The sequence below is a fragment of the Caretta caretta genome, chromosome 2 (genome assembly GCF_965140235.1).
Source record: "Caretta caretta isolate rCarCar2 chromosome 2, rCarCar1.hap1, whole genome shotgun sequence".
Classification (NCBI taxonomy): Eukaryota; Metazoa; Chordata; order Testudines; family Cheloniidae; genus Caretta; species Caretta caretta.
In genome coordinates this window covers 202,268,541-202,476,447 of record NC_134207.1, presented here as the reverse complement: position 1 = coordinate 202,476,447, position 207,907 = coordinate 202,268,541, and the positions used below count along the sequence as shown (strand labels likewise).

The 207,907-nt window shown below is 43.3% G+C and overlaps 3 protein-coding genes, 2 long non-coding RNA genes and 1 pseudogene across 7 annotated transcripts; 4 read left to right on the top strand and 2 right to left on the bottom strand.

Moving 5' to 3' along the window:
• Positions 1 to 20,780: 20,780 nt before the first annotated feature.
• Positions 20,781 to 34,634, top strand: LOC125631015 (small ribosomal subunit protein eS8-like; annotated as a pseudogene).
• Positions 34,635 to 49,331: 14,697 nt separating this feature from the next.
• On the top strand, positions 49,332 to 84,176 carry LOC142070866 (uncharacterized). The gene is made up of 3 exons (XR_012666782.1): positions 49,332 to 49,416; positions 51,369 to 51,567; positions 84,037 to 84,176. It is a non-coding gene; the product is annotated as an uncharacterized LOC142070866 (long non-coding RNA).
• Positions 84,177 to 105,788: 21,612 nt separating this feature from the next.
• EFHB (EF-hand domain family member B) lies at positions 105,789 to 152,065 on the bottom strand. 2 transcript variants are annotated; one of them, XR_007354995.2, is made up of 14 exons: positions 151,834 to 152,065; positions 149,034 to 149,096; positions 147,948 to 148,091; positions 146,689 to 146,869; positions 145,288 to 145,398; positions 144,051 to 144,180; positions 143,374 to 143,457; positions 141,111 to 141,178; positions 132,086 to 132,240; positions 126,132 to 126,339; positions 123,087 to 123,305; positions 122,318 to 122,499; positions 107,759 to 107,919; positions 106,278 to 106,364 (listed from the first exon to the last, which is right to left on the bottom strand). XR_007354995.2 is itself a non-coding variant. In XM_048838556.2 (13 exons), the coding sequence occupies exons 1-13, from the start codon at positions 151,897 to 151,899 to the stop codon at positions 106,203 to 106,205; spliced, it is 1,773 nt and encodes a 590-aa protein (XP_048694513.2). In that variant the 5' UTR covers positions 151,900 to 152,044; the 3' UTR covers positions 105,789 to 106,202. The 2 variants fall into 2 exon arrangements, 1 of the variants encoding a protein (XP_048694513.2); XM_048838556.2 differs by lacking the exon at positions 107,759 to 107,919 and having other exon boundaries at positions 105,789 to 106,364; positions 151,834 to 152,044.
• Positions 152,066 to 152,188: 123 nt separating this feature from the next.
• LOC125631615 (uncharacterized) lies at positions 152,189 to 157,558 on the top strand. The gene is made up of 3 exons (XR_007354996.2): positions 152,189 to 152,657; positions 156,161 to 156,300; positions 157,353 to 157,558. It is a non-coding gene; the product is annotated as an uncharacterized LOC125631615 (long non-coding RNA).
• A 4,060-nt stretch (positions 157,559 to 161,618) lies between these two features.
• RAB5A (RAB5A, member RAS oncogene family) lies at positions 161,619 to 186,690 on the top strand. Of its 2 annotated transcripts, none has more exons than XM_048838558.2 (6): positions 161,619 to 161,640; positions 171,284 to 171,536; positions 176,056 to 176,207; positions 177,891 to 178,013; positions 180,407 to 180,500; positions 185,219 to 186,690. In XM_048838558.2, the coding sequence occupies exons 2-6, from the start codon at positions 171,374 to 171,376 to the stop codon at positions 185,332 to 185,334; spliced, it is 648 nt and encodes a 215-aa protein (XP_048694515.1). In that variant the 5' UTR covers positions 161,619 to 161,640; positions 171,284 to 171,373; the 3' UTR covers positions 185,335 to 186,690. The 2 variants fall into 2 exon arrangements, with proteins under 2 accessions (XP_048694515.1, XP_048694514.1); XM_048838557.2 differs by lacking the exon at positions 161,619 to 161,640 and adding an exon at positions 161,645 to 161,775.
• PP2D1 (protein phosphatase 2C like domain containing 1) lies at positions 186,472 to 193,667 on the bottom strand. The gene is made up of 2 exons (XM_048838559.2): positions 192,641 to 193,667; positions 186,472 to 187,871 (listed from the first exon to the last, which is right to left on the bottom strand). The coding sequence occupies exons 1-2, from the start codon at positions 193,665 to 193,667 to the stop codon at positions 186,895 to 186,897; spliced, it is 2,004 nt and encodes a 667-aa protein (XP_048694516.1). The 3' UTR covers positions 186,472 to 186,894.
• Positions 193,668 to 207,907: the final 14,240 nt, after the last annotated feature.

Here is a 207,907-nt window from a genome sequence, read left to right as displayed (position 1 = left end):
AGCCAAACCTGAGATTTTAAATAATAAAAAGTTTGGAGTTCTTTGTTTGCCTTCTGGTGTTTGAGCCTTTCAGGCATACTCAGCTCGTGTTGTTAAGCTTTTCTCCACACCATGAAATCCTCCATTTAAAAAAAAAAAGTTTTTACAAGGGAATCTAGGCTATAAACATGGGATTCCAGGGAATGGGGCTTACAGAGTATCAAATATTATGAAACACACAACATAACTGTGAGAGTTGGCAACGCTGTTGGTGTCAGATGTGTTATACCTGGAGTACTGCCACACTCTGGCGAACTCCAGCTTCTACAACAGCCAATTTGAGGCTGTTGCAGAGAGCTGATGGTTATTTCACATTTGAAGCTTCTCTAACTTACACCAGGCCAGCTAAACCAGCTCCTCAACCCCAAGGATGAAAGCCTCTAGATCTTTAATGAGTCCATAATAAAACAGATAAAGCGTTCTGCCCTAGACAATACTGCAGCTGATAAAATAAGCAGGATTCTTAATCTCCTCTGAGAGTCTGCCACAGTTGATTTTGCTCTACAACTGCAGTGAGACCTGCTCGCCCTACATACAAACTGGCAACGGAGCCTCTCAAGTCTTGCTTAGAAAAAGCTTGCATGCTCCCTGCTCCTAAACTCTTTGCTTCATTAGGATTTAGAGGAAGCAAGCCTAGAGCTTGTCAATAAATTCATTTCTCACTGATCACTATATTTGGGATCGAGAAGGCATTTCCCCCTAGGTCAGATTGGCAGAGACCCTCAGGGGATTTTGCCTTCCTCTGCAGCATGGGGCCCAGGTCACTTCCAGGTTTAAACTACTGTAAATGGTGGATTCTCTGTAACTTAAAGTCTTTAAATCACGATTTGAGAACTTTAGTACTTCAGCCAGAGGTTAGGGGTCTATTACAGGAGTGGGTGGCTGAGGGTCTGTGGCCTGCAATGTGCAGGAAGTCAGACTAGATTATCAGGATGGTCCCTTCTGACCTTAAAGTCTATGAGTACGTAAACATGGAGATGTAGAGGTTTTATCAGAGAAGAATGCAGAGAGAAATCCCTTCCCAAGACGGACTGTCTAATCCAATACTAGCCTGGCATAAAAAGGATTGCGTCAAACTCTGTCCTTTTTCACGTCACACCGTGATTTATGAAAGCACATGAAGAAATTCTTGCTTTTGCTCCGTTCACAGACATAAGCCTTAGTTTGGGATCAACTACCTTTGTCTATATGGCCTTCCTGTTTCTGAATAGTCCAGCGTATTATGTTCTGTTATCCCTTCCCATTGCCCTGTTTCCCCATAGCTGTTGTCATTCTCTCCTCCTCCGAGTCTTTGTTACCTTCTGCAAACCAAACCAATCTCCCTAGTCTTGGTTTAAGGTTTTATACTACTTACATTAAAATGCCTCAATAAAGATCGTCATGCTGTGCACACCGGGGTACATGCATATATACTATATGCATATACTATTGTGCGTGATAGTGAGAGCGTGACTGTCATACTGGTGGCAGCATTGCAGCAGGGAAGAGGTGGGAGGCTTAATATCCAGAGTGAGGATATATCAGGCCTGGAAATCTTTAAGTAGCTAGAGCAGGTATTCACCACTTGGAGGTGGTGGAAAAACACAAATTTTTACATTTTTTTTAACTGACGTTTTTCAGAAGTGGCGAGTCCCTACATCGTGCTATATTGATGTTAAATTTATACTAGACTGATTGACAGTGATTTACGCTAGTGTAAATTACTATACAAGATGATAGAGGATTAGTCCTATTGTGACAGCACTGTTTGGGGAGGGGGGACAGACCTGAAGCCCATTATCGTCCTTTATTCCCTTTTCATATTTCAAGGTGGATATCTGTTGACACCTTTTCATTTTAATTTCCTCTACAAGACTATTAGAGCCTTTCTGCATGTTGCCTAAACACCTCCACTCTGCAGCTCTTGTCTATGCCTCCTGCACTTTATTTCAATGTTTGTCCGTACCCACAAAAATAAAATGGACTTTAATTTGCTGAAGTCTTTTGCCAAGTGAACGCCAACATGCCAAAATACCAACTCGCACCCCATCAAAACCAACTCTACAGTGCCCTCAAGAGATCGGCATTCCAAAAATCTCAACCAGTAATTTAAAGTTTTACTATACAAAAAAAGCCTAGAGGATCTGAGTTTTATTTCAGATTTACATATTTAGAAGGGCAGCAAATTAGAGTTGTTTTGTTTGTGCATTCACTACATGCAGGGAACAAGAGATAAAAAGGCAAAGAGAGCCAAGGAATTTGGTTGAAAAGCAGGATATTGCCTCAAATGAAGGACAATTGAGAGGTCTGGGTAGGAAAGCAGCCATAAGCATCAGGGCTTATAAACTGAGTGCACTCAATAGAGCTACATTAATTAACACCAACAACAAATTTGGTCCTAGAACTATTAAATAAAAAACATCCTGTTCCCTCATGCACAGCTAAACAACAAAAGAGAAACAGAGAAAGTGATAGAGTAATAGTACTTTGAAACAAAAGTTCTTCATGAAGTTAATCAGTATCTCATGGACAGGAATATAAATGCAGTTTGCAGAGTTTTACCATATGCTTGTAACTATCCTCAAGTTCACAACTATATACTAGAAGATACCGTGCCCACATATGTAGGTGATTCAGAGACTGAGCAGATAAGGAGATGTCTGTGACCATTAGAACTGAGCGCATTTAGCACCTGTCTCATACCATCTAAGTCAAGTCAGAATGATCCCCCTGATTTTATTGGTGCAGGATGAGGCCTTTAGGGCCAAATTTTCAGACCAGCCTTCACTGAACCTCCATTTTTGTGGGTGCAAAATTGAACCAAAAGATGTGGCGGCCCAGGTTTGGCAATACATATTTTCAAGTTTGAGGCTTTTATTCAATTCATCTCTGCTTCTGAGCTGTCAGAGACAGTATGTTTTGGACTGAGATAATATGGACAAACTGTCACCTTGTGCTCCAGAATCTTAGCTTTTGTTAATAGCTAGAAAATTATTTTTGGTGATATTTGAAAACAACTGTGCTCACATGTGACATCCCCTTCCACTACCCTGCATCTGTCTTGTCTAGTTACATTATCAACTTTTGGTGACTGTCTATTACTCCGTACAGTGCTTAGCAAAATGGGGGCCCATTCTCAGCTGGCTCCAAGACGCCACCCCAATACAAATGAATAAGGTTGCAAAGAAACTTGAGGTAGGTATAACCAGTCTGGCAATGCTCAGAGATGTTAACTGCCCCATTCATCTCAGTGAGATTTTAAATAATGATCACTAGGCATTTAAGTATCATTTTTAAGTACCGTATATACTCGTTCATAAGCCAAATTTTTTTAGTAAAAAAGGGAAGCATCAGAGAAGGGGGGGGTCGGTTTATGAACGGGTATAGAGAGGGGGAGAGGCGGGACACAGCCCCTCCCCCCAACAGAGGGGGCAAGGAGAGGCAGTGGCCATGCTTCTCTCCCCCCAGCCTCAGAAGCAGCTGCAGCTCCAGAACTGGCAGGCTGCGGCCGCACTGCCCAGCCTCAACCGCCGGAGCACGCTGCAGCCAGGCCAGAGACATCCTCCCGGCCCTCCCCAGCTAAGGTGGGAAGGGATGGGATGGGGAGAGTGTGGGGGTCCCAGGCTAGGGGTGGGGTCATGTGGGGGGTGGTCACAGGGATTACTCCCCTGACCCCCAGCTTCTCCCCAGCCCCCCAGAAAATTTCCCCACCAGTTGCTGTCCCGGCCCGTCAGGGTAAGCAGCTGGTGGAACGGGACACTTTGTTTACTTAGGTTTACCTCCGTGCCTGTGGACGCTCAAGGTAAACAAACTGTATCGGCCCGCCAGTGGCTTATCCTGATGGTCCGGGAGCCAAAGTTTGCCAACCCCTCAATTATAGGGTCGGCTTATGAATGGGTCATAAAATTTTTCCATTTTTACTTATCCATCTTGGGGGGGTCAGCTTATAAACGAACGGGCTTATGATCGAGTATATACATACTTTATTGTTCACGAAAGCATATAAGAAAAGCAAATGGAGGAAAAAAGAAAAATCACAAATCTGCACAATCTATTGTGAGTGACATCATAAGTGGGTGGAATTTGGGAGGTACCACACACAAAAAAATAAAATAAAAATAAGTCAGCAAGGTGTCAAGCGCCAGGAACCCAACAGGGAATCAAACCCAAGGAGCCCAGAGTGCATGCATGACCATATTTTGAACACCCGCACAATCTTGTGTGAGCAGCATATAACTCTGGCAACTCTTCCCAGCACTGCATACATGAGCACTACAAGCTTTCACTCCAGTTTGACCCCTTGTTTGCAATATCGCTCAAAAATACTTTTGAACAACAGTCAAGTAACTTCTAAATACATTTTGTACTTATACTAAATTAAAACTAAAATGAAGGGAGTTTTGGAACAGGTTTATGGACCATCTTGAAGGGTGAAACTCACAAAAGCAGCTACTTCTGTGAAATTCCACCCACGTCCAGTCAGAAAAATAGTGCCTTCACAGTTCTGAATCTGATGTGGAACTGGTCATAGTACTAGGTTCAGATCCAGAGATTTGAATCCAGCCTCCACTGTCCCACACCAAAAATTCTAAATTATTCAGATTTGAGGTTCTGGTTTTAACTTCTCTATCAATATAACAGATCACTTGCATAAAGCCAGTACTACATTTAAATTACACATATCACCTCATTTGAAAGTTTCCAAAAAGATACATTGTTGTTCTGTAGTAAACATAAGTAAAGATACCAAAATACAAGACCAATTAACAAAGAGCAATTATAATATGAAGAGCAACTTCTAAGGTTTTGACACCAAGTTTTTCTCTCCCCCATTCATTTTTTTTGTGTTTGGCAGGATTTTTTTGCTTGCATGGGTATATTTTATTGATAGCTGCTCTGAGAAACTCTGGCAGAAAGAAACAACATCACAGAAACACCAATGGAAAGAACCATATGCAGAGTTCCTAAAAAGAGCTGCACAACAAAGTCAACATTTCTCCAAGATCTAACTACCTACACGGTCAGTTAAAAACAATTTGTAAAAAACTCTGTAGTAGCAGTATCTGATGACTCCCAGAAGTGTTACATAACTATGTTGGATACCCAGTGCATTTTGCTGCCAAGGGATTATATGAGACACTTAATGACCTGTCTCAAAAATGTTACATTCACAACCAGACTCAATAGATTAGCAAATCTAATAGAAAAACTGATCCCATTGGCATTAGCTGCTCTTAGATGAGTGAAAAAGGAAAAATAGAAACGCAAAGCCCTTAATCTCTCATATCAAAGTATTCTTTGAATATTATTTAACTGTAATATTCCTCTCAATGCCTTACAAAGAAAAGATACTTCTAGTAGACTGGAAAGTCTCCAATGAGACAAATAGGCAATGAGTCCTGTACCAGGCCACTCCCCCTTCCCTGTTCTGCAAGTTTCTTCTCTGGCTCTCACAAGGCTGAAGGAGACAAAAACAGAGCTTCTCTTTTTATGTAGTGGAGCTCCCCATGTTGTTCTCTCCTCAAAACAAAAGGCTTCCCCTACTTTACCATCATGAATTGTACTGACAATAGCCAGAAAGCTCTTCTAGAGTCAGTCTCTCTCTCCTTACAATAGCAGTGCGCTCATGAGACCAAGATCTCCCTTAACCCAGTTGCCTGTATAACTTGAAGGAAAACCTCTGGACGATACAGAATAGACCAAATAATTAGGAAGAAAAATAGCTGCAAATCCTAGCAACTGCAACCCTAACAAAGCACAGGGGGGTTAAACATACACAAGGTATCCAGAGTAAAAGGAATGGATTTTTTAAAAGTGACAGACTGCTACACAACTGCATCTCCACCTTGATTGTAATGTGGCATGTGAGGAACACCAGACAGGCTTTAATTAGGGCCGGGGGTGTGGGCACAAGAGTCTGCTTTCTGCAAGCAGAGGTAGCTGGAGCCCTCATTAGAAACAAAAATGTAAACCATTGGTGGGCATTTCGCAGCCAGCAATTTATCCTTTTTGCTCAACTAGAAGCAGCATGTTCTGCTGATATGTAAATAAAAGACAAATGATTAACACTGCCCTTCTTACTGAGGGGATTTCTCTAAGCCTGTCAAGGTGATTGGGTTACATGGCTTGACAGGCAGTTGATTCCTTCCTAGACTATAATGAAGGCAGTGTCACTTCCGGAAGCTATTTTCTGCAAGACATATTTGATCATAGGTTAGTCAGACTGCATTCTCTAGCCACTGATGTCCTGAATAAAGAGTTTATTGGCAGATTTATTCGTGAAAAGAATTTAATAGTAAAGACTTCACCTAGTTCCCACATTGCTAGCTGTGAACCAGCCAATATTGTGGTTTTTTAAATTAAATCCATTGAGGAAAAGAGTCCTTCCTATCATAAAGGCATCTGCAGAGCTAAGGAGATTAGAAAAACCTCCAGAAGCTGAACAGCATCCTGAAAGAACACTTGTCAAGATTGGGGAGGCAAAAGGGCTTTCAGTTTACCTCGATGAGTCAAGCAATCTTTAAAAGATAATGCAGCTTCTATTCTTTCAGTTAGGAAAGCCACACTCAGTGCATCTTCTGAATTATACACTTTTTCATGCAGGATTTGCATATTATTTTTTGCTATTCAATTTCAAAAGGTTTTAAAGCAAAATTAATGTGCTTCACTGTAATGCCAAAAACCCAATTACAGCCCACCAAATGCAGAACAAAAAAACAAAGGACAGAATTAATTTGTGTGGTAATGAAGAATCTCCGTTTTTGAAACTGTAGTATCTTGGGGAAGTAAATCCAGGCAGGCACAAAAGTTAATGTTATTTTATGAGAGCAGCTCCATCAGTCTGTCCTCTACACTCTTAACAACTCATGTATTAGCCTGACTCTCAACAGTGCTGCAGGTCTTATGTTACAACTATAAACTGGCTTTATAGGGACACATCCTTAGAGAAACAAAAAGCACCAGTCATCTCTTAACCCTATGTGGCTCAGAGCAGAAAACTATTTCACACTGGGTCTGCTTCTAAAAATCTTACATTTCCTGTCAGTTCTCTAGTTAATTTAGAATAAAAATCATTGCATGGAATTATTCATAGATATTATCAAATATTATCTACTGTTTCAGTTAAAGGAGCAGTACCATACAGCTAAAACACATTCTGTGTACCAGGAATTCTCACTAAAAAAAGCACAGTGGGTTCAACAGTACTTTTGCTGTGTAGACACTTGACCTTCTTCTCCACTCTCAGGCCCCAGTTTCACCCTGCTATTCCCTCTGCCCAGCAGTGAAACTAACAAGAATGATGTAAATTTCAGTCACTATTTGCATGGTCTTGCCAGAGCATATTTTTATTTCAGAAACACCATGAATCAGTGTTTCCAAAATGAAGCTTTTGTGGAATTTCAATTTTGCTGGAAATTTTGTAGGTGGGAAATTGTTTGGGTTCAAATTTTGGCCAGCTCTATTTACCAGTACTAGAACTTTTGTATTTGTATGCAGGACATTCTTACAGAGCAGTACAATGAAAGATGGTATAAGATGGCAGTAGAAGAAAAACATTGTCTGCTGATTTCTTCTTTTTAAATTGATGTTAGCTACAGAAATGGACTGACAGCTGAGGACCACTACCAAGGACAGTACAGGATAAGCCTATCAGTTCTATTTTCAAAGCTCGGGCTGTCAGTCCCGGGGGGTACAGGGGTGCTCCAGCTGTGAGCCTTGCATGAGACTGACAGCCAACAGGCAATGTAAGTAATACAGTACCTACACTGACACTGTGTCGCCCTGTGCGTCTCGCAGAGGTGGAGTTATGAAGTCGAAGTAGTGTGAGACTTACATCGGTAGGAGCTACATTGTAGAATATATGCTTATAGAGTTAGGCTGACTTAAGTAGCCTTATATCGACCTATCTCTGTAGCGTAGACCAAGCCTAAGAAAGCACCATTCTCCCAGAGAGGCTACGAGTGGAATAGATACCTGATTAGACAAAAAAGCTTCTCAAAAATCCCAACAAAAACGACAGCTTTGAAAAAGGATTGGGTCAGTTTCACATGCTGTTCCAATGCAGTTTCAAACTTCCAGCATAACTCATTAGCAGGGAGAAATGCCAACAAGGTCTGAAGATTTCTTAAATCAAGATTGAAATAACAGCATGAAAGAATCACCTTTAGCACTTTTTTAAAGCTTTAGCTGCAAGGTACAAATTCTATTGAATCATTTTAATAATAATGTCATTGTGCAACTGCCTTATACCTGAAAACCTGTGGTGATTAAAGGTTGTCACTTTCCCCAATGATAGGCATTAACCAAGCTCCTCCCATGGAATATATGGAACTGTTTTTCAACAAAGGCCAAGTCTGCAGTTGGTGTAAATAAGCATAGATTATGTACAGCAGCTGAAAGTTTGACTAAATTGGAATCACTGATTTTAATCAGCTGAACATCGGACCCATAAAGCTTAATATTTCAGTAACCAAATGCCAAGACAATTAAGTTTCATGCATTTTAAATATAATTGTTGGAAGAGAGGGGTTTTTTTTAAGTAATTTTGGAACTGGAACAGTTCAGGCTAAATCCCCTTGTTGGTGACACCAAATACACATACTCCACTAACCATCAATACATTGTTCCTGAGTTCATAAGAAACCATAACAGCCTCTTGTTTGTACGATGAATCTGAGTCAAACATGCAATATCTTTGTTTCTTATGTAGAGTCTAACAGTCCACACAGGAAAGCTACAGAAACCAACTGTGTGTTATATACAGTAACAGTATGTATGTGAAAAATTAAGGTATCTGCTAACCAATGCTGTGACACTTTCTGCCAAGAGCATGTGGGGATGTAACGTGGAGTTGATTGCATGCAAGACTAAAAAAATACATACACTTATCAAGATTGTATCTTTGATTAATTCACTATTGTACCCCAGCATTATGGATGAATTAGTAACAACAGAAACTTCAGTGCTAAAATACAAAAGAAATAGAGGCACAATGACATCCAGCTATAGCAAACAGTCACTATGATTAACTACTGTTTTAACACAGTATAGCTCACTTCTAGCAAACAGAGGATCTTATAGATTCATAGATTCCATGGCCAAAAAGGATCATTATGATCCTCTAGGCTAACCTCCTGCATAACACAGGCCATAGAACTCCCCCCGCCCCCAAATAATTCTTAGCATATCTATTTCAGAACAACATCCAATCTTAATTGAAAAATGGCCAGTGATGGAGAATCCACCCTTACCTCAGTAAATTGTTCCAATGGCTAATTACTCTCGTAGTTAAGAATGTATGCCTTATTTCCAGTCTTAATTTGGTTAGCATCAGCTTTCACTCATTGGATCGCGGTATACCTTTCTCTGATAGATTAAAGATCCCATTATTAAATATTTGTTCCCCATATAGATACATATAGGCTGTAATCAAGTAACCCCTTTTCTTTCTCTTTGTTAAGCTAAATAAATTGAGCTCTCTGAGTCTATCACTATAAGGCATGTTTTGTAATCCGTTCATCATCATCATGGCTCTTCTCTGAACCCTCTCCAATTCATCAACATCCTAGACACAGTATTCCAGCAGTTGTCACACCAGCGCCAAATACAGAAGTAAAATAACCTCTCTACTCATATTCAATATTTCCTTGTTTATGCATCCCAGGATTGCATTAACTCTGACTAGTGTCAAACCACAACCCCCGAGTCTTTTTCAGAGTCACTGCTTTCCAGGATTAGAGTCCCTCATCCTGTAAGTATGGCCTGCACTGTAGAAGTATACATTTACATTTAGCCCATATTTAAAACCATCTTAATTTTACGAGTGATTCAGCCTGTCTCCATATATGTTCATTCAGGGCTCTGTCCTTGACAATCAGCAAAGTTTGTGGAGATTCAAGGTCATCTTTTCTGTTAGAAAAGAATTCCCAGACCCTGTGCTAAAGTAACTGCAACTGACTTCCCGCATGTGCTTATAGCAAAGAAAAGTGGTTCTCTAAAAGCACTCTCTCATTATAATATCACAAATATAGAATCATGGAAACAAGGGAATGGGAAAGACCTTGTAGGCCTATGTCATGGCTACAAGGCTGCTTGCACTTATGCACTTTCTGGTCTCTCTGTGCACCTCATCACTTATTAGACCCCACACTCTGACAGGTTTTAGGATTTTGCAATTAGATCTGGATACAGCACCCTATCTATACCAACTGCTTGTTACTGTACAGGTCTGACTGGATATCTGCATCTCTTCCCTTTGGGAGCACGGGGCCAGTGATATACAGTGACTAACAACCTTCCTAAAACAAATAGGTTTATCTAGCAAATGGAACAAAACATTAGAAAAAGTGATTTTAAAATGACAGACACCCGACACACATTTTGGCTCATCTAATGTTACACTTCACCACGAGCTAAATTAGATGGGCTCCACTTTTGAGTTACAGAAGAAGCCCCGTTTACATTCTTGTAGAAAGCCTGAGTACTCATGGGACCCAGCCTGGGCTCTGTTTGCCTTCGAGACAGAGTGCGCCCCTGTCTGTTTTCCCTGCCTCAAGGAAACTTCCTTTCTCAAAGCTCCTCTCTCCTTGTTTGTGTCTGACCCCCATGACAATAATTTGTGAAGTCTTCCTTTTGCCTAGGACTGTTTTTTTCCCAGTTTGCCAGCCTGGCTAAAGAACATGCCCCGTGATGGTTCCTTCATTGTTTGGCATTTAGACCCATTCAGCCTCAATAGCTTGCAATCACAGTCTTGTGTCTGTGGGGGAATCTGCCGAAACCATTTGCTCCCTCCAATGCACCATCTCAGAAATCTTATACAAAGACCATATTTTGGGGTACACAATATACATTGAGAAACTGCCATATTCAATCACAGCCTAATTTGCAAAGGTGCCTAAATTTGGGTTTAAACAGAGCCCATGACATTCCCCATACACATCACTCGTATATATTTTTTGCAGACTGAATGAAGCTCATCCCTTCCCGGAGGGCAAGCTCAAGGCCAATTCAGCACTCAAAATACTACCATAAACCTCAAAATATGGTTTAAGTGGGAACTCAGTGGTGCATGGCCCTCATGCTAGCTGTCTGTGCAGGCATGAGTTTCATTGTAGGTGCATGCAGCTGACTTCATGTACATACACAAAGCCTATTTGCACTTCATTTCTATGTGAAATAAAAAAGCGATACAGTGCAATAGCTAAATGCACACATTTACATGCACACAAGTTTGGGCCATGTTATGAAAGTTTAGCCTGCTAGATTGTCTGTTCCATCATTGTGCCAATGCAAGACTGTTTCCTCCATTACACATTCTAGTTCTATGGGATCCAAGCAATACAATTTCTACCTCTTCCTTTGGCAAGCTATGTCATAGAATCATAGAGCATCAGGGTTGGAAGGGACCTCAGGAGGTCATCTAGTCCTATCCCCTGCTCAAAGCAGGACCAACCCCCAACTAAATCATCCCAGCCAGGGCTTTGTCAAGCCTGACCTTAAAAACCTCTAAGGAAGGAGATTCCACCACCTCCGTAGGTAATCCATTCCAGTACTTCACCACCCTCCTAGTGAAAAAGCTTTTCCAATATTCAACCTAAACCTCCCTCACTGCAACTTGAGACCATTACTCCTTCTTCTGTCATCTGCTACCACTGAGAACAGTCTAGATCCTTCTTCTTTGGAACCCCTTTTCAGGTAGTTGAAAGCAGCTATCAAATCCCCCCTCCCTCTTCATATCTGCAGACTAAATAATCCCAGTTCCCTCAGCCTCTTCTCATAAATCATGTGCTCCAGTCCCCTAACTATTTTTGTTGCCCTCCACTGGACTCTTTCCAATTTTTCCACATACTTCTTGTAGCGTGTGGGGCCCAAAACTGAACACAGTACTCCAGATGAGGCCTCACAAATGCCGAATACAGGGGAATGATCAGGTCCCTCCATCTGCTGGCACTGTTCCTACTTATACAGCCCAAAATGCTGTTAGACTTCTTGGCAACAAGGCACACGGTTAATGCATTTCCAGCTTCTCATCCACCGAAACCCCTAGGTCCTTTTCTTCAGAATTGCTGCCTAGTCACTCAGTCCCTAGTCCGTAGCAGTGCAGACAGTCACGGTCAGCAGTGTCACGGTCTAATAGATCTCAGAGCCCAATTCCATAGTTCTGCAGGAATTTTGGCTTATTAAAAAGATTGCAGGATTGGGTCCCGTGTTAGAAAAAACTCTTGATAGTCTGCCTGAATTTTCCCTGTTTTAATTCCATCCCCCTACTCCTTTCATTAGAAAAGCTACTTCAGAATTGTGATATCCTGACCCCTTTAAATGTTTGAGCATGCCCTCCAGCCCCAATGCAAAGCCTCACTTTTGTGTTAGTTTCAGTTTTGCTACAGAATTATAAAGGTTTTCACAGCAGCTACCTGTGCTTAAATGAGTCTGTATCTGTGTCTGTATCTCCTTCTCTGCTGGGTCCAGATACAACGAACTACCTAAAAAAAATGGAATTTAGGTCCAGGGCTATGGTATCAAGCTACACCTTTATTTTAGGAACTCTAACAACAAGTTGCTATTTAAAAATGCATCTCTGAGCTAAGTTCCATTTAGGTACAGATACATAATGACAGGACAAATCCCTTTTCATAGTAGACTTAGGTCTTCCAAGTCTATGCAATCATTACAAGCATACCATTCTAGTAGAAGGAATACTAGTTTGACAGTAGGACAAAAAAAGAAACAAAAAATCATTTGCATGGGATAGGACCTTGGGAATATATGATTGTGTTAAGATACATTCAAAACTTTTTTGCTGATGCTTACAGGAAGAAATAAATCTTTCCCAACAGGATAATTTAAAAAAAAATGAAAATTTGACATCTGTTCTTTTAAATTAACCAAATAGTGAAGGTTTCTGATAGTGCCTCTCAAAGTTCAGTTTGCACAAGAATTGAGTTTTCCTCTTGGCAAAAGCCTTATTTTCAGCCTCTTCGGAAGTATTAAACATTTATATTTGTCACTCCACTTCTCCAGCAGGTGATGAACTGAATAGTTCCAGTCTTTGTATGTAAACTACCTGATGTTCTGGGGTGGATGACCTGAGACAAGCATAGAACTCTAAAAGATTGAAAACTAAGGCTAATGCAGCATTCCTCATTATGCTCAGGGACTAGAGACTTTAAATATAAACCATAAACTATGAAACTAGCGAAAGATAAAGCTAAATTTAAAAAGAATTATTTAACTAACACAGTAAGAGATTGACAGGTGAAATTACATGCAAGCTGTCTGTACTTCCTGCCTGGTTTCTCCTATAACACAAAATGAGTCACTTCCTTTAAAATTAAATATAAATGTATATAATTATACCAACGTGGCCCTTCTCAGGGCCATATAATTACATTGTTTTAAAACACAGATCTACCCCTGAAGTCCAATGGGAGTTCTTCAAATGTTTAGCACAAGATAGCCCCGGATCTGTGTACAAGAAGTCACAAATGTCTCTTCTTGACATTTAATCGGTTATGTGTAAAACAAAGACATTGTATTACATTGTAACAGTGTTACTGTGAGAGCTCTAGACGCTGTGATCTAATGTGTTCTGTAGCTGTTCATTAGGTCAAAAGAACAAAGCCTGAATTGAGATGAGGACTTTAAATAGCCCTATTTAGTTAGTCGCTAGCCAAATTACCTTTTATTCTCCTTTAAAAAAAATGTATGGTGAAATCACTGCTGAGGATGAGAAGCACTGCAAGAGCCAATAACTGGAGGGCTTCAAGCTGCGAAGTTCGGGAACTTTAAAGAATCAGAGAATCATTAAAGAATTGGTGATACCACCGAAAGCAAATGAAATTACTATCTATCATGCTATCTATTTTTAATCTGACTTCAGTGTGAAGATGAGAAGTCTGATATGGGCTACGTTACTTCAAATTGTTGCAAAGGAGGTATTCATTAGGGGCTGCACTATGCCATTTAAGCACATTTCAGGGTGCAATGGAGCTGCAATCCCTCCCTGGTGAAGCACAGGCTGTACGCTCTCTTCTACACCCCTTTGTGAGGCGCAGTTTACTCCCCTGCCCTCTGCAGCTGGCCAGCTCTGACCGCAGCAAAATCTAGTCCAGGATGAGGAACTCCACCACAAATAAAAGACAAAGCATCTCTCAAACACGCCTTTGTTTCACACTGTTCCATAGGTTCAAATCCTGCCAGCCTGGACTAGCCCTTTATCTTTCTAAACTGGATAAATTGAGTGCCATTCAGCTTGACATGTGATGACTCTTTAGTGAAACCTAGAGGTCCTAGCTCCTTTGTGTGGATATTAATTGCAAGGCACTTTTAATTTTTAAGAGAATGGATTTACTTTAATGTACTTGGCCAACAATTTCCACTCTCCAGCCCAATTTGTGCAGCGTAACATGTATACCATTCGATTTCTGTTTTTCATGGGTGCTACATGTAAAGTATGTTGGAACTTTACTTCTGGCCAAAGTTTTCAAACTTTAGGTAGCTAAATTTAGGCCCTCAAGTCCACCTGACAGCACCTAAAGATCACCCACTCGTCAAAGCTTTTGAGCAGCCACAGTTCCTATTAATTGTATTGCACAAACCTTGGTCCTGCCTCAGCGCAGGGTACTAGACTAGAGAACCTCTCAAGGTCCCTTCCAACCCTACATTCTATGATTCTATGAAAAATAGGCCAATTATTTAGGTGCTTGACTTTATTAATCTACCTTTACAATTTTTGGCCTGTATCTGAATTTGCTAGTATGAACAACGCTCACTTTCAGACTGTGTTAATTTGCAATAGCCAGGTATTGTAACTATGAATTTTCTTAAAGCCACTACACATTGCTGATAAAGATAGCTCCTCTTTAAGTATCAATGGCAGGTAATACAGTAAAGAATAGACAAGGACACAATTCAACAAGTAATGCAACATAATATAGTTACAAGGCAGATTTTAATTAGGTAGTCTATAAGGGTGAACATGTTGCAGCACTCCAGCCATTTTAATTCTGGCTGGTTCCCTTTTTACCCCCTTATTTAAATGTATTTTTCAAGGATAAACAATTGCTTCCACCTATTGATCCTGAAGTTATGAAGCCAACCGCAGCAGTAGTCTAATCAAAAATGCAAACTGCAGCAGCACTAACATCTGAGATGCATATCCCATAAAGAATCCAACAATATACCAAGGGAGAGAGAAGTTTTAGTGAAAATAGAAAAAAAGAGCCAATCTATCATTGTTCATCAAGTATGTTATCTCATCATTCCCAGAAAGTATAGATATCATAATACAACATAAGATATACCCTGAGCAGAAAATGGTGCAGTGAAGAAAAGGAGTAAAGCAGTTGTTTCTGCTTGTGAATTGTCTGTTTGTGTCAAAAATAGCCAATAGGAGGTCCCCATTCCCTTCCCCTAAAAAAAAAGAAAAGTCACTTTTTGTCTGAGATGAACCAAAGTTTCAGCCCTAAAGGAAAATCCTTTGGAAGGTTATAAGCAGAAGAAAAGAAGACCTGGGTTATACAGTTGGGAAAGAAAAGATTAATTACTCTATCATGTTCCCTGCTAAGCACACACTGACAAGAAATAATACTGTAACGTTTTCCCCAAGTTCTTTTATAAACTCTTTCCTTGAATTTCATCCCCTTGGGTGAGATTCATTGCTAAGCATAGGGCCAATACAAAACCTATATACCTCTTAAGTGCCTGAGGGATTTAGCAGGACACAAATGATACATTGCTCTAGTACTGTACATGGGTGAATTTTCCCCTCTCTGGTTGGTTTGCATCTTTCCAAGGCTGAGCAGCAACAAACGTATTAGTTCCCTCATGTCACTGTCATGATTTATGAGCACAGTTCCATTTTATTAAAGCAGTACTAGAGCAGGTCATGGAACAATTCTATTATCAGAAAGTTTGATTACCCTCAACATTTCATGGTTTCTATGTGCAATCCAGAAGCCACTAAGACAATTTCACTCTTTAGAGAAAGGGGAATTTGAATCTGATTGAGATGTTCTCATTATGTGAGTAAATTCTATCAAACTGAACATGCACCATGCTAATTCTTCTTGTCTTCCCCAGTCTTAGTCCCATGTGAGTCAGCAATAATTAGGTAGAGAAATTATTAAACTATACAGCCATAAATCTTAACATTGTGTTTATCTCACCATTTCTACAAAGACTTTGCAATCCTCATGTCACAGTTCAGGGCAACTGCACCTGTATTCTCCCTCTGCAATCCCTCGAGGGCACCCACTCTACGCTCCTGGCTCCTCAGCCATCATCACATCCTTCTCCCTCATGACCTGACCTTTTCCAGGTGCCACAGTTCTCTGCCTACACTGTGATATTCTCAGCAAGCCAGACTGCCTCAACAGGCAAGAGTAGTTGCCTTGCTTTCTCCCTGAGGGCTATGAACAGCTGTAATTGCCAGCAGTTACAAGTCACCATACAGCTCTTTCTAAGCGAGCACATTTATTCTTAAGGTGAAAGCATTACAGAGAAAACAGATTGAAGACAATAAAAGAACCTATATGCTTGCTAATAAGATTAGCAGAGATCACTTCCAACAAGGGATCTGGTAAGAGTCAATCCTTCAGCCCCCTCAAAAGGGGTTTTTCTGTGGTTACAAATTCATAACCACCTTTGCTTAGAACTTGCATAGTTGGTCTTTCCTTTATTGGGCCTTTGATTTGATTGGGCCTTTATTCCTTTGAGCCTTTAATCTTGAGATTCCAGGAACAGGTAACAGCTTCTCAGGGTGTAGCTTCAAAAGGCTGGGTTTTTGTATAACTGGAAGTGGGGAATGTGCATTCATTTCCCCCTAGAGATTCCCCAGGCAAACCACTTCACACTGTTTGTCCCAGAAGTCCATCCTTGTCTGGTACATTGTTCAATACAGTCCTTTGAAGTTCATAACACTTCCCAAAGTTTGCATCACTTGTCCGCCCTTGAGAGGTTACATACAATCCCAGCCCACTATCATGTTTAATCTTTGCATTTAATACAATGGACTCCAAAGATACTTAAATTTAATTCAATAAGGCTTCTCAAGGATACTGTAGAAAGTTCCCATATCTGTCACACCTCATTCATGTTTAGTACCTTGCTACTTGAAAACTGGCATTGAAATCAATGGGACAACTGCCATAGTTTGGTAGTAAACATGAGTTAAGAGTCTTAATCTGTAGTCTATTGTAACTTTTTACAATCAACTGTGAAGTAAGCCATTTCATAGAATGTGTCTCAGACACAGGTCCCAAATTTCCATCCACTACATGCACCGAAATCTCAGTGACTTTATGAAAGATTTATATACAGAGCTTTTGCCAGCTCAGCACGATGCCAAGTAAAACCTGTGTTCTGATGCCACAAAACGTCTTCTGATTCAAACCTGGGGTCATCACGGACTACTGGGAACACACATTGAAATGGACACCCTAAATTGATTAAAACATTTAATAACAGGGCTACAGAATTTCAACAAAATGCATCTCCCATTGAGATTGCCCGTTTGGATCACCTGCTTAAAGTTTCAATTCCACCAATGCATCAGACCCCTCTATGATAATGCTCCTATTCCAATTCAGACTGTTATCTCCTTTGTAATTATATTGTAAAAGAAAAGTATTATAGAAGCCGTTCAATGAATTTATAGTCAAATTTTATTCTTAAGGGACTGCTAGTATATGTGGCTATGTTATGGCAATAAAGATAGATATTTATTTTAAATCAGGATATTATGTAGCCTCCATTCCCTGGACCTGAATAATATACTTCCAAACCATCTTGGTTTTATGGCATAACTGTTTCCTTCCTTCACAATCTCCACGAAGCATCAGAGTCACTCGCCAGAGATATTAAGAGCCAATGCATACATGCATTCGATGCATACATTCTGCCCTTGGTTCCTTCAGTGGCATCAGTGGGTCAGTTCTTGGCTACGCTTGGAAACCCATGATATCAAAGGGCAAATTTCGGCTGTGAAGTATTTAACTCATTACTAAAGTCAAATTATGTGCAGCCAAAAGATCATATACAGCCGCTACTTCCCTAGGCAATGAGATTTCAAAAAAGCAGCTAATTTTGCCTTTGCAATTGGGAGCGTTACACTGTGAAACGATCATCTGGTATCACTAGCGGTTACCTTGTGCTCCAATTGTTTTACCCTACCTGTTAAATCATAAACCAAGACTGTAAATTCTTTGAGACAGGGACCATCTTATTACATGTGCTAGGCACTGCACACACCTATAGCTGTGATCCTTAATAGGGGCCGCTAGGCACTACCACAATACAAAAATCCAACAACTTCAGAAGGAATGATTTTACATCCCAAGATCAACTGCACTTGATGCTACCAGAGTGTTTTATTTTTTGTCTCACTTTAGAGCTGGTTCTTTCACTTCAAATGATCACATGAAGTGCTAAGTCCAAACATCTGCAACACTTTCCTTTTAATTTTTGTTCCCTTTCTTATTCAAAGTAAATTGATAGAAAAATCTTCAACTTAAATCAAGCCAGATATGCTTCTTAATTTACTCCATTCAAATCTTCCATAATCTGCTCCCCAAACTGAGTTAGCTCCTTATGTTTTGCAAGCATAAATATTCTCCTACCTAATTATCCTGTAATGGTCTGAAAATGAGCGCTGTTTGCACATAATCATGAAATGGAATGGGCAGAGCAGAATCACAATTTTTTTTATTCAGTGCTTTTTTTCTGAGCAACTAGAAGTCTCAATGGAAACACATTCAAAAGGGGCATTTTGGTTGCTCCCAGCCAGGATGACACTTTATATCAAAACATATTTTTGAAAGCAGCTCATTATTGAATATACACAAGCCCAGAAATATGCAGTGACCACAATGGCTTTTATAAAAAAGGGTTCTATTCCAATTTGGCCATAATATACAACAGTCAAGGCTTTCTCCCCGAGTCAGATCCTGACATCCTTACTCCAATGAACTTCCAATGACTTTAGTGGGTGTTTGCATTATGAAAACTAAGAGCCCAATCCACCAGAAGTCCACTGGCATCAATGAACTCCTTACATACAAGTCAGTAGCATGTAAGGGTTTGTAGGATGGCCCTGAGTGAGGACTTCAGGACTGAGCCCATTCAGAGGGAAAGCAATATTGCCAAGCAATCTAGTTTCAAAGTTACAGTTGTGTAAGATGTACTCCTGTTATCAATAGTCACAGAACAGGTCACTTTTTATTAAATTATCAGCAAAGAATAACATTGAAAAAAATAGCATTTCTAGTATAGCTTGTTATCTTGTGTGCTTCTAGTCCCCAGCACCCTCCCACTGCTGGTCCAACGGGGTGGTTTTGATATCTTATGCAACTCATTAGATACATACATTGTCAAGTGATACAGAGCCACAGGAGAGTAATGTGGTCAAGGAGCTCTACTCACCACCAGCTTGACAACGGTGTTCAAGGCTGCGTCCTCCTTTCTCCCCAGCATCTGATCCAGAATCTACAATCTGTAAGACACATGAAATATGGCAGGTTCATAAATTTTCCTGTCAGAGATACAAAAAGCCTGTGGTAGGAGCTGTAAATATCAGATATCATTGCCTCCTTTCCAAGAAACTAAGAAGGTGCTAAGAATAATTAGTAGCATTGTGGTGTTGGCATTTTCTCATAAAGCACTCCCTACTTGTGTTTTCTCCAGAGGGTTCTGTACCAGAGTCATTAAGTACTCAGATAGCGCACCTCATTTTCTCCTTGCAGCCTCTCATTGGGGCTGGATATCTAGCATTATGACTGCATCCACAGTATGGCATGATTTAGGAGAGGAACTCACCATACTCAGTAATCAGAGTAGCAGCCGTGTTAGTCTGTATTCACAAAAAGAAAAGGAGGACTTGTGGCACCTTAGAGACTAACCAATTTGTTTGAGCATGAGCTTTCGTGAGCTACAGCTCACTTTTATGCATCCGATGAAGTGAGCTGTAGCTCACGAAAGCTGATGCTCAAACAAATTGGTTAGTCTCTAAGGTGCCACAAGTCCTCCTTTTCTTTATACTCAGTAATGACTGCTTTACCTACCCCAATCTGGCTCTTTAATGCACTGAGTAAATGTAGTTCTTACTGCTTCTCTTTCCTGCTCTCTTTTTGTTGTTGTTGTTGTGGTGTACGGTTTTGTATCTTCATTTGTCCTCTCCTCCCTCTTCCTATGTTGTTTTGTTTTTTGTTCTTTCAGTTAGTGTTTGCATCTCTTTTCCTGGCCAGGCTCCATTTAAAATCCCCCAACTTTACCAGCTTTTTCATTGCCTACTATGTAAGGCTAGATTGCCATGCCTTTGAACAGAGAGGTCCAGAGCTGCATGATCCCAGGGTAAACTCACACAGTTCCACCTTCCGGCCCTTCAATACGCAGGAGGAATGCACAAGCTGCACCATCCTTTGGGTTTGCTCTCACCAGCACTACTAACTAGCAGAGCCCAGGGCCGGATTAGGGCATAAACTGTACAAATACATACTGTTAGCTGCTCATAATGACTACATCAGAATTTCAGCCTGCCTTTTACAAAAGTATGTTTCTAGTCCTCCTGGTTGAAAAGACAAGCTTGAAAATGTGAACTGGTGCAGCAATATTTGCCTGAGTCTGCAGATAGCCTGAAACAATATCTCTGAGAATGGTAATGGCACCATTCATCTTACTGGAGTGTTAACTCAGATTCACTGCTCTAAGGGCTCTCACCAACACCATCTGAGCAGAGAACTCTGGGAAGAAAGGCCCTTGCTGCCACCATGGCTCCTGAGTCCTGTGCTTGGACGAATGAGGGTGAGTCCTCTGGAAAGCACCCAACCCATCTAAAGATAATGAGTGGTGAACTGGTGAGGGGGGAAGCCCAGCATGCCCTTAGAGGAGACTCCTTTTGCCACCCCAAGGAAGTGTAAAGCCATAACATATGACCATGATGTGATACAGGGCCAAATGATGCCCTCTTGTGAGGATATGTTTATGGCCCCAGATTGCTTGAGTTCAGCTTCTCAGAGCCTGTAGAAAAGGAGTTGGTTGTCTCAGACCATTTCCTAGCAGACAGGTTTGTTTCAGAAAAAGCTATTACCACACTTCCATCCTCAGCGGAGAAGCCAAGGATGGAATGAGACCCTGCGGAATAAAACAGATCTAAGCCACATCCACACAGCAGAATGCAGATAAATAATTTGCTGCAGATAAATAATTTCATTTTCTAGGCTGTCAGTCTAGCACTTTTCATCAGCACTAATGATTCATTATTTCATCCCATCATCAATCACTTCCCCACCCACAGAGTCTGATTACCTACAAGTGACAGGCTAGGCAATAGGTTCCATAACAACATATTCATCATATTGTTTTAAAAACAAAACATTATCCAGTAGCATGATAGAAAAAATATATATTGCCCCATTTAATATGTGTATCTAGGGCTTACCTCGATACAGCAATGTACTACAGTGGGCAGTTACCCAGCTTCTTTCTGTGTTCATGCCCATGTTGGACACTGCTAAGTCTTCCCTCCCCGATATTACTTTCCCATCATACATATAAAAATATTTCTGAAGAGCACTTCTCCCCATGCTTTGAAATGCACCAGAGTGCTCCAAATGACAGGTATTTTTGAAAGATGTCCTAGAGCAGAGAACCCATTGGAGACCTTTGTCAAACAAGTTAGATACTGGGGGAAATTGTGAGTATTATTCAGGAAGCAACATTCCCAGTGAAAGTGGTTGTCTCACTCCTTGATGTAGAATGTCTTAATGAAGTCATTTGAGAACCCCTCCCTCACTCCCCTGTATGCTAACAAATGAGAGATTTGAGGTTGAAAACACAGGCTTATGGGGACTTTGCATATCATCACTGACTTGAAGACAGGTGTTGGTGAGTAGACAGTAGAGAATCACTGGGCACCGGAGTTTCCTTTCAGACATACATAGCCTAAACTCTAAAACAGAGGAGCCCAAACTGTAGCCTGTGGACCGCTGTTGGGGCCATGGAGAACTGGTGTAATTGACCCCTGCTTGGGCCAAAAGCAGGGTTTGAAATGGGAACCCTCAGCACTAGAAGCAAGAGCCTCTACCACTTAATCTAAAGGATGATGAGTTTGAGCCCAAACTGATTGTAATCAAATAGACTACCATTGACTTTAATGGGCTTTAGATCAGCCCCGAGACCCTCCAGCTGGCAGCTGTAATAGACTTTGGGTATGTCTACACCGCAGCTGGGAGTGAGTCTCCCAGCTTGGGTACACAGACTGGCACTAGCAGTGTGCTAAAGTAGTTGTGTCTACTTTAGCACACTGCTAGTGCCAGTCTGTGTACCCGAGCTGGGAGACTCACTCCCAGCTGCGGTGTAGACATACCCAAAGTCTATTACAGCTGCCAGCTGGAGGGTCTCGGGGCTGATCTAAAGCCCATTAAAGTGCAACTCAGGCACTCAAGTCTAGGGAGTTAGAAGGCCATCCCCAGAGCAGCTCCATCCTGTGCACTGATGAGGCAGGAGTCCTGTGGTAAAATCATATGTGATCATGTAATTAAAGCCTGTAGCATAATGCATACACACAGAATGGCCAAATACAGGTTACACAGGCAGCCTTAAATCTGGCATTTCCTAACTTGAGTGTTTGACTTTGCAACTTTAATAATGTTCCATTAAGGTATTTTTTGTGGGTGTAATATTACACTGCTGCTTTTCTTAACTATGGACTTTGTGAATGCAGTACAAAAATACTCACTATGGGTATGTCTACACTACGGAATAAGGTCGAATTTATAGAAGTCGGTTTTTTAGAAATCGGTTTTATAAATTCGAGTGTGTGTGTCCCCACAGAAAATGCTCTAAGTGCATTAAGTGCATTAACTCGGCGGAGCGCTTCCACAGTACCGAGGCAAGCGTCGACTTCCGGAGCGTTGCACTGTGGGTAGCTATCCCACAGTTCCTGCAGTCTCCGCTGCCCATTGGAATTCTGGGTTGAGATCCCAATGCCTGATGGGGCTAAAACATTGTCGCGGGTGGTTCTGGGTACATATCGTCCGCCCCCCGTTCCCTCCCTCCCCCCGTGAAAGCAAGGGCAGACAATCATTTCGCGCCTTTTTTCCTGAGTTACCTGTGCAGACGCCATACCATGGCAAGCATGGAGCCCGCTCAGGTAACCGTCACCCTATGTCTCCTGGGTGCTGGCAGACGCAGTACGGCATTGCTACACAGTAGCAGCAACCCCTTGCCTTGTGGCAGCAGACGGTACAGTACGACTGGTAGCCATCATCGTCATGTCTGAGGTGCTCCTGGTCGCCTCTGTGAGGTCGATCAGGAGCGCCTGGGCAGACATGGGCACAGGGACTAAATTTGGAGTGACTTGACCAGGTCATTCTCTTTAGTCCTGCACTCAGTCCTATTGAACCGTCTTATGGTGAGTGGGCAGGCGATACGGACTGCTTGCAGTCGTACTGTACCATCTTCTGCCGAGCAGCCATGAGATGTGGATGGCATGCAGTCCTTCTGCACCGTCTGCTGCCAGCCAAAGATGTAAAAGATAGATGGAGTGGATCAAAACAAGAAATAGACCAGATTTGTTTTGTACTCATTTGCTTCCCCCCCTCCCCTGTATAGGGGACTCATTCTTCTAGATCACACTGCAGTCACTTACAGAGAAGGTGCAGCGAGGTAAATCTAGCCATGTATCAATCAGAGGCCAGGCTAACCTTCTTGCTCCAATAAGGACAATAACTTAGGTGCACCATTTCTTATTGGAACCCTCCGTGAAGTCCTGCCTGAAATACTCCTTGATGTAAAGCCACCCCCTTTGTTGATTTTAGCTCCCTGAAGCCAACCCTGTAAGCGCCCCTCCCAGCGTCAGAGCAATGGCAAACAATCGGGCATCTGAGAGTGCTGTCCAGAGCAGTCACAATGGAGCACTCTGATGGGGCTAAAACATTGTCGCGGGTGGTTCTGGGTACGTGTCGTCAGGCCCCCGTTCCCTCCCTCCCTCCGTGAAAGCAAGGGCAGACAATCATTTTGCGCCTTTTTTCCTGAGTTACCTGTGCAGACGCCATACCACAGCAAGCATGGAGCCCGCTCAGGTAACCGTCACCTATGTCTCCTGGGTGCTGGCAGACGCGGTACGGCTTTGCTGCACAGTAGCAGCAACCCATTGCCTTCTGGCAGCAGACGGTGCAATACGACTGGTAGTCGTCCTCGTCGTGTCCGAGGTGCTCCTGGCCACGTCGGCTGGGAGCGCCTGGGCAGACATGGGCGCAGGGACTAAATTTGGAGTGACTTGACCAGGTCATTCTCTTTAGTCCTGCAGTCAGTCCTATTGAACCGTCTTATGGTGAGCGGGCAGGCGATATGGACTGCTAGCAGTCGTACTGTACCATCTTCTGCCAGGCAGGCAAGAGATGAGGATTGCTAGCAGTCGTATTGCACCATCTTCTGCCAGGCAGGCAAGAGATGGGGATGGCTAGCAGTCGTACTGTACCATCTTCTGCCGAGCAGCCATGAGATGTGGATGGCATGCAGTCCTTCTGCACCGTCTGCTGCCAGCCAAAGATGTAAAAGATAGATGGAGTGGGTCAAAACAAGAAATAGACCAGATTTGTTTTGTACTCATTTGCCTCCTCCCCTGTCTAGGGGACTCATTCCTCTAGGTCACACTGCAGTCACTCACAGAGAAGGTGCAGCGAGGTAAATCTAGCCATGTATCAATCAGAGGCCAGGCTAACCTCCTTGTTCCAATAACAACGATAACTTAGGTGCACCATTTCTTATTGGAACCCTCCGTGCAGTCCTGCCTGAAATACTCCTTGATGTACAGGCACCCCCTTTGTTGATTTTAGCTCCCTGAAGCCAACCCTATAAGCCGTGTCGTCAGTCGCCCCTCCCTCCGTCAGAGCAACGGCAGACAATCGTTCCGCGCCTTTTTTCTGTGCGGACGCCATACCAAGGCAAGCATGGAGGCCGCTCAGCTCACTTTGGCAATTAGGAGCACATTAACCACCACACGCATTATCCAGCAGTATATGCAGCACCAGAACATGGCAACGCGATACCGGGCGAGGAGGCGACGTCAGCGCGGTCCCGTGAGTGATCAGGACATGGACACAGATTTCTCTGAAAGCATGGGCCCTGACAATGCATGCATCATGGTGCTAATGGGGCAGGTTCATGCTGTGGAACGCCGATTCTGGGCTCGGGAAACAAGCACAGACTGCTGGGACTGCATAGTGTTGCAGGTCTGGGACGATTCCCAGTGGCTACGAAACTTTCGCATGCGTAAGGGCACTTTCATGGAACTTTGTGACTTGCTTTCCCCTGCCCTGAACCGCATGAATACCAAGATGAGAGCAGCCCTCACAGTTGAGAAGCGAGTGGCGATAGCCCTGTGGAAGCTTGCAACGCCAGACAGCTACCAGTCAGTTGGGAATCAATTTGGAGTGGGCAAATCTACTGTGGGGGCTGCTGTGATGCAAGTAGCCCACGCAATCAAAGATCTGCTGATATCAAGGGTAGTGACCCTGGGAAATGTGCAGGTCATAGTGGATGGCTTTGCTGCAATGGGATTCCCTAACTGTGGTGGGGCTATAGATGGAACCCATATCCCTATCTTGGCACCGGAGCACCAAGCCGCCGAGTACATAAACCGCAAGGGGTACTTTTCGATAGTGCTGCAAGCTCTGGTGGATCACAAGGGACGTTTCACCAACATCAACGTGGGATGGCCGGGAAAGGTGCATGATGCTCGCATCTTCAGGAACTCTGGTCTGATTCAAAAGCTGCAGGAAGGGACTTTATTCCCAGACCAGAAAATAACTGTTGGGGATGTTGAAATGCCTATATGTATCCTTGGGGACCCAGCCTACCCCTTAATGCCATGGCTCATGAAGCCATACACAGGCAGCCTGGACAGTGGTCAGGAGCTGTTCAACTACAGGCTGAGCAAGTGCAGAATGGTGGTAGAATGTGCATTTGGACGTTTAAAGGCGCGCTGGCGCAGTTTACTGACTCGCTTAGACCTCAGCGAAACCAATATTCCCACTGTTATTACTGCTTGCTGTGTGCTCCACAATATCTGTGAGAGTAAGGGGGAGACGTTTATGGCGGGGTGGGAGGTTGAGGCAAATCGCCTAGCTGCTGGTTACGCGCAGCCAGACACCAGGGCGGTTAGAAGAGCACAGGAGGGCGCGGTACGCATCAGAGAAGCTTTGAAAACCAGTTTCATGACTGGCCAGGCTACGGTGTGAAAGTTCTGTTTGTTTCTCCTTGATGAACCCCCCCGCCCCTTGGTTCATTCTACTTCCCTGTAAGCTAACCACCCTCCCCTCCTCCCTTTAATCATTGCTTGCAGAGCCAATAAAGTCATTGTTGCTTCACATTCATGCATTCGTTATTCATTCATCACACAAATAGGGGGATGACTACCAAGGTATCCCAGGAGGGGTGGTGGAGGAGGGAAGGAAAATGCCACACAGCACTTTAAGCACAGCACTTTAAAAGTTTACAACTTTAAAATTTATTGAATGACAGCCTTCTTTTTTTTGGGCAATCCTCTGTGGTGGAGTGGCTGGTTGGCCGGAGGCCCCCCCACCGCGTTCTTGGGCGTCTGGGTGTGGAGGCTATGGAACTTGGGGAGGAGGGCGGTTGGTTACAGAGGGGCTGCAGTGGCAGTCTGTGCTCCATCTGCCTTTGCTGCAGCTCAACCATACACTGGAGCATACTGGTTTGGTCCTGCAGCAGCCTCAGCATTGAATCCTGCCTCCTCTCATCACGCTGCTGCCACATTTGAGCTTCAGCCCTGTCTTCAGCCCGCCACTTACTCTCTTCAGCCCTCCACCTCTCCTCCCGGTCATTTTGTGCTTTCCTGCACTCTGACATTATTTGCCTCCACGCATTCGTCTGTGCTCTGTCAGTGTGGGAGGACAGCATGAGCTCGGAGAACATTTCATCGCGAGTGCGTTTTTTTTTCTTTCTAAGCTTCACTAGCCTCTGGGAAGGAGAAGATCCTGTGATCATTGAAACACATGCAGCTGGTGGAGAAAAAAAAAGGGACAGCGGTATTTAAAAAGACACATTTTATAAAACAGTCGCTACACTCTTTCAGGGTAAACCTTGCTGTTAACATTACATACATAGCACATGTGCTTTCGTTACAAGGTCGCATTTTGCCTCCTCCCACCGCGTGAACGGATTTTGGTTGAATGCCAGCAAACATACACTGCAATGCTTTGTTCTACAGTGATTCCCGAGTACGTGTTACTGGCCTGGAGTGGTGAAGTGTCCTACCATGAAGGACGAAATAAGGCTGCCCTCCCCAGAAACCTTTTGCAAAGGCAGAACCGCAAATGCCAGGGCAAAGTAATCCTTTCACATGCTTGCTTTTAAACCATGTATAGCATTTTAAAAGGTACACTCACCAGAGGTCCCTTCTCCGCCTGCTGAGTCCAGGAGGCAGCCTTGGGTGGGTTCGGGGGGTACTGGCTCCAGGTCTAGGGTGAGAAACAGTTCCTGGCTGTCAGGAAAACCGGTTTCTCCGCTTGCTTGCTGTGAGCTATCTACAACCTCCTCATCATCATCTTCTTCGTCCCCAAAACCTACTTCCGTATTGCCTCCATCTCCATTGAAGGAGTCAAACAACACGGCTGGGGTAGTGGTGGCTGAACCCCCTAAAATGGCATGCAGCTCATCATAGAAGCGGCATGTTTGGGGCTCTGACCCAGAGCGGCTGTTCGCCTCTCTGGTTTTCTGGTAGGCTTGCCTCAGCTCCTTCAGTTTCACGCGGCACTGCTTCGGGTCCCTGTTATGGCCTCTGTCCTTCATGCCCTGGGAGATTTTCAGAAAGGTTTTGGCATTTCGAAAACTGGAACGGAGTTCTGATAGCACGGATTCCTCTCCCCAAACAGCGATCAGATCCCGTACCTCCCGTTCGGTCCATGCTGGAGCTCTTTTGCGATTCTGGGACTCCATCATGGTCACCTGTGCTGATGAGCTCTGCATGGTCACCTGCAGCTTGCCACGCTGGCCAAACAGGAAATGAGATTCAAAAGTTCGCGGTTCTTTTCCTGTCTACCTGGCCAGTGCATCTGAGTTGAGAGTGCTGTCCAGAGCGGTCATAATGGAGCACTCTGGGATAGCTCCCGGAGGCCAATACCATCGAATTGTGTCCACAGTACCCCAAATTCGAGCCGGCAACGTCGATTTAAGCGCTAATCCACTTGTCAGGGGTGGAGTAAGGAAATCGATTTTAAGAGCCCTTTAAGTCGAAATAAAGGGCTTCATTGTGTGGACGGGTGCAGGTTTACATCGATTTAACGCTGCTAAATTCGACCTAAAGTCCTAGTGTAGACCAGGGCTAAGCAAGTACTATGTAGTCAATCAATTTGTGAATCCAATGGTCTTTGAATTCATTGTAAATCTAGCTTTGTTTTAACATGTATGGGGTCAGTCCGGTCATTTGCAATTTCAAACACCAGCCCATTAATCTGAATAAAATGTCTTGGCATAAGGGAGTAAGAATGCCTGAATAAAGCACAGCAGGCATTGCTGCTCTGTCTCTCACATTGAATCTCTCAAAGGAATTGTGAATGGATTCACTTGGAACCGTGCTTTGTTCAGCCATTTCTACCTTTGCCTCTGCCTTCACAGAGGCTGTGCTTTTCTCAGCTGCTTTTACAATTTTCTCCTTCCTGGGCAGGCTTAGAAGATGACAGAAAAAACAGACTGCATTGAATAATCAATTAAAAAAAATTTTAGCCGACAGTATTTTAGTTGAATGAAAATCTATCTTTGGTTTGTTTATCACTCTGCTAGAAGCCATAGTTACCCAATAGCTGTTCTCTTATGATCACAGACTTCCTCCACAAAATTACAGAAAGAGAGGTAGACCTTCCACATGTACTGTAACCACCTTTAAGAAGCAAGCAACGGAGTCCCCTTCAAACACCACTTTAAACATACTGTAGATCATAGGATCAGCTCAATCTATATTAAAACATTAAACGTGTTATTTATTATCAGTGTCTGAATCAGTTCTTGTGAAAGGAGCTGGACTGACAGCCTTTAAGAAATAGGTCCTCCACTCAGGTACAGAACACACACAATGGCAAAGATGTTGGATCATATTAAAGAAGTTCTATATTAAAATCACAGATGAGTTTGATTCCCCATAATTAGTAATACCCTGGAATTTAAACTAAGAGGTCCCTTGGTTTTTGGTCTCTTGTTTTTACTGTTTCTCTCCCTCTCTGTGTGAAACTTGCAAGCTGCTAATTGTGTTAGTACATCCTAAGACAGAGTCTGTTCTCAAAGCAATTCTTTGTAACAACAACTACTCACACAGAGACTTCCCGCCCTTTTGTTGTATTCATCTCGTTTTGTTAACAATTGTGATTAAAATAGAGATAGAGGATGTATGTGGATGGATGCTTGGTGTGGATAATAAATGAATGATCAGGGAGGTGCCAGCCTAAGAATCCAGTCTCCATAGGCCAAAGAAGGTGTCAAGTAGAAACAACCAGAGGACCCCCGGAGGGCAGACTGGAATCCACCCAACAGCCTCAAGGATGGGAGAACCAAAGAACAAGATAACATCTGGCAGCACGGAGCAGTCAGGAATGTGCCATCTGCTGTTTGATTAAGCAACAGCATGATGAAGCAATTCCCATAGACTGGCATAGGAATAAATTCCTATAAAAATGGACTCCAGAAACTGAGAACTTTGGGGTCTGATTCTGCAAACCAACTTCCAGGAGCATCAGATGTGCATCTGACAAGGCCCTGCTCCCTCCTTGTGTCCAGGCCACCTGGCCAGTGGCTTGGCAGGAGCAACTCTAAGGCTGGTAACTAAGATAACAACCTTGCAGAACCTGTGTGTGTGTGTATATGAATGAATGTGTGAATAAATATGAAATTGAATGGAATGTTATAGCTATAACTTACTTGATTCTTGCTTACTATGATTCCTTCTGTATTCACAATAAATGTGGCATTTTGCCTTATTCCCTTTAATAAGATCCTGCTGGTTTTTATTTTATTGGTATAACAAAGATAGCTAGCTTCACGCTACCCTGCCAAAGTGTCTCACCTGAAAGGATCACCTTTAAAGGTTGGAGCATAGTTCAATCTATTCAGCCCTTGGCCTCTCCTCAGAGTCTGTCAAATAATGCTAACCGTGCTTCTTTGTGGTGTAGACCGGTTGTCCATTGGGAACTGAACTGAAACCATAACCTTCATTTCACAGGGGTTGTTGCACAGGTATCAGAGGTCTGTCAGATACAACACATCACTACCACTCCTCCCCTGAGGGACCTGAAACAGTTGATACTGAAATAGAGATGTGACTTGTTGAACCAAAACGCCATTCATCCTTAATGGATATACCAGGAAGTTCTATTTGCCCATTAAGACTAAACCTTCCTCAGGAGACATAATTGCCTGATTTCCTATGATTGTTTCTTCTACCTTTGGATTTGCCTTCCATCAAATGCCCTAAATAGGTAGCCATCAGTGGCTAATTGAGATTAAGCCTGCTGTCTAACACTTCCAGTGAGTCTTACAGGAATTAATGTTGTATCTAGTTAGGTATAGACAGCTAGCCCAGTTAGCATTTGTAAGGTTTTGTCTACGCTTGAAATGCTGCATCTGTGCTGCTGTAGTGCATCAGTGTAGACACTACCTACACTGACAAAAGGGGTTCTCCCACTGTCATAGGTAATCCACCTCTACCAGAAGCAGTAGCAAGGTCGACCTAGTGCTGTCTACATGGGGACTTAGGTCATTTTAACTATGTCACTCAGCGGTGTGGATTTTTCACACCTCTGAGCGACATCGCTGGGTCAACCTAACTTTTTAGTGTAGATCAAGCCTAAGTTTGTTCCTAGGTAGTTCCTGGACTCAAGGCCACCTAGGAACAAACTTACAAATGCAAACTGGGGTAGTTATCTGTACCTAGCTAGATAAAACAACTAAGTAATCTCGACATGTGAAAAAAAACACTGATTCAGAACAACGTGCTCTTGTTCCAATAGAAAAGATTCCTGGCTGGTCAGAGGGAGGAGTGGGGTATGGGCTAAAGCTACTGAATCTGAATTCAGAGCCAGATTCCAAATACCCAAAATTTGGGGCTCGTTAAGCATCAAAATTCTGCATCTAGTGTGCTGAAACATTTGCAATAAATGGTTCCAGTTGCTGAAACCTCCTCCCTCTCTCTGAAATTAGCTGCTGTTTGCATCTGAGGGTTTGGCTCAGAAAAGAGGGAGACCCACCCATCACCTATGGCTTAAATGGGTTGTTAATCTACAGTGTCCTGTTCATACTTTATTGACAATTGCCATTGGAAAATAGCTCCTGTGGAGCTGAATTGGGGCTTTTCTCCTTTTCACCATCCCTGTTGTATTGCAGCAACGGCAACCCTGATCACCGCTGAATTCCATGTAATTTGACACACTGACCTGTTGTTACATGTCCTATTTTCTCACAGTATACATAATAAAAGGTCTGACATTGTAAAAATAATTCACACCACCATAGTAATAAAAGAAAATGTTACAAGCATTAACTCTGCCGAGTAGAAACAGAAAACAGGTTATGTCTGTCTCCTTATCTAAAGAACATCTATAAAGATGCAAGTGGTCTGGAAACAATAGAGGGTAAATCATGGAAAGAGAAATGGAGCTATGGCAATTTAGACCAACTGGGCATCTGCCACCAAGAGTCCCCGACTGGACTAACTCTAGTTCTTGCCACTGAAGAAAGTTAAACTGAATCAGCTTCTCCTCCCAAAAGGAAAAGGAGGACTTGTGGCACCTTAGAGACTAACAAATTTATTTGAGCATAAGCTTTCATAAGCTACAGCTCACTAGAAAGAGTCCAGTTACTAGTGAATGTGTCCACACCACATACCCAACGAAAATTGAGATTAATTGGCACCTGTGACCCAAGAACCCCTGTCATAGGGGTACAGGGATCCCCTGGGTTCACTAAAAGAATATTGTGTGAGGTCTCTAATGAAAGTCTGTGTCACACTAGTCATCATAACTATTGTGAGATGTATGTACAGAAAATCTGTGAGGAGTTATGTATAGATACAACAAATTATGTTCTCTAGGGTTTTGTAGTTAAAAGAAGTCACTCAAAGGAACCGTGTCTTGAGACCAACTTCTCAAAGCTCTGTAATCCGTTTTGGAGTCAGATTACAGAGCAGGGAGGTGGGAGACACTTAGCTCCATGGTGGACCATTGTGTATTGTATGTCATACAATAGAAGTCTATTAGGATTCTAAGTCAAATGTTAATGAACAGCTGGCAGAGACTTGAGAAGGAAGCTAACAAAACAAGGTAAACAGTGGGGGAGGGGAAGAGAGAGAGGGAGAAGGGACTCTATCTTGAGGTGAACATCAAAGGTGTGCTCTGGTATATTTGGGTGTGCAGAAAGATAGCCTGGCATTCTTTCAATCTCCAAGGACAAGCGGGCAGTAGACATGATCTTATGAGAAGGGGTCTCTCCCAAATTGCTTGAAAATGATGGGGAAAGAAGTTGGGCTAAGTTATCTTGTAGGACAGTGGTTCTCAGTCAGGAGCCTGAGGCCCCATGTGGGGCAGCCAAGCAGGTTTCAGGGTGGCCACCAAGCAGGGCCAGCAGTAGATTTGCTGGGGCCCAGGGCAGAAAGCTGAAGCCCAACTGCAGAGGGCTGAAGCTCAGGGACCTAAGCCCCATCACCCGGGGCTGAAACCAAAGCCTGAGCAATGTAGCTTCGTGGAAGCCCTATGGCCTGTGGCCCCAGAAAATTGCCCTGCTCGCTACCCCCTAACGCCAGCCCTGGTTTTTATATGCAGAAAACCAGTTGTTGTGGCACAAGTGGGCCGTGGAGTTTTTAATAGCATGTTGCGGGGGCCTCAGAAAGAAAAAGGTTGAAAACTCCAGTTGTAGGAGAAGGGGAATGCCTTGTTAGTTAAATTTAGTCTCTAGAAAGAGTTTTATGGTGTTTTAAATGTAACCATTTGTTCCTATTTCTCATACTGGCTTTTATTTGAATCTTTATTCTTTCTTTAAAATTTTCCTTTTTGTTTTACAATTGACTCAAGTGCTGTAGATAATACAGGAGTCGTGGTCTAAGATAAAACTAGTATCTTGCTGTTAATTTATTTATCTCGTTAGACTGACCTAACACTTGGTAAAGCAACCTTCCTTCCTTGTATTTATACCTGCTCCTGTGTCTTTTACTTCATACATCTGATGAAGTGGGTTCTAGCCCACCAAAGGTTATGCCCAAATAAATTTGTTAGTCTCCAAGGTGCCACAAGGACTCCTCGTTGGTTTTGCTGATACAGACTAACACAGCTACCACTAAAATCCCAAACCTCCTAGAAATCTCCCATAGATCATATAGACCTTAAGATTTTTGGGTGAGCTCTGGAGATCTTCCCCCCTCTCGAGCAGCATTTCTGCAGGTAGCAAATCCCCTCTGAACCTGCTAATATCTTTAAGGGACATAGGATGTTGGCTTGCCCCTCAGGAGAGTCTTTGAGGAAAGAGAAGCAATGCCTAGTATTGGCTCCTGCTTCCCCAAGTCCCCAAATGGTCTTCTGGAGCAGAAAGGCAGCATAAGGTGGGAACAATTCTAATGCCACACTGGTCACTGTCTTCCACGTGTCAGTGGCACACATACCCCATAATCCACAGCTGTTTAGCTAGGAAATGCCTACTGCTCCAGTGAAGAAATGAAAGGAAAGAAGCAGCCCCATAATCCCACCCTTGTGTGACTTGGGGGGTGTTTCATAGTTTACACTACAGGGAATATGGGACATTTGAATTAATTGCTCATTAGAGCTTGTGGCTGGCACAGTTAACAAGTATTTTTTCATGCTTTGACTGCCTATTAGTCCTCAATTAACTTGTTAGGATGCAGGAAACGGGATGGAAAAAGAACATAATCAGTGGCCCCAGGGAAGCAAGAGGGAGGGAACCGGTTACCACATGAAAACATGGGAGGCATCTGGACTCAGAAAAACTTCTGGGGACAGGTATCTCTAGGGACATCTGGCACAACCATCCCAACACTGGGGGCAAAAGAAAGCCCTGCCTCAAGAAGAGGAAGTATGAGGTAAGGCAACCTCCTGCCAACGCCAAGATTAGCCCGCACCCAATTCACACAAGGAGGGTTCATGGTGGTAACAAGAAACATCATGCTTTGCAGTTGGACTTTGGCAACTTCTCTTGGGGATGTAAGTGCTGCATCTGCAAGACCTAGATTCATTGAGGTGGTCTACAATGCTTGCAACAATGAGCTGGTGTAGACTGCATCATTCTCACTGAGAGCACCCCATATCGACAGTGGCTTGAAACCCACTACACACGCCTTACTCCTCGGATGCAAGAAAGGCACTACACTGACTCCTGAAGAGGAGGAAATCTTAAACAAGAAGCATTCAAAGAAGATCCAGAAGAAATATGATCAGTGGAAGAATGCCAAGATCAGCAGCATCCTGGAGGAGCAATTCCAGCAGGGAAAGCTGGTTGCTTGTGTCACCTTCAGATCTGCACAGTGTGGCTGAGCAGACAGCTCTATTCCAGAAGGCAAGTAACTGGAATTCTACCTGAGGAAGATCAAGGTCAGGAAAGGCAAATAAATGTACTATACACAACTGAAAGAATGAATACAAAACCTAGGGTCTTGTTAAAAACAGAACAAGGATTGGGGATATCTGAAGACATTTAAGTTACACTGAGGGTCACTGGGCTTTAAAAAAAAGGAGACAGCAGAAGGTACTGGAAAGGGCCATGTGACAGAGCCACCTATTTGGGGGCTCTTTCCTGCACTGAGTTTAGAGTAAGGAATAGAACCCAAATCTATCCAAATTTTAGGTGGGTTCTGGATTCTGGGATTTTCACAGAGCTCCACCAAGCAGGTAGTCCCCTCCAGGCTGGGACTGACATACACAGACAAAGGAGCAGAGGGACGCTTGCACTGCCATTATATGCTTTCCCCTATTCAGTGGATAACTACAGGATGCCTGCCTCAAGAGCTGTCATTCTACCATCTTTCACAACCACTAGAGTCACTAAAAAATTTAAAAAGCAAAGAAAAAACTACCTAGTGGAGTGGCTAAGCTATATAGAACTGTCACTGTGTGCATGGTAACAGTGCAAGGATTTCCTCTACTGTTCAATGCATTATGCCCCTGACATACAATGTCTATAAATAGACTCTGCTCTAACATTCATTACCGTTATCTTATCAGTATTGAACCTGAATTTTCAAGTCGTGACTTCATTTTTTTTTATTGCTTTTACAAAGTCAGTTGGGCAATAATGGCTTTTTTGTAGTACTATGTGCCAGGTAGCTCTGTCTCAAAAGAATCCATCGTGCACAATGAGAAGCAGGAGTGGTGCAGTTTTCACTCATGATTAAGCCAAGAGACACGACAGAACACTTAAGCAGTAGGTAACAACAAACTTTCCTTCAAGTGCATTGAAAAGTGAAAGCTTCCCACCACTTAAGATGTTAGCTTATGCTCGAAAAGCCTTCAGTGGCTATATAATTCTGAAACCGTATTATAGCTACTGCTCATTTTTGCAGGTATAGCATTTTCCCTTCCTCCACATTGTATATTTTGGAAAATAACATGGAATAAGCCAGTGTTAATAATTGTATTTGTGTAGTATAAGTATACAGTAAGATTATGCTTTCGGGGAGGGTAACCTAAAACTTATAAATGTTCATAAATATCTGCAATATGAGGTGAACCCCAGAAAAATAGGACAGTCCTGATCTTACAGTGCTTTTACACTAAAGTCAATGGAGTTGTTTCAGATTTAAAATAAATGTCAGTGAGTTCAGAGTCAGGTACGTAGGACGCAACATTCAAAACCATGTAAAGCATTAATATCAGCATGTCTTCCCTTCACCCTTGAGAGCCCTACATTAATCAATTTCCATTATTTATTGGAATTACAAAGACATGGTTGTTTTACTGATAATACGGAACAACAATACACATTAAAATTCAAGAAAAAACAAGGACCTCATTCAATTTGAGAATGAATCGTTACTCCATTGTCTTCCAGTCTAGCCAACTATCCAGCTCATCTCAATGCAATAGCAATTCTGTCTTACAAGCAAATAAGTGTGGTCTCTCACCTGCTACTCCAGAGACAGATTCTGATCCCACAGACTGATTTTACACCAGTAGAATGCCATGGATTTCAATGGACTTAAGCCTGATTTATATCAGTGCAAGATCAGAATCAGGTTCTCTCTGCCACTGTTGAGATCCTTAACCAAGAGCAATGAAGTCTTACTTTGTAATTCCAAGTGTGATTTTTATATATTGGCCAACAATCTCTTGAACAGAAAAAGTTAGTTTATATGTACAATAGTTGAACATGGTACAACTTCAAAGGCATCCATGACCAAAAGTCCTTATCTCACTGTAAGATGGTTGAACAACTCAGCAAAGTTGTAATCAACAAGGTCTTTTCCTCCACAATTACTGATTACAAGTAAATTAAAAGTCTGGGGAACTCTAAGCCTAGCCCCATAATGCCCTATTTCCCTCCCAAACACATTCTCCTCCTCCGTGACCCATGCACAGGATCTCCACCAGGGATGGGAGAGTGGGTTGTAAGATTGCTCATCCTGGGCTCAGTTCCAACTGTTACAGAACTGCAGGAGCAGGAACCTCAACTCCAAAGGTGCAGTTTTCAGTTCAGCACAAGCAGCTGCCACGGGTACTATGAATAGCTGTACTGGTGCTCTAAAATAAGACATTCGACAAATGGTGCCAGCAAATAGTCCTACTTATTCTGACAACCGCTAGCTTGTGAAAGCTATTTAATGAGAGGAAAACTGTCAAGAGTGTGGCCACTTACATAAAGATCAGCGGTGAACTTGTAAATACTCTGCCTTGTCATTAGAGAAAGATGATGATGGCTTTGATCATTTCTGATATGGACACTGGATGTGTGTCAAGTTTACTGCTGTAGGTGTACTGTGAGACTAGAAAAGGCAGAGGGGTAGGGGAATTATTCCTCATTAGATAGTGTCCGTCCTACAGTTCAAATGCAATAATATATCCTGCTGGAAAGCTCCCAATAAAGCAAACTGCTGCAGAGATATTGACAGACTGGAGAAGTGAGAGAATGGCCAGGTGTAAGGGAGAGAATGAGCAATATTGAAGGAAATAAGGTGTTGATAGGAAAGAGAGAACTCTGTGAATGAGAAACCAGAGAGACCAGTGCTTAGCAAAGACAAGGGCCAGAGAATGAATGTGACCAAAAGTGGAAGCTAAGGGTGAAAAAGCACACTAAGGGCATGACTACACTTGCAGATGTAGAGCGCTTTGAGTTAAACCAGCCTTCGGAGAGCACAGTAGGGAAAGCGTTGCAATCTGTCCACACTGACAGCTGCAAGCGCACTGGCATGGCCACATTAGCAGCTCTTGCAACGGCCACAGAGAGCAGTTCATTGTGGTAGCTATCCCAACATGCAAGTGGCTGCAACGTGCTTTTCAAATTGGGGTGGGGGTGGAGTGTGACAGGGAGTGTGTTGTGTGTATGTGGGGGGAGAGAGAGTGGGTTTGTGGGGGCTGAGAGCATGTCAGCATGCTGTCTTGTAAGTTCAGACAGCAGCAGACTCCCCTCCCCCCCGCCTCTCTCTCTCTCACACACAGCATTCCACAGTAATGGTTGCTTTGTCTTGGAGCATATACGCAGCCGGCTGCCAGAAACGAAGCTTTCAAAGGGCATATCCGCATTCCTACAGCGAGTTAAAAACAATAAGAAGAGTGGCCACTTGACTTAAGGGGATTATGGGACGTTTCTGGAGGCTGATCAGAGCGCAGTAAAGCAACACCTTGTTCACACTGGTGCCGCGGTGCTCCAGCGAGGGCGCAGCAAGCGTTATTCCACTCGCCGAGGTGGAGTACCAGCAGCGCAGTAGCCGCGGAGTCAGAGCACTCTATGAGCCTTGCCAGTGTGGACAGGGCTTCTTTATTGCGCTGTAACTCGCAAGTGTAGCCAAGCCCTAAGGAACTGTCAATGTCAAGGCCAGTGTAATTATTGGTGCTACTTGGTACCCCAAATCCATAGGGTGCCAGGTGCATGCCCAGTGTACTGCATCATGGCAGCTAGCCTTATAAGCACTGGCCCTGGTGTGTCTCAATAACCACTCAGAGTATGTCCACACAGCCAGTGAAAGCGAGCCTCCAAGCCCAGGTCGACCAACTTGGGCTTCAACTATGGGACTACAAATAGTTGAAGCTTAGGAAGGGGGATGCAGTTCAGAGCCTGAGCTCCAGCCCAAGCTGCAGCATCTACATGGTTATTTTTAGCACTGTACCATGAGCCCTGCAAGCCTGAGTATCTTGATCCGGGCTCAAGGCTCACTGCCTTGAGGGAGAGGGATAGCTCAGTGGTTTGAGCAGTGGTTTGAGCATTGGCCTGCTAAACCCAGGGTTGTGAGTTCAATCCTTGAGGGGGCCATTTAGAAATCTGGGGCAAAAATTGGGGATTGCTCCTGCTTTAAGCAGGGGGTTGGACTAGATGATCTCCTGAGGTCCCTTCCAACCCTGATATTCTATGATTCTATGCTGCGGGCTGGGTAAATATACCTCAGACAAATGGCTAAGGGAAAGATTTTTACTAGGGCTGAGGGGAAGGTTGCAAATACCCTAGGGCAGAGGTTTGAACAGTTACAGTTTAAAGTGAGCAACAGCAGTTCTGTTTGGGTCCTAGGGAAGTCCAATCAAGAGCCAGTGCACTTCAGGCCAAGTGCCTGGGGTGTTCTCACCAGCCCAGTCTCTAATCCCAGCAAATAAGCATTTCCAAGCCAGGCTCAGTGAGTGTATCTCACTGGGGCCCCTTTGCACAGGCTTCTTGTCCAGCCGCTGCTGCTCCCCCTTAAACTCACACACACCTGCACCCAGCTGTGATGTCCAGTAGTCACAGTCTGTTGCACATGCAGCAGTAGCCACAGTTCTTGGAGCTTCTCTTCAGCTCCCTGCTGCCATGTGGCTCCACGCCCCAAACAGAGCCCAGCCACTTCCTGGCTCAGGACCTTTCTTCTTACCTGACCAGGGGAAAGGGAAGTGCAAAGGGGAGGGGGCTGATGGGAAACGTAGTCCTTGCTCAGCCAGGAGGAAGGGGATGTGGCTGATGGGGGAGTTGTAGTCTGGGAATTGGGAGTTGTAGTCTGCTGTTTTGCTTCTCCATCACACCAGATTTGCCAAAGAATAGGGTGTAGGATTGGGAGCAGAAAAGCAAATGGGGTCATCCAGGGCACAGCAAATAACAGCTTCATGGAGAGAAAGGGGAGTCGAAAGCCTGACAGAGAATACTTGGGGGTTGGGGGGAGGAGGCAGCGTAGGATGGGAGAGTGACTTCAGTCAGTGCAAAGAGCTGAAGGGAGATGAGAGAAAGACACCGTGACTAGTGATGATTTTAAGTGGAGCAGGTATTCCAGAAACAGCAGAAGAGGGGATGAGAGAATGAAGGTGGTCGGGACAAGGTATTTATGAGTCTGATATATGCTACAAAATAAGATAAACACATTTCTAAGACTTACAGCGAGAAAGATTTCTTTTAAGGAGTTCTAAAAAGGGAGTTTCTCTCTGGTGTTTTTGGGGCACATGACAGATTGTTGAGAGTAGCATAGGATCTCTTTCTGCAGGCTCCACTTTGCCAGCTGCCTGGTGCATGCTGGTGGGAAGGGAAGAGAATTATTTTCCTTAGGTGTGGTCCACACTACAGGATTAGGTCGATGTAAGGCAGTTTATGTGGACATAGCAGTGGATGTGTCTACACTTAAATTTTGCTCTCACCAACATAACTGCCCCGCTATGCTGACTTAATAACACCACCTCCCCGAGTGGCATAGAGTCATGGTCAATGAAGTCAGGTCGACACAGTGTCAGCATAGATACTGTGTTACTTACATTGATGGTTACTGGCCTCCAGGAGCTGTCCCACAATGCCCCAGCCTGACCACTCTGGTCACCATTGTGAACTTCGCTACCCAGGAGACAGGAAGCTGCCCCTGCCCTTTAAAGCTCTGAGAAGTTTTGAAATTCCTTTTGCTGTTTGCCTGGCTTGGCGAGTACACCTAGCAGCACTCTCCACTGTTGAATGCAATAGCCCAGCTGAGCATGCCAGATACACACTGCAGATGTGCTCCTTCCTGGACTACACAGGAGGTGCTGGATTACCTGGGTCGGTGGGAAGAGGGGGATGTACAGGCACAGCTCCGCTCCAGTTGTAGAAACATCGACATCTACAAGAAGCTTGCTTGGGGCATGGAGGAGAAAGGCTACAAGAGGGACCAGTGGCAGTGCCACGTGAAAGCCAAGGAGCTAGAGATCTGGGGTTGAGCCGCAGACCTGCTGCTTTTGCAAAGTGCTGCATGCCATCCTTGGCAAAGCCCTCACCACTACCCCCAAGAGCCCTGTGGACACTTCAGAGAAACCAGAGTCACAGGCCCCCCACCATGAACAGCAAGGAGGAGGAGTCTGGGGGACATAGTGGGCCACGCAGAGCACTTTGTTTATGTGCACCATGATGTCCCGTAAATCCTCCACAGAGATCTTTATGTAACTTTCCTGACAAAACCTCTGCCAAAGATTTCTGGAGAAGGCTACCTCATTTCTTCTGGTTCAGTAGGACACTTTCCCATGGCACTCAGTGATTACTTCAGCAGGCACCATTGCAGAACACAGGCTAGCTGTCGGGCTGGGGTGGCATTGGGACACCAGCAGTAGCTGTGCTCTCGGTGGCTCTGTTACTCTCAAGGGTGAGGTACCAGCTAAAATCACCACCACCTATAGAAAATGGTGCCCATTTTCACTTCCATTGCCCTACACACATATACTCATGCCTGTGATCCCACCCACCAGGCCATACATACCATGGCTGGTGCCGTGACTGGCTCCTTGCTGTATCAGTCCCAAGGAGATGTGAGAATGTAGTGCTTACAACTTGTAGGGATTGAGGGGAATGAGTTTAAGTTTTTATTTCTGTTGTGAATACACTGACAACAGACAGTGATACCACTGTATCTTCAGCTGCTAGTATTGGGGCCATGAGGGTCTCCCCCTCCACACCCATGGAACACTTGAGCCAAATAGGGAGGAGAAAGAAGAGGACTTCGGATGACATGTCCAAGGAGATCCTGCAAATCCATGCTGCATCAGAGAAAGATCACAGGAAGTAGATGATCACCCTTGCAGACAGCATGGACAAGGATAAAATGGAGAGGAGAAAGGCACAGAAAAGGAAGACAGATGAGAAGTGCAGACATCTCCTGCTGCACACACAGCAAACAGAGATTCTGCAGACTATGATGGACTTGCACATTCAACCATCCTGTGCTGGCCTCTCTCTTCAGCCCATACAGAACTCTATATCGGGACCTCCCTACGCCTCCCCTCAACATTCCACTTGGCATCAGAGTTGTCCACTACCCTTGCCACTCCACCTGGGGGGTACATTAAAGAAAATAACAGCTTCACATATACTGACCTGTGAAAGATACCATTGGCATATATATACCTGAAATAGAAATGACTGCTCTTTCCCCTTTGTAAGTTCTTTTTCCTTAATTTATTTGCCTTGCTACAGAATAAAATTATATTTCTGGAACATAATTCATATTTATTAGGTCACTCATATACTGGTCGGTGCTGAGCATGTCCTATTACTTCACTTTGTCACAGAACACAACATCATTCACTGTCACTATTAATAGGTGCATGGGCAGTGTTGTATTCCCATACGCACAGCACTCACTATAAGGTTCATACCAGGCTGCAAAAGAGCAAGGCCAGGTAGAGTGCCCTACTCTGGCTCACTATTAAAATAGTCTTTCAAAGCTTCCCTGAGTCGTAGAGCTGCATCCTGAGCTCTTCTTATAGCCCTGGTATTTGGCTGGTCAAATTCAGCAGACAGCCACTCTACTTCCGCCCTCCACAAAGGCGGAAACTTTTTCTTCTTTGCTTCACAGATATTATGCAGGACACAGCAAACATCTATTAACTATTGGGATTTTTTTTTCCCCACCGAGATGCAATCTCATAAGCAAATAATGCCACCAACCCCTCAAAACAAAGGCACATTCAACTGTCATTCTGCACCTGATGAAGCTGTAGTCGAAGTGCTCCTTGGTGCTGTTGAGTAGCCAGCGTATGGCTTCATGTGCAATGGGAGCAAGGGGGTAGGCTGGGTCTCCCAGGATCACTATTGGCATTTCAACATTCCGAATGGTAATCTGCCGGTTGGGAAAGAATGTCCCTGCTTGCAGATTTCTAAACAGTCCTGTGTTCTTAAAGATGCATACATCATGTACCTTCCCTGACCAGCCCACACTGATGTCAGTAAAGCTTCCCCAGTGATCCACCAATTCTTGTAATACCATAGAAAAACAATGCTTTCTGTTGACGTACTCTGTGGCCAGGTGGTCTGGCACTAAAATATGCATATGTGTGCCATATATCATCCCATTTCAGTTCAGGAAACCAACTGCTGAAAAAAAACTATCCACTATGTTCTTCACATTGCCCAGTCCTGTGTAGCAGGAAATTAATGGCCCTGCACATTTGCATCACAACAACACCTGCAGTGGATTTCCCAACTCCAAATTGATTCCTGATTGACCAGTAGCAATCTGGCACTGGAAGTTTCCACAGTACAATCGCCACTTGCTTCTCAAGTGTCAGTGTGAGGCTCATTTTGGTGTCCCTGTGCTGGAGGGCTGAGCTGAGTTCAGCACACAGATCGAGGAATGTGACCTTGTGCATTCAAAAATTCTGCTGCAGCCACTGCTCATCATCCCAAACCTGCATGGCAATGCGATCCCACCAGTCGGTGCTTGTTTCTCAGGCCCAGAACTGGCACTCCACCATCTCCAGCTGCTCCATGAAAACTGTCAACAATTTTGAATTGGTTCTGTCTATCTCCCACAGCAACCTTGCCAAGGAATCGTTCTATTCTTTGTGGCTCTGCAAATATTTCAGGATGAGGCGCCCATCCTCGCCACACTCATGGCAATAGTGCAGAGCTGTGTAGGCTCCATGCTTCTGTCATGGATGGCAAACAGCAAGGAGGGACGCATGGATTTGTGGGGATTTTGAAAAGAGGCTCAAAATATGGCATGAAGATGAAATTATGCGATGGAGAACACTGCATTATGGGAAGTTGAACCCATCTCCCAGTCACGCCTGCACAACTCATTTTAGCCCCAAGGTATTGGAAAAACTTCCCAAAATACCCTGCGCTAGCTAGTGGTCAGTTGCACAGTGGAATAGATATACACGGTGCACTGCAATCTCTCTCTCTCATTTATACTAATGCCCTTTGGCATTTACACACTTAGGGTAAATGAGAATCAGGCCCACAGTGTTTTGCATGTAATTGTAATTACTCCTTCAAAGGTTATGCATAGCAGGCCTCACTATTTTTAAAAATACAATAGTTTCTTTGCCTTTAAAATATCACTTTCTCTACAGTGCCCTTCTTAGTATAAAAAGAATAAGCCTTCTAAAACCAGTACCAAAAGTATGTGCAGCCTCTAAACAACCGCATCACCATTCATGTTTATTCCATTGCTCTGCAGAACTTTTGTTCCATGCAAGCACACATTTAGGAAACCGACCCAACAGGGTGCATACACTGATTCTTTAAATTGCTATGAATTCTGTAAATTCACTCCTTGCCCTCCAATCTGTATTATTTAAAATCATATCGGCTCTAACCCCATGTATGCCCCAGAACAGCCCCAAGAATGTATACAGAAAACATGCCAAGTCCATCTTCACCATCAGTCCACTGAGTTCAATGGAATTACATCAGGAATGAATTTGAATCACTGTCTTTAACTGCGTTCATTTTGGTGAGCTTTCAATTAAGTTATAATGAATGTTATTATTGTATGTGATTTAAAAAGTCATTTGAACATTCATTAGCAGCACGCTGATGCTCTTTTCTCATGGAGTGAAATAAATTGGTTGGATTTTATCCTTATGGAACTGTCGTCGGTGTTTAATTGCCATTTAACCCAAACAATGTTAATAATTTAACCAACAAAATGATGGTTTTTCAACCAGGAAATGCTATACAAAAGTAATGAGGATGCAGTTGTGCACCTGAGAAGCTGTTAAATCCAAATAAGTTATTGATGCCTAGCAGGTATGACAAAACAAATGCTTATTCGGAGAGTTACAGGAATCTGGTTTTGGAAAGCAGTGTCCTGTTGCTGTATTAGATGTGTCAACAAATCCTTACAACATATTAGGAGTTGTAAAGAGAATGGGTAAAAGAGGGACTGGAGAGCTGAACAGATGAGTCATCAACCTTTTCCCCTCTCCAGTCTGAACTATGAGTTAGGAGAATGAACAGAAATCAACAAATCAACATTGATTGGCCTTGTGCGAACCACACAGGCGTATCACCCTCTAATGCTAGGAACTGCCATCCACACAGCAAAAAAAGGCATACCGCAAGTTTAGCAAACTCAGCAGCCTTTGTTGCAGAGAAACCTTTGAATGGAAAGAGATTGTGGAAACACACTGTTCCCTGGAGGATCCTGGTCGTCAGTCAGGATGCAGTCTTTTCACAGCTTGACACCTTACTGAGCCAGCTGAGGCTTAAATTGTAATGATAGGAGAGATTAAATTTACACGCATACTGAGATTTACAGCATAATAACCTCAGCTACTGAACTAACCAAGAAAGAGGGAATGGTGGGGCACTATGAGACAGATTCTGGCTCCCATCACACTTGCTTTGCATTGCTGTGGCAACCCAAACCCAATCCAATTTAGCTGCCTACCTTTGGATTTTCCCTATGTCGGAGAATCCCCACAGTGACTCCTATGTCACCCTTCTCATTACCCTCAGCACAAGCAAGAGTCAGCATGATCAGAGCGTCCCTATGCCCCAGTATACCCCAGTTACTCGATTGACCCATAAAAGGCCGAGGTCCACTGCATGTAATTTAAGGCAGCCCTCAGCCTGCACTGGAGGAGTATAAAGGTGCTGGTCAGACACTTGGCCTTCACCCTTCCCAGTCCTGAGCAGGTCAACTGCATCAGGGAACCTGGCCCTGTAATGCTTTATGGTGCGCAATTCCAAATTTAACTCATTATACAGTACAACCATCTTTTGCTTTTCCTTCTACAACCCACTCTTCTGACCCCCGCAGGAATAACATCACCCTACTTTACACTCAAACCCACTCTCACTGAGGGGTAGCCACCACCATCATTTATTTCACCTCTAAATTTGGCCATATGCCCCCTCTGAATTTTGTCAGGTAGGTTTAAAAGCCGCTTGCTAAGACTGTGTAAGATTTAGGAGCTAAATCCTTAATTTTTTACTCAGGCAAATTCTGATATTTTTCAGTGGATGTTTGGCAAAGTAAGGACTGCATAAAAATACAAGCTTTAGAGTTTATTAATAGTGGTGTGATTATATAAACCAACTTTTCAACAAAAGGACATTAAAACTGCTACATTATAAGACGTTTGAAAATATTTAGTAAGGAAATGCTGAGAGAACTAACTTCTTATGGAATCATAAATATTTTTATAGAATATAGCATGTTGCAAACTTCTCCACCCCCATGTTGGTTTTCACCCACCAGGAGGAAACAGAGACTAGAGTCTTTAGCTATAATCAGAGAAAAAAATGCTTAGAGAGACAAGGTGGGTGAGATAATATCTTTTATTGGACTGACTTCTGTTGATGAGAGCGATGCTTTCAGACTTAAAGAAGGGCTCTGTGTAGCTCGAAAGTTTGTCTCTCTCACTAACAGAAGTTGGTCCAATAAAAAATATTATCTCACCTGTCTTGTCTCTGTAATATCCTGGCACTGACACGGCTACATAGACAAAATGCCTGTTATTTTCAGTGTTCAATCTTTCCTTAGATAATATTCATAATCTCAAAATGCAGTGGCTGGCAAATTCAGTGCATGACAAACACTTGTGAAACCTAAACCATCACTGCTGCCTTGCTCTTCTGTGGTCATTTACACATATGCAGAGGGAGTGTCAAACAGTATCAGATCAGAATGATAGCATTTCATCTCCACTACGCACAGCTAAATAACTACATAAGGTGCAAAATCTTGGGGAAATATCCAGGCCTCTTGCCTCCATTTGTCCCAGGAAGAGGAACTCATTGAGTTCCCCTTACAGAAACTCAGGCCCCCAGGTGGCCTGCATTCTCCTGTTCAGAGGACTCCCAGCCCCTACACATTTTAAAACAGTGAGATATCTCCTACCTTTCTCTGCCCAAGTCACTTTGCAGTTCAAAAGCTTACAAAGAGTAAATAAGCTCATAGCCTACATCTCTGAAGTTCAAAACCATCATACCTCAGTTTCATTCTTGCTGGATGGAGTGTTTCCTTGGTGTATAGAGTGAATTGGAAATTGTGGGTCTCTGACCAAAGCAAAGAGTCCTTCCCTTCCTGGACAAAACAGAAGTCCAACTACACAAAATCTCCCAGCATCAGTCATCTCTGCACAACACTCTCTCCATGCTCTCTGGCTTAGAAGGAGCAAGGGGCAATGAATTACAGTTTCCTCCAGGTGGTGCAGCTGAGGCATGGAGGAGCCTGGTGACCACCCTCTACTCCAGGTTCCTGGAGACCATGAATTATGAAGCAGTTGGATCCCTCACTCAAAACAACACATACCTTTCTTTTCTGCAGGCCACTCCCTAACAGCTTGTCTCTAGTTAGCAGTGTTGCAGACCGGCATGATGTTATCACAACTCTTACAACCTGGGAGCAAGGGGAAAGGATTTACCCATCTCATGAAAATGTGAAGAAAGGCAGCCAACTTACTAATTTTCTCTTATTCAAAATGGCCACTCTGTCCCCTTACCATCAATAGAGGTGAAGCAAGCAAGATGGCTACCATTTCCCTGTAACCTATCTGTATTTGGAAGTGAAGTTGCCCCTGTGAAAGACAGCTTCCACCTCCCAGTGTTTTCAGTAAGACTAAAGCCATGCCCACCAGCAAAATGGCTGCCAGTCTGGTTCAGGGGGCTAGACAGGATGCTGTTAGGGCATAGGGTCAGTGAGGAGCAACAGAAACCCTGTAAAAGGAGCATGGTAGGAGCAGGTGACAGAAAGAGAAGGCTGAGAGGGAGACTGAAGTGGTCTAGAAGGAGAACAAAGGCTTTGGGGATGGAAATGTGTGGCAGGGTGCTGCTACAGAGGCCTTAATCAGCTCCTTCCAGTCCAGCCCCACCCCAATCCAGTCCCCGATTGGGGCTGGGTAGATAGCCTGATGCTTGCCTGGTAAGTGACCACACCTGCCAGCCTCCTTAGCAGGAGCTATAAGGGTGGGAGGAAGTAGAAAAGACCAGGAGGGGAAGGTCAGATTCAGATAGAGGTGGGCATCGCCTAGTCTGTTACTGGCCAGGCCTGTGGAAGGCTAAGCTGTTGTAAAAAAAGCCTGTATATCGTTGGAAACTGGTGGTGGGGACTTGATCACAAATAAAGAGCATGGGTGTTGCACCAGCCTGAAATGTTCCGGAGTCTCTGAGAAGAGGGGGAGAAGGGCCAAACCAGAGGGGCATGGCGTGCACCACATTACAAAGTGATAGAACCTTTACTCCCTATTACTTGCTGGTGAGGAAGTTGCCAGAGTCCCCTCTGAGCAGTCAGTGAGAAGGACATACTTTTGCATGTGTATTTAAGGCTGGATTTTGAGCCTTCAAAACTCAAGCAGGTAGCTTCCCCATAAAGCTTCAAAATCCAGAAGGCAGATAAAAACAAAAAAACACATTTATTTTAGAAAAATCTCATGATTTTTAAGCCAACCATGACTTCTGGGGATCTGACTCATGATTTTTGAATGCAAAAGGGTTGGCAATAATGAAATAGGCCTTCCTCAGACCTTTCTAGCAGAACCCCTCACAGGCTCCTTTCCTATATCGCCCCCTGGTGAGCTTCCCCCAGGCCCTATTGCCCTAGCCCTGGGTTCTGCAACTAGGCCTCCCAGATCATTCAGTTCTCTCTGAGTAAGGAATTCTTGCATTTCTCTATAAGGAGGCAGTTTGTGCTCTGATATTTCCCAGCAGGTTTGGCTCTAAGTCACAGGATCCAAATAACATGCTCCTGCTTTGAGCAGGGGGTTGGACTAGATGACCTTCTGGGGTCCCTTCCAACCCTGATATTCTATGATTCTATGAACATGGCCTTCATGGTAGTAAGACACAAGAGGAACTGAACTCCCCTTACAGGGATAAATAACCATGTGTCAGACTGCTTTTTAAATAAAACAAACTTCAGTGGTCATAATTTCATGTTTTATTATTAAGAAAAAAAAAACCACCATGATTTTTAAGCCAATCTCATGATCAGTTGAGGCGCAACTTGTGTTTTTGAATGTGTGGCTTGGACAGCATTGTGTTTTGCAAACGTTAATTAATTAAAGACAGAAAAGAGTGCATCTTGAAATGTCATTTGGAACTTATCTAGAAGGATAGGGAATAGCCAGATTCCTTCAATCAAACTTAAGAAAACATTTGGAGCATGTATCTTATTTTTTAAAACTTTGACCTCTATTTTTTGTTGTTGTTGGGTCATGTCCAACTCCAGGAAATTCCTCATATTGGGTCAGAGACATTTGGATAACTAAGTCATGGGCTTGATCTAATCAAGCAATGATTAACTAGGATAGCTCCAAAAATGTTACATAGTCATTAAAAGGAAAAAGCAACTTAAAAACTCCAGTGCATTACTTTGTGGGATGGTACTGAACATGCTGAGTACCCTAGTGTCAGGGAGAAGCAGAAAAGTTCTGGAAGAGGTTCTTCAAAGCTTATGTATAATTGCAATGGGAGGATAATTAGTACTTATAAATTCCTATATTTTATTTGAATAAATAGCTTTCAAGAGTCCTTTCTTTTACAGGTCCCAGAAGCTTCACCCCTCACAATCAGATTGCTGAGTAAATCCTGAACATGGATGACAGATTTAAAGGTTATCTGTCTCAGAAAATGGCAAATTTCATAGCTTTTCGTGACTTAATTTTAAAAAAAAAATGTCATTTGAAATCATGGGAAAAACTGATGTTTTAAGTCATCCTAATAAAAATAAATGTCAGCACATAGAAAATATCTGTGCGGTCTATTAGGTAACAAAGAAGATTAAATGAAACTACTGTCATAGAAGTTCTGAATAACATACTTAAAGGCAAAGTTTTTTTTCCTGAGTCCAGAATCTACAGGCTGTTCCAACATGCACACCACAAATTCATCAGCTGCAATCCTAGAATGATCCATATATTTCATATTAGGGTGGTGGGATGGGGAGTCAGTAAACTCCAAACTCTTGTAGATAAATTCACTCCTGGTGTAAGAGGGAATAGCTTCACTGATTCCAATGGAACTGTCTTCTCTACTCCTGTGGTGAGTATGGCATCTGGTGTTAATTTAGTCCTTTTCTTGCTGGAATCCTTGCATTTTTAGAAATGGTATCTATTTTAGTAATTTTATAGGATTCTATGTCATTTAGGTATGGACTGACTGGTTTTTATTTTTATTATTTAGTTTTTATTTAAGAAGCATGATGCAAACCTATGAGGCTTTTGGGGGGCGGTAAAATGTTGTTTATATTTTACAGGTGACTTGGTGTTGTATATGTTTAGATCTGTTTCAAAACCAGTTAGCCTTGCAAGGTAAGCCCTGTTAATAGAGAGGGAAGCAAAAGTTATTGAGCTTAAGGGACTCAGAGTCTTTTTTAGTAAAGAACAGAGGTAAGGAAAATCTTGTACTGCCCTGCCACTCTCAATACTGCTGTGTTGTGAGCAGTTATACATTGGCCTGTGACTCTGGAAGTTTTTGGAAAGGGTGACAGACTCAGTTTGTAGGAAGACATGTGCTATGGTAACTGTACAGTCTGTTGTATGTTGCCTGCCAGTTGCCTCTCTGCTGTGTTACACAGCAGCTACTAGCAAATTATATTTGTTTGGTTAATATGAGCTTCCATTTGGGGCGCTACTGCTTGTGACCATCGCCCTTATCTCCCTCTATGACAAATCTCATACATACTGTGTCAAGAATTAAAGGAGGGTAATATAACTAAAGTACAATAATACATTTAATGTCAATCAACATGGGTTTATAGAAAATAGATCACATCAAATTAATTTGAGATCTTTTTCAATAAGATTATAAGTTTGGTTAATAAAGGTAATAGTATTGATGTTAAATACTTAGACTTCTGTAAGGCGTTTGATACCACATGACATTTTGATTAAAAACTAGAATATAAAATTAACAAGGCACATATTAAATGGATTAAAAGCCAGCGAGAGAGAGATCTCAAAATGTAATTGTAAACAGGGAATATCATCAAGGCGATGTGTTTCTAGCGGTCCCTCGGGGATCGGTTCTTGGGCCTATGCTCTGCAATATTTTTATTCATGACCTGAAAGAAAACACAAAATTATCACTAGTAAGGTTTACAGATGACACAAAAATTGGGGGAGTGGTAAATAATGAAGAAGACAGGTCACTGATATAGAGCGAGCTGCATCTCTTGGTAAGCTGGGCACAAGCAATATGCATTTTAATATGGCTAAATGTATACATCTAGGAACAAAGAATGTAGGCTACACTTACAGGATGGGGGACTTTATTCTGGGAAGCAGTGACTCTGAAAAAGATTTGGGAGTTGTGGTGCATAATCAGCAAACATGAGCTCCCAGTGTGACTCTGTGACCAAAAGGGCTAATGCTATTCATGGATGCATAAACACGGGAATCTTGAGGAGGACTAGAGAGGTTATTTGACCTCTGTATTAGGCCCTGGTGAGCTCACTGCTGGAACACTGTGTCCAGTTTTGGCGTTCACAATTCAAGAAGGATGTTGATATATTGGAGAGGGTTCAGAGAAGAGCCAGGAGAATGATTAAAAGATTAGAAAATATGCCATATAGTGATGGACTCAAGGCGCTCCATCTATTTAGTTTAACGAAGAGAAGATTAAGGGTTGACTCGCTAGCAGTCTATAAGTACCTACGGGGGGAACAAATAATTGATAATGGGCTCTTTAATCTAGCAGAGAAAGGTATATCCAATGACTGGAAGATGAAGCTAGACAAATTCAGACTGAAAATAAGGCAAACATTTTTAACAGTGATAGTTAACCATAGGAACAATTTACCAAGGCTCATGGTGGATTCTCCAGTACTGACACTTTTTAAATCAAGACTAGATGTTGTTCTGAAAGATCTGCTCTGAAAATTATTTTGGGACGTTTCTGTGGCCTGTGTTATACAGGAGGTCAGCCTAGATGACCACAATGATTCCTTCTGGCTTTGGAATTGATGAATCTATTCTTCACACTCCCCTGCACAGGAAGTGTAGGTCAGCAGGGAACAAGGAGGAGGATGCAGAGACAGCTGCTGCTATTGCTACCATCAGTGATGAGCTGCCAGAAGCTGAAGAACCAGTTCCTTCAGTTACTCCGGGTCTTCAGCGGCACTGAAGGACCCGCTGCAGAAGTGGCGCCGAAGGCCCGGAGCGAGTGAAAGACCTGCCACCGAAGTACCGCTGGGTGAGTAAAAATTCTCAGGGGAGCTTCCCCAGTCGAGAGCTCAGGCGGGATGGAAAGGACGGTCCCGCGGGCTGCCTGTGGCCCACGGGCCACAGTTTTCCCACCCCTTTAACAACCGGTTCTAAACTGGCTTCAAAATGTAACAACTGGTTCGCGAGAACCGGCTCCAGCTCACCACTGGCTACCACCTGACAGCTACAGAAAGCACTGCAGGAGACAGTCTCAGCTGACAGAGGCATGGTTCTCATAGACTGGCTTGGCCTCTTCCCAGTGGTGGGGAGAGACCTCAGAGCTTCCTAGTCCCAGGAAATTCCCTGATGGTGCAGGATATGACATCTAGAGCAGTTCTACACAGTATAACTTTGGCGCAGGGAGGGGGGGTAACTGGGATGTATGGCCACTTGGTCTGACCAGTCAAATCTGGCACAGTAGATAAACTGCTGTCTGTGTCTGCTACATCTGCAAGCTGGCTATGTAGGTGTTCTGATCTAGAACATGTTGTACCCAACGACACCATCCCACAGAGATACTGTGTTTTATTGCAATCTGATGAGTCCAAAGTCCTTCTAGCTTTGCTCCTTTTCTCAGGATGTGATCTTACAGGAAAAATAATTTATCCAGCAGAGTTCTTCTGAGCAATGTTTTCCTCCAGCATCAGAAAGTCAAAGCCCAGTGATCGTGTTTTGCAGATGTCATATGATATAAGGTACTGATGTACTGATAAATAGGATGATGACAAATCCTGCTGCCCTTGGTCAGTTCTTACTTGCTCCTTACCCAGGGAAACTCTCAGTGTTTTAATTAGGAGTTTGCCCCTGTTAAAAATTAGGTAACTCAGGCTCAGACCAATTATTATAGATAATAATAATAATAATAATCCTTACACTTGCTATAGCAGTCTTTATCATCAAAGTACTTCTGTAAGGATGATGCAGCCTAATGCACTAGCTACAAAAGCCCAACATGGTTGGTCTCAGGAAGGAGAAAGGATAGACAGGGATGAGCCCATCTCTTGTTTGCTGTTGCTTGATTTAGAAACACCCAGAGGACTGGATTTTTTTGTTTTGTTTTGTTATTGGATTTTGCATGTGTGCATGTGAAATATGCCAGCTCTTGTTGTGGTTTTTGTTTTGTTTTTGATTGTTGTGACTGATGGGTTTATTCTAATGAGATCTGCTGGCAAAGACTTTGTTGCCAACAGTTCCTGCCTAGTCAGGGAAAATTAGAGAGTTTTAGTTCCTGTTGACACCATAGCGTTTAAGGATTGCTGTGGTTAGGACTCTTGTTGCTGTATGAAACCACTATCTTTGCTGAGCCCAGGAGGTATCTAGTAGAATTACAAATTTAAGTTCCCAGGCTCATCTTTTCATCGAATCATAGAAATGTGGGACCAGAAGGGACCTTGACATGCTGGCTTATTGGGGAGCCAAAAATCATGGGCTCAGCAGAGACACTGGTTTTATGGCTCATTATAACAATTTGTAACCTAATAACTCTCCTTCCTCCTATAACTGCAGAAGTGTTAAATTGCCCACTTCAGTTTAACTGGTCTCCTGCAACATGTTTTCATATGCTAAATTATGGTTAGCAATCTGTCCCGCCTTGTGGTTAGCTGTGACACTTTTGGATTATTTTGTCAGCTCTGGAAAAAGAGCTCTGTGCAGCTTGAAAGCTTGTCTCTTCCACCAACAGAGGTTCGTCCAATAAAAGATATCACCTAATTCACCTTCTCTCTCTCTCCCCATCCTATCCTGAGACCAGCATGGCTACAATAATACCACCACCAATCTTTCAGGGGTCAGCTATTTTCCCCACACATCAGCTTCTTAAAGGGACATAATCGATATGTGCCAGGAGCCACCCTCACTATATTACTCTGCTTTGAAGGAGTTTGCTCAGAATTCTCCACAAAGACCCTCTAGATACTCTATACAGCCAGCTAAAGAGAATTCTAGCTCTTTTTCAGACTTTACAGTAAAAGTGTTGTTCTGGAAGTACTGTTCAATTATTGTCCATGAACTTATGAGAGACATATGTAGCCCTAAATGCCCTTTACGTTTATTTTATTGTAGGTTTACACATTTGGTACTTTTACAAATGCACACACTTTTTGCCAGAAGATCTTTTTGGTGGGTTTTTTCCTCTATACTTCTGTGGAATAGTTTTGATTCTACATTATTTGTGAAATGAGATTTTTCAGACACTACTTCTGCTGCCTTCAGAAAGGTTAAATAATAAACCTCCCATATATCATTGGGAACATTTTTATTAGTTGGTTTGTACAAATAAATAAATAGCTATGAATGCCACTATGATTTCCACCAGTTTATGTTGGCCTTAGGTTGTAGAGGTTTATTACAAAATTGCATTTTGTTTACATTCAGGTCAGAGTTGTGTGATCACATGATCAAATGCCCCCAAAACCTTTTAAATAGTACAAGCAATGCTTTCAGAAATCAATGTATAATTGGCCTAAAGTTGCTTTAAGGGAACACTCAGTTCAGGAGATTTTTTTAATACATTCTGCCCCAGGTCATAAAATCCCTCCAATACAAGGAGGTACAAGTTACCGCAATAGGGAAAAAAGTTGAAATAGGAAATTCCTTGTAAAAGAATGAATAATTTAATCTACTGCTGCTGACCAAACTTCAAGGGCATTTTTTGAAGAAAAGAGAGCTGGAGAAAGAGCACAGGGAAAGGAGAGAGAAGGCCTGATTCTTCTCTCGCTGCCGCTGCTTTTAGAATCACAGAATATCAGGGTTGGAAAGGACCTCAGGAGGTCATCTAGTCCAACCCCCTGCTCAAAGCAGGACCAATCCCCAACTAAATCATCCCAGCCACGGCTTTGTCAAACCTGACCTTAAAAACTTCTAGGGAAGGAGATTCCACCACCTCCCTAAGTAACGCATTCCAGTGCTTCACCACCCTCCTAGTGAAAAAGTTTTTCCTAATATCCAACCTAAACCTCCCCCACTGCAACTTGAGACCATTACTCCTTGTTCTGTCATCTGCTACCACTGAGAACAGTCTAGATCCATCTTCTTTGGAACCCCCTTTCAGGTAGTTGAAAGCAGCTATCAACTCCCCCCTCATTCTTCTCTTCTGCAGACTAAACAATCCCAGTTCCCTCAGCCTCTCCTCGTAAGTCATGTGTTCCAGTCCCCTAATAATTTTTGTTGCCCTCCACTGGATGTTTTCCAATTTTTCCACATCCTTCTTGTAGTGTGGGGCCCAAAACTGGACACAGTACCTCCAGATGAGACCTCACCAATGTCGAATAGAGGGGAATGATCACGTCCCTCGATCTGCTGGCAGTGCCCCTACTTATACATCCCAAAATGCCATTGCCCTTCTTGGCAACAAGGGCCAACTGTTGACTCATATCCAGCTTCTCGTCCACTGTAACCCTTAGGTTCTTTTCTGCAGAACTGCTGCCTAGCCATTCGGTCCCTAGTCTGTAGCGGTGCATGGGATTCTTCCTTCCTAAGTGCAGGACTCTGCACTTGTCCTTGTTGAACCTCATCAGATCTCTTTTGGCCCAATCCTCCAATTTGTGTAGGGCCCTCTGTATCCTATTCCTACCCTCCAGCGTATTTACCTCTCCTCACAGTTTAGTGTCACCTGCAAACTTGCTGAGAGTGAAATCCACACCATCCTCCAGATAGTTTATGAAGATGTTGAACAAAACCGGCCCCAGGACCGACCCTTGGGGCACTCCACTTGATACTGGCTGCCAACAAGACATGGAGTCATTGATCACTACCCATTGAGACCGACAATCTAGCCAAATTTCTATCCACCTTATAGTGCATTCATCCAGCCCATACTTCTTTAACTTGCTGACAAGAACACTGTGGGAGACCATGTCAAAAGCTTTGCTAAAGTCAAGGAACACATCCACTGCTTTCCCCTCATTCACAGAGCCAGTTATCTCGTCATAGAAGGCAATTAGATTAGTCAAGCATGACTTGCCCTTGGTGAATCCATGCTGACTGTTCCTGATCACTTTCCTCTCCTCTAACTGCTTCAGAATTGATTCCCTGAGGACCTGCTCCATGATTTTTCCAGGGACTGAGGTGAGCTGACTGGCCTGTAGTTCCCAGGATCCTCCTTCTTCCGTTTTTTAAAGAAAGGCACTACATTAGCCTTTTTCCAGTCGTCCGGGACTTCCCCCAATCGCCATGCGTTTTCAAAGATAATGGCCAATGGCTCTCCAATCACATCCGCCAACTCCTTTAGCACTCTTGGATGCAGCGCATCCGGCCCCATGGACTTGTGCTCGTCCAGCTTTTCTAAATAGTCCTGAACCACTTCTTTCTCCATAGAGGGCTGGTCACCTCCTGCCCATGCTGTGCTGCCCAGTGCAGTAGTCTGGGAGCTGACCTTGTTCATGAAGACAGAGGCAAAAAAAGCATTGAGTACATTAGCTTTTTACTGCTATAACTCCACTCACTGCAGTTACTCCTATATGGACTACGAGAAGAGAACGACAGTGTTTGCAAGTGATTTTTTCCATGCACAAGTTAGAAATAACCTTTAAATATGTAATTTTGATAAATAAGCTCCAGCAATGTCACGGCAGCACATTTCACATTGATTAACGTGTGCTTGATTAACTAAAGTGTTATTGTTTGATTTAAAGTAAGGATTAGAGCAGCAGTTTTCAAACTGTGGGTCGGGACCCCAAAGTGGGTTGCGACCTCCTTTGAATGGCATCACCAGGGCTGGCTTAGACTTCCTGGGGCCCAGGGCCAAAGTCTGAGCCCCACGGCCCAGGGCCGAAGCCAAAGCCCGAGGGCTTCAGCCCTTGGCAACAGGGCTCAGGTTGCAGGCCCCCCACCTAGGGCTGAAGCCCTTGAGCTTCAGCTTTGGCCCCCCTGCCCAGAGCAGTGAGGCTTGGACTTTGGCCCCCTCACCCCAAGTCAGTGGGGCTCAGGCTTCAGTCCCCCTCTTCTGGGATTGTGAAGTAATTTTTGTTGTCAGAAGGGGATTGCAGTGCAATGAAGTTTGAGAATCCCTGGGTTAGAGTAATTGCTGTTAACTTTCTGTAATGCAGTGTGCCTATTGAAAAGTGCAAGTTTACCCCTGTAAGATCTCACCAGTGCTCTCCGAGGGCTTGATTCTCACCTGTTGAACTCTATGGGAGTTTTGCTAAATTATTATTTATATTATTGTGGTGTCTAGAGGTCACCAGCAAAATCAGGGACCCATTGGGCTAGGCACTATTCAAACATTCCAGTAACAGTCCCACTAATGACACATGCATACACAATGACCATCTTCCTACTTCTACTTGATAGTCTCCTGTTTAATCTGGGCATCATGTTCACATACTTAGCTATAGCATCACAATGGGAGCTTGTATTCATCTGGTTATACATGACCCCTAGTCCTTTTCAGTGTCATTGCAGTCCAGTATACATCTTGTAAGCACAGCCTACATGCTTTGTTACTAGATGTAGGACCTTGCATTTGGCCATATTAAAGCACTTGTTCAACTGAGCTACCTCACCAAGTGATCCAGGTTGCCCTGTAGGATTCCTTTCCCTATCATCATTTACCACAATTTGTAATATAAGCAGGTTTTACTAAAAGTGATTTTGTATTTTCTTCAGGACCATGGATGAAGATATTAAATAGCATTGGGCCAACAGGTTACTACTGCTCCCCACTACAAATTCCCCCATAGGGGGATGATTTATGGATACTTTTTTAAAAAGTGTTAATCAGTTTTTATTCTTTTAAAAAAGACAAATAAAAAAATCATCATGGGGAACTAAAACAAATTATGTACAGAAGTATATTATGTCAGTTTATCAGCTAAATTTGCTATCTCAACAAAAGTCTTGTCAAGCAAGCTTATTATTTTCCATAGAACTGTCTTTTAATTCTTTACAAATTGCATCCCATATCAGCTTTTCAATGGTTTTACCAGAAAGCTATGTCAGGCTAATTTGCCTTTAGTTTACCAGGGTCATCCCATTCAGCCTTTTTAGCTATTTATACAACATTAGCTTTTTTCCAGTCCTCTGGAACTTTCCCAGTGTTTCAAGATTTGTTTAAAAGAAAAAATAAATTATTCAGATTGCTCCTCAGCCAATTTATATACTATTGGGTGCTCTTTAACTTCTTCCCTAGTTACTCATATAATAGAAAGATATGAATACATTATCTTGCTTCCTTCCAAATAAGGAACATAAATATTTGACTATACCTGCCTTTTCTAGTGATTAGTGTGAATACCAGAAATTTCAGTTAAGCAATACTTCTGAAGTTATTTGTCTATAGAGGGCAATTCAGAGCTCCATAAGGTCAGTTTCTCTATCTCAATTTAGAGAGATTTTACACACAGGTGGTAGAGGTGTAAATGAACACAAAATATGCAAAACAAAGAGCTTGTCTACACAGCCCCACAGTGTGGACTTCAAAATGTGTGCTGCAACTCAAATCACTGAAATGTTGTGCTGTAACTCCCCCATGCAGACTCAGTCAGCATGTGTCAAGGCTGATTCCTCACTGTGATACTTAGAGTGCAGAAGGTGGGGGCTCGCAAGGATTTAAAAAAGTAAATACTGGCCACTCCATGCTTGTATTAAACCCCCAAGGTTACAGCTTTTTTCAGACCTTGGCTTGGTAAACTCTGCCACCACCCTAGTGAAAAACTGCCTCTTGGAAATCCTGGAAAAACTCACTTGCGAAGTTTTCCCGGAGGCCCCTCGGCTTTTCCACCCCTCCCTTGGGGAAGCTGAGAAAGAACAAAAACAAAAAGAGAAACCCAGCTGTTGCCACCAGCTAATTGAAAAGCCATATGCACAGACCTTTTAAGCACAAAACTTAAAGGTAAATTTTATTAAACCAAAAAAGAAAGAAAATACATCTGGAACCTAGGCTTTTGCTAGATTTTAAAAGAGCAATTCCAAAAGTTAAGCACCCCAAATAGCTTTCTTGGGGGTTCAGCTTAAAGGTTACAAGCTGACAAAAGCATCTGGCGTTAGCACAGAGGAGTCCACAAGCCTTACAGAAAATAAACGAAATAAACCTAATTGCGTCTAACATTCCCTGTCCCAGTGAATCCTCCTAGGTATGATGAATTTTCATACCTGGTCCAAACTTTACACAGCACTCCAGCTGCTCCTGTTTCTTCAGCCCAGAGAGACAAAGGGAAAGCTTTTTTCCCCTATTTTAAAAAGTTCTAGCCTTCCCATTGGCTCTTTTGGGCAGGTGCCCACTCCCTTTTCTTTACCTGGGGGATTTTTTAACCCTTCACAGGTAAAGCAAGCAGCCACCGAGAGGGACTTTATAGCTAACTGGCTGGGTGTCCATAAAAGGGGACTCCCCCACCCTTCATTTATCACAGCACGAAGCAACATTTACTCACCTTCTTCTAGATTGTACTGCAGAACTGCTCTTCCAAATTGAGCATCTGCTCTTGATGCTGATACTACAGAGTAATGGTTGGTAAATGAGCGTACTGAGACCATGTCACTGCTCTACTAATTTCAATGACTGGAACTCTGCTGAAACATACTGCTGGGATAGCTGGAGTCCTAATAGAATGAGCAGTCACTCAGAGTAGCTGTTACTTATTCATGATGTAAGAAATCTTGATACAGTCCACAATCCATTTGGATAATCTGACAGATTGATACACCAATGAACTACCATCTACTATGAAGAGTCTAGAAGATTTTCTGAATTATCTTGTCCTACTGTGTCAATGTATATCTAGCCAACATAGTTTAGTAGTTCACTATACTGCTCTGAACAGACAAAGAATAAACCTGACGAAAAAGGTTTTTTTTAAAAAAAAAAAAACTTGGCAGATTTGTTGACTTGTTTGGTGGGTGTGAATAAAAAAATATTCAAATCATTGAGGAGGGACTTGATCTTTTTATTCAGCCCTTTTCAAAGTTGGTGTGATAGGGTAGCCCATAATTCCTCAACAGGATCAAGAATTCCTTTATTAATTGGAAGGGCTATTTTGTTCTTAGCAACATGGTAGTAAGGTAACAAATAACTTCGTCTTCTCCTGAATCAGTGCCAAAGGAAGCTCTAGGACATCTACCATTCTCTAAGAGTTCTTATAAGTCTTAAAATCATCCCCCAAGAAGTCATGAAGTTTTATCCCGAGTAGGAATAGAGAGGTCTAGGTGAAGGGGTATCCTGAACATTTCCATCCTCTTCCTCAAAAAGTGTTGCAATTCTGTAGTTCGTTGACGTACTGGTAGAGAAATAGGGTTTTGATGAATTACTCAGGGAGGTTCCTGGGTGGCTGAATAATGATGTAGTGGCCAATAAGTGATAACACCAATAAAGCCATGGTTGCAATCTATACACATGGGGCACATGGGCCCAAGGAGGTTGTCCACTGGGAATGAAAGTGGATTAATGAGATGGGGGTCTAAAGGTAGAGTCCTCAAGATAAATTCTCATCATTACCCTTATCTTGAGTGGATGAGGTGAGCGAAGCTCTGGTGAATGGTCTCTGCTAGGTGCTTGGAAAGATATTGCCGATGATGATGAGTCCTCAGAGTGGGGAGCTGCATTTGCAGGCACTGCTAGATTTTGAGGAGTAAACAATTAAGCATGACTGACTCCCAGAATGCAGCGATATCTTCATGACAGGTATCCTGGACTGTCCCAGTGGAGTCTTTATTCCAGCTGAAAAAGGGGAATATTTCAACAAAGGGGAGCCTAATGCAGGAGTTATTCTGAGGTCATCAGTGTCTCTGAAAGTGACAGTTGAAGGGATCTCTGGTACCGCCATGAAAAGGAGGAAGAGCCTGGTACCACCACAGACAGGTACTTCTTGCCTGCAGAAGATAGCCTCAGTACCACAGGGGGCTGACACTGTTGTAGGCACTCCCTGAGCCAGTACTGAGGAGTTAGCATGTGAGCACCCTGATCCTGTAGCTTCTGCTCTTGCCAGGGTGGGCTGTGAGTGCTGCTCCTGCAGCACCAAGGAAACCCATGAAGAATCTCTTCGGGGCTGTTGAGGCAAGTGGATCCTCCTGTGGTGCCTTCTTCCTTGATAAGGCCTTGAGTGGCTCCCTGGGTACCTGTCACTCTGCCTCTCTCTCTCGGTACTAGGGAAAGGAACTGCAGCCTGATTGCAGGTTTGGCTGAATGATCTGTAAGCCATATCTGACTGCTCCAGCAGACCATCTTTAAAGCTCCTGAGGGAGGAGAGGTGCCTTCCAGGAGATGCAGAGGTTGGCATTACCTCCCTAGTCTAATAACTACGTTAAAGGCCGATAAGGTGTAACGGTAATAAACTATACTAACTAACGTAGCACACGTGGGCCAGAAGGGAGCATGTACCACCTGTAGTGGACACGGCTATTTGCCTTTCCAAACTCCTGCGCAGGGGCCGCTGCTGCGCACCTTAAGTGGGAGCCACATGTACAGAAACTCAAGGAAGAATTAAAAGGTGCCTAGTTCACCTTATTTTGCTGCTTCCCCGTCCCCCTCTCAATTTGAGAGAGGTACCTTTTAGTTCACGCTAGCGGGGACTACACAGGGTAGTTTCAGCGCAACACTTCAATCCGCACTGCGACTCACACCCCGTACTCCACCCTCTGGGGCCATATTTGTCTGATTCCCCCCAGTCTCAGATAGATACTTTTTCTTTTTTTAAAATCTCTCAAAGCCTCTTAATCCTGACCCACCCAAACAGAGCCAGTCAATGGAAAGAACAATGAAAAAAAATGGAGCTAACAGGACATCTGCTAACAATCAGAGCTCCTCAATCAATTACCTTTGTGGTTTCCCAAGCCTTGTCTGTTTCTTGCGGTCACAGGATCCCACTCATAGCTGGTGGTGCCTCTTCCTGGCCATCCTGGGGATTAGGTCTAGCTTGGTGTTGCACCCTCCTTCAGCAGTCCCTCTGCCATCATCCTCTCACTCTGCAGACCCCTCTCACTCCAAGAGCCACAGCCTCTTCTTCATGACTCAGCCCTCCAGACAGGTCACCATACAGGTCCCCCACTTCTGGGGTATCAAAGTGCCTCTTGACAATGGGCTCAGGCAGTCTTCCTGCTCACTGCCATGCCAATGTCACTTTGTCAGCAGCTAGTAAGGAGACCCAGGCTGACCCTCTATTCTGGGTCCCAGCTCAGGGGCCTCCTCATCAGCTGTCAAGGTTTGACCTACCCTATGCCTCGCTGCTTTTCCCTAAGCCTTGCCGACCTCTCTGGGCTTGCCAAGCCACACCCCCCCTCCCAGGGAGTGACTATGGACTTCTTATCTCTAGTAGCCCAAATACACCTCTTCTCCCAGGGAGTGACTACAGACTACCTCCCTACAGCCCCCTTCTGCTCTAAGGGCCTGCAGGCCCCCCTCCTGGTTCCTGCCTGGTTGAGCCTGTTCTACTTAAATCGCTGCTCCCTATCTCCTTCTCCAGGTGCAGCCTGGGCAGTTAATTGGCCAATTTAGTCATCTTAATCCCTCCAGGCCTTGTGTAGGGTGGAAAACTCCCATCACACTAGCCTATTTAGAGTGTAAGCTCCTTAGGGCAATGACCTTGTCATTTTAGTTGTCTTTAATATTCCTAACTCACTTTGGGTGCTATATAAATAACATCCAAACAGCAGCCATTCAGATTGTAATTGTACTTACTGCACATACAGAGCATTTTTGAAGTAATATATTGGGAAGAGATATAGACCCAACATTTAATACAATATCTAGAGTAGAAACAAAATTGAGACATTCGAGATCGGACCATTCAATTTCAAATACTTCTAGTTCTGATGTATAGTACATGTATTTACAATGGGTACAGTTTTCTTTAAAGAAATGCCTAAATAGGCTGTCCCAATCAAATATTTTAGACTTTAAATCAATATCTAGGCACACTAATCACTAAACTAAGCTGATCTGATGCCTAGTGCTGATCTGAGTGTACATATGAAATTTTGATGTCTTTTGTAGGCAATTTGAAAATTGGGCTCCCTGACTGCACTGATTTGCAAAGTTGTAAACTATAATTACCTAATCTGTAGTTTTCTTTCCATACTCCAGGGCAACAATAGTCTATGTGGGATTGATTATAGGATTGTGGGTTTTTTCTTTGCTGGGTTCTTAGCAACTGCAATATACAAAAACAATCATTTGTATCAGACTCATACTATTCATTTGTCTACTTTTCTGTTGCTGCATTATGAATGCAGAGATCTTCAGAATGAAGAGAGTGAAAAGGGAGAGAGATCTGTGCCTCGAGTGTACTTGATTAATTACCTGAATCATTATTTTGAAAGCTCCACATAGTAGTTAAAAGTCTCCATAGGGTATATCATCATCAGATAAGGAAAGTAACACAATGCAGTGTAGAGGATCTGCTCAGTATGCCTTTTTAGCAGCATTTTAATTTGGGCTGTAACCGTTCTGTTGCAAATCCCAAGACTCCTTTGTATCTACAACCATTTCCACCATAGAACTTTTATACACCTTTTACAATCTCTTCCAAGAAAGCAAACAATGACATTCCCTTTTTGGGTAATCTCAGTTCTGCAATCATTCCTCTTATCAGTGTCTAACAATATGTGGTCTTTTTCTTTGGTGCCTATTATCACATTATATTCCACTGCAGTAAGGGTTGGACTGGGTCATAGAGCTATAGCTGAGAGGTACATTGCCCCAGGAGGATTTACAGGAGGTGTTGTGCCTGGCTCATGTATAGTGCCTTCTGGAGCTCCAAGGACGGTAGCCCCTTCCAACAGGATAGAGTGTCTGCTCCCCTTTGTGCCCAGACAACTGGGGAGGCAGGCCCTACTCCACCACCCACTTTGGAAAAGCTCGTGCTAACAGTAGCTCTAATGCATCAGCACAAAGATTGCCTTGGTTCTCATCTTTGCACATATGGGACAGGCCATAATATTATCATAATCCTGTGAAACTGAAGAACATAGTAGTTGCCAAGTCAAAATAGATCATTGGTCCATCTACACCTGTAACATGCCTCTGAGTGTGGTTTTTACTTGATGCTTCAGACAAAAAGCAACAAACAGAATCTCACTAAAGGTAGATAATGAGGAAAGGGAATTCTTTCTAACCCCCCACATTACTTATGCTCTGAAACATGAGGATTAGTATCCTGTGAAGTCCTTTATAAAACCCATAACATGCTTGTTAGAGATTGGTTAAACACTGCTTTTGCTCAGAGTAGATTTTTTTTTGCCAGTGAGAGAACTGTTTAGTTAGTTTTCTGGTTTAAAGAAGTCAATAGTAATAAAACTGTTTCTTCCACATAATTTTCCCCATCTAAGTAAGTGTGGATTTCACTCTTTAGATGGTTTGCAACATTAGCTACATCTCTCCTTGGTGACAAGCAGGTGCTACTGTCAGTATAAGGAGACCAAACAATTAGACAACATGCCAGCCGAGGTTTTGCAACCAGCCTCAACATGTCAGATAGTTTAAAAAGAAAGTGCTTGCAGAACAGTTTTCTTGTCGTTACTCATCAGCTGTAACGGTCTTTGACCATCTTGTGATCCACATGCATTTACCCATGATAGCTTTTCTGCCTCACAGGCTGTCAGTTTCCTAAAAAGCCACTTTGATTATTCTGCTCCTATTTTTGCAAGGATTACAGCTGGGTTTGTTTTGTTTTTAATTAAACTGAGTGTGAAGACCTGGCCTCAAATCCTCCTACACAGGAGGGTCTAGATTCTGATCTCGGGTGCACTTGGCAGGTGTTGCTAGTTGCTGTGCACCTTCAACTTCAATGCATATCACTGGTAGACGAAGGTGCCCAGCCCCTTGCAGCACTGGGCATTATAGCTAGGGTAATTCCACTGAAGACAGAGTTGCTATGGATCAAACCTGTTCCACCTCATCCTTTTTATACTTTTGTTTTATAGATGAATCCAGTTCAGAATTCCAGAAGCCTGATTCTAATCTCATTTATACCATTTTCAACTCATTTGACAAAAGCTCGTTTATGCCTATTTTAAAACTTGGTCAGTGTAAACAGAATCATGCTCCAGATTTGCATACTACCAGACTGTGGAGTGTTTGAAAGGCTGCATCTCAGGCTCATCTCTAGCAAGAGATCATTGTCGGTATTACTTGTTAACTGGAAACAGTTATCGTAAGTTTTTTTTCTATTGGCTGTTGCAGCTTGGGGCTCAACTGACATTTTAGGCATAAAGGGCCCAGTTTTTACCCTGCCCTGAACGTAGTAGAATTTTTCACACTGGTGGTGAGAGCTATAAACAATGGGGAGGAAATGCTACCAAGCCTGAATGGTAACGTTTCTGGTCCATTTTGCACAGGCATAAATAACTACCTAAGCGATAAGGCAGTGGAATATCAGTCTTGACCCACTGACTGCTGCATACATGCTTTTTCTTCTGTCATTTCCCCCTTTATTTTACAAAATGTGTTAGAATGATAAATATTTAAAAGGAGAATTTGACTTAGTGTACGATCCCCAATTCCCTCCTATGGTTTGTTATATTCACTTGTTGCATCTTGACTAAGAGTAGATTGCAAGCTCTTCAGGCCAGAGACAATGTAATTTCATAGGCTTGTACACTACCTAGCAAAGTCCAGTGCTCTGATCCCGATAGGTGCCTTTGGTTGCTATCACAACACCAGAGAAATGCCATAATAATGCCAGAATTATTTCTGTGCCCTTTAATATTTCTCCCTGGTAACTTGGGAGCAATAGTATATAACCTGCATTCCACTGAGGATAACTCAATACATGCACATGATGTAATTAACTCCCACCAGAGGATGTCCTCAGAAAGACTTAGGACTAGATTTTGATCTCACTTACATGCTTCAGTGTAGGTACCTCAGATTTACTAATGCTGTTACATCAGAAAGAATTCAGCCCATGAAGGCGAACATCTGCAGAAAAGGAATTCACAAGAAAGGGAACATAGTAATAATGACTGGCCTTTATTTACAAGGTCACTGTGGAAAGGTAATCTCATCAAGCCTGTACCTCATTTTCTCCGCAAGAGGTGATTCCCCACAGACTGGTTGGAGATTTGAAAAGGTTTAGCGCTCCAGTTAAACCACAGAAAGTTCCTCCTTTCAGGGCAAGCAAAGGTTGCAACACCACTGTTCGTTGTTCTCCTAAGGCCAACCCCCAAACAAAGACACCACCTCAGTTCTTACCTTAGCCAATGTCAAAGAGAAGGGCCTAGTCCTTCTGGTTACTTTCCAGTCTCTAGCTGTTGTAACTGTGTAGAAAACTCTCAAAGAAAAATAGAAAGGAATATAATCCTCAAGGTGTTTCTTTCTTACAGGACTCCACAGGGTTGAAAAGATCCTGAAGCAAGAGAGATCAGGAGGGACAGCCCCCGGGAGAGACCTAGAGGACTCTTCCCAATGTACTACCAACTCCAAACTTTCAAAAGTCAGGAAAGTTTTTTACCATAATAGACGGGAGGCTGGGTAGAGTATTTACCTGCTGATTTCTGAGCCCGTATGTCATGATGCACTCGAGTCACATTTTCAAGCTTTTCTCTGAAACCACAAAATTAGAAACCTACTTTTTCTTTTCTTAAGCAAAAGCTGAAATTCTCACCTAATCACTTAACTCCAGGAGCTGGGGTTTTAAGGAAAACACCACATAACACAATAGTTACTGTAAATCCAATTACATACCTTCTTTCCCCCTCTGACTGAACTCTTTTTATATAGTGTGAGTGAAGAGGCACTGGCCTCTCTTCTCAAGCTGTTTCTACCATCTTCTGAGTATTTTTTTGCAAACTTGTGCAAGCAGCTGTAGCCCTTTCAGGTGAAGGATATTAACTCTTAAACTGCCAACCCAGGGACAGGGGCTCCACCACAGCAACACAGTGGATTTTAAGTGTACGCATTAAGCTTGCAAGGTGAAAAGAGATTGGCAGGGACTAGGGTAAAAGAAATTCAGCAAGATATGGCTCAAGAAGGTATCAGCAAATGATAATTGTTAAAGAACAATTACTGGGCCAGATCCTGGCCTTCAATAATGCTGGGATGCACTGCTGGCGGGACGCAAACCAACCTCCAAGCTGCTCTACTTGGTCAGTGGGGAATTCCATGGGCAAGGCAAAGAGAAATAAATCCCCAGCTGATAGAGCTGGCTGTACATCATTCCTGCAAACAGGAGGGGCACAGCCACTACATGCTGCATTCCCCTGGTACGTGGCTGGCATAATAGGCAGCCCCATTACCCGCTGAGACTGTTACAATTTATGCTGGCAGCTGAACCAGTCCCAATAATCCCAGGGACTGAGGGGACAGTTTAAAGGTAATTTAAAGCCACTTTTGTCCCTCCCTCCCATCCCAGCTATACTGAATAGAGACGTCTGATGGTGAGGATTTGGCTATTATTTCTTTCAGTCCCAGCTTTACTAGTTAACACTAATCTATTATAGCTTCAATTCTAGGCTAAAAGTCATGTAATAATATTCTATACCACCATCATAGATATATGTATGAATATATAATTAATGTGTCTATTTGTATATTAAGTCATGATCATGTATTCTACTACTTTTGAAAGAATGTTTTAGAATATTATGGAGGCAGCTGATCACAACTCCGTCAATAAGATTGTTTGATTTTGCACCTAAAGCAAGGATTCAGTCTCTTTGTTTTATATGAAAAATGCATAGTATCCTCCCAAAACTTACAGCTGAGCACAGAACGATTCTGGGAGAATTTACATGGCCTATAGTGACACCAAGAAGGGAAAAAATATGGGGGAAAAACTTTGTCTTTAAAAATCAGTTTAATCAAAGCAGGGACCAGAAAACCTAAAATATCTTTGTCAAAATCATATTTTGATTACATGGTAGAATTAAGGTTTTCTGGGTGCCTTAACCATGTATTTCCATGCCTTAGCAAAGTGGGATGTCTTTTAAATTGAACCTTTACTCTGAATTTCCTGGGTTCATAATACTTGGGTTTCAGATAATGATATCATTCTTCAAAAAGAAAAGGAGGACTTGTGGCACCTTAGAGACTAAGTTAGTTAGTCTCTAAGGTGCCACATGTACTCCTGTTCTTTTTGCAGATACAGACTAACCCGGCTGCCACTCTGAAACCTGACATCATTCTTGTAACTGACACTTTAATTACTGATCTATAGTATCAGACTTAGATGTGATTTAACAAGTTTTTTTGTCTTGGAACATACGGCGAGAGAGAGAGACTGACTGACTAGTACTTGGTGCCTCGGCTTAAAATCCACAGCAAGCCATGGGGCTTTATTTTTAGCCAAACCAGCAATTTTTTTTTAATCAATGGCTGTTTTTTAAAGAATTCCCCTCGCCGTGCACACTCATTCCCAGCCTTTTCGCCTCGACCGTCAATTTAGTGTATCGGGAGTTTCAAAACCATGTTGTACCTGAGTTAAAATATGTAGCTGTGCAAAAGTGAGGCAATAAGAAATACTGTGCAGTAACAATTCAGCTGGCAAGGCAGAGTGAACACTGAGCATCACGCCTTGCAGAAGAGTCTGTCGATAGCCATGATGACTCTGAACACATTTTCTTTAATGATGAATTTCCAATGGAAAATAGGGAAAAGAAAAGTTGATTAGAGAGAAGGAGTACGGAGAAAGATCAGTGCAATTACCCATGAAATGGGATGGCCACTAAAGAGACTGCATTAAAAATAGTCTCCAGGAGTTGTCTGAGGAACGGTATTTGCCCTTGTGGATTAATACTAATCTTAGTGCACAACAGCTCTCCTCACTAATATCCGCTGCCTCTGTTGATGCTGCTTTGCTGTATTTATGTGGTTAAAGCCTAAAGGAAATGCCACGCAGGAACCCCAACAGCAGATGTTGCTTAAAAGCATTTTAATGGGGATGAAGCTGAAAAAAATGTTAGCTTTTGTTTTTTTTCTTTGAGGAAATTAGCAACAAATCACTTTGAAAAATAATCATTTATTCCCTCCATGACTTGTGCACAGATGGCTGATTTTTCAGTATTCATTACCTGCTAAAAAGTATGCAAAATACACATTAGTGTGTCTATCAGAAAAAGCAAACTACATTCTTCATGAGGACAGGTCAAAAGAGGCATCTTCTGCTCCATTAGCTTCCTTGAGAAGTTGGAGGCCTGTGGCAGGGTAGTTTCATAATACACGTGACTTCAGTGGGAGTTGTGTGGGTGCTCAGCACTTCTGAAAATCAGCTCAGTTATTTAGGTATCTTGATATGGAATTAGATGCCTAATTTTAGGCACCCAACTTGAAGGATTTGGCCCAGTGACATAACTGCCAAGTTTTAAGGACAAATGTCTGAACACAAGAGGTAAAATCCTGACCCCATTGACATCAATAGCAAAGACTTCAATGGATTTTCCTCAAAGTGTGCTTACATACTGTACTGCCTACTTAGCACTATATTAGTTACCCAGGGAGACAGTTATTTAGCAATTCATTAAACACATACATTTGTAACCAAACTATGTTTAATCTAACCCAAATCCTTCAAAGCTTTTTGCCTCACTGAAGTCCTGTTAGCTTTATCTGTAGCTAGACATGGTATTCATTCTTACATTGCATGGATACCATCAATTTATTTCTGGGGTCATATGACCACCTGTATACAATTAGACTACTACATTGTTTTTTAGACTGTGTCACTCTGTCCCAAAGAGTATATTATATATTCTTATAGCACCATGGGACCTGACCTGGTTGCTCTGTAGGCACCATTACAATCTAAATCGTAGAAATGTAAAACTAGAAAGGACCCCAAGAGATCTGTCAAGCTGTCTGGAGTGGCTCATGACCGTGAGTGCCTACCTGAGGGCAGACTGTCAAAAACAGGGCAGACACCCCAAACTGGTGGTGTGTTCTATAATTAGATTTCACCAAGCCAGTAAAAAACATGAACTCCTGAATCTCTATACCTGTCTTACAGTGAAGTCACAAACAGTCCCCTTAGACTCTCCAGTCTATCTTGCCACCCAGACAAACTGGACTTAATGATAAATGGTCACTGACGCCAAAAAAATCACACCATGTTCAGGTTGCTTCCACTCCCAAGAGACCAGTCACTTACCCCAGATCTAATGGAACCCTAGATCTTACACCAAAGATAACACCCTTAGCCAATCCTGTAATAAACTGTCTAAAGGTTTATTAACTAGGAAAAAAGAAATGCGAGTTATTTATAGGTTAACACTAACTAATATATGCACACAAATGAGTTATCTAAATCCTAGGAATGACCAAGTTGAAGTGATCTGTCAATTCAAAGTGTCTTTCAGGGTGGACCCCGGGGTAACTTCTGGGGATTTCTGCCTCAGTTTAGAGTCTCGGAGCCTGTCAGAGTTCAAAAAGCAAAGAAAGAAAGAGAGATGGAAAATTTTCCTGTGACTGTTTTATTTCCATCATTCAGCTTCCAAGTAAACAGGAGGAATTTCTTTGCATGTAGCTTTTCCAACGTGTAACAGGGCCATTAACCAATCCTTTGTATTGCAATATTCCTTGATGGCCCATCTGATTTCGATAGTCCTTCTGGATGTGTGGGGGAGAGGGGACAATTTCCATGCCTGGGTTCACAAGTTCAGAGCAAACATTTTCCAAGTTATAAAGCAAAACTTACATATTTTCTTTTGTTTTAGCATGGAACACAGACATGACAAGTGAGATTGCATGAAGCAATTTACATGCGTTTCATAGAATCTAAACACTAAATACTCTTATAAGACTAATAACTACTTTGAGCAAAACTAACCAGGTGAACTGGTCTGGTCTCCAGTTATGAGGTTGTCAGTTCTTAGCTAATGCTTGCAGCCTTGACAAGAACTGGCATCTGGTTTGCCTGAGTCGCAAGGTTATCTCATCTATTTCCCTGGAAAAGAAGCCCTTGAGGAATTCCACCATGATTTCAACAATTTCCATCCCACCACCAATCTCAGCCTGGTCCAGTCCACACAAGAGATCCACTTCCTGGACACTACAGTGCTAATAAACAATGGCCACATAAACACCACCCTATACCGGAAACCTACTGACCGCTATTCCTACCTGCATGCCTCCAGCTTTCACCCTGACCACACCACACGATCCATCGTCTACAGCCAAGCTCTGCGATACAACCGCATTTGCTCCAACCCCTCAGACAGAGACAAACACCTACAAGATCTCTGTCAAGCTTTCTTACAACTACAATACCCACCTGCAGAAGTAAAGAAACAGATTGATAGAGCCAGAAGAGTTCCCAGAAGTTACCTATTACAGGACAGGCCTAACAAAGAAAATAACAGAACGCCACTAGCGGTCACCTTCAGCCCCCAACTAAAACCCCTCCAATGCATTATTAAGGATCTACAACCTATCCTAAAGGATGACCCAACACTCTCACAAGTCTTGGGAGACAGGCCAGTCCTTGCCTACAGACAGCCCCGCAACCTGAAGCAAATACTCACCAACAACCACATACCACACAACAGAACCACTAACCCAGGAACTGATCCTTGCAACAAAGCCCGTTGCCAATTGTGCCCACATATCTATTCAGGGGACACCATCACAGGGCCTAATAACATCAGCCACACTATCAGAGGCTCGTTCACCTGCACATCCACCAATGTGATATATGCCATCATGTGCCAGCAATGCCCCTCTGCCATGTACATTGGTCAAACTGGACAGTCTCTACGTAAAAGAATAAATGGACACAAATCAGATGTCAAGAATTATAACATTCATAAACCAGTCGGAGAACACTTCAATCTCTCTGGTCACGCAATCACAGACATGAAGGTCGCTATCTTAAAACAAAAAAACTTCGACTCCAGCGAGAAACTGCTGAATTGGAATTCATTTGCAAATTGGATACTATTAATTTAGGCTTAAATAGAGACTGGGAGTGGCTAAGTCATTATGCAAGGTAGCCTGTTTCCTCTTGTTTTTTCCTACCCCCCCCCCAGATGTTCTGGTTTAACTTGGATTTAAACTTGGAGAGTGGTCAGTTTAGATGAGCTATTACCAGCAGGAGAGTGAGTTTGTGTGTGTATGGGGGTGGGGGGGGGGGGATGTGAGAAAACTTGGATTTATGCAGGAAATAGCCCGACTTGATTATGTAAAGAGTTGTCACTTTGGATGGGCTAGCACCAGCAGGAGAGTGAATTTGTGTGGGGGGGTGGAGGGTGAGAAAACCTGGATTTGTGCTGGAAATGGCCCACCTGATGATCAATTTAGATAAGCTATTACCAGCAGGACAGTGGGGTGGGAGGAGGTATTGTTTCATATTCTCTGTGTATATATAAAGTCTGCTGCAGTTTCCACGGTATGCATCTGATGAAGTGAGCTGTAGCTCACGAAAGCTCATGCTCAAATAAATTGGTTAGTCTCTAAGGTGCCACAAGTACTCCTTTTCTTTTTGCATAAAGGATTAAGTAAACCTAGATAAGTGGCTCTCATACTTTTTTACTGGTGACTCCTTTCACATAGCAAGTCTCTGAGTGTGACCCTCCTAAAAATTAAAAACACTTTTAAATATATTTAACACCATTATAAATGCTGGAAGCAAAGCAGGGTTTGGGGTGGAGGTTGACAGCTTGCGATCCCCCATGTAATGACCTTGCGATCCCCTGAAAGGTCCCGATCCCCAGTTTGAGACCTAGACCATCCCTGACAGGTGTTTGTCTAACCTGTTCTTCAAAATCTCCAACAGGCACTTAACCTCCCAAGTACTTAACTATCCTTATAGTTTGAAAGATTTTCCTAGTATCTAATTTAAATCTTCCTTGCTGCAGATTGAGCTGATTACTGTTTGTTCTGTCATCAGTGAACATGGAGAACAACTGATCATTGTCCTCGTAATAACAGCCCTTAGCAAATTTGAAGACTGTTATCAGGTCCCCTTATTCTCAAGACTAAACATGCCCAGTTTTTTTAACCTTTCTTCATAGGTCAGGTTTTCTAAAACTTTCATCGTTTTGGTTGCTCTCCTTTGAACTCTCTAATTTGGTCACATCTTTCTTAAAGTGGAGTACCCAATACTATGCACAATACTCCATCTGAGGCCTCACCAGTGCCACGTAGAGCAGGACAATTACCTCCTGTGTTTTACATACTCCTGTTAATATCCCTCATAATGATATTAGTCCTTTTTACAGCTAAATTACTTGGTTGGCTCATAGTCAAACAACTCCCAGATCCTTTTCTGTAATATGACTGCCTAGCCAGTCAGTCTCCATTTTGTAGTTGGGCATTTGATTTTTCCTTCCTAAGTGTAGTACTTGTCTTTATTAAATTTCTTCTTGACTTCAGACCAATTCTCCAATTTGTCAAGGTCATTTTGAATTCTAATCCTGTCCTCCAAAGTCCTTGCAACTTGGTGCCATCTCAGTTTGGTGTAATCAACAAATTTCATAAGCATACTCTCTACTCCATTATTCAGCTCATTAATGAAAATGTGGAATAGTACCGGAGCCAGGACAGACCTCTTCAGGACTCCACTAAATCTCCCCACCACCACCAGTTTGACAGTAAAACATGATAGTAGTTTAAGCGAGACCATCATTTCCCTATTTGATTGTGAGAATGCCATGTGGAACTGTGTCAATAGCCTTACTAAAAAGTCAAGATATATCATATCTACTGCTTCATCCCTGTCCACTAGGTCAGTAACCCTGTCAAAGAAGAAAACGAGATTGATTTGGCATAATTAGTTCTTGATAAATGCATGTTGGCTATTACTTATAACCCTATTATCCTCCAGGTTTGAACAAATTGATTAATAGTTTGATCCAGTATCTTTCCAGCTATTGAAGTTAGGCTGATGCGTCTATAATTCCACAGGTCCTCCTTTCCTCCTTTTTTAAAATACAGGTACTATGTTTGCCCTTCTCCAGTCCTCACTAGTCCTCCTGGGGTTCTCAAAGATAATTGCGAATGGTTCTAAGCACTAATTGATTCCCACACTTACACTCACCTTAGTCAGTGAATTGGCTCCAAGCCTAACACCAGGCCAGGGCCCTAAGCTAACCCTAGACTGGGCCCTAAACCAACTGCTTCTGTAAACTAACCTAGACCTGAATAGCTAAAGTGTTTCCTGCTTTTCCCACATGCTTGATTGCCTCTCTCTGGTTAAACTTACTATATGGGAGCAGATTAATATTTTAAGCACTTTATTCTAAAGCAGGGGTGGGCAAACTTTTTGGCCCGAGGGCCACATTGGGGTTGCAAAACTGTATGGAGGGCTGGGTAGGGAAGGCTGTGCCTCCTCAAACAGCCTGGCTCTGCCCCCTATCTGACCCCTCCCACTTCCCACTCACTGACTTCCCCCCTCAGAACCCCCAACCCATCCAACCCCCCCTACTCCTTGTCCCCTGACTGCCCCCTCCCGGGACCCCCTGCCCCTATCCAACCCCCCCTGCTCCCTGTCCCCTGACTGCCCCGCCCCCTATCCACACCCCCGCCCTCTAACAGGTCCCCCGGAACTCCCATGCCTATCCAAACCACCCCCATTCCTCATCCCCTGACAGCCCCCCCAACCTCCACCCCATCGAACTGCCCCCTGACAGGCCCCCTGGGATCCCACGCCTATCCAACCCCCCCATTCCCAGTCCCCTGACCACCACCCCCAACCTCCACCCCATCGAACTGCCCCCTGACAGGCCTCCTGGGATCCCACGCCTATCCAACCCCCCTGTTCCCAGTTCCCTGACCACCACCCCCAACCTCCACCCCATCCAACTGCCCCCTGACAGATCCCCCAGAAGTCCCACACCTATGCATCCGTCCCCTGTCCCCTAACTGCCCCCTGGCCCCGGCCCCCTTACCATGCTGCTCAGAGCAGCATGTCTGGCAGCCACGTCGCCCGGCCAGAGCCAATCACGCTGCTCCTCTGCCCTGCAGGAGTACACAGCCCTGCTGCCCAGAGCGCTGCCCATGCAGTGGCATGACTGCGGGGGAGGGGAGACAGCAGGGGAAGGGCTGCAGGCTAGCCTCCCTGGCGGGGAGCTCAAGGGCCGGGCAGGACGGTCCCGTGGGCCGTAGTTTGCCCACCTCTGTTCTAAAGGTAACACAAAACTCTCTTGAGTCTAGGAACTATTAAAAAGTAATGTTGTTGATGTTTAATAAACAAGAACCTTTTAAGATGGTTAAGTGAAAGACTTCCCAGGAGTGATTTCCTTTTTCAGAGCTGCTTATCATGTTGAGCCACACAACAATTTCCAGCAGCACCAAGCTCAGTGTCACGTCGTTATTAAAATGATCTGCACTATAGTTTATGAAAAAGGAGCTGAACATATCACATTTATGGCCAGACAGTTTAGTGCAAGATGGAAAGTTGGGGTTGCTTATCTTGGTTTGAACACATCAGAAGAAGGCCAGTGATCTGATAGTTTTCCCTTGTCCTTGATGAAGCTTTGTATAGAGGGCCTGGTTCTCCTCTCATTTATGCCAGATGCATACCACTGTGCCTCCATTGCCTCCTGATTTACATGAATGTGACAGGTCTCACTTCTCAGCGGGGCAGTGCCCCAGTGCCAAAACTGCCACTGCCCATAGGATCAGTTTCTGCAGGTTTTCATATAAAATGTCCTTAGCAAGCTAGCATAGATGCCTCAGCAGTCAGATGCGAGAGGACCTGAGAGTTTGTAAGAGGTTTGTAAGACAGTTTGCTCCTGTCTCTGAACTATTCCATTAAGGCTGAAAAGTGGGTGGTGGGGGGAAAGGGGACTTGTGCTTTACAAAAACTTTTTCAGATGATCACTGCAAAATACTAGTTAAGTAGCCCAGGAAGAGAGAACCCTGCACTACATAAAACAAACTATCTTTGCTTTCCTTCTGACAGGAAGGCTTTGAATCTGAATTACCCCAATGAGGGAGTTTGTGGGCAATGAAAGTATCTTTTCTGGATCAGCTCTGCTTTGAATTCAAAGGCTGAAGTTGCTGGAAGCAGCAGGTAACAGAAATAATGATTACACATGGCCAGAGAGTGTAAAAAGAAAAGTTTAAAAAGTCTGTCCCTAAGGATAGGCATATACTGCAGCTGGGAATGAGCTGCCCAGCCTGCTAGCCTCATGCTAGCAGGGCTCAAGCTAGCATGCGAGAGATAGCAGTGGGGATGTTGCAGCTCAGGCTCTCACATCAACCTGACCCCACTGGGTCTGAGCTCAGGTGGCTAACCTGAGTCTCCCCAGGAGTCACAATGCCCACACGGCTATTTTCGAGCCCTGCGAGCATGAATCTGTCTACCCAGGTTAGGAGACTCTCCCAGCTGTAGTGCAGCCATACCCTGAGAGCTCACTGTCCTGGGCCGTCAGGAGGAAATGGTGTTGAATTCAGAAGAATTTCCAGATAAATACGCAATGATCCCTGTAGCTTTTAACACAGGGTTCTGCTCTTTATCGTTACCTGAGCATGTCCGATGTAGCCTTATTTTTAACATTTCTGTTCTATATCCGTTCTTATACCATGCCCCTCACAGTAGTAATGTGAACACTGGCAACAAGCTGAGCATTATTAAGCATTATTCCTACTTTTTCAGATGGAGGTAGTGGGCTAAAAATAGCCGCAGCAGCGTGAGGAGTTAGCTGCCCCGAGTATGTGCCTATGGTCTCAGATGGAGACTTACTTGGGGAGGCTAGACCCTCACATTGCTCACACCAGCATGGCTATGCTCTATTTTCAGTGCACTAACTGGATGAGAGCTAGAGCAGGAACCATTCCTCAAGCTGGAAATTATATCCCCCAGCTTGAAGTGTAGGGATGCCCTTCATCAGACACAAACAATCCAGTTCAGAGACAATCCATGGAATGACAGGCCAATCTTGAAGCAATGCCAATATTTTCTGGAGGCCACCCTATGGCAGATTCCCTGGGTTAGTCCCTGTTGCTCCTTCTGTCTCTTCTTTGTTCTCAGTCAGTTCTTACTTCCCGGCCTTCCTGATTCCATCAGTCTGGTTTTAGGCAGCAGCCACCTCCCCATACGTTCTCTCCTTTATAGGGCTCCAGGGCCTTCTTGGGAACCAGCTGATGAGTCACAGGTGCACTGGACCCGCCTCCCTTTTAAAAGGCCAGTCAGTCTGTGCCAGGACTGATGGAAGAAGTGTGTTTTAAGAGGAGATTTGAATGCAGAGCGGGAAATCATTTGATGCATGGAGAGAGAGTTGCAAACTTAGGGGCATTGTGGGAAGAGGCATAAAGATGAGAATGGGAGCAAAATACAACAGGGACAGTTGGGAGGAGGCTTAGAGGGAGCATAGGAGAGACTGGAATTGTGGGAAATGAGAGAAAAGATAAACTCAGGGCTGGAGTTGTGCATAGCCTTGAAGGATGAAAAATGTGAACTTCATGGAGAAAGTAAGATGAAACCACTGAAAGGATTCAAAGATAGGAGTGATATAGAGCAATGGGATGGGAAGATGATTTTATCAGCAGCAGGGTTAAATAGTGGGGGTGGGGGGTAAGTTGGGATGTGGAGAGAACAAAGATGAGAAGTTTAAATAGGGTGACCAGATGTCCCGATTTTATAGGGACAGTCCCAATATTTGGGGCTCCATCTTATATAGGCATCTATTAACCCCCACACTCTGTTCCAATTTTTCACACTTGCTGTCTGGTCAACCTATGTTTAAAGTAGTTGACTCACTTGATGACAAGGAATGGAGACAAGAGTTTATTAAGAGGAAGAGGAAAGGTTTTAGAATATTTTCAGATGAAGATTTTTCACCAAATCTTGTCAGTCAGGTTTATGGGGAGGACTGAGTTCAATAGGACACCCAGGTTGTGAGCACAGGGGAGAAAGGAAAGTGGAGCTGTCTAAGAAAGAAAAGGAAGAGGGAAGGTTGGGAAGGAAGATTTAATCCGACCCCATTTTCACCATGAGATGGCAGCAGGACAGATGTCAGAGATGAGAGTCTGCAGGGAAGGGAAGAAACAGAGAAGTTCAGATGAAAAGGCAAAATTGCACATTATCATCCTTCAGATGGATTGTGAAACCCCTGGCAATGGATGAGTTCACCTGGAGAGACTGTGAATGGACAAAGAGAAGAATATATGCTGGTGCCAATAAAGTAACTGTCACTTAAGTTACTAATTAATAACCCTTGGATGGGCTGAAACATTTTTAATCAAACTAACATAACAAAAACAGAAAAGTGAGCAAGCACTGACAGTGGGTAATTCCATGTATACACCTGCCCACCCATTGCAGAGAAGTAGGGAACATACTTGGGTCACTTTGCACAATAGTATGGCTGCATGAGCCAGTTTCTCACAGACGAATGTGCAGTGTCACTCTGTCAGCATCATCTCTGTCACTACCATTACTTTCTGCAGCAGTGCAGATTCCTTTCAAAGGTTGCAATGCTTTGCTGTTGGAGAGGAGAGGATACACTGTTTGAAGTAGTCTGACTCCTGCTCAAGCCCCAAGAGTAGACACAGACTATGCCAAGACACCCCGGTGGTGGTTGTTGCCCTTTAATGGGAAATTTTAGAATTTGCACAGACCTTTTAGAAAACTGCATACTGAGTCCCAAACAAACCAGAACAGTCCTGGTACCAATGCTTACAACCAAAACTTCGCTATTGTATTCATTGACACGTTTTTAAGTGGCACTTTCATAGTGAAGAGAACGGGGATGATGGACCTACTATTTCTTTGCTATTAAAACTAACTTTAGACTAACTTCCTCCTCACTTCCTACAAACACAAGCAACTACTTTGAGGCCTCCGCACCAAGGCCAGAGCATGCACCCCTGGTTCTCTCTCATGCCATGGAGGTATAACTGCTGCAGACTCTAGTAAACTCACATGATGGCCTCACATTTTCATAGATGACTAGTGATTTAGTATGCCTCCATTTTTGGTTACCCACTGTGATAACATAAGGGGCTTGATTATCGGGAAGCGTTGATTGCCCACCCCCTGAAAATTAGGCCCCTTTATGGAGTCTCAAGTTGGCCACACAAAAATGGAGGCATGTGCTTACCTTTATACACAAGTAAAGGTAGTACACACTGTGTCACCTGCATAAAATTGAGCATGTGTATAAGCATTTGCAGGAACAGGGCCAAATGTTTGTTTAATTTGACCAGAAAATAATGACCTCCTTAAACAGTTAAGGGATCAGTATTTTTCTGTATGAAACAAATCCAAAAATATTGTAAAAACAATAATATTGTATGGTTCCTTTCCCTTTGAATTATGACTCCCCTACAGAATTTTTTCCACTCTGTATTATGACTTAAATATGCATATATCTCTGATGCTCTTCATTTTGGAAAGTGCAGTGTTAAGCAAACTCCCTCCTTCAGTTAACAGCTACTATTTCTGTTTTGATATCTTGCTGTGCTGGATGTTACTGCTGTGCAGACTGTCATATACGGTTTTACTGTTAGAGTTTTATATTTCTCTCCTAGTGTGGAAATGCTAGGATGCCCCCTATTGTTGAAATAAAAATAAAACTTTTAGTAGCTGCTATCAGTAGTGCTAAATTCAGAAAGCAAAATACAAAGGGACAATGCTGCTGAAAAATAACAGTATTTTATCTAAAGCTATGGGTCACTCCAAAAAGCCACACAGATGGAATATTAAGGCTGAAATTGAAATCTGTAGTCAGTGAATTACTCATGCTCTTCCCCTTCCTTCTAATGCCAGCCCTTATCTCTATGCAATAGAATACAGACATTGTAAGTAGTGTCTTTCATTATTTACCATAACACAGAGCACTGAGACATAATATTACACAAACATTTATTTGTATAAAAGCTTTCACTAGGGCCAAGGTACAAATATCCCATCACTGGTGGCAGTAAAATATCAGATTCTGCAAGTATATGAACACTGGAGCAATTCCATGTCAAACTGTCCTAATACATGTAATGAATATGGACAAGGGAGCTAAAGATGAGGGTAGATTGGGATGGGAATAGGAAGAGTCAAATTAAGCACAATATTCCCTGGCTTTTGTGAGTTTAAATCTCTATCCTAACATTCCAGCAACATAATTTTTGTGATTTTCTCATTCTTTTTATAAAGAAAAGAAACTAGAAAGTGGCAGAAATGAGCGGGCTGAGATCTTAGGACTCTGCTAATTGCAGAACTTCATAACATAGATACATAATGCCATTTACAAAGCTTGCAAATATTCCATATAGCGAGCACTGCTGCTTATCAGCTCTGGGCAGTCACACCAGCTATCCTCAACTGTTCATCATTTCACCTGCAAAACTTTGTTCTGAAAAGCTAATTATAGGACAGGCAGGTAGCACCACCTATTAGGAAGGGTGCTTAATGCTTCCCAATACAAGACACTGTTTTCAGTTGCTTAAAACTTTGCCAAACACTAACCATTTGGGCTGTAATTTTCCATGCCAGTGGTCTGACCCAGGCTGTTTCTTCCCCTTCCCCCCACATCCTCCCCAGCCAAAATGATTAAACTGTTTCTGAAAACAAAGCTAGAAAAAATATGTTTTGCCCATAGTAAAACATCCTAATACCCTTTCCCCCTCTCTTTTGAACAGCTCTAGAGCTCCCGTGCTTTGGTGCAGGGACTTGAAATTTGGCAGGAGGTGGGCTTTGCATCAGAGATGTACCTTTTGCCACCTCCATGAAAATCAGCCCAAATTTGGCTGAGTAATAAGCCTCTGAAAAGAAGAAGTTACTCACCTTTTGCAGTAACGATGGTTCTTCGAGATGTGTGTCCCTGTGAGTGCTCCACTCTAGGTGTCGGTGCGTCCCTGCACCAGAGATCAGAGATTTCTCGCAGCAGTACTCAGTCGGGGGAAGGGTGTGCACAGGAGTTGTCTCGTGCACCCGTTGGCATCTCCTGTAGCGTGCGCACCACCAACTGTCCCCTCCGTTCCTTCTCTACCACAGAACTCAGCTGTGTGAACTCCAAAGTAGAGGGGAGGAGGAGGGTGGGTAGTGCAGCACCCACAGGGACACACATCTCGAAGAACCATCATTACTGCACAAGGTGAGTAACTTCTTCTTCTTTGAGTGGTGTCCCTGTGGGTGCTCCACTCTAGGTGTTTGTAGAGTTATGTTCAGAGTTATGTATAAGTGTGTGATGAGAGCACTGTGAGGCTAACGATAGAGTCTGAGACAAGGCCTTGGGTGATAGCGTAATGCTTTGCAAAAGTGTGCTCTGATGTCCAGGTTGCAGCTCTACAAATATCTATGAAGGGGAATCATAGAATATCAGGGTTGGAAGGGACCTCAGGAGGTCATCTAGTCCAAACTCCTGCTCAAAGCAGGACCAATCCCCAATTAAATCATCCCAGCCACGGCTTTGTCAAGCCTGACCTTAAAAACTTCTAAGGAAGGAGATTCTACCACCTCCCTAGGTAACGCATTCCACTGTTTCACCACCCTCCTAGTGAAAAAGTTTTTCCTAATATCCAACCTAAACCTCCCCCACTGCAACTTGAGACCATTACTCCTTGTCCTGTCCTCTTCTACCACTGAGAATAGTCTAGAACCATCCTCTTTGGAACCACCTCTCAGGTAGCTGAAAGCAGCTATCAAATCCCCCCTCATTCTTCTCTTCTTCAGACTAAACAATCCCAGTTCTCTCAGCCTCTCCTCATAAGTCATGTGTTCCAGACCTCTAATCATTTTTGTTGCCCTTCGCTGGCCTCTCTCCAATTTATCCACATCCTTCTTGTAGTGCGGGGCCCAAAACTGGACACAGTACTCCAGATGAGGCCTCACCAATGTCGAATAGAGGGGAATGATCACGTCCCTTGATCTGCTGGCTATGCCCCTACTTATACATACCAAAATGCCATTGGCCTTCTTGGCAACAAGGGCACACTGCTGACTCATATCCAGCTTCTCATCCACTGTCACCCCTAGGTCCTTTTCCGCAGAACTGCTGCCTAGCCATTCGGTCCCTAGTCTGTAGCGGTGCATTGGGTTCTTCCGTCCTAAGTGCAGGACCCTGCACTTATCCTTGTTGAACCTCATCAGATTTCTTTTGGCCCAATCCTCCAATTTGTCTAGGTCCCACTGTATCCTATCCCTGCCCTCCAGCATATCTACCACTCCTCCTAGTTTAGTATCATCCACAAATTTGCTGAGAGTGCAATCCACACCATCCTCCAGATCATTTATGAAGATATTGAACAAAACCGGCCCCAGGACCGACCCTTGGGGCACTCCACTTGATACCAGCTGCCAACTAGACATGGAGTCATTGATCACTACCCGTTGAGCCCGACAATCTAGCCAACTTTCTACCCACCTTATAGTGCATTCATCCAGCCCATACTTCTTTAACTTGCTGACAAGAATACTGTGGGAGACCGTGTCAAAAGCTTTTGCTAAAGTCAAGAAACAATACATCCACTGCTTTCCCTTCATCCACAGAACCAGTAATCTCATCATAGAAGGCGATTAGATTAGTCAGGCATGACCTTCCCTTGGTGAATCCATGCTGACTGTTCCTGATCACTTTCCTCTCATGTAAGTGCTTCAGGATTGATTCCTTGAGGACATGCTCCATGATTTTTCCAGGGACTGAGGTGAGGCTGACTGGCCTGTAGTTCCCAGGATCCTCCTTCTTCCCTTTTTTAAAGATTGGCACTACATTCGCCTTTTTCCAGTCATCCGGGACTTCCCCCGTTCGCCATGAGTTTTCAAAGATAATGGCCAATGGCTCTGCAATCACAGCCCCCAATTTCTTTAGCACTCTTGGATGCAATGCGTCAGGCCCCATGGACTTGTGCACATCCAGCTTTTCTAAATAGTCCCTAACCACCTCTTTCTCCACAGAGGGCTGGCCACCTACTCCCCATGCTGTGATGCCCAGCGCAGCAGTCTGGGAGCTGACCTTGTTCGTGAAGACAGAGGCAAAAAAAGCATTGGGTACATTAGCTTTTTCCACATCCTCTGTCACTAGGTCGCCTCCCTCATTCAGTAAGGGGCCCACACTTTCCTTGGCTTTCTTCTTGTTGCCAACATACCTGAAGAAACCCTTCTTCTTACTCTTAACATCTCTTGCTAGCTGCAGCTCCAGGTGTGATTTGGCCCTCCTGATTTCATTCCTACATGCCCGAGCAATATTTTTATACTCTTCCCTGGTCATTTGTCCAATCTTCCACTTCTTGTAAGCTTCTTTTTTATGTTTAAGATCCGCAAGGATTTCACTGCTAAGCCAAGCTGGTCGCCTGCCATATTTACTATTCTTTCAACACATCGGGATGGTTTGTCCCTGTAACCTCAATAGGGATTCCTTGAAATACAGCCAGCTCTCCTGGACTCCTTTCCCCTTCATGTTATTCCCCCAGGGGATCCTACCCATCAGTTCCCTGAGGGAGTCGAAATCTGCTTTCCTGAAGTCCAGGGTCCGTATTCTGCTGCTTACCTTTCTTCCCTGTGTCAGGATCCTGAACTCAACCAACTCATGGTCACTGCCTCCCAGATTCCCGTCCACTTTTGCTTCCCCCACTAATTCTTCCCGGTTTGTGAGCAGCAGGTCAAGAAAAGCTCCCCTCCTAGTTGGCTCCTCCAGCACTTGCACCAGGAAATTGTCCCCTACATTTTCCAAAAACTTCCTGGATTGTCTATGCACCGCTGTAGTGCTCTCCCAGCAGATATCAGGAAGATTAAAGTCGCCCATGAGAACCAGGGCGTGTGATCTAGTAGCTTCTGCGAGTTGCCGGAAGAAAGCCTCATCCATGCAATTGATGTCGCCATGGCTCGCATTGAGTGGGATCTGATGTCCACAGGAGGTTCTTTGTGAAGCAGGTGGTAGCAAGTTTGAATACAGGTAGAGACCCATTTGGAGAGTCTCTGGGTCAATATTGTAGAGCCCTTAGAGCTCTCTGCTGTGGAGACGAATTGTCTCCATGACTTGCAAAATGGTTTAGTTCTGTCCAAGTAGAAGGCTACAGACCATCTGACATCTAGCATGTGCAACGTTGCTTCTCGAGAGTCCTTATATGGCTTGGGATAGAAGACAGGTAAGTGTATGGTTTGGTTAATATGAAAATTTGTAGCCACTTTGGGCAAGAATTTTGGGTGAGGATGTAACATGATTTTGTCTTTGGTAAATATAGTGTTCAGCCATCAATGCTCCTATTTCACTGACACATCTTGCAGACATGATTGCCGCTAGGAATGCAACCTTCATTGACATATGTAGGAGCAATCAGGTTGCTAGAGGTTCAAAGGGTGGTTTTGGGAGACATTTGAGCACAAGATTGAGATCCCATGCTGGTGCAGGTTGGCATACTTCTGGATGCATGTTCTGTATACCTGCTAGAAAACGTTGTGTAATCGGGTGAGTGAATTTTGAAGCCCCTTCTATTTGTTTGTGGAGGGCCATGATGGCAGCCAGGTGTACTTTAATAGAACTTATGGCTAACCCCATTTCCTTCGGTTCTAGTAGATAGTCCAGGATCATAGATAGAGGTGCCTTGGTCGTGTCCAGCTGTTTTTGCTGACACCAAAGGGAGAATCTTCTCCACTTGTGGCGGTAAGTATTTCTAGTGGTGAGGTGACAGCTATTTAATAATACCTGTTTTACTTTCTCCAAACAGTTCAGTTCCCCATATTGGAACCAGAGAGGAGTCATGCTTTGAGACTGAGTTTCGCTGGGTCTGAATGGAGCATCAGGCCCTTGTTCTGGGACAGGAGATCCGTCCGGAAAGGCAGCAGTTGTGGGGCACAGACTGCTAGATGTGAGAGGTATGGAAACCAAGTCTGTCTGGGCCATGTGGGGACAATGAGAATGTATGTTCTGTCAAGTCATATCTTGTGGATGACCCGTGGGATCAGTGGTATCGGCAGGAAGGTGTATATGGGTGATGCGTTCCACGGGATGAGGATAACGATCCCAGTGCCAGGCCTGCCCTGCAGCAAAAGAATGGACATTTGTGATCTGTCGCTGAGGCGAAAAGGTTGATTACTGGGTAACCCCATTTTTGGAATATCATGCTGAGAACACTGTCGTGGATTTCCCACTCGTGTTCTTGTGAGAAGTGCCTGCTGAAGTTGTCGGCTGTAGTGTTTTGGCAACCTGGTAGGTATGATGCTGTGATGTTTACATTGTTGCGGATGCAGAAGTTCCATAAATTCATGGCTTCTATGCATAGCAAGTGAGACCTGGCTCCTCCTTGGCGATTGATGTAAAACATGCACGCCACATTGTCGGTGAAAACTGAGATTGAGGTTCACGTATCAGTGGGAGGAAGTGTCGGCATGCATTGTGTACTTTGTGGAGCTCCAGGAGATTGATATGTAGTCTGGTTTCCGTCGCGGACCACTTGCCTTGTACATTGTGATGACTCAAGTGGGTGCCCCAACCTATCAGGGAGGCATCTGTTGTAATAGTCACTAACGGGGGGTCTTGTTGAAAGGGAATTCTGGAGCATACTTTCCCTGGCTGCGTCCACCATTGTAGGGAGAGGATGACCCTTGGTGGTAGTGTCACACGTCTGCTGAGAGAGTGTTTGCTGGGTGCATAGACCGTGCTCAACCAGTGCTGCAGACAGCGCATATGGAGTCTGGCATACTTTACTACGAAAGTCGTAGCTGCCATATGTCCCAGAATCTGAAGGCATGTCCTCACTGAAATTTGTGGGCTGATGGTCACCATGGAAATAAAATTGGTCAATGTAGTGAATCTGTGGTTTGGCAATATTGCCTTGGCTTGTATGGAGTCGAGGCCGGCTCCGATAAACTCCAATCACTGGGTTGGTTCCATGATGGATTTCTTTTTATTTATCTGTAGACATAGCTGGTGAAACAGGTCTATTGTGGTCTTCAGCATGCCTGCCGTTTCTTGTCGGTTGGTACCCTTAAGAAGGTGATCGTCCAAATAGGGGAAGATTATGACTCCTTTGCTTTGTTAATGTGCTGCCGCGAGCATTTTTGAGAATACGCGGGGAGCAGTGGACAGTCCGAAGGGAAGGACCCTGCACTGGTAGTGGTTGGGTCCTATTGTGAACCACAGGAACCATCTGTGGGCAGGATGTATTGTAATATAGAAGTATGCATCTTGGAGGTCGAGGGCTAGTCCCCCTGTCTAGCGCTGGGATTACTGTGGCCAGAGTGACCATTTTGAACCTGTGGTTGCGTACGAACCTGTTGAGTTTTTGGAGATCTAAGATTGGTCTCCACCCCCCTCCTTTCTTCTCTGTCAGGAAATATTTGGAATAAAAACCCTCCCTCGGTATTGATGTGGTACTGGCTCTACAGCACCCAGCAGCAGGAGGTGCTCTACTTCCTGTTGCAGAAGGTGCTCGTGAGAGGGGTCCCTGAAAAGGGACAGGGAAGGGGGGATAGGAGGGATGGCAGTGAAAGGAATGGTGTAGCCAGATTGTATGAGCTCCAAAGCCCATTGATCTGCGGTTATCGTAGCCCAGGCATGGTAAAATGGGTGTAGGCAGTGACCAAAATTGTGGGATGGGGTATCTGTTGGCACTAGAGGTGTGGGGAGGTGTGTGCGTACCCTCCACCAAGACTTCAAAATTGTGGCTTAGATGTAGATGGATGGGTGGACGAGGCCCTGGTTCTGTGGAGCTCGTCGTCTCTGAGCCTGTTGTTTGGGTGTGTTCTGAGTGAAGTACCATGGTTGTTGATGGTTAAACAAGATGTATTGTGACCTCTGGTATGGTATAAAGTGAGGGCGTCTGTCAGGCGGTGGGTGCTTGCCTAGCGTACGCAGCGTTGCTCAGGAGTCCTTCATGGTATGGAGGATGTCGTCTGTTTGAGACGAGAATAGTTTAGCCCTAAGGAAGGGGAGGTCCTCCACTTTTAGCTGTAGTTCTTTTGGAATTCCCAAAGCCTGCAACCGTGATGTTCTTCTCATAACCACAGCTGTTGCGGTTGTTCAGTTAGCTGTGTTCTCTACATCCATTGAGGCTTGCAGCGCTGTGTGGGCTATTAACTGACCCTCATTGATAATGGCATTGAGTTGAGGACGTTTATGCTTGGGGAGGTCCTCCACAAGCTCTTGTATTTTACTACAGAGTACGGTAACTCCTCACTTAAAGTCGTCCCAGTTAACGTTGTTTCGTTGTTACGTTGCTGATCAATTAGGGAACATGCTCATTTAAAGTTGTGCAATGCTCCCTTATAATGTACTTTGGCAGCCACCTGTTTTGTCCACTGCTTGCAGGAAGAGCAGCCCGTTGCAGCTAGCTGGTGGGGGCTTGGAACCAGGGTGGACCGGCAGCCCCCCTATCAGCTCCCTGCTCCTTTACGTTCCCTGTGCGGCAGCCTTGCCAGCAGTTCAGCTGTCCCTCCCCCCACTGCCATGTGCTGCTCCTGCCCTCTGCCTTGGAGCTGCTCCCGAGAGCCTCCTGCTTGCTGTGCAGGGGAGGGGGGAAGTGGAGGGCTAATGTCAGGGAGCACTCACTGAAGTCAATGGGAGCTGTGGTTTGCACATCTGGCCCTAGGTATTTCAAATTGAGCGTGTCAAATTAGTGGCTATTTTGACCACTCTGTGTGCCTCCGTTCCCCATTTTTAAAATGGAGATAATCCCACCGCCGTCACCTCACAAGGGTGTTGTGAAAATAAATTCATATTTGTGAAGTGCTCAGGTACTATTGTTATGAGTGCCATAGAAAAGCCCATAAGGAAATTAATAACTCTCTCTTCAGAGCAGGGTTTGAATGGTGTGCAGTAAATATGGCACAGGCCACACATATCTCCTCAATATTCAAACAAAATGTTGAACAGCTGCACATAAACAGCATCATCCATTCTGTGCACTGAATGCAACAAGGGTCCTGTGTTAAAAATAGTATGTCATCATGTAATTAAAGATGGTAATACATAAGCATAAGGAGGTTGAATTAAGATAGAACAGACAACCTTAAGTTTTGATTTTCCTAAATTTTGCATGCTTGAGTTTGCAACCTTAATCATGTTAAACTTTTGTGTGTGTAATAGTATATAGATAATTGTAATGTGCATATACCAAATTGCATCATAGAAAAAATTGGTTATGTGACTTAAAACAGCAAGGGCTGCTGTATATCAGGATTTCTGTCACAAAACTTGTGACATATTTTATATACGCTAAGGACTGAAAACAATCAAAGCACTTAGAACTTTAGACCAAAATTTTCAAATTTAGGGGCCTGAAATTAGGTGTCTAACACCATATCTAGGCATCTAAATAAATAGTCGATTTTCAAAGGTGCCGAGAGCAGCTCCAACTCCCAGCGACAGCAGGAAAATGAAGCTGAAACAATACAATATATTCTCCCACCTGCATATATCACTATAGAACATTTAAAGAATTATATTTTATAAATAACCCTACCATCAGTCACCAAACAAAGTGAAAATTATGCATAAACCTACAATTGCCTGTGGAACTAAAGAGATTAATTTAATACCGTATTTCTACTTTCTGTCTAGCAGTGGAAGGCAGAACAGTGATTTATATGCATATTTCCATAGCTGGTCTATTCAGCTAATTCTTTATTTTGATCTTTTTAGCTCATAATGAGAGTGATATGTCAGAAGGACTGTGGGTCCTGAGACAGTGTGCCATCAGCCTATCAGAAAAATATATGAGACACATGGGGGCAGAGAAACATAGTTACTGCCTCACTTGCCCACAAGGGAAAAGGCTCCCTTAGATACTTTTTTAACAAATAACCACTTTGGTGCATAACAGAGATCATCCCTTATGGAAAAATCTTGCGGAATTTAATAGTGGAAAATGATGAATGTCATCAATAGAAATTAAATAGAATTCTATAGAAAGTACCTCTTTCCCCTTTCTCCCTCTCCCCCTCACATGGTTCTCTGTGTCAAAGAACAGGACAGACAATATCCATTGTTGCTCCAGTGATAAATTGAAGATCTAGCTATTTCTGAACCTTCTGGGCTAGGAGTGAGAGCTTTCTATTTTAAATGGAAGACTCCCAGCTGTGACAATGGGATTCAACTCTTGCTTTTAGGCCTAGAAGCCACAAGACAACAGAACTTAAAATCATCACATTATTACATGTAGGCAACTTATCCATAACTCTTAGAAGTTTCTGAGATCTGCTACTTATTTAAAGTGAAACAAAAACATATATAGTTGAACTTATGGTTCTATGCATTACTTAAGCCCCACTTAAGGCCTGTTTTGAGGACTGATGCGGAACATAGGCCTTGTGCTAGCTCTTTGCCCATGAGTCCTCCGATAAAACATAGGTCCCTTCTTAGTAGAAGTTTAACTACTAGTCATATATGTGCAACACAGCTGAGATAAAATTGTGGGAGTAAAACAATCTGTAGATGCAGCAGTAACCTGAATATATATTAAAATAATAATATTTTGTACTTACTTTGTTCCTTCCATCCAACAAAAATCAAAGTACTTTTCAAAATAAAACAGATTATGCAGCTGTATACATTAAGGTAGATTCTGATCTCATACAAATGTAAATCTGGAGTAGCTTCATTTGATTCAATGGTCCTACTCCAGATTTACACTAGTATAACAGATCAGAATCTGAGGCTTTGTCCACATCAGAGCACTCAGCTGATCATTCTTCTATAGGTTGCATTGGGCTAACTGAAACACCATTAATTGTGTCTATACTACCCACCCTGAATTGATGCAATATTTGCCCTTGAGTCCACATTAAAATGTAAAATATTAATACTATCATGCTTTACGCTAGTGCTTATTAGCAGAATTTAGTCCTCAATTTTGTTATATTTTCAATCTCATCATTTTTTGCAGGGATACTTTTGTTGTTGTTGCATATATTTATTGTGAGATTTAATTAATGTTTTGTCTCCACTCCTGCAAACTCTTTTATAACTGCAAAACAAAGTCACCCAAGGACTAATCCATGTCATTTAAAAGCCTTTGCACTCTGATTTCAACTCTTTCTTCTACCTCAAATCCAATCAGAAGCGGGATCTTTCACAAAACCTAGACTCTGCAGAAGATTTCAAGGCTTAAAGAAAATGTATTTTTAGAAATAAGTATACTTTAGCTATTTAGGCTGACCTGACTTTGACTCTAAATTGCTGATAAAATCTGATCTAATAAGTGCATAGCACAAGGAAGATTATTCTTTCTAAAATGAAGAAAAGGCAACCCCCTGTTGCTAAAAAAACAACAGAAAAGACATCTACTTTGTGAATACAGCATGAAAAAAAATCTCACATTGATATTCATTTCAGTCAACATTTTCAGAATTTAGGTCCCTCTTTTTTTTTTTGCCACCTAACTATATGTTTAGGCACTGAAAGTTTTAAGACATACTGAGCACCTAGGAGCAACCAAAGAGAGCTAATATTTAATTATTAGCAGAATTTACCACCAATAACCCTATATGTATTTTCAATACCAAAAATATAGATACTTTTGAACTACATAAAGTGCAATTTTTAGTGGAAATGATACAGAACTATGTGAAATCTAGCAAAGGCTGCAGACCTTATGTGTACATCCAACTGAGCTATGCACCAGGCTGCTCAAATGGGCCACGCATATTACTTCAGCAAAGATCAACAAATGTTTCCCCCAGCAAATCGAAAAAGTGTGGAGACTTTATTGTAATAGTCTCCCATGAACATTAATCCTGACTCACAACAGCCAAAATCTTTCCATTCACAGCTTTGTAATCTATTATGGCATTTTCAAAATATAAGGAGAAATAATGAAATATGAGCTTAAAGTTAAGCACAGAAGTTATACGCCAACTGTGGTTTCAACCCTGGGGACTGGAACCCTACTCTAATAATGACACATACTGGACATAGTGGTTCTCTGGCATGCCCATCTGGTAGAAAAGCATTGTGCCCACTCAATAAGGTGATATGCCATTTGAGCAGATGGTGACAACCATCAATAAAAATATAGTCTGTTTAATGCAAGTGGAAGCTTCCTGAACAGATTCCTCCTAGTGACAAACACCATTAAATTAGGGCAACACGATTAATCACAAAAGCATCTTGCCTATTCATGTCTGTGGTCAAAACAAACAGATTAAATCCTATTTCTTGTGCACTGTACCCAGACATGCATCCATTTCATGTATTTCATCTCTCATAAAGGGGCTACTAGCATTCTGAGAATTGCACCCAAATAATTATACATAGCGGCTGACAAATGAACTTGACTCTTCACCAGTGGTGAATGGATGAGTACTAACCTTTGTGAGATGTACCTGACTTCAGTCAGTGTCATAGCTGATGCATGTAGTTTGTTAAACAGCAATGAAACAGACCAATCTTATGTATTTCCCTGAAAAGCTGGGGAACAAGAGACTCAGAAGCTCTCTCTTCCCCCCAGTACTTTCATCAAGCAACTGTGGGTTGAATCCATACCCTTGTAAAAATGCAGCGAAACGTATTAGAAGCTTCTTTTTTTCTGTTGTTCTTGCTCTCTCATCTCTTTTTCCTTCATATTCATTGTATGGTTTTTCTGACATCTTCACTGAGCAGTTTACCTTGTTTGTGTTTTGGTGAGAGTGCAACAGCTGGTCAGGAATCAGAACAGGAAAACTAGGGGATAATATGACAGGAGTTACCAGCTACAAAATTTAGGAGAAGCTTGTTGTTAAATGGCAAGTTTAGGGCTTGTCTCTGCAAAATGTTAAGGGTCAACCTCTGAAAGGTGGGTTGGGAAATAATTCTCTTAAGAGGGCAGGCCTGGAGAATCACAATGGTATATGCATGTGTGCACCCTGTCTTGTCTTGTACACTTTTGTTGAAAAAGCTCTAAGTAAAAGTTTTTAGAAAAATAAAAGACACTTATGGCATTATAGACTGACACAATGCAATAGTAATACAGGGCCACATTTTACACCGAATTATAATACATACAATCCTGTTAAACAAAGGATGGAATGAGGAAAGTCAATGGGACACAGTAATACCAAGATATAAAATATATCGCAAGGACAGAACAGGTCGTGCGGTGGGGGAGGGGGAAGAGGGAATGGCACTATATGTGAAAGAAAGTGTAGAATCAAATGAAGGACAAATCTTAAATGAGCCAAACTGTACCATAGAATCTCTATGGATAGTAATTCCATGCTCCAATAATGAGAATACAGCAGTAGGGCTATATTATTGACCACCTGACCAGGATGGTGACTCTGAAATGCTCAGGGAGATTAGAGAGGCTATAAAAATAAAAAACTCAATAATAATGGGGGATTTCAACTATCCCCTTATTGACTGGGTACATGTCACCTCAGGAAGGGATGCAGAGATAAAGTTTCTTGACACCTTAAATGACTGCTTCTTGGAGCAGCTAGTTCTGGAACCCACAAGAAGAGAGGCAACTCTTGATTTAGTCCTAAGTGGAGCACAGGATCTGGTCCAAGAAGTGATTATAGCTGGACAGCTTGGTAATAGTGACCATAATATAATTAAATTTAACATCCCTGTGCCAGGAAAAATACCACAGCAGCCCAACATGTTAGCATTTAATTTCAGAACGAGGGACTAGAACAAAAATGAGGAAGTTAGTTAAACAGAAATTAAAGGTACAGTGCCAAAAGTGCAAGCTGCACAGAAACTTTTTAAAGACACCATAATAGAGGCTCAACTTAAATATATATCTCAAATAAAAAAACATAGTAAGAATTTCAAAAAAGTGCCACCGTGGCTAAACAACAAAGTAAAAGAAGCAGTTAGAGGCAAAAAGGCATCCTTTAAAAAGTGGAAGTTAAACAGAAAGACTCACAAACTCTGGCAAATGAATATAATTAGGAAGGCCAAAAGATAATCTGAAGAACAACTAGCCAAAGGCTCAAAAAGTAATAGCAAATTTTTTTTAAGTACATCAGAAGCAGGAAGCCTGCTAAACAACCAGTGGGGCCACTGGATGATCAAGATGCTAAAGGAGCACTCAAGGACAATAAGGCCATTGCAGTGAAACTAAATGAATTCTTTGCATCGGTCTTCATGGCTGAGGATGTGAGGGAGATTTCCAAACCTCAGCCATTCTTTCTAGGTGACAAATCTGAGGAACTGTACCAGACTGAGGTGTCATTAGAGGAGGTTTAGGGACAAATTGATAAACTAAACAGTAATAAGTCATCATGACCAGATGGTATTCACCCAAAAGTTCTGAAGGAACTCAAACGTGAACTTTCAGAACAACTAACTGTAGTCTGTAACCTATCATTTAAATCATCTTCTGTACCAAATGACTGGAGGATAGCTAACATGATACCAATTTTTAAAAAGGGTTCCAGAGGTTATCCCAGCAATTACAGGCTGGTAAGCCTGACTTCAGAAGAGAAGAGTGAGGGGGGATTTGATAGCAGCCTTCAACTACCTGAAGGGAGGGTTCCAAAGAGGATAGAGCTAGGCTGTTCTCAGTGGTGACAGATGACAGAACAAGAAGCAGTGGTCTCAAGTTGCAGTGGAGGAGGTCTAGGTTGGATAGTAGGAAAAACTATTTCACTAGGAGGATAGTGAAGCACTGGAATGGGTTATCTAGGGAGGTGGTGGTATCTCCAACCTTAGAGGTTTTTAAGGCCCGGCTTGACAAAGCCCTGGCTAGGATAATTTAGTTGGAGTTGGTCCTGCTTTGAGCAGGGGGGTGGACTACATGACCTCTTGAGGTTTCTTCCAACCCTAATCTTCTTCTATGACTTCAGTACCGGCCAAACTTGTTGTAACTATAGTAAACAACAAAATGGTCAGACACATAGATGAACGTAATTTGTTGGGGAAGAGTCAACATGGTTTTTATAAAGGGAAATCATGCCTCACAAATCTAGAATTATTTGAGGGGGTCAACAATCATGTGGATAAGGGGGATCCAGTGGATATACTGTACTTAGATATTCAGAAAGTCTTTGACAAGGTTCCTCACCAAAGGCTCTTAAGCAAAGTAAGCTGTCATGGGATAAGAGGGAAGCTCCTCTCGTGGATTGGTAACTGGTTAAAACAGGGATTGGCAACCTTTGGCCCACGGCCTGCCAGGGTAAGCCCCCTGGCGGGCCAGGCTGGTTTGTTTACCTACCACGTCTGCTAGTTTGTCCAATCGCAGCTCCCACTGGCTGCGGTTTGCCGCTCCAGGCCAATGGGGGCTGTGGGAAGTGGCGGCCAGAGCATCCCTCAGCCCGCGCTACTACCCCCATCCCCCATTTGCCTGGAGCAGCGAACTGTGGCAAGTGGGAGCTGTGATCAGCTGAACCAGTGGATGCAGCAGGTAAACAAACCGGCCCAGCTCCCTGGTGTGCCACGGGCCAAAGGTTGCCAATCCCTGGGTTAAAAGATAGGAAACAAAGGGTAGGAATAAATGGTCAGTTTTCAGGATGGAGGGGGTAAATATTGGTGTCCCCCAGGGGTCTGTACTGGCACCAGTCCTATTCAACATATTCATAAATGATCTGGAAAAAGGGATAAACAGTGAGGTGGCAAAATTTGCAGATGATACAAAACTACTCAAGATAGTTAAGTCCCAAGCAGACTGTGAAGAGCTACTAAAGGATCTCACAAAACTGGGTGACTGGGCAACAAAATGGCATATGAAATTCAATGTTGATAAATGCAAAGTAATGCACATTGGAAAACATAATCCCAACTATATATATAAAATTATGGGGTCTAAATTAGCTGTTACCACTCAAGAAGGAGATCTTGGAGTCATTGTGGATAGTTCTCTGAAAACATCCACTCAATGTGCAGCGGCAGTCAAGAAAGTGAACAGAATGTTGGGAATCATTAAGAAAGGGATAGGTAATAAAATAGATGATATCATATTGCCTCCATATAAATCAATGGTACGCCCACATCTTGAATACTGTATGCAGATCTGGTTGCCGCATCTCAAAAAATATATGTTGGAATTGGAAAATTTCACAAAATGGCAACAAAAATGATTACGGGTATGGAACAGCTTCCATATGAGGAGAGATTAATAAGACTGGGACTTTTCATCTTGGAAAAGATTTGACTAAGGGGAGATATGATAGAGGTCTATAAAATCATGACTGGTGTGGAGAAATAAGGAAGTGTTATTGACTTCTTCTCTTAACACAAGAACTAGGGGTCACCGAATAAAATTAATAGGCAGCAGGTTTAAAACAAACAAAAGGAAGTATTTTTTCATACAACACACAGTCAACCTGTGGAACACCTTGCCAGAGGATGTGAAGGCCAAGTCTATAACAGGGTTAAAAAAAAAACTAGATAAATTCATGGAGGATAGGTCCATCAATGGCTGTTAGCCAGGATGGGCAGGAATGAGTCCCTAGAAGCTTTGTCAGAAGCTGGGAATGGGGATGGATCACTTGATGATTACCTGTTCTGTTCATTCCCTCTGGGGCACCTGGCATTAGCCACTGGTAGAAGACAGGATACTAGGCTAGATGGACCTTTGGTCTGTCCCAGTATGGCCGTTGTTAAAGGGGCCTGATTCTCCAGTCTTATTAGTGTTTAAATTCTCATATAGTGTTTCAACTGGCCCTAAACTCTATGAATCTCTGAAATCAGGAGTAACTGCTTTTATTCCAGTGGAATTTTACTACCATAAAACTGGTGTGAGAGGAGAATCATGTCCAATGGGTTTGCACAGGATGTAAATTACTGCCAAATTTGGCCCACAATCTATAGGCCTACTACATATGTCCACAAGTTTAGGACACTGTGATATTAACTGAGCCAGAATAAGTATATAAAATACTTTTGTAACTAAGACATTTCACCTCACTATTTTTCGTTTTTCAAAATTCTCATCTTCAGCACCAATTTTTCACAGTTTAATATGCTGGAGAATAAGAGACTAATACTCTTCATATATCTTTTTTTCAACAGAAAGAGTACGGAAGTTGTTTTACCTCCCACACTGTAAGTTCAGACCATTTAATCTGTCTTAAAATTTAAGAGGAGAGCAAGATACTTGACAGAGCCAATTACAATAGATAAATTATTAAATAAGCTATTCTTCAGAGTATTTTGTGGCAAGACATAAAAATGAGTGCAGGGAGAAAAAGAGACATTGCAGCTATATGTGTGCTTTGTATTTCAGCTAATACCCCTTTCCAAGAAAACACTGTAAAGTAACAATAGACCAAATGATTCCCCATGGAGTTACACCAGAATGAATTTGGCTCAACAAGTTTTGAACCATTCAATTTTGACAAAATATTCACATTTCTAGGTATTTTGAACAGTAGTCCAGGGATTCTCAAGCTTCATTGTACCACGACCCCTTTCTGACAACAAAAATTGCTACATGACCCCAGGAGCAGGGACTGAAGCCTGAGCCCATCCAAGCCCTGCCACCCTGGTGAGGGGTGTCAAAGCCAAAGTCCCACTGCCCCAGAGGGCGGGGGGCAGCCGAAGCCCAAGGGCTTCAGCCCCAGGCAGGGACCTGTAATCTGAGCCCCACTGCCCAAGGCTGAAGCCCTCAGGCTTCAGCCCCAGACAGTGGGACTCGGGCTTTGCCTTCAGCCCCTGGCCCCAGCAAGTCAAATCAGCCCTGGCAACCCCTTTAAAATGGAGTTGGAACCCACTTTGAGGTCCCAACCCACAGTTTGAGAACCGCTGCAGTAGTCTGATCTATGAAGTCTGAGTATTGAATACTCTCTGTGATTGATACTTTGTAAGTACCTAGCATAGATTATGAAAATTCATTCATTTTACCAGTTATTGTAACTATTAAATGTTATATGGAAAGGTACTTATATTTTTGTTATAGCCCACTCACTCACTGGATAAGTTTGATTGTTTACAGTACAAGCAGCATCTGAGTGCTGCTGAAAGTTTTTTAGTTGATCCCTTTTGACAATTTAGGTGTTAGATATATAACACATTTTACTTCAAAGCAGCCTCCTTTTCTGGTTGAACCAATTCTGAAGACTGCACAAAGGCATTCATACTACAATAGAGAAAAGAGGGGGGAAAATGTCATTTCTATCAGCTGGGTATAAGTCAAGAGAACTTTAAAGTCATTGAATACAATTTATAGTTCTGAAGCCTAAAACTATATCACTGAATCCACAAATGTTGGGCCGACTACCAAATAAGAACAGAAAGATTTTTGCACAAGGATTTTATATGTATTCCATAAACCTTTTCACAAAAAGAGAAAAATGAAAGGATTGTGAAACTCTCCAAAATTCATTGGCTGCTATGTGACTAGTGATTACATTTTTTAAAAGTCTGTGTGTATATTCTGATGCAAAGCAAGTAAATGCAAGTGGAATTTACAGGCCTGTTCAGTGATTAATCCTTTAAAGCTTTGGAAGATATGAATAGGTTAGGTGAACATTGCTTCAAGTTCACTGCAAATCCCACCTCAGAAGAAAACCTTTAGTTTGTGGTTAAGATGATATTGGCACAAGATTAAAACAGGATTTATAAGACTTTTTTATTTTGTGCTTATTTAGCAGACAGTCCAAGAGTAATGTTTCACTCCATTCCACTGGCAGGGGGGAAAATGAAGATTATGTTTTTGAAAGAAAAAATATGAAAGTGTCTGTGCTATTTCAGGTTTCTGAATATCTTCTATGAATATATGCATCTGGTAACTTGGTCCTATAGCGAAAAAAGTCGCTAAATCTTTCTTTCATCTCGAAATTTCCATTAGAAACAAAACAAACAACCACCACCAAACCCCACCTCCCCCCCCCCAAAAAAAAACAAAAAAAAAGAACACTCTTTTTATGACCAGATCCTGGTTGGCACTTGTGGAGCCACAGAGAGGACACAAGGACTCTTTCCCACCCCCATCCCCGCTCGTGTCAACAGCATAAGGATCAGGCATAATTTCACTCAGGTGGTGTAATCCTGGCCCCACTGAAGTCAATGGCAAAACTGCCATTGACTTCAATAAGGTCAGGATTTCAGCAGGATGTTCAGGGATTGCTCCCTCCCTGTTTCCCCAAGGATACCCCGAAGTGGATGAGGAGAGCAGGGCCATGACACTGCCACCCACTCCCCGCTAACCCGCAGAATGGGACTAGTTCACACAGAGGAGCAAACTGCCCCCCATAAAAGGAGGTAGCAGTGTTATGGTGGATCATATTAAAGAAGTTCTGTATTAAAATCACAAATGAGTTTGATTCCCCATAGGTTAAATTCCAGGGTATAATGAAAAGGTCTCTTGGTTTTTGGTCTCTTGTTTTTACTCTTTTTCTTCCTCTCTGCATGAAACTTGCCAGCTGCTAATTGTGTTAGTACATCCTAAGACAGAGTCTGTTCTCAAAGCAATACTTTGTAACAACAACTACTCACACAGAGAGAGACTCAAAGCGATACTTTGTAACAACAGAAACAGCACACAGAGATTCCCCGCCCTTTTGTTGTATTTATCTCGCTTTCAGAGTAGCAGCCGTGTTAGTCTGTATCCGCAAAAAGAAAAGGAGGACTTGTGACACCTTAGAGACTAACAAATTTATTTGAGCATAAGCTTTCATGGGCTACAGCTCACTTCATCAGATGCATTCAGTAGAAAATACAGTGGGGAGATTTTATATACACAGAGAACATGAAACAATAGGTGTTACCATACAGACTGTAACAAGAGTAATCAGGTAAGGTAAGCTATTACCAGCAGGAGAGCGGGGGGGACAGGGGACCTTTTGTTCCTCACATGTTCTTGTCAACTGCTGGAAATGGCCCACCTTGATTATCACTACAAAAGGTCCCACCACCCCCCGCTCTCCTGCTGGTAATAACTCACCTTACCTGAAAAAAGAAAAGGAGTACTTGTGGCACCTTAGAGACTAACCAATTTATTTGAGCATAAGCTTTCGTGAGCTACAGCTCACTTCATCGGATGCATTCAGATGAAGTGAGCTGTAGCTCACGAAAGCTTATGCTCAAATAAATTGGTTAGTCTCTAAGGTGCCACAAGTACTCCTTTTCTTTTTGCGAATACAAACTAACACGGCTGTTACTCTGAAACCTGTCACCTTACCTGATCACTCTTGTTACAGTCTGTATGGTAACACCCATTGTTTCATGTTCTCTGTGTATATAAAATCTCCCCACTATATTTTCCACTACATGCATCCGATGAAGTGAGCTGTAGCTCACGAAAGCTTATGCTCAAATAAATTTGTTAGTCTCTAAGGTGCCACAAGTCCTCCTTTTCTTATCTGGCTTTGTTAACAATTGTGATTAAAATAGAGATAGAGGATGTATGTGGATGGTTGCTTAGGGTGGATAATACATGAATGATCAGGGAGGTGCCAGCCTAAGAATCCAGTCTCCATCGGCCAAAGAAGGCGTCAAGTGGAAACAACTAGAGGACCCCTGGAGGGCAGACTGGAATCCACCCAACAGCCTCAAGGATGGGAGAACCGAAGAACAAGATAACATCTGGCAGCACGGAGCTGTCAGGAATGTGCCATCTGCTGATTGATTCAGCAACAGCATGATGAAGCAATTCCCATACACTGACATAGGAATAAATTCCTATAAAAATGGACTCTAGAAACTGAGAACTTTGGGGTCTGATTCTGCAAACCAACTTCCAGGAGCGTCAGATGTGCATCTGACAAGGCCCTGCTCCCTCCTCATGTCCAGGCCACCTGGCCAGTGGCTTGGCATGAGCAACTCTAAGGCTGGTAACTATGACAACAACCTTGCAGAACCTCTGTGTGTGTATGTATGAATGTGTGAATAAATATGAAATTGAATGGAATGTTACAGCTATAACTAACTGCTTACTATGATTCTTTCTGTATTCACAATAAAGGTGACATTTTACCTTATTCCCTTTAATAAGATCCTGCTGGTTTTTATTTTATTGGTATAGCAGCAGCAAACGTGCACTTCCTGCTTGCTGGGGATCTCCAGGAGGCATCCACATGACAGAATTCTTCCTGATGATCTCCCTGGAATGAAGTGGTTCCACACCACCTCCAATGCATAATTTTTCCTAACAGGCACGATTTAGCCTTCAAAATACTACTACTACACCTCCCAGCTGCAGTGTAGACACAGTCACTAAGAACAATGGGGGATGGCAGCCATTTAGAAAGAGAGCAATTCTGTGAATGTCTCTCTGAAGAAGGAAATTTTATGTGCCAGCCTCTGCTAACAAACTTTCAGTTATGAAAAAATAACCACAAAAGAAGCCAATACCCTATTTCTTTTCAAAAATTACCCATTACACCAGGTCTGCTCCCCAGAGAGGCAGCAGGGAGGGGAAACTAGGGGACGTGAGCACACACACATATATATGCACATGCATGCAGTGAAATCTGGGGGTTGCAGGAGGTGGGAGGAAACTAGAGGCTCTGTCTGTGCACGCAAGGGAATGAAGGCTGGTTCAAAAGGCAAGAGGAATTTGGAAGACAAGAGACTGAAGGAAATGGATGTGTACACTTTGGCTGCATTGCACTGTTCTGGTAAAAACACAACACAAAACAAAACCACAACTGTAATCCCAGTTTAACTAGCCTGTATGCTCTGGGTGCTTTGTGTTGCTTCAGAATGGCACAAAGCAGCCAGAGTGTGCCAGTTAATCTCACCATACAAGATAATTTTTAAAAAGATATAAGACTTCATAGGATATTTCTAATGATTTGAAGATATCACTTGGTAACATTTTTGGTGAGTCTCTTGTTTAAAAATTTCATTCATAAACACTAGATAAAAAACAAACAAACAAAACAACAAGGATGTTCCCAAACAAAACTGTATTAAAATGGAGTTCAGACTGAGAGTACATGTCAATAATTTAGGATCAAATACATCTCAGAGATGTTGTAAGGATCCTAAAACCAACAACCTAAAGAGAGGGCAAGAAATACCTAATGTGTCATTTTAAAAATCATGTATTTTAATCTGTTTAATTATTTTTTTAATTTAATCTGGGAATACAAACATTAAATGCCTTTTTCATAAAATGTATGATTATGGCATATTTTCACTAAAAGGAAGAGTGAGAGCACCTCTAACACCCTGGACTGTGTACTTCCATACCTTAACTCTGAAATTCTTGGGTTGATGGCACTTTGTTCTGGAATAATTAATATAATTCAGGGTAAGAGACATTACAGAGATTATTGATATGTCTCTCAATTCTATATCTTAATTCCATCTAAGGGTATGTCTACAGTACGAAATTAGGTCGAATTTATAGAAGTCAATTTTTAGGAAGCAATTTTATACAGTCAATTGTGTGTGTCCCCACTAAGCGCATTAAATCGGTGGAGTGCGTCCACAGTACCATGGCTAGCGTCGACTTTCGGAGCATTGCACTGTGGGTAGCTATCCCACAGTTCCTGCAGTTTCCACTGCCCACTGGAATTCTGGATTGAGCTCCCAATGCCTGATGGGGCAAAAAGATTGTCGCAGGTGGTTTTGGGTACATGTGGTCAGTCGCCCCTCCCTCCATGAAAGCAACGGCAGACAATCGTTTCACGCCTTTTTTCCGTGCAGATGACATACTGCTGTCAGTAGATGGTGCAGTAGGACTGCTAACCGTCATCGTCATCCACTGCTTCTTCTGCAACTCTGCTCTCCTGGTGCCAAGAATCCACCTCGCAGGTCCTCTTGTCGTTCTGTATAAATATCTATTCCCCTGGCATCCATCATCATCCACCGCTTCCTCTGCAACTCTGCTCTGCTCTCCTGCAGATGACATACCATGGCCAACATGGAGCCCGCTCAGCTCACCGTTGCTGTTGTGAGCATTGTAAACATCTTGCGCATTATCCTGCAGTATGTGCAGAACCTGCAAAAGCAGGCAAGGAGGCGACGACAGCGCGATCACAATAATGATGAGGACATGGACACAGACTTCTCTCAAAGCATGGGCCTGGCAATTTGGACATCATGGTGGTAATGGGGCAGGTTCCTGCCATGGAACACTGATTCTTGGCCCAGGAAACAAGCACAGATTGGTGGGACTGCACAGTGTTGCAGGTCTGGGATGATTCACAGTGGCTGCGAAACTTTCGCATGCGTAAGGGCACTTTCATGGAACTTTGTGACTTGCTTTCCCCTGCCCCGAAGTGCAAGAATACCAAGATGAGAGCAGCCGTCACAGTTGAGAAGCGAGTGGCAATAGCCCTGTGGAAGCTTGCAACGCCAGACAACTATGGGACAGTCGGGAATCAATTTGGAGTGGGTAAATCTACTGTGGGGGCTGCTGTGATCCAAGTAGCCAACGCAATCACTGAGCTGCTGCTATCAAGGGTAGTGACTCTGGGAAATGTGCAGGTCATAGTGGATGGCTTTACTGCAATGGGGTTCTCTAACTGTGGTGGGGCCATAGATGAAACGCATATCCCTATCTTGGGACTGGACCACTTTGGCAGCCAGTACGTAAACCGCAAGGGGTACTTTTGAATGGTGCTGCACTGGTGGATCACAAGGGACGTTTCGCCGACACCAACATGGGATGGCCAGGAAAGGTGCATGACGCTCGCATCTTCAGGAACTCTGGTCTGTTGGAACAGCTGCAGGAAGGAACTTACTTCCCAGTCCAGAAAATTACTGTTGGAGATGTTGAAATGCCTATAGTTATCCTTGGGGACCCCGCCTACCCCTTAATGCCATGGCTCATGAAGCCATACACAGGCACCCTGGACAGTAATAAGGAGCAGTTCAACTATAGGCTGAGCAAGTGCAGAATGGTGGCAGAATGTGCATTTGGACATTTAAAAGCTCGCTGGCACAGCTTACTGACTAGGTTAGACCTCAGCGAAACCAATATTCCCATTGTTATTGCTGCTTGCTGTGTGCTCCACAATATCTGTGAAAGTAAGGGGGAGACGTTTATGGCAGGGTGAGAGGTTGAGGCAAATCGCCTGGAGGCCGATTATGCACCGCCAGATACCAGGGTGATTAGAAGAGCACAGCTGGGTGCCCTGTGCATCAGAGAAGCTTTGAAAACCAGTTTCATGACTGGGCAGGCTACGGTGTGACACTTCTGTTTGTTTCTCCTTGATGAAAACCCGCCCCCTTGATTGACTCTACTTCCCTGTAAGCCAACTGACCTCCCCACTTCGATCACCACTTTCAGAGGCAATAAAGTCATTATTGTTTCAAAATCATGCATTCTTTATTAATTCATCACACAAATAGGGGGAAAACTCACAAGGTAGCCTGGGAGGGGTGGGTGAGGAGGGAAGCACCGGGTGGGGTGGTGGATGAGGGGAGGAGGGAAGGACAAGGCCACACTACAGTTCAAAACTTATTGAATGCCAGCCTACTGTTGCTTGGGCAATCCTCTGGGGTGGAGTGGCTGGGTGCCCATAGCCTCCCCTCTGCCCCTGCGTTCTTGGGCGTCTGGGTGAGGAGGCTGTGGAACTTGGGCAGGAGGACAGGCGGTTATACAGGGGCTGCAACAGCGGTCTGTGCTCCTGCTGCCTTTTCTGCAGCTCCACCAGATGCCTGAGCATCTCAGTTTGCTCCCCCATTAGCCTCAGCATTGCATCCTGCCTCCTCTCAGCATGCTCTTCCCTCCTCTCATCACATTCCTGGTCTCTGCCATTGTTTGCCTCCATGCATTCTGCTGAGCTCTCTCAGTGCAGGAGGACTGCATGAGCTATGAGAACATGTCATCACAAGTGCATTTTTTTCGCTTCCTAATCTGCGCTAACCTCTGGGACGGAGATGATGGGGGAGCGTAGAGACATTTGCAGCTGCGGGAGGAAAAAAAAGGGAGAGTAGTATTTAAAAAGATACATTTTAGAGAACAAAGGAAAGACTATTTCACACTGAATCAAGAGATTCACATTACATGGCACATGTGCTTCACTCCTGCCCCCTTGCCACCATGTGGCTAGTATCAGGGAAGATCCCTCTCAGCCAAACGTGAACAGCTCAGCATGAACGGGCTTCCCCACACCATGTGGCAAAGGCTTAGAGTACCTCCAGGAGAGCTGCATAGAGATGTCCCTGGAGGATTTCTGCTCCATCTCCAGACACGTTAACAGACTTTTCCAGTAGCTATACTGGCTGCAAATGCATCCCAAGTCTTCAGGGCAAATTAATCATTAAACATGCTTGCTTTTAAACCCTGTATTATATTTACAAAGGTACACTCACTAGAGGTGCCTTCTCCGGCTTCATGGTCCGGGAGCCCGCCTTGGGAGGGTATTAGCTCCAGGGTGATGAACAGTTCCTGGCTGCCGAGGAGAAGGGATTCTCCATTTGCCTGCTGTGCGCTATCCTCAATCTCCTTCTCCTCCTCATCTTCCTCCTCCACAAAATCCTCTTCCCTGTTGTGTGAGACTCCCCCCTTGCAGGTGTCCATGGACAGCGGTAGTGGTAGGGCCCCCCCTAGAATTGCATGCAGCTCATCATAGAAGTGGCATGTATGGGGCTCTAACCCAGAGTGACTGTTTGCATCCTTTGTTTTTTGGTAGGCTTGCTGCAGCTCCTTAACTTTCCCACGGCACTGCTGTGTGTCCCTGTTGTAGCCTCTGTCCATCATGCCCTTGGAGATTTTTGGCAAATATATTGGCATTTCATCTTTTGAAACAGAGTTCTGCCTGCATGGATTCTTCTCCCCATACAGCAATCAGATCCAGTACCTCCCGTTCAGTCCATGCTGGAGCTCTTTTGTGATTCTGGGACTTCATGGTCACCTGTGCTGATCAGCTTGTCACGCTGGCCAAACAGGAAATGAAATTCAAAAGTTCCCAGGGCTTTTCCTGTCTACCTGGCCAGTGCATCTGAGTTGAGAGTGCTGTCCAGAGCGGTCACAATGGAGCACTTTGGGATAGCTCCCGGAGGCCAATACCGTCGAATTGCATCCACACTACCCCAAATTCGATCCAGCGAGGTCAATTTTAGCGCTAAACCCCTTGCCAGAGAGGAATACAGAAATTGATTTTAAGAGCCCTTTAAGTTGACAAAACAGGTGTGGTCGTGTGGATGGGTGCAGGGTTAAATCAACCTAATGCTGCTAAATTCGACCTAAACTCATAGTGTAAACCAGGGCTTTAAGTGACATTTTTGTCTAGGCCTATATGTCTATTATGTTAACCTTAGTAAGATCTTGGACTCAATATCTATAGCAGTGAGTTCTACAAGCTACTCTTTCATTGCATAAGAAAGTATTTAATTTACTCAATTATAAATTTGTTGTTGAATAGCTTTGTGTATGTATTCTGAGAAAGGGGAAACAGGAGTGCCTGATTTTCCCTGACTACATTATTATTTGGTATACCTCTATCAAGTCCCTTCCTATTCTTCCTGTCAACTAAATAATCCCAATCTCTTCGTCTTTAGTTTTTAAATTGAAGTTTTTTCATATCTGTAGTCATTTCGAATGCCTATCTCTGTTGTTTCTATATCCTTTTTGAAATAAAGTGAACAGAACATAATATTCTAGGACAAGGGCATAATACTGATTCAGAAAAGAACATTATTATTTTCAGTCCCATTTTTTATTCATCCTAACATTTTATTTGCACACTGAGCAGAGATTTTCATTAAAATGTTATCACATGGCACCTCCATCATTACCCAGTGAACCTTGCTACCTGGCCAGTTAATATGGTTTTGCAGTCACAAACGCACATGAGGCTATTTATTACATAACAATACCATGCAACACAGGCTTATAGCAGGGACTGGCTTCCCTGCAGCCCTGCCTGGCCTGGCTCACACTCTGAGCTTCCTCCTGAGCAATTTTGAGCTGCCCCTTGATCCCTGTTTCCTCCCTTTATATTCTCCCCAGTTACCTTGTTATCCCAGTGATTGTCATCCATGTGCTCATAATCCCTCACCAGAAAGTGTGTAATTGCCCTCAACTGGGCCTGTCAGTGATCAGGGTGCCGCTGATAGTTCCCTGTCACAGATGTCCACACTCAGATCTTTTTCTTGTGTGGTTACAATTAGATTTAGAATCCAGGGGAGCATCTCCATAGTTCAGAACATTCTTTCCAATGTGTATTAAAATTAATTGTTGACAAATGAAAGGTATTTGCTATTGATGAACTGAGGGTTAGGCCCCTCTGAAATTCCTCATGGTCTCCTCTAGCCTTTTCTAACCTCTATAATTTTGTGTGATCTATACATTTTGCAGCTGAATGTTCATCCATTTTTCCAGATCACATATATTAAATACTGGTTTCTAGTATCATAACCTTGGGTGTATCAGGCTGTTCACCTTTTGCCATGTTGAAAATTGGCTATTTTTTTCCCGCTTTGTTTGCTGTCTTAGTCAATACTTTACATCTCAATCCATTATTATTTTATTTCCTTAGTATCCTCCTGTGAGGGGCCTCAAAGAGTTTTTGAAAATCCAAATAAATTATGGCAACTAGCTCATCTTTAGCCACTGTTTTGTTGACACCAACAAGGAATTCTAGAAGAGCAGAGGAACGAATTCCCTTTACACAGAAATACTGGCTTTAAAAAAAAAAAAAAGATTCTTAAATCAGACAAGTTCATGTTATTTAATTATTCTCAGTATGTAAAAACATTTCAAATATTTATTCAATGGTTTCTGTTTTTGTAAACAAAGACAAGATGGAAAAGTGTTCAGGCTCAAAAATGTAAATTTTAACACTTAGACACATTAAGTCATATAATAATATACAGAGAAACAACTGAATTCAATTTATAAGCAAACAACATACCTAGTCCTGTTCCCACTGAAATCAGTGGCCCAATTCCCAGACTTTAATGGGGGATAAGAACAGATTCATATATATGCTATCTCCCACAGTCCTTACAGAAGGACTATAGATTGGATTCTAATTCCATAAACACAATACATTTAAACATTTGTTCTAGTCAATACCAAAGTTATGGCAGATTTTATTTTAAATAAAATACCACAAAGAATAGGAAACCTCAACTGCACTTTGTGTGTGATGCTTGTATCTCATCCAGTATATTTCTGATGGATTCTACACAGACCTCTTCTCTGTGATGTTTCATGCAGGCCTGCTTCCATACTTCTTCAAAGTTTTGATCTGAAATGCTCACTCCAATGTTACGGAGAATTCGTGCAATCTGTAAAGTAATATGTGATGGAATTAATTTTGGTCAGCGTTTGCTTTAATTAATATAGGGGCTGATCTTGCATCCATTATTCACATGAGGAATTTTAATTTGTTTAGGAGTGAATTTTGCCATTAATGAAGACTACAGGCCAAATCCTGGAGTGCTTAACCAAGCCAACTCCCATTAAAATTAATGTGAGTTTTATCTAAGGAAGGACTAAGGACTGCAAGATTTGGCCCTAAATGTATAAATTAGGTTAATGCAGTTTAAAGGTTCAGAAAGCAAGCACACAGAGTTCAGGAAATTTATACATTAAGGTTTCCAAGAATCCTAATAAAACCATGCTTCTAATCCATTATCTTTTATTCTTTACATTTATCAACATAATTATATTAAAGTCTACATTTAACAAGGAAAACATGTCTTGAAAATGCTATGGGCCAGATCCTCAGGTGGTGTACATCAGCACAGCAAGGCTGATTTCAATGAAGCTACCCCAATTTACACCAGCTTTGAATCTAGCCCTACTTATATACAACAAGATTATTCCATTACACTGGTGTAAAACCAGAAGATCAAGTCCCTTAGTTTTTTTCTGTTTTTTGTGAGTTTCTCACATACATATTTACTCTGTGTAACAGATTACATCAAGCTGCGGTGCTGGTGCTGTAGTACTTGCCTAACAGGTAAAACAGAGCGTCGGTGGAATACTGCCATTCCATATACATTTGTTATTTTTCACTGCTTGTCTTTATTTTAGTATATTTTATTTTGTGCATGTTTCTTTCACATGATTTTTTTCTGATCTTTACTATTAATTCTGGGATTTCTCCCCTAACCTTTGTTCAGCCAAGAACTGGCTGCAAGGCAGCTGCACTAGACAGAGTTACTCCTTTATGGATATTGTTTTTCATTCCAGCGGCTTTTTGGTATACCCTCCACCACTTAGTGAGTGGTGGAGTTTCCAGTTTAGTTGCCAACCACCCAGCCTTTGTACTAGCTTGTGATGAGTTTGGACTAACAAAGGTAATGATTTATGGCACAAGGTTTGTTGACTGCACCTCAAGTTTCAATAGCTAACACTGTGCTAGAAGCTGTGCACAAGCTCTGCTATCTAGGATCAACTCTATCAGATAAGTTATCTCTAGATAAGAAGCTTAATTCTGCATAAAAAAGGCAGCCACCACATTAGGTCAACTAACCAAGCGTGTGTGGGATAACAGGAAACTAACACTGAATGCCATGATACAGGTCCACCAGACATGCATTCTGAGCATGCTGCTGTATGGTGGTGAGACTTGGACACCACCTAGAGCAGGCATAAAATAAGGCTAAATACCTTCGATACCTGCTGTCTTTGCCATTTTCTAAATATCACGTGGGAAATCAAGTTTGACACCAACCTCCTTGAGAAAGCAAAATTCCCGAGTCTGATGACGACTCTCAAACACAGATGTCTATATCGGTTCGGTCACCTGCACTGGATGAATGATAGATGCATTCCAAATGATCTCCTGTATGTAGAACTTGTGGATCCTCCAAGGCCATTGGGCCAACCTTGGCTCTGTTTCAAGGACATTTACAAGAGGGACTTAAATTCTCAACATGGATGCTGCAAGCTAAGAAGATGCAGTTAGCAACAGGCCACACTGGAGGGCTGCGCTGCACCAGGCAGTCAAAGTGGCTGCAGAGAGGTGACTGAGACACAGGAAAGTGAAGAGGAAAGCACAACAGACCTCAAATGCTAGTCATTTGCTGGGTTCATCCTCTGGCCCTATGCCTTATGCCAGCACTATTTGTGGCAAGGACTGTCACTCAAGAATTGGACTTTTTAGCCTGTCATGATGCTGCAGCATGGCACATAGTAACTCAACTACTTCAGGGCTTATACCATTGTCTCTCTCAATAGACAGATGCCATATTATTAATTCACATTAATCTGCCAAGTTAACCTCTAAAACACAACTGGATCAGCATTGCCACCTCCTCCAATCCACTGGGTCACTTACAAATGAAGGGGTTTTATAAATACATAGCACCAGACACTGAGCAAAGTAAACCTTTGTAGCTCCATCAACACTAATGATGCCATTCCAATTTACACTAGCTAAAAATCCAGCTCATAGTTTGTACATAATCCTAAATGAATATTAAATCATTCATTAATTGTATGTCCACAACATTTATACTTTTAATTGCACCCCTTATTGATAAAAACGGACTATATCTTATTTTTCTTAGAATCTCATTGAAGTCAATGGGATGACTCATGGGCTAAAAGATGAACAAGATAAATCTTTAACCTTTAACAGTCATAGCTTCCTACACTAAAAAAATACGACAATGCCATTTAAGTATACTGTTCTAGGACACCTTTATCAACACCCCCATAGGGAGTATAAAACATTATGAGCCCCATTAACCCAGTTTAAAACTATCACATGTACCCAGTGGTGAGCTGGAGCAGGTTCGCACCAATTCACTGAAACCGGCTGTTAAATTTAGAAGCCCTTTTAGAACCAGTTGTCCCTCGCAAGACAACCGGTTCTAAAAGGGCTTCTAAATTTAACAACTGGCCAAAAGTGGCGCCTTAGGCTGGAGCACCCACAGGGAAAATTTGGTGGGTGCTCTGCTCCCTGCTAGGCCCCAGCTCACCTCACCTCTGCTCCGCCTCCTCCCCTGAATGTACTGCCCTGCTCCTCAGCCCCCCCACGCCCCCGAATCAGCTGTTCGCGCAGGAAGCCGGGGCGGGGGGGGGGGGGGGGGGGCTGAGAAGCAAGTGGCGGCTTCGTGCTCAGGCCCAGGGAGGTGGAGGCAGAGGAGAGCTGGGGCGGGGAGCGGTTCCCCTGTGTGCCCACCAGGTTACCTGCTGCGGCGCGGGCAATCCTCCTCGCGCCCCCCCCCCGTCCCATCTCACCTCCGCTCCACCTCCCTGGGCCTGACTGCGAAGCACTGCTTGCTTCTCAGCATCCCCCGCCCCCCCCCCCCCAGCTTCCCATGCGAACAGCTGATTTTTGGGAAACCGGGGGGGGGCGGAGAAGCAGAGCGGGGCGGCGCGTTCAGGGGAGGAGGCGGAGCGGAGGTGAGCTGGGGCCGGGCACGGAGCTGCCGGTGGGGGCTCTGTACCCACCAAATTCTCCCCGTGGGTGCTCCAGCCCCAGAGCACCCATGGAGTCGGCGCCTAAGGCGCCAATTTGATGTGATCAGTGGGGGGGAGCGGCCACTCCCCCTGCTCCCCCCCAGCTACACTACCCTGCCCCTAGGAGCCAGAGGGACCTGCTGGATGCTTCCCGGGAGCCGCCCCAGGTAAGCACCGCTGGGACTCCCCACTTCACCCCCCGGCAGGTCCCTCTGGCTCTTAGGGGCGGGGTGGGATGGACACCCACAACAGTGGCCCACGAGACCTTCCTGCCCAGTTCCTGGGGCAGTCAGGGGACAAGGGTGGATGGGGGAGGGGTCCCAGGGGGGGCATCAAGGAACGCAGGGGGTTGGATGGGGCAGGAGTCCCGGGGGCGGGCCACGACCCCCTTGTGGGGTGAGGAGGGAACCGGTTGCTAAGATTTTGGCCGCTCATCACTGCATGTACCTCTATAATGGGTCATTATGTAGCCTGAAAGTTTCATTTTCAAAAGTCATAGTATAAAAATTTATAAAAATTAAATGTGAAAAAATATACCAACAGATATAAAATACTCACTTGACAAATTCACAAATCATCAAGGATCAATTTATCTGACTCAGCTGTCACATTCACAGTCTCTTTTATGCATGTTTATTGTCCAAACTTAGGTCAAATCAACAAAAACACAGTTCCTCATCTCACCCTGGGATATAGCTCACAAGAGCTTTTCCTTCTTTACTTCTCAGGGACTTCTGCCTGCTGTCCCTGGGACTCTGGTAGTCCTAGTTCTCCCAGGCAGGCTCCCTGTTCCCAAGGAGCAGGCAGAGAGAGCCCTCTCTGCCTCTTTTCTGACTAGCTCTCATTGAGGCTCCCCCTCACCAAGTCTCACTCTCTCTTTAAGATCAGGTGCCCCCTTTTAAAGTTCAAAGTATCACCCTGTGACACTCCACCCCCCCCCCCACACACCCCCCCATTACGGCCTTGCCCACTCCTAAGGAAAACCTTAAAAACCCAACCTTCCTCCAGTGCCCCCACCCCAAAGTGGACCCCAAACACCACCATACCAAAATAAAACCTATTTTACATACAACACTCCAGATAAAGTCATACAAATCCCTTCCCCGCTTCCCACAAGTCCTTAAAACAGTCCCTGCAGGAACACATCTCTAGCTCCAGGCCACTCGGGGTCCTCTGTAGTGTGGCCAGCCTTACAGTCCATACCCTCCTCCTTTATCCAAAATTCCACCTTACTTCAAGCTGATTTTATGTTTCCCTCCAAAATTATTCCACTGCTCCTCGGGCAACCCTTACATCCTAGTAGCCTTCCTCCCAGAGGCCCATCAGAGTTCCTCCATGTCATCCTCAATCACTGCCCTCTTCTTTCTCCTAGCTGCCAGGGTCATAGAGGGTTTTTTGCCTGGTGTCTTGCCTGAACCTCTATAAGCTGAAGGGGGTTGACAGCCATCCTCCCATCTCACATTATCACTGGAGGCAAAGTCTGCATCCCCCCTCAGGAGATCATTTAACCTCGATATTCATCTCAACCTTGCCCCAGCTTTTTGATCATACTCTGCTCCTCCATTTTTCTCACACCCCCTACTGCCTGGGTCAGAGGAGTAACTAACTATAGGCCCCCCCCATCCCTACCATTATTGCCACATCTACTTTCCCAACAGCCTCTATATTGGTGCTGTGGGACACCCACTCCCTTTTTAGCTTCTTGCACATTTGACTACCACATCAGACTATTCTGGATTTATCCAATTTTGGGGTCCCCTTCTTTTCTCTTGCTGCAACTCTTTCCCCTATGAGGGCAGTGCCTTTTAAATGTCCTGCTGTCCCATAGGCACAACCTACCAGCCCTGTCCTTGCTTTAGCATGAGGCAGAATATCAGCCAGAGTGACTACAGTATCTTTTGCATCTGCTGCGCAGAGTCACCCTTGCCATCATTGTTCCTGTAGGGGCAGGTCCTCTCAATGTGACCTTCCCACCCACATGCATAGCTTGCTCTCAAATGGGACTCAAGCCTCCTGGCCCATAAACATCTTTTCCTTGCCTGGTACCTGCCACTACTAAGAGTTTCCCTTTGCAGAATCTCCCATCATGTACTGCTGCTGCTTCTCTACTGTCTCCGCCCATCTCTGCATGTCCAGCGACATCTCCTGATGTCTCTTTTGATTCACCAGAATCTGCAGGAAGACTAGTTAGGTTTGCTGCTGTTGATTGGCCACTTCCCAGAACTGAAGCAGGAAGCCTGGAAGTTGCTGCTATTCCTCCATACACCAGTTAAAGAGGGTAAACATTCCAGGGCTGAAGAGGACCCCACGGCCTTTTAGCTCCCTCTTTCCCTCTTCCTTTAAAAAAAAAAAACAAACCACTCAGGACTGGCCTCACTCTCCCCTTGTATCAGGGCCCATTCAAATTGCCCGCATTCTCCACCATGTTTAACAAGGCAGGGCTTTTCCACAGCATGTGAAGGAGTCACTGCTATGCCCATAGTCTCTCTTATGCGGTTTTATTGACCAAACTTAAGTCAAATCAACAAAAAAACAATTCCTCAACTCACCTGGGCTACAGCTCCCAGTCATTCCCCCTCCTTTAGTTCTCAGGTTCCTTCTGCCTCCCCTCTCAGGCGACTCTGGCAATCTTCCTGCTCCTGTTTCCCTGCCTCCCCACCCAGGAGATTGGCAGCTCTAACTCTCCAGGGATTCATATTCCTAGGGAACAGGCAGTGACAGCCCCATGCTATTCTCTCTGCCCCTTTCCTGATTGGCAGTCAGCCTGACTCACTCAACTACTCCCTCACCAGGTCTCTCTAAGCCCAGGTGCCCTCTTTTGAAGCTCAACAGGGGTCAGCTGAACCAATGGTCACAGGTGCATTGGCCCTGCTCACTCTTAAAGGGCCAGTGACATCTTCCCATCTTGAAAACCATCCCAGGCACAAAATCTGCTCACCTACCCTTTACTGTAATGGTCATATTGAATAAGTGAATGACATCTTATTTGCCAGTCAAAATAAACTCATTCACTCTAAGGGCCTGATTTGAAGCCCAATGAAAAGACTCTCATTGACTCCAAAGGGCACTGGAACAGGCTCTGATCCAGGACAGCACGAAAGCACATGTTTAAGTCCCAATGTGTTCAATAAAGTTAAACACATGCTTACAAGCTTTCCTGAAAAGGAATCCTTTCTTGAATTGGGGTGCAGTGAGAACAATTTTTCAGTATGTTCTTAATCTATGCTGTTTTATTGGTTAGTAATCCTGCGTCCGCTTTGATTTCTTGTAATGAAGGCTAGAATTGTGGGTCATATTGTGTAACTGACTATTAAGCAAACTCCTCATTGATTTCAATATGGCTTTTTGCTCAAAAACAGATGGCATGATACAGTCCCAGGTTTTTAAATTATAATTTCATTAGCCATTGCATGTTTGAGAAAAAATAAATTTCAATATCAAAATAAATTAAAAATTAAACAGAATTACTGAAATATGCAATGCACTGCATGAGTTCAGGATGATTTAATGCTCTATTGCTGTCTACTATGTTCTGCATAAACTGGATAGTCTATAATGGAGATTGACATTTCAGACTACATTATAACTTCAGAGAACAGTTTTGTCTAATGCATGATAAGTATAATGGGCTTATCAATGAAGCATAAATTCTATTTGCTGTTAGCTATATTCTGTGTACATGGATTTCCTGCTTCAGACAGATTATAAAATGTTAATATGCTCATGCACATGTAATTCTGACAAGTCATCTTTTATATCTGAGGCCTCTAATTAGCAGTATACCTTACTGTACAATACCTAACCACGCTCCAAGTGCACTTTCAAGCATGACTGAATACTGTATATAACCAGTGCCGGGTTAACCTTTCGTGAGCCCTGGCGCCAAACATATTTGTGGGCCCCCATGTAGACGTTGTGGGCTCCAAGTGTGGGCCTGGTGTGGCAGTGCCACTGGTGCCAGTGTATACCCGGTGCTGAATCTCAGAGACATTTTTCATTTTGATCCCACACCTCTGCATGACTAGATTCATTGCCATACACAGCTCCCTCAGCCCCCAGTTTTTATCATTAAGCTGTATGTCCATGTGGGTTTACCAGTGTCCCCAGTGAACAGTAATTTCACAGTGATCAGGGGAAACTCCCCACAGATTTATCTCCTTCCTGAGACCTTCTATAGCCATGAATCACAGAATATCAGGGTTAGAAGGGACCTCAGGAGGTCATCTAGTCCAACCCCCTGCTCAAAGCAGGGCCAATCCCCAACTAAATCATCCCAGCCACGGCTTTGTCAAGCCTGACCTTAAAAACTTCTAGGGAAGGAGATTCCACCACCTCCCTAGGTAATGGATTCCAGTGCTTCACCACCCTCCCAGTGAAAAAGTTTTTCCTAATATCCAACCTAAATCTCCCCGACTGCAACTTGAGACCATTACTCCTTGTTCTGTCATCTGCTACCACTGAGAACAGTCTAGATCCATCTTCTTTGGAACCCCCTTTCAGGAAGTTGAAAGCAGCTATCAAATCCCCCCTCATTCTTCTCTTCTGCAGACTAAACAATCCCAGTTCCCTCAGCCTCTCCTCGTAAGTCATGTGTTCCAGTCCCCTAATCATTTTTGTTGCCCTCCACTGGATGTTTTCCAGTTTTTCCACATCCTTCTCGTAGTGTGGGGCCCAAAACTGGACACAGTACTCCAGATGAGACCTCACCAATGTCGAATAGAGGGGAACGATCATGTCCCTCGATCTGCAGGCAGTGCCCCTACTTATACATCCCAAAATGCCATTGGCCTTCTTGGCAACAAGGGCAAACTGTTGACTCATATCCAGCTTCTCGTCCACTGTAACCCCCAGGTCCTTTTCTGCAGAACTGCTGCCTAGCCATTCAGTCCCTAGTCTGTAGCGGTGCATGGGAGACTTCCGTCCTAAGTGCAGGACTCTGCACTTGTTCTTGTTGAACCTCATCAGATTTCTTTTGGCCCAATCCTCTAATTTGTCTAGGTCCCTCTGTATCCTATCCCTGCCCTTCAGCATATCTACCTCTCCTCCCAGTTTAGTGTCATCTGCAAACTTGCTGAGGGTGCAATCCACGCCATCCTTCAGATCATTAATGAAGATATTGAATAAAACCAGCCCGAGGACCAACCCTTGGGGTACTCCACTTGATACCAGCTGCCAACTAGACATGGAGCCATTGATCACTACCTGTTAAGCCTGACAATCTAGCCAGCTTTCTATCCACCTTATAGTCCATTCATCCAGCCCATACTTCTTTAACTTGCTGGCAAGAATACTGTGGGAGACCATGTCAAAAGCTTTGCTAAAGTCACGGAACAACACGTCCACTGCTTTCCCCTCATCCACAGAGCCAGTTATCTCATTATAGAAGACAATTAAATTAGTCAGGCATGACTTGCCCTTGGTGAATCCATGCTGACTGTTCCTGATCACTTTCCTCTCCTCTAAGTGCTTCATGTCTCCATTACTACCCTATGTCGCCAGTCACTGTATGTGGTTCTGGTCTCAGCTCAATAAAGTTTCACAGCCATCAGATACCTGATCAATTCTGACAAATCCCTTCCTCAGTGCCCATCCTACCATTTGAGCAAGCCACTTGCAAACACCATTTCCCCAAAGTGAGGACTTAGCCCCTAGAAACTGGAAGTCACCAGCCTTTCTCCATTTGCTTCCTTCTACATGCTAGTCTACTACCTGGTCACCACCATCTCTCCCCATGCTTGTTTCTCTTCTACTTTGGGCATGCTCTCTAGCCAGCTGGGGCTATTCTCCCCCTGCAAGCCTCATCTGCTTCCTCTTTCCCTGCTCCCCTTGATATTCCTTTCTTACAGGTAACCTCTGTTCCTTGAGGTTAACTCCAACTTCTTTATCCGCTCCTAGCTTAATGGCCTCCAGTAGTCACAGAGCCACCTGCAACTTCTCTGTCTACAGCCCTGGGGCCAATTGCCAGAGATCAGCCTTAGATAGCTGCAGCTGCTAGCAAGGGAGGGGTGGCAACTCCAAGGCTGAGCATGCTTGAACCTTGCAATGGCAGAACTAGGGGTTCTAAATCCTCAGTGCTGGCCCTGCAGACTCTGGAGTTAGGTGCTTCTCTCCTCTAGTCTAGGCCATGGCTTTAAGTACCTGAGAGCCCATCACCTGCAGCAGAGACCATCAATTCCCACGCACCCCTCAGCTTGCACATAATTGTGCAGAAAGTGCAGCCTGAATGATTTTGGAGGCTGGGGTGCCAGGAGGTTCCCATCCCTGAGCAGCAGCTCTGCAACAAACTCAGATGGCCCCCCTCCGCTGTGGGACCAGGACCCTATGAAGACAGTGGAGTTACCCTATGTATAACCAGTTCTGTCCAAAGCCTGTTGAAGTAAGTGGGAGTCTTTTCATTGTCTTTAATGGGTTGCGTATAGAAGCAAAGGACCCCCATTCTATACTGCACTGGTTTACTAGTATAACAGGAAGGTCTCACATTACCTAGTGAATAAGCAACATCTCCTACAGCACCTTACTTTTTCTGAGAGGCCTCCTGTCCAATTACTAAATGTAAACCTGAAAATATCAGGTCACATGGTTACAAAAGCCAGGCACTTCTGAATTCAGCAGGAATTTTGGATGTACACAGAACACAGACAGGACTGGTTCCCACGTGGTTACAGAACTGCAGTCAAGTGGAACAATTTTCAGCTTGTGTGATTGGAGGATCTCTGATCCATATTGTAAGACTGTCCTACATAAATGAGGAAAAGTTGAGGTGCCCTTGTTATTCTTTTCTTCCACTCTTCATTTCTGTGGGGAATTTGTCAATGCAATATCACTGTCTTCTTTTTAAACAAACAAAATCCCCAACAAAATCCCCAAACAAAATCCCCAACAAAAAGAAACCGGATCTTTATGCTGCTGCTGAGGGGCAAATATTTTTAAGCATAAGCAAGGGATCCCCAATTGCTTAGCTGGGTTAGCCATGGGGGGCATACAGAGCTTGCATATTACAGCAGCTTCTATTACCTTTTGGAACCTAAGACTGTAATTCGTGTGTGTATGTTTACCTGTTTTAACCTTGTAAATAATTCTCATTTATTTTTCTTAGTTAATAAATCTTTAGTTAATTTATTACAGGATACAAGCATTGTCTTTGTTGTAAGATCTAAATGCAATTGACTTGGGGTAAGTGACTGGTCCTTTTGGACTGGGAGTAACCTGAGTATTGTGATTTTTGGTGTAAGGGACCACCTGTCACAAAGGCAAGCTTATATTGGTAGCAGGATAGATTGGGGTACCCAAGGGGACTGTCTGTAACTCCATGTTAAGGCTGTTACAGTGCTTCTGGAGTTCACACGTGATAAATGGTTGGTGAAATCTAAGCATAGAACTCATAACCAATTTGGACTATGTGCTCTGCTTCTTAACAGTCTGCCCTGAGGTTGGTGCGCACGCTCTTGAGCTACTCCAGACGGCTTGACAGCCAGCTCCTTGTGCAAAGTGCCTCTATATCTGTTGCTGATGCCAATGTTCCTGTCAGTAAGTCTGCCACTGAGAGGTGTATTACCAAGTAGCAAGTGAGAACACAGCTTATTAATGGTAGAAGGCCAAGAATTGCTCTTATTTATTCTTATTACTATTTACAGTGCAGTACCTGTCCCCATGGTAGAATGCACAGGTAAAGGCAGACCCACCAAGCCCAAGCACCTTCAGGGAAACACTGCAAAAGGGCATTGCACTTCCCAGGAAGGCCTCCGGGAGATAGGTGTCATGCTTGGAGCTGCTCTTTTATTTCAATAGGTATGAGGCAACTAGGTGCTTTTGAAAATCCCGCTAGGTGCCTGAATACCTTAAAAATTCTAGCCCTAAGCCTCTTTTCAAGCCTTCTCTTCCTTAACTGGCAATCACAAGACTAGATTGTTTTGGATACACAGGCTGTTCAGCTTTAGCCTGATTAAATCAGTTTTCGCCATATTTTGGCTTATTGTAAATCTGATCATTCCAAACACCAATTGTTCAATCTTCAGTCAGAGTCAGACAAGTATCATTTATTCTACTTATTGATTACTGTAATTATCTTTTTCCCCATCTGTCTTGGGTGCCCTTACTCTAATACTTAGGGCTTGTCTACACTGGCACTCTACAGTGCTACAACTTTTTCGCTCAGGGGTGTGAAACAATACCTCCCCTGAGCACTGCAAGTTTCAGAGCTAGTGCCAGTGTAGACACGGTAGCTGTGCTCCCAGCGCTGGTGGCTATTCCCCTCGTGGGGGTGTTTTTTTGATAGCGCTGGGAGAGCTCTCTACGCTGCGACTAAACAGACATGTTAAAACACTGCTGTGGCCAGCACTTTGAAGTTGCTAGTGAAGACATGCCCTTAGAGTGAAACCTGTAGCAAGGTTGTGCTGTTTGAATGTTAAGATAAATTTTTTAAAAAAAATTATGAAGAGCTCAATCTTATCACTGGCAGTCAATGAGAATTTTTCTAGAATGCAACTATAAGGACTTTATAATTACAGTTTCAAATTTCTTTTAGTATTCCATGTAGACTCATATTAAAAAGTCAACAGCTGTTTTTAGACAAGATGCCCTATCGTTTAAAGAACAATGCAGAAAGCGCTATTTTTGCTTATCTAAAAAGTCCAACAGCCAAGTGAAAAGTGCATATATATCTGAAATGCTTCTTTAGAATTTCAGTCAAGATTATTAACAAACAATTAAGAAACTACAAATAAAGGTGAGAGTACATGAACCAGATCTTCAGCTGGTATAAAAGTGTAGCTCCATTGTGTTCTACCCCAGAAGTGACTTCATTGGTGCTATGATGATTTACACAAGCTGAGGATCTGGCCCAGTATCTGTAATTTAAGGGCAAAAAAACCTTTTTTTCCCTTGGGTAAAATAAGCATTACAAACCTAGGGAATTCAGAGTTAAGGTTAAACTTAAAGGTAAACAACGGACATGTACAGTTAAAGCACCCACAGCTTTAATTCTTCTCTGTACCACCAGTCTCTACTTTTCCTTTCTTTCTTTCTTTTTTTTTAACTTTAAATCTTACACAAATGCTGGCTCATGTGATGGATGCTTTGCCTTCTTCAGTGTGATATGGGTTATTTAGGATCAAGGACTTTCTTAAGGCTTTAAGAAGTTCTCAACTACATCTTTGTCTGTATGAAATTCTCTCCTCTCGTCCTCTTTGTAATCTTTTTATTCTTTTTTCAAAATGTTTTTTTAGAAGTCTGCATTGCATGACTGAAGAAATCAGAAATGTTTTGAAGACACGATGGCCCTGATTCAGCAAAGCACTTAAGTATTTAAGTGGTTTGCTGAATTGGGACCTATACAGTACTTAATTTGTAATGAAAGAGGTGTCGGGGCTCCAGAAATTAGGTGCCAGGGCATAACCAATTTTTTTTACATTCATAACTGATGCAGCAAGCCCAGAGGTGCCAAGACTATGAACTGCCAAGCCTAGAGGTGCGGGGTCTCAGCCCTGGCGAGCCCTAGCATAAATTAAGCAATGGACTTATATTTGTACATCTTATACAGCAGGGGTCGGCAACCTATGGCACGCGTGCCAAAGACGACACACGAGCCAATATTTAATGGCACACTGCTGTCTACCGGGGACCCCAGCAGACAGCAGCGTGCCATTAAAAATCCTGCCCGGCCCGGCCCGCTCTTCTCCACTCCCCACCCACCACTTTCTCCTTGCAGGGCGGGCAAGCTTCCCCCCGCCTCTTCCCCCAGCGTGCTGGGTTCCTGCCCCTCCTTCTCTCCCTCCCTGCAGCCGATCAGCTGACTGCCCTTGCTACGGAGTGGAGCGGGAGAGGGAAAAGTGGAGCCGCAGTGTGCTCTCTGCTCTGGGGACCTTGGGGAAGGGGGTGGAATCGGCATAAGCCCTCCAGCCCCCTGTAGTGAGCCGCTCAGGGCAGGGGGCTAGGAGGACCCCCATGACCCCAGCCCACACCCCCAGCCCTCTGCCCTGACCCCTCCACCCCCCTCACACATACTCAGCCCTCTGCCCTGACCCCTGCACCCCCCTCACACACACTCAGCCCTCTGCCCTGACCCCTGCACCCCCCTCACACACCTCCAGCCCTCTGCCCTGATCCCTGCACCTCCCCACAACCCCAGCCTCTTGCCCTGACCCCTGCACCCCCCTCACACACACTCAGCCCTCTGCCCTGACCCCTGAACCCTCCACATACCCCAGCCCTCTGCCCTGACCCCTGAACCCTCCACATACCCCAGCCTCCTACCCTGACCCCTGCACCCCCCCACCACCCCAGCCCTGACTCCGGCGCCCGGGCATACCCAGCCCCCCCTGCCCTGACTCCACCCCACACACATACCCAGCTCCCCCCACACCCCATGCCCTGACTCTTGCACCCCCCACATCCCCACCCCCACCCTGAGCACCAAACGGGAGCTCCTGCACACACACACACACACACACACCCCACATTCCCACCTGCACCCCTCGCACCAAATAGGAGCTGCCTAGGTAAGTGTTCCACACCCAAACCTCCTGCCCCAACCCTGAGCCCCCTCCTTCATTCTAGCTCCTGGCCAGACCCTGCACCCCAACCCCCAGCCTGCTCCTTCACTCCCAGCCCTGTTCTCAGCGCACTCCCACCCTCATCTCAGTGCAGAGAGAGGAAGAGAATGGCTAGAACCAGGGAGAAGGTACCTAGTCTATGTGGACAGGGCCGAGACCCCAGACTGGCAGCAGGCTGAATGGGGCCGGCAGCCGGGACCCTGGCTGGCAGGAGCTGGCGGACGGAACCCCAGACCGGCAGCGGGCTGAGGTCCCGGCCGCCAGCCCCGCTCAGCCCACTGCTTGTCTGGGGTTCTGGCTGCTGACCCCTTGCCAGCTGGGGTCCTGGCTGCAGGCCCCACTCAGCCTGCTGCTGGCCTAGGTGAACGGAAGCCCAGGACAGCAGCAGGCTGGCAGTGTAAAATCAGCATCTTAATTTAATTGTAAATGACGCTTCTTAAGCATTTTGAAAACCTTGTTTACATACGACAATAGTTTAATTATATAATATAGAGACTTCTAGAGAGAGACCTTCTAAAAAATGTTAAAATGTATTATTGGCATGCAAAACCTTAAATTAAAGTGAATAAATGAAGATTCGGTACACTACTTCTAAAAGGTTGCTGACTCCTGTTGCACAGTATATCTGACATCATTTATTTCATGTAAGTGCTATATTGTCATTATCTGAGCCTACGAGGTTTCGTATATGTAAAGACACGGTGGTTAAAATTTTCAAAATCACTTACGTGACTTAGGACACTATATCATTTAGGAGGCTAAGTCACATGACTTTAGGTGGCTCTTAGGAGCTTAAATCACTTAAGCACTTTTGAAAATTTTGCCATATATTTGTATTAACTAATACTTGAAAAATTAGTGGATCATAGAAACTTAAGCTCCAGTTCAACAAACCATCTCTGTTCAACAAAGCACTTAAGCACATTTTAAGTGCTTTGATGACTAGCAACAGATTTATATACCTGCTTATGTGCTTTGTTGAACTGGAGCCTTAATGAAGAATGTTGAATAATTACCTTCTTTATGCTATTGGTCTAATAAGAAATGTGAAAAGTACATATTTTTCATTGGACACTGTATGGCTGTAAAGGAAGTTGGCACTTCTTCAAGAACCATATGATTAAGATTAAGGGATTTTAGTGTATGTGGTCCCAGATTAGTTTAAACTGATATGAAAAGATAAATTACGTCATTCATATTTTTTTCCGGGTGGATCGTCAAGGCACAGAGTTAAGGTTATTTTATCTCTATATTTGGCACTGGTATGACCACTGCTGGAATACTGTGTCCAGTTCTGGTGCCCACAATCCAAGGATGTTGATAAATTGGAAAGGGTTCAGAAAAAAGCCATGGGAATGATTAAAGGATTAAAAAGCCTGGGTTACAACGATAGACTCAAGGAGTTCCATCTATTTAGCTTAACAAAGAGAAGGTTAAGGTGTGACTTGATTGTAATCTACAAATACCTACATGGGGAACAAATATTTAATAATGGGCTCTTCAGTCTAGCAGAGAAAGGCATAACACGATCCAATGGCTGGAAGTTGAAGTTAGACAAATTCAGACCGGAAGTAAGGTCTCAATTTTTAACAGTGAGAGTAATTAATCCTTGGAACGCTTTCCCAAGGATCATGGTGGATTCTCCATCACAGAAATTCTTAAAATCAAGACTGGATGTTTTTCTAAAAGACATGCTCTAGGAATAATTTTCAGGAAGTTCTGTGGCCTGTGTTACACATGGCATCCGACTAGATGATCAAAATTGACCCGTCTGGCCTTGGAATCTATGAAAGGCTGTATGAGTGCCTTAGCAGTGCATTTCTTTGCCTTCACATGTTTGGATCTCTTAAGATTAACTTTAACTTCTGAATTTCCTGGGTTCATAATGCTTGTTTCCGTGATAATTAAAACATTCTTATAATTTTTTCATCCTTAAATTATTGGTATGTACTGTTAAAAACCATATCAATTTAACCTAATATTCTGTCTGCGAATATTAATATTGGGCACTTGTAAAATGCCAAATATTTCATCCACAGATCTCAGTGCTTTACAAATCATTATTAACCCCATTTTACAGATAGGGAAACTGAGGTACAGAAAGGTTACGTGACTCGCCAAATTACACGAGTCAATCATAAATCTGGGAATTTAACCCAGGTCTTTTGACTTTCGGTGTGGTGTCCTATCTGCTTGATCACATAACCTCCCAGACCCATTCTGCAGGTGACCAGAGGTATCTAGAGAGAATCTTCAGAAGCAATGTACAGTACCTCTGCCTTTGATCTTGTCTTAAAAAAATCTCTTTCATATACTCCTTTCTCGCTGAAGACAGATGGACATAATAATGCATAAGCATTGGCTTCATCACCATAATTAGTTCTGTCACTGATGCGGCGAATACGAGGGGCAGGAATGTCTGAACGAATGGTTGGAACGCCGTATAATGGGTAACCTGTGGGGAAAAAAATCAATACATAATATAAAGAAATGAAAGAACTATGTTTGCAGCAGTAGCTCACACAGAAATAGCAGCTGTGTCATATAGTATTCCCCCAAACTAGGGAAGGGTGAACTACTTTGGATAAAATAAGAACTCACCTGAAATTCTGCCTGAAACTCAAGTCAAATCTTTTTTTATGAGGTTTTAAAAAAGAGATTTAATTTTCCTCCAACCCAGTTTTTACATGCTTCTACACTTCATAGTTTCAGCTTTAACCAGAAGCATAAGTGTTTAAATACTGTAAGGAAGGTTATTGTTGCTTTATTTCCAACCAAGCGAATTTTATTAGAAATATCAAAAAAACTGTTTCTCCTGAGACTTCCAGTATAATTTCTAGACCAAAGAGTTTTGATTAACATCCAAACTTTTGGGTGCTTATCCAAAATGAACCTCCAAACCTTAATCTTAAGCATATGAATCAAATTTGGTTTGATACTGTTGGATAAATTAGATTTAGGTAGTGGACTATTCTATGTAATTAGCACATTTGCCAATACTTTCTAAAATTTTTTGTCTTCACTAGCATTCACTGTACTTACAAGTTGCAGGGAGACCTCCTACAGTTGCATTGTACTGAGAAGAAGTTGTGCGATAATCAGCAAATACACGATCTGTTGGTCTTGTAAGAGTTTTTGGTGTCTTTTCTGAAGTTCCAGGTTCCTTTGGTACAAGATCTTCATCTTTCAACAGTGATCCATCATTTGTTTTTATTTCTGCATCTTCAGGTAGGAAAGGTTCAGAACCATCTGGCTTTTTCCCTATAAAACATGAAGGTTATAAAATAGCCAAAATTATTAGATGCACACAACATAGTAAATATTTTAAGTAGTAAAAACAGTGACTTAAATCTACATTATTATTGATTAGAAAATATTTAATATATAGATTACACATTTTCAAATGGTTCTGAGAGATTTTTAATCTCTCCTGCTTTACGGGATACATTTGCATAGCAAAATAAACTCTTCAAAAAATAAAAAGCCCTACTGTTCTGACTGAGATTTGCACCTGATAGGCTCTAATATTAACCCAGCTTTAAAAAGTGCTTATGATAAAATCAGAATCCCTGGACTTTTACAATCTCCAGTGTATCACTTCAAGGAAAAATAAAAACAAAACTTTCTCCAAGGATTTCTCCAGGTTGGAGGGAGGAGGGGAAGGAGAGAGAGGGAGATAAAAATATAATCTTTGGTGCAACCCGCTTAAATAATAAAGTGCACATATGTGAAAAAGGGAAAAACAACAACCGTTACTTCTCATGTCTGACAGATTAAAATTAAGTTATTGTAATTTACCTGGATATAGCACAATGAGGCAGTGGTGGTCATGGAACTATTCTCTTCTATAGAGGTACTTATACTGTGTTCATCATCATAGTTTCTGAGCACCATCCAATAGAGCATTAAGCAACATGACTACACATTTCTCACATATTATTTGTTCTCTCATGCTGCGTATGGCTCCCTGATTCTTTGCTCCAGCACAGTTTAGAACAGTGGTTCTCAACCAGGGGTATGTGTACATATGGGGGTACACAGAGGTCTTTGGGGAGTACATCAACTCATCTAGATATTTTTTTACAACAGGCTACGTAAAAAGCACTAGCAAAGTCAGTACAAACTAAAATTTCATACAATGACTTGTTTATACTGCTCTATATACTATACAGTGAAATGTAAGTACAGTATTTATATTCCCATTAATTTATTTTACAACTATATGGTAAAAATGAGAAAATGAGCAATTTTTCAGTAATAGTGTGGCTGTGACACTGTTGTATTTTTATGTCTGATTTTGTAAACCAGTAGTTTTTAAGTGAGGTGAAACTTCCGGGTACACAAGATAAATCAGACTCCTGATAAGGGTACAGTAGTCTGGAAAGGCTGAGAGCCACAGGCTTAGAGCAATCTGAGGGCTGTACAGAACACAAGCCATATGAGGGCAGCTGAAGTGCATTGTATAGGACACTCTGACTGCTTCCACACCACCACTCTTTTTCTGTCCCTGTGTTGACCAGAGACATCAAAGTGGAAGATGATGAGCCATCTACACTGTACTATGCAAACTGGGGAACTCCCAAGTAGGCGCTTGTGGGAAGTCCCAGGTTTAAAATGGAGCCAGTGGCGCCATGGAGCAAGGCCCATGCTCAGAAGGGGCCCTGTTCTGCTCTGCTTGCACTGTGCCCTGAGACCCCACCAGCCTGCTGGCTCTCCCCCACCCTGCCCACCACTTGCTCCTTTTGGCCTGCCGAGAACTCCTCTCCACCCCCTGGCCGGACCCCAGTGCATCTCTGGCTCTGGGCAGTCTCTGCTTCCCAACCCCTGTGGAGCCCCACCTGTCTCCCCAGAGCTGAGCCGCCTGGGGCTGGTGTAGAAGCCTGGTCAGTCTTTGTCAGTTTGGGGTGAGGTGGAACAGTGGTGGGGTGGGCTTGGCTGGGATCCTCCAGGCAAGCGGGTCCTGAGGGAGCCCGGCCAGGGCAGGCCCGGCCTGGCTGATCGTGCCACTCCTGAGGGGCTGGAGCGATTTCCCCACCCTGGGACCTGCCCTGGCTGCACTGCCGGCTCAGCCCGACAGACACAGTCACCTCCCAGTAGGGCCGGTGAGTGTGGCCAGGAGGCAGAGCGTGGGGGAGTGGGTCTCTGGGGGAGCCTGGGCGGGGGGACGCTGGGCTGTGAGGGGGTAGGGAAGATGTGTGTGTTGGAGCACTAGGGAGCGGGGAGGGTCTGTGTGGGGTGCTGGGCAGTTGTGGTGGGGCTGTGTGCAGGGGGGCGCTGTGCATTTGTGGAAGAGGTCTGGGGGGGGGCGCTGGGCATAGCGGGTCTGTGGTGCTCTGGCCATAGGGAGTTGCGGGGGTGTTCGTGTTGAAGGGGGGCTGTGTAGCACGACATGGGCCTGCCCCCGAGGGGAAGGGGCACGCTGGCAGCACAGGGCAGGGTGGGCCACTGTGCGTCTGACAATTGCCGGTTTGTAAATAGTGCCCTTGCACTGGGCTGGGCGGAGCAGGGCCTCCCCTGGCTGTTCCCTCGCTCTGGGGACTGACCTCCCTGAGCCATGCTCCATTGCCTCTATAGGGGCCCACAAACGGTTAATCTGGCCCTGCTTGTGGGTAGTTTGTGCTCTTTTTAGTTTGCTTGGGTAATATAAAGGGAGCTGAATGGACCAAAGATTCTAATATCTAAAGGACACATTGCCAGCTATCATAATTTCAAAACATGAAATTGTAGCAAGAGCTCACTGTTCAAATGGAAACATTACAGATGAATCCAGGTTTTTGCTAGCAAATGTAAACTTTTAACATTTTTCTTTAGCCATTTCCTTTTTGTTTTCCAATTTAACCCCCTTCCAAACTCTAGCAAATGGGGTTGGTAATTCCCAGTGGGGAATCCATTCATCCAAAACACAGATCAGAGGAGCCTCTTTGTAGCCATGCTCCACAATGTACTGGGGGCCTGGAAGCACTGTGTGGGCTTCCATATTCTACTCCTCCTGTGCAGTATGTGTTCTGCTTCAGTCAGGGCCTTTTCCAGTGGCTGAGGAACAGACAGGATTATCCCCTAAGTGCTTTCTAGTACTAAATCACATACCTTTTGTAATTATGTTTTTTTCAAATTCTTCAACAGACATTTTGTCTTTCCAGTTAAGAAAGTTTACAAACTCCAGATAGTCAATCAGACCATCTTTATCCAAATCACAGTAATCAAATAAAGCATCCAGGAGTTCCTCATCTAGATCGATATTTAGCTGAAAACAAGACTTCCTCAGTTCTTCTTTGTCTATCCTCCCATCTCCGTTCTGTGACAAATAACACACAACAGTTATAACCACAAACACTGCATAAGGGGTGTTCAAACTATGGCCCATGGTCCGGAAACAGACAATAGGTCATAAATATGTAGCCAATCATATAATTTAAGAATATTCAAATTGAATCTTGGACTCATAGACATGTATGATTGGGGAGGGACCACAAGAGGTGATCAAGTTGAACCCCCTGTGCTGAGGTAGGACTGATAAAAACCTAGACCACCCAAGACAAGTGTTTGTCCAACCTGTTCTTATAAACCTCCAGTGATGGGGATTCCACAACCTCTCTTGGAAGCCTCTACCAGAACTTAACTACCCTCAAAGTTAGTTTTTCCTAATATCTAACTTAAATCTACCTTGCTGCAGATTAAGCCCATTACTTCTTGTCCTACCTTCAGTGGACTTGGAAAACAATCAATCACCATCCTCTTTATAACAGCCCTTAACATATTTGAAGACTGTCATCAGGTCCCCTCTCAGTCTTCTATTCCTCAGACTAAACATGACAAGTTTTTTTAACCTGTCTTTATAGGTCAGGCTTCCTAAGCCTTTTATCATTTTTGTTCTTTTCCTTTCAACTCTCTCCAGTTTATCTACATCACTCCCAAAGACAGAATCCAAAAATCCATAGCAGTTTGGTAATTCACAACCTGAATTCACATGCATCAATGAAATAACTTTTTACTTAGATAATAAGGTAACTTGAAATTAAGGGCTAATGTCAATGTAACAGTGTACTGTGACAAGATGACAGTCTAATAATAAATGCTAAGGCAAAGATAAGATTTGGCATGCACAAGTTTACACCGCAGCAGAGCCACCATAATATTTCCATTGCAGGGGAGCGAGCCCCTCCTGCCCCACCCTAGTTCTGCCACCTGCACCACTCTACACATTTTGTTCAATTCTACAATATTATACAGCTCTCCTTCTGCACACACCCATTCACCAAACTACTCTGCCCCTCCCAACACTGTTAGTTGTGAATGGTTGTTGTAGCAGTTAGGTATGCTGGCAGATGGTAGTTTGGGAAAGTGGTTGCTGGAAGGCTGGTATCCTTAGCTGAGACAGAGTGTGACACATGGCTAGAAAGGGTTAAACATCCTGCAAAATAAATAACCTTCAAAATCAAAAGACATGTGGGGAGATAATGTTTGTGTTTTTGTGTATTTACATATATATGAGTAGGGTCAACAATGTAACCAATGGTCTCTGTCTATGCTATGTTCTGATAGTTCAGAGATCAAAAGAACATCCTAGCATTTAAATGAATTTTAAACATGGGATATCTCTGTATTCATCTCTCTTTGAAATGTACTGTGAATGGTGAAGGAACAAGCAAATTGCCTTATGTTAATTCGTAAGCGAAGTACTGGTGATGGACCTCCTTCAAAGTCATCCTAATTACCTTTTGTTCCCTGAGGAACTCCAATTTGTCAAAGAGAACATAACATTTTATAAAAAGTTTTACAGTAGTAGCCATGTTTCAGAGGAACAGCCGTGTTAGTCTGTATTCGCAAAAAGAAAAGGAGTACTTGTGGCACCTTAGAGACTAACCAATTTATTTGAGCATGAGCTTTCGTGAGCTACAGCTCACTTCATCAGATGCATACCGTGGAAACTGCAGCAGACTTTATATACACACAGAGAATATGAAACAATACCTCCTCCCACCCCACTGTCCTGCTGGTAATAGCTTATCTAAAGTGATCAACAGGTGGGCCATTTCCAGCACAAATCCAGGTTTTCTCACCCTCCATCCCCCCACACAAATTCACTCTCCTGCTGGTGCTAGCCCATCCAAAGTGACAACTCTTTACATAATCAAGTCGGGCTATTTCCTGCATAGATCCAGGTTTTCTCACATCCCCCCCACCCCCATACACACACAAACTCACTCTCCTGCTGGTAATAGCTCATCTAAACTGACCACTCTCCAAGTTTAAATCCAAGTTAAACCAGAACATCTGGGGGGGGGGGTAGGAAAAAACAAGAGGAAACAGGCTACCTTGCATAATGACTTAGCCACTCCCAGTCTCTATTTAAGCCTAAATTAATAGTATCCAATTTGCAAATGAATTCCAATTCAGCAGTTTCTCGCTGGAGTCTGGATTTGAAGTTTTTTTGTTTTAAGATAGCGACCTTCATGTCTGTGATTGCGTGACCAGAGAGATTGAAGTGTTCTCCGACTGGTTTATGAATGTTATAATTCTTGACATCTGATTTGTGTCCATTTATTCTTTTACGTAGAGACTGTCCAGTTTGACCAATGTACATGGCAGAGGGGCATTGCTGGCACATGATGGCATATATCACATTGGTGGATGTGCAGGTGAACGAGCCTCTGATAGTGTGGCTGATGTTATTAGGCCCTGTGATGGTGTCCCCTGAATAGATATGTGGGCACAATTGGCAACGGGCTTTGTTGCAAGGATAAGTTCCTGGGTTAGTGGTTCTGTTGTGTGGTATGTGGTTGTTGGTGAGTATTTGCTTCAGGTTGCAGGGCTGTCTGTAGGCAAGGACTGGCCTGTCTCCCAAGACTTGTGAGAGTGTTGGGTCATCCTTTAGGATAGGTTGTAGATCCTTAATAATGCGTTGGAGGGGTTTTAGTTGGGGGCTGAAGGTGACCGCTAGTGGCGTTCTGTTATTTTCTTTGTTAGGCCTGTCCTGTAGTAGGTAACTTCTGGGAACTCTTCTGGCTCTATCAATCTGTTTCTTTACTTCTGCAGGTGGGTATTGTAGTTGTAAGAAAGCTTGACAGAGATCTTGTAGGTGTTTGTCTCTGTCTGAGGGGTTGGAGCAAATGCGGTTGTATCGCAGAGCTTGGCTGTAGACGATGGATCGTGTGGTGTGGTCAGGGTGAAAGCTGGAGGCATGCAGGTAGGAATAGCGGTCAGTAGGTTTCCGGTATAGGGTGGTGTTTATGTGGCCATTGTTTATTAGCACTGTAGTGTCCAGGAAGTGGATCTCTTGTGTGGACTGGACCAGGCTGAGGTTGGTGGTGGGATGGAAATTGTTGAAATCATGGTGGAATTCCTCAAGGGCTTCTTTTCCATGGGTCCAGATGATGAAGATGTCATCAATATAGCGCAAGTAGAGTAGGGGCTTTAGGGGACGAGAGCTGAGGAAGCGTTGTTCTAAATCAGCCATAAAAATGTTGGCATACTGTGGGGCCATGCGGGTATCCATAGCAGTGCCGCTGATCTGAAGGTATACATTGTCCCCAAATGTGAAATAGTTATGGGTAAGGACAAAGTCACAAAGTTCAGCCACCAGGTTAGCCGTGACATTATCGGGGATAGTGTTCTTGACGGCTTGTAGTCCATCTTTGTGTGGAATGTTGGTGTAGAGGGCTTCTACATCCATAGTAGCCAGGATGGTGTTATCAGGAAGATCACCGATGGATTGAAGTTTCCTCAGGAAGTCAGTAGTGTCTCGAAGGTAGCTGGGAGTGCTGGTAGCGTAGGGCCTGAGGAGGGAGTCTACATAGCCAGACAATCCTGCTGTCAGGGTGCCAATGCCTGAGATGATGGGGCGCCCAGGATTTCCAGGTTTATGGATCTTCGGTAGTAGCCATGTTAGTCTGTATCCACAAAAAGAAAAGGAGGACTTGTGGCACCTTAGAGACTAACAAATTCATTCATCGGAATGAAGTGAGCTGTAGCTCACGAAAGCTTATGCTCAAATAAATTTGTTAGTCTCTAAGGTGCCACAAGTCCTCCTTTTCTTTTTATTGTATAAAAGATCCCTTGGGTCCTGATTTTGTCATCTCACATCTGCTTAAGGTTCATTGGGGGAAGTTTGAGTTGCAAAATTGAGGTCCCAGATATGCTGATACTCCCTGAATATGATATTTGGACATTAGACTATAACCTGTGAACTATTTCTGAAAGAACTCGTTGCAACTACAAAGCTCACCATCTTTATTATGAATATGAACCTCAATGAATTGAACACGTCTGTATGTATAATGATCTTTTAACCATATTCTCTCTCTTTTGTTTTTTAATAAATATTAGTTTAGTTAATAAGAATTGGCTGTTGCGTGTATTTGGGTATGATCTGAAATATTCAATAACCTTGGAGGTAATGTCTGATCCTTTGGGATTGGTAGAACCTTTTCTTTTATATGATGAAATAAGATTTTCAGGAATCTTCATCTTATTTGATATAGGTACCTGGATGGAGGCCTGTGGCTGGATCACTTTAAGGGAACTGTGTTGTTTGGACTTCTGAGTAACAAGTGAGGTAATAAAGAAGCTGTTTTATGCTGGCTTTGTAAATCTAAGTATTGGAATATCCACCAGCTTTTGGGGGATTGTCTGCCCCATTCTTTGCAGTTCACCCTAATTGAGTGATCTTAGCTGCCCCCCCGGGACCCCGGTCACACAGAGTTATGGTTGTGGTATGTGATTCGTGGTGTATGGTAGTTTTATTAATAGTAAGGTGTGAACCTGTGGGTGCAGGAGCAGAGAGTAGGTACTGTTAGGTGGCTTAACTTTTCGTTTCCTAACTCTTGTGGTTTTGTGTAAGGTATGTTATATGAGCAGCAACCTTAATTAATTAAGTTTGTGTGTATTCATTTTCTCTGTTTTTTTTTTTTTTTTTTTTCAAATCGAAAGTAGGGGTAGGTTAGGTACTTTGCTTGGGAGTGAGGGACACTGGGTGTTGGTAGAAGCATAGCTGATGCTGGTGAAGTGGAAGCAATGTTTCCCAGTGAATACAGCACTGGACTGAGAAGTAGGAGACCTAGGTTTTATTCCTGGCGCTACCACTGGCCTGCTGCAACACCTTGGCAAGTCACTTTGCTGCTCTGTGCCTCTGTTTCTCCAACTTTGAAATAGGAATAATGATCCTTACCTCATTTGTAAAGTGCTTTGAAATCTACTGACAAAAAGTGATATAGGAATTATTATCATCCTTTTTAGATTTTCTGTATATAAAATCTTTGTCCTTAGCTGCATGTGAAATATTATGTCAGCAGCTGCATATAAAACCTTCTCCATTGTAGAATAAAATTTGCCAAAAAAGTGTAGCTGTTGCCAGAGATGTGTCCTATGCAGAAGATATTATGTTAAAAATAGAGACAATTTTGCCAATGCATAAGATTTTATGTTAGCTGCCTGAAGTTCTTCTTTATGATGAATAATGACAAAAATTGTTGATCCTCAAAAATTATTTTAACTACCCATTGTATAAGATTTACTGAAAATTCAACTTTATAGTATGTTTGTGTGTTATATAATATTATTTTAAAGATACATAACAACAAAAAAGTGAGATTTCCCCAGATAAATTACAGACAGAGCCAATTTCAAACAGATTCTATTAAAAACGTCTGAAAAGAAACAAAAAAAATTACACAGAAAATTCAAAGGGCATAAAACTAATATGAAAGCTTCACACAGAAAGATCACCTACAAGTACAGAAAAACAGAAATGTATGCTCTATTTTAATTCCGTTTCAGAATGCAACCTCAACTTTAGAGTTGCAACCAACACTTCTGCAATAAAACCTACATACCATGCCACACCTTTGCGTATAGAGTGCATAGTAGAAAGGTTTGTCTCTCATGTTGTCCTATCATATTTTCAACTTATATTTAATTTTCATTACTATTCTATATACACTCATGGACACATCCATAACCTTGGAAAGTTAATATGTATCACACACACATATTATGCACACAAATTATGTGTATGTAAATTTGTATTCTCTCAGAACACTGACCTTGTCGTAATGCCTGAATGCTTCTAGTAATGTGCCAAAATTGTGGTAGTTAGCTTTCTTCAAATTCTGCCGAATTGCAGTGAAGACAGCTCTCTCTCTGTCTTTACCACGGAGAAACTCACTCGGAACCTTATTGTGAAGAAGATCACCAACTCCTACAAAATAAATAAACTCCTGTTGAGTTACACATTTATAGTAAGCTAAATTTTTCAAAAATGGATTCTAATTTTGGGGACCTCTTCTGATGTATGCTCAACTTGAGACTCCAAGGGCCTGATTTTCAGCGTTGCTGAGCACCCACAACTCTGTTTGATCCATCTAATTGCAAATGGGAAGACAGCTGGCCCTCAAGATGCTCTCCTTATTTACATGTGGTCCATGCCATGAAAAGGTTTGTATATTCCTGAGCTAGACTCTCACAACTCTATCTAGAACCTCCAAAAACTCCTAAAAAAGAGATGAGCATTACATGCTCTGAAAGTTAATAGATTCAGGAGAAGTTGCACAAATTGCCAGTGTCAAGGGACATATACTATGGATGCCCTATCTCTAGCCCATTCTGTTCCAAAGGGGCAAAAATATTTTTAAGAACTATGGAAAATTCAACACAGTATTCCAGATGAGGATGTACCATTAATTTTTATAATTGCATCATAATATTTTCTGTATTATTCTCCATCCCATTCCTTAGGCATCCTAGAATTTGTTTGCTTTCTTGACCACTGCTGAACATGGAGCACAGGTTTTCAATGAGCTGTCCACAGTGATACTCAAGTCATTTTCCTAAGTTGATAAAGAAATTTAGAATCCATTATTATGTATGAGTTGTTCAAATTATCCCTCCAAATATCCATTACTTTCCATTTGCCAAGACTGAATTTCATTGGCCATGGTATTGCCCTGTAATTTAGCTTGTTTAGGTCCCTCTGAAGTTCCTCATAATACAAACACACTACAAACACTTATGCACTTGACTTCAGTGGACTACTCAAGGTAGTGAAGTTAAGCTTGTGATTAAGTGTTTGCAAAACTGGGGCCAATATTCTCTGTCCTTGACTATTTTAAATAATTGTGTGTTGTTTGAAAATGTTGCCACTTCAATGCTCCCCCCCTTTTCCAGATCTTTAATAAATATATTAAAACAACACCAGTTTTAGTATGGAATTTTGAAGCACCTTGCTGTTAACTTTTTGCCATGACAAAAATTGTTTTCTCTCTCTTAGCTATTTTTTGATCCATGACAATACCTTGCCCCTCACACCATGACAACTTAGTTTCTTTAATATACTCTTTTGAGGGAAAGGAGTACTTGTGGCACCTTAGAGACTAACCAATTTATTTGAGCATGAGCTTTCGTGAGCTACAGCTCACTTCATCAGATGCATACCGTGGAAACTGCAGCAGACTTTATATATACACAGAGAATATGAAACAATACCTCCTCCCACCCCACTGTCCTGCTGGTAATAGCTTATCTAAAGTGATCAACAGGTGGGCCATTTCCAGCACAAATCCAGGTTTTGAAAACCTGGATTTGTGCTGGAAATGGCCCACCTGTTGATCACTTTAGATAAGCTATTACCAGCAGGACAGTGGGGTGGGAGGAGGTATTGTTTCATATTCTCTGTGTATATATAAAGTCTGCTGCAGTTTCCACGGTATGCATCTGATGAAGTGAGCTGTAGCTCACGAAAGCTCATGCTCAAATAAATTGGTTAGTCTCTAAGGTGCCACAAGTACTCCTTTTCTTTTTGCGAATACAGACTAACACGGCTGTTCCTCTGAAACCTGTCTTTTGAGGGACTTTGCCAAAGGCCTTTTGAAAATCCAAATAAATTATGTTAATCCGTTCTCCTTTTTTTCACTGTTTTATTAACATGTTCAAAGAATTCTAATACATTAGTGAGGCACAATTTTCCTTTGCAGAAGCTGCACAAAAGTATCATTTCAACCAATTACCAGGTACAGAAGTAAAGCTTATAGGTCTGTAAGCTGTTGAATAATCTTTAGCACCCCTTTAAATTACAATATGACATTTGCTACCCTCCACTTCTCCAGCAGAATAGCTGCTTTTAATGAGAGTGCATATTTTTGCTAGCAGCTTAGAAACTCATTCTTTATTTTGTTCAGCATTCTTAAATGTATACCATCTGGGGCTTGTTGCTTTTCAATTTACCTGTCTCATCCAGCACCTCTTCCTTTGACCCCTCAAATACTAATAATACCTCATTTTTATTACCAGAAAAAAAGCAGGTCCAAGGTAGGAATCTTCCCTACATCTTCTGGGGTGGAGACTGATGAACAGAAATCCATTATTTTTTAGTAATGTCTTATTTTTCTTAATTGCTTCCTTAATTGCTCCATGGGTGATCCAAAGGATAAAACGGTTATTTACATTCTCATAACAGTTGTTCTTCGAGATGTGTTGCTCACGTCCCTTCCACATTAGGTGCGTGCGCGCCGCGTGCACGAGTGCCGGAAACTTTTTCCCTTAGCGGCTCCCGTCGGGCCAGCGGGGCCCCCCGAGTGGCGCCACTGCGCCATGCATATCTACCCCCGCCGGCCCGACCCCCTCCAGTTCCTTCTTGCCGGCGTCTCCGACAGAGGGGTAGGAGGGTGGGTGGTGGAATGGACGTGAACAACCCATCTCGAAGAACAACAGTTACGAGAAGGTAAGTAACCGTTTTTTCTTCAAGTGCTTGTTCACGTCCATTCCACATTAGGTGAATCACAAGCTTACCTCTGGAGGAGGGTAGAAGCCACGGAAGAACTGCTCGGAGGACCGCTCTGCCAACCGCCACGTCCTCTCTGGCCTGCTGGCTGACCGCACAGTGGGTCGTGAAGGTGTGCACCGAGGACCAGGTGGCTGCTCTGCAGATCTCCTGGATCGGGACCTGTGCCAGGAACGCCATGTAAGTCGCTTGCGCCCTGGTCGAGTGGGCCGTGACTGCCGGGGCTGGAACACCTGCGAGCTCGTAGCACGCTTGGATGCAGCTTGTAATCCAAGACGAAATCCGCTGCGCCGACACTGGGAGGCCTTTCATCCTCTCGGCTACAGCCACAAACAGCTGCGCGGATTTGCGAAAGGGCTTGGTGCGCTCCAGATAGAACGCCAGGACTTGACGCACATGCAGGGAGTGCAAGCTGCGGTGAGTTGGGTCTGTATGGGGTTTCGGGAAGAACACTGGCAGACAAATGTCCTGGCCCAAATGGAATTGGGAGACCACCTTAGGGAGGAACTTAGGGTGCGGCCGGAGCTGCACCTTGTCCTTGTGAAATACTGTATATGGTGGCTCAGAGGTGAGGGCCCTCAGTTCAGACACCCTTCTGGCCGAGGTAATGGCAACCAGAAATGCCACCCTCCAGGAAAGAGAGATCAGGAAGCAAGGGGCTCGAAAGGGGGTCCCATGAGTTTAGAGAGGACCGGGTTAAGGTTCCATGGAGGGACGGGGGGGCGGGAGTACGGAAACACCCTCTCTAACCCTTTAAGGAACCATCCCACCATTGGGTGGGAAAACACTGGGCCCCCCAAGAACCCCGGATGGAAGGTGGAGATGGCAAACAGGTGTACTCTGAGTGAGGATGGAGCTAGCCCTTGCTGCTTGAGGTGCAGAAGGTACTCCACGGTGGCCTGCACCAGGGCCTGGCACAGCTGCACCTGTTGGGGTTCACACCAACACGAGAACCTTTTCCACTTGGCCATATAGTTCGCCCTGGTAGAAGGCTTTCTACTGCCAAGCAGAATCTGCTGCACGGGAAGGGAGCACTGGCTTTCCAGGGCGTTTAGCTACAGAGCCTACACGCTGTCAGGTGCAGTGACTGTAGGTCGGGGGGGAGAAGCCGCCTACTGTCCTGCGTAATGAAGTCCTGATGTAGGGGCAGGACTACTGGTGCCTCCACCGACAACTCTAGGAGCGATATGTACCAGTGCTGGCGGGCCCAGGCTGGGGCGATGAGGATCACTGCTGCCCTGTCCCTGCGCACCTTGAGTAGGACCTTGTGCACGAAGGAGAGCGGGGGGAAGGCATACATCAAGCCCCCTCTCCACGGGATTGCAAACGCATCCGCAAGTAAGCCCAGGCTGCGGCCCTGGAACGAGCAGAACCGCAGGCACTGGGTGTTGGCCCTGGTGGCAAACAGGTCTACCCAGGGAAACCCCCACCTGTGGAAGAGCGAAAGCACGACGTCCGCCTTGAGTGTCCACTCGTGCATGCGGTACGACCTGCTGAGGGAGTCCACCAGCTCATTTCGTACCCCCGGGAGATAGGACGCCTCGAGGTGAATTGCATGGGCTATGCAAAGGTCCCAGAGGAAGAAAGCCTCGCGACAGAGTGGTGAGGAACGAGCCCCACCCTGTTTGTTTATCTAAAACATGGCAGTAGTGTTGTCTGTCAGAACTGTCACGCTGTGACCTCTCAGAGTGGCATGAAAGATCTGGCAGGTGAAACAAACCGTCCTGAGCTCCTTCACATTGATATGGAGCGACCGCTCTACTCCGGACTACAACCCCTGTGTCATGAGGTCCCCCAGGTGAGCCCGCCATCCGTGGTCTGACGTGTCCATCACCAGCGTCAGGTCCGGTTGTGGGGCGGAAAAGGGGATGCCTTCGCAAACCACAGGCTGGGACTGCCACCACAGCAGGGAGTCCAAGCACGTCCCTGGGGGCTGCCACGACCAAGTCCAGGGGGTCCCTGCCTCGGTGGTACACCTGAGCGAGCCACACCTGCAGAGTCCTGAGTCTCAGTCTGGCACGCCTGACCACGTGCGTGCATGCTGCCATGTGGCCCAGCAGCCACAGGCAGCACCTGGCTGTTGTCGTTGGAAACTGGCACAGGGAGGCCACCGCTTGCTGGATCGCCCAGAATCGGGATACTGGAAGGTTTTCCCTGGCCTGCACCGCGTCCAGGACCGCCCCTATGAATTCCACTTTCTGCATGGGCAAAAGAGTGGACTTGGGAACATTGACCAGGAGTCCCAGCTTGCAGAACAATCTCAGGGCCACCTCCACATGGCCCCACGCTTCCGCCTCGGATCGGCCCACCAGGAGCCAGTCGTCGAGGTACGGGTACACCCAGATTCTCTGTCTCCGTAAGAAGGCCGCCACCACTGCCATGCACTTCGTGAACACCCGTGGGGCTGCGGCTAGACTCAATGGGAGAACCGCAAACTGGTAGTGTTCTTGGCCCACAGTGAATCGTAGGAACCACCAATGGGCTGGGTGGATGGCGATATGAAAGTACACGTCCTTCATGTCGAGGGCAGCATACCAGTCTCCCGGATCCAGGGAAGGGATGATGGTGCCCAGAGAGACCATGCGGAACTGGGTCTTGACCAGGAACTTGTTGAGCCCACGCAGGTCTAGGATGGGGCGAAGGCCCCCTTTGGCCTTGGGGATGAGGAATTACCGGGAGTAGAACCCCTTCCCCCTTAGGCTGTGCAGCACCGCCTCTACCGCCCCCACCTCTAGCAGCGAGCGGACTTCCTTCTCTAGGAGATGCTTGTGAGAGGGGTCCCTGAAGAGGGACAGGGAATGGGATGGGGGGGGGAACTGCAGTGAGTACCCTTTTCGCACCTTGCGTAGGTCTGAATAATCGTGGACCACACACAGGAGAAACAGGACAGGCAGTTCAGGAAACAAAGGGATGGATCCAATGACTTGTCTGGTACGCTGTCCTCGAGCATAAAAGCCTGGCTTAGTGCCTGGCTGGGGTTTGTGCTGGCCTTGGTTCTGGCCCGGCGCATTATTGTTATGCCGTCGCCTGTTATCCCTGCCTCGCCTACAGTAAGGCTCATGCCTATGGCGAGGCTAGTACTGGTATTGAGGGGGAGGCTGGGGCTTAAAGGGCTTCCTCTGGGTCGCCAGGGTGTGTATACCCAGCGACTTAAGTGTAGCTCGTGAGTCCTTGAGGCTGTTCAGCCTCATGTCTGTCTGGTCCGAGAAGAGCCTGGACCCTTCGAAGGGGAGGTCCTGGAGTATATTCTGGACCTTGGGCGGCAGGCCTGACTCCTGGAGCAACGCCGAGCGCCTCATGACCACCCCTGACGCGATTGTTCTAGCCGCTGGGTCTGCCAAATCCAGGGAGGCTTGGAGAGAGGTCTTGGCTACTGCCTTGCCCTCGTGCACCAGGGCTGTGAACTCCTGTTGGGAACCTTGCGGGAGGTTGTCAAACTTCCCCACCGCCGCCCTGGCGTTGAAATTGTGCCTGTTGAGGATGGCCTGCTGGTTCGCAATCCTCAACTGAAGGTCCCCAGATAAGTACACCTTTCTGCCAAAAAGGTCCAGGCGTTTTGCCTCCTTGGCCTTAGGGGCTGGGGCCTGCTGTCCATTGCGCTCCCTTTCGTTTACCACTGAGACCACTAGGGAGCATGGACTCAGGTGGCAGAACAGGAACTCATAGCCCTTAGATGGGGCAAAGTATTTATGCTCCACTCCTTTGGCCATTTGAGTGCTGGAGGCCAGGGTCTGCCATATGGTCTTATAGTTGGATTGAATGGTCTTAATAAGTGGGAGCGCTATTGTGGATGGACCTTTGGGGCTCAAAATGTCCACCATGTGGTCCTCCTACTCAACCGTCTCCTCGGCCTGCAACCCCAAGTTCTGGGCTACCCTGTGCAGCAACTCTTGGTGGGCTCTATGGTCTATTGGTGGAGGGCCAGACACTTCTGTACCCGCCATCGTCTCATCTGGGGATGACGAGGAGGTTAGCTGCTGCTTGACCCCTCTGGCTGGTCCTCCTGGTCCCCTTCTTCTGTGGGAGGGGCCTCTGGCTCGGGCCAGGGTGGGAGTCCATGGGACGGCACCAGACTCGGTGCCGGTCTCTCTGGTTTATCCTGGGGGGGTGCTGGAGGCCTGGATACTGTAGCCTCTGGCACTATCTGGCATCTGTGCGGGGACTGGGACCGCTGCACCGAGTAACTTGCCCTGGATGGGGCCCTTTGGTGCTCCTGATAGTCCCAGGGGGTCCAGAAGGGCCAATGGCCTGGCGGCCACCACTGGGGTTGCCAGCCCACCTGAGGGTTCCTGTTGTCCGGGCCCCGGTGCGGGTAGCTATAGCGGCTGGAGTCGGTGCCGGACTGCGGCGACGCTGATCGCGAAGGCCACGGTGCTGCCAACGATCTGCGCCAGCGGGAGGACGAGCGGCTCCTGGCTGAGCTGGAGTGGGAGCAGTACGGGTATCCCTGGGACCGGGATCTGGACCAGGACCGGTGCCGGCGTTCCCTGGACCTGGACCGTCTGTGGGAGTCCTCTGGCGAGGGCCGTCTCAACTCCTCCCGGTGCTGGTCTCTGGGTGGTGCCAGAGAACTGTGTGCCCTTTCCTGTGCTTCCTCGCGCTGACCCACTCCCGGTGCCACGATCTCCTCCTGGGCTGCTGGCAACTGTGAGTCCACGGAGTCAGAGCTCGACCAGGACCAACTCCGGGAGCGGTGCCAGGACGGTGTCCTCGAGCGGCACACTATTGCTGGCTTCCCCTCGACGGCACCCAAGGCATGGGTGCCGGAGGGTTCTCCCCATACGGGAGGGGGCTCGCCGCCGACAGCTTGATGAGGTCCTTTGCAGCCTCAAAGGTGCCAGGCATGGAGGGCTGATCTGTTATGCCCTCGAGCCCATCATCCCCACTGAGCTCACTTAGGTCTGGGCTCGGTGGGGCTTGTGCTGCCGGGACCACTGGTGTCAGCGCTGGTACCGTGGCCTTCCCGCTCTTATCGGCGCTCAGAGCCTTGGGAGGTGCCGGCCTCCTGTGCAGGGAATGACCGCTCCTTCCTTTCAGCTGTGCTGGGGGCCGCACCGGGGAGGACGAGCGGTGCTGGGGCCTAGTCTGGCGCTCTGGGGCCGACAGTTTACGGTGCTTAGCCGGTGCCAGGTCTCTCGATGGCTCCGGGGCACTACGCACCGAGGAAGCCGGAGCCGGCATCGGGCGTTCCGGGCCCAGTGGCTGCAATGCGGCCTCCATCAACGGCTGCTTTAAACGAAAGTCTCTCTCTTTCCTTGTTCTTGGCTTAAACGCCTTGCAAATCCTACACCGTTCAGTTTGATGTCCGTCCCCCAGGCAACGTAGACACGAGTCGTGGGGGTCACTAACTGGCATACGTTTGCAGCACGTGGCGCAAGCCTTGAAGCCGTGGGCCTGTGGCATGCCCCACAGCCCGGGGCGGGTGCTGGAAGCCTGCAAGCACCTAATCACTTTAGTGTCCACAATAAAGTTATGTTAACTAACTGATAACAGCTACTCTGAAGGCTAACGGACTGCTCTTCTATGAGAGAGAAAGAGAGTGAGAGAGGTTGTTCCAACGCTGCTACAGATGGTAAGAAGGAACTGGAGGGGGTCGGGCTGGCGGGGGTATATATGCACGGCGCAGTGGCTCCACTTGGGGGGCCCCGCCGGCCCGACGGGAGCCGCTAAGGGAAAAAGTTTCAAACGCTCGTGCACACAGCGCATGCACGCCTAATGTGGAATGGACATGAACACGCACTCGAAGAAGAACCACCAATTCTTTTGCTAGCTGCCTATTTCTGGAACGTTTAAAGAATGTTTTGATGTTTGTTTTCACGCATTCAGCTATTTGCTTGTCAAATTCTCCTAATTTCCTTCTTACATATAACTTGTAGCTCATGCTCCTTTTTGTTGGTTTCACTTGGGCTGGATTTCCATTTTCTGAAGGATGTCTATTTGCATTGAGCAACCTTTTGAAGCTTGTCATTTAGCCATACCTTCTGTTTTACTGGTTTCCTTTCTCCTTCCCTTTTGTTTACAGTGAGGTATGCATGCTTTCTGAGACTATTCTTGTTTATTTAAGTAGCATCCACCTCAAATCTAAGGATTCACTTCTGACTCTAGGGCCTTTTTCATTAATACCTGAAATCCCTTTCTAAAATGTAGTGTCACTAAGCTAGGCCTTTCTCAAGTTAGTTTTTTAACTGTGTAAAAGCACTTAGAAAATCACTGCATTACAGAGCTTGTAGTCATCACTTCAAAATAATCCTACTAACTAAATAAGATTTTAAACAGGCCACTAGTATATTTACCAAACTCATCAGGACGAAGAAACATTCCAAATGTATGGTCTGGTGGAACGTTCATAGTTTCTGCTATGCTGTCAATGAGAAGAAGTGTGCTAGTTAAGTGCGTTATTACTGATCAAAATGCATGCTACATTCTAATTGTGAAAAATTAATCTATCATCTCTCTACCCATACTATAACCAAAGAATAAAGAAAGCTCCATTCAGCAGACTTCCCCTGAAACTTGTTCACTGGTACTTTTTTACATGAATCAAAGCTGCCACTACTGATGATTCCTTTTACAAACCCTGTTTTAGTGTAAAATACCAATTGTCAAAAATACTGTACAGCAGACTTCTAATGTCTTTGAATTCGATGTTTATATTTTCTGAGGGAAAAAATCCTGTGACCCAAACAAGTTATTTTTCTATTTATCGGACAAAAGAAATGCAAGTGTAAAGTCTTTTTAGTGTATCTGTCACTTTATATCTATGGTGAATCGGATCTCAAGTCAAAATAACACCTACAATTAAACAGTTATTAACTAGAGAAAGGATATTCATCACGTGACAGATAAGATTTTCTAAAGTTTTCTGATTTTTGCAGTTCTGTGCCTACAACAACAGAAGCCAAGGCAATATCCATCTGGAAAATTTGACCCTATTTTATTAACTAAAGCCAACATTTATTGATGATACTAAATATTTATTTGTTTAGCATTATTTAACATAAATAGCTGCTTCAACATATTCCTTCAAAATGTAAAAACAAATTAATATTCTTCTTTAACTCTTAGTTTAATAGCTATATATTTACTATATGAACCACAAATCTCCATCATAAACAAGAAAGGCACCTATGTTCCCCTTCCACACATAGGAGCACAATAATCAACAGTCCCAAGGTTTTTGATGTGTAGCTATTTGGCTGCATTCTCACCCTCTCACCTTTTCTGCATTACTGATGGGATGTGGATAGGATAAGAGGAGGGTCTACAAAAACAAGTGGAGACTGAGAATTCCTGGTGCCAACCCCTGCAAAACCCCAGGCAGCTGCATGGAGAGTTTTTCAGGCTCCTCCAGAAATAACAACACAGCTGGCTCCGGCCATGCTGCCATTAGCTGAATGTTCAAGCAATCCATTCTGTAACCCCTACAATGGGGCTTGGAAAGTTTAAGGGTAGTTGGTGGTGCTTCAAGCAGCATCAACTCAGTGGATTTTAATTCCTGCTAGAGGAGAACATGCTGCTAAACAATTTGCCCTCAACTCCTCCATTGCCTGGCCACACAACCTTTTCCCATGCAGACAATCAGCTGGGTTTTCTATGGAGGGAAAATGGGAATATTGGTAATGCAAACATATAATCAAAATTAGTGTCAATGGAGGTACTAACAAACAGTTAATTCACCTTCCCATCCCTCTCTCTACAGACTAGGAATGCCAGTTCCCTCAAACTTTGGAAGCTCAGGCAAGGCTGCAGAAGCCAGACATGTCAGACACCACCACACATAGGAAGTGGCACACACTAATCTGCAATACATTTATTTTTAAGATACACATTTAGGCCCCAATTCAGCAAAACACGAAAGCCTATGTTTAAAGTTAAGTGCACGTTTTAGGGCCTTATTTTCTCAAATTAGGGCCTGAATCAGGGCCTAAATTTCTTAAAAGTCCCTTAAAAAGAGGGATAGTAAATTTCTGTACAGCATTGTTCAAATGTGCTCCAAACGAGATGGATTTAGGCCTTCTTAGATTAATATTGTATATATTCTATACAGAAAAAAGAGGAAGTGCTTTTTGCAGTTACGGACACCTATTTACTTTTTCAATTCAGTGAAAAATCATTGATCATTTAAAGTGAAATTCACTCTTCTCTCCTCTTCCTCCCATGTTCAAATCCCAATTAACCTGGCTTTTTGTGGAGAATTTTGGGATTTGGGGAGGGATGGAATCCAGCTCCCAACCTATCAACAGACGGCAAGGCTGCAATGCAGCCCCCCAGTGACCATTATTAAAGCCTAATGGATGAAATAAAAGCTGCATTCCCATAAATGCAAATCTTTTAGCCCCATCCTAGGTCCTCCACCGATAACTCCTCTCCATACCGGTTTCTTTAGGGCTGGTGAAAAGGCCCCCTCTCCAGCATACTGGGGTCAGTGGCACCCATGCCCAGCCACACCACCAGTTTTCCCTAGCCCCACAATGGGACAATATAGGGCTTGAGAATGCTGAGGGCCTTGCACAAGGTCTGGATAATTACATCCTTGGAAAATATCTCTTCACTTACGGATCAAGGACTTTTCCAAGCTGAGGCTGAAATTTTTCCTTGAAATCATCACTTCTTTTGGACACTATTTTTGCTGCTTTCTTTCTACAAAATTGGAAAATAATTGTCAGATATGGTTGCTAAATGACGGCATTATAATTTGAAGGAAACAGAAATAAGAAAGCACTCCAACCTATAAGCTTCCTGTTTTGAAAACAAAGATTTATTTGGTTTGTATTTAGAAACCTAATTTTAATGTATATTTTCATAGTACTTTTCCCCAACTTTTAAAATATATTAACATTTAGAATTAATTTGCAAATAGGAGAGCAGCAGGAGCATCCATAACATATCTCATTTGCCCTTCCAAAATCTCACACTGGCATATATCAGTTTTATTTGTGCACCTAAGTGAAAATCTTTCTCCGCAGGCTACAAAACAAGAGCATAGCTGCTCAGCATCCTCTACTACTCATCATACTAGCTGGAGAAGACACTAGGGTCACAGAACCATCCCCTCCACAAAAGAGTAGAAGCTGATATACGGGTAGGCACAATTTCTTAGCTATAACGAATTTCCAGGAAAAAAATAAAGGAATTTTGGGTGTGATTCATTGCAGATGTAAAACTACATTCAATCATAAAGGCCTGGCTTGGCAAATCAGGCACACAACCTATTACTATCCATTATAACTTACAATTGGAGATTGTAAAGCCAGCATAAAGATTTGGATACATTTCGTCCATCATTAAAGTGAGGTGTTTCTTTTCCATAAACATGATATTTGTTGAACGTTGATGGCTCATATTTCCTGTTTATTGCTTCCCCTGTGGAAGCAAATGTTTTCCGTTACTCTGTGTGAAATACATTGACTGGGAAAATATACTGGAATAAATACTTTACCTCCTGCAATTCTATGAAGAAACAAAAACAAATCTTTGAAATTCTGATTTCATCTGGTTTATTGCACCTCTCTGCAATCTGCTTTTGAAAGAACCTCATTTGACACTTTCAGGAAAACATTTTCCACTGCTTGTTTTACATTAAAAGTTTCATCTGGCTGCATTACAGCATACAAGTTCTATATAATCCATCGTCATTGATGGGGATAGTTGAAATTTATTGTTTTTAAAAGTGTATACATTCCATCTGAATGGGACAGATTCTCTCTTGTGCTGTTGACTTTTTATGCTGCTCTGGTGGTGTAGAGAGGTAGTAAAGGGGATGGAAACAGATCTCAGTGAATACTTCCAGCAGCAAAGTGGTACTAGAATGGCTCTCTGCTATCCCCATCACAACCTCCAACATAGGGGTAAACGGAGTCCCATTACAAACTAGCACAATTTAAAGCTGGCCCCTGGCTGGAGCCAGAATATGGGAGGTGCATATGTGTCTTAAAGGAAATAGAGAATCTTGCTTTGCACTTTTATTTCACTCCACCTCCCTGCATATGTCACTTATCTTCTTAGACAGCAAGCTCTTTGTGGCAGTGCTTGTGCCTTCTTATATGTTTGGCCAGCATATACGAAAATGTGGATGCCAGTGGAATACAAAACATTATTTATTCTACCTTCTTTATACACAGGTAAATTGAAGCTCCGAGCATAAATCACAGAATTGAGAAGAGAAACCAGATGTCCTGACTCCTAATCTCCTTTTCTAAGCTCATTATCATCCAAAATTAAAGGAGCTACAGTTTTACAAATCTATTTTGTTGTCTTATTTGTACATATATATTAGTATTTCCATGATAGAATCCCCTTCCCAAAAAATGATTTTTTGAAAGTACTGTAACTTTTTTGCTTCATATTAATTTATATCTCAATGAATAAATACAGTATGTTATGTACTGTAAAGCATCAAAAAGCTATAACTAGCTGAATACATATTTAGACTTTTTGTATTACTGATCACCAGCCCTTGATCTTACTCACCTACATTGTAATCATTGTGTGTCACAACATACAATTCATGTCCTTCTTTTGCTTCATTATCCACTTCCTCAAAGGTTTTTGGTGGATTTATAACCTTTCCACCAGGTGTATCTGCAAAGTGAACAAATACTAATGAATATGGTAATAAAATCTTTCTTAAAAATTCAATATGCAGGAAAAGTCTTATTTTAACAGTGTCTTACTGGAAGATACCACTTAATACTTTGGCAATATAATATTTACTATCTAAGTTTTACTCAGGCAGCTTTCCATGAACACAGCCATGATGAAATGGGATGGGGGAGAGCTGCAGGGGGCTGAGATGGGACTTCAAGGTCCTAGGCCTCTATATCAGAGGTTCTCAAACTGTGGTCTGCAGACTACCGGTGGTCCGCGAGCTCCATTCAGATAATTCCCTCTACGGTGTGCGCCTGGGCAGTCGCACACGAGAGAATGAAGGGCCACCCGCCTAATTAGTGGAGCCGCGCAGGTGTGGCTCCACTAGTTAGGTGGCTGGACCCTGGCGAAGATGCACATGTAAGGTGACGTGGTGGCCTTGCGGGGTATAGGAGGAAGGGGGCAGTGGGGTGAGAAGAGCGGGTGGGGGGAATTTGGGACGTGCAGGACTGCGGCGGCCAGAGAAAGAGGTGACTTTCCTCAGCTCCAGGGCTGCGGCTGATGGAGAGAGACAGCCCTCCTTCCTAGCCTCAGCTCTGTGGCTGTTGTAGCAGGGGAGAGACCCCCCTCCTTCCTAGCCCCAGCTCAGGGGCTGGTGCGGCGGGGGAGAGAGACCCCCCCCTCCTTACCAGCCCCAGCTTGGAGGCTGCTGCGGCGGTGGGAGAGGGGGCACAGCCATCGCATTAGAAAGGTAAGACTCCTGATATTAAAATACGAGTTGTGTGATTTTATTTGTACAACAAAAAAAGTTTATTATTAAGTTTTTTTTATATAGTGCTTTTATCCAAAGCGCTTTACAGTAGTTAGCTAATGGTACAAACAACATTTGGAAAGATCATTAAGTGGTCCACCGAGACCCTCAGCAATTTTCAAGTGGTCCACAAAAGAAAAGTTTAAGAACCACTCCTCTGTATGATCAACCCTGGCCTCTAGCGGATCCCCTGAAATCTGCACCAATCTCAGAAAATCAGCAAGTTTAGGAAGAGACAGAAATCCTTATCCTTCCTGTGTTTTCTTGATGTTTGAGTATTTTAGTTAATACATTTTTATTACTTATATGCTCTTTTTTGTAATTAGCAGTTGTGATTAGTATTTCTTTTCTATTCTAAACAGGAATTGTTTTAAAGAATAATGCTTATTATTTATGTAACTTCCTGAATCCCAGGTTAAATGATAAATTACCATGTATTCAACAACAATACATTTTAACACTAAGTGTGTTACCTCTGATGATTGTTGTTCCAAAAGTGGTGGTAGTCACATCCATGCTTTTAGGTAACATTGAAGTTTGATCATGTGACCTCCCCAGAGGCGCTTGGCGATTTCTTAAATACAGAGCTTCTTTTCTTTCTTTAAATTTTTGTTGAAACTGAGTTTTTCGAGGTGGATTTGTCAAGAAGCCAGCCTGAAGGAATCACACATAGTATGAGTGGCAGAGACACAGCAAAATCTCTCTAATTCAGAATAAAAAAATAGTTGTCTCTGCCCACTTCTCAACAAAGATTTAATAGTAGGAGTGCTTTAATGAGCATTACTTTCACCAAATATACTATAAAACACTAGTACACTGACTTACTTGTACACTTACTGACACTTAGCATCAGCAATTAATGCCAAGCTACAAGTTAGATAGATTTTTTGATACAGAATTCTATTTTTACATGCGTGTTCTTCCACTTGTTCATTTGCAAAATTCACAGAATTTTGCCCTTAGTTTCTAAAATGTAATATCACAAATATTATTTCTGAAATTATGTGTACACCTTGAGTACAATAGGATATCAAAAGTATCACTTTTAGTTAGCAAAGACCAAAACCAAGAAAAGAAAATTAGCTAATTTGACAGTGCTCCTGAACAGTGAGTGCTGTTCTGAGGTATTAAGTCAGTTCATTAACATGATCAATATTTTATCTCTGAAACCAGTCAGGGAGAAAGTAGTAAAAATGTCGTGCGGGGGGAGAGTGTGTTAAAGAACTAGAAATTGGAATGAATAATGAAGCTTGCTACTGTAAAATGTAATTAAATAAAAATTTCTGGTTTTTAAATGTCTTTCTATTTATTTCACAATTAAAATTCCTTTGATTAACTTCAGAATTCAGACAACCCACTGTAATACTGAAAAGTCACAGCATAGCACACTTAGCATCCCCTTAAGGCTAAGCCAATAATAAATACATAGATAATTATATTAATTGTAGGGGGGTTTGGAGGGAGCAAGAGGATTGAACAACTGAAAGGTATGGGTGGGTAGATTGTGCCACTGAGTGAGAGACTTGTCTCTATTCTTTATATGGGGATTGAGGTGTTGGTCATAGATACATGTTAGCAGCTGAGAGGATGTTTAGAGCATTTGCCATTAGGAATGTGTACCCTCTCATACACCAGCTATATACACTCAGTTATGGCTGGGCAGAACCAAGTTACAGATCAATACACACTATTTGGGACTATTTTTAAACACACAAAAAATTCAGATTCTTACACTCAGTGAAGACTGGGAGCTAATGCCATGTGTCAAATGAACTGCAATATCAGGATCGTTTGCTCTGCCATAGAATATTCTTTCAGCACCAGGAGCTGGACTTGTAGAATTGAGAAACTTTCTCACAACAGGTGGTGTAATAGGCTGTAAGACAACGGAAAAACAATTTTACAGGAAACAGTGACTTATTAGCTTTTTCCTTGTTCCTCCCATTAGAGACATGCTTGTCATCAGAAGAGTATGTCAGCTAATCTGTTCCATGGTATTTTCTTGTACATCCCACCACCATCCTCTTCACCTGCAGGATCATCAACCAAAAGCACAGTTTTTTCAAAGGGAAGAATGATCTCCATCAAGAGGAGTAATATTATCTCTGTAAGCAATAAAGCACAGTACCCTAACCTGTTTATAACACAGTTTGGTCCTAGTCCATACAGGCAAGACCAAATCACATTATACCATGGATGGAAAAGGTGTTTAAACATGGCAGATTTTATAGAGTAGAAATGTGCACAGTGTTTTGTGAGGGCATCAGCTGGTCTCGGGACACAATTTATTGAACTACATGGAAAATCATTTAAGTTCTTGCATTTCAAGAAAAGAAGAGATGGACAAAAATCTCTTAGGCCTGATTCTCCTCTTGGTTACGCTGCTATATATCAGAAGTAACATCAGTTGATTTACACTGGTTTAAAACAGGTATAAGTGAGGCCTATTCACACTTGAAATTATTTCCCCTGTTGTTACTAGCAGTTCAGTTCTACCAATGGAGGCAGCTACTATGGCTGTCACTATTCCTATCGTTTATTTGTAGCTCTGAGCTGGGCTACATAATACCCGTGTTAAAATTAACAGGGGCTGCAGAACCTTCTCTGTGCTAGGACTGCCAATATTGCTAACGCCAGACCAGCTGAGCCAGTTTTAGCAAGAGTGGGAAATTGTTACATAAAACCCCTAGTGTAGACAGTCTGAGAGGAGAATCAGGCTAAACTGTGGGCAGAGACTTAATTTGTTTATTATATTTATGTCTCAATGTCTCTGCTAGGAGATGTGATGTACTGTCCCAACACACACTAGTACACTCACCCTCGGAAAAACTTCAGTCAGACAACTGCCAGCTGTATCTCCAATTGGGATCAGTTTTCCTGCCTAAATAATGAAAACAAAAAATAATGCAGAGACCACAGCACATATCAGCAGTAGGAGCTGGCCAGCAGGATCAGCATTTTAAACCTTGCAGGGAATTTTGCCTGGTCCTGCCTTAGCGACATTATGACAAAACCTTATTTTAATAAAGGGGGGGGGGAACAGAAATAAAATGAATATACAAACCCAGCCTCTCTGCCCCAGGAACTATCACTCGCCAGGAGTCCCCCTCACAGACCCCAGAGTCCCCAAAATTTGAGCCGAGCTCTGGCTCGAGGGACAGCAGTGAGCAGCACCCGCCGGGTCACCCTGAGAAACCCCGGGGTGCTGGAGAATAGGCGGAAGGTTATAGATTAACTACCGGAAGAAGGGGGTGGACAAGGAGACACAGAATAGGTTGGAATATGAACAAGAGGCTGCTAGGCAGCTCTCCAACACCACTTTCTATAAGCTATTACCTTCTGATCCCATTGAGGGTTACCAAAAGAAACTACACCATTTGCTCAAGAAACTCCCTGAAAAAGCACAAGAACAAATCCACACAGACACATCCCTGGAACCCCGACCAGAGGTATTCTATCTGCTACCCAAGATCCATAAACCTGGAAATCCTGGACGCCCCATCATCTCAGGCATTGGCATCCTGACAGCAGGATTGTCTGGCTATGTAGATAGACTCCCTCCTGAGGCCCTACGCTACCAGCACTCCCAGCTATCTTCGAGACACCACTGACTTCCTGAGGAAACTACAATCCATCGGTGATCTTCCTGAAAACACCATCCTGGCCACTATGGATGTAGAAGCCCTCTACACCAACATTCCACACAAAGATGGACTACAAGCCTTCAGGAACAGTATCCCCGACAATGTCACGGCAAAGCTGCTGGCTGAACTTTTTGACTTTGTCCTCACCCATAACTATTTCACATTTGGGGACAATGTATACCTTCAAATCAGCAGCACTGCTATGGATACCCGCATGGCTCCACAGTATGCCAACATTTTTATGGCTGACTTGGAACAATGCTTCCTCAGCTCTCGTCCCCTAATGCCCCTACTCTACTTGCGCTATATTGATGACATCTTCATCATCTGGACCATGGAAAAGAAGCCCTTGAGGAATTCCACCATGATTTCAACAATTTCCATCCCACCATCAACCTCAGCCTGGACCAGTCCGCACAAGAGATCCACTTCCTGGACACTATGGTGCTAATAAGCGATGGTCACATAAACACCACCCTATACCAGAAACCGACTGACCGCTATTCCTACCTACATGCCTCCGGCTTTCATCCAGACCACACCACACGATCCATTGTCTACAGCCAAGCTCTATGATACAACCACATTTGCTCCAACCCCTCAGACAGAGACAAACACCTACAAGATCTCTATCAAGCATTCTTACAGCTACAGTACCCACCTGCTGAAGTGAAGAAACAGATTGACAGAGCCAGACGAGTACCCAGAAGTCACCTAGTACAGGACAGGCCCAACAAAGAAAATAACAGAACACCACTAGCCATCACCTTCAGCCTCCAACTAAAACCTCTCCAACGCACCATCAAGGATCTACAACTTATCCTGAAGGAGGACCCATTACTCTCACAGATCTTGGGAGACAGGCCAGTCCTTGCTTACAGACAGCCCCCCAACCTGAAGCAAATACTCACCAGCAACCACACACCACACAACAGAACCACTAACCCAGGAACCTATCCTTGCAACAGAGCCCGTTGACAACTGTGCCCACATATCTATTCAGGGGACACCATCATAGAGCCTAATCACATCAGCCGCACTATCAGAGGCTCGTTCACCTGCACATCTACCAATGTGATATATGCCATCATGTGCCAGCAATGCCCCTCTGCCACGTACATTGGGCAAACTGGACAGTCTCTACGTAAAAGAATAAATGGACATAAATCAGACGTCAAGAATTATAACATTCAAAAACCAGGTGGAGAACACTTCAATCTCTTTGGTCACTCGATTACATACCTAAAAGTGGCAATTCTTCAACAAAAAAACTTCAAAAACAGACTCCAAGGAGAGACTGCTGAATTGGAATTAATTTGCAAACTGGATACAATTAACTTAGGCTTGAATAAAGACTGGGAGTGGATGGGTCATTACACAAAGTAAAACTATTTCCCCATGTTTATTTCTCCCCCCCTCCTCAGATGTTCTTGTCAACTGCTGGAAATGGCCCACCTTGATTATCACTACAAAATGCCCCCCCCCCCCGGCTGGTAATAGCTCACCTTAAGTGATCACTCTTTTGTTACAGTGTGTTTTGTAACACCCATTGTTTCATGTTCTCTCTCTATATATATCTCCCCACTGTATTTTCCACTGAATGCATCCGATGAAGTGAGCTGTAGCTCACGAAAGCTTATGCTCAAGTAAATTGGTTAGTCTCTAAGGTGCCACAAGTCCTCCTTTTCTTTTTGCAAATACAGACTAACACGGCTGTTACTCTGACAGACAGGGACAGAAGGACGGACACACACAGAGCGCCCAGTGGCAGAGGGACACACGGACACAGACGGACACATGGAGAAAGGCAGAGAGACAGAAAGACACAGACGGACACAGGGACACACGGACTCGGGGGACACACACCGGCCGACACATGGACGCAGACAGACGGACACAGAGGGACACACGGACAGAGAAAGCGGGACACGAAGACACAGACAGACACAGGGAGAGGGCCCCAGAGGGACTCACTGTTGGCAGCTCGGGAAACCTGTCAAAGAACCGCCCCCGGTACACGGGCCGCAGCTCCCCGACCATGGCGGCGCCGGGCCGAGCAGGCTGAGCGGCGGCGGCGGCGGCCCCGGCGGGATGTTTTCTCCGGTTACCTGGTAACGCGCTCGGCCCAACACCGCCCCCTGCAGGCAGCGGGCGGCACCAGCCCCCTGCGAGCGGACCGGGCCCACAGCCCACTTCGGCACTGCCTCCTCCCCCCCACGAGCACGGCCCCCCTGCGGCACCGCCCCCTTAGCACTTTCCCCGCCCCCCACGAGCACGGCCCCCCTGCGGCACCACCCCTGTCCCCCGTCCCCCACCCCCCGCAGGCACTTCCCCATTCGGCACCGCCCCCGCCTTCGGCATCCGCCCAGCGCCCTGACCCCTCCTGCCCTCTACCCGCATCCCCCGCGGCGCCCAAACCCCTTCGCCCTCTGCCCCATCCCCCGCAGCGCCCCGATCCCTCCGCCCTCTGCCCACATCCCCCGCAGCTCCCTGACTCCATCTGCCCTCTGCCCACATCTCCTGCAGTGCCCCGACCTCTCAGCCCACATCCCCCACAGCATCCTGACCCCATCTACCCTCTGTCCCCATTGCCTGTGGCAACCTGACCCCATCCGCCCTCTGCCCACATCCCCCGCAGTGCCCTTACCACATTAACCGTCTGCCCACATCCCCTGTAGCACCCTGAGCCCCATCAACCCTCTCCCAGCATCCCCTATAGCACCCTGAGCCCCATCAACCCTCTCCTAGCATCCCCTATAGCACCCTGGCCGCTCTCCCCCCCTTCAACCTGGGGAAATGTAAGTTGATTGGGAAGATGGAGAGAGACTTTGGGTTTTGTGCTGGGTGGTGTTGGTGACTTGTGATATACAGGAGGTTAGACTAAATGATCTGGTGCCTTAAACTCTGTGACATAAGTGAGGGAATAATTCCACAAAATGAAAACTCACATTATGTCCTTCATTTGGAGGATCAATGTTTTCTGTTTCTGTGTTAGGAGGCTGAGGGAGAGTGGAGTCCTGGAAAGACAGGCACAGGTTTGAAGGACTTGGACTGGAGCGTTAGGTTGCACCATTTCTCTCTGATACCACCCTGGAAAATAGGGGTGACTGATGGCATTTCCAGATCATCTGTGCAAACACATAAGAAGAGGAGGGCTCTAATGTGGTCTGATAAACTATTAGTCTAATAACTTTTCTTGGTATAGAATGGTTTCAATAAGGATGAAGAAGCATTTATTTACAGAAAAGATGTCATAATAGTTTTTCTGTTTGTGTATATATATTTTACTCTTCCTTTTTCTTTTGCCCATGATGCTAGAAATACTAATAAACCTTTCTTTTTAATTAGTCCCCCAAACCTTGTGACTTTTATTATAATTATAAGGCATAATAACTGTCAAGGGATCTAGTTTCTTTCTCTCCCTGATAACACTTCTGTTACATCTCATGTAAAGGGAACAGGGAAACAACCCAATGCCCTGAGTAACTTCAACAAACTATGGATTTGGTGGCAACATCAACAAAACTTAAAATGACATTCTAGAGTTAATGCCAAGTATTTGTTGACTCAAATTAACTTCAGTGGGAGTTTGTCTCCTGCAGTAGAAAATTGGACCCTACATAGGGTGACCAGATAGCCAGTGTGAAAAATCAGGACAGGGAGTGGAGGATAATAGGAGACTATATAAGACAAAGCCCCGAATATTGGGACTGTTCCTATAAATTGGGATATCTGGTCACCCTGACCCTACATATTTCATTTCAGGAGGGAAATGGACGTTCTTTGTTACAGTGGGGTCTTTGTAGCTAAAACTGCCCTTAGCAAGTGTTTGGCATTTGATGTTACCACTACTCATTAAATCCCCAACCCCACAGTTTGACGCCTGTCTCTCTCTTACAAGGGCTAAAATCAAGGAAGTGAAACTACCTAAAATCCTGCCTTTCACTTCCCTGATCCAGCATGACTGCTGGGTTTTGCAGCTCAGCTCTCACTCTGACTGTGGTGCTGGGGTAGATGGGATTCAAGCACTTGCTGAGTAACCTTCAGGAAGCTTTAAAAATGTGCAGAGGGTTTTATTTTAAAATAGTAGCTGCTTGGGAGCTATAGTGGGTAAATTAGTAATTTGTATAGAACGTGATACTCTTGGGGGACAATGTTGTGTTCTTACACAATGGCTTAGGGGTTTATTATTATTATTATTATTATTTATTAAGTATCTTTATGAAAATATAGAAATGTTGCTTCCTAAGCAAAACAAAAACTATGCTAGGAAGTAGCTGAACTCATTGCCTTCAGCAAAGGGTTTACAGAGAAGAGACAAAAAATGGAGAGAGGAAAGACAGAAAAGTGAAGAAAAAAGGAAACAAATGAAAGAAATGGGAAAATGAAATAAAGACAGAAAAACTGTACAGGATAACGAAAATGGCAAAAGGCCCAATCCAACCTTCATGGAAGTCAATGAAAGTCTACGCATTAACTACAGTGGGGGGTTGGATCAGACCCTAAGGGAAAAAAATTGGCAAAGCAAACTTTAAACTCTTGGAGGAAATTTTTAAATAAAGAGAAACGTGCACTGGGTGAAATCCTGACCACGCCGAAATCAATGGGAGTTTTGCACTAACTTGAATTAGGTCAGGATTTCAACCAATGAATTTAGTTATCGGATCTGGCCCAGGTTGATGGTGTTCAGAAGTATTATCATCTGATAGCAGAGCATTGACCTATATGAAATAAACTGGTGATCTCAGACCACTTCATAGTGGATAAATGTTCAGACTACAACAAAAGAACCACCATCACAACTGGTATTCTTGCTAGCATGTTCAACAACAAGGCCACCTAATGGGGTTTGAACCTGAGCCTAATTGCACATAAAGCAGAACATGTTCCACTGCTCAAGAAACCACATAAAGAATTTTCATGGAGAATAAACTACTCCTTTCTCCATTGAGGTGATTCAAATAAATCCATATTGATTGGATAGTTTGAAGCTTGTGCTACCTCTGTCCATATTGTACCTAGTTTCTGTGTTTATGCAAAAATATGTTTTCAGTCTGGTACCTTTTCTCAGTTCTAAGTCAACTAGTAAGGAAAGACATTGTGATATAAGTGATTAATTCTTATCTTTTTGAAATTGCAATCACTTTTGAGGAGCTTTCTGTTTTCATTGAGAAATGCTTTCACACCCCTCGTGGGGAGAAAACACTTTGGAGGGTCAAGTTCTCTAGTCTCATATTTTGGGAAATAGGTTCTTCACCCATTTCTTCACTTTTTATACCTCTTTTATTACGTTAGTATAATTATATTACATGAGCATAATTCCGTCACCTAAAAAAATCTTATTAAGCCTTTGATTTGAAATCTATTTGGTAATCTAAAAGACTTTTCTGAAGGAAGAGATCTCTTGAATGTATTTAAGCATTTATATGCATAGATTACTAGAGTAACTGAGCACCTACCAAAACTATAAATTACAAGTTATGATGACCAGCTCTGGGCTAGTTGTTCTTTCTCTGAAAACAGTTTTGTTTGTTTAACTATTTTCCTCTCTTTCCCCTCTCTTTCTTCTACCTTCTCTTTCCTTGGCAGGTGTGAACCTAGAAAATTGGTTTGAATGAAATAGGAAATTGACCAGAACATTTCCCCTACAATTTGAACTGAACCCATAGTTATTTTTAAGCCGCAAAATGTAACGTTGACCTTTTTTTCTGTCCAAAATTATTTTTATATAGAGTGACTAGATGTCTTTGTTTACTGGAATGGCACTGGCTTGATGGGAAAGACCCACAGTTCCAGGAGGTTTTATTGAAAATAGGGCCATACTGTTAGGAAGAAGGGTAGGAAGAAGGAGCAGAGGCAAAAATTGCCTGTTGAGCATGGCTTCTACCTCAGCTGATCTGGAGGCCCCCTTCTGCAGACCACAGTCAGAACTCCCACTAGAGTGGGCGGGTACTGTCGTTCCTAACCCTTTGTCCATAGTGGGTTGTGGGAGCACTTGTCTGCCTGTCCCATGGGAGTTGACCAGTAATGTTCTGTGTAGTTTTAAATCATGAACACCTCCAGCAGAACCATTTTGTGTCTGCATACTCCCTGCAGCCAGAGCCAACATGGAGCCTGACCTGGTAGAATGTCTCTATCTCCTGCTCTCCGTTCTATTTCAGTACACAGACAGAGCATCTGCAAGATGCTGGTGAATGTTTCTGGTGGCAGTTTTTGAACTGCCAAAGGCACCTCTCTAAGGGGGATACTGACATGCCAGCTCCAAACTTGTTGATGCGGCTCATGCCTATTTCTGCCTTAGCCACAGATTCCCACTATGTAGACTGGTTCTTCTGGGGCAGGGCCACAGGAACAGACTGGTGGGATCACATCATCATGCGGACTTGGGATGGCCAGCAGTGGATCCAGAACTTTAGCATGAAGAAGCAGATGTTCCTGGAGGTTTGTGATCAGTTTGCCCCAACCCTCCAGCAGAAAGGCTCATTAACAACAAAATCATAAATTAAATTAATAGATTTTAAGGGGAGAAGGGACTACTGTGATCGTTTGTAGTCTTACCTCCTGCATAACAAAGTCCATAGGCCTTTCCTGAATTAATTCCTGCTTCATGTCCAATAGCTATGGTTTGAACTAAAACATATCTTCAAAAAAAAATCCAATATTGATTTAAAAATTATCAATGATGGAGACCCTTGGTAAGTTGTTCCAATGGTTATTTATCCTCACCATTAAAAATTTACACTTTATTTCTAGTTCTGAATTTTTCTAGCTTCAGCCTTTAGCCATTGGACTTGTTAGACCTTTTGTCTACTAGATTAAAAAGCCCTCTATTCTGTTACCCCTGTAGGATTTACAGACTGATCAAGTCACCTCTTAACCTTCACATTAAGCTAAATAGATTGAACTCCTTGCGTCTTTTACTATAAAATATGTTTTTCAACCCTTTAGTCATTCTTATGGCTCTTCTCTGAACCCTCTCCAATTTTTCACCATCCTTCTTGAATTGTGGATACCAGAACTGGACACAGTATCCCAGTAGCAGTCGCACCAGTGCCCAGGGTGCTGGAAAAATTTTTATGGTGGGTGTGTAGAGATAAAATCATAAGGCCATCTTGAATTCCTCTAAAGGACAACTGAGCGTCCATCTTTTAAGCCCTTCTTGTCCCCTCCTAGCTGTAGTTTGGTGTTTTTTCTGTTTTGGCGGGAAATGACAGTAGCTGTCAATCACCTAATCTGCCTAGTGATCAAAAGTCTATATAAGGCAGTATTCAGATCAGATCAGGGCTGCCCATCTGAGTGGTAGTGTCTGGTTGAGACAAACTCGGTAATTGAGGGTAGGCCATTCACCCCACGAGGGTTACTTGTCATACTTACCTAAACACACCTGATCCACCTGTATAGGATTCACTCACCACACACATAACAACGCAGCATAGGGAGTGGGAGGGTTTTAGTAACTTATCTGAAGAAGCACTCGTCTGATCCTGTCCCAGGTTCCCTGGTTCCATCTGAGGGATCCAGCAGTCCTGCTGTGCTGTGCTACCCTAAGGAGCAGACATCAGTGAATCAAGCTGCCAGAAATGATACTGTAACCATCACTTGGTTGTATTCAGTTTCCTTATTGGTACAGCCTGCCTTATTTTGTAATTTGCCTGATCATTATCTGTTTACCTTGTTTATCCTGGGAGTTCTTGCCACCCCCTCCCCCACCTTAATAAATTCTGTTGTACCTTTATTGGTTTGAGTTTTATGTAAAGATTACAAGCCCCCAGTGATAGATACGGGTAGGAGACGAACCTAAGACCGAAAGATCTGGGCCACTTTTAATTTCGGCTCCTATTTCTGTCAACAGGGATGCCGAAAACCATTGAACAAAACTGTAAACCCTGTATATAATGGAAACCACTTCAAGACCGGGGGTGCTCCTGCACCCCCAGCTCCCCTAGTTCCAGCACCTATGCAAGTGCCAAACACAGAGGTAATATAACATTTCTACTCCTACTCAATATTCCCCTGTTTATATATCCAAGGATCACTTAGCCCTTTTGGCCACAGTGTTGCAGTTGGAGCCTATGTCCACCTTGACTCCGAAGACTTCATTATTTACGACTCCCCCAATCTTCTACACCCTTTATCAGTCATGACTTTTATGTTTTCTTCTAGACCATTGATAAAAATATTAAATAGTATAGGGCCAAGAACTGATCCCTGTGGGACTCCACTAGAAAAACACCCATTCTATTCTCTATTTATAGTTACATTTTGAGACCTATTAGGTTAGCCAGTTTTTAATCTATTTAATGTGCATCATGTTGATTTTGTATCCTTCTAGCTTCTCAATCAAAATTATATGGCTTACAGAAATCTAAGTATATTACATCAACTCTATAACTTTTATCAACCACACTTTGTAATTTAAAAAAATCAAATTAGTTTGACAAGATCTAGTTCCATAATTGCAGGTTGATTAGCATTAATATTATTCTCCTTTAATTCTTTAATAATCAAGGCCAGTATCAGCTGTCCCATTATTTTGCTGAGATCAGCATCAGGCTGACAGGCCCACAGTTGCCCATGTCTTCCTGTTTACCCTTGTGAAATATTAGCACAACATTAGCTGTCTTCCAGTCCCCTGGAACTTTCCCAGTGCTCTAATGCTTATTGAAAATCAACATTAATAGTCTAGAGAACTTCTAAGACAGCTCTTTTTTAGAACTCTTGGATGCAAGTTATCCAGACCTGGTGACTTAAAAAATGTGCAACTTTATTAGCTGCTGTTTAACAGCCTCTTTAGTTGCTGTTGGAAGAGGAAGTATTTCATCATCATCATCATCATAGGACATGAATACATCTTTTGGCTTTTTTCCAAATGCAGAACAGAAATATTTATTGAACCCCTTCGCATTGTCATTGATATTTTTACCATTTCCATTTAGAAAGGGACCAATACTATTATTACAATTCCTTTTGTTGTTAATATACTTTAAAAAAAAAACAAAAAAAACCCCCTCCTCCTTATTGTCCTTAACTCTCCTGGCCATAGATTCCTCCTTGTGTTCTTTTGCTTCCCTTATAAATGTTCTACAATTCCTAGCTTCCCTTTTCCCATTTGTGTGTGTATATTATGAAATAGCTACTTTCACTATAGATAAAATAGCTACTTTCACTTCCCTTGTAAGACAGGCTGGTTTTTAACTAGCATAGAATTGTTTCTGGATTGTGGGTTTTTGGTCATGTAGTAAAATGTTCATAATCATTACACAATTACCATTCACATTTTTCTGTTTAAATTCTTTCTACCACCTTATTTGGCTCACAATTGTTTTCAGCTTTGTGAATTTTGTCTTTTAAAATGCCTAGTATATATGTTAATAGTTTGGACTTTATTTTGTTTGTACATAAATGTAATTGAGCCATGATCACTTTGAAATAAGCAGCCATATTATAAGGTGTTGTGCTTAACATGATTATTTCTTGGAAACAGATTTTAATTGATTTTGTGACTCTTAGATAAAAACACCATATAATGGATGCTTTTTAAAATAGAAAAATAACCTGATCCCTCTCTACAATACCTTCCAAAACTGGGAAATTGAAATGCCTGAGTTTCCTCACTGCTGATGGATTCACCCTCATTCCACACTAGAAATGTCCTCTTTTCAAAACAAACAAACCAACCATCAATCAACTACATTTATTTTATGAATTTATTTTTATTAATGATGAGCTCAATAACATACCTCCTACTTTATGTGAATATGGGCAGTTGTGGGTGTCATGACTTCAAAAATCATCTTCTCTGTGGGTTTCTTTCGATTTAATCCTCCTCCGATGTTACTTTCCCTGTTGCAGTAGCTATGGCCTCCATGTCGCTGCAAGGATATGGCACCCACACCACATTACTGGAAGTCTGTGATGAGAAATTCCACAAAGAGCCTCAGAGTAGACAGACCAGAGCTGTGTCTAGGGTTGCCAAGTGTCCAGTTTTCGATTGGAACTCCCGGTCAAAAAGGGACCCTGGTGGCTCCAATCAGCACCGCCAACCGGGCCAGTCAGTGGTGCTACGGGGCTAAGGCAGGCTAGTCCCTAGCTGTCCTGGCACCACGCTGCGCCCCAGAAGCAGCCAGCAGGTCTGGCTCTTATGCGGGGAGGGGGGCATGGGGCTCCATGCGCTGCCCTCACCCTGAGCACCAGCTCTGCACTCGCATTGGCCGGGAACTGACCTGCGGGCGAGAGCAGCACGTGGAGCCTCCTGGCCCCCCCACCCAAGAGCCAGACCTGCTGGTCGCTTCCGGGGCGCAGCACAGAGCCAGGACAGGCAGGGAGCCTGCCTTAGCCCTTCTGACTGGGAGGTGCCCGAGGTAAGCCCGCATTCCAACCCCAAGCCCCAACCCCCTACCCCAGCCCTGAGCGCCCCCAAACCTGGAGCCCCCTCATGTACCCCAAACCCCCCATCCCTGGCCCCAGCCCAGAGCCTGCATCCGCAGCCCAGAGCCCGTACTCCAACCCCCTGCCTCAACCTGCAGCCCCCTCCCACATTCCGAATCCCTTGGCCCCACCCCCCAGCCTGGAGCCACCTCTTGCACCCAAAGCTCTCATCCCCAGTCCCACCCCAGAGTCTGCACCCTCAGGTGGAGCCCTCACCCCCGCCTGCACCTCAACTCCCTGCCCCAGCCTGGAGTCCCCTCCCGTACCCTGAATCCCTCATTTCTGGTCCCACCCCGGAGCCTGCACCCCCAGTTAGAGCCCTCCGGCACCTCAATCCCTTGCACCCTGAAAGTGAGGGTGGGGTAATGTAGTGAGCGGGGGGGGGGGGGTAGGGCCTCAGGGAAGGGGCAGGGCTAGGGTGTTCGTTTTGTGCATTAGAAAGTTAGCAACCCTAGCTGTGTCTGCAGCAGCAGGTTTTTAATCAAAACTAGTGTTTCCAACTTTGGTGATTGGATCACAAGTCCTATGACATTTGAAGATTTCCATAAAGCTCCAGCTTGTGGAGTCAGGGGATTATATGAGAATGTCCACTGTTACATCACATTTTGTTTTGAAGGTCCATTTCTAGTCCTCATGGTTTTGGAGAAAAGCTTGAAAACATGACCCTCACAGGTACTAAAACCCGGGCGGTGAATGAAAGCAACCTAAAATGTATTGGTTCATTGGCTTAAATATTGTGATTTTTTTTTTAATCTCATGATTTTCGGGGGTAAGGGGAGTGAGTATTCATTCATGATTTTTGAGTGCTTGAGGGTGGCAATACTGCCTCTCAGATGCTGCTCCCTAGAATGCAGATCACCAGCCGACCGCAGGTCAGGGTAATTTCAGCCCCTCAGCAAGCAGGAAAGCATCCCAGTCAAAATCACGGCTCTGGCCCTTTAAGAGGCCTTGGGCGTAGTCGGGGCGGTTCGCCCTCATGAGTCCAGAGTGCGAGGCTGCAGGTCACGTGACTGTTTAGCAGCGACCGCCATGCCAGTTATCGAGGCGGAAGCGCCCACCGCAGAGGGCCACTGGACAGAAAGCTCCTCGCGCCCCGCTATGTATCCCATCATCCTTTGAGCGTTGTGCTGTAAGTGGCTTCTTCCACAACTGGGGCTGCTCGGCTGTCCCTGGATTGCCTCGGTCACGGTCTCGGGAGGGCGAATCACGTGAGGTGCTACCACCAACACAGCTCCGGGCCGCTCCCGGAACTGAATGGAAGGTGGGGGCCGTGACGTGACGTGGCGGAGGCGGCGGAAGTGCGTCTGTGTGTTTTGGTCCGGCAGGAGGAGGCGGAAGTTGGCGGCGGCCCGGGTGAGATACGGCAGCGCCCCCGCCCCTCACCCCCTGCACCCCGCGGAGGAGCCGCCTCCCCTCACAGCCGCGGGAGCGAGAGAAGCCGCTGCGCCTCCCGCACCGCCCGCGCGCACGGCTGCCCGGCACCGCCAGGTGAGGAGGCAGCGGCGGGCGGCAGTGGCCGGGCTCCGCCAGCGGGGGGAAGGGGGGTTATAGAGCCGCCCAGGGGAACCCTCACCCTGAAGGCTTCTTCTCCTGGCGCCGCGGGGCCTGGGGGCCGAACCCCGGGGCGGGGGCCGGGGAGCGGCTGGTCTGTGTCTCCCCCGCCTCAAAATGGCGCCCCCGAGTCTCCCACTTCCCCATATTGTGGCTGTGGCTGAGGAGCAGCCGCGGGGGGATGGAAAGGGGCGGGCGCGTGTCCCCGCCGTCCCCTCGCTTTGCTCCCCCGGCGTGGGGAGCCGCTGCTCCACAACCTGCTGTGTGACGCGGCCCGCGGGGGTGCTGCGTCCCCTTCCCCTACAGCTGCTGCTGGGGCGGCGAGGGTGCCCTGGAGAGGCGTGGGAACTGGGAAGGGAAACCATCCGCGCGCACAGCCCCCCTCTTCCTGCAGCTGGTCCCCGATCTCGGTCGGGGGGAAAAGGGCGAAGAGGGGGTCGTTATACACTTAGCAGCGTGCACACAGCACCTTGGGTTGATGCTGTAAAATAGCCCGTCTTCAGGAGGGGAGGCAGACTGGTAAAAAGTTAACATGAAACTTCCGTACGAGAAGAGTAGGCCTAGGAGAGAGTGTTAAAACACATAGCCAGGTTCTGCCATGGTCCTCTTGTGCTGTCTCTTCCCTCTAAAAATCTGGGTGGAGGAGAGACTGAACGATCACTCGATTAAAATTAACGATGACCTCCCGAGTGACATTTGAAGCAGCTCAGAAAAATTTTATGACTAGGGGCCCTTTCAGCTTTTATGGGTGGGGATATGTGAGACTTCGAGGAAATGAACAAATGTTTGAACTGCTTATGTTCTAAACCTCTTGAGTAATGAGTCCCCTTTCTGGATAACTCAAATTTGTTAATGTTAACTTGAATTAAGTGTTTTGAGATTTTGGTAATAGGTGACCCTTTACCGACATTGGTGCATCAGTCACACAGGAAATTGATATCAAAACAGTCAATAACTCACATACATCATACATATGTAGTCTCACCAGGCTTATTATCTTTAATTGGAAGGATGTAAATTTCACAGACTACCTGTGTGATTTACTTGTTTGGTATGTTCTCTCAATATGTTTCAATATAAATTGGTTGATGTATTGGTTGATATATGATCTAGAAAACTAACACAAATACTGTGGTGAGGAAATTCTATATTAAAGTATGCTAATTTTATTAAAGTTGCTAAGATTTTTATTTAGGGTGGATAGGAACAACAAGAAAATAAAGCTGACAACAATGCCTAGAATGGTGGGTTGTTAAATATTAACATAACCATGTATAATAGGTTTGTAAATGAGAATTAAAGCAGGTGATGGTCATTATCTCAAGGGATCTATACTGGTTGTATTGTAAATAATGTGTTAAGTTTTGAGCACTCTGTGAGCGGTAGTTTGCTAATACAGATAATCTGAAATTTAGATGATCATGGTTTATCTGCATTTTGTTCCCAAATCCAGAATTTGTCTAGAAGCATCTTTCTTTATCCAAAATGCTAATTAACCAAAAATGGGGTGGTCTTTGTGACATCTGGCTAATAAGTATTAATCCATAACTAATTTGAAAGAACTGTATAACTTATGACAGGTTTCAGAGGAACAGCCGTGTTAGTCTGTATTCGCAAAAAGAAAAGGAGTACTTGTGGCACCTTAGAGACTAACCAATTTATTTGAGCATGAGCTTTCGTGAGCTACAGCTCACTTTGATGAAGTGAGCTGTAGCTCACGAAAGCTCATGCTCAAATAAATTGGTTAGTCTCTAAGGTGCCACAAGTACTCCTTTTCTTTTTGTATAACTTATGTAATTTAAAAATATGTGTAATATGAAATATCAGAATTATTGTATATGTAAAATGAGAACTTTTTTTAATTTTACCAATCCATTCTACATCTATCCTAATTTATATGAATGTGTCCCACTAATATACTAGCGGTGGGAGTGTTAGTTTTCTTACTCTCCTTACTATTTTGTGTGTGAGATTGTCAGTGTTACTCTGATACATGATCTTTTGTATTGGTGGTACTTTTTAGAATAGTAGGTCCAAATCTTGCCAACATTTCAGCTATGCTGGTGAGTAGTCCTGGAGAACTTAGACTCCTGGCAAACATGAAATTAAGGATAAATGTAAGTGTTGGCAAGACTGATTTAAACAGAATTATCTCTAATACAAGAGAGTGGCTGTAACATCCTTTTAAGACCTTTTAGAAAACTTTTTTAGTGTGAAATTGTTATAGTAATTGGTGTCACAGCGCAGGTTATTTAAACAATTATGAAAAGCCTTATTCATGTGATGGACTAACTTGACTCAATATTTTATAATAGGAGATAAAGCAGCATGTGCGTTTATAGACTGTTTTGATATTTAAGGAGAATGAGAGGGCAAACTAAAACCAGGAGTTGGCAAATTACCTGATGGGATTTACAGACGTACTTTCCTAATATATATCTGATCTTTGCTCCTCTGCTGACATACTGACCTGGAGCTGCTATGGCTTAGTGCAGGGGTACTCAAACTCGGGGTCAGGACCCCTCAGGGGGTCACAAGGTTATTATATGGGGATGTTGCAAGCTATCAGCCTCCACCCCAAACCCCGCTTTGCCTCCAGCATTTATAATGGTGTTAAATATATTAAAAAGTGTTTTTAATTTATAGGGGGGGGGGTTGCACTCAGAGGCTTGCTATGTGAAAGGGGTCACTAATTCAAAAGTTTGAGAACCACTGGCTTAGTGTGTCCTTGGGGAAAAAAAAAAATCGGACACTAGAGATGAAAAAGACCTATTAAAGCATCATGTGTACCTACTATAATTCATGATGGCTCTTTCACCGTATTTTCCCACTGCCTTTTTCTTAACTATTGGAGGAAGAAAATACAGCGTTTTTCATAACCTTTCCTAGGTGGATAACTGTATTGGGGGTGAAGTGGGGGATCTAAAGAAAATGTTTCGGAAATGTTTACTTTCATAAAGTAACTCATCCAGTTCTTATATAGCCCGTATATTTATTTAAAATGTCTATTTTTTTTAATTTAAAAGCTTGATTTCAGGTCAAAACATTATACTGAGTTTAAATGCAGACCAAATTTTACAGCTCATTTTATGATCATCCTCAAAAATCAAGTCTCTAATGGTAAAGTTGAAACAAAATTTGTGAATTTCCAATTCTCCAACTAGCTTTACTTCACCTATTTGCTATCCTACAATGCATCTGTGAAATGAAAAGCTTACTCAGAATACAAATAGCTGTTTGTTGTTGGGTTGGGTTTTTTTTTTTTTTTTTGTTTAAACTGTGTATTTATTTGTATTGCTGTAGTGCCTAGGAGCTGTACATCATGTTAACCAACCTGGAACATCATTACCAAGACTGCAGGATTAGGAATATCTACAGCTGCTAAAATGAGTGTTTGGAATTAATGGAAAATCATCCTGTACATATTTGAATTTATTCTTTGTGTGCTTAGTGTACATAAACAAGGATTATTGCCTCTTCCGGTTATCATCTTCTATCACACTTTCTCTGGTTCCCAAAACTAGTATTGTACACATGAATTAAGAAAGTGGTATACAAATGTGGCCTGAATCTCAGGAGAGATCTTGGGGCCATTTTTTAAAATCCCTGGTAGCTGCTGATATGGAAAGATAGCTCTTTAAAGAGATTTGGTAATATTTTTCATTGAGCATATCAAGTAGTTTGATTTTTTTTACCAATCTGAAAAATATTAATAATTCATAATTGAGTTTGAAAGAGGGTCTGTGAAAGGAATACTGAGTATTTGAACCACCTACTAGAAGAAATGAGGAAATACAAAAACTTAGGGCTTGACCCTTGTGCTTCAGAAAATATGAGGGTTTCTACCTATGCTTAGGGAGAGTGGTGATGCTCTGCAACCTGAAAAACACCCAGATATGATTAAAATGTCTGGCTTTTCAGGCTGAAAGAAGCCGTACAGTCCCTATGGGCTGGTAATAAGAGGGTGGCATGGGTATAGTGAGTTTTCTTAATGGCATTATTAAATGTGTTGGCATAAGCTGGCAGCGTGGGGAAGTTTTCTTTCTGTCTTCTGGAAAAGAATTGCTAAAGGCTAGAAACATGCCAGAGGTAACAGCTGAAACCCAATCTGCAATATTTAGAAAACATCTCTGTTACAGAGATAATTAGGACAAGCCTCCAAGACTACAGCAACACCTCAGGTTGCCAGATATTTTCTTCCATGCTCTCTGCAGACTTGTTTTGAAGTTGCTGGGGTTCTTCATGATTTGTAGTCGCATTTTGAGTTTCCTTCTAAGACATCTATTTGGTGATCCATCCAGCTGATAAAATATTTTGCTCTTATATAAGTGCCTTCCACCCATAGTATCTGAACACATTGGGTAATCTGTCATGAATGAGGGCCATAGAAACCTATTGATTTTAAAATACTTCCAACTGTTCCACATTTTTTTTAATAGAGTGGACATTCTTCACAACTCTGATCTGGGGTACCGTCTTCATAGCCTGTTTCAGCTAGTAGTGAAAAACTGTTGGAAGTCTGACAGGAGCTCTGTAAAGAGCAATTATGTGTGTAAATGGCCAGTTAGAGTGAAGTAACTACATGTGGAATAACATCTGAAGCCTTGCCACACCTACAGTCGCGGATCATATCCTTTTCCTGCTACTGAGGATGTAGCAGAGGGATAGTGAGCAAGTCCTGAGTGATGAAATAAAGAATGTGGAATAGTTCCATTGAGTTGCAGACTTCCTTTCAGAGATTTTGAGCAAATGACTTGGTCATGGAGAGCAACCTCATGAATATGGTATAGGATTTGGCCTTTACTTGAGCCTAAAATAATGCTACAGAGTGCAGAATAGCTAGCAGAATTGCTACCACGTCTCTCAGACGTTTTAAAAAAAAAAAAAAAGAAAATTGTACTCCATGACTAATTGCCTGACATGCTTACTGAACTGTACTACAATGTAAACTAGAGTAATATATTCAAAAGAAAGGTCTTAAAAACTTACTGTCTCAATTATTGAAACTTTTCTAAATCGGGAGTAAGAAGCCGATATCTGACATTTTTTAACTTAAGATCAGAACTAAAGATCATATGTATGCTGACCCCACCCTGTGATTTAACTTGTTTCATAGATAACTCGTGTGTCACTTTTTTTGCAATATAACTAGGGAGTGATTAAATAAGTTAAGGTCATCCATTGTTATGAGTTGCTTTGCAGTCTGTCCAGATACATTACTTCATTCTGTTGAAACAAAGCAATAGCTATCTATAGCTGATACACAATTCATTTACCATTTTTTTTAAATTGACTTTAAGAAGAAGAAAAATCCTTAAATTGCTTTTAAATTATAAGATCCATTTCTATATCCTAAGTAAGACCAAAAGTGCATTTTAGGCTAACAGAACAGTTCATTTTAAGGAGGATTCACTCAAATTAATAATGTGATGCAACATTCTCAATCTGAATGTGTGTTTAATTTTGGTATGTAGTTTATGTTGGTTCTGATATTACTGTGATAGCGTTTTTTTTGTTTTTTTGCCTACTAGCAGAAATTGGGTTTCAGTGTAGGTAGGTTCTTTCCCTCCGGAGTTGTTTGTAAGTAGTATGTCTATACAGCCTGCCGGAGTGAGCATCCCAGCCCGAATCAATGGACTTGGGCTTGTGAAGCTAATGCTCCAAAAATAGTTGTGTAGACAATACACTGAAGTTGTGGCTTGCGCTCTGAAGCCCACCCCACTTCCGTAGGCTTCAGAGCCTATGCTCCAGCCTGATCCACAACTTCAAAGTGCTGTCTACACAACTATTTTTTAGAGTGCTATCACAAACCCCACTAACAAGTCCATTGACCTGCAGTGGGAGGCTCGCTTCTGCTGGCTTTGTAGACATACCTCGTAAGAACACAAGAGACAATATATTTAATTCTCGGTGGGTTATGGTATCATAATTGAATCAAAAAGGGTTTCTGTCATGAATGACCGTCAGTAAGGCTGCCTGTCTGTCACAGAAGCCCCTGGGCCTGTAGCAGCAGCTTGGGTATGTGGGAGGGAGCTGGGGGTTTAGGTGTGGGGCGATGTTTACCTGGGCGGGGGGGCACTCTCTGGCCTCCACCAGCATGTTCCTGCAGCTCCTAAGCAGAGGGGTCGGGGGCTCCGTGCACTGCCCACAGGCGCTGCCCCTGATCATCCCATTGGCTGCAGTTCCCAGCCAATGGGAGCTGCAGCGCTGGCATTTGTGGTGGGAGCAGCATGCAGAACCCCCCTGGATGCCCCTCCTCCTAGGAGCTGCAGACACATGGTAGGGAGCCTGCGAGCCATGCCAACCTCCCTTCCCCTCCCCCCCAGTACCCGCAGCATCCCTGGACTATTCTCCCACAGCACCCGTGGCCCCCCACCCAAGTTTTAGTTAGGGGTATATAATAAAAGTCATGGACCAGTCACGGGCTGTGAATTTTTGTTTACTGCCTATGACCTGTTCATGACTTTTTTTTTTACTAAAAATACCCATGTCTAAAATGCATCCTTAATTATGAGAATTGACAGAATGACACTTACTATGGTGCGGTCCTGTTTATGAAGGATTGGGATGTTCTGGCAGCAGGACCTTTGGTGTGCTATGTTAGTTAGGTGCAGCCCTTTGGGAGGGGAGCAACATTATAGGAAGTGACAACTTCATTATAAAAGGATTCAGATATTGATCTGTACTACCATGTAAAGGACCAGAATTTACATTCTGCTCACAAGTTTCAGAGTAGCAGCCCTGTTAGTCTGTATTCACAAAAAGAAAAGGAATACTTGTGGCACCTTAGAGACTAACCAATTTATTTGAGCATAAGCTTTCGTGAGCTACAGCTCACTTCATCGGATGCATAAAGTGGAAAATGCAGTGAGGATTTTTTATACACACAGACCATGAAAAAATGGGTGTTTATCACTTCAAAAGGTTTTCTCTCCTCCCACCCCACTCTCCTGCTGGTAACAGCTTATCTAAAGTGATCACTCTCCTTACAATGTGTATGATAATCAAGGTGGGCCATTTCCAGCACAAATCCAGGGTTTAAAAACGTCTGAAGAACAGTGGGGGGGAGGAAAAAACAAGGGGAAATAGGTCTGTAGCTCACGAAAGCTTATGCTCAAATAAATTGCTTAGTCTCTAAGGTGCCACAAGTACTCCTTTTCATTCTGCTCAGTCTCACTCCCTGGTCTGGAATCACTGGTGAAGGGATGCTAATGTTTATCAATTGGTGTGTTGGTCAAGGCGCATTGTTATGGAGTCTTGTGTGGTTTCATGAATGTAAGATAGGTGGGAGGGTAAAGCTAGTGGTGTAGAATTCAGAAGGCATCTGCCAGCAGACTGGGGAAGGGAGATTATTGTTTTAGGTGCTTTTAGCTGCTCTGTGAATTTATATCCACAAAACAGAAGTTATAAAGCTAAGCGAAGGCTAAGCATGCAGTGGATGGGTAGTGAACTGGAAGGCTCGGAAATGGTAATGAATGTAGAACTTGGTCATTGGTTTGAACCTGGACCAGGTTGGTAATGACTGAAAATGTAGCTGGATTCAAATGTACTTGCTTTACTTTAGACCAGGGATTCTCAAACTTCATTGCATCGTGACTCCCTTTTGACAACAAAAATTACTACACAACCCTGGGCAGGGGGGCTGAAGCCTGAGGCCTACCACTCCGGGCTGAAGGGGTCAGGCATTGGCCTCAGCCCTGGGCCCCGGCAAGTCTAACGCCAGCCTTGGTGACACCATTAAAATGGGGTTGCAACCCACTTTGGGGTCCCAACCCACAGTTTGAGAACTGCCGCTTTAGATAAGCGCAGCCTTATTGTCAGACAGTTCAGTGCTCTTTCTTATGTTTGCCGTGCATACACTAAGGTTATATCTACACTAAAAATGAATATAGTTTTAACAGGTTAACTAACAAGCCCGAGTCTTGTTGATTTGGGCTGGGATGCTTGCTCTGCCAGACTGTATAGACATACCACTCTCAAACAACTCGGGAGGGAAAGAACCTAGGTAGACATGGCAAGCTGTAATTTTGTGTATTAACAATAAACACAAGAGTAGTGTCCTTTACTTGATGAGAGAATCGAGTGGCCGGCGTAGACATCTCTCTCACCTGTGGTCTTCTGACATTCACTTTTAGAATGGAATTGGGAAGGGCAAGACTAAGTGTTGCACCACTCTTCTTGCAGGCACCATTTTCCTGGAAAAATGCTGCTTAATCTAAACTACTAAAGTAGTTAGAAAAACAGATTTCTGTTATCAAACTTCCCTTTGTTTTTTGGTTTTTTTTTTTAATAAAACCTTTGAAGTGAAACTAGTTATTAAAAAAATCTCTGGAGACTTAAGTGCTCCGTCAGGAGACCAGATGAAGCACTAGCAGAGGCAGTGCAAGCTACCCCACACTGCTGAACCAGTGTGTTTTAATTTTTGTCTGAAAAGACAGCTTCCAAGTTGATTGCGGCTAGTCTAGTCTTTGATCTTTGACCTATCTGCAGATACTACTAACAAAGGGTTCCAGTTGTGGTTTGTGTTATGTGAACACCTGTATGCTACATCCTGGATTGAGACTAACAATTCGTTTTACATAAGACCCCAGACAGTCATCAAATGGTGGTGATTTGAGGTTCCTATTGACCTAAAGCTGAAAGGCTCCATATCAGATTATCAGTCCCTCAGCTCCTTCAGGCATGTATGTTAAATCAGAGAAGCTGTTCAAATCAGGGGTCACGTTCACTTTCGAATGTATGCTTTTACTATTTGAAGAAATTGCAGTTCACATGCATTATAGGGATAAACTGTAGAAAACTACTGTAATTTGATTAAATTTGAAATGCTGGTGTAATTGAGTTTCCAGTAATTCTTCATTCTAATTAAGCCCTTCCGTTTGTTTTTACTAATTCTGACTTGAGTAGTCAAGAATTGCTTGGCATCAGCAACATCATGAAAGAGGAACTTCTGATTATTAAGATGTTCTTAACATGACAAAAAATGGAATGGAAATATGCAGGTCTGGATCTGTTGGACTCTTAAATATTAGCCTGAGATACACAATGTGAATTGAAGTCTCATAGGGAACACAGAAAATGTAGGGTAATAGGTCAAGTGACTAGTATTTTTGGTATCCAGTTTGAGACTTTACAGGGGAAGGGGCCTGATTTCAGAAAACCCTGACTACCCCTTTGCTGAAAATTGGCCTTTTAAGGTTACTCAAGTTACATCCAAAATCTCTAGCCCCTTTTAATATCAATGGCAAAGACTTTCACAATAGTATATAATAAAAATCTTAGAGCTGTGCTTGTAGAATTCACTGGCTTATTTCACCTAAAACAACAAAAATAACTATTCTGAGAAAGTCCTGGATCCTTAACTTGGATGATTGTTACTAGAACTAGTTTTATCATAATATGTTACAGTTGTGACTCTAATAGCATATACTTTTTTGATAAACAGGTTGCTACAAGCAGTAGGAACATCTCGGTTCACATCCTGAATTCTTTCCTCTCAAGAATTTGAAACAAGGGACTTCTTTCTAAATTGGACATGGCTAATCGAGGAGCAACAAGACCCAATGGGCCAAATGCTGGGAATAAAATATGCCAGTTCAAACTAGTACTTCTGGGAGAGTCTGCAGTTGGCAAATCAAGTTTGGTGCTTCGTTTTGTAAAAGGCCAGTTTCATGAGTTTCAAGAGAGCACCATTGGAGGTGAGAAATAATGTTACATTTTCTCTTGCTTTGTATTGAGTATATATCCTCTTTGCCAATGACTGTCTTCATAAATTTAATATGATGCCCTGTGGTAGGCCATCTGCAGTAGTGATCAAATCCGGGACCTCTGGATCTTAAAGCATGAGCAGGGGTGGCCAACCTGAGCCTGAAAAGGAGCCATAATTTACCAATGTACATTTCCAAAGAGCCACATAATTATGTCAGCAGTCCCCCATCAGCTCCCCCACCCCACTCCCAGTGCCTCCCGCCCACCCTGATCAGCGCCTCCCCATCCCTCCCCTCACCTCCAGATCAGCTGTTTCGTGGTGTGCAGGAGGCTCTGGGGGGAGGAGCGAGGGCACTCCAGGCTCAGGGGAGGGGGTGGGAAGGGGTGGAGTGGGGTCAGGACCTGTGGCAGAGCCAGGGGTTGAGCAGTGAGTACTCCCTGGCACATTGGAAAGTTGGCGCCTGTAGCTCCAGCCCCAGAGTTGATGCTTATACAAAGAGCCACATATTCTGAAGAGCTGCGTGTGGCTCCAGAGCCACAGGTTGGCCACCCCTGCTCTACTGCCTGAGCTAAAAGATTAGTGCTGTTATTTCAAGGCTGTAGCAGACTTGTAAACCTATATGTGCTGCTTGATGGGGACAGAGTGGCACAATGTAAGTTTGGGTAGTCAGTTTTTAAAACTGGAGTTGTTGTCTGGTAATTCTAGAAGGCAATGTATAGCTATTCTAACAATTCACATATTTAATGCATACAGTTAAGCTGCTTAACAAGATGGAGAACCTTGGTTGCTGTACAGCAAAACATACAACTTTTTGAAAACTTCTTATGATCACTCAAACTGCCTGGCTTTGATTTATAAAGGAAGTCACTTGCTGTATTTGTATGTGCACTTTTCTTTAGGGTTGTATGTGCTTTCTTTCCCACCCCCACCTGACTGCAATCAAAGCTGACTCTTGATTACTAGGTGCGGAAACAAGGATTTTATAATAGTCTGAGTGGATTTTACTTTCCCCCATTAAACAGTTTTTTCTGCACCACCTACAATGAAGCGGCAGCTTATGCTCTCTGAACTGTACTCCTCCTTTGGCTAAATCTGAACAACTTCTTCCAAGACTGAAGTGATTCTCCACAATCACTGATTTGCACATAAACTGATGTAAGCTGTGCCCTCAGATCCATAACATCTGTGGTACACCCTGTCCCTGCTACTCCAGAGTGTGAATCTAATCTACATTTTGATGCTTCTATAGATGAGTTGGGTTTCACACATACATTAAAGACTGATGGAGCTGACAAAAGTAAGAAAATTCCAAATTAAATCTTACTACATCAGTTTATTGCTCTGTATTTAGTTATTTTAGGCTCTGTGGGTCTGAGACTGCTTACTTCTGATCTCTTTAAGAGTCTGACTAAGTGGGTTTCTGGTTTTTGTTCCAGAAGTCTGGCATGTTTTTATTGACGTGTATGTCTGGCATTAGGTACATCTAGAATTGCTGATTTGAAAGACTTTGTATATTAAACAATTATCTTAGCTGTTTACTTTTTGATAGTGTAACAAAGGTCCCAAGGACAGTTATACAGCAGCAAATTCCTAGTTCGTGTACACAAACACACACCACCTCCCTTCCCCCCCACTCTGTTACACATGAAGAGTTCAGTGGTCTCTGAATCTTATAGTTGCACTCTTAAATTTACCCAGGTTGGTTTCAGGTTTACTCACCTAACAAGAGTGAAAGAATACTTGAAAACAGCATTGAAATTATGAACAAGAAGCTACAGAAGTGCAAACTGAAACATAAACTATACTTACCGTAAATATCCACTTATACTAAAGAGTGTATTTTAACATATGCCTCTTTACTGTATTAAGTAGAGAGAAAAAGGCATACTGTACATAGTCCAGCTGGGAATGTTACTGGGTGCAAGTTACAGGATTCAAAAACGCATTTTTCTTTGGAGAAAATAGCCTGTTATTGTGTAGCCTTTATATGTTTAAATTATAGTTTTTTTGTTCTTTGTGTACAGAAAGGCCTTTAAACAAAGGGGAGCTTATGTGCACTGTGAAGCTGAATAATGGCACTCGTAAAAGAAAATGCAGTTAGATGGAGCAGGCACGTTGACCATGTAGTGCTGTTGTGTAGAAATCCTACACAGTGATGAGCTGCCAAAATCTTAATCACCAGTTCCCTCCTCACCCTATGAGGGGGTTGTGGCCCACCCCTGCCTCCTGGGACTCCTGCCCCATCCAACCTGCTGCGTTCCTTGACACCCCATCCCCCCAGGACCCCTGCCCCATCCATCCCCCTCCCCTTTCCCCTGACTACCCCCAGATCCAGGCAGGAGGGTCTCGTGGGCCACCGTAGTGGGTGCTCGCCCCTCCCGTAAGAGCCAGAGGGACCTGCCAGGGAGCGAGGTGGGGAGTCCCGGCAGTGCTTACCTGGGGCAGCTCCCAGGAAGCATCCTTCAGGTCCCTCTGGCTCGAAGGGACAGGGTGGCGTAGCAGCAGGGGGAGCAGCCACTCTCCCACTGATCACATCAAAAGTGGTGCCTTAAGCACCAACTCTGTGGGGGCTCCAGGGCTGGAGCCCCCATGGGGAGAATTTGGTGGGTGCAGAGCCCACACTGGCAGCCTGGCCCCAGCTCCCCTCTGCTCCGCCTCCACCTCCTCCCCTGAACACGCCACCCCGCTCTGCTCCCTCCTGCGAATCAGCTGTAAGCGGTGGGGGGGAGGGGAGAGAAGCAAGTGGCAGCTTCGAGCTCAGGTCTAGGGAGGTGGAGCGGAGGTGAGCTGAGGAGGGCCGACCGCACTGCAGCAGGTAACCTGGAGGGGCGTGGGGTGCACAGGGGAACCGCTCCCTGCCCCAGCTTGCCTCCGCTTCCCTGGGCCTAAGCACGAAGCTGCTGCCTGCTTCTCAGCCCTCCCAGGCTTCCCGCGTGAACAGCTGATTCGCGGGAAGCCAGGGGGATGGAGAAGCAGAGCGGGGAGGTGCGTTCAGGGGAGGAGGAGGCAGAGCAGAGGGGAGCTGGGGCCGGGTGGGAAGCTGCCACCAAATTTTCCCTGTGGGTGCTCCAGCCCCCACGGAGTCGGCGCCTAAGGCACCACTTTTGGCTGGTTGTTAAATTTAAAAGCCCTTTTAGAACCAGTTGTCCCTCAGGGCTTCTAAATTTAACTCTAAAAGGGCTTCTAAATTTAACTGGTTCCAGCTCACCACTGGTCCTACATTCAAAAATAACCGTAGAGCTTGCTTTCCACAGTCTACTGGAATAAGTCTACTGTGAGTTAGGAGGAAGCATGACTTCTCAGAAGAATGATTATCTTGAGATAATTAACTTAGTTGTATTAACATTGGCCTTATGAGGCAGCAAATTTCATTCATGTGGCTATAGAAGATGCAAGAAGCTTGCATTTTCATAATGGCTTTAAGTACATCAGCGCCACAATAAAAGACCTGCAGCATGACCACTACTGGCCTGGATTAGCTGACTTGAGCTTGGGCTGCAGGGCTATAAAATTGCAGTGTGTGTGTGTTTGGGCTCTGGCTAGCCTGAGCTCTGTGACCCTGCAAGGGGGAGGGTCTTAGAGCCTGGGTTCTAGCCTGACTCCAAATGTCTATGCTGCAGTCTTACAGTTCCATGAGCCAGTCAGTTGACCTATGCTCTGAGACTCAGTGATGTGGGTTTTTTTTTATAGTATTGTGGACAAACCCTGAGTTGGCTCTGCATCCATTCTGACCCCTGCAACAAGACTGCTAAATCAATTCAGTTCAGCTTTACAGCCTGTCATGATGGTGACAAACCTGCTTTTTGGTATACCAGTGTCTTCAATTGCAGTTGAAATTGATGCAGCTCCTCCTGAGAGTGGAAATGATGAAAAGTGATGCTATGGTGGTTCAGAGGTGTTCAGTCATTTACGAAGTGAAAAATGTATCTAATGCACTTTTTACAAGGGGCTGTTTATTTATGAACTGTTCTGTTTGTTTCTAGTTCCCAGGTGCCTAAGACTGAGCCAAGTTGTATCATACATTGTTTTCAGAATCAGAGCTACAGCAGTTTGCTGGAATGTAGAGAATAGTACAAAACTATATATAGGGATGAACTAATGATGTACAGTGTGATAGAATATATCATTAATGTTGGTCTGTCATGCCTTCTAGTGCATCAGAGTGAAACACTTTTCGAAGACTGAGTGCTGATTGTTTTGTGACAACTTCATTTCAGTATTATAAAGCTGAAGTTAACTTGCTGGATTTTCTTCCCATACCAGTTGTCCTTTCATGCCTTAGTTACTACAAGGGGAGGCAGGTTGTCTTAAGTAATTTCATTTTGTGCTGTTGAAGCAGTATAAGACTGCTCCTAATATCCTCTTCCAACCTATTGTATTTTACCAACTGATGAGGCACTCTGGGAAGGAAACTCAGATATGGGATAGCTGTGTGTACATAAATGAATATGAATGTGTAAAAACATAACTATAGACCTTTGATTTCAGCTTCTTTATTTCTTTTGTAGCTGCTTTTCTAACCCAGACTGTGTGTCTTGATGACACAACAGTAAAATTTGAAATTTGGGATACAGCTGGTCAAGAACGATACCACAGTTTAGCACCAATGTACTACAGAGGAGCACAAGCAGCTATTGTTGTATACGACATTACAAATGAGGTAAGTACAATATAGAGAGAAGGGGGACAGCTGTGGGCTAATGGATTGAGATGGGAGTTGAGACCAGATTCCTTTTCCTGATTCTTCCACTAATTTATGTGAATTTGAGCAGGTAATTTAATGTTTTATTTACAATTTATTACAAGTAACTGAAAACTTCTAACTGAAAAGTTAGCAAAAAACTTTCTTGTTTTTCTCTTGTGCATTTGACAACACTTTACTTTATCATTTTCACTGTTCTGTAAATGGTAAGTCAGTTTGTCACTCTCATACCAATAGGAAAATGTCAATTTGGGGTTTCGTTTTTGTTCTTTAATCACAAGAGGACTTGGCAGGCCTAGCACTTAAAACTGCTTTTATCTTTTACTGAAGAAAAGTGAGGCTTTATAATACTCTCCAGACACCTTCTTTAGATTATACAATGAGCTCATGTGATAATCTCTTTGCTGCTGTGTAACCATACCAGTTATAGGATGCAAAATGTGTGTTGTGGCCACCCAGGAGTTAGACCAATCACAGAGGAATTAAAGGAGAATATTTTTCTAATATTTTCCCTTCCACTGAATGTTTAAATAAAAATCATTCAGAATGCTATTACCTACAGCAAAAATTACTCTTCTGTATAGGTATGGAAGTATATCCCATCACAATAGGTTGGACTATATAATATGTACTAATATAACAAATCCACAATACATTAGTAGACTATTGGTGCCTGTTTCTGCAGTGTGAGGCCAGAGGCAAAGTACTTCACATCACCAAAGTGAAATGTATTGCCTGCTGCTTCATTTCTTGGATTTGGCTTTTACCATTGGAGTATGGCTCCTAATTTTTACATTTTCATTAGCTTAAAAATTCTTTAAAAGAGGTTTTCAAGTTTTTATGCAATATATCCTTTCACTGTGAAAATCACTAGCTACTGAAAGGATATAAGAAGCTAATGTAGAAGAGTACTCTTTTGGAGATACTTAACTTAAAAAAAAAATCAACTTTAAAAAAACTTCGGGTTTAACTTTTTTTTATTCTTTCCCATTTCTATTTATTCTATTTATTCAGAAGCTTTTGGCCTAATGGCCTTGGCTCACTTTCCAACAGAGAGAGCACATTGGAAAACATAAATGTAATGACTTATTTATAGCTGCAAGTGACATCTAAGTATATAACTGAAAAATTTGCAAAAAGAAATGTAAGGCCTAATCCTGAGGTTCTCACTCAGTTTTTATCCAGTCCTTAGGCAAACTACCCATTATCAGTGGGATTTTTCCTGACGGAGACTCGGAGAAAATGGGTAAGGACTTCAGGACTTGGCCCACTGTTGTGGGTTGAGTGGCTTGAGACCCTTTCAGCACTTTCAGGGAAGACAATAGTTTAAAATTGTCACTCTTTCTCTTCCAGTGCTTGCTCTGTTCTCACTCTATCCAAGAGAGTCATTCTTATCACTTTTTCATCCATTTAACATAATTGACAAAGGGGCTCTTAATTTGTCAGTAATGTGGTCCCAACTATTCACCTTCGGGAATTAAAGAAGGGAGGTTTTATTAATAAGGCCCAGTCAGCCAGCTGGAATGTAACTTTGGAGAATGAATACACTGATAGGTTTCTTGCTCACAGGGCAGATAAGATAAATTTGGGTAATAGGGATAAAAGGACAATAGAACTGAGTTTCTTTTAAATCATTAACAGGAGTCCTTTGCAAGAGCAAAAAATTGGGTCAAAGAACTTCAGCGGCAAGCAAGTCCTAATATTGTAATAGCTTTAGCAGGAAACAAAGCTGATCTAGCTAATAAAAGAGCTGTGGATTTCCAGGTATGTCATACATATTTTTTATTCATAAGAAACAGTGTGTTTTTGTTGGAATGCTAGTCTGTAATATAAATAGCCTTCTCAGAAGGGATCATACTATTTTCTAATGATTAATCCTTCATTGTAGGATTGCACCTGTAATAGAATTCTGTTGATAATTGCAAACATGAATTTATAGTATATCTGAAAATATGATCTAGTGAGAATTTTTTTTGGGGGGAGGGGTATAAATGTGATACGAAGTGACAGCTGTCCAAAAAGAGCTTTTCTAATTAAATTTTTACTTAGAGGTACAGTAACTCCCCTCCCCACCCGACCCCCCAGATATGTCAGATCTATCAGTAAATTGAATTTGTATTCTGAGAAACTGCCTTTTTCTGTATGCCTCCCTAACAGTTATTGGGGATGACTTCACTAACAATAGTTAGTTAATCTTAGGGGTAGGTGTGGTTCTGAACACAGGCTGCTCTCAGTGAGAGGTTTGGAATTCACTTGTTGACTTTAGGGTATGATGCACAGCTGATCTGGCTACTTTATGGCCTGGTCAAAGCAATGTAAGTTGAGTGAGTTAAGTTTTAGCTGACTTTTTGACTCTCGCGGTTTTTTTTTAAACTGATGTACCTATGCCCAGAGGCTTTTGATGGCTCACTTAATAAAAAGTACCTTAATAAAACCAAATCAATCAGTGGCAAACTATGATTGTAGAGTTGCTTATGACTCAACAGAACTCAGACTTCTATGTTTGTTTGCATATGTTTGCATATTCTGTAATCTTAGGATCATCTTTGGTCATGCAAAAAGAAAAGGAGTACGTGTGGCACCTTAGAGACTAACCAATTTATTTGAGCATGAGCTTTCGTCATGCACTTTCCTTTTTCTCTATCATCATCTTTGCCTGTAGATATGTTTTGTCTTATCTTAACATTGCTGTGTATACCAGTACCTTAGTTCCATCTGAGTTCCTTTCCCATGTCTTAATCTCCATATGTTGACTATTTTTGATTCCTTTCTCAGTGGCTTTTAAAGTATCTGCTGTCCAGAATTCAACAAATTCATTTTTACCTTCTCTGATTTCTCACTCTGTTTCTTGACATTTGTCAATTATTAACTGTTTAATTGTGTTAGAATAACTTTGTAAAGTATTTAGTAATACTTTTTGTACAATGGGGAGCTTCGGGGGAGGTACCTGGAGGCGTGGCCAGGGCAACATACAGACCCCTGTGTCTCCCTCTCCTCCCCCCGCCTGAGGTCCTGGTCGCTTCTCGGAGCGGCGCGGCGGCAGGGCAGGCAAGCGGGGAGCCTGCCCTGCCCCTGGTGCGCGCTGGGCCAGGCCGGAGCCGCTCTAGATAAAAGCTGGGGGGGCTGCAGAAAATAACTCCGCAGGCCGTGTGTGTGAGACCTCTGGGCTAAACCACTGGCTTAACTACTCCAGCCCACACGAGAAGAAGGCCACCCGCTGCCATAGCACTGTCCACACCGGTGCTTATGTCGCTCGGGGGTGGTTTATTTACACCCTTGAGCTACATAAATTATGTTGACATAAGCTGTAGTGTAGACAACCTTAGAGTGATGTAGCTTGCTCTTCACAATTATATTCTCACCTGTCTTTGTGCAGAACTTCTGTTGAGTTAAAAGGGAGTTCCACATGTGGAATGAAGAAAATATATGTGATTTAAAGGGAGATTTGAGTTCCCAATTAGAGGGTGGGGGCTCTAATACTGTGCTGTAGGTGGTGGCACTAAAGGAGAGACTTTTAGAATAAAAAAAAGGTAGAATTCACATTTTGGAATTCAGGCTAACAAAAATTAAAAAGTGATATTGAACACTGTTGTCCTGTCATGTTTGTGTATAATAGTTAACTCTTTCTGAGTGATAAATTTTGTTTTGATGATCTGTCCTCAAAGGCAGGCAGATTCAGAGGAACTCCAGAAATTGCCTCTTTCCCTGCGTACTGTTGAAACGCACGTGGGCTACTAGGATAACTCAGCTTTCAGCTGAAACTTAGCTGTTGGAGGTCAATGTTAGTTGCAGGCCCCACCTTTTGGAACTTGTTCCTCCTTACTGTCAGAGCCAGAGTTTCAGTTCAAGGACTTTATTTTAATATTTTTTTATTTGTTTAGGCTTTTGTTCATGGATATTTTAGGCCAACCAAAAAGTCTTTGGAATTTCCTAAGATTTGAATTCTGTATGTTTTTTTAATAATTGTAGGAGACCTATGTTGACTTTTATTACAGATGCTATGTAACACCTAGAACATCAGGCTGATCAAGTTTCATTGAGCATTCTTTCATACAGATTACGTGCTATGTATTTTATCACTACTAACCAAGGGATTTAGTACTTAAGTTGCATAATTAAAAACAAACTAAAATCTGCTTATAATATGTAACTTATAGGAAGCGCAGTCTTACGCAGATGACAACAGTTTATTGTTTATGGAGACATCGGCTAAAACATCAATGAATGTAAATGAAATATTCATGGCTATTGGTAAGTATTTTTAAATAGAAGCTACGTTTTCAGGCAACTGGTTTGTGTGTAGTCCTTCTCTGAAGTTCATTCTATCCTAGCCTCTGAGTGGAATATTACCCAACTTTTCCCTCCTTGTTAATTGGATTTCCCTTTCTGTGGCAGTCTGCTTCTCTAGCATCTTTTCTGAAGTCCTTTTTAATGTTCTAAACATCAATCACTTAAAGAACAGTCTGGCTCCAGCCTCATCCCATGCACCAAGCATATCCCCTAATACTGTCAGAGAACAAGAATCCTTGCATCACTTCTGAACCCAAGGTTTCTGTGTAGCAAACTGAACTTGCTATCACAATGTAGTTGTTCAGGGTCAATGGTCCATTTTGTCTGAGCTTCTAACAGAATGAGCAAAGACATGCACGTCACTATATATCAAAATATATTTATCTTGTGATGCAGATAAGTAGGAAATGTTTGACTTGCAAAATTTTTGCTTTTAAGGAAAGGCTTGGAATTCTGCTTTTAAAACAATCTAAAGGTGTGCAAGTGAAAAGGATACACTCTATACGATTCTAAGCTCTTTGGGTCCAGAGTTGTGATGTGTTCTGTGTTTATGTAGAGCCTAGAACTTTGTAGGCTTTACCAAAGAGAAATAATGATTAAAATTGAGATTGAAAAATTATTTTAAAGGCGTCTGGGGAGCAACGTTTTTATAAATATTGAGTTGAAATGTGTAGAACGCTTAAATTTTGTGAACACTTTTTTCACGGAGACTCTAAATCAGAAGTTCTCTCCACACATTTTTTGGTGGCCTCAAAGTGCAGCTACTAGCTCTGGCTGGTGGCTGCTCTGACAATTTTTCCTAAAATACTTAGTAACTTTAGGGAAACAAAAATAAACATGCACGGATAGATTACAGTGATTTGGACGTGTATCTATGTAGGGTTTTTGGTTTTGCAGACTCAATAATAAAAACAGTGTGCAGTTGTCTCTATTCTTTATGGGACCTAAACAGAATAGTAACACAAATAAGGTGCTTTGAACGTTCTTGTCTTTTTTCTTATTGTTCCTTTTGCTTTCTGGGGGTGGTGTATTTTTTTTATTTTATTTTATTTTTTTTAAGACTTGCTAGCTATTAAGTGTGCCGTGAAAAGTGATATTAACAAACACACAAATATCACTTTTCACACAGACTTACTCAGCCCCAGCCAGCCCGGGGACAAACTAAGCCCTGAATGGGGAGGTGGGTACAGGGGCGATGGGGCACTGGGGGAGGTAGCAGAGGTAATGGGAGGGGTGAGCTTGGGGCCAGACCCCGTCACCATGCAGCCAGGGAATGGAGCCCAAAGCCCAACACCCTGAGGGACAGGGCCCAGGAGCAGAACCAAAGCCCCCTGGCTGGAGCCTGCCACCCGAGGGCTGATGCCCGACCCCACTGCTCCTGGGAAGGTAGGGAACTCACTGGCTGCCTGCTTCTCCAGCTTGTCTCTCTCCAGAGGGGGTCAGGGCCCAACCACTCATGGTGGCCCCTGGGGAAGGGCCACTGCTTTACGCCCCCCTCTCCCCCCGCCCCTCCTCCTCATCACCCAGAGCTGTGGCTGCAAGAAAAGCCCCTGGTGCATGTGGGAAACACTGCTCTAAATATGCCTGCATGGTGTTGGTACCCCAAGTATAGCAACCTGAAAGTGATGCTAAATATAAACAAATGCATGTCTAGTGTAGTTTCTCTGTCCATGTTGAACAAAATGCATTAAGAACATCTTTATTTGATTTTATTTTTAAAATCTATGGCATTAATAACCAAAGAACCTTTATAATTAAGTCCCTCCTTGAATCATGGGATGATCTTCAATTAATTGCATCTGAGTTATAGACAAGATATGGAAAGTCACACAGAAGTAATAATGGACCTTTATTAAAAGATGTAATTTGGAAAAGCCAGAGTAGGCCTATTTGTTTAATAAAAATTTGTTGGCACAGTATAAACACTCGGGTATTCTGTTACGCTTGCTAAATTTTTTGATAACCAGACATTTTGCTGCAACTATGTACATTCATTTTTTTTAAATGACTGGTACAATATAAAATTTAGAAGACTAAAAGTCTCTACACAACTGCTGTAGAAATAGTCCAGTCACTTTTTAGCCTTTTACATTTTACAGGCATTGAATGTTAGTGCAGTACTAATTGCATACTAAATATGTAAAATTGTGGACGGTGAAAAGTAAGCTCATTAAAATCAGAATTGCAATGGAAGCCTTATATTGCAGGATCTGCAATTTTCACAGTAACACAAATGAAGTAGGGCCTTATTTATAATTTTTATCCCTTAAGTATGATTTTGACTGTAAGTCTACTTTGACCTTGTGGTCTCTTTAAAATGAAATAATTACAGATTATAAACAGAATACAGATTTATTAAAGGTCTTCTGGTAGTTGTTTAGCCCAAAAGTATACAGATCCCACGTCCTGTGGTCATACTTTAAGTTTCATTTTGTGAAAAAAGGGAAAATGTCCAAGAGATAAGGGGACTTACCATATTTGGTTTATGAAACTCTTTCAAACTGCTGAAAACTCTAAAATGAAAATAGTGTTGTGAATTTCATCCATGGAAATAAAACTATCATTATTCGTGAGATCTATTGAAGTGGGAAGCAAAGCAAGCATGTCTTCAAGATGTGCAAAATGGCTCGTTCAGCAATCTAGAGATAATCACAGCAATAGGTGTAACACTCAAACAAAAAGTAGCAAATGGCCCCATAGATCGTAAGTGTTGCATTTTCACCATGATAGGTCCATATAGTCTATTTGGCTAAGCGGTATAACAATTCATCATGTAAAATAAATAGTAGCATTGTAATTTCTTAAAATCAAATGTTTCATATATTGTGCTACTATCTTTGTTTGTATTAAACAAGGGTACATTTGTGATCTAATAAACACTTCTATCCAGGTATAAAAATAAGTAAAACTTTTAGTAAATATACTATAGTGATATTAAAAGATCACTTAATGTGCTTCAGTTCAGAGTGTTTAAATGTCTAACAGATATTTGGGGGGAGGAAAAAGTCTGTACCTTTATGATAAATATTTGAGGGAGTCCTGGATTTTGATTTTGATTTAAAAAAAAAAAAGCCAAGCAGTAGTTCTATGTCCCTATTTAAATTTAAAACCAAATTAACATTTAATGGGCCACCCTTGAATCCTCATACACTGCGTTTCTGCTGTTCCTTTTAATTAGGCCTAGAGATGTGATTTTTATTTATTTTTTGTTTATTTAAATGGTATGTTAATCTTTATTGTACCCCCTGAGTATTTTAGTGAAGTTACCTAAACTTTATTTGACACAATTTGTGTACAGTTTTCCATAGTACCTGGCACTGTAGGGTCTTTGTGAGCTTAATTCATACACTTTCAAGAATGAGAAAATGGAAAAGCAAAATAACAGGAGTTAAGAATACTTGCCAGACAGAAGAGGGAGATGTGGCATGTAGCAGGCATTTGCAAAATGGCTTTTTTAGACCTGTTGCTACTTGACTGCTAAATTTAAATGGACGTTTCCAGAAATGCTGGGAAAAAAGTTCTCTAAAAGGGCAACCTAGAAAGCTTATATGGACCATGCTATCACAAATTAAGGTGCTGCGGAAGGAGCTGGTTCTGTGTGGACAATTTTTTTGTTTGTTTGTTTTGTTTTTCCATATTTCCCATTCATACTGCATGTTTGAATCCTTTTGGAGAAATTCAGTCTCTTGCTTTTCTGCTAACCACCTGTAGTACCCTTGCTTCAGAGTCTGGACATGCAGAGAAAACTTAGTACTTTGGGCAGTATGGGTCAGGCAGGGGCTTCCCACAGCAAGGGCCAGGGCAGCCTTATGAATGTCCTTCCCATTCCACTCCTCCATAGCAACAACTGACTCCACTCTAGCAGAAAAGTGACAGGAGCTAATGCATAGCAGGATAAAGAAATGTCATCAAGTTCTGACTGGCTGCATTTTTCGCCTGCTTTAGTCTAGGGTTACAGAAGGCAGGTGGGCTGCAGGAAGGCAAGGGAACGATCCGTTAATTAGAGCTATAGGGAGTATGCAGCACAGGGACTGATGAATAACTAGGACGAACTGATCATTTATATGTACAACACAAAAAGACATCCTAGCTAAATAGAGAAGCAATTAGGGAGTTTATGAGGGGGAGGAAAGGGACATGTGCTAGTTCTGTGACCATTTTCTGCATGTATGTAGTATTCCTTTCCACTTTCTCTATTGTTTTTTCCAACTGTTAGCTCTTCAGAGCAGTGTGTGTTTTAGAAACACCTAGCATGCTGAGTGCTGCTGTAACCTAAGGCCGTGATCTTATAACTTGTTCCTCATAGGTGGACCCATATGGAAGACATTCCGTGGGAGCCCACCTGCATGAACAAGTTGCAGGATTAGTGCCTAAATTGTTAACTTCCGTTGCTAGGCAATTCTGGCTATATTTTTCTCTCCTTCCAAGGGTGTGGGTTTTTTGTGTCAGCTATTCAGGAAGCTACGGATTCTAAGATGGTAATAACAAATGGTCTTAATTGTACATTTTTTGAATGACATACTCTGAAAGCCTAAAGCAGACAGATTGTGGAGTTACTATTTTGTTGCTAAATATCTTAAAAGGAAATATTCAAATAGCTTTCTTGGACTCAATAGATATTTAAAACTTAGTACAATCTTGACACTAATTTTTGCTCATTTTTCTTGTTACTCTTATAGCTAAAAAGTTGCCAAAGAGTGAACCACAGAATGCAGGAGCCAACTCTGCCAGAGGAAGAGGAGTAGACCTTACTGAACCCACACAACCACCCAAGGCTCAGTGTTGTAGTAACTAAACCTTCAGTTGCTTTAAACTGTCTTGAATATTCTTCTGCTTCCTAACTGTTAATAACAATGGAATTGGAGTATTTAATCTGGTCCAATGCAGCTTCCAAAACAGAAGAGACTAATGACATAGTCGAGTTTCTAATACAGAATTATTTTGTTTTTAATCTTAATTTTTAACATGCATGTATCACTGGCTGTAATATTTCAGCAATAGAGGGGAAGTGGAAACTGAATAAACTTGCTTCAGTTGAAAGGTTTTAAAAATCACCTGCCATTAGGGATATAGAAGAATTACATTTATTGACCTAACCAGCTAGTCCTCTATATCCAGGTATTGGTTACTGTTGTAATTGATAGAATTGGGACTCTTCAAACATTTCAATTTGTGCTTTAAAAAAATTTTTTTTCTAGAAACAGGGTCTACCGATACTTTAAGCTTATTTGCAGTATTCATGCAACCAGTTGTTTCTGCAAGTATCTATCATTTAAATATGCATTCCACATGTTCATAATTTAACTGCAAACAATACTTGCAGCATTTTTAAGAATCCTATGCTTGCAGAAAAATGGATTTTAGTTGTTACACTGTATGTAAATTAGCCCAGTGGTTTAAGAAAATAGTGATTAAAAATCAAGTTTAACTCCATATTTATCAGTTTATAAAGGCACAAACCAATGAATTCAACTTTACAGGATTTTTCTTCACAAACCATAAGAGCTCTCCAAGTAAAACAAAGACAAACTTGGTGTCTGTGATTTTTTGTTGTTGTTTTTGATCATTGCTGGCCATTACACAGTTTCTTATGTTTTTCCCCAAAGGAAAAAAATAGTCAGTGCACTAATAATTATGTACATTCAACTTGATTTTAAATTTGGATATTCATGTACTGTAAATAGGGTACTGCATTGTAGTCTACATTTGTTTAATACTTTCTGTAATATTTAAGAGTTGCTTAAAGGTATACAAAATGTACAGTTACTTAAAGCTAACTTTTCTTTTCCCCTAATCTAACGGGGTTCTAAGTTCTTCCTTTATGGCTAGAACAGTAATAAATGATGCTCCTGTACCTGTAACATAAGTACTGCTGTCTGTCAGTAATGAACTCTGCAACCTTGTTTTCCAAAGTCCATTTTATTTTGATCTGTCCAGTCTATTGCACTAATTCTTTATTTTCATTATATGAAATTTACCAAGTGTGTCAGAAGACGATTTAATCTATTTAAATGTTGAACTGCTCGCAGAAACTTGTGCAGATTGTAAATTTGCAGTAATTTGGGCTTAGCAAGGAAAATGACAGTTCACCAGTGTTTAGTTTTATATTGAGGTGCTCAGGTTTGAATAAAGTGGTTATAAAACAGGAAAACATTGTGATTAGTGTCTGTTCTTACCATGAATTCAACAAGAAACCTTTATTGCATTTTAGCAGTTAGTGCTTTCACACAGTTACAAAGACGTGTGACTTTTGCCCAAAAATGGGTTGACCAGGTGAGGATGACACTTTAAGACGCATGTAACTTGACTTGCCTCAATCTAGGTTATATTGTACACACTCTGGTACTCTAGTACATTACACATTTTGAATATAATTAGGTATCTTGTCACATCCATTTAGAAGTGCAACCAAAATAGTAATATTATCTCGAGAACCTGCTGCTAATGCAGTTTTTACCAGTTGTTTACTAATGTAATTTGCTGCACTGTCATAGAATGTTGCCAAATTTATTTCTCCTTTGCTGGCAATTTGTGAATGTGATCCACGATTATTAGACAGATATGCTTTTGTTTCATCGTCAAACTGTTTCAATTCTTTAGAACCTTCTTGACTGCCAGAGGCTGACTGAATTATCTCTGTGTGTTGTGAACGTGTTCCATGGTTATTAGACAGACATGCTTTGGTATCAGCTTGTTTTATGTGATTGTCTAACTGCTGCACTTCTTCAGAACTCTCTTTGTTAGAGCCTGGCTGCATCTTGTTTTCATTTTGAGAATCTCTTCTGCTACATGAACATGATTTTTTATTATTTTCTTTCAGACTGCTTTCACATTGATTCTGAAGGAAAGCTTCTTTATTAAAATACCATAATTGGATTCTGTCTTCTAAGTCATTAATATCCATTGAACTACATAAATAGTCTTCATAGGGAACTATTGAATACTGATATTTGTGCATAGAAATCTCTTCTCGCTGGGCATACATTTCCAAATAAGAGGTGAACATCCTTAGAGTTAATATAACCACTTCATTTTTATCCAGAACTTCCCAAAGCCCATTAGAGGCTAAAATAAGGAATTGACATGAATCGTCTATAGGGACAGATATGGTATGTGGTACAGGAATAACATATTTTTTCAACTTTGGATCTCCATGATGTCCAAGGCCACGAGTAGCTCTGATGAGCCCTTCAACTAGTCCTTTTGGTTCATTCGTGCTGATGTTTCCACCATTCTGAAGTATACGGTCTCTTTCCTTTGAATTTGAAGTACTGTGTTCTTTGGTAAGGCAGTAGCTTTTTCCATTTTTGCATAAGACTGCATGTGTATTACCTAAAATAAAATAAGTACATTTTGCATTTCATAGTGCAACTGAATTTTTTTTTACTAAACACTATTCACAGTAATGAGCCATTTTGACAGGTGAAATCTTGTATTGTCAAAAGCTAAGTGAAAGGGACACATTTGCATGCTGACATCCATCCTTATGCTGTTCTGCTTGTCACTGGTCTCTCAAATCTTTGCTGATTGAAGGAGTATTTGTACTTTCTAAAATGTCACTGTAGCATTGTATTTCTAAACTTTTGATGGGTTGTAATTGAAATTCAAAATATCAGGCTAAGAATGTAATTTTGTGTAAATTCCAGCAGCTGATAATGAATTTGAAACATAGTTCAGTGCTTGCAGACAGTGTTGGCCTAAAGGCTTAAATACCTTTCTTAAATAGCTATTTAAAATGTATACATTTTAAAAGTCTTGTATAGTTCCAGAAAGAAATTTTAAGGTACAGGAAAGAAAATAAACAGCTTAGCATTTCTCCTGGTTCCAGTCAGAATGTGCTTGTTAGTCTTTCACAGTGTAGTCTGTAGTTTTTTTTAGTACTTATGTCTCTTGTAAGGAAGAGAAACTTAAATTAAATTTTTGTGACTTGGTGTTCCTTTGTAATTTATACCATGATCAAATACTGCAGTGATGGTTGTAAGCTAATCAATGGGATAGCTATAACTGATTATGCATATTATGTATTGCCACTTACATTAAAATATTCTGCTTAATTTTCCTGTCACCATGCTGTACACAGAGTAGCACCTCAATTACAGTTAATTGCTTTTTTTAAAAAGTACATGCTTTTGCAAGATCCAAAAGACTTGTGGTGGTATGATCTTTGAAATGGAAAATGCGTAAGTCTCAATACAAGGTGCGCATGTTAAAGTGCAAATTAGGACATGCCAGCTTGTTGTTGTTGTTCTCAGGAATAAGGTATCTTAAATTTTCTCTGAAGTTGTATGATGAGTTGTTGTAACCTCATATGAAAGGCCATTAAATTGACTAATTCCGCGCTATATCAACTAATTTGACAATAGCACTAATTTATTCTGAGGATTAACAGTACTATGCTCCTCTGCAGCCTGAGGTGGAGAACCTTTGATCCAGCAGGGGAAAGAAAATGCTTAGGTCCTTCTAAGAATGGCATCTCACCTCTTAGTGGGTTTAAGGAAGAGGGACTCCATAATGGATTTCCTGAATTGAAGAATGTAGTGGAAGATCACTGACTGTGTGGCACAGCCAGAGGGCAGTGGGTCTTCAGTTCTTTCCCCTGCCTGGAATGGCATACTGCATCTGGCAGCAATGGTTCCTTCCCTCTTATTTTGAGATAGAGTAAGATCAGGTTTCTGGGCCTCAGAAGGAATTTTTCCCCTGTTGCTAGATTGGCCCCGGCAGGCTAAGTTTTGTCACCTTTCCTGCTGCAGCCTAGGAAGACCCAGAAGTTAGGATAGGTGAGGCTGGGAGGTATTTATCTAGTTACAACTTGTTGGGTATCTAGTGCAGATATTTGGTCCTGCTTCCAATTATAGACCAGAATTGGAAGCAGGATTAGGGGAGCACATCCCCCTAAACAAGGGAATGGATAAATTGTTTGGAGCTCCTAATGTCCTACGGTCATCCTCAACCCACCCGTAAGGGGAGAGAAGGGTTCCAGCAACAATGCTAGGATCAGGTTGAAGGTTTTGGAGTAGCTCTTTCCCAGATGGTACAAATTATGGAAAGAAGTTGAACTTGCATTGTCAGAGTTATTTCCGGATAGTTTTCCAGATGTATTAAATTTATAAAACTGCAGCCCAGTTCAACCATATTCTTGGTGTCTTGTGTGTCCTCTGGCAGTGTCGGAGACCATTCTACTCTGAAAAATGTAAAAAGGCATCTTATACAACAGTGGTCCATTTGTGGATTTGGAGACCTACGTTCTTGCTTATGGGACATAACTTTTTTTTTTTTACTGTTAACTTTTTTTCTTGTTAGCATTGTAGAGCCAGTAGTGAGCTGGATTCTATTCTTTGCATCAACAAAATTGCTAAATTCAAATCAGTTACCCTTATACAAGTCCAGTGAAGGCAGTTGAGTCCCACTCTGATGAACCAAAGGAAGTTTGCCAAACCAAGAATTAAGTCATGGAGTCTACAGATGTCCCCAAGAGCTGGGTGAGTGATTAATGTAGGGGAAATGGAAAAGGTTTAGATGGTACCCTGACATCTCCAATATTCTCCCTCCCTACTCCACAAATCTGCAGGCATCCCATTTCAGTTGCTCACCATATGCTCCAGAAACTCCAGTTCCCCTTTCATATATCAAGAAACAGTGCATACACAATTTCTAAAAAACTCCTATAAAGCCTTAGTGTGCTGACCTCAGCAATTACTGGGTGACTGCAAATGTATGCATGGACCAAATATATGTAAATGGTGACAGTATGAGCTCAGTGTTCTGTTTGCCCAGGCACACTAGAAGCACATGATTTGTTAATTGTGATTTCTAGGTGTGATATGTTACATGAAGTTCCCTTAATTGGATACTTCCTCCCCTATTCTCTACCCCAGTGGTTTGCATGGGTGGGTTTTATGCTAATAACACCTTTCCTGTAACCAGTGGAGTTCTTGCTGATTATATTAGACTGCCCCTTACTTATGGGGACATGAGTATCATAAGCTTCTGGTGGCAGATCATTATATAATGCAGAGATGCTACATTATATTAAAATTTAGTGAGTTCTAGCGTGATTTTTGCTAATCTCACAGTCCAGACCCACAATATCTCTTTATTGCAGAAAAGGGTTGCTTCTGAGAATTATTACATGGTGGTTTTGTGAAACAACTGTCTTGTCTCTTAAGGCTAAATTGAAAGTTACCAAATTTTCTTGTCTGCTACTCTAAAATTGAACCTAACACTCAACACTTGTAAGATGATGCACCAGCTCTCCCTTGGCATGGGGGAGAGGGGAATCAAGCTTCATTTTAATGGTGTATGAATCTAATGAATTTAAAACAAATGGTTCATTGGGTAGTTAGACTTCATGTTTATTCAATTTAATTGACTAAAATATCAAATGATGGATTGTGGTCTTTTTTTTTTTTTTTAATTCTTTTGAAAGGATTGGGCCACAGTACCTCAAAATGACTCCAAGCCCTGTTTCATTACCTATGTTTGACCTGGACCGTGTGGTTAATAGAGCCTAAGGTGAAGCTTGGGTTGGGAGTGGGACATAGGGCAGAGCATTTTAGATATGAGGGGGCTGAGGAATCATCCCAAAATTGCTGCATTTGGACCATGTTACCATCCCATTGAACTATACATGCTTTCCCCTACTACATAAAGTGACAGATGGGTTCCAACATTTTCCTGGCTAACAGTAACCAATGACCCAAACAAATCGGGCTGAATGGAGTTCCCATTTCTCCCAGATTAAGTGCAATTCTTAATCTCATAGCTGGTTTCCAAGTACTAGTGGGATAGGAGCACATAAAATGCTCCTCGTAATTGTACAAGCTGGTCTAACTGGCCATTGTCAGATACTTGTTTGGTGCAATGGAGAGTGATGTCTTTAAATGTTCTTAATTTTAAAGCACTAGTGCTACAAAGTCTCAATTTAATGATCAGAGATGATTTCCATGCCAAAAGATACCCTTTTGTTTCTATTTATCCTGGGTCTGTCTTCTCACTGTAGAATCTGGTTTAGACTGGGAATGATCCTGCTTTTTGTTCTGTTTTGAGACCTGTGACACATCTGCAAAGCAGTTGAATACTTTGCTTCAAATCCCCCAAGGACCTTGTATACACTAGTGAATTTTACCCCAAAAATTCCCCAGGGAGATTTAATGAACAGAGATATAACTAGTGAAAGCTAACAGCGCCTTGTCTAGACTAAGGCTACCGCTGTGCATCTGAACTGTGGATAGCAGTGGTGAGAATTTATTGGTAATATTCCCTATTGTAATTGTCAGTTGACGTACTTGTGGCTATTGCAGCTCTGGCCAGGTAAAAGCAAGATTCTTCCACCTAAAACACTCGCAAAGGGGAAAAGAATCTGCGTAAATTACCCCTGAACATTACATTTCAAGAGATTGGTAGCAGTAGCTCTCCTCCCCATGTAACAACAGAATAAAAGAGGAGGCAATTACTCTTGGTTGGCTTCATTGACCCAGTACTATAAACAGCAGAAGCAGCCAGACCCTTGTCTAAACCCAAGCACCTGAGCTGCTACTAATGCCAGTGTTTTGTTGTGGTGGGAGCGGGGTAAAATTCCCTAGTGTAGACATTGCATATGTGTGTCTACTTAAGTTTGACCCACGTTTGGCTTAAGTTTTCACCAAAGTTAAAATGAATAAGGCCTGGGGAAAGGGAAGACTTCTGATTTTGTGCCTTAAAATGACAGCATGTCCCACACTAAACCTTCAGTTTTCCTCTCAACTGTTTGTTCCACTTTTTTATGCCGGTCACTTTTCCTGCATCCCTCAGTCTTGTAATTATACCAGTGACCCTAAATGTTCACTTAATTTACAGCTGTAAGCCAAACATACTATCCGATATATGGATGAACTGTCTTATAGAATAAGCTTGATACTTATTGTCTGACATTAGCATCCATTGAACAGGGTTTTGTCATGTACCCTCCAGAATGTCAAATAAAACCTCTTACCACTAACCTTGCCTTAGATTTTTTTTTCCCATTGTAATTGGGGATGGGAGGAAAGCACCCCCAAAAAAATGCCCAACCCCCAGCCCAAAAAACAACAAACAACAATTCCATAAGTCAATAACTTACATACCAATGTTAGCAATATGCAGTATCCCGGTACTGCTTTCGGATGGCTTTGCTGAGTTATTGCTGTTGTTTTCAAGCAGCATTGTCTCCCCTTGTTCCTTGATGCTCTTTTCCTTTTCATCACTGATCCTTTCCACTAAACAGGTAACAGCTGTGCAGCTACTCCAGCGAACTTTGGAAACCTCATTCCTTCCAAGTCGTAAAAGTCTGTCCATTCTCCAAAAGGACTTAGCATATGCTTTGTGAATCCATTCATAAATGCTTGGCTTGGTTGTCTTATCACTATCTGTTTTACCAGAAAAAACCTTTTCCTGATCCCTGTAATTTCCCTTGATTACTGTGACAAAAGAATCTAGGATCTGTTCCTCTTTTCCACTGACTTTGTAAGAGGAATCAGTCTGAGACAGCTGGTCAAGAAATAAAAGTGGAAACTCTGCTGAAACTGTCTCAGCAGCAAACACACCATGATATCCATCAAATAAGCCCAAAAAACACGTATCTGACCTATTTCCATAATTATCTAGCACAATGAATGTGTCTTCCATATCTCCTCGCCATGTTGAATTTTTGTCTTGGCAAATTGCTAATGCTTTTATTAGAGAATTGCTTACTTTCTTGAGGTATCCAGAACTGTCAAGAATATTATCAACATTAAAATATGGGGTGCCCTTTGATTTATTCTTAAGTAGCTCTAGTGAACAATCAATCTTCTGTTTCTCTCTTTCAGTGTATTTAGACAACTTGATCAGTCTTGAAATTAATTGCTTTCTCTGAAGTAAAAGTTTGTTGGTGTCTGTTTCAAGCCATGGACGATGATAACCCAGTCGAGCTAGGGCTTTGTGCTCTTTTTTATGATAAAAAAGTTGATGTGGGTATATTGTTTGTTGACATATTGAACAAAGAACTGGAATATCCCCAAAATCTACTTTCCTGGGCACAAAACCGACCTTCTCAGCCTGATCTTCCTCATGTCTGTAGAGTTCAAAGTCAGCTGTTTTTAAGGTACATTGTAAATTTGGTTCCCATGTCATTCTGCAAAAGGAGTTGAATGTTGTTAAAATTCCCTTTTAATATCCAATACAATTACAATAATCTAGCCTTCATACATGCCTCTTTTAATCTCAAAATTATTAGAATTACTTTATATTCATGTATATGTCCGAGAAGCTGGAAGATTTAAGATGAATGCACATGGTATATAAAATTACAAACTCGGGTTGCAAAGCCAAGCACTCAAAAGTTAGGAAATGCCAGAATTCGGGGCACAGACTGAACAGCGCTCACACTGCATAAGCAGCTTCTTTTGTTTGTTTTATCCTTGTCCAATGTATATGGTCCCACTCCTTATTTACAGCACACTATTAAAACACTTCTTTGAATACAGAATTATTAATTTCTTCATGGGCTTTTGTGTGGGTGTTGTGAAAATGAGACCCTGGTAATAGGGCACTATCCCCATTTTATAGATGTGGAAGGGACGTGCAGAGAAATTAAGGTAATGTTAGATGCCCAATTTGAGACTCCTAGCGTCAAAGAAACATATGTAAATAGCACTTTATATGTTCAAAGTGCAGCTCCCATTGACAATAATTTTAGCTGTAAAAACTCAGCCTTAAGGTCTCAAGTGGAAAAAAGTATGTATTTATGTAATTAAGACTCTCATCATTTATATGCACAAAGGGACTGAATTAACATTGCACAGGTGACCTTAATTCTGGCCTTTTCCTAACTTTTGAGTGTTTGACTTTGCAACCTTATGTTCTTTAATGTCGTTTTTTATGTGTAATTTCCTAGCTTTTTAAAAAAGCAAACAGAAAAAACAACGTTGCCATGCTGTGGCTTCATATTGACCCCTTCATGACTCATAAGCAGGGTTGTAACCTTTAGATCCACAGCACAGACCTCTGTCACTTGAGCTAAGGGAACAACTGATACTAATAGCAGGTTTTCTTGGCTTCCATTTCAGTTTCTTCAGAGGAGTATTCTCTAGTGGGCATAGACCCTTCTATCCCTGTGCCTCCCAAACCTAACCCCTTTTGCTGGATCTTTCTCTCCCTGTCTCTCAATTCCTTGTCAGAGTCTCTACTCCCCATGCTTCTTGTCCCACTTTCCAATCCCCCAGACAGGACCAGCTCTAGGCACCAGCAAAGCAAGCACAATTCCAGGGGCGGCATTCCAGCCACCCTTTTTTTTTTTTTTTTTTTTTTTTTGTTGCTTGGGCAGCTCTACTTTCGGAGTTTGGGGCAGCAAAAAAGCCAGCCCTGCTCCCAGACCCCCCATCCAAGTCCCAATCTTTCCCCAACCCTATCTCCCAGTTTCCCATCTAAGCAACTTGTTCTAATCCCCACCTGACTTTTTGTGCAATCTCAGTCTTCCCCCACACTGGCTCTATGTCCCCTTGCCCAGCCAGTCCCAATTTCCCCCTACCCCTGGCTCCTCATATGATTTCAGTCTCCTCCCATTCCTAGCTCCCACAGTCTCCTTGCCCAGCTGGTCCCAGTATCATTCCCACCACCACCAATTCCTTGTTTTAGTCTACTCTTTCCACCCCATCTCAGCCGCAGGTCCAGCTCTTGTCCCCTCTTCATTTCAGTCTTCATCCTCCACGCTGACTGAACCAGCAGGGGGAACATTGAAATCAGAGGAGAGAGAGTTTCCCTGTTCTCAGATCTTAGGCCTGACACTACTGGAGCAGCAAGTGCAGAGAAAGTCTTGTTCAACCACTGCAGCTCCTGCATGTAGCATGCTCAGTGCAGATGGAATTGTCAGGGAATTTAGCTATCAACCACTAATAAAGTCTCTATGGAGCATGTGTCAACTGAGATTTTCCAGGAGCTTATAACTTGACATACTTGGAAAGATATGCCTTATGCCATCCCTAGGCAAATATCTGACACCAGGGTGAATCCCTCGCCAAATTCCTAATCCCTGCTCTCGAGCATGGGGGCACAGGAGTGTCTCAGTTATAAGGATGTGTTTTAACATGGGCAAAACAATGTGTTTTTCCTAGTCTTATTCTTGGAAACAAATTAAAAACAAATAAATAAAATTAAATTAAAATAAATCAGTCTGAAGCGTGGAAAAAATCCACTCAAATAGCTAACGCTATAAGTGGAAAAGATGGTATTATAAGGGAAAGTGTCAGACAACTTTATCGATAGGTCACTACCAGCTCTGCTTATAATATGTAATGGCTAAGAAATCGTGCAGATGGTATTTTGAAGCACTTAAACTCTCTCCTTTGCTTACATTACTGTAATGTGATATATGTATAAAAATCACAACTCCTTGTGTAGCATTACCTGGCTCTAGATAAATAGATTAACTAGTGTGTGTACATAGGTCCTCAGATACTACAATGATAGGTACAGTATAAGAACCTAGAAGTGTTTGTGTGTGGCACAGCTAACTACAGTATTCTATCTAGCAAATACACATACATGCTGTGTTTGTATGTATGAGTACATATGTATAAATATGAGAGAGAAAATAGCATTTGTTATAGGTAAGACTGCAAAATAATTTTCACTAACTTTTAGTCACCAACGTAATTTTCCAATATACTCTTGAAATACAGTGGGGAGACACCCACCAGCAAGGCCATGTCTTTGTCAACCATTTCTTACTCCCAAATGCAGGGCTGGCCTGCTGTAGGAACTCTTCCCTAAAGTGCCTTTCTGGGGGCTGGCCCTTTAAATGTGGTAGACCCAAGCAGCTGCAGGCCCAAGGTGTCTACCTGGCAATTAGCACTGTGGCCTGTAGTTCCCTATTGCCAAGCTGGTAATTATCCTACTTGGCGTCTGAAAGACGGGGATATTTTCTGATGGCAGGGGGTTGGTCAAACAAAATTATTTCCATTGATTTTTGTTCTTAGTCAAAGGAGAGTTAAAATATTTTTGCTATGGTAAAAAGCCTGCAATATATTTAAGATGCCTTATTGAACCTAATACCTCTGATTAGTTTGAGACAGGAAAAATCATTTAAAAAGTTATACATGGACTCCCCCCTTCTGTGGTCAGTAGCATCTGCTACAATATTAGCAAACCCTTATTAAAACCTTTGTAATATCATAGTGTGTGTTCTCCCTGCCCAGACAGGTAGCTATTGCTCTCAGGCTCCAGGAGCTATTTGTATGAGGGAGGTGGTATCTTGCTGAAATATGTACAGCAAGATTCTCTTAAAATGCTGCACGGCCTTAACAATGCAGAGGAAATAATTGCACATGTAACCCCCTGTTTGCTGGAAGTGGTACTCTGTCCCCCTCTGGTGGTGGCTAGGCCCCTTAGAGATTCACGAGCCTGCTACAGGCTCGGCCAGTGGTTCTCCGCCCACAGCCCAATCAGCACACAGCTCGGTCCATGTGCCATCCTCAGGGCATACAGGTAGTATATATATCTATTGTGTGGATGCGGCACACATAGCTGCATATGTGACTCACAGTGGTTAATTGGTTGAGAATTACTAGCCTTGGCTAACCGAGAGGTGTGTCTTAGCTCATGCACTAGCAGCTCATGCATTTAGCTCCAGAGTTCCCAGGTTTGATCCTCACTGCCAACACCCATGTGAGGGTCAGCATTACACACACATGAAAAAAGGTTGCAGCTTCTGTGATTATGGTGCTCTCTCCATGGTTTTGTTGCATTCTGCATATTTTAAATTTTGAACTGAAGGATCAAAAAAGTGGTGGCATCAAAAAGGCCTGATGTAAGTGGGGGCATTTCTAGACTAAATAGGGGTAGAGTTTTTACAGTCTTGGTTCTGCACAAAAGTTGTCTGGTTTAACTAAAATCAGTTTTCAAATTAAATTACTTAAATCGGTGCTTTCCCACTGGTGGGCACTCTTAGGGTTTGTCTACACAGGAAAATTGTACTAGTTACACTGCTAGAATTAAACAAGGATAGTTACACTGATATAAATCCTCGTGTGGACACTCTTATACCAGAATAAGAGTGTCCACATGGCACTGGTAGGTTTATACTGTCTTTATGATTGACTCATTTTCCCCCTGCTTGTTTTTTCCAGGAGAGCTATAAGGTCTTGACTTCCCTATTTCTGCTGGAGGGCGGAAGAACTGCAGGGAAATAGTGATATCACAATATACTGAAACTCAGTTACCGCTTTCTGAGCCCTACATTGAGTGGGAGAGGAATGAGAAGACTTAAGGTTCCAGACTATTGCGATATCCCTGTGCAACTCCAGTGCTCCAGCAAGAAAAGAGAAGCCAAGACAGGTACTGCTGATGTGTTTAAACATAAAAATAAAGCAGAGAAAAACCACACCTTAAAATGGTGAGGAAAAAAATGTCAGGTCACCTTATTAAAGAGCAGTAAAAGGGCACCAACAATATAATATTTGCTAAGCAGTTTGCATCTGAGAGCCCATGCATTAAATCTTGGTTAAAATGTTACTACTATAAAATGTAGGCTACTTGGCTTCTGTAGGACTACTCATGTGAGCAAAGCTACTTACACATGTAAGTGTTGCAGGCTATCAGGCCATAGGATTGTGGGCCACGGGCTAATATTGCACAATGCACCACGATCTTAGGAACATTTTAGTTCTGGGCATTGGTTTACTGCTATACTGCTATTGCACTCTGAGCTGGTCAATATGGGTATAGCATATAGTTAGTCTGTATCTGCTGCTGCTACAGTTGGGCTATAATGCAGTCTAGTGAGGTGACATTTCAATCACATGGTTTGTAATTTGTGAACCTGCCAGTAATTAAACTGAGCATCAAAAATCTGATGTGTAATGAAAAGTAAAATGTACAGATGTTACTTTTGTGTAGCCATTAAGAATGCAGTATCCAAATGAAAGAGCCCTGTAAACAGCTTTCCTTACCCACGTCATTCCTCTCCCTTCTCCAGGATGTGCTCCTTCCTCACTTACCTGTCATGGCCATCACCTCAACTGTAAATTCTTTGGGCCACAGGACCTTCTTCCTTGAGCTTTCTCTGAAACCCCTCCTGTACTTGTGGGCACTACAAGGTAATCACTACTACAAATAGTAATAATATGGATGCAGGAAAGGTGGTTGGCTGACTTACCTGTGCAGTCTAGCATGTATAGGAAGAGGAGGAGAAGTAAAAGATGATGTGTCTCTGAGGTCATAGTCTCCCTGAAAATGTCATCATAATATCACCCAACACAACATTTTTCATCCTCCAAAGGCCACAGTGTGGGAAATTCTCCCTGAACAAGGATCATTCATACCCCCGCCCCATTGTTTTTCAATTCCTTCCCTTCCCTCCTGTCTCCCTCTCTCCTCCCTTCTTTCTCAATCGTCCATTCCTTCTCTGTCCCACGTTTCTTCCCTGAGCTTGCTCGTCCCTATCAGTCCCTCCTTGCCAATGGTGTGGAAATGCTGCTCATACTATCTCTATGCTGTCAGGTCTTCTCCTCTCCTTCTGACTTGTGCTCTGTTCCCTCCGCATGTAATACATGGACAGGTTGGAGGTAGCTCAAAAGGGAATTGCTTGCACTCGAGAATGTTGATGTTCCCACTACCATTACAACCGTCTAGCAGGCATGTCACACACCTGGCAGCCACACAAATGCTTCCAATGGGAACTAGTATTCACAGCATCACAGGTACAGCTCTTCCTCTGAGCATCGATAAGCTCTGTGTCTCCCTGCTCCACTGTAGTGCCAGTGTAGACCGCAAGGGCTGGCATAGTGGCTGCAATGGTGCAATTGGTCCCTTAGTGCAATTCCACAATGCTCCGGCCCTACCCCTCAGTGACAGCTCTGACTGCCCAGAGCATGGCTCTGTCACTTGTCAAGATACCCCCTTACCAGCTGTATGCAGGCCCAAGAGCACTCAAGGCAATATTTATCTGGTCTCAGCGCTACCCAGCCCCTTACCCTAAAACCCCAACTACAAAAGCAGCATCAGAGGCCCACAAGTTTACTGTAAAATAAAATTTATATAAGCTGTATTGAATACTTCTAAAACCTATATAAAAACTCCACCCGAAAGACAAAACTCCCTTGTTAACCAGCACAGCAATCACATCATAAACCTTCTACCAGGGCACTTATGTCATTGTGGGGTGGACTCAGAGGCCATGCACAGCCTCAGAGCATCTGAAAAAGGGACCATAGCAAAAGGGACATTAGTTAGGGGCTGGACAGGAACACTACACTGTGTCTTCCCCAAGTGAATCAATATATCTTACCATAATGCTCTAGCACCCTCTGGTCAGCACCAACCCATGGTATATCCCAGAGCAGTGATACAGCCCCACTAGGCCCCCACTGCAGGACATATGGGAAGGGGGGAAGGGGAATTTGGCTGGCCACATGGACGGGGAGGGCCTAGAGGAACTTGGGCCCAGACCACTCCCGTTTCTGGATCCTAGAGAAAAACACAAGGGATGGAAGCTGTTAGTCTAGCTACAAAGCAAAAGAAGAAAATACAAACATAATTAGAATAATTATAGAATAAATGAATGAACATAATTAAGCTCCTTACTTCCCTCCTTGAGAACAGACACTCAATGCTGATGGTGCTCAGCATAATATTGCCTGATACTTCATGCCATCGTCTGGGTGGCAGCAAATTCAGGAGTTGCTACTAAGTTTCCACCATCGCATTTGCAAGTGTGAGGGTGTAAAAGGGTGTCATCTCAGTCCCTTAGGACAGACATGCAGTTCTTTGTGAAGAGCAGATCCATTCAAAGGGGGCAATGGAACCAACCAAAAGTGCTGCAAATGTACACTTACGTATTCTAGGTATTATGCATCTGCTTCAGGGAGCTGTGCTGGCCATTGTAGGTCAGGTGCAACAACCTACAAACCTGTAATCCTTGCAGTAACAGCTATGCCGTGGACATGGTGCACTCTTTGCACTCCAAACAGAATGCTTCGTAGGTACGCACTGAGCTGTTGCAGCTTGCACCAGTGCAGGTTGCAGTGGTGTTAATTTGACCCATAAATATTGAAGCAAATCCGAAGGGCGTTTACACCATTGGTATGAGGTGGCCACAACAGGAAAACCTCTAAGCCTTTTCTGGGACAGTTGCAGAGAAAGGCATACAAGTTTTCCTAATGTAGCTGCATGCACCTGATGGAAGTAAGTGGCTGTGTCTTCCTTAGCATTTTGCTTTCTCTCACAACACGGTAATACCAACAGTGCAGCTCCAATGCTGGCAGCAATAGAAGCAGCATGGAATAGTCCAGCTACTGCATTTTTAACTCCCCGTTACCTGACCCTGGTAAAATGCCAGTGGTCAGGATATATTAACCCTCCCACCATCACTAGCCCCCATGGACCTGCCTTGGTGGTAGTATATGCTGGGCGATATTAAGAAAGAAAAACATCAGTGCCGACAAGTAGCCTGTTGAGATGGGGCCAGGAAAAGTGCTGAGAAGTGGGATGATGCAGGATACTGAAGAGGTCTAGCCAACCACGAGCTGTTCCGAGCAGCAGCAGGTGAAGAAGATGGGAACTCTGACAATGCTACCACCTAACAATGAGCTTTTCATAGAATAGTAGTGGCAGGAAGGGGAGGGACAAGGGTATTGGAAAGGGCAGTGGAGTGGGCAGGATACAATGGGAGGAGTAGTAGGGGGAGAAAGGGGAAGGGCAAAACAACGCATGGGGCAGCCTACCATCTTTGAATCCTGTAAAATAATACAATAGAGGCCTATACAATACATAGTAAGACATTGACCATGTCTTTAAATTCTCATTGTGGGTAGCTAAATAGCTCCTAAAATGAGCTTCTGAACTTAACACCTGTACACAGTCGCTGATTTTATAAGGTGCTCAGCAGTTTGTAGGTGCAAGTAGCATAGCATCCTGTGCTTCTATGGCCAACTGCTAAAGCACTTACTTTGTTTTTGCTAAGTCAAAACTCTTACTGAAGTCAATAAGGTAGTGTTCTGCGTAAGCATTGAATACAAACTACATCATTTCCCTGTAGTTTGTGTTACTAAAATAGCCCAGGAATATTGTAATGATCCTTTCTCTCGCTGTTCCATTTATCAGTTTTTACTTTAAAAATTTAGTATATTTGGGAAAAAGCAAATCTATCAGGAAGGTCAATAAATAAAAATATCTCCAGCTCTTATTATCAACTTGGGCTCCTAGGCAGGGAAAGCAGTTGAAAAATGGGGGTTCTCTTCTCACAAGTGACTATGTAACATAACATTCCTGCTCTTCAGATCTGATCCCTAAGTCTATTCAGAGTCTTATCTTCCTACATAAGTGACAAAAATAAGTGCTTTTTACTTCTGATAGCTCTGCGGGACTAACATAAGCCCTGGTACTTCAAATGCTTACACACATGCTTAACTTAATGCATACATGTGGCCTCACGGGGGTCAATGGAGCTAGCCACATGAGTAAAGTTACACATATGCTTGTGTTTGTAGGTTAAGAATTATAGCTAGAAGCGAATGAGCTGGATTTGACTCCTTTCTGCATATCATCAATAGAATTGTTCACTACTTTCTGGTTAGTGCCAATTAGTCACACCTAGTTAAACCAAGTGAAGTGTCACTGAGGGCAGAATTTGAAGATGGTGGGGTTTCACAGAGGTTACTTGGGGTATAATTTACCTTGCAGCGTCTTTATTATTGATGATGAATAAGAAGGAAAGAAGCCTCTGTGGGGTTCCGCAGGGATTGGTTCTTGGCCCTATGCTATTGTTTTTGATTAATGGCCTGGAAGAAAACATACAATCCTCACTGATAAAAGTTTGCAGATGACATGCAATTTGGGAGAGTGGCATATAATAAGGAGGACAGGTCACTCATACAGAGGGATCCAGATCTTTTGGTAATCTGGGCACAAGCAAACAATATGCCTTTTAAAAGGGCTAAATGTAAATGTATACATCTCGGAACAAAGAACTCAGGCCATATTTATATGATGGGGGGCCTCTATCCTAGGAAATGGTGACTCTGAAAAAGATGTGGGTGCTGTAGTGGCTAATCAGCTGAACATGAGCTCCCAGTGCGGCACTGTGACCAAAAAGGTCTGATGCAATCCTTGGTTGCATGAACGGGGGAATCTCAAGTAGGGATAGAGATGTTATTTTACCTCTGTATTGGGCACTGGTGTGACCGCTGCTGGAATAGTGTGTCCACCTCTGCTGTCCACAGTTGAAAAAGGATGTTGGTAAAGAGGAAAGAGCCACAAGAATGATTACAGGATTAAAAAACATGCCTTATAGTGATAGACCCAGAAGCTCAATCTATTTAGAAAAGGTTAAGGGGTGACTTGATTACAGTCGATAAGTACCTACATAGGAAACAAATATTTAATAATGTGCTCTTCAGTCTAGCAGAGAAAGGTGGAACACGGTCCAGTGGCTGGAAGTTGAAGCTATACAAATTCAGCCTGGAAATAAGGCATAAAATGTTAATGGTGAGAGTAATTAATCATTGGAATTTACCAAGGGTCGTGGCAGATTCTCCATCACTGACAATTTTTAAATCAAGATTGGATGTGTTTCTAAAAGCTCTGCTCCATGAATTATTCTGGGGAAGTTCTATGGCCTGTGTTACACATGAGGTCAGACTAGATGATCACAATGATCCCTTCTTAGTCCTGCCTCAGTGCAAGGGACTGGACTAGGTGACCTATTGAGGTCCCTTCCGGTCCTACATTTCTATGATTCTAGGCTTGGAAAGTATGACTCAATTAACTAGTTTGATTTACAATCCCCAAATTGAGTTTATGAAGTTCAGTTAGAACAGCTATTTTTGTGCTTATAAATTAAGCACACTTGATACCAGAGTATCAGTGAGACACACTAAACAGGGAACTTCATAATATCATAGCAATACTGACTTCATTGGAGTTATGACAAGTAACACCAGCTGAAGATCTAGCCCAATGTTTCCAAGAAGTGAATCACCCTTATATTTTACAAGTGCCAATGTAGTGGATGGAGACAGGTGGGCATATTTTGACTGTCACCAATGCAGTTTAATACAAATTTGTGTCAGGCTTTGATTTATTTACTGAATATTTTAGCAAAGGATTTGAATGAGGATAAGGAATGTAATACGACATTTCCTGTTTTTGTTATTGAATGAAAAGTTATAAAGCTTACCTATTACCGCTAAAAAGTGTTTTCTTTTGCAGCCATTCCTCTGTAACACTAAGCAGTACTTCTGCATTTGTAGTGACACTGGTATTTGCAACTGTTACTATAGCAACTGTCTTCTTAACCACAGGCTGCTAAATTTATTGTTTGCATTGTCTATTAAGCAATAAAGTTAAAAGATATGGGTGCTGTAAGATAACCACACTCTTGGGGATAGAAGAAGGAAGAACTATAAAAGTGTTATTTCAAACAATAATACCCAATATCCTATCCTATTTTATTTACTTATGACATTGAAACATAACTCATTTTCCCTTCACAAAACTTACATGAATGTCATATACAGAATATAAACCATGCTAGACGAAGTAACAACTGCTTCATAAAAAGCAGTGTCTCATAACATTTTTCATCTTTGCTTTTATTTTAAATGGAAATAGAATCACTTAAGGCTTTTTTTAAGACCTTGGAGGATAGACTGAAGCAGTTATTCACATAGGCTGTGAGCCTGCAAGTGCTTCAACATGTGTTTAACTTTATGCATGAGTAGTCCTGTTGAAGTCAGTGAGACTACTCACATGTGTAAAGTTAAGTGCATATATGTTTGCAGGATCAGGCCAGACAATGCACTTTTCAACCTCAATTTGCAGACTGAGCGTAAACTAAAGATGACTGATCTTGAAGAGAAGCTCGTATTTGAGGGGAAAAAAGGCACTTCAACAAAGCCTAAGTCCAAGAGAAATGTGCTCAGGAATGTTAAGAGTCCAATGGAAAAAGATTAATTTTTAAGAAATAAACATTTCACTATAGTGTTTGCAACCTAAACCATGCAGTAGAGAACCTTAAAGTGAAATTGACAAATGTAGTTGAGAGGAAAACAAAAAATAGACAAAAGTAAATGTGCTTAAAAATGATCTTTGAATGATCTAATGTGGTGTTTATAACATACGGTAGATAAGAATTATTATTATGTTTAATCCATCAAAGAAATAAAACACTAAAATTATAACAATTGTATTTTTAAAAGGACGAAATTTGTAAGCTAATATGAGGTTCAATTTCCACAAACAACTTTAACTGATGTCCACATTATCTATTGGTATTCTGTATTATGTGGTACTGAATGACTAGGCCACCGGGACAGTCTGTCTTTAAAAAAAAAAAAAAAGATGTCAGCCATTTTAATAGGACACCGTTAACTTGAATATCACATATTTGTCAGAAAATGTTGTATCACTTATAGTTACAAGTATCATTTATATTTACTAGAATTGAAAGAAGTTGGAATTTTCCCCTTTGTTTATTTTGTACATTTTGTGCACAGTCAGTTTTACTTTACCCTGTGTAATAACCAGTTAGGCCCTGAACCAAAAAGTGCCGAGTCCGAACAAGTAGACCCATACACGATAGCAGCTGTACAGCACCCTAAGTGCTATTGCCTTCAGTGCACACATTGAGGAATTGAAAAAAACCAAAACACTTAAATGCCTACAACCTTAACTCCAACCTTTTACATTGTGATTTTGTTATTATGGAACTGCCGTTTGTGGTTCCTCATAGCTGAGTTGAGTTTTGCAATTGAAGCTGGGTTTCAACCACTTTGCTTTGTATTAAGAGTACAGCATATCCTGCCCCAAATCACTATTTGGACACAGAATGAGTATTCTGAGAATTCACAAGTAAATCATTTAATTAGTTTTGAGTTAAAATGTAATTAAAAATAGGTCCATTACGAAATTTAGCACCTAGTGTCAAGCTGCTTGTTTTTTTGTTGTTTTTGTTTTTGTGTTTGCTTTTTTTGTTTGGTTGGTTGGTTGGTTGGTTTGGGATCTTGAATGATCTTAATAAACAGACTCTTCCAACTTCCCATATAGTTAAAACTGATTGATATTTCATGCATTGGCTACTTTTGACATTTTATTTTTCAAACAAGTCATAAAAGAAATCCAGACATGTTAAGGTCTGAACATACACAGTTAAGGCAGCCTAACAACCTTAATTCTGCCCTGTAGTGACACCCTGAGGGAGGAAAAAAACAACAACCTAATATGCCTTTAACTAGAAGTCCCCTAGAAGTTTTTTTTGGAATTACACTTAGGCTTTGTCTACACTAGCACTTTTTGTAGGGAAACAGCACAGAAACCCCTGACTGACATAAGTTTCATGAACAAAAGAGCTGGTGTGGACAGTGCTATGTCTGGGGGAGACGCTCTCCCGCTCACATAGCTATCACCACTTGTTGGGGGGCAGTTTAATTATGCCAGCGGAAGAGCTCTCTCCCGCTGGTATAGAGCAGCTACATGGGAGACCTTACAGCGGCACAGCTACAGCGGTACAGCTGTGCCTCTGTAAGGTTCGTAGTGTAGATGGAACTCATAGTAGATTGTGTAGGCTGACTTCATTGCACACTTTATCCCTCCGTTCCTCCTACAAGCTCCCTGTATATCACCCTTCCATCCCACTCTATTGTAGGGACTCCTTGCAACCCCATTGCCACCATCCTGTCCCTCATGCCTTGGGCTTTGTGTCCCAACCGCTTCCCTCATACCAGGGTCCCGGATTCTCTACCTCAACCCCAGGGACTCACCCCCATTCCCTCTTCTACCCATATTCCACTTTCCCCCTTCTCCCATATGCTAGAGTTCCCCAATCTCCCTCTGCTAGGGATTCTGTGTACCCCCATTCCCAGTCCTCCTGTACCGGGGTCACCCATTCTTCCCCCATGCCAGCAATTATGTGTGGATCCCCATTGCCTCTCCTCACCATTCCAGTGGCTCTGTGTGGCCCCCTCCCCCATGCCAAGGTCTCTCTGCCCTCCATTTGCCCCTCCCCAATGCCAGGGGCTTTGTGCATGCCCCCATCCCATTATTATATGTCTTCTTCTTGTCTGAAAGATAAGTCATCCATGGGGTCAACATGTTAGTGTTACATCTTTTTGACGTGAGCAGCTAGTCAAAGTTTGAGGTTCTGTGGATGTTCCAACTGGGAGTAGAAATCAAGGATGGAATCTGGTATTTTCTTTGATGCAATCTTGTTTCTTTACAAGGAATGTACAAAGTCCTGCTTCTTTGAATGTAGGAGGAACCAAAAACAGGAGATAGCTTCTTTGATTACAGCACCAAGCCTCTCTGGACTGCACCAGACCCAAAAGCTCTCTGATCTTGGCTTATGCCAGTGTCAAGCCCTGTTTATGGGATCCTGCTTGGCTTGCTCTGCTTCAGTCTCTCCCTGTTTCTTGTTTGTACTCCAGATTGTGTTTTTACACACACTCAGCTGGTCAGAACAATATCCAATGGACCCTTCCACACCCACGGTGCTAGTTTCTGGACAAACTAACTCTAGTAGGCCTTGCTTTAGGTGTGGTCCCTTAACACTATCTATTTTAAGAGACGAGCACATTCACAGCAAGCCAGCACTAGGCATAATCAGACTAAGCAATTGCTTAGGGCCCAGAGCAGCTCAAGGAGGCCCCCCCCTTAGCTTTTTTAGTACAGTAGAACCTCAAAGATACAAACACCAGACTGACTGGTTAACCAGACACCATGTGAAACCGGAAGTAACCAATCAGATAGCAACGGAGACACCCTCCCTCCCCGCCAAAAAAAAAAAAAAAAAAAAAAGCAAATACTACTGTACTGTGCCTGTATTGCATCTTAAAGGTAGGCACATCTGGGCTGCCTGTCCCCACCTCGCTCCCACCCCCACGTGCAGGGCAGCCACTTACAGCTAGGTGGTGAAGATGCTGGGGCTGCCAGCCCAAGGCAGCTGGAGCCGGCAGAGCAGGAGCAGCGCTGGGGTCTGCTCCACTTTAACCCCCCCCTCCGAGGGGGATGCACTGTTTCCCCCCAGGATCCAGCGGAGAGGGGGACTCGCTGTTTTCTCTCTTGCGCGCGCGTGCACACACGGGACGGGACGGGGACAAGTTTGCAAACTCAGTCCAATCCAGGGAAGGAAGCTGCCAGCGCTGAGGTGGGAGCTCAGCTGCTGTTGAAGCCTGGCCTGGAGTGTCAGCTGCTGGAGTTGCAGCCCGAACTGTGCTTTATGCAGAGTTACCAACAACCTCCGTTTCCCAGGTGTCGTAACTCTGAGGTTCAGATGTATGTGTTTTGTGTGGGGGAGGGGGAAAATATGGGCTAGCTCTGCCTCTGCATTTACACATTAGTTTCAACCCCCTAACTCAACACACAAGATTTAACCTTAGCTCATA

What these genes read in the sequence shown, in the direction of transcription:
- RAB5A (XM_048838558.2), top strand. Translation starts at nt 171,374, where the DNA reads ATGGCTAATCGAGGAGCAACAAGACCCAATGGGCCAAATGCTGGGAAT. An exon ending in AAAGAGCTGTGGATTTCCAG is followed by an intron (nt 178,014 to 180,406) that starts GTATGTCATACA and finishes TGTAACTTATAG; the next exon opens with GAAGCGCAGTCTTACGCAGA. An exon ending in TGAAATATTCATGGCTATTG is followed by an intron (nt 180,501 to 185,218) that starts GTAAGTATTTTT and finishes TTACTCTTATAG; the next exon opens with CTAAAAAGTTGCCAAAGAGT.
- PP2D1 (XM_048838559.2), bottom strand. Translation starts at nt 193,667, where the DNA reads ATGACATGGGAACCAAATTTACAATGTACCTTAAAAACAGCTGACTTT. An exon ending in ACTGCATATTGCTAACATTG is followed by an intron (nt 187,872 to 192,640) that starts GTATGTAAGTTA and finishes ATTTTATTTTAG; the next exon opens with GTAATACACATGCAGTCTTA.
- EFHB (XM_048838556.2), bottom strand. Translation starts at nt 151,899, where the DNA reads ATGGTCGGGGAGCTGCGGCCCGTGTACCGGGGGCGGTTCTTTGACAGG. An exon ending in CATTCAGGCATTACGACAAG is followed by an intron (nt 126,340 to 132,085) that starts GTCAGTGTTCTG and finishes TATTTGTCACAG; the next exon opens with AACGGAGATGGGAGGATAGA. An exon ending in AAAAAACATAATTACAAAAG is followed by an intron (nt 123,306 to 126,131) that starts GTATGTGATTTA and finishes CATGTTTTATAG; the next exon opens with GGAAAAAGCCAGATGGTTCT.